Source organism: Tenrec ecaudatus, chromosome 1 (genome assembly GCF_050624435.1).
Source record: "Tenrec ecaudatus isolate mTenEca1 chromosome 1, mTenEca1.hap1, whole genome shotgun sequence".
Lineage (NCBI taxonomy): Eukaryota > Metazoa > Chordata > Mammalia > Afrosoricida > Tenrecidae > Tenrec > Tenrec ecaudatus.
In genome coordinates, this window is record NC_134530.1 from 106,386,401 (window position 1) to 106,630,193 (window position 243,793).

A 243,793-nucleotide genomic window follows, 5' to 3' on the forward strand; every position below is an offset into this window, starting at 1 on the left:
CAACTTCAGCATTCTACTAATTTAAATCACCATCTTTAGATAAGAGACAAATAAGCTGCTCACTGTGGTACATTTAAGAATGCTCTTTTAAAAAGACTGTTCTTTAAAGTTTGAGACTGAGAGCAAGGGGTTAGAATTCTGGGTCTAAATCTTCCCACTACACGGAGATTGCCGAAGCTCAACAAGCTCTCTACAGCATGAATCCAATGCTGCTTTGCAATTTCTGGAACAAGTTCAAAGGAGTACCGGGTTTGAAAAGTAGAATTAAAGTCACTTTGACGCAACCAAATTAATCCTTTTTTAATGATTAAAAACACGGTGCATCCAATATCAAAACAAATTGCAAAATGCAAAAGTCAAACTGCATAATTAAGCTAAGAGGATCTGAGGCACAGGAATATGTGAAATAATAAAAATAATTCCGACCTTCATGAGGTTCTGTCCCAGTGAGTTTGGTCATATGTGGCTATGTGCGGCACAAAGAGAAGGGGGTCAAGTGAGTTATAACTGATCATTGCTTACGACACTGACCCAGGAAGGCCTACCAGGAAGCAAGACCCTAAGGAATATGCACATCCCGCCACCGGCAGCAAATATACTTAACATTCTTACATAGTTAAACTCTTCTATCTTAAACCATTGTTTGAGATTTTGGAGTTTGTGACTCCAGTATAATGCAGCTGTATGATTTATTATAATATGAAGTGATGACATGAGATTGATCAAACACAGAATGCAAGTTACTTGCATAATAATCCATTTCTTTATTTTATTTGTATTGGTGGAAATTCGCACGAGCATACATCCATTCACAATCTACATGAACAGTTCCGTAACAATGATCACATACGTCACATTGGGTCTCACTATCTCAATGCTTATTGCTTTATAACTGTTAATTTAGGTTTTCTGCCCCTTCTTGTTCATCTGTGCTTCCCTGTGTTGTCAATTACACTCATAATTCTGATAAGAGTACTATGTTGGAGGCAAACATTCTTTATTAATTAGACTAAACTGATGTTTCACTTAAAGATGACTTCATGGGACAGGTTAGGTTCCATGTTAAAGATTATTTCTGGCCTTTTGATTTGGGGGTTCCTCCCATCTCAATGGATCCACTAAATGTGATTTCCATTAAATGCGAAGCTCTGTTCCATATTTTCCCTTCCTTTGGTCAGGGTGCATCTCTTTTGTCTTCAAAGTGCTCAACCATGACAGTCAAGTCTCAGCAGTTCTTCTGGTTGCATGATAATGGAGTTAGTATTTGATGGAGGCAACAAGACCGACCATCCATTTTCAACTCCTCTCAGTGGACATACTCCTTCCTCTACGGTTTCCAGCCAGTACAGAGCAGCTTTTGTATCTTGGAAGGTTCTGAAGGCCCAGGAACTACTCAGTGAACTAGGAGACAGAAAAGAAATTGTAAAACAATGTTAGACCAACTAATTGCATAGATCCATAATGCCATGAGTCAAAACCTTTAAGCTAAAAAAGAAAAATGAAACCTACTGCCATGAAGAGCTTTCTTATCCCTAAGTAGTAACAGTGATTACGAACTGGTTTTGACTGCAGACAGCACCCCTGTTTACTCCTCACTCACGTTACGCGCCACTGTGAGGTTGCTGTGATTCTTCTCTCTGTGCCTTCTATATTCTGGGACCCAGGCTGCCGCGGGGAAAGAAAACACAGCCTGTCTGGAGCATTACTATTCTCCTGGCACAGCTAAAGAGGGCTAATGGATGGCATCAACCTGCTGTTCAGAAGTAGCACACAACACTGTTATCTTCATTTTTTCCCTAAAGCAAGCCACATGACCCAAACTGCTGTCAGGAGACAGGACACTATAATCCTCTCACAAGGAGGAGTATGAAACAATTGGAACAATTATACTATCCTCCACATTGATACCAGAAGTGGGGAGCAGTAATAAAATAATGAACAAAAATTAAACAAATAGCTGAAATATGTGGTATTGATCTACCAGTGAGGTGCTTAGAAAATTGCAGGCTGAGGTTGTAAAGATTAGGGGCCACAATATACAGATTGTAAAACCATGTCCTACAGTGATCTGTGGGCCTGGGGAAGAATATTGAAAACACCATGGACTTGGACTCCTCACAGGCCAAATCAACGTGTCTTTGAAGAAGGATGCTTAGAGCGCTCCTAGAGGAAAGAAAGGCTGCGAAGGTTTCGTCTTACATACTTTGGCATGCCGTCAGAAAAGCCAGGCCCTGGAGAAGGACATCATGCTTGGTAAAGTGCAGGGGTAACAACAAAGAAGGCCCTCAGGGGGATGGCTGGCACAGAGGCTGCAACAATGGGCCCCCAGCATAGACACAAGTGTGAGGATGGAGCAGGACCAGGCAGTATTTTGTTCTGTTTGCATAGAGTCATTATGGGTCACCACCGACTTGATGGCACACAACAAAAACAACAATAACAACAACAACAGGAGAGGCAGATGAAGTGTCACGTGAACAGGTATCTTTAGAGGAAAAGCTTAGAGAACAAATATAGAGTCCAACATTGTGGGGTCTTGCAAATGTCGAAGAACTGACTGCTCACAGGCTCCAACCATAAAACCTTAAATTTTAAAAGAACCTAAGTAGCAAGTTAGAAAGGGATTCTGATCTTGGGGTATAACCACCTATTTAGAAGGGTCTTCTCACATGTCACCAAACTGTTAAGGAAAAGGTAAACTTTTATTATCTTTGTGCTAATATGTTTGGGGTTCTCTTGGCTACACTAGTTTGGCTTGTACCTGACTAGTACTCACCCTGAAGTCATTCTGTGTCCCCCCGATAACAAGATTGGGTTGCATTAAGAGACCTTTATTGGAGGTCAGAACAAGCTTGTAGACTTGTTTGGCTCTAACCTCACCTTGAGTAACTTCTTGTTCCTTTAGCCTTCCTAATTCCTGAAGGAGTAGACCTAATCGAGTTGGTTTGCCTTCTTCTATTATGAAATGTCACCAGTAAGGAGGTGCCCAGGCAGACTTACACAGTGGGAAAGATCAATATCATCCACATTGAATAGCAGTCATGGACGTGACCATAGACTAAAGTGGAGCTGGTTGCCATCTAGGTGGTAGTATGAGACAGTGGCATTGATCCTTCCTTCCTCACATGACCCCCGTTGGGGAAAGGCACTAGGGGAACAGAAAAGGTGGGGCTGGGGGTTTCCTTCCTTTCCTGAACACAGTGGATTTAGAAGAAAAACAAAGTCTAGTTAAGAGTGCCTATTCTCCCCCTTTCTCAGTAAATTATATCAGTAATTCATCAAATTATCCACGTTTTCTTGCTTGATGCAAGGGAAATGGCTAAAAAGGCACCAAACAGCATTTTATTCAATATTTGTAAGATTTTGAAAGTGAGTTACTAAATTGTTTGGGATCCCAAGAGTGATTCAAATCCAAGTTAACACTCAGACAAGAAAAAATAAACACCTCCATCCAACAAGTTCTTCATCAGGATTGATGTGTGTGAAGAGAAAACACATTCATGTAAATGAAAGCTGAGTCGGGAGCCTAGTGTCATCAGCCCTCTCTCATCAGCAGCTCCTAGCCTCAAAGGAAAAACATGCTAGCAGCCGAATCACCCCACGGGCACCACACATATGCGACTAGGAGCTAAACTTACCCCCTTCCACAGCAGACTTCCACGATGCCAGGTGGTTGACTGGTTTTGCTCTGTGTTGCTAATTCTAAAATGACACTCCCTCCTGTGCTGTCCTTGTAGCGTGCAAGTGTCCCCTTCCTCTGGATCCAGGACACTGTTGCCTGAGTACGTCTTCTAAAATGCAAGTGTCGCCTTGTCGCTGTCCTACTTAAGGTCGGAGTAGAGTGGCTGCTGAGTGCCAAGGATGACAACGAGTTTGGTACTTTTTGTTTGTTTGTTTGTTTCTTGATCCCCCGCTCTATCGTCTACCCTTACCCTGAATTATACGGTTCTTCCAACAGCAGGGCCTTTGCGTCCTCTTGGATCTTCACTTGATTTTCTCTCACGTTATTTCACCTTCTCAGGGAAGTCTTCTCTGGGAACATTCAGTCAATGCTGTGAATTGCACTTCTCATTTTACTGTTTGTGTTGCATTATTGTTTGTAAAAAAGAATACCTTTCCAATGGAAATGTTTCAACAAGTCGATAAAGCACTGGAAGCCCTCAGTTGTCTGTGCCAGGAAATTTGGAAGGCAGCTACTTGTCTAACAGACTGAAAGAGATCCATATTTGTACACACTCCAAAGAAAGGTGACTCAACAGAATGCTCGAATTATAGAACAGTATCATTGATATCACATGCCAGTAAAATTTTGTTAAAGATCATTCAACAGTGGTACATTTATAGGGCTCTGCCAGTGGTTCGGGGCAGATTCAAATTAGAAAGGAAACCAAGCAATCTCATTGCTGACATCAGATGGATTTTGGCTGAAAGCAGGAAACACCACGGAAATGTTCACATGTATTTTATTGAATATGCCAAGGCATTCAACTCTGTGAATCATAAAAAAAAACTACAGATAGCCTTGAGGAGAATGGGATTTCAGAATCCTTCATCAGGCTCCTTTGGAACCTGTACATGCATCAAGAGGAGGCTGTGAGGACAGAATAAGTGCAAACAAGGAAAGTGTGCACCAGGGCTGTAACCTCTCACCATACTTATTCACTCTGTATGCTGAGCAAATTGCAAGAGAAGTTGAATTATATGAAGAAGGGTGTTGCCTCAGGATGGGAGGAATGCTTGTTACCAACCTGATACTTGCTGATAACACAACCTTGATTGGTGAAAGTGAGGAGGGCTTGAAGTACTTCCTGATGAAATCAAGGATTTCAGCCTGTAGTAAGGATTACAACTCAATGTAATGAAGACCAAAATTCTCACAATTGGACCAAAAGATAACATGATAAATGGAGAAAAGATTGAACCTGTTAAGTATTTCATCTTGCTTGGATCCATAATCAATGCTCACGGAAGCAACAATCAAGAGATGAAATGATGGATTTATTGGGCAAATCTGCTGCATCAGAGCTCTTCGGCATTTTGAAGCGCATGGATGTCATTCTGAAGACTGAGGTTGGCTTCCCCACGTCATGGCATGTGCCTTTGCTTCATTTGCATGTGAAAGTTGACGCTGACTAAGGAACCCTGTTGAAGAAGCGGAGCATTTGTATTATGGTGCTGCCCCAAATATTAAAGATACAAGGGCTGCTTAAAGAGAAGGCAGATCTGTCTTGGAAAAAGTGTAGTTGGGATGCTTCTTGAAAGCAAGGATGGCAAGACTCCCACTCACATACTTTGAGGATGTTGTCAGGAGACAGAGTCCCTGGGAAAGAACATCATGCTTGGTAAAGAGCGGGGCGGAGAGAAAGAGGAGGATCCTCCAGGAAATGCGATGGCAAGGTGACTAAAACCATAGACTCAAATGTAACAACAGCTGTTGTTATAACACAAAAAAAAGGGTAGTTATAACTCAGAACTGACTTAATGGCACCAAACAACATAACTAAGCATGCCGCACACTAAAACTTTGACTTTTAAATAACACCCTGTATTAGAAGGAGCGGGCTTTCAGGAGAAGTAGCTAGCTCGTCGAGTGAGAGAGGGAAATCACAAAACAGTCCTGGAATACCTTAAAGTATTTTATTCGCAGACTCCTAAGACTCCCACTGTTTCCAGCCTTGTTCTGTCCTGTGCTTATTGCGTATTAATATCCCTACTCTGCCGCCATATTAGGGTCACTCAGCCTGGTTACAATATCACCTTTTGGCGTGGTTGCCTGGTGGTACGAGGAACCTGAAAGGGCAATTGATCATTGGCAGCATCCACTGTAAGGGAAGAATCACTGTGTCTCCTGGTAAAGAAAGAGCTCCGAGTGACAAAGACAAGAAGAACACATGTTGCTAGAAGTTCATCAAATGTAATAATGCAAAGGGCATACACTTCTATTTGCTGATTTCCGGTTGGCTTTATTTTGGTTCCACAAATTAGTAGCAGGAAACAGTCCCTACACTGATTTTGATTTATAACATATGCTGTAACCTGCAGGAGTGGCACAGCAATGTTTCAAGGTATTGGCCGCAGCAAAGAATCAGCCTTTTAAACAGTTCATCCTCCTATCTAACAGAGTAGCTTTTCATGGGTGTTGGAGTACTGATCTGTGTTATTCATAAATGTCATCCCCATTCTCTTGATTTCCCTGTGCTGTGCACTCTCTGGTCCAAACTCAATACTGTGTAGCACACTGATCTGTCATAGTTGGTGCTGGCAGGCGTGAGATTGGTGGGAAAGGCAAATGGAAAACGATATCAAACTTGTGAGTTCAGTATTCCTATTACTTCCATTTTACAGATGAGGAAATTGAGACTGTGAGATTAAGAAACTTTCCAGAGGTCCTACCATTAGAGGCAGAGCCAGGACTCGCACCCGCTCTCTGGCACCCAGAGGGAGCCCTGGTGCCTAGTGGGTTCTGAGCTGCACTGCTAAACACCCGCTGCTCGGAAGGAGACAGGTGGGTCTTACTACGAGGAAAGGGTTCCAGCTTCAGAAACCCACAGAGGCAGGTCTACCCTTCCCTAGAGGGTCACAAGGAGCCATAATTGACGCTGGGCAGTGAGTTTGGTTCGGTTTATCTGACTTCAGGGAATGATCTTAACCACTGGGTAACTCCACCAACAGACAGACAGTGGTCTCATTTGACTTGGTGCTCTGTAGTTTTTGCCGGATCGGAGCATGCTGGGAAGGGAACATGAAACACAGTCCCTAGGAGAGAAAGAGGAATCAGTCTTTGCATAACCATTGAAAGTAAACACATCCTGGAGAGGTAAGATAGAAAGCCTCATTAATTTTTAAGTAACATATATTTAGTGCATATAGTTTCACCACATAGAAATAAACTGAAATCACTGTCACCCTCGTGTGTAAAGACTCTTCAGTTACTCCCCCAATGTCTTTTAGAAAACATTGAGTCAATTCTGACTTCTGGCAAACATATGTGTTACAAAGCAGCACTGTTCCATAAGGTTTTCTTGACTGTAATCTTTAAGAAAGTCGATTCCAAGGTCTTCTTTTTACAATGCTGACAGGTAGGTTTGACTTGTCAACTATCTCTAAAATAAAATATATTTTCATTAACTAGGCAAACATCATGAACCAACTCATACCCCACCGACCTTTATTGTTAAAGTCACACCCTCATGCCAGGGTACAACCACACTGCATTTTAAGCATCTTGCATCCTTCCCATCTCTGGACATTTACATAAACTATACCCTCTTCCAGAAGGTTCTTCTTGGGAGACCTGCCCCCTGGTTTCTGTGGCCCCACAAGGCGAGTTGGTTTCTCCTACCTTTTCCTAGCGCTCACCAGGAGCAGGTGCTACCATTGCGCTTTGCACACACTGCAGTGCGGTCCCTTCTGTGACGGCCGTGTATAGTCTCTGAGCTTCCTGAGAAGATTGCTGTGTCTTTGTATTATTAGCACCTAACACGCTGCCTTTAATAGACCAGGCTCACAATAGAGGCTTGCTGAGTGAAGCAATGAATTAATCACTCCCAGAAGCCACTGTTTGTCAAATCACTTAAATTCAAGTGCATCACTTTTCCATTGGCCTTTCCACGTATGACGCATACAATTCCAGACACCTAATTGGAATATGAAAAATGTAAATCCAAATCACTGGTACATATAGATAATGTAGATCTAGAATGAGACTAATCATGATAGCAAGTGTCCAAATCAAAAATAAAGGCAGCAACTGCAAAATAATGTTATTAGCTGCAAAAATGTGTGTGGAAGAAGTTCAGAGCAAAAGTATGAAATGAGGCTTTATTGCTGCAATCTTATACTATTCATCCCAACCCCATGAATCTGAGGGTTCATAAATTTTATTTGATGGTAACTTACAAAAAGAAGAAATAACCTCCATTTACTTAAACCCTTCATGTATAACAATACATAAATTATAGACAGCCTCATTGTATTTCATTTCAGCTACCATTTACTTAGAGAAGAAATCACATATGATTGAAGGCTTACTATGTTCCAGGGCCTACGCCAGGTAGTAAATAAATTATCAAGATTAAGCCTTATGGTAATCTTACTAATTGGATGCGGTGGTAGCCTTGTCCCTTTAGGGCCCTCGCGTTGGGGACCTCCACCACCTGCCCAATCTGCAACAGGCAAAGGCTACCTGAGAAGTGACCCTAGCGAGGCTGGGTGGAAGGACAGCTGTGAAGAGGGAGGAGGAAATGATACGATACATGGTTCTGCGTCACCAAAGTGGTTCCCAAAGTGGGCAATACCACCCCCCAAAGGGTGCTGGGATGATCGGGGGGGGGGGGGGCTGCAAAAGGAGATGCCTTTTCTTTATCCTGGATTATAGGCTATAGTAAAGGGTTTTCATTGTCGGGGGGGGGGGGTTTGTGCTGATTAATATATTTTTTCTGGGTAAAAAAAAGGTGGTAAGCTAAATAAATTGTTAAGTATGTACTACAGGAAAAAAACAGCAGAACAAAGAGCATATAAAGAGAAAAGTTTCATTCATTCATATAGAGATAAAGGTTTCATATAAAGGAAACGGTTTCATTCTCTGGTTTGAAAAGGTACAAATAAAGAAACATCTTCCAGAAAGCGCGAAGAAAGGAATTAGCAAATAGCGCGGCTGCACATAGATGCCGAGGAAATGTTAAGGAGAAAGAGATGTAAGGGCTCAGGGCCGGGTGTCTGTTTCAGATCACTGCTCAAAACAAAGCTCCACAGCTATCACGATGAAAGAGTTGCCGAAAAATGTTAACTTCCAGTTGCAATGTTGAAGCGTTCTCTGCACAAAACACTGAATGATGCAAGAAACGTCAACAAAAGATGGAAGGAAAACAGAGTTCCTGTATCAAAACACCGAGTCCTACATTAAACGACCTTACGAGGGAGCATACAATTAAGAATGATAGTATCGTAAGAAGAAATGCAAGCTGCTTGGAAAGCGTTAGAGAAAAAGAAATCCTCCAGGGATTGATGAAATACCAATCGAAATGTTTAAAAAAAAAATGGATGCGGCGCTGGAAGCACTCGCTAGTCTATGCAGAGAGACTGGGAAGTAAGCTCCCTGGTCAACCAACTGGAAGCGGTACGTATCTGTGCCCATTTCGAAGGAAAGGGACCCGACCTGATGCAGATTATATTGTACCCTATAATTAATATCACTTGTGAGTACAATTTTGCTGAAGAAAAAATAAAAACCAATGACCTCTTCTGCATCCACTGAGAGTTGCCAGAAATTCCAGTCAGATTCAGAAGAGGACATGACACGAGGGACATCGTTGCTGATGTCAGATGGCCCTTAACTGAACACAGAGAACACCGAAGACATTTGCTTGTGTTTTATTGTCTATGCCCAGGCATTCAACTGCGTGGTTCTAACAAACTCTCGCTAGCATGCGAGTTGCACACTACTTCCTTGCGCTCATGTAGCAGCTGCATATAAGCCAAGGGGCAGGGATGGGACTAGACCACGGGTACGTGCGTGGTGCAACATCAGACCGGACATACGTCAGGGTTCATCCTTTCATCATGCGAACTACATCTGTATGCCGAGCAAATCATCTAAGGCGCTCGGCAATGTAAAGAAAGCCCAGCATCAGGAATGAAGGGAGGCTCATTGGCAGGTTGTGATATGCTTCTTCTTTTTTTAAAATCCTTTTATTGGGGGCTCGTACACCTCTTATCATGATCCATCCATCCATTGTGTCAAGCACATTTGTACATTTGTTGCCATTATCATGTTCAAAACATTTTCTTTCTACTTGAGCCCTTGTAATCAGCTCCTCATTTTTCCCCTTCCCCCCCACCCCACCCCACCTCCTTCATGAACCCTAGATAATTTATAAATTACTATGATCACATTTTTTCATATCGTACACTGACATATAACATCAACTTTTAGTATTGTTTGCAACTCAATGTAAAGAAAACAAAAATGCTTGCAACTGAACCATTAAACAATATCCATTGATAGACCAATAAATAAACAAAATTTTAAAAGATTGAAGTTGTCAGGATTTCATTTTACTTAGATACACAATGAATGCCCATGGAAGCAGCAGTCGAAGAATCAAGTGATACATTCATTACCTTGAGCAAATCAGCTGCACATGAACTCTTTATAATGTTACAGAGCGAAGATGCCCCTTCGAGGACTAAGGTGCGCCTGACCTCGATATTTTCCATCATCTCATACACATGTGAAAGCTGGGCTACAAATATATAAAATTTCAGAAGAATTAATGCATTTGAATTCTAGTTTGGTTAAGAATATTGAATCTATACCACGGACTGCCAGGAGCCCTGGTTGCATAGTGGTTATGAGTTGGGCTGCTAATAGCAGGGTCAGCAGTTCAAAACCACCAGCCCTAGATAAGAAAAGCTGGGCCTTCTACTCCCATAAGAGGTACAATTTTGGAAACTCACAGAGGCAGTTCTACCCTGACCTCTCGGGTCACGATGAGTTGGCATCAACTTGATGGCAGTGAGATGGCCTACCAGAACACACAAATCTGTCTGGGAAGAAGCACAGACAGAATGCTGGGAAGGCGGCAAGACTTGTGACACAGATGTTGGACTTGTTGTCAGGGGAGACCAGCTCCTGGAACAGGAGATGATGCTTGGTAAAACCGAGGGTCCATGAAAAAGAAGACGACCCTCAAAGAGATGGATTGACACCGTGAGTTACAGAGATGCAAACACCAGCCACAGAATTAGATAGACCTAATGGGGGTATATCTAGAGCTAACAGCTCCCAAGCAATACAAGCTGTCTGATTTTACAGCGGTAGTTTTGACTTGCCCTCATATATACTAGTATATAGTCTTAGGGGGAGCCACATAGAAAGTACTACTTAAAAGTTAGTTATTATTTTAAGTGGTCTCTCTGCTACTGTTCATATATCCCCACTGTTTCTTCTCATTTCGTTCATTGTAAAAGGGCATGCCCATGAACAAAAAGGCTTTGTATGAGCTCTCACTTGCTTCACCAGCATTCTTGCTCTTCTACTTGGGCTCACGCTCCAGCCACACTGGCCATCTTGCTCTCTCTTTCGCCAAACTCCTCAGGTCTGTGCAAGACCTGTTTTCTCTCTCAGTGGAAACCTGGTGGCGTAGTAATGGGAGCATCTGGTGACTAACTGGAAGGTTGGTGGTTGGAATCCATCAGTCACTCCAAGGGACAAAGATGTGAGCATCCACTTCCATGAAGATTTACAATCTTGGGCACACTGTGAGCCAGTGTGCCCTGTCCTAGGGGCACTGTGAGTTGATTTGGGGTGGGTTCCCTCCATCTGGAATGCTGTCTCCTGGACTTCCAGAAGAACCAGCAAATCTGTCTTGGAGAAAGCACAGCCAGCATTCTCCTCAGAAGTGCGGATGGGGAGAGTTAGTGCCACGCACATTGGACTGGCTGTCAGCAGAGAGCAGTCCCTGGATAGGACAGCCTGCTTGGAAGCCCTGGATAGGACAGCCTGCTTGGAAGCCCTGGAAAGGACATCCTGCTTGGAAGGGTAGAGGGTCTGTGAAATAGAAGGCCCTCACTAACATTCGCATGTTAATAGATATTTATCATTTTCTCACTTGTATTGTCTCAAAGTTTCTGACAGATGCCAATCTTGAGGATTTGGGAAAGAGAAATTGGGAATTCTTACAATTTCCCAAGTAGTAAAATACTGTACATACTCATGGATAAGCCAAGTTTTTCAGCACATTTTTAATGCAGTTTTTGTGGTAAAATTAGGTGCCTCGGCTGATATTCGGGTCGGCTTATACTCGAGTATATATGGTACTCTGTCCTTTTCCTCACACTTCGCGTGTATGCTTTCAAATAAAGATGAAAGACAATCACGTGTCCAACAGTCAGTGTGTTTGGTGGCTGCCAGTAATCAAATGGTTGGAGGCTCAAGTCTCCCCAAAGACGCCTCAGAAAAGAGTTGTGGCGATGTGCTCCTAAAACCCCTGCCACTGGAGCACAGCTCCGCTCTGACACACACGGGGAATGAAGTTCATTGTTTTTCTAGAACAGGGCTGAACCAAATGTTTTAGAGGTTTTCTGTTAAAAAGCATTTAATAATAAAATCACTTTAAGAAATGCACGCACAAAGAACCTTGCTGCCATCAAACAATGGTGGGTCACCCCAGGGGAGGAGGCTGCGTCCTGCGTCCGTGACAGGGGGATCTTCATAGCGTCAAGTGCCCTTCACCGTGCATCAAAGTCTGGAGCTGAGGAAGGTCCCTGCTCAGCTCTACCCTCCAGCATGGCTGGGCTCTGAATGCCTACAGAGAAGCCCCGCCTACCTACAGGCAACCTCCTCTGGGATGGGGTCACAGGGAGCTCCCAAGGCCCCTACTGTCAGAGGCACTGTGCTGTGGGTTAATTTGGACAGAACAGGCCAAGGAGAGGGGGATATGAGCTAGGCTGGACAGCCATTCATAAGCTGTGGGTTAAGGCTGACCAGGTGAGGGATGCTACTGGGGAGCAGGCACCCAGCTTCTGTGTCTCTCTCATCGGCTTAGTGTCATCCCTGACTCTCAACCGTCTGGGTCTCTGCCCTCCCCGTGGCCAGTGGAACCCCTTCACCCCACCTGCTTTTCCAAACTAGCGTTCATCCCTTCCTTCCCCAGAACCTCCCACTAGGATGTCCAGGGCAGGGGTGGGGCTGCGTTACTCACTGCTGTGTCTGAATCACCAGAACTCCTCCTGTCAATCACAGGTGCTCAATAAACATTTCTAGACCTAACAAAAAAAGTGAGTCAAATTACCAACCTTTCAACCAGCAGCAGAGTGCTTAACGTCTTTACCAACAGTGGTCTTGTTATGAACAAATGTATTGTGAGAAGATTATATAGTTCAATAACATGAAAAATTACTTCTACCTCCTATAGACATTTAATCCTAAAAAAATTCCAAAACACTAAAAGAAAAGAACAAAGAAAAAGAAACCGTTGACAAGTCAAGTCTAACTCATAATCCTTCCACAGAGTTTCCAAGTCAGCAAATCTTTATGAAAGCAGATTGTCCCATCTTTCACCACGGAGTAGCTGGTGGGTTTGACCCAACAACCACTGGGCCACCAGGACTCCCAGAGAAAAATATTGGGGGAGTAACTCTTGATTTTAGCATTATAAAATTATATTTGAAGTATAGTAAGTTTTAAATATCAAATGTTTGTGATACCATAGAATATTTATCTTACAATTTTAAATAATTAATATTTACTTGGGTTTTAGGTATTTTTCTTTTTTAAAGGAGAGAATGTTAACCCCAAATAAAAGCCAACTAATAATTATAGTTTAAAGTCAAAAGCATGTGTGTCAGGGTTGTATATTTCACTATACTTAGTCAATCTGTTTGTTGAGTATGTAATCTAAAGAACTGAACTATTATGAAGAATAACTGGACAATTGTTCGGGAGGAAGACCCATTCATAACTTGCAATATACAGATAGCCAAGCCTTGCTTATAGGAGCCCTGGTGGTACAGTGAGTTATGCACAGGGAGACTAGCAGCAAGGTCAGTAGTTTGAATCCACCAGCTCCTCCATAGGAGAAAGATGAGGCTTTCTGCTCCTATAAAGACTTATACTCTCAGAAACCCACAGAGGCAGATCTACTCTGTCTTATAGGGTCACTATGAGTAGAAATCAACATGATGGCTGTGAGAAGAAGCCTTGCTTGCTGAAACCAAAGAGGACTTAAAGGGCCTACTGATGAAACTTTTTGTATGGATTATACCTCAACAAAAATTAAACAAAAATCCAGATAAAGAGGTAAACTTGCAACATCATGCTAAATAGAGGAAAGATCTAAAATGTTGGCAGTTTCAATTTACTTGGATCTACAATCAGTGTCGATGGATGACGCAGTCAAGAAATCACAAGACGTATTGCATTGGACAAATCTGCTACAAAAGACCTCCTTGAAGTGTTAAGAAGCAAAGAAATCCCTTTGAGAACTAAGTAAGGTGCCTCTGACCCAAGCCATGGAGCTTTCCATCACCTCCTATGCATGTGCGAGCTGGACAACGAACAAGAAGACGGAAGAGGCACAATGTCTTTGTATCACGATGTTGACAGAGAATGTCTGCCAGAATGAAAAACATCTGTCTGGAAAGAAGTACAGTCCTAAACCACTAAATGCCCATCAATGGGAAAGAGAAGAAACTGTGCTCCCGACACACAATGGACAACTAAGCAATGCGAAAGAACAACAAGGAATCCACCAAACACTCCTGTTAACATGGATGAAACTGGAGGCCATCTCTGAGTGAAACCCAATATAAAAAAGACAACTATGTATGAGACCGCTGTTGTAGAAAGTCCATGTTGAAATACTTTTCACAACCAAAGAAATAGTCTTTGATGGTTATCAGTGATAGGGGAATAAAAGAAATGAGCACAGCAGAATGTTCCTTAGAAGTGAGGATGGGGAGCTTTTGTCTCCTGGGCTTGGCTGAGGACATCATGCTTGGTAGAGGGTCACAGAAAAAGAGGCGGGCCCGCAGTGAGCTAGCCTGGCCCAGTCACTGGAACAGCGGGCCCAGGCTCAGGCACAACTGAAGCAGGCTGCAGGACCTGCAAGTGGATCGCTCTGTCGTCCGGAGGGCTGCTATGAGTCGGAACCGGCTCAATGGCCCCTGAAAGCATTATTTCCAAACTATTTCATTTTTGGAATATCAGTTACAGGGTTTGTATGATATATACTCTGCATATGTACTTATCAATCTTTATCGTGTGTGTCAAACTGACATGCCTTCATCAGCAGTGTCATGAAAACAAACTTAGCGCCTGGCAACAGCTACACCTAAGACCAAAGAAATGACCGCTTGCTTCCTGCCTGTGGCTGCTCAGATACCAGAAACGCTTCCCTTTATCTTTATTTCTACTTGTTAATGCTTATTTATTTTGTTCTCGGCATGATGAGTGAATGGTGGCCTTCGAAGCAGTATATCTCTAAATAGATTAATACACTTTAATTCTTAAAGGAAGCTCATTATTTCCCAAGAACGGTATACTTAAGCCCCAACCTCTGTACCTGGTTTGTGACATTGTTTGGAAACCTGTCTTTGAAGAAGTTGCCAGTTGACCTGAGATCATAGAAAAGACTCTGAATCCAGTCTGCGCAGCATCGTTGTACATGAGAGGAGGAGTTACAGAGAGAGAGACACACGGAAAGGTGTATCACTGGCCATCACCAGAAGCTAAGAGAGACATGTAACAGATTCTCCGTCAGAGCCCTCAGGAGGCATCAATCCTGCCCAAGCCTAATGGCAGATCCCAGCCCCCAAAGAAAGCGGATGCAACGGAATGCAGAAAGTTTTGAACAATGTCATTAATAATAATAATATTAATGCCATTAATAACATGCAACTAAAGTTTTGCTGAAGATAATTTTTAAATAGTTGCATTGGCAGGAAGTTGTCCACAATTCAAGGTGGATTCAGAAGATGCTGTGGAATGGGGCAATCATTGCTGGCCTCAGACGGCTCTCGGTTGAAAGCAGCAAATACCAGGAAGGTGCTTATCTGTGTTTCAGGGGCTCTGCAAAAGCATTGGACTGTCTGGATCAGAACAGCCGATGGGTCACATTGTGGAAATAAGGATTCTAGGTCCCTTCACTGTGCTATGCAGGACTCGTACATAAACCACGAGGCAAAAAAAAAATGTATAGAATTCAAACACAGCCTTTTCTGCTCACCCTACACAAAGTAGTAATTAGTCCTCAAAGATCGCTCTTATGTCCTCACACCATAGTACCGTGCCGATCTGCTTTGGATTACATTGTCTCTCCAAACTCTGTTTTGAATTCAGAATCATCTTGGCAGCAAACAACAAACCTAACAGTTCGAGTCTACCATTTGCTCCGTGGGAGAAAGGACCTAGAAAACTTCTCCCACAAATACCTGAGTTCCGAAACCTTACAGGGAGACGCTACTCTGTTATAGAGGACTGTCATGACTTGGAATCAGCTGGACCTGACCCAGCAACAATACACCTAGTTGATATAATCCTGGAAGAAATGAGGTTATATTTATTTTATATTCATTAGACAGCATAGATGTAAGGTTACTCCAAAATCTAATCCCTTGTAAATTATAAGGCAAATAGAACAGATTAGGTGCCGAAATAGGTGCACATAGCATAAGGGTGGCAGACTCTATCCATATCACGTTGTCAAGTAGCCAAAGAACAGCCAGGCAGCACAGAAGGAAGCGTTCAAGACGACCAGGATCCTGATTCAGACATTCAGCCTCTGGGATTATGAGAAAATAAATTTCTTTGCTTTAAAGCCACTCCCGCCAAGATTCATCTTGGAAATCCTAGGGACCTGCTCTCCTCTGTCCTCCAAAGTCACTGTGAGTCAGTCATGGCTCAAAGGGGGTAGGTTACAGTGGGCTGTTTTGTTTGCAACCCCCAAGTACTAGATCAATGCACGGTACATACCAGGTGCTCTATCATATTTGTTGAATGAATGAAAGACTTCATGAATTCACATCTTTCAAACAGTTTAAATTTTTTACATCAAGAGTTTAAATTTTTTCATGCAAGTTCATCAGGCTGTGTGACTGTCATGCCCATATTTGGATCTCATAAGAACAGGTCCAGCTTCTGCCACGAATTTTTTTTTCAATTTTAGAATATTTTCTTCATTTTTGTATCCATTATGATTAGCTTTCCATTAACATCCAAAATCTTTACAACTGGAACAGTAGGTAACATCTTAATAAGCAGAGAAAAAAAGATTGAAGTTGTCAATTATTTCATCTTGCTTGGATCTACAATCATTCTCATAGAAGCAGTAGTTAAGTGATCAAATGACCCATTTCATTGGGGAAATCTGCTGCATAAGAACTTTTCAAAGTATTATAAAGCAAGGTTACATTGAGAACTACGGTGTGACTGAACCAACTCATAGTATTTTCAATGGCCTCGTCTGCATGTGACATTGGACATTGAATAAGGAAGACTGAATAAGAATCGAAACATTTGATTTATGTTGCTGGTGAAGAATATTCTCAGTACCATAGACTGTCAAAAGAACAAACAAATCTGCCTTGGTAGAAGTACAACCAGAAGACTCCTTACTAGCAATGATAGCAAAATTTTATCTATCCTTTTAAGAGATGATGCTCTTTATTTCAGGAATGTCAACAGGAATTGTTCTTCTGAAGTCTCCAGTATGACATCTCAGGCACCACACACAGACTAGCGATCCGTCGGGTGGTTTTCATTTTTTATGAACACTTGTTTTTCTCTACCGGCATCGGGAAGGCCAGGAGTTTTCCAGTTCTGCTTGTTTTCTAAGGAATTCTCCCAATGGATAGCTCTGGCAGAGCAGCTCCGATTGTAGTTCGTGGAAGTAGCTTCCACGCAAGATTTTATTTCAACAATAAGAATAACTGGTGGGATTGATCGGGGAACTTTATTACATGCCAAAGCTCAAATACTGACATTAGCACTTAATAAGTATATGACCTTGAGCAAGATACTTTACCAATTTGTGCCTCAGTTTCCTCAGTGCACCAAAGGGGCTAGGGGAGTGCTCTTATTACTCTCTCTATAAAAACAAGCGACTGCTATCGACTTGCCTCCTCTCACTCACGCTCACGCGACCCCACGTGTGCTAGAGCAGCACTGGGCTCCAGGATGTTGAGCAGCTGAATCTCTAGATGAACCTTGATTGCCCAGTGTTTCTTCTGAGGGACCGCTGGGTGAACTTGAATGGCCAGCCTTTCGGTTTAGTAGCTGAGTGTGGTGAGCATTATACTACCCAGGGACTCTTATGACAAGACCGAAAGTGCTGTAGAAGGGTTAGGTTCTTGTATCATTATTTAATTTAATTTCATTCTTAAAATGACCCCTCTGGAAAGGGCGGTATCACCCTCTCTCTTGGGTGGACAACTGAGGGTTAGAGCAATTTCATATCTTGCTCAAGGTCACAATCTGTATGGGACAGAGCTGAGATCCAAATAGCGATCTATTCGCCAGCAGAGCCTGTGCTCTTAACCCTTACACACCAGTGAAGTGTAGGTTCCACAGATAAGATGACATTTGAGAAATCACCAATTTAAGTCTTTGGATGAGGAGGCAAGGTTCAAGTTGACTTTGAAAAAATGTTGACATTTTAAAAGTTTAACATTTCAAAAATGCTTAAATAAAATCAGCTATGTTAAATGACACATTGGCATAAGCAACGTTTTCAAACAAAAGTTAAGAAGATGCAAGAAAGCTATAAATTAGCATGGAAAGAAAGAGAAATGCATATAGATCAATCATCCCTTTCACATTAGCAACAGTATTGCAAGGGCATTCAAGAATGCACTTTTAAATTCATTTTTGAAAACTCTTTAACTGGTTTTTCCTGTGGCAGCTGCTACCCCTTATGCTGTAGTTGGTACTGAAAGCATTACAAAAAAAGTCTTCCTGTCTCCAAGTAGGCTCAAAACTCCCCAAGTTTCTTAATTTCATCACGAGAACTGAATGGTTACCAATGGTTCCTTGGGGTCCTGCAGAGACGGCCCTAAATCCTCAATGGTTGTACAAATATTTTTCTTACGGGGATCCTCCTTTTTGACCCTATTTGTCATTGCCGTTTAACCTGGAGACATTGTTATGTATCAAGCACAATCAATTCCTAAAGCAGGGCGCTCCCTCCACTACAGTCCCCACTCTTCCTTCACAGTGGGGTCTGCGCTTAAATTCATCAAACTCAGTTCGTCCAGAGGTCCCTATAACGAGGAGCCGTGTACCTGTTCGCTGAGCTCGGAGTGGCGGGACGCGTTCTGGTTCTCTCAGTGAGTTGCGCCACCTCCAGTAAGTTACGTCGTCGTCGTTCTTAGCCGCACTATTTGGCCAACCAATGGTGAATTCCTTCTAATATCCCTGAACCGGCGCCATGTCCCCCACCACGCGTGTGCTCCGTCCATGGTGGGAACCACTGGGCACTTTGACCATCCTCCCTGATGACTTAGCAGTTTGTGCGATGGGCTGCTAACCAAAAGGGCAGCTGTTCGAACCCGCCAGTTGCTTCACTGGAGAAAGAAGTGACACCCTGCTCCCATAAAGCCGGGCAGCCTCTCAACGCCCCCTGGGGGCAGTTGTACTCGGCTCTACAAAGTCACTATGAGTATGAATCAACTCACTAGCAGTGAGGTTGGGTTTTTTGTTGTTTCTAACCAAGTGGGGAATTGGCTTCCAGCACTAGATTGGACAGAATTTTACTGGATCATTTTCAAAAGTGGGTCTCTGGGCTTTTCTTCAGAGTCTGTCTTAGCTTGGAAGCTCCACGGGAACTTTTCCATGATGGCGAGCATGACAGTATTTGCAACACTGGTGGGACAGCTTCCAGCGTCACAGCAACACGACAGCCATCGCAGTAGAACAGACTCACAAACGGGTAACCAAGTAAACATGATAAAAAACACAGGTGTCAACTTGGGGCTGAAGGTGTGCCTGATTCAAACCACGGTATTTTCAAATGCCTCCTTTTCACATGAAAACTAAACGATGCCTAGAAGGGGAATTGGTGCATTTGAATTACGGTATTGGCAAAGAAGAGTGAACATACCATGGACGATCAGAAGTACAAAGATGTCTCAGAAGGAATACACACAGTATGACGCTCAGAAGTTAGGACAGCAAGGCTTTGTGTCACATGTTTTGGACATGTGGTCAGGAGGGACCAGTCCCTGGAGAAGGACATCAGGCTTGATAAAATAGAAAGTCGGGGGGCAGAGGAGCCCTTCACTGAGCTGCAGTGACACCGGGGCTGCAACAAGGACGTCAAGCTCAGCAACAAGGGTAAGGATGGCGCGGGGCCAGGCAGGGTGGTGCTCTTTTGCCCTTATTATTCATTTGAGTTTGATGGGCTTGTCGGTACTTAACAATGATCATCATCATGCACTCACCCACTCCTTCACAGTTCTCAAGCACCTGCTACCTGTCAGGTACTGGTGGGTTATGCTCTACTAATAAACTATAGGTTGGTCATTCAAACCCGGTGCCACAAAAGAAAGGCCTGGCAGTCGCCTTCTATAAAGATTATGGTCAAGAAAACCTTACAGAACAGTTCTGCTTTGTTGGGGTCTCCTTGAAATTGGGATTCACTCCACTGCCCTAGTCTTGGTTTGGGGTTGGGAGGAAAGAACAGTGGACAATGCCAAACCCCTATGGCCAATTGCTCACAATCGGGATCACAAGACGGGCATCTGTACGAGTCAGTAGGGAGAACGAAGGAAAGAACCCTGACACAGATGTTCAGAGGAAAGAGCAGCTGTCGGGGCAGGAGGAGCTGACTGGGAATCAGCAAAGCTCAGTGTGGGCAGAAAACCACATAGCTTTCCACCTTACAAGGTTACTGGGAAGTTCAAATGGCAGAATGAAATTGAAGCATCTGAAAATGCTAAACAGAAACGTGTAGCAGGTGCTATTGGTGTTCCGCCCCCTCCCCTCCCCCATAACTCCAGCCTTTGCTACTTCAGTGCAAGCAGGGGCTTTAAACCTAGCCCAAGGGCCTTTTCCAGCTTCCAGGATCTACTCTATCTGCTTTACCACATTTGTCAAGGAATAAATGTCAATTCTCCCACATGTAAATCATGTCCTTCACATCAAATACATATCACAGCTCTTCTGTACCTCTGATGGGAGGAGGAAGGCCTGAGTTCTACACGGGCTGCCAGAATTGTCCCAGCAGGATCAAGCTCCAGTTGTCCACAGGGGTCACTTGCATGATAACTCTCCATTAGTCGGCTGCCTTCCCTTCGCTGGGTGACGCCCTGCTCCCCCAGTGATGTTGTTCTTCCCCTGCTTGTGAGGGGACACTTTGCTCAGAGTATACTTCCAGGAGAACCCAAACTAAGACAGCATGGAAGCCAGTTTTTAGAGTCATGCTATAGAATTTAGAGATGAGGCCAAAATGACACAGCATTTTGCATGCAGAAAACCCTGCTTTGTAAATACTCTTCTGCAAAATTAGGGGTAAGTTCACGTTAGCTGCTACAACACGGTGTTTGCCGAAGAACTGCTTGAATACTGACTTACACAGACTTACCAGCCCACTGCAGCCGAAGACCACACCTGGGGTCTGCGTTTCCACAGCAATCGCCTGGCTGCAGGGCTTAACACTCGTTCAAACTGATCCGTTCATGGCGGACATAACGAAAGCTGGAGAGATGCAAATCTATCAAATGTGCGTATACTGGATTGATAACTGGAACAAGGAAAGAAAATGCTGGTTTCCCAGAGTTATTGCCAGAGTTCTGGAAAATGACCCACATTCCAAGGTGCGTGATTGCCACCATCTTAGAACAGGGCGCTGTTGTCTTTGACTCGTCAATCACAAACCTGATTGCCATGCAGCACCTGTCCTGTCTTTGCTTTCTAAGGGGCAGACAACGTTTCCCGCAGGGCATCCTCCTGCAATCGTTCCCATTGTGGAAAGAAATTCAGATGTGCCCATATTTGCTGAATTCGGGTCTATACCACGTTTGCACTGTTGGTCATGACTGAACTGAGAAGAACGGGACTGCAGCGCTGCCTCCTCGCGCTAGCCCAGTGTTTCCCTCAGAAATCCATCCTTCTCCCCGCCTCTGGAGAGATCACCTAGAAAGCCATTGGGAGCAGGCTGCTCTAGCCTAAATGGCACTTTCGTGCAAATCACAAGAGGCTTCTATCTACTGGAAAATTGTAATATTCTGATATTGTTAGAACAAAATGCCCAAGGGACATTTTGAAGTAAATGGCCAGAATAAGAATGCACATCTGCAAGGGCTCTTATGAGAGATTGCCACGGAGAGATCACATTCTTGCTCTCCACACAACCTGCCCAACTGCACAAACCTGCCCTCATGCCGATCACTCCCATCCCACACACAAATCGGTTCTACCAGCAGCCACCAGGATAGCTCATGCTACCAGGCCTTGAGTCACACAGTCTCCGTGGCCTGGGCACGCTGGCCTTCCCCAACCTATTTCTGGTGAGCCACCGAACGGAACTCAGCATTTCTCCTGTGCCAGAAATAACACTTGAATTGCTCTAAGTGATTAGGTGTCCCTAATCTGTGCCTTCCCTTAAATTTCTATTTACAACTCAACTTTACCACTGAGCATATTGAATTGAAGTGATCTGTCTATGAGTTTGTTTTCTCCAGAGAGCAGTACATCTTCTACTTATAGCTCCTAACTGAGATCCCCGCCCGGAGTCAGAGCCTTTAGGATGTAGGGAGCGCAGAGATCGTGAAGTGGCTCTGCAGGCAGGCCTGTCAGACATTGGTTCTGCCTCTTTTCAGGCAACGGTATTCACGTTGGACAAATCACATCACATCCCTACACATCAGTTTCTTTATTGGTCAGCTGGAGATGACGTTATGAAGATGACCTTAGACACTTACCCTGAGGATCAAATAAGTCGTTGCTTGTAATTAGAAGAATGCCTGGCAGCGTGGGCTCATTGCTTACTTTTTAAAAAAATTATAAGCTCGATAAACACTGAAGGATGAATGTGTATTCATTTATAGCAAATAAGCAGTCCCCTATGGAAAGCATATTTTCTGATCAATTTACTTGTGCAAACAAAATGGTGATGAATACTTTGCATAATATGTTTAGCCTATATATAAAGTATATACATATATTTATTCTGTCATAAATGTTTTACTATCCATGTTTACAAATGAGGAAATTAGGAAGATCAATCAATGACTTACTCTCAGGCACCGTTCAATGCCAGAGGCTAGGCCAACCTGGTCTGCATGAGTCTGGATACCATATTTCTAGCCATGACCCCTGAACGATGGAAGCATTAAAGATGGACCCCCTGTTCCATTGGGGACTAAGCAAGTGAGGATGCTGATAGCATTGAGCAGATATATATGAAGAGGTAGGAGGCGGTGGAGGAGCTTGGCCACCTCAGCTTAGTGAATATAAATATTCAAATTATAACGACCTTTACCCTGGTTCTCAGGGTTCCTGTGTACAGGGTCAGAAGGTCAACTAAAAGGGAATGGTGAATGGAAAAAAAATTATCTGCTCTCTAAACTTTCATCCAGTTCACAATAAACAGTTAAAATAGGAAATGGACACACTGCCAGGAAGGACTCATGGAGCTAATAAGTAGGGATGTTGAACTTTATTTTAAACGTTGTAGAAATCTTGGAAAAATAAAGAGACACTAGTAAGACTGAGCACATCAAGCGCTGATCAAGATGTACAACAACTGGGACATTCACTTGTTGCTGGTAAGACTACAAACTGGTCCAGCCACTTTGGAAAATAGTTGATAGTTTTTATAGAATTAACTCTACAACTACACTACAGCCCAATAATTACATACCTACATATTTATCTTCCCAAATGAAAGCCTACAAGACAACTTATATAAGAAGATTTTTAGATACTTTATTCAGAAGAGCCCCAAATTGGAAACAACCATCAAATTGTTTATTAGCACAAAACTGAATGAGTAAATTGTTTTGTACTTATGCAGTAGAATAGTACTCAACTATAAAAAAACCGTTAATATTTTCAACAACATAAATAAGCTTCAAAGATGTGGCAAATTTCTAAATACTAAAAGATCCATCAGCTCTCTGAATTTTGAGAAACAAAATGATAAACTAAAGAAGTTAGACTTAAATACACATATTGTATCCATATGTAAGTTTCAGACAAGACAAAGCTAATCTGTAGTGCCAATCATTCTAACATCAGCAATGATATACTTTTTTCTATGACCTCTCCTAGATCTTGGCTAAAAGCAGACAATACCAGAAGGGTGTTTATCACCTGTGCTTTACTGACTAAGCCAAGGCATTCAATCGTGTGGATCACAACAAATTACAGTTAAACTTTCAAAGAATGGGAATTACAGAATATTTTATTGTGCGGGTATGGAAATCATACATAGACTATGAGGCATGAAACACTACTAACAGAAGACCTGATGGGCTCTGGGAGAACATCTATATCATCATTCATGAAGAAAGCAAAACATCATTAAAAATGATAAGCAAGAAAAACACATCAAAGGGGATGTCAGAAGAAAGTGAAACTTGCTCTTAATCACAGACTACTGGCAGATGGGTGGGATAAACAATCCAGAGGAGAAAACAAGAGAAAGATAATTCCGGGGTGACATTTGAGAAGGGGAGGCAGGGAAAAGGAAGGGGGTATTAACAAACCCAGGGACAAGGGAACAAATGATCTAAAATCGATGGCAAGGAGAGTAACGAATGACTGGTAGGTTTTGATGAAGGGCAATGTAACCAAGAGGAATTACTGAAACTCAAATGAAGGCCGACCATGAGAGTGGGACAAGAGGAAAGTAAAAAGAAATACAGGAGAGAACTAGGAGGCAAAGGACATTTATAGAGGTCTAAATACAGGCATGTACATATATTTATATATATAAAGATAGAAAAATAGATTTTTGTACATATATTTATGTTAAGTATTAAGGTAGCAGGTGGACATTGGGCCTATACTCAAGTACTCCCTCAAGGTAAAAACATTTTGCTCTAGTAACCTGGCATTCCGTGATGCTCAGCTTCCTGACAAGATCGCTGAAGACAAAGCGGGTGCATAAGCAAATGTGGTGAAGACAACTGATGGTTCCAAGCTATCCAGAGATAGAGCATCTGGGAACTTAAAGGCTTGAAGATAAACAAGCAGCCATCTAGTTGAGAAGTAACAAAGTCCACCTGGAAGAAGCACACCAGCCTGTGTGTCCATGAGGTATTGATGGGATCCGGTATCAGGCATCATCACAACTGGACCAATAAGTAAAAGAAAAGTTTGAAGTTGTTAATTATTTCATCTTGCTTGGATCCGCAATCAATGTTCATGGAAGCAGCAGTCAAGAGATCAAAAGACAAGTTGCATTAGGTAAGCCTGCTGCACAAGACCTCTAGAGTACTGAAAGGCAAGGATGTTGCTTTGAGGACTAAGGTGGGCCTGACCCAAGCCATGGTATTTTCCATTGGATCATATGCACGTGAGGGTTGGACATTGAATAAGGAAGACCAAAGAAGCATCAATGTAATTGAACTGTGGTGCTGGAGAAGAACACTGAACCTACCATGGACTGCTAAGAGGACAAACCCAACTCTGTTGGAAGAAGTATGGCCAGAGGGCCTCTTAGAGGCAAGGATGTGAAGACTTCATCTTCCATACGGGGGACATATTGTAAGGAGAGACTAGCTCCTCAGGAAGGACATAATGCTAGGTAAAATGGAGGGAAAGCAAAAGAAAGGAAAGCCCTCAATGAGATGGATTGACACTATGGCTGCAAAAACGGGCTCATGCATAGAAACAGTTGGAAGGCGGGTGCAGGACTGTGTAGCGTTCTGTTCTGTTATGCATAGGGTTGCTATTGGTTGTAACCTAAAATATCAACATGAGCAATAGTTTCACCAGAACGAGGCATAATATAAAGTTTAAAATCAGGACAGGATGTGAAAGGACTGTATCCTTTCACCTTACCAATCTGTAGGTTGAGCAAATAATCAGAGAAGCTGTACTGGATGGAAAAGAGCATGACCTCAGGATTGAAGGACGACTCATTGCCATCCTCACGTATGCAGATGACACAGATTTGCGTGATCGAGGGAAAAGCACACGGAGAACATACAGATGAAGGTCAAGGATGAAGATGACATCTCAACAGAGAGAAAAGAAAAATCCTCAAACTGGACCAATAATCAACCTCATGATAAATGGAGGAAAGACCAGTATTGCCAAAATTTCACTTCACTGGGAGACATAATCAGCGCCCCTGGTAGCAACAGTCAAGGGCTCCCTATTCCTCTTCCAGGTTTCCCACTCAAGAGCTCTCATCCATATTTTTCCCCGTGAAGGTCATCATTCCATGACACCCTCACATCTTCCATGATCTTGCTGTGCTGGCCAGGGTGGAAATGCTTCAATTCAGTTCAAGGCCCTGTTTAAAACTATTTGCCCCAAATTCATTTGGAGAGTTCCCAAGAGGTTAAGCCTTCTTTGAATTCCCTTGGCTCATTGACTGAGGCTGTAAATAGCCCTGCCCTCAGACAGCGTGTATCAATAAGGGAATCAATTCAGCTACAGTTTGGTTAAATTTTGATATTTTGTCAATTGTTTTACCTTTTTAACTTGTTCTAGATTGTATCATTTTCTGAATTCTATTGGATTGAGTTTTTTCTGTGTTGTATTTTGCTATCTTGTCGGAGACGTTTTTGCATGATTTTCTTTGTATGAAATCCAAGATAGGTAGATGCGGAGAGGCAGTAACAAGATGGATAGTTTCTTAGGGTAGGGGTGGGAAAGGGAGGATTGGGGCAAAGAGCAATACATTGAGTACAAACTGAAGAAAATGTTCTAAGATTGATGGTAGTGATGATTGAACAACTCTTTTCAATATAGTCAAATGATTGAATTGTATGTTACAGTCCAGGAGGAATAAGTATGTTTGGAAACTGATTGTGGAAGCAATTGTACCATTCTGCTTGATGTGATTGAACTATGGGATGATATGACATATATATATATATATATATATTAACTTCCAAGTAATGATAAAGTTAAAAAAATAGAGCCAGGAGTGGGTTTGAGGCTCACACTAAATCCTACCTCCAATTTAAGAACAATTGGTTCTTACATCATTGCCCTGCTCGATACTAACCCTTAGTATCTATGGGAATACAGAGGATACGAGTGCTATGTTGGCAATGAAATCAGATGGTACCCGGCTATCAGATAAAATAGCCCCTGGAGTCTTAAAGGCTTGTCTCCAAATAAGCAGGCATCTAAGCGAGATGTCAACTAAGTCCACATGGAAGAAACACACCAGCATCGGTCACCAAAAGCCTGTAAATCATATAAACGGAAATCAAAGGAGGGAGTAGTGCAAGTGCATAAATCGTGAGCATCCAGCTTGCAGAAGGCTATGGAGGACAGTGGGAGCCCAATATTCACTGGTGGGACAACATAAGAAAGAAGCCTCTGGTCAACTCCCTCCATCCACAGTTGGGGGAAAACATTGACGAGATGAGTGTAGCAGATCAAAGATATAAATCTGACCTGAACAGTTAAAACTTTGTCAGTTGATCCCCACTCTGATGCATGCTGGACCTGATCTGGGTCTTTTTCAACATTTTCTGTAGTTTTGTTTTGTTCGTATTAGGCTGTATCTCGGATGTGTTGTATCATTAGAAGTCACCCTCGTGAAGATGTTTTTCAGTATAAGGGACTCAGGATTGATGAACCTCTAAGGACAATGAGTAAAATAAGGGTTTGGCCGGGGGTACAACGGGGTCAGGGGGAGTAAAGGGGACATGATTTCAAGGAATACAGGAACAAAAAAGAATGTTTGGAAACTGATTGTGTCATCAATTGTATAATTTTGCTTGATGTGATTGAAATATGGAATGATATATGTATTAACTCCAAGTTAATAATAAATTGATTTTTAAAAACTGTTACAAAAATAATCGAAAAATAAAATAAAGCGAACTCCTTGCGCAGCATTTAGCAGAACTTCTCCTTTAAGATCATAAAGTGGAAAGCAGTCGTTATCTCACATGACTTTTTTTTTTTTGCTTGCATTCATCCTTAAACCAACATGTCTCTTTCTAAACTGAGAAGTCCCTCAAGAATCATGGGTAAGGCCGGTGGAGTCCCTGGAGTTTGTCCTTCCTCCTCTGCTCCTTTTCGCACTGCCTCTGCGCTGCAGATTTTACCTCCCTCCTCAGTCCACCACATGCCTTGTTTCATAAATTCTCAGATTCGTTTTATCGCATAGCCTACATTGGGGAACACTCAATATTTTTTCCTTTCCTTTTTTTTTTTTTCAAAAACAGAAATCCATTTGATTGGAAGTGATGGCACCAGAGGCAGAAATGTAGCAAAATTTCAAATGGTGAGAAATCCATCTCAGCTACCTGAGTTCTGAAAAGCAAATTATGATTCCTAGATTCATTTTGTATTGAACCGAGAAAGTTAGATGAACTAAACAAGCCTCAGTGACTTGCCTACTTTCCTCCAAGTCAGTCAACTGTTTCTGAATGTTGCCCATTCTCTGCTCTTTTTAGCCAAAAGGATGCTTAAAAACTACAGAAACATATGTGGATACTCTCAGAATACAAATCAGACCCCTCAGATTTAAATAAACAAGTCCTAGAAGTTGAAAGAAAACCAAATCTTTGATTGTTTCCTAGTTTATAACTTTGTTTTTTACATAACACACATCTGGGAATAAAATAGAAATTCCTTGAGGACAGACAAATGGACTACTCATCAAAATATCACTAATGCCTAGTACGTAGTAGGTACTCAGTATAACAGATGCTAAATAAATATGCATTAAGCCTATAGCACTCTGTCTTCTATTGATTATTCATGGAATTGCCTCAGCACATTACACAAACACACAGACACACTCACACACACACACACAGTGAGTCTTTAGAGGGCTGTGCCTATGTCTTATTCTTCTCTGCACTTCCTAATAAAACCCTGCCAGATAGCAGGTGATCATGAAATGATCACTGAATTGATAAGCATTGAGTATTTTATCTTAGTATTTGTGTTCTGTACCTACCCTTCCCCCACCATCACCTTGCCCATTTGGCTCTCAGGGCAGAATGTCTAAAATCATTGCATCTCTAGTGGAATGGTTTGAGAGCCAGAGACCTTGAAATCATTTCACTCAAGCTCAGAATTACGTTTCTAAATTTACTCTGGCCATTTCATAAGTACATTTAGCCACTAGCTAACTGCTATGGGCGGGGGGCGGGGAGCATACGCTTAATGAATTTGGTCAAACATACTGTGTAACAGATGTTCAACGTGGCACAATGAGCTTAAATCATAAATTTGATGCCTCTGTTTGGCATGGCAAAATATATTGGAAGTGTTTTATTGGTCACTGGGCAACTTGCAGGATGGAGAATTTTGAACAAGGCAGGCGCTGCCTCCTACACCTTCTTGAAGGAAGCTCTGGAGGGACACAGATAATCTGCTTGCAATGATTCATCAAGTTGGTCCTTTGTTTCACTAATTTGAGTGTCAAGTGCAACCATACACTAAAGGATTGCCAAGCCCTGATAAGATTCTTCTCTGGCCGCTGCTTTTCCTGCCCTAACAACTGGCACTGTTCATGCCTGAGCACAAACTGAATGAACAGCTCCAAGGCTGGCAATGTTGGGCAGTGTTTCCTCATTTTTTGCTTTCCTTTGAAAGGCTAAATCTTGTACATTTCTTACCTTCCCCCAAACATTCTGCCCTGGAATGTATTAGGCACTGATAAAAATATTAAAGTTGTACAGAATAATCTTTTAACTTTTTAATACTAAGTATGGAAGCATGCCTCATAAGTTAAATACAGTCCTGTTGTATCATCAGTCCAGCAATGGATTAATGAAGATTAAAAACGGGTTGTAATGCCTTTTTTGGCCTTGAGAAAGCTGTTATTGTACCCACGGTTCAGTTGGCCGGCTGATCATTTCCATCCTAATGTAATCTTTAACATTACACTGCTACAGGTGAGGTGTTAAGTAAAACATTAAGAGAACTATTTTCACGGAGCAATTTCAAAAGAAATATGTTTTTCGCTAAGTGAGACATTTAACAAAAGCCACTTGGAATTCAATCAAGGGGAGAGAGTATTCTTAAAACAGGTTGTTGATGATAATTACAGTAGTTCTGTTTTTCGTTTTTCCTTAGAAATTCTGGATCAGAGACTCTGCCATCAGTGTAGTAGCCCAGCATAAGGAGCATTTCCAAGGCTTTGAGCATCTTGGGAAAAAAGCAGAGAGTAGGTGTACCTCTTGCAGCCATACATTTTTCATTAAAATTAGGAAGAATCCACAGGTCCAGTAACTCATATGGGCAGACCGTGCAGAATGTTTTTTAAAACTTTAAAGCCAAGTATGAGCACCAGGAACCTCAAAGGGTATAAACAGCACGTTTCAGACACATGATGAATGGAACCATGCAGATAAAATATTGTCATAAGGTTTGCATAAGAATGGATTTCTTTAAAGTACAGTTAAAGGGGGAAGATCTTAGAAAGCTTACATTTAGAAAGCTGAAATATAGACCATTTTTCAGTGTTAGATTACGTCGGGACTGATTCGGTCACATCAGGAGCCTAAATGAAAAAGCTATAAGACTGTTGACATTCCGGCGGTTGCCCAACGCTTGCAAAATGACCAAAACAAACATTCAGTTTGCAAATTTGCCGAATGGCTTTCAAGTTCAGAATTCAATCGGAGTCGCCTTCATTTTTACTTGATGACCTCATAAAAGATAAATAAGCTCTCGGACCAAGAGGTGGGCATGTGGCACGTTTAACTCTCTCGCCCCAGAAATTCCAGGAGGCTGAAAATGTTATTTGGGGGCCAGGGGAGGGGTGGGTAGGAGGGCTAGGTCTTTAGGACCCAGCAGGCGGCGGCAGGCGGCAGCGGTGTAGCTCCCAGAGACACTACGAGGGTCCGGTTCAGTTTTAATTCTCTCTAATCTCTGCCACGGCCGTGTTTCCTGGGTCCCCAGGCTCCCGCGCCTGCTCAGCCGCGGCCGGCCGCTGGGTGACAGTCGGGGCCACCCCCGCTCCAGCACCCACCATGGAAACGCTCCAAGAAAAAGTGCTCCCCGACCCGCGAGCCTGAGGAATCCGCACAAAAGAGGCGCCCAAAATGAAGACCCTGGTGGTGAGTCAGTTGTTGCAACTCCTGGGCGCTGGGGCGGGGACCCTCGGGCGCCAGAGGGAACCCGGGGGCGCCCAACCCCGCGCCGCGAGGTCGCCGGTGGCGAAGGGACAACTTTCCACCTGCTCCGCATCCCCGCTCCGCTCCCCGGCGCCGCTGGCCCCGAAGCCCGAAGCCCGGGTGGGGAGCCCCGGGCGCCCGGCTCCTGGAGCTGGGTCCGGGGTCCGAGGGGATCGCGGGCAACTGCGGAAGCGGCGGCTGGCGGAGCGGCGGGCTCGGGTACCTGGGGACTCGAGGGGGACAGTCCGGCGGGGCTGAGCGGGGCGCGGAGCAGGAACCCAGGCAGACTTTCTGGGTTTTCCTGTGGGATTGCAAACTTGCAAGAATCGCCCCGGGAGCGCCCCGGGGATCTGGGAGAGAAAGGGGTTCCGCGGCTAAAGGTGACAGCTTCCGAGCCCTAGCGGAGGGCGGTCCGCGCCGAAGTGCCAGGCCAGCGCCCTGCCCTCGGCCGGCGGGCGCGCACTCCCCCCGCAGCCCGGAGCCGCGCGACCCCGGCCCCCGCCAAGCGAGCGGGCCGCGAGCCGGGCCGCGCCGGGAGCATCCCCCGCCGTGCGCGCGGGCTTGGTGCCTGGTCGCCCACCTCGCGCTCGCGGGTGGCGGGGGCCCGGGTCCCCCGCGCCCACAGGCCGCCCCCGCGCTGCGCGCCCTGCGCCCGGGTCCCCGCCGGGCGCGCCCCTCCCGGGTGGGCACTCAGCCGCGTCTCGTCTCTCTCCCGCCCGCCCGCAGCGCCACGGTCTGGCAGTGTGTTTAGCGCTCACCACCATGGGCACCAGCTTGTTGCTCGTGTACAGCAGCCTCGGCGGCCAGAAGGAGCGGCGCCCGCAGCAGCAGCAGCAGCCGCCGCAGCAGCAGCAGCAGGCGGCGACCGGCAGCGCGCAGCCGTCGGCGGAGAGCAGCCCCCAGCCGCGTCCCGGGGCGCCCGCGGGGCCGCGCCCCCTGGCCGGCTACCTCGGCGTGGTGGACCACCAGGTGACGGCACGCCCACCCGCTCGCCCGCCACCCAGCCCCGGGACTCCGCACGCCCGAGCCTGCCGCCTTTCCCGGGGCTGGGAGGGGCCGTGAGTAGGTGCCCTTCGTTGGCTGCAAGGGGGTGGGGGTGGAGGTGGACCCTGCGGGGGGCTGGCCTGGGTGATCCTGATCTGCTGTGAGTTGACATTTGGGGAAGAATGGGAAGTTTGGCGGGGAATGGGGTTGAGATGGATGGATTCTCACAGCTAGTTTTCGAACCGCCACCGGTTCAGGAACGAGAGCCCGCCTCCCAATCCCAGAATGAAGCTGTTCTGGGGGCCTTGGGTTTGGCGGCAAAGTCAGGCTCCGGTGGGAGGAGCAATGGTACCAGCCAGAGGGTTCCTAGGACCCGGAACCAGAGGGTGAAGTGGGCCAGCAGCCAGAGCACCCTGCTCAGGCTCCCAGGTTCCTCTCTGATCCCGCTGCTGATGGCTCCTGGCTGAGTCAGGCCAGCCCGGGGAGAAGTGCTCTGTAGAGCCCGGAAGGCTTTGAGGCACCAACCATTAGCCTGGAACTCAGCATGGGGATCCTGCTTTCCTCCTTGCTGGAAGGTGCCGCAAGCCTCGACTAATAATTAATAAGATGAATTTTTTAAATTGGGTCTCCTTTCCCCCAAATAATAATAAATCTCTGATTCCAGTGTGTGAAGCCTCTGGGAAAACCCTAATCAAGTTTTCTGGTTCTGGAAAGATGATTCTGATACAGTTGAAATGTATCCATCCTTATTTGAAGTTCCTGCTATGTTTTTATTAAGGCACATTCTGTTGGGTATCTGTACTATGGATATCTGCTCAAGAGGATTTCTGAGTCGTCCCCACTATTCTGCTTTGTATATTACTAATTTCCGTGGCTGTGAACTACAGTAATATTATTGGGTGCTACTTTTGTGTGAGAAGATTGGTTTTACCATACAGGAAAGAATTTTTTTAATTAAGTGGCAATTAAAATATTGACAATTACCATATACAGTGCATGTTGTTGTAGTTGGGGGCAGTCCAGTCACTGCTGACTCATAGTGACCCTGGGCATGCAATGCGAGGGCATAGTGTTATGAATTTCGGAGGGGCCAAAAGAATTTAAAGTATGATCCATCTTTCAGAGATCTGTGAATGCCTGTGGAAAAGAGCAACTTACATGGAAAGTGGGTAGGTAGGTAGAGATAGAGATAGACAAATGATGATTGATAGATGATAGATAGATAGATAGATAGATAGATAGATAGATAGATAGATAGATAGATAGATGAGAGAGACAGAACATATTGACATGGAGTCAATTCCAACATAGCGAGTCTATAAAACAGAATAGAATAGCCCCTTTGGGCTTTCCTGGCTGCAAATCTTCATGTGAGCCTGTGGAGCAGCTGGTTCCACCCACTAACCTTTGGTTGGCACCCCAATGTGTAATCCACTATATCACCAGGGTGAGATAGACAGATTGCAAATGTTTAATAAATGCCAGCTATAAACAGTAAAGCTCTGTAGTGATGCAGAAATGAGAGACAACACTGTGCTGAAAGAAGGGAAGTTTCTTCGGAAAGGTGGCGTTTTCAGTTGAAAGAAGCAAAAAGGTGGGGGAAATTTCTATCTCTTTCGGTAGTTGGTAGACTCTTAAAATCCCAAAGCAGAGAGCCATCAATTTTACAATCACAATTTTAGTAATCTCTGCAAGTTGTTCATTGCTGGCTCACTTTGTATCTGCTTGCTCAAGCAAACAACATGGGCTGAGTTGTAGGAAAGTTTAGACTTGGGTTTGTTTGTGGACGGATGTGGTGTTCATGTGTAACTGGTGTTTGATGAATCCATTGAACTGACTGGATTGTCAAGAATATTGTTTGGTGGAATTGGCTAATATTTTTGAAGCCGTGATTAAAATGAATTGCAAAAGGTTGATTTGCTGAGTTTCTTTCATTTGGTTTTGGAAAGTTCTCTTTGTACTTGCTGCACTCTATTGCTGGGCAGACACCAGCGAAGACTACTGATAGTTTAAGGTAAAATATAACCTGGTGTTCCTTTTCAAAACAATGTTCATTTGTCCAAACATATACAATCCCATATATTTAATGTTTCTAGGGCCTTGTTTCATTTAAATGGTGAACAAACAGCCATTTTCTGTTTGGGGAGAAATGTTAAGATTCTAGATGAGAAATTAAGGCAATCTGTAATAAAAGGGTTTTATAAATGACTACAGTGCTCTATGAATGATATATATTAAGAAAAGTACTTGAAATTTTTAGCCAAGAACTATAAACATGACCAGGAATGTCTTTTGAGACAATTACCAGTCAATTTCACAGAAAGTATGGCTTAAGAATCTCACAAAATTCTATTCCCAAAGAAGGTTTCAACAGAGTTTAACCAACCCAAAACAAAATTGTAAAACTTATGTCCTCTCGCAGAATCATCCCAATTGCTTCACTTAACTGGATGCAGTCACTGACCCTATTTACTGCTATTGCTTGTTGTTGTTAGCTGTCTTTAAGTTGACACCTGACTCATAAAAACCCTATGTAGAATGCGATGGGACCATGGTGTTTCATAAGCAGATGAGTGGTGGCTGTGCTTGTGCATTGGCCAGAAATCGAACCCAGATCTCTGGCATGAAAGACAGCAAGCGAATTCTACAAGTCAACCGCCACTACTGCCATTTATTGTCTGGGAAGTGGGCAGAATTGCATTTCTGGTGGCAACCTGGAGGTGCATGAATTTATGTCTTTATTCCTCCGGCGTGTGTGCGTGTGTTGTTTATAAATGCCTTCTCTGAAAGTTGCCATTTTATTGGATTTTGTTTGGGGTCTTCCTATGGGCTTGAGCAGACGGGGTTAGAAATCATTAGTTTATATACACCAGATTTGTTTTTCCTATTTGAAAGAGAGGAGGTTAAGAAATGAAAGCTTTTCTGTTCTTATCAGGTTGCCAGATGATACTCTTCATTTTTCACACGTGTTTTCCACTTTCACATCAGGCTTTAGAAGAATTACGGGATGAGCCGAATGTGGTGACCAGCAAGCCATATGCTGCTGCATATTGAATCAGAATTCCAACAGATTTTTTATTTGCTGCTGATTTAGATAGTCTGAAGAGTTACAGAAAATGCTCATATCTCCATGGTTGGAAGTCTCAAAGACTGATAAATATGTGGTATTTATGTTCAGTTACTCAATGGTATTAACACTATAGCACCAAGATTAAATCCAACAGGTGGGCCTAATCCCCAGCACCTGAATTCCCCAAATTACAGCCTGTCTGCAATGATAGGCTTGGCTCATACGGCTGCAGACAGAATTACTATTGAGATTAAATCACTATGTGCTTTTGTTGAAAGATATGCTGCTAGTCAAGGCAGTAATCATTGATGAGAAATATGTGTTGAAGCCTAAAATACTACTTTCCATGGGCATATTCCCCACATCCTCTTAAAATATCAAGTGAAATTGTAATTTCAATCCAACCAAATAAATGCTATTCCTAGTCCCTTGCAGTAAAATCAAATGCATTTCATTTTCTATTGGAGACTTTATCTCCATTCCCAACCTCTATCCCCAGATCTTCTACCCAAAATGTTTAACCATCTCCTTTATATCTTGTCATCTGAGGCTACAGCTACTCTATCTGTATCCTGTTTTTACTCTTTTGCTCAATACTTTGGGAATCAGTGATAGCTAACCAGATCAGTCAGAAGCAAAGTCAGATTACATGTCTCAGAAAACGTTTGTATTTGAAAACGCAATGTAATGTATAACCAATATTTAAAAAACAAAACAGCACAGACCCTACAGATAGATGGAATCAAGCTAATCCCCAGGGCAAGCCCCAGGTCTCAGAGGAGTGGAAAGAATCCACTAGCACTGTCTGTCTCCAGTCTAAATCTGGTCTGGGCAGATGAAGTCACTTGCCATCCTGTGGATCCTGTGAAATGAAGCTGTGGGTCCATTCCATCTCCAGTGGACAAACGCCCATATCACAGAAGAGTCATTGTCAACTGGGCTGCCTTTCTCTCAGATGGCTTATGGAAAGCAGTGGTGAGAGGCGTCTAACACTGAGCGGCTCTCTCTTCCTTTCAGGAGTGACCGTCCTCTGGGATGGATTTTCCTCACGCCACTGTCCTGCATGCCCTTGGCTCTTTCCTCTGGTTATTCCGCCAGAACCAACCTACTGAGGTGCAGTAGTACTTCTCTTATTGATTGGGAACTGTTTAGCTGGAATGATGAGACAAGTCATTGCCAAGAGTTGGACATGTCATATAACAGGTAGAGACTAGGATAAATATTCCTTCTTTAGAAAAGCATGTCAATTCCCAAATGAAAGTTTGCACCATTTATTTCCCCCTACTTCATGAGATTTGAATCAGCCAAAGATTTGAATAAGAAATCACTTGGTTCTCAAGGAAATTTAGAGTTCATGAATTTTAAAGGATAAGCTATTACAGAATTAAAACCTGTCAGTGAAGCCAGTGATCTTGTTAGCCACAATGCATCAGCTAATAAGAATAACAAAATAAATACTCTACCATGGGCAAGGAGTCTTGGAAAAATGTCAAGAAAAAGCAGGTTGTAACATTCGTTACGATATTTTGTCTTGCTCAGTGGTTTGGAGAACCAGGAGTAGGTCTTCATCCTCCCACCGGAATAATCTCAGGACAACAGTCTGTCACCATTGAGCCTGCCCTGGCTCCCCCTCATGTGCGAGGCACACCGATTCTTAAACATCCATCCTGTCTGTCTCTGGATGCATTTGTGTCATGGATTGAATTAAGTCATGCCAAACTGGTCTGGGCCATGATTCTCGGTGGTTTGGTGGGTATACCATGAGATAATTTGGAACTTATAGAGTGATCTAATCAGCTTCACATGATCCGGTCGGATGTGATTGGCTATTTGTGTATTGAGGGCATTAGGGTGGGATGCAATGCCATTGACTCAGGTTGCTGTCTTAATGTAAAGGGAATTTCATTAGGGTATGGCCTGGATTACCTTTTTTCTTGACAGAGATTAAAGGAGAGAATCCAGCAGAGAGGGAAGTCAGTACCACCAACAAAGAAGAGCTAGAAAGAAGATTGAACCTGGGGTCCCTGTACTGTGAGCCTCCTACCCAAATGGGAACGTTGCTACCAAGATTTCTGGAGCTCTGTAAGGAACACCGGGCTCCCGGGAGACTGAAAGGGTCTTTTCCAAGAGCTAACAGAAATCCCTCCGTGAGAGCTGGTGCCCTGAATTTGGACTTGTAGCCTTGTAAATGGTGAAAGAATACATTTCTGTTTGTTACAGCCATTCCCTTGTGCTATTTCGTTATAGGTAACCCAGACAACTGTTTGAAATGCTTTGGTAACCACCACAGTTAGAACTGTGGCTTATTCACTTATGTGTTCGTTAACTGAATCATTGAATACCAAACATTTGCATTTGATCTAAGATAATTTCATTGGGTGTCGGAATTTATAATCAAATGATTGATAAAATCAATTGAGGAGGTAGTTATGAAATATACTCAGACCTTCTTCGCGAGCTCTTTTAGTCTTAAATGCTTAGTCTGAGCCTACAGGTGGGGGAGCACACACACACCCACACACATGCACAGATTGCATGCTCGATTCAGTGTGATGTCTCAAGCATGCATATTTTCAACTTAGAGACACATTGCAAGGAAGCCTTCCCTGACTCGTAGCTTAAGTCAGATCTGAGCTGTGGGTTTTATGATCGTAGCCTGGAACCCGTTACCATATTCATTCGAGCGTCTTATATTTTTTGTCTTGTCTGTCTTCCCCACTCAATCTGCTTTGGGAGGTTAGTGATTTTTTTCATCATAATATTCTTAGTCTTTGACATGTTGGTCGCTGTCAAGTTGATTCCTTCTCATAGAGACACCACGGGATAGGGCAGACATACCCCAGCGGGTTTCCTGCCTGTAGTCTTTATGGAAGCAGATGGCGGGTCTTTGTTCCACGGGAGCACTGGTGAGCTTGAAACACCAACCTTCTGGTTAGCACCTGCGTGCTTAACTGTTGTGCCACCAGGGCTTGCTGTCTTTGGCATAATGCCTGGCATTTGGTGAAACTAATGAGTTTATCTATACAATGGCTTCAACTGTCTACTAAGGTGGGGCTTCCTACAATTGGCTCGATCACAGTGAGTTTGGTTTGGTTTTATAAAGGCTTCTGGCTATTCGGAGTTACTGGAAGGGAACCGCTTCACATCATAAATATCGATTTCTTCTGTCACAATTTGTAGTTTTGTAACTAATTCACTTCTGCCGCCTAGTACTAATCAGAACCCTTAAAATTATAGTCAAAGACTTTTAGAGCTAGGAGGAAAACTTGAAAACCATCCAAAGGAATTCTGGAGTGGCTCTGTGATTTGCCCAGGGTCGCGGTGAAGCGGGAGCGCAAGGGCTAAGAAGGTGCATCTGTCACGTGAGCATCATTACCACGGGGGGAATTCACTGCCAAGATCTTCTAAGCAGGGGCGAAATGTTTTTTGGACAGGATTTATGAAAATGGAGAACCCAGACCAGCCCAGTTACTGGAAAGAAATAAATATTTAAATATCGTATTATTCTGAAATGAATATGAAAATCTGCCTCCGGATAGTTAAAAGAGCCTTCACCATTGAGTTAGTAATGGATACTCTAAAGACTGCACAAAATGCATGTTACCAATGTAATTGGAGCAGTTTGAAAATCAAAGTAGATTTTGCCCTTAAAAAATAAACCGTGCCAAAAGGAGTGTTTAATTATTTGCAGAAAATACCATGGCCAGACCACTCATTTAGCTGAATTACCTTCTCCACAGTAGGGAAGAAATATCATCAGGAGGCTCAGTCAACCAAATGCTGAGAAACCTGCCATTCGGCAAATATCGTTGCCTCCTTACCAATCCGGAGATGTGGTTGCTACTCTCTGTGCAATAGAATCACCTCACACACATTAGAAGGCATTTTACCAGCGGTAGCTGCCATCACTCTTGAAAAGGAAACATTTAACAAATATTATTAGTAAATGCTAAAGAAGGTGTGTGGTGTTTCTGGGACACCACCAAGTGAGTATACCTGGTAGACAGACTTGTGGAGTTAGAGGTTCGTTTTAAATAAGAAAGCGTCATCTGGAAATTCATTGCACAGATGGGACATCTCTGCTGCCTGAACTGCAGGCAGGATTGCATTTTTAAATCACAGGTCTGTTTGCAATCTGTGTGCCTCCGTGACTGCCCTTTGCCTGGAGGACTGAGTTTAGAACGCTTCTGAAGAACGGCCATGCCCTACAGGTCTGCCTGTGCTACTTTTCCTCCGCATCTCCCAGAGGATCCACTCCTGCCCTTCCCTGACTCCACACGCCCAGTGAACACAGCTTGCTGGTTCACACTTACATGCCTTTCCTTCAGGAAAGAAGACTCTCTCCTTCTATCCATCGGGGGAGAACGAATTATTCATTTAAAACCCAGCTCCAGTCTACCCCTCAATGTAGACTCGATTGAACTATCTCGTATACCGCAAGGCTTAGCTCGGACTCTCTCTTACACCGCCATGCTCCAATTACATACCGACCTTTTGAGTAGCCCACAGGAAAATCAGGATGGAGGTAGTAAATATTATAATCACAGTCCTTAAACAAACAACACACTCATGCGTAGCGAGTCATTTCAGACTCCTATGACCCTGGAGGACAGGGCAGAGCTGCCCCTGTGAATTGCTGAAGCCCGTCTTTCGCCTGCGGAGCAGCTGACAGTTTGGTGCTGCTTGCCTGGCAGTTAGCCGCCCAAGGCGTAACCCACTCCATCACCAGGACTAATATATCCGTGTTTTCTGTATTTTCCACATGCTTCTAATCGCAATATTGTGGTTGTTTGCCCAGTTGCTTGTCTCCATGACTAGACCACACCTTCTTGATGCCAAGGGCATAATTTATCTATCGTAGTGTTTCTACAACCTTAAACTGTATCTCATACATGTTGAAGTACAGAAAATGATTGTGCAGTAAGCGACGGTTGGGTGGACAAGCCTTGTGCTAATTATATGCGATGGAAAGAGATTTGATTGAAAATGGATTACTTAGTCATAGGAATGAATGGAAAGAGTACATAGGAGCAGAGAGAGTTTACATGTGTGGCATGCATGTCTTTAATTTCTTTTTACCCTTTAATTACAGAGCTGCTTTTACGGACCTTTCCAGGTGATGAATGCATTGTTGCGATACAGAGATGCCCATGTTCAAGGACAGTCTGATACCAGGGAGGCAAGGGGCCAGGGCCCAAGCGCTTTACTTTCTTGGAGCGCTTCGGCAAGTCATTAACTTCTAGGCCGGAACTAGTCTCTAGAGGGTCCTATCAAACTGAATGGTGTGTTCCCAGTCCAAATGACAATGTTTTAGGTATTGTAAAGGCCAAGATAATTAAAATGTAACCCCTGACTTCGTGGAACTTCATCGATCGGGAGAGTCAGAGAGACAGATATAAAGTCACAGTGTTGGTGTTTCTGGAAATATTTACATGTTACGGAAATTGGCTTCTATCTGAAAAAACCTCGGGGAAGTCCCTGGAGGGTAGAGCCGAGTGTTGAGTCCAGGGAGGGTGCCTGCACCCAGCGGCTCAGCCCCGCTGCAGTGTGTCACAGAGTGGAGCAGCTGCAGGTTGCATGAAGGTGGGCGAGTTAGCAGAGCATTGCTGTGACCCTGATGAAAGATGACGGCGTCCTCAGGATGAAGAAATCTGTAAGGGTTCTCCCTGCCACAAGTGTATGATTCTCCACCCCACTGTGTCTGTGTAGAGTCTTTGAACGTAGTTTCTCAAAGAGCAGAAGGTTTGTGGTTTAAGATTGCATCTCAACAGTGGGTGCAGAGAGTTCACAAAGGATCCCAGATGGTGCTTCAACTTTGTCTAATTTTGAACCTCACCGCGCATCTTAATACCACACACTGACTTGGGCAACACAGTGGCGCTTATGCTTAAGCCTAAGGCAGGCTCCTTGTGGAGGGCTCCGTGATGCTCCTTGGCAGAAGGAATTAAACCCTCCGCCTGCATCAGAGCCAGTGCGGTGTGGAAAAAATGCGGTGTCGAGCAGGAGCCAGGGGGAACTTTAGTCTAGAATAACCTTGTCAAGGGAGACTTTGCTTCATCATAAATCGTACCAAACGCGGCTCTGTTGGGAGGATGGGCTGAAGAGTAGTTTCCTCTCCGTACATTCCCCATGTAGCTGTAGAGAAAGCAGTTACTGTTCTTTTAAGTTGCAGGAGTTTGTTAACAACTTCTAAGCAAAGGAAAGTTTATATTTCACTTGCATCAGAAGGAAATTGGCCATAAAACAATGTAAAATGTGCCAAGAGGGAGGCGGGATCCTTCCAAAGCATTTGATTGGACGCAAAACGATGTATCTGAGTTTATAGGGCCTCCATTTGAAGTTACTTGGAATGCCACACCTGTAAGACTCCAGGCTGTCTCACATTACCCAGGACGAGACTGTCTGCAAACTATCCAGCTGGCTCGCTTCATTTTCATTCCACTGACTTTAAGTTTTGAGCAATCAGGGTGCAGGAGGCAATAATTCTCTGCCTGTATTCTAGAACACAGAGAAGGGAACTGGGATTGTTGGATTTGTGTGGACTCCACGCAGCCCATTCTCCAACTTGCTGAATGAAAACTCTAGTCACCACCAAGCACTGGAAGAACCAGGCCCTTTACTCGGATAACTCTGAAACAGGGTGGGTTTGTTAACCCCCAAATCAGAGAAAGATGTAATCGAGAATAGAGGATGCCAGCTGACCGGGCCTGCACGATTGAAGAGTGAAGTAGGCAAGTAGACCGAGGGCAAAGCAGAGGATCAGAGTGAAAATGATGCCGGTTGCTTCTTCCCACGTGACCAAAGGATCGCTCTTGTCTGGCGGTTCAGACGTGAAATGCTAATTAGGTCCCCAAAATGCAAAGATGAGTGGCTTATCGCTGTCTCTGCAGTGCCAATGATATCACTGCATTTGAATATTATTTATTTACTTATGATTTATGAAACATCACTGGGCAAATTACTGACTCAGTCAAAAACGTATCAGCCTGTTAAGGACAATAGCTGGGGAAGAGTACAGACTGGAGCTTTCTGGAGGGACCACCACCGTGCCTCTCTACAGCCGGTGGCTGGGATTCCTCTAGTGCGTTGTGAACACCCAGAGTGTCAAGTTCTATCAAGTAAAGGGCCATTATTAAAAATCCTGACCAGTATCTTGATTTGGTCACCCTTCAGAAAGTTTGAAGGATGGAAAGGGAGCAAGAGCAAGCCTTCGTTTCTGTAGCTTCTAGGGTAGTCTGCGAGCACGTCAGCATCAAGATCCAGCAGCGTTTCATGCAGACGATGCCTGCAGACCAGAGACGATGCCTGTAGAGCAGCAGATGTCTTCCTTTGGGGAAAAGCTCTCTCCGCTTCTTCTCCACCACAGAATGTTAAAAAGTAAGGAAGAAGAGACTCCTCAGAGGACTCGTTTTGAGAAACTTTCCTTGTTTTCCATTTATAAAAGCACATCTACTCATTGTATCCTCAACATTAAAAATGGTAAACAGAGGCAAATAACCACCACTTGTACATCTCCCACCTTAACATAATGCCTTTGACCTGTTCGTGTATTTCCTTGCAGCTCTTCTCTGCTCTCTGCATAGATGATATTTTCATGTGCTTCTCTTCCAGAATTTTACTCAGACATTCGGGTAGATGAGGTGTCTGTGTATTTGTGATCAGTGGTTACAAAGGAGGGAGGACAGCATTATTGTTGAGTCGTAACTTTTAAAGACTTGTCTTAATACCTTAAAACCCAAATATATTCCAATTACTGTTGGACTAATTAGGAAATATTCCAATGCTTATGTGTTAAATTCTTAGTAATTCTAAACATGTGTGCATCCCCCCAATAGCTGTTTGCTCACTTACAGACAGTATTGCTGCTGTGTTTTAAGATGTTTCAATCATTCCTAGTAGCACCATCCTCCTCAACACGCCCGCATCTCACCTATGGGAAAAGATGAGGCTTCCTCCGCCCATAGGATTTACAGTCTCTTCTCCCTGTAAGGTCACTATGAGTTGGCATCGGTTGGGCATTCACTTGGGTCTTCCTATTTCTGGCTTTGGTTTGGAGCTTTGTATTTTTGTACTATTTGACAGGACAAAAATAGAAGGGTAAATACTTATCACCCTTCTAAAGGACTTAGCAATTTTTTTCTGTATTTCAATTTTATCTTCTACTTTCTGAAAATATTATAATTCTCTTTATCTTACATGATTTAGTGTTTATTTTATAATGTTTGGTACCTTTGAACTCTTCATTCAGTGAGGTCTCTGATCTACTCACGATTTCTTACATTCTCCAACTTGTGGTAGCAGCTATTTCTTAATGTTGGCACAATCTCAGAGCTCCTCATCATTCTTCTGGTCAACAAGTAGACTAATTCTGTCGGATGGCTAACTAGAAAGTTAAATATGTTTTGTATGCCTTTTGATTGGTGTCTTCTAGGTTACAGGATGAGTCTGAGAACACAAGATATCTTTGCCAAGCTGTTATTTTTTTCTTTTCTTATTAAATCAGTCCTCTGCGTGCAGCCTAAACTCTCTCCTCGATCTTCTATATTAAAGCAGCACTCCTCCCTCACAGTCCCTTCGATGCACACCCCACTCCTCCCTCACAGTCCCTTCGATGCACACCCCACTCCTCCCTCACAGTCCCTTCGATGCACACCCCACTCCTCCCTCACAGTCCCTTCGATGCACACCCCACTCCTCCATCACAGTCCCTTCGATGCACACCCCACTTCTCCCTCACAGTCCCTTCGATGCACACCGCACTCCTCCATCACAGTCCCTTCGATGCATACCCCACTTCTCCCTCACAGTCCCTTCGATGCATACCCCGCTCCTCCCTCACAGTCCCTTCGATGCACACCCCACTCCTCCATCACAGTCCCTTCGATGCACACCCCACTCCTCCCTCACAGTCCCTTCGATGCACACCCCACTCCTCCCGGGGCACCCTGTTTCTAGTCCTCCTTCTTTCCTAACCCTCTGAACTTTGGCCTTGGGTAAACACTATTCTTTTGCTCATAAATGGTTGACTATTCTAATGTTGAATGTATGAATTATTGAATGGACAGCTAGGATCTGCTCTGTAAACCTCCGCCTAATTCACAATAAAAAAGTTAAAAAGAAAAGAAAGTAAGCCTTAAAGGACAAAAACTAACAAAAGTTATATTCCTCTAGGCTTTAGTATCCAAAACAGCCAAAAAATAAATATCACGTGGAACTGATTAGGAAAACTAAATAAATAAACAAACAAAGCATCGCTGAATCCTCCTCAGATTTTTATTGAAGTGCTTCGCTTTTGTTTCCATCCTTCCTTACTGTCCTGGCAGCACCTGGGTCTCCTGCTTCCATCGCCTCACACCTGTCCAGGCTGACCCCCTCCGATGGTTCTCTCCCCATTCCTCATCCTTCAGAAAAGAAGAGAAAGGGACCACAGGCTGAGTCACAAAAGAAACCATTGGAACAAATTAGAGTCCTTCAACAGTTGAAAACACTGTGAAAAAGTTGTTGAATATAGAAAAATAGGAGACAAGAAATATTCTTATAATCCTGCCCTGTTGATAATAATAATGATAATATAATTTTGATCCATTATCAGCTATTTCTTTGCAGTTTTTTTCAAACCTAAATATTAGTGTGTTAGGGGTGAAGAAAAAAGCATGTGACTTTGTCTGTTTTGCTTTTCTTTTGTTGATATAAAAGAGCCATTTTTAAATAATTTCTCATTTGATAGTGTTTGGTCTGCCTGTGTATGTGTGCTTTGTGCATGTCCAGGCCTCTGGATGTTGTAGGCTCCGAGACAACCATACAGATGGAGACCTACAAATATTCTGATTGCTTTAATCGGTGATTGAGTCTTCATTTTGGATGGTTTTTCAAGTCTTCAGGTTTCATATGACCTCTTCCAATTATGGCTTTGATTAAACTAATTCTCTTGCTTGCTTGTATTATTTTAGCCAATAATACAACCCACATTAGCAAAAAAGACATTGCAATGTCTTGTTTGTGATATTTTTTGTAATACTTGGCAATCTGACAACTTTCATTATTTCAGATTTTTAAGAATGTAAGCAGACTGCCTCTTTGGATAATTTCTACTTCCTGTTTAAGCTTTGTTTTCTTTCTGAGGTTCTTTTTCACATTTTCTGTTTTATCACAATCTCAAATGTTGTTGCTCCTTCTGTGCCCTTCCTCGTCCCACACGTATGTGCTGAAGCAGAGATCAGCCCCATTTTCAGCATGAGAACAACCCTCAGAGTGTCATGGCATTCAAGCCTAGTGGACGTTTGTCTCAAGAAGATAGGGCAAGGACTGTGGAGAAGCTTGTCCATCATTATTGCTCTCCTTAGGACACAAGTGTGGGTGTGTAAGAGGATGGATTGTGCTGTAACAGCATGGTAGACATGCCAGGGAGGTGACCGTGCAGTCTTCGTTTATTTCTTACGTATGTCTTCGATAGACTTCACTCTCTTAAGCAATGCTTTTTAAATGAGTGTGCATATGAATTATCTGGGTACCTAATTAAAATGCAGGTTTTTGAATCTTTAGATCTAAGGTGGAGCTCAATACTGCATTTCTACAAGGTCTTCAAATGCTGCTGCTGTTGCTATTCCAGAGATAACACTGTGAGTAGTAACAGGGTCAAAGCAATAGACCTTAGGCCCCTTTAAATAGTACAAGGGAGGTGGGAAAATTGAATTAAAAGAGAGTGACATTTTCTGTGAACTTTTTGAAGTCCCCACCATTAAGGATAACATGAAGTAAGTCCTATGTGAATAGCGCACACTTGGTTTGTGGTGTAAAAAAGGAATTTTAAAGATGGCACTTTTAATCCAAAATTGCAATCGTTGGCTTTCAATAGGTATGTTTTCACTATTTATATTTATTGCAATTTATGGAATATATGAGGAGTACCCCCCAAAAAACAGGATTGTGCTCGGTGCAGCAGAGCTTTCACAAGACACAGTTTTCCCGCTAAGTTAGCATCAAGTGACTCGCTCGGAGTTAGTGCACCCAATGGCATTGCCTGGGAAAGTTCTCTCTGGTCACAGTGAATGTTTTCGTAAGAGCAGTTTTGTTTGAACGTCGTTTTTTTTTTTTTTTTTTTGTCATGGCCAATTTAAGAGAACAGCATGCAGCTGTGAGATTTTGCTTCCTGCTCAGGGAAAAAATGTAACAGAAATTGTTGTGATGTTGAACACAGATTAATAGGACAGCGCTATGGGAAAAACTCAAATGTATGAGGGGTTTTCTTGTTTCAAAAAGGTTAAATGTCGATTGATGACAAACCTTGTTCTGGATGTCCTTGGCAACGTCCCAAACGGATGAAAATGTCAACTCAGACAGAAGTGTGGATTCATAAAGCACTTGGAGTTCGTACCACCAGGTCCAACTGTTAATCAAGCTTTCTATTGAGAGGTTCTGAATACATTGCATAACAGTGTGTGGCAAAAAAAGGCCTGATTTGTGGCTGACAGGGACTGGTTTTGCAACGACTGCAACACACCTGCGCACACAGCCAACTCAGTGCTCCAGTTTTTGGCAAAAACCTGACTGCATTTTATTCACCTGACTTCGCTCTGTGTGACTTCTTTTTGTTTCTGCAAATAAGAAGGGGCTTGAAAAAACAGCAATTTGAAGATGTAGAACAGGTGAATAAAAAAACGAGGGAGGTGCTATCAGCCATCCAAACAGAGGAGTTTAAAAAATGTTTCCAAGAATGGAATTGCAGATTTGACAAATGTATTAAGTGTAATGGAGAGTACTTTGAAATTGATAAGGTTGTTTTGTTAAAAAAACAAAAGTTAAATACATGACTTTAATAAAAGAAATCACTTTTTTGGTGAGAGGTATCGTCTTGTATATTACTGATATATACGGATTTTTTTCTTTTCTTTTTTTTCAAATGTGCTGATTTTAATGGAAGTTGCGTACAAGATATTTTACTCTTGCATCTTCTCAAGTGATTCTTCCTTGTATTTTTCCTTTCCTACTTGGCGAGATTTGGCTTTCTGTTCCAGGATCTTTGTGCGGCCTTTGTCCTGTTTTAACCTCGTAATAACCACCTTGCTGGGGTGAATGCCCACATGGACAGTGGTGCCGTTAACTTGATCTTGTTGCACCGGCTCAATGTAGGTGACGTATTTCTTCCTGTAAACCTGGACCACTTTGCCAATCTGCTGACCTTTGTAGGGTCCTCGCACAAGCTGAACTTCATCATCCTTGCGGATAGGCATGAACCGAACATTGTATTTCTGTCTCAGTTCCTTGGAAAGAGGGGAAGATATCATCTTCTTGCGAGTGTGGGAAGGTGCATGGAAATGCCTTTTCTGGTTTTTGCTCCGGTCCGAAGTCACAAAGGGATTGAACTTCATTCAGCGATGGCGCCAAAGGAAAAAGGATTTTTTTTTTTTCTATCAAGGTTTGGCTTCGCAATTTTCTTTCTCTCTAGTTGACCTCCCCTTCCTCTTTCCTCTGGATTGACTGGTTGAGGATTGTTTTGTTTTTTCTCATGCATTTTTTAAAGCTTATAATAGCTTAGAAATTATACTCTTTCTAGTCTTTTAATGCCATTTGTAAAATTTCATTATGCATATTCACTGAAATTGTAAATTGATTCATATCATTATCTTCTGTCTAGGTAATTCATGGAGATTAGGATGCATTAACTCCTGTCAATGCAAATACAAATCTTGCTTGTTACCATATAGCAATATTTTAATTCTATAAAAATATTTTTAGTAATGTGTACTTTTGTATAATATGCTATTGTGTTTGTTGTAAAAGTGTACACAGCACATATTAGGGTCCCATTGAACAGCGTGTGCATGTATTGTTCAGTGACATGGGTAACATTTTTCAGCGTTGAGTCGGTCTTCCAGTTAGTTCCATCCGGCTTGTTCTGTCTAGTCCATTAATACGGCTTCCTTGCCCCCTAACCTGCTTTTCGTTGCCTCAGAGCAAGTGCTCACCATCAGGTTTCAGACAGCTGCGTATTCAAAGGGGCACAGTGCTCACGGGAGATACTGTTTAATAGTTCTTTCAGTTTGCTGACCCTCTCTCCAGCTATATCTAATATGCTGTTTAACTCAATAATTTATTTTAATTACTCTAGTTTCATTTTTACCTTTTTTCCAGCTCTTCCAAAATCTCATCTATTGGACTTTTAATATCTTAAAATTTGGGCAGTTGGAGTATTTTTTCTTTGTGTGTCTTTATTTTGTCCAGAGGACTTTGTCTCATTGTATGTTTTGCTTGTGCCTATGTGGGTGTGCGTGTGAATTGTAACTTCATGCTCATCTTGACTGTGTTTGTGGGATCCTTAATGCCGAGAACAGCTTCCTCTAGAGAAAGCTTGTATGTATTTGCTTCTAAGAAGCTCCTAGCATGAATTCTAGGAGCTACTAATAACAGTTATCTAAATTCAGCCTAGGCCATCTGTTTGCATAGTGAATGTAAACCACAAATATATGTGGTGGGAGGTTTTCTCCCCTTTCACCAAAGCCAAGGACAGAATAGACTGGGTTTTATGTTCTCTCCTGTGTTGGGTGGGTTTTCTTTTTCTAATCCAATTTTTCTTTATGAATATGGCCTTTCTACGGCCACCCTCACCTCCCTACCCCACTTAGGCTCGAAACCAAGCCTTTGGTCTCTCCATATGAGTGTTGAAGTTTGAAGTTCTAGTTCAAACCCAGCCCTTACCCGTAGGGCAGCAGCTATGTGCAGTGCTGCCTTACATGGTGACGCCTGCACTCCAGCTTCAGTGTTCACCACTGCAGATTTTCCTTTCTTTTGTTTTTCTGTCCTAAATTAATTTTAAAAATTCAAAGCATTTTATCTAGCATTTTAATATGGATGTATGTACATTTCATAATATTTTTATTGGAATGATATATGCTTCTCACCCAGATCACTGCCATTGAGTCAGTGCCGGCTCATAGTGGCCCCATAGGCCAGGGTAGACCTGCCCCCGTGGGTCTCTGAGACCATAACTCTTCAGGGGAGTAGAAAGCCCTGTCTTTCTCCCATGGAACACCTGGTGGTTTCGAACAGATGAGCTTTCGGTGAGCAGCCCAACTTGTAAGCAACCACGTGACCCGGGCTCCATGATTAACCTAGAAATACATAAATTTCCCTGAGAGATGTATGAACCAAGAGAGCATATAGTCACTTCAAAATTTCAGAATGGTTGCTTAAGGCCTCTTGTCTAAGTATAATATATCAATGAGACCATTCTCTATTATGTGGGAACATATTTCAAACAAAATTAAGGGATATTCACAAGTGGAAAGGTGAAGAATGATATGAAGAAAGCTTTGGTAGCAAATAATAAGTCTTTTCAAAATAAAGTTCTCAATCCCAAGGTCACCCAATCTAAATGTTTAAATGTAATAATCCACTAGTTGTGTTTTTAATATTGAAACTGTCCAGTATGCTAACCTCTATTTATAGATGGTGAATGTTCCTGATTACAAATTATTTTAATTTAGAGTCCCAACTCTATCTATTGATCTAAAATAGCCATTATTGGAAAGTGATACAACAGTATCAGAAACTGACATAAGTGGTCATCTAATTTGGCAAGAGATTTCCTCTAAAGTGGTATAACCTGAAGTGGGTGACACCCCCCCCCTAAGGAAGCTGTAACAATCCAGGTGGGCTGCAAAAAGCAGACACCTGTACTTTGTCCTGGATTATGGACTATGCAATATAACGTTTTTTAATTGTCAGTGTGGCACTGAGGATTTTTTTTTTTCTGTAAAGGGGGCTGTAGGCTAAATAAATTTAGAAGCCAATGAAAGCATAGTTAAGACATTTAAAAAGACTCTTCAGACTGGAGATGCAATGCAAGTATTTGGTGGAACAACCGAGAGATTTAAAGAATACCCTAACTCTAAATCAAAGCACCCATCAGAAAACATCATCCACATTTGTGATTTTGTTTCCAAATCAGATAAGGGAGGAGTCCCTTAACATTTTTGTGCTATGACTTTCTTACTGGCTAATTTTTCTTTACCTCTCACTGTGAAGCAATGGGTTACAGATCCTCTGGGTGACACTGTCGGGCGGGGGTGGGGGGCAACACCAAAAGGATTGTCTATGGAGATATTTTTAGCATATTTCAATTAAAATTTATATTTTTATAAAAATATCCCTGCAAGTCCTTGTAATCAGTTCCCCCTTTCCAACCCACTCACCCTCCACTCTCCCAGCATCGTCCCTCACACCCTTGGTCCTGAAGGTATCATCCACCCTGGATTCCCTGTACCTCCAACCCTCATATGCACCAGTGTACAGCCTCTGTCCTATCCAGCCCTGCAAGGTAGAATTCGGATCATGGTAGTTGGGGGGAGGAAGCATCCAGGATCTGGGGGAAAGCTGTGTTCTTCATCGATACTACCTCACACCCTAATTAACCCATCTCCTCTCCTAAACCCCTCTATGAGGGGATCTCCATTGGTCGACACTTGGGCCTTGGGTCTCCACTCTGCACTTCCCCCTTCATTTAATATGATATATATATACATATATACACATACATATATACATATACACATATATACACATACATACACACACTTATATCTTTTTTTTTTGCATGATGCCTTATACCTGGTCCCTTGGGCACCTCGTGATCACACTGGCCAGTGTGCTTCTTCCATGTGGGCTTATTTGCTTCTACATGTGACCTCTTCCCTAGGAGAGGGACAGCAGAGAAGGGGGGAAGGGAGACTCCGGATAGGGCAAGATATGACAAAATAACGATGTATAAATTACCAAGGGCATATGAGGGAGGGGGGAATGGGGAGGGAGGGGGGAAAAAAGGAGGACCTGATGCAAGGGGCTTAAGTGGAGAGCAAATGCCTTGAGAATGATTGGGGCAGGGAATGTATGGATGTGCTTTATACAATTGATGTATGTATATGTATGGATTGTGGTAAGAGTTGTATGAGTCCCTAATAAAATGTAAAAGAAGAAAAAAAATAAAAATAAAAACAAAATATATATATATATATATCCCTGCAAGTAATGATAGCAACAAAAATGTTTTAATGAGCTCAGTGTACGTGTATCAACACACCTATCAGATGAAAACACTATACTAATTTACTCTTTGGAACTTTCTAACGCATTCTAGTGCAGAGTGGTTTATATATTGGGCTGCTAACAGCAAAGTCCGCAGTTCAAAACCACCAGCTACTCCATGAGAGAAAGAAGAGGCTTTCTGCTCCCTTAAAGCGTTATAGCTTTGGAAATTCACTGCCCTACAGAGTCAACGTGAGCTGCAATTGACTCTACGGCAGGGAGTTGAGTAAAATGCACTGATACACAGCTGTCATGATTACAGTTACAAGTATATTTCAAATCATGTGTTCTTATCTGCACCTGTTGCTTTTGTTGCTGCCAGATTTTAATTTTTGCATTTTTGTTTAACCTTTTATTGTTATTTAGATGAAAGTTTACAAGACTTACTGGTTTTCCATTAAAATATTCATACACGTTTTGCTTCACGACATTTACAAGGACCGCGTTGTAAGGGCACTTTCCCCACTTTTTCCCTGTGTCTGTCCTTCTTTCCTCTCCCTTCCTGCCTGGGGGAATTCCACTTTCTCATCTGGGTGTGGTTGACCGATCTAGGCGGTGTGTTATTTTTTGTTCATCTCATAGGTCTGCCTGCTGTTCAGCTGTAAGTTAAGTCCTACAAGTTGAGCTCAATTCCAGGCTTGAAGTGTGGTTACGGGTCCCACCCGTTCCTAGGAGACCAGTAAGTTTGGTCTCTTTTATGACTTGGAGTCTTGTGCCACGTCTTTCTCCCACTCTAGCCCAGCCTCTTGTACAGTGTCCCTGCCAGAAGGGACGCTAGTGGTAGCTGGACACCATCTAGTTCTGATCTCAAGGTGAAAAAACCGGTGGTCTGCCTGGTTGGTCTGCAGTGATTACCATCAGTTTTCTGTTGTTGTTCTGTCTTTGCTCCAGAGGGATAGAGACCAAGAGTTGTACCTTAGTTGCCTGGTCACAAGTTTCTAAGAACCCAATTCAATGTAGAAATACTTTATGATTTGTTTTTAGTATTCGGTAGACTATTACTTTGAGCAGTTTACAAATGATTAAAATCGAGACTTCATATATCGTAGGATTCTGTATGTCCTTGGGCAGGGTGATACTATAGTTACCCCTCTGGGGGCACCAATCCTGGTGACGCAATTGAATTGCAGTCTATGTATAAATGATATTTTTCTCTCTCAGTTTTTGACTAGGAATAGATAAGTGGATGGAGTTCCAGATTTTTTCCTTTGCGGACATTTTCAGATGGTTTCAGTTAGACTGCTGAACAAAATTTATGTTAACAAAATTTTAATTTCGGAAATCTGTGCTGGTGTGGTGGTGGACACGGTAGAAGAACTCTGAGGTATGGAGTTTTCAATATACTTAGAAAATGCGTACATACAATAGAAGAAACTGTTGGTAAAAGTTTTCAATCTGATTAGATTTACATTAAGAGCTTCATTTGGATGTAATTCACATACCCTAAAATTCAGCCTTTTAAAGTGTGTATAATTTGGTGGATTTTATCATATTCATAGAATTGTGTATCCATCATCAAAACATTGGTTTTGGAACATTTTCTTTAATCCAGAAAGGGAATCTGTATTCACTGACATCACTGCCCACTCCTCCATCCTTATAGCTCCTGGAAACCACTCTGTCTCTATGTATTATCTACTCTGAGAATTTTGTAATCATTCCATATTGGGCCCTTTGTGACACTTTTCTTTCACTTTGCATATTGTCAAGTATAAACCATACTGTAGCATAAATCAGTACGTCTTTTCTTACCAAAGAATATTCACTTGTATGTATGTACCACTCTTATTTATCCGTTTATTAGTGACTCTGATTGCTTCCACTTTTTAGCTATCATGAATAATGCTACTAGGAACACTTAAGTCTTTGTTTTTCTTGGGCCTGTGTTTATGAGTGGAATTCCTAGATGCCATGGTCACAAGGTTTAACCTTTTAAGGAGCATCCTAACTAGTTTCCAAAGTTGTTGCACATTTTCACAGTCCCACCAGCAATGTTGGAGAGGCCCAAATAGTCCACCTCCTTGCTAACAACTGTTACATGCTTTTGATTGTCCTTATAGCCCTTCTACAGTGAGTGCTAAATGGTATCTCCTTGTGGTTTTGATTTGAATTTCCCTGGTGGATAATAATATTGAGCATCCTTTCATATGGCTACTGGAGGTATACATATCTTTTTCCTCAGATAATCTGTCCATGTAAAATTGTTTTTTGTCTTTTTATTATATTATAGGAGTTCTTTCTATATTCTTAATACAAGATATATATATATATATTGCAAATGATTTCTCCCATTTCATGTGTTGGCTTTTTACTTTCTTTATGTGGTTTTTATTGAAACACAAAAGCACTTTTTGATTTTACCAATTGAAAACTTTTTTTCTTTTGTGAATGTATTCTTTCCACTCCTTCCCTATGTCTTTTTTCCCCCTTTATCCTTCTTTCCTGCCTGGGAAAACCAAGCATTGTTTACCTGGTATGGTTGATTATTTTAGGGAGTGCGTTTATAATATAGATATAACAGCGAAAACATGAGCTATGTCTTATAACTAAGATCTAACTAAGAAATCATTACTCATAAAGCTGTACTTTTGTGTTTTCCTCTAAGAGTTTTATAGTTTTAGCTTGTACATTTAAGTCTATGATCCACTTTGAGATGATATTGCTTACGATGTGAGGGAAGAGTCCGACTTCATTGTTTTATATGTGGATATCCAGTTGTCACAACACCATTTTTTAGGACTTTTTCTATTGATTTTTTGTCACCTTTGTCAAAAATAAATAAACGACAGTATGTGGGCTTATTTTTGGATGCTCTGCTCCATGGATCTGCTTGTTTAGCAATATGATTTTCTGATTTGTGTGTGTAAAGTACCCTGGTGGCCTTGTTGGGAGACTGCTAACTGCAAGGTTGCTGGTTTAAGCCTACTCACTGCTCCAAGGAGTTCATTAAAAAAGACTTTCTACTCCCGTGAAGATCCCAGCCTTGCAAACTGTATACAGGATCCCTGTGCATCAGAATTGACATGCTGGCAGTGGACTTGTTTAGATTTTGAGGTGTCGTGTAGGCTAGCCATAGCAGGCACCATCTGCTCTCGTATGCCTGAAAACGGCATAGACCTGGATTCTCTTTGGACATGGCAGAGACTCTGGTCTCTTATTTCCGAATTCCCTGTGAATGTGTCTGTGCGGCTGAGAGTTTGTTTGTTTTATCTAAGCTTCAGGACGGGTCTGGTCTGTATAGTACTGAATAGGTTGTTAGAAGGCTGTAAAAAGTTCTCAGGTTTCTCCGAGCTCACACTTGCCAGGAACTTGATTTCACAGCTAGTACACGGCAGTCTTAAATAAAGTCACTCTTGAGAGAGTGTTATTGTGGGCATAGAAAAAACAAAAAAACTACCTCTGTTATTGCTGCTGTTGTTACTCTGGGTTTTGTTTTTGCTTTTGGATTGGTTGGCTTGTTTCTTACTGCTTTTATTTCAAAAAGGCCTTTTGGTAATAAGTAGCAAAACCTTTAAGATAGATCTTAAATAGAACAAGAGCCATGTTTAAAGTGTTTTCTGTTGTTTCTTTTCCTCTTGCTCTTTAGTCACAATGATTTTCCTTTCACCCTGGAAGACAGTCACCTTATTTATAATCAGAGAAGATGAATGTGCTATCAGGAAATCATCTTCATGAAGAGTCAATAGATTTATGAATTGAGGAACAGCAGTGTCTCAAACGCTCGCTTCAATTCTAGAAATACCTAAATAGGTTTTAAATATTCTACCCACATTAATCTTACTCCTTCGAAGGACCTGTGTTTCTGGGGTGTGAAAGCAGAAGACCCTCAGGCCGCATCACACCGCAACATCTCTTACTATAGCAGTGGCACTTCTGCATAAGAGAGAAATTTTAGGGGGAAATTTTAAAATTATTTCTCTCTATCTGGAGCCCTTAAAGAAAGCAGCTAACTAATCAATAACCACTACACGTGCAAACAACTCAAGTCAATTATATCTTTTTAAGTCCTTACAGGTTAGTGAGATCGTCTGCTTCTGTGAATGTGTAGTCTCAGAAGCGATACGGGTTGCTATGAGTTATAATCAATGGATGGCAGGTGATTTGGTCTGGGTTGCGCAAAGAAAAAGAGAAATAGTAAATCTGTAACTAAGTGGACGGTGCTTTGAGCCACGTCCCGGTACGTTAGCATCAGTGGATCACCAAGTGTCCTGCCCACCATAGCATGCTTGTTCTCAACAGGAATAGTACCATCCTCCAAGACGTCCGGAATCATTGCTGTAGCCCAACACATGGAAGTTCTTAGCAAGCAGGATTTGGCTGTAAACATCACTCATTTCTTTACTTTTTAAGTTGCAACTGTAGTTAAGGTAGGCCTTGGGGACAGCACAAAGAAAAAAAGATGTAGAACTTGTCTGCAGGTTTGTGTGAGCTTTGGAAAATCAACACTAACAAGATGGGTGGGCACAGAGTAAATGTTTCCTAAAGAAGGAAAGGTAAGAAGGAGGGAGGAGCTTGGCTCCTGTCCCTCCTAGTGGAGGAAAATGAGAGCAGGTGGTGCACGTTGGGACTTGAATGTGGCGTAAAAGGCAAGAAGAGGTGAGTTGAAGGAAAGCACAGGGACCCAAAGAGAGGATGCTACAGTGTTTAACGGCACAACCTTTGGAGACAGCGACCTGCATTTGATTCCTAAATCTTTCATTCATTGACTGCATGGTTTGGGGCAATTCATTTCATTATTTTAACCATGACCTATTAAAAGATAACTTCTGATGCTCCTAATAGCTACCTTACCGGATTATTGGGAAGTGTTAATACATTTCCCCCCTTTAGTACGGTGCCCAATTTGTTGGAACACCCAGGGGAAAGTGGCCACTGGTAGAAGATTCTAGATATGCCTGTTTTCTTTCATCCTGGCATGTGTCATGGAACACGAATCTAAACCTCTTCAAATTAGTCATGGGTGGTATTGCTTTTCAATTTTTCTTCACGGTTTGCACTAGGCACAAGACAGTGCTGTCTTGGAGAACTTTGGAAGAAAAAAGTATTAAAAGGTTTGTACCATTGACCTGTCTAAAAATCTGTCAAATCCCTGAAGTTCCCCCCTTTGACCTTCCTAGAGGAAGAAACTGAAATAGAAACTGAATCATCATAAAAGTTTTGAGGCTTGCTCTCAATCTGCTTTAGAGTTGCAAGAATGAGACCTCTTATCGACTGACCTTCTGTCAACCTAATTGTCAACCCATTTCAGGGCACAGTGTGTGTACCCCCTGACTGCCCACTGCCCCGTGGCAGCAGTGTGTGTAATCTGAAGGAGTTTAATGTCTGCAGTTATGGCAAAAATTAACCAAGTGTAGAGAAAAATACGAGGTGACATGGGAGTTAGTAGCACCCAAGAGGCAGATGGAGAATTTAAGGCAAGAAGCATGGTATCCAGCTGTGGCTAATGGGCCTCTCTTTGGGGCTTCATCGGCCCCCTGTTTTCCCTTGTCAGTAGGTGATCAAGGCTACTGTCAAAAAAATGAAAGAAAAAAAAACAACCCAAACTTATCTTGAACCATGTCTCTCTCTGCTGTCTTCCCCAGTGAGGATGGTGATAGTCAAACCTCTAGCCCAAACCTTAAGATACCAAGAACCTTGCAGATGGAGTCCATCGGTAGTGCAAATAGTGGTGCACTTGACTGCTAAGTTAAAGATGGAAGGTTTGGAAGAAAGGTTGGGCAGTCTCCTGGAAAAACCGTGATTGAAGCTCCGTGGAGCCCACGGGATTCTGTTCTGACAGACATGGAGTGCACAGGAGTCAGAGTGAACCCAAATTTGCGTTCCTGACCTTGCAGGTGATAGACGTGTGATAAAAGGGGGGCAAAACTGACACATGTTGAAATTAGTTTGAGGCGTCAAGTTACTGTGAGTGAGATTGGAATTGGCCACCACCGCCACTAGTAATAGCCATCATTTTACATTCGTAGCTATAGCGATCGAGTGTGGTGGAGGTAAAAATATACTGTGGAGACTAAGAATAAACTTTTAGAAAGAGAAAGTGGTTTTTTAAACCTCTTACAAGGAGTGTGCAATTACCCATGCTATTTTATAGGATTAATAAATTCCTTGATACTTATGTACGTGGTCCAAGAAACTGAACATGCTAACACTGAATACAACAAAAGCAAGAAATGGGCCTGTAAAAATAATTATAAGTTCATTAAAAAAGAATGAACAAATAAAAATCATTATACTTTCAGATCTTTCATATTTTACACTTAAAAATAGGAACGTTTCTTCTTTAATGTAGGATTCTTATTTCCTCAGTGGTTAAAAACAAACACATTTAGGTACATTTATTTCTAATGAATATTTGTCACAGTTTGATAATATTGGTCTGTTAACAATTATCTGAATATATAATTTAGACAATGAATTGTGAGCAGGTTAATGGATTCATATTTTCAAAGAATATTGGTGCTTTAGTAAATGACATGTTTATAGTCGGTGACTGATTAGCCTTTTTAGATGTCCATGTATGTTCACATGGATGCTTTTACAAAGTCCTCTGTAGTCCAGAATGAAGAATTGTTTACTTTAGAGCATGGACTTTGCGGAAATATAAAAACTGAAACATTGATTCCAATATTGTCTGATATATAATGTGAAAATTTATGCACACCCACAGCATATGCAAAGGACATAAAGAACCAGGAATTCATATGCGACATGTTACTTTCTCAGTCTTCTGTGACGTTCTGGTAGAATAATAACTCTTACTCGTCAGGCCTTTGGGTTGTTCCCAGTTAGAGTTGATAGTTGGAGCCTTATTCTACTGCTGCTTTGACCCACACCCTCTCTCGACGTGTGCACTAGAGAGCAGCACGGTGATAATTGACGGCCTAGAGTTCGATATACTAAGGAGAAGCATTGGACTGCTAACTTCATAGTCAGCAGTTCAAAAACCACTGGCTACCCAAGGCAGAAAGATGAGGCTTTCTACTCCCCGAATGGTCTCAGAAACCCATGGAAACTTCTACCCTGCCAAATAGGGTCACCATGACTAAGAATTGACTCTAGGGTAGAGAGTTTGTGGGGGGTTTGGTTTTAGACTGTGTTTCAAAGCCCTGGGAGAAAGATGGGGGCTCTTTACTCCATTTAACAGTTACAGTCTTAGAAACAACAGGGGCAGCCCTTCCCTCCCCTGCTGGGTCTGTATATTGGCATTAATTTGATGGCAATGTTTGGTTTGGGGTTTGGTTTGGAGCCCTGGTGGCATAGTGGTTATGCATTGGGCTGTTAACTTCTAGGTCAGCAGTTTGAGACCACCAGGTTGCTCCTTGGAAGAAAGATGAAACTTTCTACTCGGTAAGAAATTACAGTATCAGAAACCCACAGGGGCAGTTCTCCCCTGTTCTATAGGGTCACTCTGACATGGCTTTGACTGAATAGAGTTTGGTCTACTTTGTAGTCTGTCTATTGGCTTTACTTCGAAGGCAATGCTTGGTTTGGGGTTTGCTTAGGAGCCCTGCTGGTGCAGTAGTTGTGCAATGGATTGCTAACGATCATGTCAGTAGTTTGAAGCCACCAGCTTCTCCACAGGAGGACGACGAAGCTTTCTACTACCACACACACTTCCGTAGAATGGGTCAGAACCAGCTCGATGGCATGGAGTTTGGTTTTTGAGGACAATATTGTACATGATGTACATGTACAATGTTGTTCATGTACAATGTTGTATATTGTGAGTATGGACTAAAACATAGGTTTTTAGGTGAAAGAATCAGAGTAGACTCTGGTGATAGATTTTCTCATAGTCTACCGTAGTATCACTTTAGTGCTTTTATTACAAGTCATCAAACACTGTATCCGGGAAACATGGGGATAAATTACGGTGCATTCACAAAGTACCGAGAAATAAGGAGAAACAAGAGAATACAACACTTTGGGCATGTAAGACCTATTGAATGAGAGATGCTCTGAGCTGGCTGTGAAGCAAGTTGCTACTTGCAGAGGAATTTCATTGCATTAGTCTCTGAGGGGGTTAAGGTTTTCCTGCTCTTTTCCTGGTGCAGCAAATAAAATCCTGCTTACTCGTTTTTTGGATTTTCCAGAGTGCCTTTATCAAATTGAATTTTGCGTTTATAACCTATTATATAGCTGATTTTAAATTTCTCTTAGGTGTGTTCATTAATGGTTGATAAAAAAATGAAGAATCTATTTCTAATTGCAAATGTTACATGGGATGTTTTCTAAACACAAAATTATATCGTTAATTGGGAAAACGGAATACCTGAGACTACTACAGCCCACCATTTCTTCCCTGCATTTCTTCACATGGTTTCTCACCAGGACAGAGGCTGTAACCATCCCACATTCAGAAGATTGTTAGAAAATAATGCATTGAGATAATTAAGATCTCTTTGTACTGTTACATTTTTATTATGTTTCTTTAAATAAAACAAACAGGTAACATACTAAGATAGATTAAAAATTCTAAAGACTATACCAAAACAACTTTTGAAACCCATAAGTGAATTGTTCAATGTTGTAGGATACAAGATCAATAAACAAAAATCAATTGCATTCCTAGACATCTAAATTTAATAACTCAACTATTAAATTAAAAACATCCCCTTCCAATCGCATCAAAAAAGAATAAATTATTTAAGCATAAATTTATAAATGAAGTGCAAAATTTATACTCTGAAAACTGAAATACATTATTAAAAAATTAAAGGAACTCTCAATAAATGAAAAAAATCAGATGCTTATAAAAGAAAATACTTAATATCATTAAGATGTCAACACCCCCTAAAGTGATAGGCAGAATTAATGCCGCTCTGCCAGAATGGCTTCTTTGTAAAATGTGACAAGCTGACTTTAAACATGATATGGAATGGTAAGAGACAAAATAGCCACACACACACATACACACACTGAAAAATAAGAACAAATTTGGAAGACTCATACTTTCTAATCTCAAATTTTCTACAAAGCTATAGGAACTAAAACAGTATAAAATTAGTATAAGGCTAGATATAAATTGATCAGTGCAGTAGAATTGTGCCTATAGCCAGCGAATTATCAAGAAGTGTACCAAGACCACTCAATGGAGAAAGTAATCTTTTTAACAAATTATGTTGGAAAAACTGGAGAACAGCATGCAAAACACTGGCGTTTTTCTTACACCTATTCCTTACTTTTCTATAACCTCATTACCTGACTTTCACCTTTGCAGCCATACTAAAATAGGCTTATTTTCAAGCAAGCAGCCATCGACATGAGGTGTCAACTAAGTCCACACGGAAGAAGCATACCAGCCTGTGTGATCCAAGGACTGTAGATAATATAGTCCAAATCTAAAGGAGGGAATGGCCTCAGGGTTTAAATGATGAACACCTGGTGGTGTAGTGTTTCACCTGGACTGTGATCTGCATTGTCTGGAATTTGAAACTACCGGCAGCTTCTCAGAAGAAAGATTGGACTTTCCATTCCCCTAATCAGTTCCAGTTTGGGAAACTTCCACAGTGAATGCTGAGAGTCACCATTGACACAATGGCAGCGAGTTGCTTTGCTGACAGCAATTGATGTCAGCGGAACCCCAAAATCCATCTGCAGGGTGCACATATAGAGTAAGCCTCCAGTGAATAGCCTCTGATGAGTTGAAGGTTATCAGACAGTCAATAATGGCAGGAGTGGTTAGGTCAAAATGTAATACCTTATTATTTCATAGTCCTTTTGATCTATTTTCAAGTTGTTTCTGTTTTTGTTTTTTAATGTAAAGGGGAGATATATGGATTAAGCCCCTGATGAATCCCCTCTGACCATGAACCAGAGGTGGAAATAGCCTTGCAAATGTGCAGATGCATTAAAAATGGGATGGTTGTAGATGCGGTTAGGTTAAAATTTAACACCCTATCATTTCATCTTCCTTATGATCCATTTAAATTTGTTCTAGTTTTATTAAGTTCTGCTTTCTTTTCTATTGAGGTTTTGATCTGTTTTACTTTGTTGTTAGTTTTTGTTTGTTTTTTACTGTTGTGAATATGAAACCCGGGATGGGTGAATCTGTAGAGACAGTAACTGGACTCATGGTTCTTTGGAATAAGTGAAGAGCCAATAAAGATGAAGACAAGAATGAAAGAAAATATTCTGAAACTGGTTGTGGTGATAATTGTACAATTCTTCTTGATGTGACTGGACTATTGAATTTACAATATGTGAATTATATGCCAATAAAACTGTTTAAAAAATCTTTCTATGTTGTCCATAAAGGTGCATGTCTAGCAGTAATAAAAGATGACGTACAACGCAAAAATAATGCTGACTGTGATGGTTAAGATTACGTAGTCTCTCGACTGGTCCAGGACTCTTAGTTGTTTAGCAGTTATATCATAATGGTTTTTGAATGTTATGTAAGGTTCTTATTTGTCAGTTATGTACATGACCTGATATGGATATTTTCCATTTTTGCATAACACTGATTTTCATATAATGACTTGGTTTTGGAATCGGAAGATGTTGATAATTGAAAATGAGAGGTCATATAAAATTAGTTCAAATGGATCACAAACCTAAAATTGTAAGAGCTAACGCTATAAAACTCTTAGAAGGAAACATAAGAGTGAATCTGCCTGACCTCAGATTTGGTAATGAATTCTTAGGTACGATACCAAATCAATGAAGAACAACAGAAAATATAAGTTAGTTGGTGTGGTGAAGTGAAATTACTTTCTCTTTTTTTTTACGTGTGTGTTTTAATCATTTACTTACTTATGACTCTTGCAGCCTTTTCTCTGTAAGTCCCACCAAATGAATGAGTTTGGAACCATACACATAGAGTGTGTGAAGCACTCTTAGAGGACATTAATCAGTTTGGGTTGCTATTCCCCTGTGCATAAGAGAGTCATCTCAGAACTAAGAACAGAGAGAATTCCTGGGACCACCAGTGGAGTGCATTGGATATCCATGGCTGAATTCACAGAGGCGCCAGAGGCCATGCTGCACTGTGTCCAGAGGACCCATAGCAGAAGAGCTGCAGTGCTAAGAACCAGCGACCATGAGAGTGTGAGCTAGAGCAGCCATCGAGCTTCCTGGCCCAGAGAACATGGCAGAAGCCAAGGCACCATCTGACTGAGAGGCTGGGGACCAGAGAGGGACTTGGCTGGTGACTGACGAGAGGTACTATTGTAGACCAGTGACCATAACCTTAATGTTCTATGATCTTGGCTTCTTTTAAACTGTAGTGACATCTCTTATAAACCTCCATCATTGTGAGTTTGGTCTATGAGTTCTGGGTGGCCATTGAAATGGATTAGGGAACCCAGTAGAGAGATCGAGTGTAGTGTGTGGGAAGACCGACTGGTGTCAGACTAAAGAAAGATGAATGGTGGAGGCGTGTGTGACCTCTGCCTTGTGGCAGTCGGCCTTGGGCTGGGGGAGTGCCAGATTGCCTTCTCTCTTGTGTAGCCTGGGGTCAGCTATGGCCTCCACACCATTTTCACAATGGGTCTTCATCTTATGTCTATAATAGGTTATTTAGAATAGACAAAAGCAATACATGCATACAATGGAATAGTAGTTGGCCATGAAAAGGCACAGAGTGTTCAATGACATCTTGATCGAACTACATAACCATTATACTGAGATGCATGCGCAAAATGCCTTGGTGACAAACTGAAAGAAGTTAGTCATAAAAGGCCATATAGTATATATGTGATTCATTAATAAGAAATGTCCAGAGTACAGACTTAGCTCATTGTTTTTTATTTTATTTATTTTAAAAACTCATTTATTAGGGGCTCATACAACTCTTATTACAATCCATACATACATCAATTGTGTAAAGGACATTTTTATATTCATTACCCTCTTCATTCTCAAAACATCTGCTCTCCACTCAAGGCCCTGACATCAGCTCCTCATTTTTTGCTCTCCCTGCCCGTTCCCTCTTCCTCATGAACCCTTGATAATTTATAAATTATTTTGTCATAACTTGCACTATCCGACATCTCCCTTCACCTAGGGAGGAAGTTATACGTAGATCCTTGTAATCGGTTCTCCCTTTCCACACAACCCTCCTTCCACCTTCCTGGTATCGCCACTATCACCACTGGTCCTGGAGGGATCTTCTATTCTGGATTCCCCGTGTTTCCAGTTCCTATCTGTACCAGTGTACATGCTCTGGTCTAGCCAGATCTGTAAAGTAGAATTGGGATCATGAGAGTGTGGGGAGAGCATTTAGGAACGAGAGGAAATGTTTCATCGTTGCTACACTGCACCCTGACTGACTCGTCTGCTCACCGTGACCTTTCCTTAAGGGGATGTCCAATTGCCTACAGATGGTCTTTGGGTCTCCACTTCCCGCCGCCCCCAATTAACAGTGATAGGATTTTTTGGTTCTGATGATGCCTGATACCTGATCCCTTTGACACCTGGTAATCGCACAGGCTGGTGTGCTTCCTCCATATGGGCTTTGTTGCTTCTGAGCTAGATGGCTGCTTGTTTAACTTCAAACCTTTAAGATCTCGGACACTTTTATCTTTTGATAGCCAGGCACCATCAACTCTCTTCACCACAGTTGCTTATTCACCCTCTTTGTCTTCATCAATCTTATCAGGGAGGTAAGCACACAATGATATGATTTTTTGCTCTTTAAAGCCGGATAACTGATCCCTTCAGCACCTTGTGATCACGCATGCGGGTGTGCGTCTTCCATGTGGGATTTGTTGCGTCTGAGCTAGATGGCTGCTTGTTTACCTTCAAGCCTTTAAGATCCCAGACGCTATATCTTTTCATAACTGGGCACCATCAACTTTCTTCACCACATTTGCTTATTCACCCACTTTGTCTTCAGTGATTGTGTCGGGGAAGGTGAGCATCATAGAATGCCAGTTTAATAGAACAAAGTATTCTTGAATTGAGGGAGTACTTGAGTGGACGCCCAATGTCCATCTGCTACCGTTTTACTAAACCTATAAATATATGCACATAGATCTATTTCCTCATAATCAGATATAAATATATTTACATATGTAATTGCCTTTATTTAGACCTCTATAAATGCCCTTTGCCTCCTAGTTCTTTCCTCTATTTCCTTTGACGTTTTTCTTGTCCCACTATCATGCTCAGTGTTCATTTGGGTTTCAGTAATTCGTCTACATTACCCTTGATCACACTCTTCCAGACCTCCTACACCCTCCTCATCACCACTTTGGATCACTTGTTGTTCCCTTATCCCTGGGTTTGTTAACACCACTACCTTTCCCCTCACCTCCTGCTCTCCCATGTCCCCCTGGAACTGTCGGTCCTATTATTTTCTCCTCGAGATTGTTCATCTAGCCGATCTTATTTGGACAGACCTGTGGAGATACTAACATGCACAAAAACAAGACAGAGCAAAACCAAGCAACAAGATAAAACAAAAGAACACCAACAAGCCAAGGACTAAAAACAAACAAACAAAAAAAAACCCACATGAAAGAAAAGCTTGTAGTTAATTCAAGGACTGTTTGTTGGCTTTAGGGATGTTTTGCAGTCGAGTCTGTTGGGCTGCCAAGCCCTGACCCCAAAATCTATTTCTGTTATTCCCTGGGGACTTCGTTGTTCTGTTCGCCTTGCTGTTCTGTTGCACACCTTTAGTGTTTTGCCTCAGTGTGGTGGGATCAGATCACGTGGATTTCCCACACTGTGTCTCCAGTGTTGTCCCCTGTAGGGCTGTGGATCAGTGAGAGGTGTCGTGTCTCATGGTGGGGCCAACCTTGTGGTCTTCTCTGTGGATTGGTTACTCTGAGTGGGAATATTGGCGTCAAGATTTGGTGGGCCAGGATGCACTCCACTCTCTCTTCCTCCCCCGTCATTTGCTCCCGTGTGCTGTGATCAGATATGTCCCTCTCCTGGAGCTTCAGCTTCAGTGCTGTCTTCTGAAATAAAATCTTCTGGGGGGAGGGGTAGATGTCCACATAGTTGGGATTGGGGCCAGTCCCTCAAACCTCTCCAGTTTCCCTACTCCACGCTGTCATGCTGTATTCACATCTTGGAGCACTGAGTTGAAGTCTGGCCCCTCTTTCCCTGTGGAGATATAAACAATCCCCTTCCCTTGAGTGGGTTAGTGCCCTATGTCCCGCTACCCATTTATTTTTAATTTTTTTCCTTTCCCCACCTCATTTTTAATTGGCTATCATATATATCCCTGCATATGTTCCAGCCCCTGCCATACTACCTGGTCCTCACCCCAGGAATGTTAGTATACAGTGGCTTTTTCCCTATGCCCCTTTTTCATTTTTTTAAGCTAACCTCAGCGGACTCGTGTTGTACTTGTCCTTTTGTTCTTAGCTTACTTTGCTTAGCATGATTTCCTCCAGTTCTTCCCATGCAGCAATGTGCTTCATTCGTTCATAACTGCTTTTTAGAGATGTGTAGTATTCCACTGTATGTATTTACCACAGTTTTTTAATCCACTTGTCAGTTGATGAAAATTTGGCTTGTTTCCAACTCCTGCAATTGTGAACTGTGCCGCAATGAACATTGGATCACAGATGTCAGGCCTTGGTTTGTTTCTTGCCTCTTCTGGGTATATGCCCAGTAGGGGGATTGCTGGGTCGTATGGTAACTCAATTTCCATCTGTTTAAGATATCGCCAGATCAATTTCCATCCTAGCTATACATACTTACTGGTCTACCAGCAGTGGCTGAGAGTAGCTGTCTCCTCACAGCCCCTCCAACACTCATTGCTTTCAAATTCTTTTGAATTGGACTATTTTTGAGGGTGTTAGGTGGTACCTCATTGTTGCTTTAATTCTCTTATGGCTAAAGATCAAGAACATTTTCTCATATGTTTGTTGGCCATTCGATTGCTGGCCTGGTGAAACTTCTGTTCAGGTCCTTTGCCCACCTCCTCGGTATGAAATTAGTTTTTTTTTCTTTTTGGAAGCTAGCAGAGTAGTGTAGATTTTAGTAATAAGGCCTTTGATGTGTCATTGCTAAAGATGTTTTCCCAATCTGTGGACTCAATTATTATTCTCTTGGTGAGTTCTTTCTATGTACACAGCTGTTTTATCTTCAGTATGTCCCATTTGTCAATTTGTGCCTCCTCTGTGTTTGTGTCCTTCCCTATTTCTGACAGCCTGTGTATTCCATTTGCCAAAGTTCTCAAGTTGGTCCCAATTCCCTCATTGATGGCTTTAATAGTTTGGGGTTCAACTTCAAGATCTGTCATCCACCTTGAGTTTACTCTTGTGCGTGGAGTGAGATAAGGGTCTTGCTTAATTTTTCTGCAGGTAAATATCCAGTTTTTCCAGCACCACTTGTTAAAGAAGGCATCTGCTTCCCATTGGATATTTTTGGGGCCCTTATCAAAGATTAGTTGTCTGCATGCTGATGATTTTATTTCTGGGTTTTTGGTCCTTTTCCATTGGTCTGAGTTTCTGTCATTGAACCAGTACCATGCGGTTTTGACAACTGTGGCTATATAGTATGTGGTAAAGTCAGGTAAAGCTAGCCCTCCCACTGTGTCCTTCTTCTTGAGTACTCTGTAATTATGGGCGTTTCCTTCTCCATATGAATATAAGTAATCAGTTTTTCTATTTCTTTGAATAAAGATGAGGGTAATTGCATCAGGATTGCAATAACCTTATATAGTGCCTTAGGCAGAACTGACATCTTTACTATACTGAGTCTTCCAATCCATGAGCATGGGATATTCTTCCATTTGTTGAGGTCACTCTTGGTTTCTTGTAATAGGGTTCTGCAGTTTCATCATATAGATCTTTTTTTCTGTTAGTCAGGTATATCCCTAGATATTTCAATTTCGGCTATTGAGTAGGGTACCACCTTTTTTATCTCTCCTGTGGTCTTATCCAATATGTATAGCAGTCCGATGGACTTCTGTTTGTTGATCTTGTATCCTGCCACTCTGCCAAACTCCTCTATTTCTTCTAGTACTCCCCTTGTGGAGCTTTTGGGATTTTCCATAAATAAAATCATACCATCTGCAAATAACAATAATTTCACCTCTTCCTTCCCCAGACGAATACCTTTGATGTCACTTCTTTGCCTTATGCTGTTAGCTAAAACCTCCAGCACGATATTAAATGAGTGGGGACAAAGGGCATCCTTGTCTGGTCCCCTTTTTCAGTTGGATTGTTAGTCTTTTCTCCATTGACTACCACGTTGGCTGTTGTTTTTTTCAAATATAGCTTGTGTTGTCTTGAGGAACTTTCCTTCCATTCCTATCTTCTCAAGTGTCTTAAAGAGGAATTGGTATTGGATGTTGTCGGATGCTTTTTCTGCATCTGTCGCTATTATCATGTGGTTCTTATACTGTTTCATGCAATGTGGCGAACGATACTAATGGTCTTTCGTATGTTGAACCATCCCTGCATCCCTGGTATGAATCCCACTTGGTCATGGTGAATTATTTGTTTTATATATTTTTGTATTCTATTGGCCATTATTTTGTTAAGGACTTTTGCATTGATGTTCATTAAGGATATTGGTCTGTAGTTCACAATGCTTGTGTGGTCCTTGCCCGGTTTTGGTATCAGAGTTATACTAGCTTCATAGAAGGAATTCGGGAGTTTGCCGTCTTTTTCTATGTTCTGGAAAAGTTTGTGTAAGCTTGGTGCTAGTTCTTCCCTAAATGCTTGGTAGAAGTCTCCAGTGAAGCCATCTTGTCCAGGCAATTTTTCTGTTGGAAATCCCTTGATAACCTTCTCTATTTCTTCTATTGCTATGGGTCTATTGAGATTCTTGATGTCCTTTGGGGATAATCTAGGGAGGGATTGTTTTTCCAAGAATTTGTTCATATCTTCCAAGTTGTTGAATTCATTGGAGTACAATCCTTCATATTACAGTGTAATTATTTTGATTTCATTAGAGTCTGTTTTAATGTTCCCTCATTCATCCCTTATCCTTGCTATTGAAATTTGTTCCCTCCGGTCATTAGTTAGCTTGGTTTGCTAGCGGACTGTCAATTCTGTTTATCCTTTCAAAGAATTGACTTTTAGCAGCATTAATTTTTTCCCATAGTTTTCTTATTTTCCCTCTCCTGAATCTTAGCCTGATTTTTATTGTTTCTTTTCTTTTCCTATTAATAGGCTTGTCCTGCTGACTCTGCTCCAATTGTTGTAACTTTTGTGCCAGCATATCATTCATGAGTCTCTCTTCATTTTTCAGGTGTGCATATATTACTATGAAACTTCCTCTGATAACTGTCTTCGCTGTGTCCCTTGAGTTTTGGTACATCATGTTCTCATTCTCATTGGTTTCTAGAAATTTCCTAATTTCATCTCTGGTCTGTGCTAGTAGGCACTCCTTCTGCACTAGAGAGTTATACATCCTCCAATTGTTTGCTCTTGTTTTCTTCATCTTCCTTTTGTTGATTTCCGGCCTTATGGCACAGTAGTCAGAGAGAGGTCTGTGTGATATCAATGTGCTTAAATTTTGAAGATTCACCTTATGCCCCAGCATGTGTTCTGTCTTTGAATATGTGCCATGCAGGCTTAAAAAGAATGTGATTTTTTTTGGGGGGGAGGGGTATTTGGATGAAAAGCTCTATAAATATCTAACAGGTCAAAATGTCTAATTGTAGTGTTTAGATTTCTAGTCTCCTTGTTGAGTTTCTTTCCCTGTAGTCTATCATTCTCAGAGAGTGGTGTGTTGAAATCACCCACTATAATTGTTGAGATTGTGATTTCTTTTTTCATCTATTGGAGTGTTAGGTTGACGTATTCAACAGGTCTCTCATTTGGGGAATATATGTTTACAATGCTTAGTGGTTCTTCATCTACCATTCCCTTGAGCATTATATATTGTCGCTCCTTACCTCTTTTTATGGTTTGCACATTGAGGTAAATTTTATTCTAGATTAGGATTGCAACCCCTGCTTTTTTTTAATTGCTGTTTGCTTGGTATGCCTTTCTCCAGCCTTTCATTCTCAGCATATTTTTTCCGGTAGCCTTGAGATTTGTCTCCTTTAGGCAGCAGATTGATAGATTGTGTTTTCTAAGCAAGTTTTTTAATGCCTGAGATCAGGCCATTGATATTCAGGGTAATTATCTCCATCTTTGGACTCTGTGATGTCATCTTATACCTTTTGTGTTGGGTATTTTCCTACGTTCCTTTCTTATTAGTGTGTTGTACATGTGGGTGTGCGCGCGCGCGTGTATGTATCATTCTTGACTTCTTTCCATCTTTAAGCCAATGCCATCTTGGGGTCTGTTTTTTCTTTATTGCCCTGTGGGTGAGTTTGTTCTATGTGGAGGTCTCTTATTTATGCTTGGTGAGTGTTGGTCTTCTGCCCATACTGGGTCAGGATGGATCTTTTGTAGTGCTGAGTTTATTCTAACATATTCGTTGAGTTTTTCTTGTCTGGGAAGACTCTTACTTCTCCATCTATCTTGATCGATCATTTGGCTTGGTAGAGTATTTTTAGGTTTGTGTTCTTTTCCTTCAATTTTTGGAATATGTTACCCCACTCTCTCCTCTTCTTCATAATTTCTGCTGATAGGACTGAGCATAATCTTATTTGGGAACCTTTATATGTGATTCCTTGTTTTTCCCTAGCTGCTATCATGAGTTTCTCCTTTGCCTCAAACGTGGATAGTTTAACTATTATGTGCCTTGGTGAGTTCCTTTTGGAATTCAGTCTAGCTGGTTTTCTTTCAGCCTCCTGAATGGTTGCCTGGTTTTCATTCATTAAGCTGGGGAAGTTTTCCTCAAAAAATTCTCTTACTATTTTTGCAGATGACTTCTTTGTTGTGTCTTCCTCCGGTAATCCAATAATTCTCATGTTGTTCCTCTTCATAGCATCAGACATAGCTCTTAGGTTTTCTTCTGCTTCTCTGATGATTTTATTATATTTTTGTTCGCCTTTGTTAAAGTCTGCTTGGCTGTCCTCCAAATCACTGTTGCGGTTCTCTGCTGCCTCCAGTCAATTTTCGAGGTCCGTATGTCTGATAGTGGTTTTTGTTTCTCGTTCCTAAGCTCTTGGATTTCCCTCTGACGTTCAGACGTTATCTCCTCTATCATTTCATCCTTCTTCTGTATTGTTTCCCTCATATCCTCTATGGCTCCAAGCAGCATTCTGAAAATTTCTTTCTGTGGCAGCTCAATGTCTGCTTCTTTTATGGATGTCATTTTGTCCAGGATATCTTCTGCCATTGCCTTTTGTTTCTCCTGGTTTGTTTGTTTTTTTTTCCATTGAGGTCATTGCACATGATGGCTGTTTGCATTGCCTTGTTTTAGAGAAGCCAGGTACCATTTTCCAGGGAGTCAAAGAGCATTGGCTTTTTCTCTGGGAGACTTGTAGGAATGCTTCTTCGAACTGCCTACAGCTAATTTCACTATGGAATCAACCTACCACTTTACTCTCCTGTGGCTTCCCTCTCCGGGTGGTGTCCCAGAAGGCTGCTGGATTGACTGCTTTGGTGTGTAACACTGAGAATGCTGGGAGGAATTTCCCTGGACAGGTGGATCACTGTGGAGGTTGGGGAGAGGTTCCTGCAGCAGCTTGGAACTTTGACGGGTGTTGACTGAGCTGCCTTAGACCGTGTGAGGTACAAAGGTAGGCGGGAGGAAATTCCCTCAGTCACTTGGGACAACAGAGGAAAAATAGGAGCTCTCCCAGCCACACAGGCAGGAATTCCCCTATTAGAAGGGTCTCGGGGAGGAGACAAGCCAGTCAGGGTGCGATGTAGCAACGATGAAACATACAACTTTCCTTTAGTTCCTAAATGCTTGTTCCCCCCCACCCTACCCCACTATCATGATCTCAATTCTACCTTAAAAATATGCTAAACCGGAGGATGTACAATGGTGCAGATAGGAACCAGAAACACAGGGAATTCGGGACCAGTGTTGAGAGTGGCGATACTGGAAGGGTAGTGGGAGGGAGGGTTGGAAAGAGGGAACCGATTACAAGGATCTATATATAATCTCCCTAGGGGATGGACAACAGAAAAGTGGGTGAATGGAGATGTTGGTCTAGGCAAGATATGACAGAATAATAATTTATAAATTATCAAGGGTTCTTGAGGGAGGGGGAAGGGGCTATGGAGGGGAATAAATGAGGAGCTGATGCCAGGAGCTTGGGTGGAGAGCAAATGTTTTGAGAATGATGAGGGCAGTGAATGTACAAATGTGCTTTACACAATTGATGTATGTACAGATTGTGATAAGAGTTGTATGAGCCCCTACTAAAATGATAAAAAAAAATACAAAGTCAAGTGAAAAAAAAAAAGATGTAGGGCGGAGTCCCCACTGGTGGAGGCTGGGCTTTCCCCAGCTGGTGCTGCACAGGGTGGAGCTCACCTAACTGGGTTGGGGGCAGGAGTAAATGCCCTAGGCTAAGGGGAGTGGTCTAGAAGTCTGCAATGGAGTTTGAGAGAACAGCAAAGAGACAAAGTGAGTTGGGGGGTTAAAAAGGAAACCTGCTGAGACTGTGGGGGAATAGAGAGATGAGAGGGAAACAAAAGTAACCATTGGCCTGAGCCCCATCCCTGCCCGTGGGGCTGCAAGGGTAATTCTCCCTGCCCTCAGGTGGCGGCAAGCTGTGGCTGTGTTGAGATAAAGCCCTGTGTGGCTCCACATATTGGAACCCTAGCTGGCCTCCACTGTGGTAAACCAAAAGCTCCCCCCCCCCCAATCTTGTGGATCTGTGACTATTTATCTTTATAATGCTCCTCATGCAATCCAGAAGTGTTGAATTTCTCTCATAATAACTCTTATGGGCTGATTTCTGCAGAGTCCCTCTGGTATGGGTTAATCAATCGCCATCCACAGACTTACCTCATTTTATTGTACTTACTTCATTGCATTTTGTAAATACTGCATTTGGTAAATATTGAAATTTTATGGTAACTTTGCATTGAGCATATCTGTTGATGCTATTTTTTCCAATGGCATATGTCAACTTCATTTTGCTATGTCACATTTTTGTAATTCTCTCGGCATTTCATACTTTTTCATAATACTGCTGCTTACTTAATAGGCTTGGTATACATGTCTTTTATATGCCCTGAGAAAGCAAAACTACATATGTGTGGCTTGTTTTATTGTACCATTTACTTTATCATGGTGGTCTGTGACTGACCCACAGTTTGCTCAGGTATCCCTGTATGCAAATCCACAGAAGCATTAAGTGGGTTATAATTTCTTAAGACTAGTGGGTAGACAAGTAGAAGGGTGATAACTTAAGCGCTTGGAATTTCTTTGTTTTGATATGAATAAAATGCTCTAAAATTGACTGTGTTTATGGGTGCCTATATGTGAGAGTGTACTAAAAGTCAGTGAGTGATTCACATTAGAAGATTGAATTGTTTGGTATGTGAATTATATTTCAATAAAGTTGTTATCAAACAAAATCCCAAAACACAGTGGAACAACTGCATTCCAATGTTCATTGCAAGACGTTTCACAAGAACCAAAAGAAGGAAATGCCTGAAATATCTTTCAATAGGTGAATTGATAAACAAAAAAGGACTAGACCTTCTGACATAAACATTATATATATTGCAGCAGAGTGACAGAGATAGCCCTGGCGGTGCTGTCTAGTAAGTATTGGATTGCTAACTGCAAGATCATTGGTTTCAACCTACCAGTCACTCCATGGGAGAAGTATTAGGCTATGTGCTGCCCTTAAGATGTACAGCATCATGAACTTTATTCAGTGTTGCTATGAGCAGGAATTTACTTGATAGCACTGTGTGTGTGTGTGTGTGTTTGTGTGTGTTTCAAACTGGACAATTTATATGTGTCTTCCACTCTTGATGAGAGCAAGTGTTTGCTCATTCAATCGCTCATTCACATCAAGTTGATTTGAATTCTTAGTGACCCTATAGGATAACATAGAACTGTCTCCTTGGTTTCCCAAGCTGGAAATGTTTTCTGGAGCTGCAGCTTCATTTTTCTCTGGCCAAGTAGCTGATGGTTTCAAACTGCTGAATTTTTGGCTAGCAGCCCTATGGGTAACCTAATATACCACTAGGGCTACTGGCATAAACATTACTTATCCATAAAGAGAAATAAACTCCTAAAGCCTGCCACAACATGGGTAAACGTAGAAAATATGATGAGTGGAAGAAAGACAGCCGCAAAAAGGATAAATACTGTCTGATCTCATGTACATGAAATAAAAATATATATACGACCTACACATTAATAGCAGTATGATGGACAAGGAGAGGGGAATTTTTCTTGTGAGGCATGGATGTTGTTATTGTTGTTGTTGTTGTTAGGTGCCGTCATCAGTTCTGACCCATAGTGACCCCATGCACAACAGAACAAACCAATACCCTGTCTTGCACCATCCTCACACTTACTCCTAAGCCCGAGCCTATTGTTACAGCCACTGTATCAATCCCTCACATGGAGAGCCTTCCTGTTCCTCACTGCCTCTCCAGTTTACAAAGCATGATGTCTTTCTCTAGGGATTGGTCAAAGGATGTAAGAAAAAGTATTGCTATCCTTGTTTCTCAGGAGCATTCTGTCCATACTTCCGCTAAGGCAGATGGGGTTTCCCTTTTAGCAGTCCATGGTACTTCCAATATTCTTCTCTATGACGTACTCAGAATCAAAGTTCTTGAGTGCTGTTCCAGGAATCTAATACATTCATTAAAGGACAGGTACAACCATTAATATAATAACTTCAAATGTCCACAGTATTTGAAAGAAAATAATTGTGATACATTCAAAATGGAGTAGCATATGGACGCAGATGTGAATGAAGTACAAAAACACAACATGTGGGTGAATTTCATAAAGCTAGTGTTGAGTGAAAAGATCCATTCTTGTCACAAAAGATATAATGCATGTGATTCTATTTACATGAAGCTCAAAAGTAGGCCAGACAAGATATGACAAAATAACAATGTATAAATTACCAAGGGCACATGAGGGAGGGGGGAGCAGGAAGGGAGGGAGGGGGAAAAAAAGAGGACCTGTTGCAAAGGGCTTAAGTGGAGAGCAAATGCTTTCAGAATGATTGGGGCAGGGAATGTGCAGATGTGCTTTATACAAGTGATGTATGTATATGTATGGATTGTGATAAGAGTTGTATGAGCCCCTAATAAAATGTAAAAAAGAGGAGAAAAAAAAGAAAACAATTAGGGCCATGAATGTACAGATGTGCTTTATACAATTGATGTATGTATATGTATAGGTTGTGATAAGAGTTGTATGAGCCTCTAATAAAATATTTACAAAAAAACAAAAAAAGTAGGCCAGATATTCATTGGCCATCTCTGTTGTAAGAAGGCAGGTTAATGTTTATGCTTGTGACTAAAAGAGGATGAGGAGAATTGTTTATGGGGTGCTTGCAGTGTCTGTTTCTTGATCTGGATGTAGTTGACATGCGTGTATCCACTTGGTGGGAGCCGTAGTTGTGAGTGGATTATACTTTGGAGTGTTCACTGAAACATCAGTTCCAATCCATCAGGAGCAAGATGAGGTGTTCTGCCCCTGGCAAGACTGATAGCCTCAGAAACCCACGGGGGCATTTTGACGTCTGCCCTAAAGGTTCACTGTGAATCAGAATCAACTCGATGGCAGCGAGTTTGGTTTTATGGTTTTTATTCACTTGGTGAAAATTCACTGAGCTAGCTTTATTATTTATGTTCCTTTCTTTTTCTACACTTTGTTACTTTTTTAGTAAAGAGATTTACTTACTTTTTATAGAAATAAACAGCAAAACATCATTATTACAAACACAGGAATGGGGAATTTCTCTAAGGATGGAGTGGAAGGATAATGGCTTATAAGATATGGAGTTATGGATGTTTCTTGACCCTGGAAATAATAGATTCTCTGAAACTTGGCCATTTTATCATTTTTAAAATTTGTTTATTGACATATAATTCACATGTATGATTCAATAGTTCATATTAAGAAGAGCTGTGCACTCATCGCCACCATGAATTTTAGAGCATTTTATTTTTCCTTGTTCTCATTGTTAGCCCCCAGGTCCCCTTTGCCTTCCTAGCTATGCTCCTCGGAAATGATTCATTTAGTTACTGTCTCTATAGATTTACCCATTCATGAACAGAAAAAAAAAAACATACAAAATAAACTTTGAGCCAAACCGTCCATCAGTTTTTCCTAAGGACAAGCTAACAATGATGTGTTCATCACCAGCCACACTGGCCAGGCTGACCTGATATCACGCCTCCAGCTTGTGCACCACCAGAAGGCATAGCAAGGCGTGTCCCTGGGAGAGCGAAAGAGTAGATCTTGCTTTTGTGTGCTTCTATCTCAATCACAAGCTATACTCATTCTTTCTCATCATTAGTAAGTAAGATAATCATTCCTGACTAAGGCACTGGGAGGGGGTGCTTCTTGGAGTACTGGAAAATTTTTAAAACCTTGTGCATTGATAAAATTGTATGAGCTTTCTAGGTCATAGTAACAAATTACCACAGTGTAGGTACCTTTAAATGACACATATCTTTTGTCTCTTGGTTCTGGAGGTGATAAATGGAGACCACTGTGTGGATCGGGCTATCAGCTCTCTAAAGCTCTGGATTTTGTTGTTGTTTTTCCTCTCTCAGATGCTTGTAGACCCTAATTGCAGGCTCCATGTCTTCACCGGGTTGTCCTTCGTTGGTCTTTCCCTCTCTGTCTCTCTCTTCACCTTTGTCATGAGGATACCACTCAGATTAGATCAGGACCACGCTACTCCAGTATCATTTCACCTTCACTTTAACTGATGACCTCTTCAAGGACACATCCACAGGTACCAGGGCTCAGTACTGCAGCCTATCTTTGGGGGGGGGGGAGGGGGAGAAAGGGAACACAATTAAATCCATACCAATAATGTATGGATAAAAAGTAATTGGGTGTTTATTTTTTCCCAATTATAAAGACAAAGCTCACATTCTGTATTGAAAATATGTTTGGGAATAAAACTCCTTCCTTAAATGTCCACTTCAGATTCTTAAGTAACCCTTTGCAAATTGGGATCCAAGAAAATCTTCCCAATGGATGAACTAACTGTGGGACATGTGCTAATTTGTTTGCTTATAGATAGGAAGATTTTGGAGAATGGAATGATGCGTTCATCTTGTTTCATTTGCTGCAATCTTTTCTTAGACGAGGGTGTTTTCTTAACCTGTTGTTAAGATTGAGATAGGTGTCTTCTGTGGAGCTATTGATGAATTTACTTTAATCTCATAAGCATGCAGAGAGTTAGCATGACCTACCTGCTTGAAAGGAAGCAAAATTCTCTTGCCTTGAATGTATTCATCATTTAGGGGGAGGAAGAACCATAATGAGTCCTTCCCGTCTCTCATTTTTTTAACTGAACAGTAGCAAATGGTATTTAAGCTATTATCTACTGACAAAAAAATCCTGAGCTAATGTAAAAAAAATTGCCTGCCAAAATTCCTTTCCACTGGGCAGTAATATAACTCAGTTAAAAGCCCTTTCGAGAGGGAGAATATGACAAGGAAAGTGATACGCCCCTAACCAAAATGGCTTTCCCAAAGGATTCTAGAATAAAGTGACTCATATTAAAGTTTCTCACACTAGTTTTTGTTGGCAGCACTTCTCAGGAATCCTTTGCTCCCTGGGAGAATGGGGGTAAAGCAATCATTTAGGACTATTGCAGAAAGGGAAGTAAGAATCTGTTCTAAAAAAGCCAGTTAATATCTGAACCCTTGAACTTCCTCATCAGGTAATTGTTCTTAAAAGTCTGTACAAGATGGGAAAAGGGAATTAATGTCAGTTAAAATGTTGAATTTTAGAGGAACACTATCATTAAATATAATGTTTCTCACATAATTTTTTGATTGTGGGGTACAGGCATGACAAGAATTTTATGAAGACACTTCTGATTGATAAGTTCAAGTATAAACAAAAAAGTTCTTTTAAATAGAAAGGTGTGTGTATGTGTGTTTGGAACTTGAACTTGTCTCTTTTTTGCATAGAAATGGGTATGATTAATACCAGACATCTTGTGTAAATCTCTCCCCACCCACCCACACAGGTCTCTCTCAGGAGCTGCAAATCTGCATATCCAGCTACCTTACTAGATAAATCCCCTTGAATGCTCCTAATTTAATATGCTAAGAAAATTCAATTACTAACTCAGTATGTGCAAAATGAAGCTCATTATCTAACCTGTCCCCCGACCCCCTCTAATAATGTTTCCTGTTCTTGTTTTCTATGAATTCTTATATAAATCCAAAGTCATATATTTATGTCTATCATCCTTGGATTCCGGCAATTGCAATGTCATACAACCCAATCAATAAATCTCCAAATGCCTACCGAAGGCACCCACTTTCTGCATCTCTACTGCTACTTGTAGCTGAAGAAGGCCACGTTCATTTCTCCACTAGAGACCTTCAACTAGTCCTTCAACTAGTATTGCTACAGTCAACCCTTCTTTTACTGCCTTTAATCCATATCACTTGAGGACTCCTTCTAAAACTTAATTCCCATCGTGTAATTTCTCTGCCTAAAGCTATTCACCGAGTTTCTGCTTTGCTTAGGATGAAATATTAACCTCGCTTAAACAATTCTATGATCTCGCTCCTTTAACTGGTCTAGGCACGTAAGCCCTCCTTGTTACTATTGTCTTTGAGCATGTCCCACCTACTTTGGTGGCAGCAAGGGACAAGAAGAGCAATCGAGGCAGCAAGTCCTCACATTGCTAATAACCGAGGCCAACTGACCAAATACATGAAGTCAAAGATAAGCGATCTTTCCATGGGGCGAAGGTGAAATATAGGACAGATTTGGTTTATTTTCCCTGTCTACAACTGCAATACTGAGAGAGAAAAAATAGGGTACTTTTCTCCACAATTTCCAACCTTCCCCAGGCTCTGAGCTGTCTTTTCATTTACTACCCATGTGTTTCCCTACATGATCTTAGTCTTTGTCCAGAACACCCCCCCACCCCACCTCCACACTCCAGTATTCACCCTCCTCTGACTCCTCCTACCTCTGGTAACGTCACCTTGTGTGCTTCATTTACGGGAGAGTTTGCCGTCTTTTAAAAAAAAAAACATTTTATTGGCATCTAAGTCACATACCGTCTGATTCATTGGTTTACAATGATTGAAAATCATTGTGCAGTCATCAGCACAATCAATTTTAGAACAATTCCTTCCTTCTTTTACTCATTATTACTTGCTCCCATTCCCCTAACCTCTCCTGCCGTAACCCTAAGTAACTAGTAATCCACTTGCTGTTTCTATAGATTTACCTATTTTGGGTTTCACATAAAGAAAATCCTACCCAGCCACCCCCACCACTAATTTAGCAAAATAAAATACAGTAAAATCTCAATCCAAAAGAAAGCAGAAATGATTAAGATGAGAACAGATTTTAAGAGTCAAAAGGGAGAACAAATGATAACGTGTTACTTAATGTTTTTGTTTGCTTGTTCTAGCTCTATCAGTATTCACTCGATGCTGATTTTTTTAAAGCGGTACAACCTATGTGTTTAAATTTTAAAATAGTTTTATTCGCATGTAGCCCATAGATCATACGATTCAGTGGTTTCGTGATATTAAAAGGAGTCGTGCAGTCACCATCGCAAGTCACTTCAGAACATTAAACCCCTGGGTAAGTCTTCGCTCCTTCTTATTGGTGCACTGCAGCTATTCAACGCTCTTTAGCTTTAATCCCAAGAATCTGGGATCTTCCCCAACCCCTTCATCACACAAGGCGCCTTCAACATGTTTGTGGGAAAATGAACGAAAAGATCATGGTTTTCACACTAAAAGAACCGTTCTCTGGTGGTCACCAGGGGGACAGGGAAAGGGAAGGACAGTTGTGGGCTAAAGAGTATACAAATGTTAAGTTGGGTGAAGAGGAAGGGGATATACAATAAGAAAGAGGTTGACCAAAAACAAAACAAAACAAAAAATGGTGGAGGCCCTGGGAGAAGTTCCAGAGTTAGAGCAACAGAGGTCAGTACTGTTGTGTGCACCGTTCAGCAAAAACTCATCTACAAGTAGATGCATGCGTAGTCATGCAGGCTCACCAGCCGCTGGAGGAAGGCTGGGGGTAGAACCACAAATATGTATGTAAGTTTGATCGAGGAGATTGCTGTATATGTATTCATCTTTGCTGCAAATATATCCATGAATGTGATGAAATATACAAGTGACGAAATTAGAAATGCTCATATGCTCACTGCGTCTATGCCAACTGGTGGCTGTTCTGTCCGACAGGGCAGAGCGGCCCCTTTGGGTTTCCAGCCCTGTAACTCACAGCGGGAGCAAACAGCCCCATCTGCTTCCTGTGGAGCTGTTTTAAACTGTTGACCTTTCGGATCGCAGCCCAGCAGGTAACCGCAGTGCCACCAGGACTTTTAAAGTTATAAAAACGTCTTAAATATAACCAAGTACCTTGAGGGAAAGAATGAGTCTTTGGATCTGCGGGCTCTGGAACAGCCTCAGGGGAGACCATGGTCAATCAGCATACCACAGCTCACAAAGACCATGTTCAGCGCCCTACTTGGTCAGAACAGCTTGACAATAGCCATCTCAGGGACAGTGCTCGCTCTCTCTCCTCTGGAGGAAAGAAAAATGTTGAAAATCAAGAACTGCATGGAAACAGGTGTTGTTAGGTACCATCGACTTAGTTCTGGCCCATAGGACCGTATACACAGCAAAACGAAGCACTACCTGGGCCTGCTCCATCTTCACAGTAGTTCCTATGCTGGCACCCATTGGAAACAATTAGTGCATTGGAAACATCAGTTTACCCTAACCAAGACCAGAAGAACTCCCAGAAGGTGCTCCACTGCCACTAACAGCTGCTTAAAAAAAGAGTACATTAGATAGCCCTTTCTAAGTATTTGGTAGTGATAAAAACAAACAAATCCAGTGCCATCAAGTTTGTGCTGTCTCCTAGTAGCTCTATGGGACAGGGTAGAACTGCCTTTGCTGAATTTCTGAGACCATAACGCTTTACAGGAAGAGAAAGCCCTGTCTTTCTCCCACGGTGTGGCTGGTGGTTTCAACTGCTGACCTAGCTATTAGCGGGCCGATGCATAACCAAAATGCCAGAGTGGGAGAAAAACATGGATCAAAATTCAAAATCATTAATTAATGAAAAAGACAAACATACTGGTCAGGTAGAGTCTGGTGGACCTCCCAAGCATTTGGCCCTTGGGCATCCATCAATCTGGAAATGAGTCAGCCTTGTAGCTCAATTTTCAGCCACACAATAGACAGGTCTATACAGGAAACAATAGCACTTGTGAGGTAAATACATCTTAGATTAATCAACCATTTCAGATCCGAAGGGCAGCATTTACCCAAGACAAAGTTAAAAGGGTTAGACAAGAAGGAGGGGTGGAAAGAGGAAACACAGAGAAGAAGTGGGATAGGGTGGTACATCGAGATTGCAATGAATGAGATGAAGCCAAAGGTGTATGAATGGTTGAATATAAAACTAATGCTGTAAACTTTCATTCAATTCCCAAGAAAAAGCTTTTTTTAAAAGATCATGAATTTTTCCCATGAACTTTTGGAAGCTTCCTTCTCTGCCATTTGTCCGTGTTTTCATTTATATGATTAAGAAGACCTTTAAAACTATGTATTAATTGGGCTATGTTTTTATTAGGGTGACTCACGACGTATTTCCAGAATGCAAGGCCAGCCACAGGACCTCTAGAAGGGCACATTTTCCATATATGCTACTTGCCTAACACTATTTTGACTTGACATAGTTCCTGTTGTCGATGATGCCTACTACTCGCCTCTGCACTCTCCCACTGCAACTGAAGGCTTCAAGCTGGCCACATTCTCTCGGTCGCCTGCCCTGTTCTCTTTCTTCTCTAGGCATTTATAGGACACAGTGCCCTCAGACCACTTGGTGGTCTTGATTCAGGCCGCCTCTTCCGGCAGGAAATCCGGGTCGGAGCTTTCCCGTGTGCATCGTCCCTTCACCCTCATATAATACACTGAGTTGGTGACTTGGAAAGTCTGGGAGCTCCATAATGACAGAGCTCGTGCTTTTTGTCATCCTCGTCTCATCAAAGTGTGTGCATTTCTGTCCTACAGCCAATACTTGAAGATTATTTGTTGAATGAAGGAATAAGTAAATCACGCCAACAATCACTGAGTCTGGGAATCACTGGATGTACACAGCTATGTGACACTTTGATGTAATAAATTTAATTTTATTTAAAACTTTACATTTTATTTCTGAAATGTTTTAGTTTTGTTTATGAAATAATCTGTAAGGTCTCTCTTTTAAATAAGATGTTTTAAACAAACATCTTAGTGTTCATTAAAATCATGCTGTGGAAGACTTGAAGCATCTAAGTCCTAGAATTTAAGCTTGTCACTTTTTGCAAAATAGTTCCATAATAAAAATTCTGCAGGCCTTTCTCAGTACTTTCCATTGTGTAATGAAATTGCTACCTTTTGTGTCTCTAGAGCAGGTGAGAGTTGAGGCTATCTACCCCAGTAAAGAGTTAGAGTCTCAGAAACCCCCAGGGGCAATTCTACTCAGTCCTGTAAGGTTGCTGTAGCATCACTGTGAATCAAAATTGACGCCATGGCAGTGAGTTTGGTGTGGTTTGGTTAGTAACCTCTACGATACGAAGTGCCTCAAGGGCAGGGACCATACTATATTCATCTTTATGTCCTTACAATCTCATATTTAGTGTGATATTGGCAATTGGTATTTATGAAAATGCTTATGACTCATAAATTATAAGTTATTATTAGTTTCATATCTAACACCATTCACTGTCTTCCTTCACCCATGTTTCTGTTGTTCGTACCTCTTGGGGAGGGGAGCATTACAAATCAATTATTGCGATTAATTCCCCCTTTCTCTCCCTTCAACCCCTATCTTCCTCCTACCCTCATGATATCACTACTCCCATTATTGTTCCTGAGGGTTTATCTGTCCTGGATTCCATGTGTGGAGAGCTCTTATATGGACCAATGTACATGCTCCAGTCTAGCAGGATTTGTAAGATAGAACTGGGTGTATTTCATTGGTGCTATACTGTACCCTGGCTGACTCGTCCCTTCCTTGCGACCTTTCTGTGAGAGATGTCCAACTGTCTAAACATGGGCTTTGGGTTTCCAAGCCAACCCCCCTCATTTGCATTGATATGATTGTTTGTTTTGGGTCTTGTGATACCTGATATCTGATCTTGTTAACCCCTGATAATCACACAATCTGGTGTGTTTCTTCCATTTGGGTGTTGTTGCTTCCCTGCTATATTACCACTTGTTTACTTCAAGCCTTTAAGATCCCAGATGCTGTATCTTGTAATAGCCAGGGACCATCAGCTTTCTTCAGCACATTTGCTTATGCACCCATTTTGCCTTCGGCTGATCATGTTGCAAAGGTGAGCATCACAGAATGCCGGATTATTAGAATAAAGTGTTCTTGTATTGAGGGGGGTTCACGAGGCTGGGAGGGAGAGATAAAAGAGGAACCAATTCCAAGGGCTCAAGTAGAAAGAAAATGTTTTGGAAAAGATGCTGGCAACATATGTACAACTATGCTTGATACAGTTGATATATGGATTGTTATAATAGCTGCCAGAGTCCCTAATAAAAACTGATTTATTTTTAAAATGCTTATGACTGATTAGAATTCAAGTCTTGGCTCAATGAGTTTTTATCACTGATGTCTATCTCTTAAGCTTCCTAAACCTCAGTTTTCTCTTCTGTTACATGGGATTTCTACAGATTTTAAAGATAATCTCATGGGTTGTGAATAAGGAATTCAGCACAATTCCAGGCATATACAGAAATTAAGAATAAACTAGATTGAAGGTTAAACTCAAGCTCCTTTGTGAAGAATGCTGGTGGGTCAGAATATTAATTTTTCACTGCCACAGGCTAGCACGACACGGTCTCAGAACTAGTTAATTCTTTATAAAAGAAATAAAAGAAGCAACCTTCCAAAATTTTATATTATGGATATTTGTCAGAAGTATAAGAGCAAAGAAATTGCGATCCGGATAAAATTCACTATAGAACAGTTTATAGAGAGCTTAAATGTATCAGTTTCATAATTTGTCTTATGAATAATATTTTCAGAGGAAAATGAATCGAATGAGCAATATTCCCAGACTGCAAATCTTTGAAAATGAGATGTACACATGGAGACAGCTTATGAAAAGAGGACAAGAAAGTCATAGCAAGAACACTCTTTCCTAATTAAAATTCAGTTAGAGTTACATAGAGAATGTCCGTGTTTCATTACTTTTGTAATTGTTCCCCCTCTTTTTCTTTCGAATAACTGTAAGAAATCACCAAGGAAAGGGACTTTTTGGTTCTAATGTGTTCAGGAAAGACACAGTGTTCAACATTCATATTATACGAAAGAGAACCATATTTAAAGGAAAAACAGAACAAAGCATCGCCTTTAAACCTTAAGACTTCCATTTCCCAGCACAACGTGAGTCACTTGCTGAGACTGGGCCGTTTTGTTGGATCGATGGCTGTTGCATAACTGGGTTTGTCATGGAACTATTTCGTTTCTTATCCTGATTTCTCTGATGACTCTTATATAAGTTAGTGTTTTAATAGGAATCTGTAAAGGTTTTCAATTGTTGCCTATCCCTGGGTAATTACTGTAATTGCATCTTATTATATAATTTGTGTAAATATATGCAATCATGGAATTAGAATGGTATGCAGTGGTACAATTGCTGTGGTTAAAGATGGATAGTTTGGTGTGTTTTTTTACAATCTTGGGGGGGTGTAGCTCAGTAAATATAGTAATTTCATGGGAAAGCATTTCAACTGTCTAAATTGATTGCCCAAAGAATCGACCAAACATTTCTATTTAAATATTTAAAAGAGGTTTTTCCTTTCTCTGTACTTATAACTTGGAAAGGACTTGTCGATCTTTGTTTGGAATAACTGACTTGCTATCTTGCACTGGTAATTAAAACTTTAATATAAACTTTAAGATATAAAAGACCAGAAGGCATGCAATGCTAACACCCTTATTATAACTAGAGCAATGTGGCTCTGAAGAACCATCTATTCATATCCTATAAATTGATTATGTATTATTAATACTAGAAGACTTAGAAATGTCGATGTTAATGTCGAGGGGAAAAACACAGATTTTTAAAAAGTAGTTTTCAAGTCAATCTGGTTTTACTGAAATCCAAAAAAATTGAGTAGACTGTTGCCTGGGTGCCAAGGCTTTACTCATCACAGAAACAAACTGCCATAATTTTTTCCCTATGGAATAGCTGTTGGGTTTGAATCAGCCACTTTCTGGTTAGTCCGAGGGCTCCTTAAATAAACACAGATGATGGTTATTTTTTATATACCTTCCCAAATTCTCTTCCACTGATTACACAATAGATAAATGGCACATTCAATAAATGGTCAAGTCATTCCCCCCATTCTGCAAAAAAAAAATGTAATTCAGGTTCAGAAACCCCTGGAAATAATGAAGATTAAGACCAAGCTTTAATCGAGCTAACTTCCTTAATGCAGGATTCCATGTATGCTTAGAGTGCTGTCGATTGAACTACACGCATCTGTAATTACCGAACTGTTCTTACCTTCTCAACATGAGGGACGGCAGAAGCACCTAGACACTCCGCGGGAAAAGCTTGAGGTTGGCACAGGTGCTTGTTAAGATCTTCACACGTTTATAAAATGTCCTTAATGGTAGTCATACCATTTTATGCATGTGAGAATTTGGAGGTGAAGCAGTAACACTTTCTACCAAAATAAAGGCAAGATTGATTCAGTTATGTCTATCTCAAAACAAGACCTCCGTGGAAACGATCGGGTAGAACACACCTAGGACTGCTTTGCTGCACCGTTAGGGGAGTTTTTAAGCGGGGGAGGAAAGGTTTACTTTTAACTAAGAGGCAATTGGAATTCTTTGAAAAATGTTCCAGAAACAGTTCGAAATAAGTATCTCCTAAGCACAGTTTGCAGGTGGGAGGCTGGGACAGACAAGGCATCAAGAAGCGATGTAATGAAGCAGCGGCTGCCCAGCGGCAGAGTTATTTCACAGTGTCTCCCACTATCTATCTTTTGTTCAGCATCTTCAATACCATCGCCCATTGCCCAAAAAAACCTCTCAGTTTTCTTGTTTTCTCATTGTACTTCCTTAAAAGCTCACGCAAACATATGCTCCAAGAGGTTTTTATGGCTTACGCAAATGCCAGCCTCATAGTCTAGAATTAAAATTTCATGATAAAAAATAGTCTCTTTCAATTGTTATCTGAGTTTTAATTTTACTTCTCAGTGGGTAGAGAAAGGTAAGAAGTTTCTTTAAAGATCAATATTTTGAGAATGAATGAGTTATTTAAGTACGGCACTATAGAGCAATCGCAGTACTCAATTAGAGACCCAGAGGCTTGAGTAAGGTTCCATATTCCTCCCTTAATGCTCCTGTGAAATCTATGTGGTATGTCGATGACATTGTCTTTTTCATTGGGATTATGGTTTGTTAAAATCCACTTCGATGCTACGTTTGTCTACGATTTCATAGTCCAAACAATACATTTTGCCTTATGTGTGGAAAATACCAACACAGAGTGTCCAGTGTGCACAGTGGTTTCCAGGGCATCTGTTAAATTCAAAGGAGAAAGGCCTTCTCAGAAGGTTCTGCTTCGCCGTCAAGTCAGTTCCGACTCATAGGGACCCTGTGCACAACACAGAGAAACACTGCTTGGCCCCGTGACTTCCTCACAACCGTTGTTCTGTTTGAGCCATTGTTGCAGCCATTGTGTCAGTCCATCTTCTTGATAGTCTTTGTCTCTTTCATGAGCCTTCCACTTTACCAAGCATGGCATCTTTTCCCAGGTATTGGTCCTCTGATAACATGTCCATGGTATTCTGAGATGAGTCTAGAAATCCTCACTCCTAAAAGCATTCTGATGGGCTTCCTCCAAGTCATATTTTTCAGTTCTGGCAGTCCGCTGCATTTTCAATTTTCTCTGCCAAAACTGTCATTCAAATGTATACATTTTTCTTCCCTCTTGCTTATGCGTAGGTCAGCCTTAGCAAGCATATGGGGCGATTGAAAGTACTAGGGCTTCGGTCAGGCAAACTTTACTCTTCACAATAACGTCCTTGCTCTTCAGCACTTTAAGGGAACCTAGTGCAGTGGCTTGCCTAATGCAATATGTTGTTTGATATTCGACCGCTGCTTCTATAAGCATCGACTGTGGATCCAAGCAAAATTAATTCCTTGACAACTCCACTTATTTCTCCATTTGTTAGGATGCTGTCTGCCAGTCCAGGAGAGAGATGAAGCTTTCTACTCCTGTAAGGATGCGCAGACTCGGAAACCCACAGGGACAGTTCTGCTGTGTCCCACGGGGTCATGACGAGTCAGGATTGACACAGTGACAGCGAGTTTGGTTTGGGTGTTTGGATTGGCCCAGTTGTGAGCATTGTGGTTTTCTTTATATTGACTTGCGATTCATATTGAGGACGTCATCTTCAGCACCAAGTGTTTCAAGTCTTCTCACTTTCAGCAAGCAAAGTCATGATGGACACTGGTGGACATTCCAGAAGGATGAATGTCCTAGATTCTTCAAAGACATGGGATGCAATGGAAGGCTTCGTGTGAAGAAGCTGTCAGAAAAAGAAAACGATTTTTCCAAGCAAAAGGTGTAACTATTTTCTTGGTTTTCTGGGGTAGAAAGGACTACCTACAAGAATTCTGTTGTGAAATATTACCTACTACCCTACATCCTGGATTGCTCCCTTGCAGATTTTTTTCCCTCCCAAACTCAAAGAACATTTAACCTCAATTAAATGGACCACCATTTGAGTTTCTTGATGCCAACATTGCTATTTTGGCATCATATAAATCAAAGAATTCTTCTGAAAAGAGTTAGAGAAAAAGAAACATCACCTTTAAAAGTGTGGAGTCCTAATGGAGGATATGTCAAAATATATGGATAGCTTCACATTGTGATATTTTTTAATAGCGAGTTCTTTTATTTTTAGCAATACTTTTTGACTTCCCCTCACATACTCAACAAATTCCACTTGCCTCTCTGTAATCTGAGGTGTAAATTTTTGAACTTGTTTGGTTTCTGGCTTTCGCTGATCATATCCCTGAATTCATCTGGACTCGATAACATTTTGAGAAAGAAGACAAAAAGAAATCTCAATAAAATGTTGCTAAATGCGTGGGTCTGTTTTACTCCATCATCAGTCTTGTGAGATGAGGTCTCCGGATGAGGTGCTTGGATTCACAGACTCTCCTAACCTTGCTTTAGGGTTTGCCAGATGTTGCTGCTTTGATCCCTAATGAACACTCTCTTCACCTGGATATGCAGCCCGAGCCACTACAAACAGCACTGTTCTTACTCCATCTCTCTGTGTGTCTCTCTCTCCCCTCTGGGCTTTATAAGAAATGCAGAATCATTGGGATTCTATTTTACCTACTTCTTTGCCGTTTCTTTGCATCCTTAGGTTGAATCTGCTGAAATGTCAATATGGTACTGTGAAATAGCATTAAAACCCCTGCTTTTAACTTTCCGCTTTTTATGAATGCCTTGTTTCTCAGACCTTCATTAATGTTCTTTACCTCCAAGTGTGAATACAGACTTTCTTTGCTGGTTTCCCTCCTGTGACTTTACTCTTTCAAGTTCATCTTCCCCGCATCTGCCTGAATGAACCTTCTGCAGAATAAATGTGATCGCCAAACTCACTGCCACGGAGTTGGGTATGCCTCATAGAGAGCCTGTGGCCCAGCGGAGAGCTGGGCCTGTGAGTTTCTGCCGTTGTAACTCTTGACACCAAGGAGTGTTGGTGATTTCAAACTGCTGACCTGTGGTGAGCAGCCTCATGCATAACTACTCTACTACCTGGGCGCTGCTTAACGGGACCACCGTTCTCACCAATTACACTGCACTGGGCATGCCCGAGTAACCCAAACATAGCTTAAAAACTCCTTAGCATGATCTGCACAGCCTTCCCATCTCACTCCATCTCACTGTTTGCCTTTCACTCTCTCTCCTCCCAGCCAGGCATGTTATCGTCCGGCAAATACATGTACCATGTTCACACTGTTGATTCCAACACCCGGATTGACCCCCTCCTCCCCCAAATACACCCACAATGCAATTGTTCATCTTCTTCACATAATAGGTTTCTCTATCTTACAGTAATGCTCAATCAGATTCTCCCCAAACCTTTCTCTTACAGCCCTGTCTCTTCCCCACAATGTCTTTCTTCCATCGCTCAGAGGAAACGTCCAGGTGTTGTATAGAGCTCCAGTGAACAGTTTGCCCAACTCCCCCATCTACAAGACCATGAACTCTCTCATATGAGTATCTGTATTATTTGACTTTATGTCTCCAGTTGCTCACTAATGTAAGTTCTCATGAAGAGTGAGCTGAACTCAGTTAAATTTCCAAAGAACTAGCCAAGAACTCTTACTTTAATGTAAAATAAGCTTCTGATATTTTCGTTATGATTGGAAAACTCATAATCCCTTTACCCTAAAATAACTTCATAATCTAGGAGTTGGAGTTAGAATGAGAGGTGTAGTTATATGGAATGCATTGTTAAATATTGTTCACATAGGCTGCTAATAAAAAATCAGAGAACACACCATAAATATGGTGTTAAATAAGGTGGAAAACTGTGCTGAAGCCAGAAGATAGAAATGTTTGTGGAAAAATAAGGCAGTGAGAAACAATGTCTTGTATCATGTTTTGACATGCTGTATTCATCATTCTGGTGATGGCTATATTTCATATGAAAATTAGAAAAAAGATGGGGGTGGGGTGATCTATGGGAACCATGTCTAGGAAAGGAGCGACAGTATATTAGAGTAACCTCTCTGGTCAGCTCTACAGATCAGCCTTTAGAAAATGTTGGTGAGTTTTTTACTGTACAGTGACATAACAAAACTTAGAAATTAAAAAATGTAGGCTGCTTAAAATATAGTAGCTTTCCATGAAATTATTCTTGAATGTCTTAAAGGAAAACATTTCCTATTTCATTGTGCAGATTTTGCATTCCTATGAGGTGACTGAAAACGCCAGGTGCACCTAGCCCTCCAAGTGACATCTTGCTTTGAACTGTAAAGAAGTCTTCGGTCTTGGGTCTGCCCAATGTGTTGCTCTGTTTCTTGACTTCTGTTTTCATAACCATTGACTGCGGAGTCAAATAGCATGAAATTCTTGTATTGGAACCTTTTCTCAGTTTATTGTATTATTGTGTACTGGTCTTGTGACAATTTGTTTTCTATGCACTGATGTGCAATCCATATTGAAGGGTGTATTCTCTGATCATCATCAGTAAGTGCTTCACATCCTCTTCACTTTAAGCAATGTTAAAACAAAACCAACTTCATGGCTTTGAATTGATTATGACTCATAGTTGCACTATAGGACAGAGTAGAAATCTGCATTTTAATGAAAGTGGAACCTTTATTTTTCTCCCTCAGAGTGATTGGTGGTTTTGAACTGCTGACCTTGTGGTTAACAACCCAATGCATAACCCACTATGCTACCAGGATCCTTAGCAGAGAAGTTTAGAGAGCATCAGTTAGTGCATGTATAGTAATAGGAGAAGTAAAAGCTGGCAAGGTGAATCAGAAGTAAGCCGGATTATGGTTAGGATGAATTCCGGGGAATAGGGAAGCAGCAAGAACAAATATGAACAACTGTGACCACTTGCCTGTCAGTTTGTCCCATTGAGATGGCTTGTGTGTTGCTGAGATACATCGCTGGTATTGCAAACAGCAGGAGGGTCATACAAAGTGAACAGGTTTCATCTCTGCTTCTAGACTAACAACAGACTATGGAGAAGGAATAGGCTGTTGATTTCTGAAGAATTAGCCCCGGAAAACCTATGAACAGCAGCAGCACCGTCAGAGAGCATGCCAGAAGATGAGCCCCTCAGGTTGGAAGACACTCAAAATATGGCTGAGGAACAGCTGCCTCCTCAAACCAGGGTAGACCATATGATGAGGCTGCAGTACAGCCTACAGGACCTTCCGTTGCTAATGGGCAAATGAAAAGAAACAGCAAAATAAGTAGAAACAGCAACAAAAAATTAAAAACTGGAATGTGGAATGTATGAAGTATGCATCTAGGAAAATTGGAAATCATCAAAAATGACATGGAGCACATAAAGATTGATATCCTAGGCATTGGTGAGCAAAAAATGACCTGGTATTGGCCATTTTGAGTCAGAAGACCGCAGGGATTACTATGCCTAACGTTAAGAATTCAAGAGAAAAGGTATTGCATTCGTTGTCAAAAAGGACCTTTCAAGATCCACCTTGAAGTCTCTATGCATCCCAATACAAGGAATTCCAGCCAACAAAATGATTTATGCGCCAACCAACCACTGAAGCCAATGATGAAGAAATTGAAGAATTTTGACAGTCTTCAGTATGAAGTTGACTAAACATACAATCAGGATGTATTGATCCTTATTGGCAATTGGAATGCAAAAGTTGGAAACAAAGAGGAAGTAAGTTGTGGTTGTTGTGAGGTGTCATTGGGTTGGTTCCAACCCATAGTGACCTTATGCACAGTAGATTGGCACACCACCCGGTCCTGCACAATCCTCGCAGCTGTTCCTCTGCCTGAGCCCATTGGTGTAGCCAAGTGTCACTGCGTCTCCCTGCGGGCCTTCCTCTCCCTCACTGCGCCTCCACGTTTCCTAACACGAAGGCCTTCTCCAGGGACTGGTCTCTCCTGACAACATGCCCAAAAGATGGAGGACAAAGTCGTGCCATCCTCTCCTCTAAGGAGCACTCTGGCCATACTTCTTCCACGACAGGTCAGTTTGTCTTTTTAGCAGTCCATGGTTCTTTCAATAGTCTTCTCCAATTGAAGTGCATCAACTCTTCTTCTGTTTTCTTTATTCAATGTCCAACTTTCACATGCATGTGAGATTATTGCAAATACCGTGGCTTGGGTCAGGCATCCATGAGTCCTCAAAGTAGCATCCTTGCTTTTCAATACTCACAAGAGGTCTTATGCATCACATTGACCCAATGAACACATCTTTTGATCTCTGACTGCTGTTTACATGAGCATTGATTGGGGATTGAAGCAAGACAAAAATCCGTGACAACTTCAACCTTTTCTCCATTTATCATGATGTTACCTATTAATCAGTTTTGGTCTTCCATATATTGAGTTGTAATCCATACTGAAGGTTGCAATTCTTGATGTGCATTCATCAGCAATGGCTTTAAGTCCTCCATGCTTTGAGCAAGCAAGGTTGTGTTATCTGCATATTGCAAGTTTTTAATAACCTTCCTCAAATCTGATGCCACATTCTTCTTCATATAATACAGTTTCTCTAATTATTTGTTCAACATACAGACTGGATAAGTACTATGAGAGGCTACAACAGAATTCCCATTGTTCCTAAAGTTTTCAATAGTTTGTTATGATCCACACAGTTTAATGCCTTGGCATTAAAAACAAGTAAACATATTTCTGGTATGCTCTACTTTCAGCCCCAATCCATCTGACATCAGCAACGATATATCCCTTGTTGCACGTCCCTTTTGGAATCACGCTTGGACCTCTGGCAGCTCCTGACAGTGTCAGGATGCAACTGTTGTTGAATGTTCTTCGGCAAAATTGCACTTTTTGTGTAAAAGCAATGATACTGTTCTATAATCTGAGCATGCTGCCGGATCACCTTTCTTTGGAATGGGTGCAAATATGGATCTCTTCCAGTCAGTTGGCCAAGTAGCTGTCTTCTAGATTTCTTGGCATAGATCAGTAAATGCTTCTAGTACTTCATCAGCTTGTTGAAATGTTCCAGTGGATATTCCATCAATTCCTGGAGCTTTGTTTTTGGCTAATGCTTTCGATGCAGCTTGAACTTCCTTCTGTACCATTGCTTTGTATTCATATGGTACTTCTTGAAATGGTGGTATTTCTATTGGTTCGTTTTGTACAGGTATTCTGTGTTCATTCCATCTTCTTTTGAGGCTTCCTGCATCATTCAGTATTTTGCTCATAGAATCTTTCAGTATTGCAACTAGAGGCTGGTGCTTTTTCTTTAGTTCTTTCCATTTAAGATATGCTAAGCATGTTCTTCCTTTTTGGTTTTCTAACTCTAGGTTTTTACACATTTCGTTATAATATTTTGCTTTGTCTTTGCACGTTACCCTCTTAAATTTTCTGTCAGCCCTTTGAGTTCCCCATTGCTTCCATGTGCCTTAGCTACTCTACAGTTTCGAGCAGGTTTCAGTCTCTTCTGACATCCACTTTGACCTTTACTTTCTTTCCTGCCTTTTAATGACCATTTGCTTTCATCATATATGATGTTCTTGATGCCACACCCCACCCCCAGCTCATCCTGTCTTCTGTCATTAGTGTTCAATACATTGAATCTGTTCTTGTGATGTTTTTGAAATTCATGGGATGGGCTCACGTTCCTATTTTGGCTCTAGTAGACTTATTTAATTTTCTTCATCTTCAACCTGAAGTTACATAAGCAGTTAGTTGGTGGTCTGTTTTACAGTCAGCCCCTGGACTGGTTTCAGCTGCTGATATTGAGCTTCTCCATTGACTCTTCCCACAGATATAGTCTATTGGATTTCTATATATTCCATCTGGAGAAATCCATGTGGATAGTCAACTTTTGTAACTATCATGTTTTTGTGTTGTTAATAAAATGGTATTTACTGTGAACATGTTATTTGTCTTACAAAATTTTATCATGCAATCTCCAGCTAAGCTTCAGGCTGAAGATGTTAGTAGAATTCTTCAATTACTGCATCACTAGCTTTAGTGGTTGGTTTGTAAATTTTATAATAATTGTATTATTGGATTTTCTTGTCAACAGATAGATTTGATCCTAGCACATTCAGAATTGTACTTCAGAATGAATCTTGAAATATCATTCATTTTAAATCTTTTATTCCCAGCAGAGTAAACCATATGATTTTCTCATTCAAAGTGGCCAATATCGGTCCATTTCATCTCACTAACACCTAGAATATCGGTCTTTATGCGTTCATTTTAATTTTTGGCAACTTTCAACTTTCCTAGATTCATAATCCATACATTCTAATGTCCAATATTAAATGCTGTTTGCAGCTGTTCTCCTTTTGAGCCGTGTCCCTCATGCAGGCGCTCCTCCATCCATGTCATTGCGGGAGCCTCTTTGTTGAGAAGCTACTTCTTCCTCAATCACATGTAAGGTGCTTCCAGCCTCAGAGCCTCCTCTTCTGGCACTATTTGTTTGGTTTTGTTTCTTAGCAGTTTAATTGGCACATGATACACATATCATATTATATCCACCATATCAAGAAATGGTGAGCAAGCTTTACCATAAACAATTATAGAACATGTTTTGTACTAGTTAGCTCCCATTTCCCCTTAACCTCCTCTTCCATGCCCCAAGAAACTCTTAATCCAGTTAATCTCTCGATAGATTTACGTCTCCTGGATTTCATATACAGAAAAACATATCAACAACACCAAAACTAACAATTTCAAGTGACAAAGCCTCCCATGTGAATACATTCAGAAATTCTAAAACTTCCAACATGTAGTTTAAGCCCCCAAGTCAAATATTGGTGATCCAAAGATCATGTGCCTCCTACATGACACATTTCATCCTTTTTAATGTTTTTTTTTAAAAATAAGTAAGTAAAAATGCCAAACCTCTATTCTAACTCTTTCAGGGATTCCATTAATATATGCAAAAACATTCTCCCATTTCTTTAACCTATGGAAGATATAAATAGCCATTGGAAAAACTGCTTTCTTTGCTTTTGCCAGCTTTAGAAAGACAATGTTGAAGACATAATGACAAAACTCTCTAGAAGAAGACTGGGATCTCGGTGGGCACATTTTAACTCATAAGCGAGCAACACTGAAGTCAGAGCTTTTGACTTGCATGCAGCGATTTGGGGTACCATAGGCAAGTCTTATGGGCCCTTGGTAGAGAAACCAGCTGAGTCAGCAGCAGGGCATTAGCACCTCCTCACCTCCCACTCTACCTGACGCATTTATGGGAACAAATTGAGCAAATGAGCCTGCCTGATAAGATCAGGGAAAATAGACATCAGTAATATCTTGGTTTTTAAAATTCATTCTTTCTTTTGTATTCCATTTTCCCCTAGCTATAAAAAATGAAACACAGTAATACCATGAAACATAAAATAAGAAAAGTGCTAAAAAATAACTCCCAGTGTAAAGTGGTAATCACTCTCCTATTACATATAAGCATATCACTAAAATTAACATGCCCTGCTCATTTAGAAAATTCCAGCAGTATAGAAAGATGTCTCTCAGACCCTAGAGGTCCCCATGGTTAACATTTTGGTGACTATCTGGCCTTTAGTCATACTCACCTGTGGTTATCCATGTACAGTATGAATTGACCACTCTCTACAGGATGCCTTGCATCTGTGTTTTGTTTAGGGGGCTGGATTTCATGAAGGTCATTACATATCAGGATAAAACTGATAAACATTTGTTTAATGGTTGCAGAGAATCTCACTGAATGATGGATGTTCTAGAATTCATTCAACCAGCATTTATATTTGTAGAGAGTTGCTGTTCTCTGTAATTAAGGCAGGCTCGATTGATTGATGACAACCCCATATACCCCAGCAGGACACACTACACTACCTGGTCCTGAGTCATCTCCACGATCAGCTACTGATTACACTGTTTGAAAGAATACTTCAGTGAAGCTCCTCGGGGTGTATTCTTGTACTTAACCTAATATGTCCTTGAGAGAAATTTGTAGAAGAAAGACTGGGTCGATATTGATATCTATTTCAGGATTGCCAGAGGTAAGGTTGAAAATTTATGCTACCACAATCAATGACAAGAAAAGTGGATTTCAAGTAGCTTTATCAGAATTATCATTTCCCCAATTTATTGATGAAAGTGAACATTTTAATCTATATTTTAGATAATAAGGGTAGATCCTTTTTTGCAGTAGTTGCTAATCAGTAGTGAGATATAACATCTTTTCATATACTTATTGGCCGTTTTACTTTTTTTGTAAATGGTCCTTTTTCAAAATGAGTTTCTTGTTTAAAATTCTTTGTGTTAATTTCATATTGTGAATTCCTCATATCTGGACTTACTTTGTGTTGTGAATTCTTTGTATCTGTCATGTATTGCAAACCTTTTTTCCAAATGTTTGTCTTTTGGTTTGTTTGGGACATTTTTATTTTATGGAAATTTTAAGATTGGGTATTTTGACTTTCAAATCATGTTTGATAAATAATTTCATACCTGATTTTGTCTTAATGTTGTATTCTTATTTTCCTGGATTATTAAAAATCTCGGGTGAAATAGTTTAATAACTGTCTAAAGTATATTTGTGGAAGGTGCCAACATACATTTGTTTCCTCACTGTTGGCTTCTTAACATTGTTCCTCCTTTCTCTGGTTATAAATCATGCTGCTGGGGGGGACAGCTAAGTAAGGAGCAACGGGGAAAATAGAGTAGCTGCAATCTTCAAAAGACTAATAACAGGAGAGCCTGAATGTGAGGGGACACTTCTCCTTTTTCATTCTTGGGAAAAGAACAAAGATTTAGCAAAGGCATAATTATGATATCTTGAAAAAAGGGGTGAGATACCTGTTAGGACAAAGTAGCCCTGGGGGAAGCAGAGTAGTCTTGGGAATGACCCCGAGTGAGAGCCACGTGTAATTTGTGTGTTTGAGCAGATTCATGGTATTAGTGGAACTCCGGTTGGCTTGCATTTTCCTCATTTGTTTGAATGGACATGAAGTCTTTTCTTTCTGCCCCTTACCTGATCCCTCACTGCGTTTGGCTTCTTTTGGCAATAATAAAATGCACGCATTCTCTTTGGGCTTGTCTAATAGTTGGCATTATTTCATTACTCAAGCATTTAGATTTGATGGATGAGCTTAACCAGAAAGGTTGTTCATAAATCTGTTAAAGCCATTTATTTATGATTCTGGCATAATTGTGCATGCCAATACTGATACTGCTTTCCAGAAGATTTACCATATGTTACAGGGTCTAATCTGGGGCTCAAAGTAGAAAGTGGTGATCTTTTCAATGTGTGGTTTATTGGAGGAAAACAAAGCTGGGTGGGGGTGGGTATAGAGTTGGGGAGGATTCTGAGATAGCCCTCCTTGCCTTTCACTCAGCAGTGTATATTGTGGGACTTTCCAGTGCCAACCAAGGTGAAATGCAGTCTCACGGTTTACTACCAGCTCTGTGCTTTCTCTCTCCTCTCTAGTAAGACCAGGGACTGAGCCATAAAGGTCGACAGCTTTATCCTAATCTCAATTGTTTTGAATACTGTACTTGTCTTTTCATCCTCCATTGATTTTTAACATGATTTGATGTATTTCAGCTCATAGTTGTTACAGTGTGCCACACAAAATTATGCCTGTGGAACTGAGGCTTTTAGTAAAAGGCAATGCTTATGATTCTGTGTGCCATTTTGAATGTGTCACATCCTTAACATACTGTAGTTCAGGAGGCCCCCCACCCCACCTCCCGACTTCATCAAACCAACGCGGCACATTTGATTTCATCACCTTAACAGGGTTCAGAGTCACTTGGACACACGGGGCGCTTTAGTGTCCTTTCCGTGGACAGTTCCCAAAAGTCAAATGAACGAGTCTACTGTAACCCAGAAGGGCTGGGAACATAATTGGGCAGCTAAACAAAGGAGAAAGTGACTTTATTCTGGAAATATATGTGTCTGTCCTTACCAAACCTCAGGACTTGTCATCTTTTCACTTAACACTGTGGTCCCTTATTGCCTGAAGTCCCCACCCTACCCCATGCTCCCGGTGCGCATCACTGCCAGGCCTGTCTGGGTTCTTCCCAACACCTCCAGGCCCAGACAGAATTGCTCCAATGTTTCCCTTCTTGTGGCACAAGGGCGGGGTCTGATTCTGTCATCTGTCTATCCCCTGGGCTTGGTGCCCATGAAAGATGACATTTGATTAATGGAGTCTAGTCATCCCGGTGCGTATTTTGACGCTTCCATGAGGTTCTCAGTGGCTAAGTCCTTAGAAGTAGACAGCCTTTTCTTCTTCGTAGCTTTCAATGGTGGGTTCAAACGTAAAAACAATTGTGACGATGATGGATGTGGTACTTACATAATTTTATATCGACTGGGGGATCTAGAAAAGGGGAGGGGTGGTATTCAGCCTGTCAATCAGGTCAGCCTGATGGTGCCTCCTTCTGCGTGTGACCTTCTTACAAGGATGGCCCAGGGAACCTCCCCGCTCTCTGCCTGACCTTCCTGCTGGCTGACCAGAGAGCTTCCAGAGCCCTGCCAGGTCTCCACTAACCTCGGATCCACAGAAGGTTGCGCACAGCGGCCTGCGATCTCCCTGCACTCTGCATCTTTGAACGCGGCTGCACGAGTCTGAAGAGGAGGGGTTTATGGACTAGTATTGGACTGATGGGCCTGAGTTGGACTGGGCTGAAGTTTTTTCTTGATATATAATTACTTCTTTGATATAAAGCTCTTTATTACACATATATGATTATCACTGGATTTGTTTCTCTAGCCAGGCGGTCTAACACAGCACGGGATCAGGTAGTATTTCTTTCTATTGTGCATAAAGTCGCTAAGAGTCAGAACCCACTCAACAACAACTGACAGCAGCATCAACAATGTACATTAAGCAATGAATGCACACAACTAAGGGTTAAAAGCACAGAATCCTCTTCCCATCTAGTGTTACTTTTTCCCTTCCACAACGATTTGTTAAGAGCTTGCTGTAGTGTGGGTGTTCTCAGTCTGTGGAATAGAGCGATGAAAATGGCAAAATAAACTCCCTGTCTTTGGGGAATTGCAATCTAATGAAATAATTTAATAGTCTAGTCTGTCCAATTCTTATGCTTTCAAGTCTCAAGCTTATAAATGCCTTACGTTTCCCCCATGTATTAGAAAGAAATATACTAAACGGCATCTGGGGTTTTGCCACGAGCAATCTAGCCTAGAGGGGAAGCAGAGCACAGAGCTGTGCTTTTGAGTACAGTAGCCATTAGCTAGTCACAGGTGGCTCTTCACAGTCGAAAATTGGTCATGTGAACTGAGATATGCTAAGATAACTATGAAATGCCCCCCAGATATTTAGGGCTTAGTATGAATAAAAAACTATAAAATAACACATTAGTATTTTTATATTGATTACAGGTCAAAATAACATGATTTGGGATAGTCTGGGTCAAATAAAGTGTTACTAAAATTCATTTTTCCTGGTTCTCTTAATTACTTGTAACTGTGACCACTAGCTTATGAAAATTAATTTTCCTGCTTGTTTTAATTACTTGTAATTATGATCATTAGCTAATAAAGGTCATGGATGTGGTTTAAATGTGTAACTTAAGTTATATTGCTATTGGATGATGTAGGTATAGACAAAGTGATAGTTGGCAGGAGACCATGCTTGGCTTCAAATCCTGCCCCTACCCCTACTGGCTCTGTAGCCTTTGGCAAGTCCCTAAATCTGTGTATACTTCTGTTACCTTACTATTGTGTGGAATCTATATAGCAATCTAGCTCATAGTATTGTTATGAGGATAGTTATATGTATTGAGTCACTTAAAACAGAGTCTGACAAATATGAGTGGGCTTCAAAAGGCTCATGGAAATTTTCATTATCATTTCATTCCATTTTTCTTTGATATTTTGAACTCAAAAACCAAACCCACTGCCCTTAGGTCAATGCTGACTCAGAGCAACCGCCTGTGGGCTTATGAGACTGTAGCTGTTTACAGGAGTAGAAAGCTCCTCTTTTGCCTGCAGAGCTGCTGGTGGTTCCAAACTGCCTACCATGCAAATGAGGGCCCTCTAGTAGGAAGCATTCTTTAAGTCCCTGTTTGATGAACACGTGTAGATTCATTGCTCAATATTGCTTTAACTTCAGTAATCAGAATTACCAAAGGCATAATGGAGTTTTTGTTTAGGGCTTTGTGAATAGCCAGTGTTTTCCTAGGGGCAGCAGTGGTGATAGTAGATAGTCATGGTGAACATTTTTATGGTTTTATGGTTCAGTGTCCTTCTCCCCACCCACTTCTTCTCCTAGACAGATGGCAGAAAAAGAAATAAAACTCAAATGAATTAATTGCACAGCTCTCCAGCAGGCTATTTGGGGGAATGGTGCTGAAGTGAATTGCTAATGCATTATTTTTTTCTGTTCCACATTATTCCATCTGAGAACTTTGAGTGGGGGGGGTGCATCATGAAAATGCAAGCTTCTAAGTTAGGGGATAAATGCTTCACAATGCAGAATCACTAAAGAGCATCATTTACCTATTTGCTAACTAACTAGAAAAGACACACTTTAAAGCCTGAGAGCTAACATATTTGTGCAATCTGTATAGGAAAAAAGAGGAAACACATATTGATCATGGTGGACAAACTCTAAAAGTGGTCCCCATGAGCCCTCCTTCTGGGACCACATGTGTGGTCTCTCTCCTTGAATTTGGGTGGGGCTTGGGACTTGCCTCCAGCCAACAGAGTACAGTCAAGAAAACAGGGTTTCTATGACTACATGTATGTGAAAACAGGGCAAAAGATTGTAGGTATCGACATGACAACAATTGTGGCAGCCATGTCTCTGGAGTCTCACCTGCTTTGGGCTGTGAGGAAACAGGTTATCTTTTTAGTGTGCCCCACATAACTAGAACTCCTGGAGCTTTATCGAAATCTAAGATGCTCTCCGCTCAACAGCAAGCAAGAAACTGAAGCATCCTATCCTCTAAGGGAAAGTGTGCCACCTTGATTGAACTTAGAAGCCACCCTTCCTCTGTTGAGCCTCGGATGATGCCACCAACCCTGCTGACACCTTGATTGCAGTCTTGGCAACCACTATTTCTTTAAAAAACTTCATTATCCCAAATGAAACTCTGTGCCCATTCAACAGTAGTTCTTAAATGCTTCTTCCCCCTCACTATCACGATCCTAATTCTACTTTACAAATCTGGCTAGACCAGAGGACGCACATAGGCACAGATCGCAACTGGAAACACAGGGAATCCGGGACAGATGACTCCTTCAGGACCAGTGGTGAGAGTGGCGATGCCTGGAGGGTGGAGAGAATGTGGGGCAGAAAGGGGGAACTGATTACAGGAATCTACGTATAGCCTCCTCCCTGGGGGATGGACAGCAGGGAAGAGGGCAGGGGGAGACATGGGACAGTGTAATATATGACAAAATAATAATAATTTGTGAATGATGAAGGGTTCATGAGGTAGGAGGGAGTGGGGAGGGAGGGGGAAAATGGGCAGCAGATATTAAGGGCTCAGATAGGAGGCAGGTGTTTGAGAATGATGATGGCAACAAATGTACATATGTTCTTGACACAATGGATGTTATGTGCAGATTGTGATAAGAATTGTACAAGCCCCCAATAAAATGATTAAAAAGAAAGTCCCATCCCACCCCATGCCCTTGTGAAGATGAATGGCCTTTCTGTGCATCTGTGCCTGCCTATTCTAGAGATTTCACATAAATGGTACCATCCAAAATTTCATGACTTCATTTGTCTTTATGTTTAAAATATTACTTTGCATATATGTTAATTTATTTTTCTCATGAATTGATAGCCATTTGGAATTTCTCCATGTTTTGGCTATTATAAACAATGATCCAATGGATAGCAGTTTACAAGCATATATTTGTATTCCTACTTTCAGCTATTTGGTACATATACCTGTGAGTAGAGTCACTGGATCACATAGAAATACTTTATTTAGCTTTTTGAGGAACCACCAAGCTAATTGCACCATTTTATATGCCCGCCAGCAATGGATGAAGTGTCTCTGTCCAGATCTTTGACTCACATAAACTATGAGATCCTCAATGTGTGTTGCTTAAGCTGGTAACTTGGTGGTAATATTGTTAGGTAATGATAGATAACTAATACTAGTAGTGACTTATCAGAACTTAACTTTAGATTTTGTCACTAAAGCAAGAAGGACATTGAAATTAAAGGGACGCCTGTATTTTTTCTTCCTTTTCAGTAGTATCTACCATTTTAGCAAGCCTGTCTAAATGATTTACTTACCTATATGACAAAGCCCAAACAAAACTGTAGAGTTCTTTCTGACTCATAATGAGCCCACCTGTCTCAGACCAGGCCTGCACTCCGTAAGGCTTCCAATGGCTAGAATCTTATGGAAGCAGAACCCTAAGGCTTGTTTTTCTTGGTGACACTGGCAGGGTTTGAACTATTAACCTTGGCATTGCAGTGGATTTGGTGTTTTGAGTGGTTCTCATGGAAGCAGCCTGCTACCTCTTTTGCCCTCAGCGCTGCTCGTGGCTTCAACAGCAGCGTTTCACCACTGCACCACCAGAGACCTTTCATATGGACTTTGGTGAGAACTGAAAGGGAAGAACCATGGAAGGAGAGTGTTTTGTGAAGACCATGTTCGAAGTGATGGAACAGACTTTTGTATTTATTGGCCATAAAGAGTTACTAGAAGACGGCTGTCAGCATGGGAGAGACGGTGTTATCGTTAAAGTGAGGCCCAGAGCAGGACAGACAGTAGGAAGAAAGAGCCTTCGGTGATGGAGACCATCCTTCCTCCATGCCTAACCCGCCAGTTTGCTTTCAAGTTGAATCCGATTTTACAGAGTTGTGTTCCATAAGGTTTGCAATGACTGGTTTTCCAGCCAATCACTTGACCAGTTTTTCCGACATGGATCACCAGTTAGTAAAAGTTAAACATAATATGTCTATATGACCCTCTAGACCAGGGTGGGGAACCTTTTTTTCTGCCAAGGGCTAATTGGACATTTATAATGTAGTTCTCAGGCTATACTGATTAAACTTAAATGATCTCACCCCTAATGTCATGGCTGGAACTGCCTTTCTTTGGTGAGGCATGTGAAGTGCGATGGCATTGATGATTTTGTGGTAGAGGGTCATGTGTGATACAGTGTAGGGACAGCAAAGAGAGGAAGGCCCCGAATAAGACAGATTGACACTGTGGCTGCAACAGTGGGCTCAACATGGGAGTAATTGTGAGCATGGTGCAGGACCAAGCCACGCTGTGGTCGACTGTATATGTGGTCACTATGGGTTGGAACCAACGTAGCCCACAGGCTGGCCATTCCTCACCTATACTTTCGATGGCACTAGTCTCGAACCTTGTAGTGAACCATAGCTATTTGGATCATCCAGTGACCCCTCGCAGACTACAAGAAAGAAAATAAGACTTCAGTGCAGAAATGGGTAGATTCATAGGGGCACGGATGAGAAGTCAGGTAATTTACATACCCATCTGCTAAGGAGTAGTTGAGTACAGTGTTGGGTACAGGTTCTGGGGAAACGGTGAAGTTTGTCAAGGTGCTAATGGAAGGTCAAGTTTCTTGTTTGGACTTTCTTGTTACGGTGGGATCTAAGGGGTTATCTATGAACTCTGAGTCTCAGAGCCCTGTCTCAGACATCAGCCAGGGTTACTCTGGCTAGTCCACCCATTCCTCAGCCTAAAGGCAAACAACAACCAATGCCTGGAAAGTCAGAAAAGAAGTGGGCACGAAGCCTGACACATAGGGGGGTGGGGGAGAATCTCAAAGAAAGAAAACCAGTCTCTCAACAGTAAATAGGCCTTTTGTAATTTAGTGCAGTGCTAAGCATGAGGTAGGCAGTTCAAACTGGTCAACCCCTCCGGGAGAAAAAGATGAGGCTTTCTGTCCCCATAGGGATTTCGAGCTCGGGAAAGCCTGGGGAGCTCTCTTGGAGCCACTAGCATAGGGGCATGCTCCGTGACAGCGCAGCTTCTGTGTGTGCTTGCTCTCCTGACTCAGCCTCTGCCTGGCCTTTGTAATCACCTGGGTGTCTAACATGACTCGCGAGCATCAAGCCATCTGCCTTTTCGCAGTGTTCCCTGGATGGCCCTAAGCCTCCACCTTTCTTTCCTTTTGTTTAGACTTTAGGTTATGAACTTAACTTTAACTACATTCAGACTCTAGAAAATGGAGGTTTCCCAGGTTAGGTTTGAAAGATCTCTGAGTGACAGGTCTCTTTTGTCCGCACAGAATTTCAAGAGGGGAATAAAAATGTGGATTTAGTTCAAATTCCAGCAGCTTCTTTCCCCTCAGAAATGGAGTCTGGCTGTGGCTAGCCCCAGGGATTGTAAACAGAACCTTACCTGTAATTAACCCAGGACGTCTCTTGTTCTCAATGCAAAAGGAGTTCTAATTGTACTTCCTTTCCTAGTGTCGGAAGTCTGTTTTCTGAGGCAAGCTGGCAGCTGAAGAGAGGACCAGCTCTCCGTCTCTCTGTGACAGCGCCCTCCTATCTCTTTCTAAAAAACCTGAATGGTAATAAAACTGAGGTGCATTTGATGTAAGACATATGGTAATTACTATAATAATATTATCACCGGGGCTTTGCAATGGTTTTTGTCAGTGAGGTGCAATTTCACATATTGTCTGAGATAAAAATCTCCATTTTTTGGTTATTGATAGCAAAGCCTTTCTAAAATGGTATAGGTGTTTTGTGACAGCTGTGAAGTCCCTGCTTCCTATACAGGTAATTGGGTTGAGACTAAGGCTTGCATGCTAAAACTTGAAGATGGGAGAAGGGGTGCAGCCCGGGAATACTGTGACTATTTTGGTAGTTATTAACAGGCTAAACGGGAAGTCTGCTCGCCAGTTCGCAAAGAGTCTTGGGAAAAAAAGAAAGACAAAGAAGACAGACAGCCTCTTTTAGAAAGCCTCTGTGGGGTCTTCAGTTATCATTCTGAAATTTTCAGCTAATCAATTATATTATGAGTCTGTAGGCAGTATTTCAAAGCTCTATACAGCATCCATAAATTACATGATAATTACCTTCATTTCATTCTGCTATTGGTTGTTTCATAAGTCACATTTTACTTTGCTTAATTGCTGACTGAATGGGAATTGCTTCACCATAATAAGTTTGCGGGCACGTGCTTATTTATTTGTCAAGGAGGCATTGACTCGGCCGTGTGTGAGCCTGAGCTGGTGGCATAGATTCTATTTCACAGCTCTTTCCTGGGAACCAAATTGAAAAACAGAAACAGCATGTTAAAATGGACTACTTCACATCCTTCGGGGGCAGAGGGATTACATAGTAAATAATAGTAGTATGTCAAGGAGATTTTTTTATTGCTTAGATTAATAAAAGGAAGTGAATACAATGGGTTGGTAAAGGTGGGGAAACAGATTATGGAGTTACTCCGTTTTCATATCATCCCTTGTGCAGAATTCATTTTTGGAAATTCCCACCAAAGACTCATAATACAGTAAGCTCTATTCGGGAGTGATTATTTGAGCATACATCATCACTAGTGGCAATAGTCAGTGAGTGTGACAGAGTGTACTCCTGTTGAATGGAATAAATATGTCTAGGTAAAGCTATAAGGTAGCAAATTAATTCTGCTGTGAAGTACTAAATAACCAGACACAATGTTGCCAGCTCCAGACTGAAATAAGTATTGCTTATTTGGTTGGTTATCATGTTGTTTCCTTGGCTAATTTGGGAGGAGCTGAGGACAACTTGCTCAGATGTTGAATATTTGAAATCGTACATTAACATCAAACGAAGGCCTTTGGTTCTAGCACTGATAGCACAGCATTTGGGATTTGTATAAAGACCTATGGCAAGGTGCCATCAAGTTAATTCCATCTCATCATTGGTGGAACCTTCTAGGACAGGTTAGAGCTGCCTCTGTGGGTTTCTGAAACAATAGCTGTTTGGGGTGCAGAAAACCCTTCTTTCTTCCTCAGAGCAGCTGGTGGCTTTGACCTGCTGGCCCTGCGCTAGCAGCTCAAAGCATAACCACTGTGGCCCCAGGACTCCTTTCCTAGAGAGAGTAAGAGACGAAGCTTACACATGAAGTCGGTGGAGACCTTGGGTATGCCTGCCTGTAACGCTGAGATATCACAGCAGTGTCTCAGCAGAGAAGCAGTCTCTGAGACAACATGAGATAGTTAATCAGGAACAGAACCAGGAGGTCGCCCCAGTCAGACTCCAAAGCTGCACTTTAGTGTAGCTGACAGGTGGTCATCTTCAGAAAGTAAGTATATTTTCAGTTTTCAAAAAACCTCTTGCTAGTGCAACAGGCCCTTGCGATGCCTGTGGCTGGTTGGAAGTTGCGTGTGTTTGTTTGTTCATTGCATTTCGTTCGGTAGATTGACTATTGACAAGGTTCTGAGTGTTTTTGCATTGATTTATAGCTCATTGTGCCTTTGTCAGCTGTACTATAAATAATGCTCCCGTCTATCACTTTCTCCTTTTCTTTCTTTTTTTTTTTTTTTGCTTTTTTTTGTATACAGCTTTTAAAAGCAAATGCATTATGCATTGTATTCAATTTGAAGCCGCAGTTCTATCTTCAGATTGAAGTAAGCACCAAGCTTGCAGTTTGTTACCTTATACCCTACAATACAGGGTGGGGGAGGCACACACCCAAAACAATGACTTGTTTCTTCTTACATGAAGAAGACTTACTGCTTGTAGGAAAGCTGACGGACAGGTCTCACTGAAGGACATATTATGTGCGTGAGGATGAAATAATGATCATTTCCGTGGAGCACTTCCCTTTAGGATTCACCCCTTAATTAAGAGGTGATAACAAAATACTATTATGAAGTTCATTAGATGGAGTGAAATGTTAAGATTTATCTTCAGTTTTATAATCTTTATTTTTTAATTGTTTTATTGAATCATCAATAAGGAATTTTAGACACCCAAGACTTTATTAAGGCCCAATCAGAGGTTATGTGGTAAGGTATTAAAAAGAACATTGGACTTTATCAGAAGATAAAGACCACGGACCGGATGGTTTTTGAGGTCCTTCGGTTGTTATTGGAGGAGCCCTGATGGTGTGTGTAGTGGTTACCCATGGGGCTGGGACCCGCAAGGTTGGCAGTTTGAAATCACCAGCAGCTCCTCTGAAGAAAGACTGGGTTTTTTCTACTCCCATAAACAGTTAGTCTCAGAAATCCATAGGGGTCACTATGAGTCACCATTGACTCAGTGGCAGTGAATTTGGTTCCATTTTTATTATTGCTAGCCGTCACGGAGTTAGTGCCGTACTCCTAGCAGCTCCATGCATAATGGAATTAAGGCATTGGGATCCATCAGCTGATTTTATGGAAGCAGATCACCAGTCTGCCATAGTCCAGAAGTGCCTCTGAACCCTGCTTAGGACAGGCAAGACTCCACTAGATTCAGGTACCGACTGTGATTGAGGTGCATTGGCTGGGAATCAAACCCAGATCGCCCATGAGAATTTTACCCCGGAACTGCCCCCTTTAAAGTCCTGTTAAAGTAATTCTATGACCATTGAACAACTCTTCCTCTTGTTTAATGATGATCCTTTTTCTTCTCCTTCTTCCCGGAAGAGATACATAAACCCTAAAGAGTACCTATGCAAGAGGGCTTCCTCAAACTGGTGGACATGTTTCATTATCTTTCAAGTTCAGTTTTCCATGAACTTTTGAAGTGCCCTCCTCCATATGGCGTTCATTATCTGAGGGGCTGTTGCTGTCGGGGCCACTGAGTCAGGGCTGAGCCCCCAAATTCAGTATGACATTTATTCTCTTGAACAAATATGCATCTTCTGACCAAATGTCAAACACATCCTCCCCTCCCTGGGTTGATGGAACAGGTGGTGTTGGGGAATTTGGCAAGGAGGTGATAGAAAGTGCTCCATCCTTCACTCAACAGATAGCTACCAAGCACCATCTGTGTGTCAGCTACAGCAGCCACACCGCCTTCATTGGTGAAAGCCATCAGATGAAAATTAGATGGTTTTAAAAAAAATAGAAACCAACTCACTGCCATCGAGCCGATGCCAATTTTTAACAAATCTTTAGGACAGGGTAGAGCTACTCCTGTGAATTTCCGAGACTGTAACTGTTTACAGGTGTAGAGCACCTCATCTTTTTCCTGAGAAGCGGCTGGTGGTTTTGAACTGCAGACTTTGCAGATAGTAGCTCAAAGGGCAACCACTGAGCCAGAGGATAGGTGAGCTAAATGTAACCCCTCTGACCTTGCTGCTGAGGAACATTTATCCTCACAACTCTGTCTCCTCAGGAAGGCCCCTCGGAAGAGCTCAGGTGGATTCTGACTGGAATTCAAGAGGGAGAGCCATCCATGTCAGCTTCACCAATACCCCCTCTTGTTTCTCAGGGAGACCTGATGGTGTTGGACTGCCAGCCACAAGGTAGGCAGTTGAAACACTGCAGGAGGCCAATGAGACTGTCCATCAAGATAGAAGGTCTCAGAAAGCCTGCCTAGGAGTTGAATTGACCTGATGCCAACAGGTTTTGTTTGGCTCTGTCTTTCTTTCAGTCTGTCTAAAACTCCAGTGCATGAAATAATTTGGTGGAAAGAGGGACTGGAGATAGAGAAACCTTTCCAGATTTGGAGATTGCTTCAGGTAAACAGGAGAAAGGTAACGAGGGGAACGGCAGCAGCGTTCCATGAGCCAGGGTCAGGTATAAAGGCCATTGTAGCAAGACAATCGGATGAAGCGACTTTGTGCCTCACGAAGAAGCCCTGGTGGTGCAGTGGTCAAAGTACTGGACGACCAACCCAAAAGTGCACCATTGGAACATACACGCTGCTCTGAGGGAAAGAGACCGGGCAGCTGTGAAGCCCTCGTGGCGTGGTTCAGCTCTGTCATCCAGGGTGCTCTGAGCTGGGGTTGACTAGACAGCAGTGGGTCTGGTGACTCACTCAGGGAACATGGTCAAAGAGAAGAAAGACTGAAAAGTACCTCTATTCGCAATTCAGGTTAGGAGGGAGGAGGTGGGATAGACAGGGGAGCTCTAAGAAACGCATTTTTATTTCTGTTCTTTGGGGGTGCCACATGGCAGTGCTTTGCAGATGTTACCTACTGCTCATGAGTGGTCTGGGTTGGATACTATGGGTCTGAGGGTCAGCAGCGTTCGCAGCCATGATAGCCGCCATAAAGGACAGTCACTATGAGAGAGAGTGCAGAGAGGTACTACACTGGCCCTGTAGGTGCTTCCTATTTTTCACTTTGTCATTGTGTTAGTCTGGGTAGATGAGAGAAACAAGTCCATGGATACACATATGTGCATAAGAAAGAAATTTCTATACAAGAGCAGTTGAACATTGAGAAGACATCCCAGCCCAGTCCAGATCAAGTCCATAAGTCTGATATCAGCCTCTATGTCCGATACCAATCTATAAAATCCTCTTCTGACGAAATACATGCAATGATGCTGAATGTAGAAGATCATAGGCCAGTGGGTAGAAAGTCTTTGGATCCAATGGCATTGGAAACATCTCAGCGCTAGCAGGGGTCTCTGCATGTCTTTTCCAGCACCCAGGGCTGCATCAGGGTGGGTCCATGTGTCTTGTCAGCTGCTATGTCTCCCGGGGTGTGAGCAGAGAGTTTCCCACCTTCAAGGAGGAAAATCCCCAAATTCCCAGAATCCTAAGAGGAAGGCTATGCCCACACAGAAGCCTCATTGGCTATGACCTGATTGACAGGCTAGACTCCACCCCTACATGTTTAATCCTTAAATTGACAATTATATAACTACCAAGGTCATTTCATTTGGTTTGTTTTTTGCTGATGTTTGACTGTATGAGCTTTTCAGTCCTATGTTTTGCAAAAGCATACATAAAAAATAGCAGGATGGAATGGAAATAGGAATAAGACAGACCACCCAAAACCCATGGATTGGTAAGCCAAACATGAGGAAAATAGTAAGACAGAAGTCCAGGTAAAAAGACATGTCACATACCTGAAAGATAATTAAATATTGTTGAAAGTTCCATGGACGGCAAAAGGACAATCAAATCTGTCTTGGATGAAGTACGGCCAGATTGCGCCTTAGAGGCAAGGATGGGAGACTTCGTCGTACATGCCTTATACATGTGGTCAGGAGAGACCAGTCCCTGGAGAAGGACATGAGGCTTGTTGGAAAGATGCAGGGTTTCATTCTGTTGTGCAGAGGATTGCTATGGGTCAAAGTCAACTCGATGGCACCTAACAACAACAATATGGTCAATAGAAATTTTATTAAGAACATTAATTTTTAAAATAAAAGTATTGCTACATTGATGGAAAGGGTGTGGGGGAGGATGGAAGCTGTTATAGAACAAATGCAAAATGCACTGACCGGAAGAACGTTCACCAGGCCTTTTCTGGGCACAGCACACAGAAGAGGGGAAGAACTGGCCAGGAAGGTGTTCACCTGGCTAGTGCATTTTGCACAATGCCCATCACTTGCCTGGTTAAAGGATTCAGAAGGTGAGAAAATAAAAATAGCATGAAGCTGTGCCTGATCTTGATATCCGTCCCATAGCTACCAGAAGAATGTATCCATCCAACAGAAACATGCTTTTCCCCTTCCTCTGATGTATCTGACTGATAATATGTTCCTAACCTGTTGTCCTCAGTAAGGCCTCTGAGGAGGCCAGAAGGACTATAGTCCAAGGTGAATTCTTTCTGGGTCCTGGTGAGCAATCTCCACGTGCCCCAGGCTCCCTCCCTCCTTGACTGTTTAACACCCACAACTCCCACCCATTTCCCACGTGCTTCCTCTCTTTTCTCTGTTGGGTTTCAGTTTGCAGTCTGCTGCAGAGCGAAGACAGTAGTTTAAGATGAAAGGTGATGTTTAAGGACAGGCCAGCATCTAAGAAGTGGACATCAGAGGGGAAGAGGGAATAACAGGAAATATGTTGCAGCTGAAACCAGAGGAGAGAATTTTAACAGTAAAAGAATCAGATGCTGGTGAGAGGTCCAAAGGGATCATTGGGTCGCCTGGATGGGCGGCATTGGCAGTGTCTGCAGGGTGGTGAGGGCACGGGCAGGCTGCCAACCTGGAGAGAGGAGACTGCAGAGAGCGAGGGAGGTGATGTGCTCCTCTCCTTCCAGAATTTTGATGGGGAAAGAATGGAGCGAGGAGGGCTGATTTTACAGGAAGACGTGCAGAGAACTCTCTTTGTAAGACGAGGAACGCTCGGGCGTATTATTTTTAGACTAAAGAGAAGTAGCTACTGGGGAGGAAAGGAGAAATGATTGAAGATGAGAGAACAAGAGCGAGGGAAGAGAACAAATGGATCAAGTCTCCAGAGAGCTGATTTCCATTGCATAATTCACTAAACAAATGTGGATTCATCTCTGTTCCGTTTCTAGCTCCTTCTGATGGGAAGTGTGATTTTTAGAAATACATTTGCAGAACCCCCCACGCCCTACACACATGCATACCAGCAACAGCCCAGTGTAGTCATTTGTAAATATATCTGTACTTGAGTAGTTTCTACCGGGAGCTAGCTGCTGATATGCTTCTCACCATGCTTGAGAGAGGGGGATGAATCCCTGGAAAGAGACAGGAATTGTTGCAGGCCATTTCTGCGGTGACAAAGCCCTGAGGGTGGTGAGCAGATATTCAGGATGAGTGGACTCCTTTTATTATGGATATACTGCCTGCTTAATTATGCTTAGCATTTCAAACATTATTAATTTTTAATTATTTGCATTTAATTATCTGCATTACTTAAGCATCCAAATTCCGCAGCTAATGTTCTTGATGAAATATTTACCAAACAATAACCCTCTTGGAGTGCTAGGAGCTCAGGGCTTTTGATTTGCAGCAAGACCTCCCTCCAGGAGGCCCTTGGCACACTGGTGTTCAGGGGGTGGCAGCACTGTGAGCTCATGGCTTTGGCAGCAGCAGCCATTTGTTCCAGGGACACTGTCAACACTAATGGGATGGATTACTCTGCTCCGCATTAGCGTCATCAGGTTGAGTGCCTGTGGGACACTCACGCCACCTCCTTCTCCATTTCTCTTCTGTGAAGTCTGGAAAACGCATTAACAGAGAGCCAGTTCTGGTGATCGGAAAGAGAAACAACATTATTTGTGGTTAAAGGCAGAGGCATGAAGAAAACTTACCATTGCTCCGGCAAGAAGAGATGGGCACTCACGTCACGGACCAACTAGCAAACTTTTCCTCAGCAAAATCAAGACCAAACATCAATGGGCATCAAACCCACTGAACAGCTAACTCCTTCCTACAGCCCCGACACAAAGAGATTCGAGCCCTGCCATTCTTCCTTCACCGGGGGCCCCATGGTCAATGAATCCCATGAATGGGATTCATTTGAGCTGGGTTTCCAGAGGTGGCCATGGAAAGGATTGTGCTACTCCACCTATCCTCACTAGTCTCCAGTTATACCATCCCTGAGTGGGTAGATTAATTGACCCTGGTAATAGAGTGGTTAAGCACTCCGCTACTCATCGGAAGGCGGGTTCTAACCCACCTGTAGCTAGCTCCACGGGAAGGTGGCCGTTTAAACTCACTGCGCAGCTATGCTAGACAGAGACGACTACTCCCTGCCAGAAAGGTGTAACAGTCTGCTGCTCTGGAGATTGCAACCTTCGAAGTCCCAGCGGGCACTCCCGCTCAGTATTATACAGTCGCTATGAGGTGCAGTCAATTGTATGGGGCTGGGTTTGGGGTCAATTCTATGGTGTGGGGCTGGGTACTGGTGATTACACTTTGGGCTGCAATATGAATGGTTGGCAATTCGAAACCATCAGCTGCTCTGAGGGAAAAAGACGGCGCTTTCTACTCCTGTAAAGAGTTACAGTCTAGGAAACCCACAGGGATGTGGGGGTGGCTATGAGTAGGCATGGACTTGATAGCAGATAGCTTGGATTTGGGGATGGGTGTGGTTTGGGTTACAGAGCCAGGAGTGGAGAGTGAGGGATTTTGAATTAGACCTTCCCCCGTCCCACAAATGTATACTGATCAGCCACCATGTCCCAGACACTGTGTAAGGCATCAGAGTTACAAAGACAAATAAGGACACGGTTGCTACCCTCATGCCTGGCCTTACATTCTTGATGTAACTCTTTCCAAGTTTGAATCATGACTTTGCACTTTATTAACTTCATCAGGTCTCATTTTCTGATCTATTAAATAGTACCTACCTCATAGAGGGTTGTTTACATTAGGTACAATGGAGCCCTTTTGTCTCTCAGCAACCTGTGTCACGCTGCAGAAGTGCCTTAGAGCGTTCTCTTGGTCATAAGCTTTGTGGAAGCAGACTGCCACCCTCTCTCCTCCGAGTAGTCTTTCCCTAGCAGAGCTGCTCAGCGAGTTCAAACCACCAACGTTTCCATTTGTAGCCAAGCACTTAATTATATGTGCTAACGAAGCACCGGTTAATTGGGATCATTAACTAAGAAAATGCACATACAACTCAGAAATCACAAGACTGGTACCTATCGCTAAGTACACTGAGGTGTAGGAGCTTAGTTATAGATGTACAATTTCACTGAAAACTTGCGTTTGGAACCTCACAACGTTAACATTTTAATTATGCGTATTAAATGAAAACTGTCATGACTAAGCACGGTCCCAGCTTCACAGTTCAAGTGGTAAGGTATATAAGATGTGACGGGAGGGGTGGCCTAATGTTCTAGAGGACAATGTCCTGAATTTAGGTAATGGATCAGACACACTCATGCAATACCTGGCATGAAACAAGTACTCGAGCAATTCTAGTTGTTGAAATGATCATTTTTAGGTCCTGAAGGCTTCATGTGACCTACGAAACGCATAATGGATATATGCCTGAGAGGTAAAGCCAACGTATTGGAGTACTGCCATGGTGCCTGGTACAAAAGATTAATAATCAATATTAGCTGTTATGCACACCAGTATATCTATGCACCCACATGTAAACACACAAGTGTGTGTGTGCACTTTTCTGATGGGCTGTTAAGCATATACTAAGCACACACGAACTGAAAGGAGCCATGGAAATGAGGGCTTAGATTCCCTCAGAAGGATAAAACTTGAAATGCCCACAATGGATGGCAGCTTACCCAGGTTAAGGGGAAATGGATTTTGTGGGGCTCCCAGAACAAGAGACCATGACTGGACAGCTTAGAAGAGCAGAAATGTGCTGTCTCTCAGTTCTGCAGGCTACAAGTTTTGAATCCAGGACATCAGCAGGGAAGTACCCTTTGTTCTAGAGGAAGATCTTTCCTTGTCTCTTCCAGGTCTGGTAGCCCCCGGGTATTTCCTGGTGCTCCATCATTTGTCACTGCATCTTCATAGACAAGCTTCTTCCCCCCATGCTTCCTTATATCTTTCTCCTCTTCGGTAAAGAGGCCCACTCAGATGAGAACAGACCCCAACCTAATTTAGTATGGCCTCATTTTAAGGAAACTTGTTCAAAGACCTGATTTCCAAACAAGGGCAAGTTCAAAGGTTCTGAGGTTTGAACTCATCTTGGGGAGCTCTATTTGCCCCGCAGCCCAGAACTAGAATAGGGTTTTACCTGTTTCTCTTCTAAGTACTACTCACCTGCAGTGACAGTGGGGTACAATGGCATCCACACGACAGTGAGAGAAGGCAAACATCTCCCATGTCTCCTTCCATGTCCACCTAGTTACATTGACATCCATGGCTCTCCACCTTTCTTACACTTGTTTGATCTCCCAATAAAAATAAAGCCCAAACACAAAAAGTCTGTGGACTGTTTACATTGGGCCAACGTAGCTGAGTTATCCCTGTGTTCCTCCACTGACACTTCAGTTTGGAGCCTCACAAATTAACAGTTACTATCCCTATTGTACCCAGCTCTAGTTAAACATCAGTTGGAGAGAAGATCTAAGTATGGTTGCAGTGACCAGCTATCAGGATTGGCAACTTTTTGAGCTTGGATTATGAGTCAGACACTTTGTAAGGTATTGTTCAGATAGGCCTGTGATATAATACCTGTGCATCTTCTTACATATCCAGCATTGTACTTTGCTGTTCACATGCATATGTAGCAGGGAGCAATTAGGAACATTCATAGGCGGCCTCTTCCTAAACCCCAACCTCTGCCATCCAGGCAATTCTGACTCACAAGATCCTTTGTAGGGTTTCTAAGGCTGCAAGTCTTGATGGCAGCAGATAGCGCCAACTTTCTCTAGCCCTTTGGGTGGCTCCTTTGAACGCAGGCCGGGGGTCAGCAGTCGATGCCTAATCGACATAGTTCATCCTGGGAGCAACCACCATCGCTGTCATAAGCACTGTAATCATGTACTTCTGTGTGAGGTAGTAACGCACAGAGCTCTGCTTCAGGACCAAAGACTGAACTGTGAGAACCTTTGCTTCCTCTCTTGCTCTGATGAATTGAATGGTGGTCCCCCAAAAGACGTATATGTGACCTTCTGTGGAAACAAAGTTTTTGCACGTGTAATCAAGTTATACATTTTGAGATGAAATCATCTTAGATTATCTGGGTGGGTCCTCAATCCAAGGGAAAATATTATTAGAAGACACAAAGTGCCAGGAAAGAGGAGACAGGCAGAGACCAAAGTGATGCAGCCACGGGCCATAGAACTCCTGAGGCCCCCGGAGCTAGGAAACAGCCAACACCCCAATTTCAGACTTCTGACCTCTAAACTGTGAGACAATGAATATCTGTCATTTAAAACCACCAAGTGTGTTCTCGTAGCTTGTTACAGAAGCTCTGGGACACTCACAGAGTTGGCAGGTGCACGTTCAGAGCTCTGGAGAGGGGCGACGCGAGCGTTCCAGAGCCACTAGATGGGAAAGTGACGAGCTGAGCCAGGAGGGAGCAGGGCTGCTTCCTGCATGAGTGCCATGCAAGGATGGAGCGGCCTGGCGACAAGATTCTGGAGGAAGTATTTACATATTCTTTACTCTGTTCCCTCATTGCTAAAGGATGGCACTTCTCTTGTTTTCTCACACATACTTTCATTTGTTTCCTCATGTGTATGGGGTGGAAGCATTTCCCCCACCCCCAAATTTCCTTTCTCTTTTAAGTCATATAAGAGTGGTTTGGACATCAGCCCCTATATTAGCAAGCAGTAGGCATCTTTTAAAAATGGTTTCTCTTATTAACTTGAAGCCCTCTGGGTGATGATGCACAAGGTCCCTGGGAGGCCCAGAAGATTCACACCGAGCTACTGACCGAAGCAGTGATGCTTTTGTCACCAGCCACTCCTGAGAAAAAGATGTGGCAGTCTGCTTCCGTGAATGTTGACCACTTTGGATGTCCTCTGGGACAGTTCTACTCTATCTCTTAGGGTTGCTGACGATCATGCTAACTTGACCATGTGCTTGCTTGGCTGAGAGTCTTCATGGGAGCAGGCTGCCACGTCTTTTCTACTATAGACCCTACTAAAGGGAAATAGATGAGGTCAAACCACCAACATTTTGGTTCGCAGCTGAGTGCTTGAAAACGGTTACACCAAAAGGGCTAACATGTGCTCTCACTCACGTACATGTACATATATCAATCTCTACATATACAAGCAGATGATAGGTAGATAGATCTCTCTCTTGGGAGAACCCTGACTGATACTGGTTAGGATAGTCATTTACTATTCAAGGTACCAACTATTACTCTCCAAAATAATTGGAGCAGTTTATATTCTTGACACCAGAATTTGAGAGCCTCTCGAGGAATACTGATTAACATTTCTGCATTCATTCATTTTGTTATTATAATATATTTCTGTATTTATTCATTTTGTCATTTGGAGGCGTTTATTAAGCCTTTTATGAACCAGGCATTGTGCTGGGCATTAGAAGCCCAGTGGTGCATAGAACACGATGGTGCCCTCCTGGAATGCTCAGCATTGCCATTCATCTTCTGGGTTTTGGCAGGCTCTCACCTTGGTCCTGCCTACTGAGATCCCTTTGGACTCTTAATTTTTAATTGCTTTTCCTCTTGGACCCTACTCTCTCTCATCATCAATCAGAGCAACTTCGACTCTTGGCCTAGAAATGGATGAGATCTTCCATAAGGTCTCTGTGAAACGTGATATGATGCATCTGGAAGAATTAGTCGGGCCTCTCTTCCCCCACAGCCACCGAAATGTATGCCAAGGTCTGTGGAGAATTTAACTTGAAGCCCCTTTGCACTGGATTTGTTTCAGAAACATAGCAATCTGAAGAATGATCCCTGTCAAAACATATGTTCTCATTTAAACCATCCTAAACTCTGTTAACAGCAACGTCCTTACTTCTCCCTAACATGATCGTGGGACCTAACACACGAGTCACTCCCAGAGTGTCTGGGCTGTCCCGTTATCTTCATGAGACAACTCTGCACCCAATTAGTCACAGCTAACTTTTAAGAAAAATTAATTTGCCTGTCATTGCTCTAAGCATATCAACCAGGAAGGAAACACAAGAAACAGTTGAAACAGTTACCTTCTAGTCAATTCCAACGCAGAGTGGCCATGTGCATGTCAGTGGGATGTGCTACGTGGAGCTTCCAATGGCTGCTTTTTCAGAATTCCTTCTAGCGACAGTTGGGTGGTCTGGAACCCCCAACCTTTCAATTTAGCAGCCAATTGCTTAACCAGTTTTACCACCCAGGGACTCCCTAAGCATCTTGTTGTTGCTCGTGTTACATGCCATCGTGTGGTCCTGTCCCACAGTGACCTGTACCTGTGCACAGCAGAATGAAACGCTGCCTGGCCCTGTGCCATCCTCATAACTGTCCCTGTGCCTGATCCCATTGTTGTAGCCACTGTGTCCATCCATCTCACCAAGGGCCTTCCTCTTTGTCACTCACCCCTACTTTACCCAGCATGATGTCCCTCCCCAGGGATGCTCTCTCCTGACATATGTCCAACATAGATGAGATGACAGCTAGATAATCCTTGCTTCTAAGGAGCACTCTTCCAAGACAGATTTAAGCATAGGAGAAGTATTCATCTCTGTGTTTTCACAAGGGCCTCTGAGAGAGGCTGTTCTTATCTACAGATGAGTACACGGAGGTAAAGAAAGGCCAAAAAATATGACTCATTTTCAAGGTAGTTCAGTGGTGGTTGTGTGATTCAAACTCAGATACACTTTGGCCCCAGAGTCCATAGGATAAAGCATGACGGTGAACTGCTATGACGGCCAAAGCAGTATGCATTGTCGCCCCTCTGTGATCAAGGTTGGTCAGCTAGTCGGTGAGCAAATGGGAAATACTCTAGGTTCTTTGGCTGCCTGGGTTCTGCTTGAGGTCATATACAAATTAAGAAAAAAAAGGAAATTTAAAGTTAAAGTGCCAAGGCATGCCCCTGATGAGAAAGCCCACTTCTCTAAACAGTCTTCCACGCCCTGCTAGGTGATACCCAGTCGCACTGACTTCTGAAGTCAGAATTCCCAAAGTCTTTTGAATGGTATCCTGGGCTCACCCAATGTAATAGCCCTTTATTACAGCTGTGAGAAGGCTATCCAATTATCTATATCAACAAATAGAGCTACAATAATGTGAGAGTTCAGCTGAATTTTTTTCCTTTGTTCAGTGCCTCAGTTCATGCTTTTAACTTGGTATTATGACAAGATATGGCATCTAACTTAGGGAAATGACATAAAATCAGAGAGAGTATGCAACCAGCATTCAGTGAGTACACATTTCAAACGGTGCATGGTTCCTTTAGAGTACAGCAATGTGTGAACATTGAATTCTAGAACAGATATAAGGTGTGGGTTGGCTGGTGTGTAAGGTACATGAGAAGTGTGTGTTCGCAGCAGGTAATTTATTTAGTGGCTGTGTGCTGAGGAGCGCATGGCCAGAGGAGGAGGCAGATCCAAAGAGGGGAGAACTGTCTCTCCCTGGTGTGGCCTCTCTTACCTTCAGGCTGCCCGCGCGCGCGGGCTGCAGTTTTCATCCTGGTAGGCATGCAGAGGTACTGGCCCTGACAGACAATGCCAGAAATCTCGGGGTAGACGAGTCCCGTTCTGCCGGAGAACACTAGCAACAATTCCACTGCAACTGCATTCAGGTTTTAAAAGAGAGACATAGATAGCTATTGCATCACTTCCACAGCTAATAGTTTATGGACCCAGATGATCTAGAGCTAAGAAATGTTTTGATAGGGTGTGCAAGAGAGAAAGTTTGTTTAATCACAGGTCCGGGATGAATGAATAGGGAGGAAAAATTAAGGTACAGAGAACGCATTAGATTGTCCCTAATTTATTCCTGTTCCCTATTCTCCTGATTATTTCCTCATTTATTCCGTCTCTGCCTGTCATGCTTCTCTCTGTCTCTCTCTCAGACATACACACACAAACAACACACTCACACACACACATAAATGAAAACTCCGTGAAGACCCAGATCTGCTCCATTCTGTTCCCAGTACTTTAAACAGAACATGGTATATAGTAGGTATTTGATAAGCAAATGAGTGGATCTATCAATGGACTGTAATCTGAAAAAAGGTTCTTTCAAATGGATTGCACTTGTTAAGTAAGGCAGCACATCCTGTAGAAAGCTGCTGCACCTCTTAAAGTGCAGCCTTCCAGGCTGTCGTTCAGCTAATGAAGGGGTGGCTTTAGCTTCCAGCCTGATTCTGTTTCTCATCTGGAGGAACTTTGCTTGCTCTCACCACCTGTTCTTTCTCAGCATTTGTTTGCGGACCTAAGGGGCAGGGGGAACTATGTCCCTTACACGTGGAGCTTAGCAAGTAACACCAAGCAGACAAAGGTCTTATAAAACCATCTCTGTGAATGGAAAAGCCCCAGAAACAGAGACAGAAGGTGATACAGTGGGCAATGGGATATTTGACAGCCTGGGCCTTCTGGGAGGTGGTTCTTGGGCCTGATTCCCCGGGCCTGTCCAGACCCAGGGCAACGCCAGAGTCCTGGGTAGGGGCTCTCCGCCATCCAGGCAAGGTCTGCTAAGCAGGACTTTGCTTTTGCTTCTGTGAAACCCTCCTTGCTGGCTGACTGGGGGATCTCGTGCAGACACACTAAGATGCAAAGATTTGCCTAAGTTTGCATTAGGTTAAAGCTGAGCCCATTCCTTAGGCACACGGCTATGGTTTCCAGTAAAATAGATTTGTGATGCCTGATGTGATTTTTGTGGGAGAAAAATGGGAGATTAAAACATTGTTGTCAAAATGGTGTTCTGATTAGCCAAGGAGCAGAATTGTGGGAAATGAAAGTAGTGAGTGTTCTTTCTTCCTGCTCTCTAGCCGTAGCCCCGGGTCATGGAGTTTTCCTCCCTGCTTCCTGTTTTCCGTCGCTGGTGCTTTCTGCCCTCCATCGGCCGGAATTTTCTGTGTTGAGGGAAAGAGGGCCATGGATGCACAACTGGTATACTTGAGCCTACAGTGTGCTATTTGCCGTCCTCTAATTTAGGGAAGGTATTTCATTTACTTTTGGCAGGAGAACGTCATGAGCGCAGGCTTCACGCACTCCTGCGGGAGAGAGAAGAAAGCAGCAAGCACCTACCTAGCTTTAGAAGGAGACGCTTTGGGAAATTTCCCTCCTGTTCTCCGGGTCTGTGGCAAATAACTTCCTTCCTGACAGCTAAATTTTGCATCCCAAACTCCATTAGTCTTAATAGAAGCCATGCATTCTCTCCCCCTCGCTGTGATAGAAGAATCATTTTCCTCCTAGTGGAAGAATGGTGGGGAAGTCATTTCGGTATTCACGGGGGGGGAGGGAGGGGGAATAGCCGTGTACTGTTGTTCTTTATTGATTCCAAGAATGAGGCTAAGAAAAATCCTGCTTCGTTTGGCCATAAATACTGTTAATGCAAAGATCAGTTTTTAGTGTACAGAAATTTGAGTTTAAGCGAGTTAGCTTCAATGTAGACTCGGGTAAAACAACACGATTCTCCCTTGATTGTGGCTTCGTGGTGGTGTTAGTTTGGTGGCCTTCACAAAAGTTTGCATTTTCAGTGCACTGGACAAAGACCCATGGGAGGGCTACTTACTGAAAGGCAGTCCAGCAGTTCACACCAGGAGCTGCTCCAGAGGAGAAAGGTGAGGCGCTCAGTCCCCATCAAGAAACCATGTACAGGGTGCCTGTAAGTTAGGACTGGCTCAATGACAGTGGATGGCTTATGAGTTCGAATCAACTCCATGGCACTGGGTTTGAGTCTTTGGGTGGTTTAGGACATTAAAAAAAAAAAAAGAGTAAAGGCAACAATTCACAATTCTGATGCGTTACTGAAAGCATATACTTCCCCTCCACTTCCTTATTCTTTGCTAGCCTCTTTCCCAAGACAAAGCATCTGTTTTCTTCACCAAGTTTGGGACCAGTTATTTTATTTTAAGTGAGAAGTGTTTTGGTGGTTATTTTTTTCTCAGAAAAGTCAAGTTAGGTATTGAATTTGACAATGTAGGTGTAGAATAGGATTTTAAGAGAAGAATTGGGAAGGTTTGATTTTGGATCAACCTAATAATTCTACAGAATTTAAAGCTATCATTAGCACCTTGCATTAAGAGCAAGTAATTACCTCTGAGTAGAATGAGTGTCAACAATGTTTCCACGTAATCGAGTTGAACTGTTACTTTGTTGCTCACTTTATTGAACAAGCTAGTACAAAGCTGTGTTTGGAAAGTCAGGGAAGAAAAATGCATTTACCCAAATTGCCTTGTGAGAGTTTTTTGTAGAGTAATCCAAAGTGGTTTGTAGATGGTAACAAGTTTCAGTTGCTTATTGTTTTAGCATTTTAAATGACCTTACCTAACAGTGTTAAATGATTTTGTTTTTGTGCTTTTATACCTAAATTTAATGATACCATGCTGTTTACATAAGGATCGACAGGTACACATGGTTTGTTGAGATTCACAGTTTGGGGAAGCCCGTGAAGCTGTACTGCTTCATTGGATAGGATTCTGTGAGTCAGAATCTGCTGGACAGCAGTAGATTTGGTGACTATCCCTATTGGGTAGGTGAGCATTCTGTCAGATTACAAACTTAAATTAAAGATACATTGTCTTAGGCTTGGCTCTCTAGAGAAGTAAAACCAATGAAGCTTATATGTGTAGCACATTTGGCAGAAACATATGTATCTCAACGACATTGCTCATGAAGTTGTATAGACTAAAAGGTTTCAAGTCTGTGGGTCAGATGCCAGGCTGGAAATTTTCCTCATTCACATCATTGCAAGTGGTGAATAAACACCATAAGGAACAGGTCAGGCATCAGTCTACTGGCTGCACAGGTAAATGAATACCAGATCAGCTGGTATGATAGCAGGCCAGGCCTGCCTATGGGTCCCAGGACCAGCAGGCAATAATACACTGTGCCATTGGCTCAAATTCAAAGAATCAGAGGTCAGAGAACTAGCCAGACATAGCATCCAGTTCCAGCCAAAAAGCCAGGGAGCTTTGCCAGAGAGTCCATAGACATGGAAAGCAGGCCACACCTCTAAAGAAATGTTCTTTCAATTGACTGATTTCAGATAGCAGGTCTCATCTTGAAAGTGACTCCATTATGCATTATCTCATCATGGGATGACTACATCTAACCACAAAGAATATTGTCCCAGCCAAGTCGATACACAACCTTCATCATCAGAGATAAATTAGAAGCTTGACTATGTAAGATGAATCTAATTTTCTCTTGTGAAATATTAAGCTTATGAAAAATGCATTTTTAAAGTGCAACACATTTTTATTTACTCATCTGTGGTTCTAATTTTCATGGGTAGCCATTTAAATTCATAACTATAATTTATTTATTGGCAGCACATTAACTTTGAAAACAAAATGTTACTACATCCAAAATTCATGGATTTACTTTTTTTTAATACAGAGGCATTAACTGAAATTTTGGATGAAAGTATTTTATATACCTAGAATGATGATAATATAAATAATATTGGCCTAAAAGCTATATTGTGTAGCTTTCTAATTATTTATTTACATTCTCATATAGCAGGAAATAAGTAGAAATTTAGCTTTTGAAGTAACTTAAGATGGTGGATTGTTTAGGTTTAAACGATATCACGGTCATTAAAAAGCCATAGAAGCATGATAAAATATAGTTCAAAAACATCTGAAGCAGAGAATTCACTTGAAAGCTTTATCTTTAGAATGTTATGAAAGATAGTGTAATTTCAGAGTTCGGTTCTTCTGAAATCTAGATTTTTGGATGCATGACGTGTGAGGGATGCACTCAACTCACTGCTCTGGGACATGCTTTTGAGCCTGGAGCCTTTGCGACAACAGTTAATTACATAGATGATGTCACATTGGACATTGAGCTTATCTGTTTGCAGTCAGTTTAGAGAAAAACTGAAAGGTCAAGTGGGAATGTATCTTTTAGGGGTGAATGTTATATGTTAAGAATTAAGGTTGCATTGCTTCTCGGCCTTTTGGCTAACATCAAGTGTAGTATCTGTTCTTATCAGTTTAATATCTGATATGTCCTCTATCAGAGGACAACATATTAAATGGTTTTTTGGAGCAGGGAGATGGAATAGGAGCTTGCTCCATTCACTCCACGTATCGACCTGGTATTACAGTACTTCCAGGAATGGTACACCAAAAAAATGAAAAAACAAAATTAAGGTTGCAGATAGACATTTGGGCCTCAAGTCAAGTACTCCTTTAACACAAGAACACTTTGTTCTAACAATCTGGCATTCTGTAATGCTCACTTTCCAAACACGATTACTGAAGACAAAATGGGTGCATAAGCAAATGTGGTGAAGAAAGCTGATGGTACCCGGCTATCCAATAGATATAGTGTCTGGAGTCTTAAAGGCTTGAAGATAAACAAGTGGCCTTCTAGCTGAGAAGCAACAAAGTCCACATGGAAGAAGCAAATCAGCCGGTGTGATCATGCGGTGTCAATGGGATCAGGTATCAGGCATCAAAGACTCAGAACAAGATCATACCCAATATGCATGGGGGGGGCATGGAGTGGAGACCCAATGCCCATCTGTAGACAATTAGACATCCCCTCACAGAGGGGAAGAGATGAGCCAGTCGGTGCATTATAGCACCAATGAAACACACAACTCTCCTCTAGGTCTTTATTGCTTCTTTACCCCCACTATCATGACCTCAATTCTACCTTACAAATAGGATTAGACCAGAACATGCACACTGCTACAGATAAAAGCCCACAACACAGGGAATCCAGGATAGATAAACCCCTCAGGGCCAACAATAAGAGTAGAGATAAAAGAGGATTAGGGGAGGGTGTGGAGAGGAAGGGGGAATCAATCACAAGGACCAATTATAACCCTCTCCCAGGGGGACAAACAACAGAAAAGTGGGTCAGGGGTGACAGAGGACAATTTAAAATATGAAAATAATAACTTATAACTTATCAAGGGTTCCTGAGGGAGAGCAGGTGGGGGAGGGAGGGGAAGGAGTGGAGAGCTGATATCAGGGCCTCAAGTGGGAAGAGAATGCTTTGAAAATGATGGCAGCATATGTGCAAATGTGCTTGACACACCAGGTGAATGTATGGATTGTGATAAGAGATGTAAGAGCCCCAATAAAAGTATTAAGAAAAAAACAGAAAGAAAGAAGCCCCAAATGTTAATCATTTCATACAACAAGGCTTTGTTTTGTACTCTTTCAAGGTCAGGTGACCTTCTATCTTGTAGCCTGCCAGGGTGCTGTATCAAGGAAATGAAAACAAAAAACTCACTGCTGTTGAGTTGATTCCAACTCACGATGACTGCAGGTCATAATGACCCTACAGGGTCACCTATACGACTGAGTAGAACTGTCCCTGTGGGTTTTAGACTGTTACTCTTTATGGGAGTAAAAAGTCTCATCTATCTCCCAAGGAGTGGCTGGTGGTTTCACACTGCTGACTTTGCCATAGTTACCTAAGCCATAACCTATTATACCATCACAGCTCTGTGTTAAGGAAAAATAGAGCTGAAAGTTTTCACAAATGCTGTTAAGTGCCAGTTTTGAGAGTGCTTCAGGACATTCAGCCCCATTGTTCATTGACTAGAATTCAAACCCGTGGTCCCTATCCAGTGAAAGAGAGATTAGGCGTGGGCTGCAGAGGATGGGAACTTTCTGCAACAGGAGAGTTACTAAGTTCCTTACTGTAAGAAACTCCCAGTCAGCATCCTGCGCTCGCTCCTTAGAGCTGTGCTGTGGTCCTTTGATTAACCAGAACAAGATCTCGCCAAAGGCAGCATACCTTCCTTCCGGTGAGAAACGGTGGGAGCAGCTTCGTCATTCCGTGAGCGAAGGTACTAGCTCTGATACCAAAACACAAGAGTATAACATTTCCAAACGGTGCCAGTTTTCAGTATTAGAGAGCCGAAGTCATCTCATACACCACTTATTTAAAGAAAAGAAGTAGAATATTGAAATCATAATATGAGAAGAATGGTATAAATAAGAACATACTACTCACTCTACCTATCTTTCTCCCATATATCATTTACCTTTTCTCTCATATACTCAAACATGCACTTCCTTCTGTTTCTTTGCCACACCCACACCCAGGTATATTTGTAAATATACTGTGCTATGGGAATTTTTTACAGCAACTTGTAAAAAAATGGGCACAGCTGTGCTTACAAAAATACTTAAGTTGAGGTCATTGGGAGGGAATTGTTGGCAAACAAACACAGAGGAAGTGTTACTTGCATAAAAATACTCCCCCTGCGGTGAGTGTCATCCAGTATATGCCAGATTTCTCTGCTCCAGAAGCACCTCGGGAACCTCAGGTTCATTCCCAGGCCATTCAACCAGGTCCTTATTTCGCACAGGTTCCTGTCCAGTGGCTTAGCGCTCCAGAATGATTGTATCTAGGACGGAATAGCATATATCTTGAAGGAAAATAAGCTTTGCTCTCTACGAATTGGAATTAGTCTTCTTGGGACTGGTTTTGAGAACTGATGGCCCACATGATACTGAGAATGTATCCCATTTGTACTTGCTTTTTTAGCTCATCTTTGTTGCCAGAGATCGCCCACGCTGACAGTGAAGCTGGTGGGCTGGTGTTAGAAGCAGAGGATCCACGCCAGCTCTCCAGAAGGTGTCGTTTCTAGACCTAGCTCTCCCACTAACTCATTCTGTGACCTTCGACCGGTCCTTTGGCCTCTCTGAGCTCCAGTTTGCTCATGTGTAAAAACGAATGTTTGGACTAGACAAGGGCTCTTCCAGCTGTGACCCGCTGCTACCCTGGGCAGCCGTGCCCCTGCCTCTGTAATTGAGGCCACAGCCCTGTGTCAGGCAGGTCTGCAGGATGGGTGAACTGAGCAGCGTCCCAGGTTGATGAACTTGAGAGGTGTTTCTCCCACAGGGACCGCCAAGGAAAAGCATGAGATGCATCTCCTCGGGAGCTCGTTGACATGGTTTCTTTTTCCCCTTTACGATTCCCAAGCCTCATCATGGTCACAAAATGAATAAGGCTGCACGGTCATCAGAGTAAAATAGCTCTCCGGTACTTTTGCACCCTCTCAGATGTCACAGGAGGAGCCCGGGTCGTACTTGTGAGAAAGCATTGGCCTGACTGCTGACCACAAGGTCAGCCATTGGAAACCTTTAGCCGCCCTACAGGGCAAAGATGCTCCCATAAAGGTTACCTCCTGGGAAACCTCGATGGGATCTGACTTTATGCCTTGGGTTTAGTTTGGGAAGGAAGCAGTGACACAGCCTTGCTAACTGGTACTTAAGACTGAGGGACAGTCTAGGGATTTAGAGGAGGGGGTTGTAGGAAACAGAGTTCTGTCTGTCCTGGGAACCTAACTCACCTGAGGGGACTTGCTACCAAGCACTGTAGAATTGCAGCCTTTAAGAGGGGTAAGTGACAGGAAACTGCCAGAAGTTCTGGCAGGACCGGATTCAGTAGAGGCCTTGGAGCAAGGGATGCCATTGCTGATTTTAGACGGATCTTGGCCGAAAGAACAGAATATCAGAACGATGTTTACTTGTGTTTCATTGACTATGCAAAGACATTCAACTGTGTGAGCCATTATACTCTGTGGCTAACCTTGCGAAGAGCAGGAATTCCAGAACACTTCACTGTGCTCACGAGGAACTTGTACACGATGGATCAACAGGTCTGGCTAGAGCAAGGGAATGCTGCATGGTTTAAATTCAGGAAAGGTGTGCGACAGGGCCGTGTCCTCTCCCCACACATATTCAATCTCTTTGCTGAGCAAATCACCCCAGAGGCTGGATGGTATGAGCAAGATTGCAGTATCAGGACTGGAGGAAGACTTATTACCCTGTGGTATGCAGATGACACAACCTTGCTTGCTGAAAAGGAGAAGGAACTGAAGCAGTTGCTGCTGAAGATCAAGAATTTTAACCTGAAGTATGGATTACAACTCAATGTAAGACCCAAATCCTCACCACTGGGCCAGTAAGTAACATCATGGTACATGCAGAAAAGGTTGAAATTATCAGGGATTTTCTCCTGCTTGCATCCACAATCAATGGTCATGGAAGCAGCAGTCAAGAGATCAAAGATGCATTGCATTGTGTTGCTGCATAAGACCTCTTCAGGGTATTGAGCAGCAAGGATGTTTCTTTGAGGACTAAGGTGTGCCTGACCCAAGCCACGGTATTTTCCATTGTTTCCTATGGATGTGAATGTTGGATATTGAATAAGGAAAACCATAGAGAACAGATGCATTTGAATTGTGGTGCTGGAGAGTATTGGAAATCGCATGGACTACTAAAGAACAAATCTATCTGTATTGGAAGAAGTCAGGCCAGAGTGCTCCTTAGAGACAAGGATGGCAAGACTTCGTCTCCGATCCTTGGGACGTACTGTCAGAAGAGGACAGTCCCTGGAGAAGGACATCAGGTTTGGTAAAGGGGTAGGGCCTCCACGAGATGGATGGGGACAGGAGCTGCATCAGCGGGTCTGAGCGTAGGGACAATCCTGAGGAACACATGCAGGACCATGTATCGCTTCGTTCTGTGGTGTACAGAGTTGCTGTGGGTCAGAGATGACTTGATGCTATGTATCAACGAGAGGCAAAGAGGCTCACTTTGTTGCCTTGCTCCCAGAGATGAGGGACTGAACCCCTGAGAGATCAATTCGCCGCATGTAATAATGTGCAGTGGGCAGAACTGGGATGAGAATTTGATCTACTGACTCCCAACTTACACCACACTACACTAAACAACTAATAGACACACTCACAAGATTGCCTCAGGTACCAGGAATAGTAATCAAATGATAATGATAGTGCCAATCGTAGTAGTTGTGTCACACACATACATACACACATGCACACATACCACTTCCCTGGTGGCACTGTGGGCTAACCGCAAGGTCTACAGTCCAAACCCACTAGCAGTGTCTCAAGAGAGAGACAAGGCTGCCTACTTCTATAAGATTAATCGCTTAGGAAACCCTGAAGAGGGCTGCTATGAGTGAGAATCAGGTCGATGTCAGTGTTATAGATCATATATATGTATGTATGTATGTATACATATAAGTGTGCGTGTATGTATGTAGATATATGTATATTGTATATTAGATTCGATAGATGGGTTGGTAGATTTGATAGATAGATAGATAGATAGATAGATAGATAGATAGATAGATAGATAGAGTCAGTCAATGGTGCAAATCATTAACACACTTATGAACTAATCAAAAAGTTGGTGGTTCACATCCATCCGGAGAAATCTCAGAAGCACTGCCTGGCAATATACATTGGAAAGATCAACCACTGAAAACTCTGCTGAATCCCTCTATATACCATTGGCTATGTTTCACAAACACTCTATAACACTATCACCTCTCTGTTAGTATCCCCATATCCCACTTTGTGCATAAGTTGGCTGCCTTACAACAGTGTAATATTCTTGGCAGTTCTAATCCATCTAGTGGCACTGCAGAAGAAAGACCTGGCTAGCTGCCTCCATAAAGAGCAGGTAGCTATGAAAACACAATAGGGTGGTTTTACTCTACAACGTGGGCTGGCTGTGAGTTGGAATTGATTTCCCTGACTCCCAACACCAAAATGCTTTGAAAAACAGCATTTCACAAAAAGGGAAAGAGGCAGGTGGTAGGATTCAAGCAGGTAAATGAAAGATCTGAAACAGCTCCTGGGATAGATGTTGCTGAATGGATGTTATTTTTATTATTACCAACCTGAGAAAAGTCAAGGTGGCAAAGGTCAGGGATCCAAAGCCTCCTCTGCATGTTTGACCTGTTCTTTATGTCGACCTGTCATTGTAAAGCTCCCTTTGCATATAAAGCTGAACTGCATGCACTTTAAAACCTCATTACTTCATTCCTACTCTAAGCATGTCAAGTATGTTTGGCTATGTAGAGATACAAATAAATTCGGCAAACAATTAATACAGCAGTCATTGGGTCAGCGGTTATAGGGAAATTATGCAGAAGCTACAGAGAATTCACCTGTGTCCCTCCAGCTTACATGGTTTCTTCTATTATTAATATCTTGCATTAATGTGGTACACTTGTTACAACTGATGAATCAATATTGATACATTATTAGTAACCAAAGTCCGTAGTTTATGTTAGGGTTTCCTCTTTTTGTATTATCTAGTCCTATGAGTTTCGACAAAGGCATCATGGCCTATATTCATCATTATCTATTTACATTTTTAATATCTTATATTTTACTATACTCTTCACTCATTGTGCCCTTTTTATATTGGATAAAATGAAGAACAAAGAACTTAGGGTGCGAGAATTATGGAGCCTCACACCATCAAATCACGGGCGCCGCGCTTACCGTGTGCATTTTCAGCTGTTAGTGCGAGCCGGGTTTTGTTTAGAAGTTAGTTATTATTAATTGATTTCTTTTGCTAATGAAATCCATAAATCCACATTAAATAAACATCCATTCTTGTTGATTTCCTTTCATTTTCCTGCTTGAGCTTATGTATTTTTATCAGAATTTTTATTGCACTCAATCTGAGCTTTTGTATGTATTTTATTTTATTTCTGACTTGCTCTAATCATATCCTGACTTACTGAGCCACCAGCCTGGCTGAGGCAAGGCAAAGGCAGAGGCTGTGGCTGCTTCTGAACACAGCTGCTTCCTGACTGATGTTCTTTTCCTTCAAAGCAACAGAAATCATTTCTTCCCCTTACTTTTCCCATCACCCTCATTTCTCTGTGGGGAGATGCAGAATAAAAGACACTGCATGTCCCTTCTTTATGTTTCTGGTTATCAAATTAAGACGGATTTTGGAAAATGCAGAGAATAGCCAAACTACAATGGACAAAATAAAAAGTATCTGTGGTCCAGCTGTTATCAGAACTTTCCCCTGACTAGAATCAACGAAGGCAGTGATTCCAAAATTAGAGGGGTGAAATTCTTTAGCGAGATTACTTCTGCCTCCATAGCAGTTTGAGGTAAGCAAGTGTGAAATGATGCATCCGATCCCAGGAGGAGTGGAGCAATCAGCCCCAAACTGATCTCGATGAGGCGGAGGTCAGGTCCATCTCCACTCTAACCTTGTTCTAACACTAGCCTTCCCTCCCAGGTGCTGTCTCTGCTGAGTTCACTGATTGGTTGCAGTTGCCACACGGAGCTCACAAGCGGTACTCACAATTATGTGTGTGTTAGGGCAGTAACAGGTTACACTCAGAATAAGGATCAATTTAGAAGTAATAACTCAGGATGTAGTTCCTCAATCAGAACAGTTTCTGCTCAACCATGGTCCCTGCTAAGTCCGATGTTAAAACTCTTTGTCTCCTGGGTCTAGGAGGTTCTCAGCACAGGACAAAGGACCTTCTCTGCCCTTCTTTATGGTATTGAGGTCTTTCAGTCTCTGGATTAGCTATTAGTGATCCAGCAGGATGGCAACCCTGACCAATACACTTTATGGGCCACAAGCACCTTCTTCCCAGCTAGTCCCAGGGAAATTTTCACACACTGTGTCGGTGTAGTTTCTACAAAACAAGGGTTCCATGCGCCTTCTTTGCATTAGTTCCACTCAATCACTTAGTGTTTCTTCACAACCATGAGTACAAAGCCCAGATGAAATCATTCACTACATCACAATGGATCAAGGGGGGCGGGGAGACGCCGTTACTCTATGTATAATGCTGTGTTGCAGGAAATTTAAAGATTTATTCCTTCCTGCTCCCTACGGAATTCTCCTACATAATTACAGGACAGTGGTCATAATCTAAGAAACTCAACATGGACACCATAATTGTTGTTGTTATTGTACTACGAGAGTAAAATCGTTACCCCCATTCTGCCCAGGTTGCTGAGGCAATAGTAGGCAGAACTCAATCCAGAAAGCCAGCGCTGACAGGGCAAGCCACCGGTGATGCTCCAAAAGGCAGACTAGCCATGCCCACTCCTCCCCTGGCATGTCCCTTCTCTGTGAAGCCCAGGACATCTGTCTTTCTGTCTCGAGCTAGGTCAACTATGGACTTCATTCATATTTGTAATGCAATGTCCATCATGTCTGAGAATGCAGGATCTGTTTTATCTCTATCTTCTTTCTAGAACCTTGCCACACCCCTTTCTACGGAAGGCCAGCTATATTTCCACCACCTATCGATGTAACTCCCACTACCTCCCAGGTTCTAGGCATCTGGAAGTTTTATGCAATAATCAAAATCATGTACAATCTGGAGGAAGAGGCAAGATGATGCTTAAGTGAACCTTTTAATTTGGAACGAGGAAACTTTTCTGGGTTCACAAGGTGATCAGAAACTTCTTAAAATTATTGGGAAATTAGGGAAGTGATATCTTTTCTTGAATCCTTTTCCAAGGATGTGCTTTTGAAACATTTGCTATATCAGTTTTTCTTTTCCTACCTTGTGATGTTGAGAGACTTATAACCTAGAGGAAAATAAGAAATGCTTCATCTGGAAACGTTTTACTTTCTCTTATATTCAGCAATTACTCACATTTTGAACCTTTGCTTTATCTCTAACTCCATCCACTCATTCGTACATGCAGATTTTCCTGATCTGACTCAAAGACAGTGTTAGACACGGCACATTATTCCTAATTACTTCCAGCCAACTTGAACCACCAAAGGAAAAAAGATATTCAGTTATATAATGATGGTAGAGTGATCACCATCCAAGAAATTTAGTACTAAGACTGTAATTATTATTGTTGATGAGTATCCTCAGAGGGATTTCGATTCATAGTCACCCCATATAACCATGAGATTTCTGCATTGAATTCTTTAAAGAAGCAGATGGCCAAGTCTTTATTCCACCGAACTGCGGAGTGAAGTCAAACAACAAAGCTTTGGGTTAGCTGTCAGCGCTTACTTGTGTTTGCCACCAGGGCTCCCTATGATGCTGTAAGGTGCCTTTGATTCAATTCCAACTCACAGCCACCCGAGTACAACAGAACCAATCAGGTCCTAGTTCATTGTGACCACACTTGTGTCAACCTACCTCATTAGGGAGCCACCTCTTTTTCACTGGCCCTCTACTTCACCAAACATGATACCTTTCTGCAGTGACTGGCGGCTTCTGGTAACATAACTGGGAATACGTTTCTCCATCCTCACTTCTAAGGAGCATTCTGGCTTTACTTCTTCCAAGACAGGTTTGTTTGTTCTTCTGGCAACCAAGCCAAAGCCGCCACTCTGAGACAGCTCTGACTTAGAGCAACCCTCCAGAGCAGAGTGGAACTGCTCCCTTGGGGTTCTGTAACTCTCTATGAGGACAGAGGCCTCCCTTTAGTCCGAGAGCAGCGGGTGACTTCAAACTGGGGGCCTTTTGGTTGTAGTCCAACTCGTGTCCCATTCCACTCCTGGGCTCAGTTCATCAGGCAGTTGATAAGTGATACATTCAGTGTTCTTCACGAAGACTAAAATTCAAATGCATCATTTTGTTGGTCTTCCTTATTAACCGTCCACCTACCATATGCATACGAGGCTTAGGTCAAGTGCACCATAGTCCTCGACGTGGCATCCAATCTTTTAAGCACTTTAGAGAGGTCTTTTGTAGCAGATTTGCCAATACATTATTTGAAGTCTTGTCCACTGCTTACATTAGGGTTGATTGTGGGTCCGGGCAAAATAGCATCCTTGATAATCTTAGTATTTTCCCAACTCATCCTGATGGTCCCTATGAATCCACTTGTGGGAATTTTCTTCCTTTTCTTTTTCTTGCATTGAGATGCAATCCCTACTGCAAACTATAGTCTTTGCTCCTCATCACTAAATGCTTCCAGTTCTTTAACCAAACGAGGTAGTGTCATTTATATATCGAAGACTGTGAGTCTATGCATGGAAAAGTACAGGAGCTCTTTGGAGAAAGCCCTGAGGATCCCTCTGATTCCAATAAATAGAGTAAAGGCTTTCAGCTGGCCATCATCCCGGCCGGCACCCCCAGTTCGAGGGGAAGCTCCGGGACGCGGCCCACAAGCTGAGCGAGGAGAAGCGCAAGTCGGCCCGCAGGAAAGAGTTTTTCATGGCAGAGCTCATTCAGAGAGAAAAGGCCTACGTGAGGGATGTGCGGGTGTGAATGGATACCCACCTGTGGGAGATGACCAGCGGTGTGGAGGAGATCCCGGCCAGCAGGGTCAACAAGGAGCTCATCATCTTCACCAACGTGTTCCACAGCGAGTTCCACACCAACATATCTTAAAGGAGCTGTGAAAACACGAGCAGTTACCAGAGGACGTCAGCCATTGCTTTGTCACCTGGGCAGGCAAGTTTCAGGTGCATGTCACTTACTGCAAAAATAAGCCTGACCCCACGCAGCTGATCTTAGAGCACGCAGGATCCTATTGATGAGATTCAGCAGCGGCACGGATTGGCCAACTCAATCTCTTCCTACCTTATCAAGCCTGTGTAGCCAATCACCAAGCACCAGCTCTGTGAAGAGGGGAAGGGCAGATGAAGGATGGCCTGAGGTGATGTCCAGTGCCAAAGTGAGCCAAGGACGCCATGCACCTCAGCATGCTGGGAGGGTTCCATGAAGACATTGTGTCTCTGGGGGAGAACTCACCCTGCAGGAATCCTTCCAAAGGAGGGACCCCTAAACCTCAATCCGGAGGGACCCAAAGCGGCACCTCTTCCTCTTTGGAATGTTCCTCGTGTTCAGGAAGGAGGGGAGTGATTCCAACGCAGGAGCAAGTACCTGTACAAGAGCAAGTTGTTCACCTCACAGCTGGTGTCACGGAGCACGTTGCAGGAGAGCCTTGCAAGTTTGCGCTGTGGGTAGGGAGGACGCCAGCGTCAGATAATAAGATTGTCCCGAAGGCCTCCAGCATAGAGAACAAGCAGATGGCATCGAGCACATCCGGGAAGTCATCCAGGAGAGGAACATCCGCCTGAAGGGAGCCCTCAAGGAGCCCATCCACATCCCCAGAACAGCCCAGGCCACGGCAGAGGGGCCGGAGGGATGGAGAGGACTTGGACAGCCAAGGGGACGGCAGCAGCCAGCCAGACACCATCTCCATCCATCTTCCCGGGGAGGCCTGTCAACAGGTCCCAGATGCCTACCACGTGACCATGAGCACATCGCCTTTTGGAAAAGATAGGCCGTCCCTTTGTTCCAGAACAGAGTTGAGCCCCATTGGTGCCGATACTAGGGATACGTAAGCTGACAGCGTGATCTTTGGAAAATGTCGTTTGAGTTCCAAAGAAGTCACATGCTTGCCAGCGCCCTCTCTCCTCTGCCCCGAACAGCTCCCTGGCGGAGGGAGGGGGATGCTGAGCAAACCGAGGCAGGAGAGATGACTGTCCCCAGGCCACCCAGCAAGAGAGAACCCAGAGGCGGAGCGTGAAACAAATGACCGAATGCTGGACCTTCAAAGGGAAAGGGAAGAGACCGGGGCGTCCAGGGAGGAGCAGACAGTCTGGCAGGTTTTACCCCTGATGTCATGGTCTTCATGTAACCCAGCTCCTCAGAGTGTTTGTTCAGCATCTGCATAGAATAAATATGCTGAAGGGACACCACGTTGACGCACACCTTGCTGATTTTAAACCACTCGGTATCTTCTTGTTCTGTTGAACGGCTGTCTCTCGCTCTGTGCAACAGGCCCTGCGTGAGCAAAATTGAGTGCTCTTGTTTCTCCTTCACAACATTATCTATAGTTGGTCATAGTCCACACATTTGGTAGCTTGAGAAGACAAAAGAAAGCATTATAATGAGATGTACAAAAACCCGGAATTAAAAAACCACAAGGGGTGAACTCCTTTGGCATTTCTCGAGCTGAAAGAACTGAATAAAGGATTCAGACTTTGTAATGCAGTATTTAAAAGTTCGATTTTTGTGCCAAGGTAACACCTGTAAGAAGACATGGGTGGAGTTTAGCCTTTCCATCAGGTCCCAGTTTGATGACCTTCTTTGGAAGTGCCACTGAGATAAATGTCTCTCTCTGGAGACATTTCCTACCCCCAACCCCTTCCCTCACCCACCCCCTCCCCCGAAAAGTCCACAGAGAGTTACCGTCTCTGCCTTCACCTTCCTGTTGAGGAGCCACGCTGAGACCTGTCTGAGTCACCACCCTTGCATCCACACATCTCTGCACCCATCAGCCTCCGATCTTCTGCCTTTGGCCATCATTGCTTAAGACTGTGTGAGTCTGAAGAGGGACCGACAGACTAATATCAGACTTACGGACTTGAATTCAACTGGGCTGGATGTTTTCTGATACACAATTACTTCTTGATATAAAGCTCTTTCTCACACATATATGGGTGTCTCTGGATTTGTTTCTCTAGTCAACCAGGCCTAACACAATGGGCAAAGATTGAGTGATTCAGAAAGTTTCAAGAAAAGATAGGAATATCAGAGTCAGTGTACCAGAAAAAAATTGGTCTATGCTCACTCATTTCAGGAAGGAATATATGACCAATACCAAATGATTTTGAAGGAGTATGTCCAAACTCTATTGGTGGCATTGAAGGAAAACAAGGCTCCAGGGATTGAAGAAATTGCCACTAAGATGTCTTGTGTTTTCCCGGACCAGAAGAACTGGTGACCTTGAGTGGCTACGTTTTTACAGAAACTCAGTTTGTTAGTTCAAGAGTGTTCGATTGATACATTTGTGATGCTCTTGCTTTAAAATATGAGTAGAGGACACATTGTATAAGTTGAGGGTGTGGAGGTGTGCTTTTTCTTTTGTTGTAGACTCTTAACTTTGAGGACTTGGTTTATTTTTAGGCTTCACCAACTAGGCTTAAAAACACCCCTTCCTCCAAATCAACTGCCTGTCCCCAATAGGGGACACTTTCCTTCTGGAAATGACTTTATTTGTGTTCCGCCAGGGCTGGACCCCGCTGTTTTCTCCTCTTTCCCACACATTCTCCACCTGACTTCGCTCCAACAAGGGCTGCCGTGCTGGCTACGTGTTTCTAGTTATCTCCCCACTTCTGAGTAAGTTGAGAGTTGTAGAATTCCCTGTCTCCTGGCCGTGCTATAGACCGGGGTTATAAACACTTTTATTTGTTCTCCTTATTAATCTCCATAGGTTTGGGAGGGTAGATTGAAAAATGTATGCTTAGTTCATGTATAGGAACCGAAAATCTGCATATATTTATTATTACTTTTTGATGTCTTTATGTAAATATAATTATGGAGCCCTGGTGGTGTAGCGGTTATGCATTGGGTTGTCTTCCACATGGTCGGCAGTTCAAAACCACCAGCATTCCACAGGAGAAAGACCAGGGTCTCTGCACCGGTAAACAGTTATAGTCTCAGAAAAATCCAGGGCGGATGACCCCTTCGGGACTAGGGGTGTTAGTGGTGATACTGGGAGGGTAGAGAGAGTGTGGGTTGGAAAGGGGGAACAGATTACAAGGAACTACATATAACATCCTCCCTGGGGGATGGACGATAGGAAAGTGGGTGAAGAGATGCATCAGACAGTGCAAGATATGACAAAATAATAATTTATAGATTATCAAGGGTTCATGAGGGAGGGGGGAGTGGAGAGGGAGGGGAAAATGAGGAGTGGATGCCAGGGGCTTAAGTGGAGAGCAAAGGTTTTGAAAATGACGAGGGCAATGAATGTACAAGTGTGCTTTACACAGTTGATGTATGTATGGATTGTGATAAGAGTTGTATGAGCCCCTAATAAAATGATTTTTTTAAAAAGAAACCCATAAGTGGTTGCTATGAGTCAATATTGACATGATGGCAGTGAATTGTAAATGCACTTTTTTATAACATAGTAGCATAACCATATCTATCTTTCTCCCTCTCTTTTGTTATTTGATTTTTACATTTAGCTTTTATTTTTTTGGTCCTTGTCCTTTGGCTTGTTTCTCTAGACCTTCTGGTGTGGCCTGTGGGCACAACAGAACATGGGCAATCCTGGCCTGGCTTGCTTCGAAGTGGACATATGCTGAGAGAAATGAGTGAGCCAGGGCCATGTCCAAATGTTGTTGATGCTTTCCGAAGGAAGGGGGGGGTGGGTAGAGAGAAGGGAAGGCCTGATTGCAAATTTCCTACAAAAGTTCAGTTGAAGCTCTCATTTTTGCTCAGTTATTTGAGGACCGACTGCCCTTCAAAGCTGGCTACTCCCCAGAATCATCGGAGCAGCTTTATAAATTGTCACATTCTTATTCACTTGTCCCATATTCTCTATTAAGTTTTAATCTTCCCATGAACAATTACGACTTCCTCTTCTCCCAGGGCACCCAGCCCAGAGCGTTGTCCAAAATAGGCTTTCTGCGACTATTCAATCATCTTTAAAAGCCTGTTCCTTGGGATCACCAGAACTGTGGCATCAAAAGCAGTTTCCTTTTCCTTGGTTGCTGATCAAACAGAAGGTTATGAGCAGGAACAAGTCCGGGGGCACTTATGCACTGTGCAGCTTCTCTGAGGCCTAACATCCTAAGGCTCATTTCACTTTGCTCAAGGAATGGAGACAAAGAGAGACTCTCAATGCCCCCTTTTAAATATATCTCTCTCTATATTTAACAACATATAAAAAATATATAACAGCATGTATGTTGTGTGTGTGTGTGCGTATGAACAACAGCCACGCAAATACGTGCCTGTGAAGCACTTTGGTTGGTTGGCTAGAATTCCATCCCAATTAGTAATCATTTGCACGCACACCCAAATGGTCAGAGGTTATGGGAAGTTCTATGAGTTCCCCTGTGTGGAATTCTTATTTACATCATCACAACACATGTCCATGCATAGCAAATGAAAACAGAGAACTAGGCAGGGAGCATGAAAATTGAATGCTGTCACCCCTTAATTCTTAACAAGGTCTGTAAGGTCCACTTGTGGTGGGCCCCTGCCAGCTCCTCCAGAATCGCCCACCGTCAAGGTTCCTCTAAGCCCCACTGCTCACCAGCCACACTGGCCTCTTTTCAAGCCCTCCGTGCTGTGTTGTCCCAGAGGAGGTTTGCATACGCTGTTCCTGCTGCCTGCAACGTGCCTGTCCCATCTCTTCCTTTAGTTAATGCTTGTTTGCCTTGCAGTTTCCAGATCACACATCAGTTCTCCAGAGATGTTTTCCTTGAATGTCCCTGTTACGCGTTGTCATAATAACTCGTATCACTGATGCCTTCCTCTCTCACTAAACTGTCAAATAACATCCACTCATGTAAGAACTGCTTTTGTTTTCTGCCAACCTTTGAATCACATGTGCCCATAACAAGGGCTTCCCCGTCGGAAGTGCCGAATGGGATTGCCTTTGGATGCATGGATGAATGGATTAATGTAAAGCAGGTAGTGAGGGCTAACTGTCCAAAAATGAAACAAATCAGACTGATCATTTCATCAAGTGTAAACAATTGCCTGAGTTAAAGAAATAATCATTTGGCAATCTGCGATAAGGATGTTGAACCAACTGTATATATACAGAACCTGAGAGGCAGATGGAATAACTTTGAGAGAGAGTTGAGGAAAGAGGTTAAAGAAAACATGATTTAAAAATTGAGAGCTACTTATTGTTGCATCGAAAGCACAGTGCTCATTTCTACTCACATGCCTGCCACCAGGAGTTTAAAGACACGGGACAGTCCGGATGATCCCAGATCAAATGGCAAGCCACTCACCAGAAGTTTAGAGCCTCACAAGAGAAAGTCAACAGGACTTGAAGGAGATGTAATTATAGAGCCAAAGCTCAATTAGTAAGTGGGATAATGTCACCAACCAATTTTAACAAAGACCCGTTTTTGCAGCACAGATCTTGAAGTGGAGGTCCAGGACATGCAAAGCAACTTTGTGACATTTTAAATTTCAATAGCATCTTAAGGATCTAAAGGCATAGGGGTGTGAAGGATATTAAGTTTGATATCTAAGGATCAAACACTGTTGAGTCTGTGATGAATTTGCTTCTCTCTCTCTCCCCCTCCTCTCTCCTACACACATACACACATGCTCTCATTTATTTTAGGAAAAGTATAATAAAAAAGCATCACAAAAGAGATGGTGCTAATTTATATCTTTTAAACCAAAATACCACGTATTCACCTTGCATTTTAATTAGTCTCTTTTTTCATAGCCTGGGTGAAACGGAAAAATGGCTGTTGTTTCCACTCATTAGAGTATTCTATCAACTCCAAAGAAAGCAGAAGGAGATGTATAAATCCTCCTGTGTACTGAGAGTTCTAAAGAAATAGGTAAAATCAACCATATCATTGTTGTGTTTTCCATGAGGGTAAGTCAAAAAGCATTGCTCCTAGTTCCAGTACATGCGTGCACAGGTTTATTCTGAACAAAACATGTTTAAACATATCTTTCAATAAATGGATAGCTGCGGGTGAGTTCTCTCAGGAACACACCGGCTTCCTCTCCTCAAGGTGCCTTCCAAGAAATCCTATCAAAGCAGCAGCTTCTAGGGAATCTGTTCAAAGCCACTGCCATCGAGTTGATGCTGACTCCCAGCAAACCTGTAGGACAGGGAGGACTGCCCTCCCAAGTTTCCCAGACTGTCTCTGCCTTTCTCCCTGGAGCAGCTGGATGTTTTGAACTGCTGAACTTTCAGATCACGACTCAATGCGTAACCACCATGCCAGCCAGAGAGGACAGTTTAAAAGGCTTTTGGCAACTGTATTTTAAGGTGTTTGTTTTGTTTGTTTTGTTTTTGGGGGGGCAGATACTCCAAAAGGATAAGCTCTTTATTTCCTTGAAGGACGCTGAATGATCATGTGGACGAAACACTAGCCAGCAATGTTGCACCAAGGAGTCTTTCCCATCACGAGTGAACCTCCTCGTTCTTTGTGAGGGGCAAGGGCTGCCATCGGTTGTTGGTCCATCTCACCCATCTCCCCAACATTCCTGAGGTTGCCCTGTCCGGCTTCTTCTTGTTCCATAACTCAAATATATTGAAGAGGATCACAACTTGTGTCCCTGAAAAATGTGAAAATTGCCTTTCTGATGTGGTGTGAATTGAAGAGTGTGGGATTCTTGGGGAAGGGCTCGAGAGAGGAGACCCTGCCTTCAGAAGTGCAGGAAGCTAGATGGGAAGGTGTTGAGAAATAAGAGCTTCATGTTTTGATAATTGTTGAACCAAGTTTTCTATGATTGTATAGCACTAATTTTTTACTCCCCCTTGTAGTTCCTACTGATATAGAGATGAAATTGACTTCAAAAAGCATAGTTCATGATGTGCACCTCTTCTACCCTGTGGATAATCTCTACCTCTTTTTCGACCCTGTCCGTAGGATTACCGGGAACCTTTGTGAAAGATCTTGTGAGAGTAGAGAAGAAGGGGGTGCCTAGGATGGGAATAGTACCAAAGAGAGGCTATGGATGAAGGGAAATATGACAGTAGAGATATTGCTGTGAGCTAGAACTTGACTGGTTGCTTGTCACATAAAAGAATGTGTCGCATAAAAGAATTGTGACAAGTAGTCACACAATTGTTTTTCTAATTCAGAAAAATAGAATTTAATAAAATTTTGCTTTATTGACAATAGCTGAAGAGCCCATAATGCATTCCCTGGCTAACTGGATTGCTATGCATTTAAGACCACCGCTGTGGGAAAGATGCCGGTCATTGTACCAAACCTCCAAGAAACTGTCCATGATGCAAGACGTGACTTGGTCTGAATGTCTTGGACCTGAAGGGATCAGGGAAGAGGGAATAATTAGGACTGATATTGGTACTCTGCAAAATTCAGCCACAGTTTGCCTCTCCAACATCATGTCATACTAATTTTCCTTCCATGAACCTAGAAGTTACCTTCTGAGTTTGATGATAATTATAATTAATATTTATGTGAGAAAGATTCAAAAGGTTCATGAAAAATAGATTTTAAAGTAGTGGTGCTTTTTCTCAAAACTGTTTGAAGCCCCCTCGTGGCAGTGAGTTTGGTGTTTTGGTATCCTTCAAGAAAATATCTCAAGATAGCTGCGTGGCAATTTAACAGGTGGCCTTCTCTGCCTTGCATTGAACTGCCCAGCAGATTGACTTCATTATTATATGAATTTAGAAATTATATACTCTTTTCTTTTAGTTGTTATTCTAAAGCAGCGATTCTCAAACACATTAGAACTTCCTTACGGCTTTTGGAAATATCTATGTTGGAGCCCTACACCTGGAGTCTTTTCTTGCTGGATGTATGGAATAAAGTCTGACCATTTCAAGTTTCCAAAGAACACGATGCCGTTGGTCAGGGGCCACACTGAGAACTACTGTACAGAAGAAAAGCTTCCACTCTAGCACTCTAAGCTTTTCCTGGCCTGTTGAAACACCTTGGAAGACCTTAGCTCTGCCACTTCCCCCCAGAATTAATATATTGTTGTTATTATATATTAACTGTCTACCTATTTTAAAGAGCCCTGGTGGCATTGTGGGTTAGGAATTGAGCTACTAACCACAAGGTCAGTGACTCAAGCCCACCAGCTATTGCCCAGGAGGAAGACGAAGCTGTCTTTTCCTGTGAAGATGCTAACGTCTTGCGGGGGCAGTTCCACTCTGTCTTACAGGGTCTCTAGGAGTGGCAAGGAATTTTTGTTTCCTTGTTTATTGAGTTTTATATTCTCATGAAGTTTTCTGAAGGTGCACTGAGCTAACTGAAGTTCAGGAGATCAAGTCCACCTGTAGCATCTAAGGAAGACCGGGGATGCCTCCCCAAAGCAGCCCCTGAAGCCCTGTGGAGCGCAGAGCCTCTGGACAGACGTGAGGTCCCCATGAATTGGGATAACTTAACAACAGCCAATTTGTTTACACACTTTAAGGCCCCAAAAGTGCAATTGGTATTCTCGTATACTGTCAGCATTCGTTTTAATTGACCCAATTATCATTTTATTGATCTTTCTTTTTGCATTTCTAACTTCCATCTGGAATCATTTCCTTTTGCCTAAAGAATTCATTTCTATTTTTAGTGTTTCTCTGCTGGCAACACATTCTCCTCGTTTTTACTTGTCTGAAAATGCCTTTGTTTCACTTTAATTTTTAAAGAGTGTTCTCGCTGGCTGTAGAATTCCAGGTTTGCATATATTATCTGTGCCGCATTAAAGACACCATGCCGAGGTCTTTGTGGCTGTCAGTAAAGTACTTATCAGTCTCATTTTTTTCTCTTTTGAAGAAAATGTGTTCAATTTATATTTTTTCCTTCTTTTTTCTACCTTTAAACAAAAACAACGGTACTATTTACCCATATGTGCTTAGGGGTGTGAGTCTTAATTTTTTTTTTTTACTTGGGACATTTTGGAGACATTTTCAGTCATTATCTCTTCAGACCCATTGTCCACCCACTCCTGTCTTTCCTAGGCCCTCCATTGTATTTACACTACACCTTCCCTGTGTAATTGTGGGGCGTCTCTTACCCTTGCCTCCATGTTCTGGATATTTTCTTCTGGTTTATCTTGTAATTCACTAATGATCTGTTCTAGCTATCTCATCTACTATTTACTTTAATTATCGACTCCTAAATTTTACTTAGTATGTTATTTCGTTTTCCATTTTCCTGTGTGGTCTTTTAGTTTTGCTTCCAGTTATGTTCAAAGTTCCCCATCTTACCCCTCTTTTGGTTCACAAAGGATGCGTAGTTATGTTAAACTCGGAGTCTCTATTTCTATTGTGCTTCTTTCTATACTAGATATTATTGACAGTGGCCTTGTCTCACAGGTGACCTCCGCAGTTCACAATAACTTGTGAAAAGAAAGCAAGCGCAAGCCCCAGGCGCCCTCCTCCTCGGCTTTGCTCTCCTTTAGATGCTACCTCGGTGTCCCTTCACGATCTTATTAGCTCACCAACACCTTCAACAGAACATATTTTTTATTGTTCCTTGTCTAAGTGTCCTTCATCCTAATTACTAGTTCCCCCTTTTTAAGTAAATTTAATTTTTACATTGTCCTTCATTGTTTTTCTAGTGCTTCACGTAAGTAATGTTCCAATATAATGAAGGGTAAAACAATAAAGCTTCCCTTTCACTTCAGGTTTTTAAACAAAAATATTCTATGAATACACAAGCTAATATAGGGTCTATATGTTGCATGTCCATTTTACACAAGTGGCACATACATTACATGGTGTTTTGCACCTTGCCTTTTTTTCACTGTATAGTATTTTTCAAAAGGTTTTCATATTTCTACATCGAGTTTCATTTCCTAATAATGCATGAAGTCCTATTATTTATAAATTCCATAGTTCCATCAATCCTCTATTAATTCTTGGTAGGCTTATTTCCAATCCTTTGGTTTTATCCACTCGACTGCCAAGATATGTGAATTTGCACATGTAAATGCATGGCTATGGAATAAATCCCTGGATGGAGGTGGAATTGTGGGTCTGGAGGTATGTGCAGCTGTCTTCTGGCTACACAATGTCAATTGGCCCTAACTTAGGTTACACCATTTTACACTTGCCTCTCTGTGGCAGTTACGTAATCATTTGTCAATTTGAGAGATTATGAGTAAAGGGGGAGAGTCTTGTCTGTCAATCAGATCATAGCCAATGAGGCCTCTGTGTGGGCATGGCCTTCTCAGAAGAACTCTGGAATGTCCTCTTTGGAGGTGGGAGACACTTCTCCCTCTGCTCACTTCCTGCGAGACATCTCTGAGGAGAAGCCACATGGACCTACCCAGATGCAGCTTTGGGAGCTGGAGGCGCCACATGAAACCCCTGCGAGTGCTGAGAGGCTTACAGTGCCACAGGATCCAAAGCCTTTCTACCCACTGGCTTCTGATTGTCCTGCATTTGGCGTCCTTGCGTGTGTTTCGTGAATCAGAAGAGGACTTTACAGATTGATATCAAACATATGGGTTAATATTGGACTTAGGGACTTGATCTGGATTGTGCTGGGATGTTTTCTTAATGTACAATTATCCTTTACATAAAACTCTCTCTTCTACAAATATGAGTTTCTATGGATTTGTTTCTGTAGTCTACCCAAACTAACACAATCTCCAAATAAGACTGCCTATTCTTATATTTTTACCCATAAACTAAGCCAAACCAAACTCAACTCTGACTCACATCGACCCTAAAGGACAGGGTAGAACTGCCCCAAGTTTCCAAGACCGTGATTCTTCACAGAGTAGAAAACCTCATCTTTCTCCCGAGGAGCAGCTGGTGAGTTTGAACTGCTGACCAACAGCAGCCCAGCACATACCCACTACACCACCAGGGCTTCTGTTTTAGGTTTTTACCATTCCGAAAACTATGAATGATGATCCATTGTGGCTTTTATTATTATTATTTCTCTTTATAAGCGAATGCAAGCATTTCTTGGTCTGTTTAATTCATTTTTCCACTAATTTATTGATCTTTATTTGTTGATAGGAACGCTTTCTTCCTTGGGGACATTGTTCTGTACAAGTGTTCTCACCAATCTGTGAGGTGTATTTTGACATTGCTGATGAGTTTTATTTTGTTTTATGGCACACTAAGTATTTCCTTTTGTGAATTCTAGATGTCTGTGCTGGCTTTGGCAAAATCTCTCGACTCCAAGTTTATGAAAGAATCCTTCCATTTGTAACCTCTAATGCTTCGATAAATCCAATTTTATATATTTATATATTTGTTTCTCTTGAAATTATTCCTTACATGTGTGTGACCTGAAAGTGACCTGAACAGATCATAATGATCTTTTCCCTATTGATGTAAAGCACTAACCTGGAGTGCATGATAACGTTTCCTATGCAGCTATATCTATTTTGAAGTTTTATGTTCTGATTGAATGGGCTTGTTTGGCTCTGTATGCACCAAAGCCAGGATATTTTAATTACTTACACTTCATTTTTTTTAAGTGCCCACACCAGCCTGTGCAATCACGAGGTGTCGAAGGGATCAGGTATCAGGCATCATCAGAACAAAGAAATCATTTCATTGTGAAAGAGAGGGGGAGTGCAGAGTAGAGACCCAAGACACACCTGTGGGCAACTGGACATCCCCTTACAGAAGGGTCGTGGGGAGGGGACGAGCTAGTCAGGGTGCAGTGTAGCAACAAGGAAACATACAATTTTCCTCTAGTTCCTAAATGCTTCCTCCCCCACCCCCCACTATCATGATCCCAATTCTACCTTAAAAATCTGGCTAGACCAGAGGATGTACACTGGTACAGATAGGAACTGGAAACACAGGGAATCCAGGGTGGATGATCCCTTCAGGACTCGTGATGTGAGTAGCGATACCGGGAGGGTGGAGGGAAGGTGGGTGAGAAAGGGGGAACCGAGTAGAAGGATCTACATATAACCTCCTCCCTGGGGGAAGGGCAACATAAAAATGGGTGAAGGGAGATGTCGGACAGGGCAAGATATGACAAATAATAATTTGTAAATTATCAAGGGTTCATGAGGGAAGGGAGAGTGGGGAGGGAGAGGGAAAAATGAGGAGCTGATGCCAGGGGCTTGGGTGGTGTGCAAATGTTTTGAGAATGATGAGGGCAATGAATGTACAAATGTGTTTTACACAATTGATGTATGTATGGATTGTGATAAGAGTTGTATGAGCCCCTAATAAAGTGATTAAAAATAATAATAAAATAAATCAGTCCTTGTGTGTCAACTTGTAAAGCCAAAAAAACAAAAAAAAATGCCCAAGCCCACTGCCATTGAGTGGATTTCAACTCAAAGGGACTGTAAATATTTTTTGTTTTAAATTTATATCCAAGACTGTAAATGGTTTTTTGTTTTAAATTAAAAGTTCATTATATTGGGGGCTCTTACAACTCTTATAATAATCCATACATCACCTGTATCAAGCATATTTGTACATGTGCTGCCATCATTCTTTTCTAGACATTCACTTTCTGTTGAACTCTTGAATCAGCTCCTCTTTAACCCTCTCTCCCCCCACCATCCTCATGACCTCTTGATAAATTATATATATAATATTATTTTCACATCTTACACAGACTGCTGTCTCCCTTCCCTCATGGTTTCTGTTGTTCGTCCCCGCTGGGAGGGGTGTGTAGTTATGTGTCAATCATTGTGATTGGTTCCCCCTTCCTCCCCTCTTCTCTCCACCTTTCTCTACCCTTTTGGCATCACTATTCCCACTTCTGTTCTTGGTTTCTCTGTGTCGTGAGCTCTTATCTCTTATCTGTACCTGTGTACATACTCCAGTAGAGCTTTCAATGAAAGGCAGCACTGGGGTCATGATAGTGGGGGGTGAGGAAGCCTCAAGAAATCAGAGGAATATTGTACGTTTCATCCATGTTGTACTGCACCGTGGTTGACTCATCCCTTCCCTGTGACCCTTCTGTGAGAAGATGCCCTATTGTCTACAGATGGACTTTGGGTCTGTACTCAAACTCCCCTCATTCTCAACAATATGGTTGTTTGTTTGTTATGGGTCTTCTGATACCTGTTACCCAGTCCCATGGCACCTCATAATTGCACAGGCTGGTGTGTTTCTTCTGTGTGGACTTGTTGCTTCTCTGCTGGATGGCCGCGTGTTTAAGTTCAAACCTTTAAGACCCCAGATGCTATATCTTTTGATAGCCGGGGACCATCGCTTTCTTCACCACATTTGCTTATGCACCTGTTTTGTCTTTAGCAATTGTACCGGGAGGGTGAGCATCACAGAATGCCAGTTTGTTAGAACAAAGTGTTCTTGCATTGAGGGAGGGTATGAGCAGAGACCCAAAGTCCATCCACCACCTCAGTGTACTACCATATAAATATATGTTCACAGGCCAATACCTCTACTTTTATGAATTAATGTATTTACATTCACCTATGTATGTACATACCTATGCTTATACCTCTATCCATAGCTTTGCTTCCTAAATTGTTCCTCTGTTTCCTTTTACCTTCCTCCTGCCACACCATCATGTTAGTCCTACTTCCACCTCTTAGTAATTCCTCTCAGCTAGATTGTTGGTGCTTCAACACCCCAAGATCTCTATGTCCTCCTTGTTGATTGTTAATTCCCTAGTTGTTCCCCTGTCTATGGCATTGTTTGCTCATCACTCTCTTCCCCCACCTTCTTCTCCCCCGAAGTCCCTCCAGGACCTTCAGTCCCATTGCTTTCTCCTTGAGCTTGCTTCCCATGCCTATATTATATAAGTAGGCAAACCAACAATAACATAGACCAAAAAAAAAAAAAAGATAGAAAGAAAAAAAATAGAATTAAAAGAGAAAAAACAGTAAGGGGACAACATGCGAGACTTCAAAAGTCTCATCTTTTTCCAGGGGACTGGCTGGTAAATGTGAGACACTGACCTGTGGCCAGCAGCCCAGGACTTTAGTCACAGAGCCACCGGGGCTCGCTCTTTATCATTGTGGACAAAGCTGGTTCTCTCAGTCTTATTTGGTTTCGCAGTTGTTCTAGTCTATGTAATTTAAGATTCAAGTTAATTGTTTACAGGAAGAAAAACAGTGTTGGTACTTTAATGAATTAAATAAAATGATAAATTAGAGAAGACTTACATCTTTGTGATTTTGACTCTTCCTATCAAACAGTATTAATATACCTTTTCATTAGTTGAATTCTTCCTTGGAGTATTAATTTTTTCTATGTTTCCAATAGAGGCCTGTAAATTTCTTATTGAATTGTAAATTTACCAATAAACTGTAAACTTAGTCACAAATATCTGATTATTTTTGTTACAGTATGAAAAACATTGATTTCTGTATGTTAGTTTTATAACCTGATACATGATTTCATTTCTGTATTGCTTGTATAGGTTTTTATATATAAAACTTATCCTTCCTTCTCCTTTCCAAGGTTTACATCTCCCATTAGTTTTCTCATCCCTAATCTGTGAGATTCTAACTCACCTACATTGTAAATAACAATGTTAATTGCTACTATCCATTTGTTGCTATCCATTTCTTGTGTATTTTGAGTATTTTCCCATTTTTAAGAAAAAATGGAACAAAAGTATATACATTATTATATATTATGTTAAAGCACTATCCTTTGGTTAACTGCTTTATTGACTAGTAATCAAGAATTAATTCAGATTTTTAAATGTTTTTCTGTATATATAGATAACTATAGAGATCTTTTTTTTCTCCTTTGAACTATTAAAATGATAGATTTTTATTTGCATGTAATTTTCCTAATTATTTCCTAATTTATTCAAAGGATATAAAGTGTAACCATCTTTGTCTCATTTAATAAATTCCATTTGATCATAATGGTATTTTTAATTTTGCAGACCAAGAGTGTTTAGAGCAGCACTTCCCAAACTTAAAACAATCCATAAATTTATCAATAAAAAAGTTGATTAATTGGGCATAGTTCATGCAATACTTAAAATGAACCTATTACAACGAAATGAATGAAGATGGATAAATCTCACAAACAAAATAGAGTCATCCTTCACTGCCATAAGGGGAAAAAGTATGTACTGCCTAATTATATAGAGTCCAAAACTGGATAAAACTAAGCAATAATGTTTAGGGATGTGCACTTATGTGGCAAAAGTATACAGAAAACTGCAGGAGTAATTATCATCACAATAACGAGAAGGGTGAATGTGCAAAGTTACTCTATGACTTCTGAGGAGCCGGCGGTGTCTGCACTCTTCGCCTGGCTGGTGTGTACGGAGCAGGTGCATTACAGTGACTCGGGGTCCTTTAAACGTAGATGGCTGCCGTTTTGTAGATGTGCGGACACTGGATGAAGACCAGGTGGAAAATTATTTGTGTTTTTCAACACAATTCCGGTCTATAATTTCCTCTAGGTTTTTTGGTCATTGTTTGCATGCTGATTTCATTAAGGGATTGAAAGGCTTCCCTCCTTTCTCTGGGTTCTAAAAGTATTAAAATTATAGTAGAATCATCTGCTCTGTAAATATTTGGTAAAATTTTCCCATGAATCCATCGAACCTGTTGCTTGTTTGTTGAAGGAGACAGAGTTCCTTTACATCTTTCTATATTGGTCTATTTAGGTTCGCTGAATCTTCCGGTTCATATTTCATTAATTAATTTTTCCTAGAAAACTGTTCATTTATCAACCTTTGTGTATTTGCAATAAAATAAACACAACAGTTTCTTCTGCATATTATAATTATCTGTATTTCTAAAGTAGTTTTTCCTGATAATTTCTTAGTTTTTAATTTGCATGTTTTCTCTTAAGCAGTTAAACTAACAGAATTTTACATTTTAAGAACCAACACTAGGCTTTCTTCCTTCTGATTTTTTATTTTTGAAGCCTTGAGTTAAAATAGTTATTGATTGTAAGGGCAAAATATTAAATGAAGCAGGAAAATCAAAGAAAGTGAAGGAATTCCCAGGCACTGTGCCAAAAAAGAGCTTGTCGGTGGTCAACAATTTCAGTTGGTAGGATAGGATCCAGGACGTAAGGTACTTAAGGAAGCAGGCCAAACTGCGCTAAAGACATTCTCAAAAACCAAAAGCCAGGTTCCAGAAATCTGTGGAATACCAGTTGAGATACATCAAGAAGCTGATGCGACACTGAACATACTCACTCGTCTATACCAAGAAGTTGCAGGTCAACCAACTGGAAGAGATTCGTGTCGATTCCTGTTGCAAAGGAAAGTGATCTAGTACAATGAGGACATAGTCTCTGTTTGATTTTCTGTCAATTTGCATTTGTGGAGGGTATAGTCCATCCTGCCAATCAGGTCAGAGGTGATGCCTCCTGGGAGGAGTGGCCTTTTTATGAGAGAACTTCCTCTCCTTTTCTCCTTCCTGCTTGCTGGGACTCTGTACCTCCCCCAGGGCTCCCCCATGAGCACTGCCCCGGCCGGAGAGCTGTGCACTCTCCGACATGTCCTCCCTGACCTTGGAGTCATACAACTCCGTACCCACCAAGACTCGCCTTGGACCCAAGGACTTGAGCTGGACTGGACGGGGGCACCTTCTTGATGTGAAGTTTCGTCTTGATATAAAGCTCCTGCTTGTAGGTAGATGAGTGTCCTTGGTGTGTTTCCAGCTCACTAACATCAAATGCAAGTAAAATTGTGCTGCATTCTGCAGCACAGTAGTCTATTAATAGATTCAGAAAAACATGTGGAATGAGAGCTTGTTGATATCAGGTGAATCTTGGTTGAAATCAGAGACTATCAGAGAGGCACTTCGCCATTACTGCCTATCCAAAGTCGACAGATGGATCATAGCAAGATAATAGATAATGTGGACAACATAAATATCACTTTGAGGGTGAAGGTGTGTCTGACCCAAGCCGTTCTATTTTCAATGGCCTCATTTGAATTTTAAAAACTCAATGATTGAGGGAGACCAGCGATGCTTTTGGATCGTGGCACAGGTGAAGAACATTGAATAGACAATGGACTGCCCAAAGAACGAACAAATATGCCTTAAAAGAAACACAGCCGTCATGCTCTTTAGCAGGGAGGATGGGCGAAAACTTTTTCTCCCGTCCTTTGGGCATGTTGTTGGGACCTAACAACAAAGAGAGTAACATATGAGCTTGGAATTTTACAAATACAGATTTTAGTTCCAGACTACGGATGTGGGTCCTGAAATTCCACATTTGCAACTAGCTCCTAAGTGAAACTGCTGTTACCTGCTCCTTTGAAGAGCAAGATGCTAATTCATTTACTTCTTACTATGTTTTTAATCTATATGAAGGTATCATTTTCCAATTTGTGAGGTTTTTGTTCTTCCTCTAGGTGTTTTTTTTTTTTTTTGGAACACTCAATTTATTGTCCTTTGTTGTTGTTTTGCCATAATTATTTTGATCTATGGCTTTTCTCTGAGGGTTGCTTTTGTGATGTGCCTTAGAGTTTGATATGAGAATCATTGTAGCTCTATATAATCAGATATTTCCATACATATTTTTCTACTGTGGCCTAAAATAAGTCTATAAGAGAACATCTTAACTTGCTAAGTGATAGGATTTTTCTTCACTCAATTTTTATTAATTTCTTAAAATGAAATTATTGAGAGGGCTAGTGGAGTTGATGATTGCACTGGGCTGCTAACTGCAAGGTCAGCAGTTCAAAACCACCAGCTGCTCCTAGTGAGAAAGATGATGTTTTCTTTTCCTGTAAAGACTACTGTCTGGGAAACCCAAGAGGCAGTTAGGCCCTGTCCTAAGGGTCATGATGAGTCAGAATTGGCTTGGTGGCCGTGAGCTTCCCATACACTCTGTTTTCCTAGGCTCTACTCACTCTTACACTTACATCATCTGTTGTCATTTTGTGTCATGTCTTCGTGTGTACCTTCCCCAAGTTGTACCACCCCTTATCTTATTCCTTCCCGATATCCTGCTGTAGTATCCCTCTGTTCTACTTCTACAGATGCCTTCCTTCATCACGGTGATTGCATTGTTCTGTTTCCTCTCCCTACGCCAAACTCATGGGAAAATATTTGTTAGCAATCTTCATTTGATCTATGGTAATATTTTACAGAAGGAGCAAGGTCAGTGGTTCCGATCCACCAGCCAGTCCTCGGGAGAAGGATGAAGCTTGTTGCTCCTGCAAAGACTCAGAAACCCAAGGGGCAGGTCTACTCTGTCCTGTAGGGTCACTATGAGTTGGAATCAACTCAAAAATTAGGTTCTGATTTAGAATATTTTACAGAAGAATGGTCTTCATTAATGAATTTTGCTCTTTACCCCACTTTGGTCTTAGAGTGCCTTTTTATTGATAATGCCATATTTTCGTGTTTTTTTAAGGTTGTTCTGCATTGAATGATTTTCATTTTTCCACACCAGACATTTGTGAGAGGTTTCTGGGGGGCCAGGTTAGCAGTCCTGTGTAACACAGTGTTACAATTTGTAGAGCTTCCACAAGGCACATTTGCTTGTGGATACCTTTCTCTTTTGACTGACGTCACTGCATACTTCTGAGATGAAAACCTTCCTCTTCTGCCGACACGGATGCAAACAAGGAGCTCGTTTCTGAAAGTGCGCCTTTCCCTTCTAGGTGGTGATGCCTGAGTCACTTCCTGAGATCACTGCTGATTTTCTATCACCGAGATCTTTAAATCCTTCTCAGCTGCTCTCTACATTACCCTAGGAGAACTCAAGTGCTCTTAGAAAAATCATTCAAATGTTTGACTCTCTTTGAAAATTTTACTAAAAACTGAATTTGTATTACCAAAATACCCTTCTTCCTTTGCTTCAGGGTGGTTTCCAGGTAGAAATAGGCTAAGGCTGTACTCCAGAGCCTAAAGATTCTGGAAGTTTGTACACCATCCCCAGCATCCACCAGAAAGATAGTCCCTTGTGCTCCTGATGATCCTTCTGCCACCGTGGTTTCTCTCTGCAGGGGCCAGAAAGAGTACACGGACATCTTGTTTGCACCATAGATATTGTTCATTGTGTGGCAACCGAATTCATACAACTTTTCCACAATGCACTTGATGGTTCTGAACATGAACTTGAACAGCAGTTACTTGAAAACGCAGACCCGTGCGGTTTCGTTCCCCAGCTGTCAGTTCTGTCAGGGTGAACGGGGCACCTTCTCAGTCTTCTGTCTGCTGTCTCTGCTGCTCCGTTCGAAAAATGGTTGGGTCGGAACGCTGCAGGGGAGGCCTCGTTCGCCAGCAGCTCCAAGATCCCTGTGCGCCCAGGCAGACTGTACAAGAAGGCATACCAGTGCCTGCCCCGACCCATGCCCACTGCTGCTCAATCCAGTCCCCACAGAGTGTGAGGAGTCCATAGAAAAATGAATATTTTAATGAATAAGCCTCCTCCTGGTGGCAAACAGACGGCGCATTCAAATCCAGCAACGTGATAATTTAATAGGGACACTTTTAATTAACCCTGTGAGGCTATAATCCTGTGTCAGGGTTTATGGACTGTGCGTTAACTTGGGGCTTGTCAGTAGAAAAGAGGCTTGGCATCCTTGAGTCGGAGAGTCACGAGCAGGTCGTTGCAGGGACTGGTGGGGTGGGGTGGGGGGGCAGTTGGATAGAGCTGGTTTCCTGAAGAGAGCTCTGGCCTCCAGTAGAGAGATGCTGTCGATGTGAGGGACCCCAGCAGAAGGTGGGGGTGGGGTTGAGGGTTGGGGGCAAGGACACAGAATCCAACTTCACTGTCTTCCTCTCCCAGGTCTAATCAGTGCCTCCATTTGGCAAACCTAATGACAGAAAGACAGAGGCCAATGGAGTCAGCCACCTGCTGGGGCAGCCTGGAGGAGAATGGGGAGTGGTGGATCTGGAGGGGCAAAACAAAGAGACAGCAGTCTAGTGGATCCACTAGCTGGCCAAGCTCAACCTTAATGGGACACTATTCTGTAGGAAACAAGATGCAAAGATCGCTGGTTTACAGAAAGCAATTGTAATCTTGTTCTAGAGAACGCTTAAGTATGAGGTCATTTAACAATTGAAAAGTGACTTTTAGGACTCAATCTCTCATCAGACGCAAATTTTACACACCTAGATTTGAAAGCAAAACTCACAATTATTTAACGTCACACTCACTGAGAATTATCTGAAAACCAGACACTTCTTGCTAGCGCTCTATCTTGAATTCTCTTCCCCACTTCTTCAGTGTTCATAGACCATTTTCTCCGTCTCACCCTTTAAGCACCGGTTACCTCTCTCAGCCTTGGGCTTTGCTCGTTATATTGCTCTGTCTCCCTGACAGGTTTTCTCACTTCTTTTGCCTGTTCCCACCTCTCCTCTCGTGATTCCTCAAACTATGTCTATTAACTCATCTCTGTCTCATGAGTTTCAAGTCCATAGACCTAGCTGCCAGTTGGTAGTTTCATCTGGACACTTTCCAGGCATCTTACATTTCCATGTTCAAAATCGAACTCCTTACCTGAAGCCCACCCGACTCTTCCACAACACACACACTTATTCTTGATCCCAATTTCTCAGACTTGTTTATCATATTTGCCCCTAATTGTGTTTTTCTAATAGAAATAAATGAGCCTATGGAGGATATTTGTCCTTTAGCAGAAAAACAAGTAAATATTTCACATTGTTTATTAATAACGTTGTCAATAGTGCTTCTTACAGCCTATGCAAGGGCTGGTTTCGCGGAAGAGTGTCTTGGTAGGAAACTTCAGTGTTTCCCTCATTTCCCATATCCAGGTGGTTACAAGCTTGTGTTGTATCCCTTGTGGCTGACTCGGAAATGAATGTTTCTGAAGTGAATAGAAGGTACTGTGTCTTTCTTCATCTCTTCCGCTCCCACCTTGCTAGTGGTCCTCATCATCTTTTCCCAGCATTGAAGAACCTTCTAAAAGTCCTTCCTGCCTCCAAAACGTTCTTCTCGACTCCCTTCTCTTTACCTTTCCTGAGTGCACGTGTGCTTCGCACTCACTTACGTCAATATGAAAGACTCTCACTCTTTGCCCCATGATTGCTCATGCACCCACAGAGCCCCTTGTATAATTATATTTGCCCAGCAAAGCGCCTTACATTTAAATCCGAGTGCTTTTGAGTAAGACAGTTATCCGCAGGGCTCCTTGTTACCTGCTGGCCTCTGTGCTGCCAGGTGTTTTCTTCTCTGATCTATAAGATAAAGTCCCAATTCATCAGCATGTCAGTCCACTTGCTTTTCTAGGATCATCTCCCTCTTTACCCATCCACTCTCTTTCAACTTGGATTCCCTATGTTTTCACAGTCCCCGAAAATGTTTCCTAGTCACCTTGTACCCTTCTCTCTCCCTTGGACGTTCAAACTCAAAATCACACCTCAAAGATCACCGCCACGGTCGGTGCCTTTATGAGCTCCAGAGTGCTAATTGCTCCTTTTTTCGGTGCTTCGGTGGCGTTTGTCTACCACTGCGCTGCACTGCAACCACATCTTTCACTTCGCAAGACCCAAAGGCCAAAACTGAACTACAGTTTTCTTTGTCTCCTCATTCCGTCCTCGTGCTCATATGGAAAATAGGTTTAATGAATGTGGATTAAATTCATGAACACATTATTAACTTGATAGTCATTGAATATTCTTAGTGTCCATGAAATCAAAGTATCTCTTTCTTATGGCTCTAAAGCCACCAGTTTAAAGCCACCAGCTGCTCCCAGGGAGGAAGACAGGCCTTTCTGCTCCCAGAAAGAGTTCAGTCTCTGAAACTACAGGGGCGGTTCCGCCCTGTCCTGCATGGTCATTTGAATTAGCATTGACTCGCTGGCAGTGAGTTTGGTTTTTTGGTTTATCTCCTATAGGAAATAAGCCTGGTTGTGTAGTGGTTACACATTGGGCTGCTAACTGCAAGGTCAGCAGTTTAAAACCAACAGTCTCTCCAAAAGAAAGCAATGAGGCTTTCTATTCCTCTCAAGAGTTACGTCTTGGAAACTGACAGGCACAGTTCTTCTCTGTGCTCTCAGATCGATGAGAGTCAGAACTGAATCAAGGGCCGTGCAAACGAGTGGGTGATCTCTCTCACCTCTCAGCGTTTTGTTTCCATATAACTTTCTCTAATTGTGTGAGAAATGCGCACACAGTTTCATAGTCAAAAAAGACTCCCCTGGTGGTGCTGTGGTTAAAGTGAAATTCAAACCCACAAAGATGTGACAGTTGGAGCAGAACTGTAGGTGAACAGATACATTGGATCGTGAGATATAAGGCAAATAATAATAATAATAATATAACAAGGGTTCCTGCGGGCTAGTATGGGGGAGGGAGGAGATAAAGGGGAGCTGATATCTAAGAGCTCAAGAAGAAAGAAAGTGTTTTGAAAATAGTGGTGGCAGCAATCGTACAGTTATGCTGGATCTAATGGAACTATGGATTGTTATAATATCTGTAAAAATGGCCAGTAAAATGATTTTTAAAAAATTAAACTGTGACAATCTGCTTCTTCAGAGCCTCAGAAACCTTAGGGGCACATCTACGCTGGTCTATAGAATCACTATGAGTCAGCACCAACTCAATTCCAATAGGCTTGGTTTAGTTTGGTTCTCTGGTCACTTGGGGTCTTAATTCCCATTTATACTTTTCTTCCATTACTAGAAATAATGGCCGTAATTACTTATTTGGCAGGTCTCTGAGACACTGGTTTAAGGAAATGGTTACTGTCGGAGTAATTTGCAAACCTTGGCTCTGCCAGGGCCACACTCTTGGCATCCAGGCAATGAAGTCTCTCCTGTGTACGGCTGGCTTTCGGCTCCAGAAAATGCGGAGGCGGCACGCCTCCTTTGTGCAGCGCTGCCCAACTGCCTCCTCGTCTCTGCTTGGGCTCTCCCAGGACAGCCGCCGTCCTCCTGGTTCCGCCGTGCACTCCTCTTCTCCGGCGCTAGCTGGCTGAGCAGCTCTTGGGGGAAGCTTTGGTTTCAAAGCAGCGTGAGAGGAAAAGGAACGGTTTTGAAAGGCTCTCCCTTATTCTTTAGTATTGGAGAGGGGTTTCTTTCCGATTAAATAAGCCTGATATAAAATAACTTACACTGTGAAATATCCATCCAGCCACAGTGCTGTTATAAATACATTTTTCTTATCAGAGGAGGCAACAAGCAAATCTGCCCTTCTCTGCAAGGTCATATTTCACAGAGACAGCTGAATTCAGCCGCTGTTGAATGGAGGTTATGAAGCCAGTGATTTAGCATTGTCATCTATTTTGATTGACACCCAGAGCCTTCCAGCACCGTAAGTGTAAAGACATTAGGGGGAGGGAAAAAAATCACTTAGAAAATGACTTGATAGCGCCTGTTAATGAGTTCTAAAATGTGGGACAACAACTTAATCAAATCGGACAGCTCCATAAAAGAATTAATTTGGTCACTGGCTCTCTTTCCAGAATGACATTGTTTTACTCCATGACGTGTGACTTTTTTCTCGGGCGCAAACATTCCCGACTGATGACCGACCACTGGGGACCTGCGGCAGGCAGTGGGTTTCCCAAAGTTTCTCAGGGGCTATTTGTATTGGGAGCGTCCAGTTGAAGGAGCCAAATAGCCTCTCTTAAGATTCTTTTTCATGAGAGAGAAAAGGAATGTCAATGACAAGGAGGGGAAAAAGGCATGAGAACACACTCAGACCGTTGCCTTTCAGGTCACCTGGGGGCTTCATTTTAGGAGTTTGAGTGGCACTCCCATGCTAGGTGGGCCGCCAATGCAAGGAAACTGCAGGAACCCCCACCTGCACCCCACTGCCCCAGACCACAGCAGGCCCTACAACTGCAGGAGAAAAACACGCCAACACAAAGTGACCTTGTGCCCAGAGGAGAGGCCTAAAGAGACTCATGCCTTGCCTACTCACGCAGAAAATTATGTGGTCAGTTACCCACCAACACTCATAAATTAGCAAGCAGTTGTACAGGTCACTAAGCACCAGGTTAAGTCCTGAGTCTGCATTTGGCTCTGCTGCATCCAACTAAGGACCTTCAGAAATGAGGGGTCCCATTCAGCATGGCATTGTGAGGCAGGGGAGCTGACCCGAGTGAAGGAGGCCTCCGCTTCCAGACCTGACCTCACTCTGGCTCTGGGCCGCCTGGTGATGGGCAGTCAAGCTACCTGAAGTTTTCACATTTCTATTTCTCCTTCCTATCCCTTTTTTCCCCCCTGTTTTCTCCCTAGAGTTACATTCCAATATTTAGTGCTATTTGATACTCGTTTGTATGCCTATTATATTTATGTCTGTGTTCTCAAAGAGGCAAGAAGCGTGATGATGCTTCAGTGGGAGAACTTTTGCCTTGCCCGTCGGAGGCCCCATTCGACGCACCTCACGCACAGTGACAACTCGGTTGTCAGTGGAGTCTTTCAGCCATGATGCTGAACAGGTTTCAACAGAGCTTGCAGACTAAGATGGATTCAGAAGAAAGGCTTGGTACTAGAAATCCTGTGGATCACAGTGGTCTAAACAACTGCTCGACGCAGGGATGCTTTGGGGCTGGGCAGGGTTTCATTCAATTGTGCACCATGCTGTGATAAGTTAGGACTCTGTCATGGCAGCTAACAATGATAATGTCTGTGATTCTGCCATTTCTGCAAAATCAAGGACCATGTCTCTTTTGATTGGTCCACCATTCATTCTCCATAACTCACACAGAACACAGGAGGATAATGAGTGGAAAGGGGAGACAGGTTTATAACCATGTTTACTGAGACTACCACTGTCTTTGAAAGTTCTATTTAGTCAAAGTGGCTCAGTCATGTAATGTTACATATGGGTGCTTTTATGATTTACCCAGAACTTTTATAAGCATGACAGTATTATAAATCTGGAAACAGTATTATGAATGTGGATCGTTGGGGTCCTCATTTTACAGAAGAAGAGAGGGAACCCTAAGTTGCACGCTAACTCATGCCACAGCCAGTTCTTGAATCCCTATCTTCTAATCTTTATCAGAGACTCGTTTTTTTTGTCCACTCAAGCAGAAAATTAATGTCATCATAATTACCCAGCAACACTCATGAATGGTCAAGCATTGGTACGGATCACTGTGCTATCAGTTGGCTTTTCCTATACCACATGGCCTTTCTCACATTCATGGGAGCTCTCCTGTATCAGCGTATGGGGACTCTCAGCCCCTGGAATGAGACAGTAATCATGTCCCATCAGTCACTGTATTAAGTGCCTACTCGGTACTAGACCCTCAACAGTCAAGAAAGAAGAGGTGAAGCAGAGAAATTCCTTTGTCTCTGGGGTCCCTGCACTGAAACCTTAGAACAGGACTCCTGGATGGAAGGACGTTCCTGAGAAGCAACAGAGAAAGCCTGACCATTGAATTGCTGCCTTGAATTTGAACTTCTGGCTTTCTAAACTGTGAAAGCATAGATGCCTGATTGTTTCAGCCACCCTCTTGTGGAATTTCTGCTATAGAAGTACTGGGCAACTAAGACATTAATATCACACCAGAAAAATGTTGCTGAAAATAATGCAAAAGTGGTTGTAGCAGTCTACTGAAGAGAAACTGCCAGGAACAAAAGCCAGAATCAGAAAAATATGTGGAATGAGAAGTGTTATTGCTAATGTCAAATGGATCTTAGCTGAAAGCAAATTCTAGAAAAAAAAATGTTTCCATGTCTTATTGACTCAGCAAAATAATTTAACTCTGTAGATTATAGTAAATTATGGATAATGTTGCAAAAGATTGGACATTCTTGAACACATGAATTTTGCTCAGGTGGAAACCACATAAACCAACAGGCAGTTGTGTGGACAGAGAAACGGGGATACGGTAGGTGTGAAGATCAGGGCAGGTGCATCAGGGTTTGACTCAATCTGGGTGCTGAGCGAATAATCCAAGAAGCTGGACTGCTGAAGAAGAATGCAGCATCCAGCTGCCATACACTGAGGACACAGCCTTCCTTGCTGAAAGCGAAGAGAACGTGAAGCACTGGTGAAAATCAAAAACGACAGCTGTCCGTATGAATTACAACTCAATGTAAAGAACATCAACATCCCCACAAATGAGCCAATAAACGAAATCATGCTACATGGAGAATACACTGACACTGTTGTACATTTCATTTCACCTGGATCCCTCAGAAGCAGCAGCCAAGAAATCAAACTGTGTGTTACATTAGGAGAAGCTACTGCAAACGACCTTTTTAAAAGTTTCAAAAGCAAAGGTATCACTTTGAGGGCTAAAATTTGCCTGACCCAAACCATCGTATTTCTAGTCATCACACGTCTGTGTGTCATTTTGTGGTCATCACATATGTCTATGAAAGCTGGACAATAGATAAGACCGACCAAAGGGAAATGGATGCATCTGTATGATGGTGTTGGTTGTTACTGTTGGGTGCCGCTGAGGCAATTCTGACTCATAGCTCCTGCCTGGTCCTGCGCCATCCTCACAGGGCTGTGACGTCTGAGCCTGTCGTCTCAGTTTCCTGCCAGTCCGTCTCATTGAGCGTCTTTTCAACTGACCGTGTCCTTTTGTCAACATGCTGTCCCTTTCCAGAACCAACAAGACTACATCTGTACAGCAGCAACTGCATCAGATGACAAGGCTTTTAGATGGCAAATATGATTAAGATTAGGTCCTTATCCTCAGAAACACTCACAATCTAATGCCAGCCCATTGCTTTGTCCATAGACATTTTCTATTGTTGACTGTGTATGTGTGTTTGAAATCCTATTCTTTTTCAGATATAATAATATGCATATTAACGAGAGCAAATGCAATACTTGCTTGAGTGTACATACGTTAATAGCTATGAGTTTAGGTTGGAGACAAAATTTTAAGTACTCCGCACATGTGATTGGGAGCTTCACAAAAGTGCATATTCGCAGACCTGGCCCAGGAGGCATGAATCTGGGCAGTAGCTGTGGAAGTTGCTTCAGAACAGACTGTTGAAATGGCAATGAGACCATCAGAAAGTGTCTCAGGAAACCAGAGAAAACAGAAGCATTTGCGCTCTTCCTTTGTTCCAGTTTTAGAGCCTATGTAGAATTCTACACGCATAAAGAGTCCACAAAGGTGTGAGGTGGATGTGATATTACAACATTCAAGCAAGAGAGATCGTCAGAGATGATGGGGAAGGAAATGACACTTTAATGCAGAGAGTAATCTTCCAGGATTTGTACCAGGAGGTGTTATATTTTAACAAGAATTGTTCCCAGAAGGGTCAGTTTCAGGAATATCACATAAGCCCCTGGAGCAGACTAGGTAGCTTCTCAGCTGTCACGCTTGCAGGCTGAGTGTGCTGAGCAAAGCAGCCTGGGGAAGAGGTGAGGTCCGTAGCTTATGAATCAAAGCACTTTTTGTTAGTTTGTTTCAAAGCAGGTTACTTAGAATCAAAAAAGAAAAAAGCATCTTGCAAGTGAGCAGGCATACTCTGGAAGTAAAAACAAATGTTAGAAGGTTTGTTTTCATGGATAGGAGATACAAGGAGTTTGTCTGATTGTGTAGAGGCACTAAGTACCAGTTCTAAGAAAGGGTTGTATAAATAAAGTTCCGTGAAGAAAGGTTCTGAGCAATGGTGCAGGGCCATGATAAGGCCACAAAGGGTCAAGTGGAAGTCGGTTTGATTCAAACATGGAGCAGGGCTAGATGAAGCTGTCGTGCTTTCGAAACTACCTGAAACCCTGCCATGGAAGGTCAACAACCAAGCAGTTATGTCCTAGCCGACTCTGGATGGAAGATTTCCTGGGGATTGTCTTGTGGGTTTCAGTTGGTGTTGAGTTGATACCAACTCATGGGGGTCCCGTGCCTCACAGAATGAAATGCTGGACATTCTGCGCTGTCTTTCCAATGGTTGGTCTGCTTGAGTGCACTGTTGCAGCCTCTGTAATCCTGAGCATCTTCCAATTTAGGGGACTCAGTCTCCAGAATAATGTTCTGTTGTGCTTCACAAGGACTCCATCACTAATTTTCAGAACTAGATTTCCAGGCTTTGCTTTGTCCATCTGGAAGCACCAGTGAAACCTGGCCACATGGAGTGGCCTTACTGGTATTTGAAGTGCAGTGCACAAGTGAGCACAGAACAGCAAACTGGAAGGCACACAATGGGACTGTTTTATTAGTGGATTCCTTTAAATAAGATCCAAGCCACTCATGGAAGTTTGTACTGAGTCACATCCAATATTTTCTTCCTATTTTGTACGAAAGAAATAAAATTAAGTATCAGTCATGAAGGGTGTACATTGAAGACTTGAACAGTTTGGGATTATACTAATGTAGAAATACTTTAAATGACATTTTAAAGAAAAAAGGGTGGAGGACGATGACATTGTGTACTTGAACAAAATACATTCTGATTTCAGACTTGATGACAATCTTCAGTGACTCTGCACAGGGAGATGCACTAAGTTCTCTGCTGAATAGAATGAAGGACATCCTGCGCAGAAGGAGAGCACCCCGCCTCCTTTATACGCCACTTGTCAAGTCCCTCCTTCAGGATTAGAACTGAACGTTTTAAAGTTAGCGTTTGAAGATTCCCTGTAGACTTTGGCAAAACTTGAGCCATCATTGAGTAATCCAGCCAAAACCCAGAGGCGTTAAGAATTCCGTAACTAACATGTGTGAAACGTTTGAAGATGAGACTCCTCTTTTGTAATTATACACCTCAGAATATGGAATAGTTTCTGCAGTGTGAATTGCCTACCTGAGGATACTATTTGAAAGTGCCATCTTGCGTAAATAACAGTCAGGCTCTTATAGAAAGAGAAGCAGTGTTTTCATACTTGGAATGGAAATTATTTCAGAATCATTTCCGTGCAACATTTTTTTTTCATTATTACTTAGTTCGAGCGACTACAAAACGGAAGTACACTCACACAGCTGGCTTTGTTCGGAAAGAATGATTCAATTTAGTCTTGCTCCAGTTCTGCAGAAAATGAAAAGATTAGAACTGCCTTTGGATTCAGTGTAGTATTTCCCTTGGATGTCCCCCCATCCCCCCAAAAATGGATGAGAAGCATCTATCAGCTTTAGAGTCTAGGGTGGTTTGAGACTTCCCTCTAGTGTATTTTACCTGAGAATTGGCCCTTCTTCATAAGTAAGTAAATGAGGAAATTAGCTACTCACCTTAATCCTTCAGTTATAACCAATGTACTGAGCCCTTTTCAGATATTCCCCTAGCCTATAAAGAAGTAAGAGCCTTGGTTGAATTTTGATGTAATATGAAACACTTTTTTTTAATTTTGCACTAAAACACAGATTCATTTACGAGGTGAGGTTGTTTAGTGCTGTGTCCCACACTTGGGTTTACTCTTGACGTAGGGGTTTAGTAGTTTTGTGGTGCGGGCAAGATTGTTTGGGGGATTTTTTAGCAGCACTTTTGATCAAGGAAGTTTGAAAAGGTGTATTTATCAATTTTCTATTGCTATAAAACTAACCACCCAAAAACTTAGCAGTTAAAAATATCAGCCATTTATGTCATTTACAATTCTCAAAAAACAACAACAACAAAACAAAACACCAATTCACTGCCATCAAGTCAATTCCAACTGCCGGCAACCCGATAGGAGAGATCGAGCTGCCCCTGTGGGTTTCTGAGGCTGTAGGACTTCATGGAATTAGAAAGCCTCCTCTTTCTCCCAAGGCGCAGCTGCTGTTCTCAAACTGCTGACCTCGAGGCGGGCAACCCAGTGAATAACACTGGCGAGTGGCAGTGTGCACTAGTCTATCTACATTTCAAACCACAACACTTCCCCAACTTTCCTACCTACAGTAGTTTCAGCCCTGCAAGAGTAGGAGCTCTTCTGCCATAATAAATCAAGGAGTGGAATACAATATTGCCTGAAGATGCACACAGGTCTCAGAACTACATGCGCCAGCATCTCTAAAATGCCACCACCTGTGTGGTCATTCATTCCTTTGATAAAATGCTTATTTTGGGTCTGGAATTCTTGTAGGTCCGGAGAGGATAGTCATCCCCCAAACAATCCATCTCTACCCTGTTGGGACGTAAGTTTTACTGTAAGTAGAGACGTTTAGAGAGAACTGAGGTTTGGAATGTGCCCCCAGAAATGTAATTTGAATTCTGACCCATAGACCTGTGGTTCAATCATACCATTTGGGGTTGGGCTTTATTTTTTATATTAAAGAGAGCATATTTGTTCAGGTGTGCCTTACATGAATCTCTTTTGAGATTTAAAAAAAACATGAAATAAGTATGTGAACAAGAAGAAATGCCCCATAAAGGTTGCCAAGGAATAAGGAACAGTTCCCAAAGCAGACGGAAGCCTTGCCTTTGAGTCAAAACCTTGAACTCAGACACCCAGCCTCCTTAACGGTGCGAACATGAACTTGTGTTTGTAATACCTGCAGTATTTCTGTTATAGCAGCACACCATAACTGGGACAGGGAGCCAGGATACATGTGTCTGAATTCTTCTCACATGTCCAGGGTCGGTTTTCTAAAAAAGCAACCCAGAATATCCATTCCCAATTCTTCACCCCTTTGTGCTAATCTGAATATTTGAATATAGGAACAGTTTGATTAATTGAAGGTTCCACATGGTTGAAACGCTTAGAAGCACGTGTACAGCTATATGTGGACAAGAGAATTCATTTTTAACTCACAATCTTTAAATGAGCCCAGTGTATTGGTCTCTGACTCCCTTGCTGCTTTGGGCAAGCTGTCAGTTTGGCCCCGCAGCTCCTAAGGGAGACTGGCTGCTTTTACAGCGTGGAAGGCACTGTGAGGCACACTTGGCTGGATAGTGATGGATGTTGAGAATAGGCATTTTCTTTGGACACTTCTTTCTTTCATTATTTTGTTTGTTTGGTCCTGTGGAGTAAAAAAGTATTCTATATTTTAAAGCAGCACTACTTTGTTGGAAAGGTTGATTGTTAAAGACTAAAAGTGTCTTTTACCTCCTGGTCAGTGGGTTAATGTATCAGAGGTGCAGGGGCCCTCAGCACTTGGTGACTTTGCCAACTAAAACCGCCTTCATGTGCAAGAACTTCCATTGGGCACCAGTCAAGCTCCATATAATCAGGCATGTTAATGAGAGAATTAGGAGACAACATGCCTCCTCCTTGACCATCCAAGGGATGTGTTAGCTACTGCCATTGATCTTGCACAGGTGGCTTAATCGCTCTGGGTGTTAGTTTTTTCTTCTAAAAAATGAGATATTAGCACCGACCACCACATGAAATTTGGAAATATAAAGAGAATATGTGTAGATCTCTAAACACAGAATCTGGAAAATCATAACACTTGATCAAAATATTAGCCAAAGAGTATTCTCTTAATAAACACTCTTTTAGCCTACAGTTTAATCACCTCAGAGAGGTGCCTTTGGCCTGTCTTAAAGGGGCTATTCTGTAAATCATCCTAAAAATAAAACAAAAATCCAAACTCCCTGCTAATGGGTCAATTCCAATTCATAGAAACCCCTCAGTACTGAGTAGAACTGCCCCAGATGGGTTTCCTAGGCTGTAAATTGTGCATCTTTCCCCCAGGGAGTAGAGAGTGGCTTTGAATGACCTATCCTTTGGTTGGCCGTAGAGCACTGTATCCACCATGCCGTCAGGATTCCTCTGCGAATCACCTGAACACAACTCAAAGCTGAGATAAATGCATTTATGGAATTAAAATGAAATGTTTATCTGTAACTGGCCAGGACTTCCCATTTGGATATCACCCACTGCTTGAATATTTTGTTCTATGGCACAGAGCTGCCATAAACACACCCCAAAAGCAATCATCCTACCTCATCCATAGTTGTATATCTGAGCATAGACATAAGCGATGTGGGTATTCAGAGCATAGCTTGGAGTGCTGGAAAGGTCTGAGAAAGAGACCCTGGAATGTAACTTTCCACCAGAATTTCTGGAAGCGCCTGCAACCAAAATGTGAATTTATTTAATCTGTGTTTTCTCTTTGGCCTGAGTGGGGTGGGAGGGGCAGGGGAGTTTGTTTGGGAGCAGAGGTTGATGGACAGGAATGTGGCATTTCCAAGGAAATGAGTTTAAAAAAAGAAATACTCTCCGCGTTTTCTGAGGCTGTCCGATGTCACCCTAGCCCTGGAGAGAGGGTCGCCGAGCTACAGGAATTGCAAGCTCTTTGTACTGTGGAAAGCATGGCGTTCGAAGGGGAATTCTGGGGCAGATTTTTCAGAAGTAGATTTCCGTGTCTTTCTTCCAACGCATGGCTGGGTGAACCCAGCCTCGCTGATAGCATCCAAGTATCTTGTACCACATAGGGACTAGCAAAGAAAGTCCGAGAGGAAATGAATGAAAATAGAAGGCAAACTCATTTTCCCTCCATGAGCCACATTAACTCTACTACCTTTTAGAAAGATATCGTTTTCCTGTCCTCTCCCATGTGACAGGAAGCTGATCAGCCAACATGGATTTATTTCCCTCTGGGGCTGTATTTCTTTTCTCACTTTCTGTCTTGCCTCCTACCTTGTTACAGGTGCTCTTGTTCCCCCTGAGGAAATCATAATTCTATCACTGGAAAATTGAGGTGCCTTCAAGGGTTTTTTTTGCTACTTTTAGAGTATTTTTCTAGGATAAATCACCAATTTTCTTTTTATGGAAAATACTAGAGTACTTTTATTTTTTAATAGAGTGACCTTGATCTCTTCCCATTTGCCGTCCGTTCTAATTTCTAGATTAGCGATAGAAAAAATGAATTGAAGGGTTTGTCGGCCTGTTGGCAGGAACCAGGCTGAGAGCATTAACATGGTTTGTTCCACCAAAGCAGCTTCCTTGAGCATTTGACTCGTGACTGCCCACAAACTGACAGCTGTGGATACGGGCCTCTCTCGTGCCGGCGTGTGCCAGGCTTGGCGCATCATCAGTGCTCAGTATTTACTCAGTGACCAGGCAGATGATCTATGGTGCAAAATAGCCTCTTCGCCAAGTAGGGTTGAGAAACACTGGAGTTTCAATCCATCCACGAGGAGTGGGCCTTTGCAGCTCTGTTCTGGGAAGTGCTTCCCTCTGGCCCTGGAGCAGTCATTCCTATCCTGAGAATCAGTCTTCTGGAAATGTGTGGCTCAGGGTGTGGGTTTGCGCTGTGGGAAGCCAGGAGACCAGGGCAGACCAGCATCCAACCCTGTGGCTGCAGGGCTCCTGGACACAACGGGGCTAAAGCCCCAACAAGCCTTTCCTTCGAGATGTTGAAGATCATGCTCTTATTGGGTTGGAAAAGGAAATTCTGAGAAAATTTGTAAAAGCAACTGCAGCCTGGGGACAAAGTGGTTCAACTCACCTGTCCTCCTGAAAATTGTCTTTGAAATCCAAGTTGACTTGCCTTTCTCTTCTCCAAGAAATTCACATGTCACTCAGAAAGATGTGGGGGACCTTAAACTCAAACTCCATTCCAGTCAAACAGTTGTCCAGTCAATTCCAAATCATAGCAACCCATAGCATAGGATAGAGTAGACATGCCTCCACCGGGTCTCACCACTGTCAATCTTGCTGAGAGCAAAGCCCCATCTCTTTCTCCTTAGGGTCTCCCTTCGGAAACCAAAAGGTCTTCATTCCTTGATGGTCCTGTGTGGAATAGGACCTTTGGTCTCGTTGGTCTCAGAAACGTAGACTAGAAAGTCTCAGCACTTTCTGGAAGGTCGTTTACTCTGGGCTGGGAAGAAACTCTCGTCCGTCCGTGGAGCCACCATGGCAGAGAGAGCCGGGCAGTGCAAACAGCTCAGCTGCTGAGAAGTTGGTGGCTCATGGGCACCCAGAAGAAATCTCTGCCAATTTACTTTTTAAAACAGAAACAAACAACTCACTCACTTAAAACCCTCTGAGGCTCCATTCTACGCGGACACACGTGGCTCACCGCCAGTCAAGTCAACTGGACAGCAACCAAGGCAGGAGAAGTCACCGGAGGTGGCCGTCAGCGGGACACCGGGGATTAGGGCTGGTGAGAGCTGCTCCCCACAGGGAGCACTGGCTCCTGGGGCAGAAGGAGCAGGCATAGAAATCGGTTTGTTTTGTGCGCCTTGGCTGCTAGCCTGGACAAGGCCACCCAGCCGTCTGCAATGGGGTGAACACAGAGGCGTGTCCCCAAAGTGCGGTGCTGCAGGGTGCCTGTCCTCACAAGGCACAGAGAAGCCCTTAGAGAGACTCGTGGGGATGCAGCCCAGGTGGTTGCTTTTCGTTTGTTTCTCTTTTTACCAAATAGCCGAAATGTCTCGAATCCGCCAGATAAGGAGACGTCAAGATGTTTGTGGGAAAATCGAATGGAATGCTAATGGAATTCCCCCCAAAAAACGTGTTGAAGCCCTCGAGCGGTTTGGAATAACTGTCCTGGAGAGCAATCGTCCACTAAATTTGTTTGATCTTTATCTTACATAGGAATATAATGTGTTTGCTATGTAATATCATCTGTTACTTAGACATGTCGACTGTGCACTCCAATTGATGTGTTAAATATGTCATGTTTTTTGCTATATGGGTAGTATTTTTCTCAGTCTCTGGAGAGACGTGGTGAAGTAGAGGGTCAGAAAAGTTGGGAGAGAATATTGGCAAAATGGCTTGTCACGGTGACTGCAATACTGAGCTCAAGTAGAACAACCTTGTGAAGAAGACGCAGGACCAGGCCGTGCTTTGTTCTGTGGTGCACAGGGTCACTGTGAGTCTGTGCCTAGATTGTGTCATGTAGTGATGATATCTGATGTTAATTGAGCACACATGTGCTGGTGGTAGTTATAAATAAGGCTTTGCTCTAAGGCTTTCCGTCCTTCATCACAAACTTCACACTGGCTTTACGAAGGCGGTAGTATGAAAACACCTAGTTTATAGCTGAGAAAGCAGACACAGATAAGGTTAAGTGCTTGTCCAAGTTCTCATAGCCGACAGCGGGGGAGCCCACCCGGTGCCTGAGCCTTTAATCGCCACACTGCCCTCATCCGAGTGACCAGGACCGCTGGAAAAGCTAAGAGGGACGGTTCTTTCACTAGACAATAGAAATGTACAAATCTGTACAAAGATATTTAGGAGTCCTGGAGTCTTAGAAGAACGTCGACCGTCAGTTTCGTGATCAGGAGCATTCTCAGTAGAGGGGCCAAGGCCACGGAACAAGGTAACTCGCAGGATCAGCTAGCAAGTGGGTCCGGAACCCAGGACTTCATGTGAAAACATCAGCATGAAGCAGATCTTAGACTTCGCCCAGCCTGGGAGCGAAAAGGAGTGGCCTCTGAATGCCGGTGAAAACTCAGGACAGTGAAGAAAGAAACCATCGAAAGCTCACGTGGAAGGCCTTGCTGGATTTCCCTTCTCATAGAGACCTTCTGGGCTGGGTTTCATGGACCCCCTCATGGTTGGGGAACCACTTTAGTCACTGTGAGCCAGACGAAGGGATGTTTATAATGAGCTGGTTTAGCTGCTATTGGTTACGGTACATGAAGGTTGTGGGTGAATTAGAAAAGTTAGCAAGGGATCTTGTTGTTGTTGTTGTTGTTATGGGGTATTGACAAGTTGAAGCATTGTCAAGAGTAGAACTGCTCTTTGGGATTTCGGAGAAGAATGCCAGGTCTTTCTCCTGCAGAGAAACCCACTGTGCGGCTGAGAACTGACAGCCTGTTGTTAGCTATCAAATGTTTAACTGCCGGGGCCCATGATTGCTTCCTTTATACATTCAGTCCACTTACCTTGAACTACAAAGTCCTCTGGACACTACAGTGGAAGAGGATACAGAAGGCATAGAGCTGTGAAGTCAGACACGGGCACTGTCCCCAAGAGCCTCGCAAGTGAATGGAGACACTGGCGAGGAACCCAGCAGCAGCTTCCTCTGGTAGCTTCATAGACCTGTCTGAGAATTGGAAGGCATCCTGGTGGTGCAGGATGCTAAGCATTGGGCTGCTCATCACAGTTGGCAGTTCGAACCCTCCAGCTGCTCCCCTGGCAAAAGGTGAAGCTGCCTGCTCCTGTAAAGGCTCAGAAACCCTAAAGGCAGTTCTCCTCTGTCCTAAAGGGTTGGTATTGAATCAGAAGCAACTCGGTGGCAGTGGGTTTTCTGGCTTACTTTAGCTATGAGACAAGAGCACTTAATAATCTCTTAGGGGAAGGAACGTCGAGTCTCCTAAAGAAGAAAGCATGCATTGTGTCACTGAAGGGTTTGCTGGTTCCTAGATTATCCAAGGGCATCCCAGGTGCATGCAAGAGAACCTCAGGCAAAAGCAGCCCCACAACACTGCAGTTGCCTTTTGCACAGTCAGATCAGGTCACCTGGTCCCCATTCTTCTATACTCTTCTGTGGAAAGGGGGACCTCAAGCCAGGGCCATGCAGTCAGACTTAAGGGCTCGTGGAGCCTCTGTGAGGCCTCTGAGCACTCTCATGAATAGTCCCCGGACAGAGGACGAGATTAGTGGCATCTAGCTCCTTGGGTGACATTAGCTTTGCCAAAGGGAGTTAATATTTCTTGAGTGGTCACAATAAGACAGGTACAGGACAAGGGCTTGGAGTTTGGGTTTTTTTAATGATTGGTTGTTTTTCAGAAACTCCTAGCCTAGCTGCTTCCTCACCAACTTGTAGCCGCTGGTCTCATGCCTTCCCTGAGGTGCACCCTCGGTTAACCCAGAGACCTGCCTTGCTCTTGTTTACTCCCCATGGTGGTGTTTGCATTTGGCTGTGTCTCAGCCCGCATTCAGGAGGAGGCCTCCCTCCATTCCATGGCTACGTTGTGTTTTTTTCAGTATCTTTCCTAACAGTTCCACTCCCAGCTGCCTTCCTGCCCGTAGGCAGGATTTCCTTCATTTCCATGGGCGTGCTGGCTCATCACCTCAAGGGAGTGGAGAAGCCATGTCTCAGCTCCTGGCAGCAGGCTGGCCTTTCTGGGGCACCATGAGGATTAGTCTTGGGGTGGGTTCTGCAGAGCTAGCTCAGCCTGAATTTTAACTCTTCAGTCAGCAATTTAACAAGTCAGCCAATGTGGAAAACATTCCGCGTGATGAAATTGAGGGTACGTAAAAAACAAAACAAAAACCAGTGCCGGTGAGCGGATTCCAACGTATAACGACCAAAGTACAAGAACACACCTGGCATGGGGCTGAAGTCTTTAGGGAAACAGACTGCCACATCTTTGCCCCTGCAGTGGTTGGTGGGTCCAAACCACCAATCTTTTGGTTAGTAGTCATGGGCTTAACCGCTGTGCCCCAGATCACACTTCATGTCTCATCCATTGTCAAGCCAAACAGTGCATAAGGTATACGTCTCAAGATCATTGGCAGTCACTCTTGGGAAACACGTTTTGCTATTCCTGTCACTCCCTTAAAGGCCCTCTGGTGGGACAGGGGGTAATGTTGAGTTGCTAACTGGAGGGTACCTGGAGAAAGATGAGGCTGGCTGCTCCTGGAAACATTGATCGTCTCAAAAACCCAACAGATCAGTTCTTCTCTGTTCTTTTAGGGTTACCTTGGGTCAGAATCTCTAAGACAGTGGGTTCATTTACCACAGGCTGATCGATAACAGCAAGTGTTTTCCTTTCACAGAGGGAGTCAGTAGAAAATGTTCACCACCCTCTGGGATGGAAGGGGAGGGAGTATTTTCTATTTCATCATTGATGCTGCCGCCGCCACCGTATAATCCCCTAACCTTGTCCGGCAGCTCAGACACGGAGGGTGGATTTTAAATCCCATGATCCATTATGCATCACTGGATTCTACTTATTACCTTTCGAATGGCCAAACGACAGGATTCCCCATCGGGGCCTCTGACTATGTAGCCCTTCAACTTTATGCTTACGGATAGGCAGGTGGAGCTTTACACTTGGGTGGCCTACAAGCAATAAGTAAGAGGCAGTGACAGTGTTAGTGTAGCTCTTCTGAAAGTTATGAGAGAAGGCCGTGGGAGGAAGATTCACCACAACCACCAAAATAATCCAAGAAATTAATTTGGTGATATTAATCGCTACTCTTTCAGAAGATGTTATCAAATGAAACAATCTTGACTAAGTTGACTGGAAAATTCTGAAACCTACCCCCAGGCCCAGGTGGCAGGATGCTGGTGGATGAGACCAATAGGTCATGAAGAAAGGATACAGATTCAGGTTTATATGCATATTTCCTCATCTCTCTGTAGCTCACCCACAACCTGCTGTGCCCCAAGGCCTGATGGGTTCAAGTTCAAAAAGGCCTCTGGAAACAGGGCAATAACCAAACAGGAAATAACTGAGAATCAAATTTTCCGGGAAACATGGCACATTTAAATTGTGAAAGCCTGTGCACACCATGCCACATTGGTGCCTTACAGCGCCTTGGGACATAGAAAGAATGACTGGTTGGTTGGTTGGTTGGTTGGTTGGTTGGTTGGTTGGTTGGTTTCAAAATGTATATAGTTTCAATGCAGGAACTAAGGCTGAGTATGAGTGACCCTTCTGAAGGCAATTTAATGGCAAAGTTTAGGCCCTATTCCAGCTCTCCTAAATCAGATATTTCTTAAGCCACATTTCCCCTGTCAGTAAATTAGGATTCCCAATTTGTTCCATTGGTGTTTCTAGTTGCCATTGAGTCAATTCCTATACTTTTGGGCTCGGGGGCTGTAATCTTAATGGACATAGGTTGGCCGGCTTATCTTCCATGGTATTGCTGAGAGGGCTCCAACTCTCTTTAGGCTAACAGTCGAATGCAAAACATTTGCATCACCTGTGTGTTCGGCTGATAAACACAAGGTCAGCAGTTCGAAACCACCAGCTACTCTGTGTGGTGGGGGTTGGGGTTGGGGAATAGATGATGTTTGTATTCCATAAAGAATTGCAGTCTCAGAAACATACAGGGGAAGTTCTAATTTGTCCTGTTGGGTTGTATGAGTCTGACTCAACTCAATGGCAGGTTGTCTGACTGTCTCAACGACAGTCACCTTGCTCATGCATACATTGTTGTTACTCTAGTTGTCGTTTGGTGCCATCAAGTTGGCTCCTATTCATAGTGACCCTATGGGCAACAGAACTAAACACTGCCAGGTCCTTACACCAATGTCACAATTGTTGTTATGTTTGAGCCCATTTTTGCAGCCACTGTGTCAACTCATCTCCTATTCAATATCTAGCTACCATATGCATGTGAGGCAATTTAAAATACTATGGTGTGTTAGGCAGGGTTCTCTAGGGAAACAAAACCATGATACTTATGGTTTATATATATGGATATATATAAAAAGCCCAAAGGAATATAGCAGCGCATTAGTCCACACAGCAGTACAGAGGGCTCAATTCAACTCACTTTTGTGGAATAGTTAACGTACTGGAAGTCCTTCAGCTCACGAGGGCTGCTGGGTCCAATGCAAGGGAGCAGACAGCTGAGTCTTCCATAGAGCAATGCAAGCAGTCCAGTCACAAGCACCAAAGAGCAGGGCAGGTTCACCAACAGTCAACCAGATGACAGGATCCAACAGTCCCAAGCTCAAAGTTATATACAGCAGTATGTGATAATCAGGATCACTCACACAAAGGAACCTCAAGCTTTAGCAACAGGATCCATAGATGGGGTGTACCACAGGTTGGGTGTACACGGGTAGTGTAATTCACAAGTTAAAGCAGAGAACTAGCTAAGGCAACCACATCAAACTGCGACTTTATTAACCCCACATGTTCCTTTTGGCCAGGTTGGCACAATAAACCTACCTATTAAACATGACTTAGTCTTCAGAGTAACACTTTTGCTCTTCAACACTTTAAAGAGGTCTTGCGCAGCAGATTTGCCCGATACAATGTATCATTTGCAGTCAAATGCTCTACCACTGAACTATACGCCCCTCTACTGCAATTTGATCTCTTGCCTGCTGCTCCCATGAGTATTGATTGTGGATCCAAACATATTAAATCCTTAGCTTTAGTCTTTTTTCCATTTATCATGACAGATTGGTCTAGTTGTGAGGATTCTTGTTTTTTTTAATGCTGACTTGTAATCTACATTGAAGGTTACAATTCTTATCTTCATCAGCAAGGACTTCAAATCCTCACTTTCCACAAGCAAGGTTGTGGCATCGTCGGTGTAGAAGGTTGTTAACAAGCCTTCCTGCAATCCTGATGCAGTGTTCCTCTCCATAAAGGCCAACTTCTCAAATGATTTGCTCAGCATGCCAGTTACATAAATATATCTGGACACACCCTTTATATCATGTTCATTCCACAAATGCTGAACAGTTATTATATGCTACACACAAATTTTAATTACTTGAGTTCACCCTCAAGGAGCTTTCTGTCTGTTTAAAGCCCAGTAAGCAGGCAAAAAGAATGCACTCTGGAAAATATTTTTTGTTGCTGAAGCAAGCATTAGGGAGATAAAAAGTTAGGCCTCTACATTATTGGGAAAATTTAGCAAATGAGGAAATGTGTAAGACCCAAGGATCAGCCAGGAGTGAGCTGAAAGAACTTTTCAGATAGAGGAAATGGCAGATACAAGTCCAGAAGCAAGAGACAGCTTAACAAGGGATCCTCTGAGCTTAGAACACAAGGTCAAAAAGAACAGAAGCACGCTAGAGAGCCTCAGGGACCCATTCATAGAGGAGCTTATAAGTGGCTGTCTCCTCAGAGCAGGACTTCTGGTCCTTAGCTTTACCTCAGGCAAAGTTCAGTCTCCTCCTCTTCCTTCTTCTCCAACCCCTCCTCTTTTCCCCTCCCCTAGCTCCCCCACTTACACCCCACCCTCCATAGGAGTTACAAAGACTTATTTTGGGCACCATCAAATGCTTCTCAGAATAGCTTCAGCAGAGGTAATGCTTCTGCGGCAAAATACACAATGGTGATTGCTCACTCAAACATTTATTCCCCTAAAAGTGTCATGTATAGGCTAAGTGATCTGGCCAAGGTCCCTCACAGCTAGTCATGGAAGAGCTGGGAGCTGAGATGAGGTTTCCTGCCCCAGCTCCTTTTGTAGCGGCATTAAACACTGCCTTTGGCTCTTTGTATGTCAGTCTTCGTGTCTTTGCACTCAGAAAACCCGCTGGGATGTGCATTCTTTTAAATTACATCTTTTTCTTTTCCAAACTGCTTCATACTGGAGAAAACAACCCAATTGTCAAGCCTCTGAACTGCCCTGCGTCTCAGCGAAGAGCATGAGGACAGTGAAGTGAAATTAGGATCTTCAGTATCTCCTTAAATGTTTCCTCTTCATTGGGCGAAACTCATAATTATTTCTAAAACAATCGGAAGGCCTCATTATTAAGACCTTTTGTTTCTGAGGGACATCCTAACGGGAAGGAGAATTAGCAATGACGTGAACGGTACAGAACGTGCTACACGTCTGACTGCAATCATTGAGAAAGACTGAGCTTCCTCATAAGGTTTCAGCGTGGATAGGAACGAAGGGAGCAAGCCCCATCAAAGCTCTGTGTTTTAAAACGTTGAGCCCTGGGAAAGGGGAAAAGGAAAATGGAGACTAGTACCGACCCACCCATCTTGTCCTTTCTCTCCCAGGGAGTAGGAGCCAGTAAAGCTGAGTGTTTGGGGGCAAGAGTCTGGCTTGTGGAGTGGGGTGCCTCTGGGCACTTCATTGAGGGTGCAGGCCCATGGAAGTGGAGCTGAATGCCTTCAAGCCGAAGCTTACCTGAGTGGGTGCTTCTGGGCACTTAATTGGGGGATCTGGGTTGTTGACCCCTGGAGCTTGAGCTGAACGCCCTTTGAGCATTATTAGCAGCCCTGAAAGAACCTTGTAACACACCCTGGTGAACAGCTGTATCCTGAGGGTTTCTGATTTGCACTATAATCTGTAAATTTCCTTAATAAGCTTTATAGTCCTCAATATCATGTATGATTTCTGTGCAGCCATTGCACGGAATATTAGAACCTAAGTGGAAAAATCAGATAGTGTTGCTTGAGACAGCACACCCCATTATTTCTCCGGAGCGTCTGGTAGAGACAATGTCATCTCTCCCTTAACCATCCCATTGTGCACAAATCACATTCTACATCTGACAGGACCGGAGAAAAATACCCCTGGACTTGCACATATGAAATCGATCACAGTAGAAGTGTTCCCCATAGTGTTTGGAAACCATTCTTTCTCTGATCAGGCCTAGGAAGAGAGGAGCAGGCTGAGGGGAGCCAGGAGCTCCGTGTACTTCCTGGTCACCACAGAGATTTGATGGCCTGGAGCTGGCACGTGGGCCGGATAAAGCCCGCGGTGCTCTAAGAAACGGCCCAGTCACATTTTCACTACTATTCTCCTCCTGTCGGTGGTGTAAGATGCTCAACCCCCCATTACTTCTCACAGTGGGATCCTTCAGGAGCGTAAAGAACTGAAAGCAGATTATGCAGGCAATTCAGGCAGAAAGTTCCCCAAACTATCTGGAGCACCATCTCAATTCTCCACGTTAATTCTCAAGGCTGGCCTGGAGGAAATTCTGCACAGAATATATAATCAGCCGCGCCTTATGGGAAAGTCGCGTGTGTATCCTTTGTTCACAATGATCCGAGTAGCAGCGGGGTTCCTGAAAGGTTTTACCCAATTGCAGTGTTTAGGACGGTAAATTACTTCTTTTGGGGAGAAAATCCACCTTGGATGTGCCTGAGGTGCCGGCAGATGTTGGGTTGCTTTGGGGGTTTCTGTTAATATACGTGTCACTTTTTAAAAATTGCAGTTTTGTCCATAGTTAAGAGAATGCAGATGTGTCCTTTGCTCATTTCTCCCTTTAAATTCTTTCCTGTACAGTCTTGAAACTGGCCTGCAGGCTGAAAGGCCTGGGAGTCAGAGGCAAGTAGCTGGCCGTGCTGCCAATGAGCTACTTGAACCAAATGGTCCATGCTCTCCTGACACGGAAACTCATCCAGGAAACGCGCTGCAATGGAACGAGCTTGTTATAAGTACAAGCATTCAAAAGGTGGTGGGAAATGTAATTTAAAAGAATGGACATTTTCCACAAACTTTTGAAGTCCCCTCATATTTTACCACAATCAAATTTTTAAGAAATGGAAAAAAAGAGCCAAGTTTCTATTATTGTTGTAGCGATAAACTCTGAGTGCACTAGTAACATTGAATACAGGCTATAGCAGTATCTCTAAACCATACACGGGGCGGGGGGTGGGGTGATGTCAGCTTGTACGTGATAATAAGAATAGAAAGTTTGCTTTGTAGGGGACGCTTGTGTTTAACTTACATTTTTTAATTGTCTAGAATCTGGTTCCCACTGAAAATGGTGGGGCTTTCTACTTTGTAAAATGTTAGCACCTGACCTGAGAAAGGGACAGTTCTTCCCTGGCCTGTGGGGTCACGATGACCCGACTCGGTGGCAGTGAAGGAGTGAGGATATGGTTCCAAGAGGAATTTGAGGCTCTGGGCTTACAATTCCAAAGTATTTGCAGCCTCCATCCATGATAATTCAGTGACTTGGGGTGGAATTTTCATTTGATTTTGGCAATCTCTTACTGAATGTATCAATTACCTATTACACATCAAACTGATGTAAAACCAAAGGAATCCTATTTTTTGACTGTAACCTCTCCACGTACTGGGAGTTGACGCAATCCGACGGGGCATTTTGCATCCAGTTTCTCATGTGGTTGTACTCAGTGCCAGCGGTGGAACCATCGACAGGCTCCTCCACTTACAGTTCTGGAAACTGACTTCCGCTGTTGATTAGGCCCTCAACTGGTGGCAGGAACATCTACACGTGACCTCCCTGTATTGCTTAGGCTTCCTAAGCACAGCTGTGCTCACAGGTGGCTCAGCCTGAGCCACTGCTAACCTGCTCTTGGAAGTAGCACAACTGTTGGCAGTAGACCACTGAGCTCAGTCCCTCTTCAAGGAAAGGGGAATGAGGCCTCACCTCGTCATAGGATTTGAGCGCCTGAAGAACTTCAAATCAGTCTTCTTATAAAAAGCAATTACCATTAACAGCTGAATGGCTCAAGAAGTGAGGTCTGGATAGATATACAATAAAATACAATTCCACCATAAAAATGAATGATGCTTTAATACCCGAGAGCATGGACGAACCTTGAAAGCAGCCTGCTACATGGAATAGGGAAGACCTAAAGAGCAAATATCGCATGATCCCATTTCAATGGAATATCTAGAATCATAGGGACAGGAAATAGAATAATAGAGTATGGACTAGAGGGAGAAGGGAGTGGGGAGTGGGTTGCTATTGGGAATGACGGAAAGGCTTTGAGGATTAATAGTGGGCATGGCTGCCCACAACATGATTAACACACTTAATAATAATACCACTAAGTTCCATACTGCGGTGTTCTGCTGTGCATATTTCACCACAATAAAAACAAAGAAGCAAAACGTAGTCAAGTCTGCCTACCTCCTTGCATGCACCTGCTGATCAACTCAACTGCTGAGGAATTACAATTCAAATAAGCCTACTAAGAATCACACTAACTAAACGGGGCTTTTGTCATTTCCAGATGAAGCCATACAAGACACTAGAGTGTCAGCTCTTCTCTCAAAAGCCTCTGAAATTAGCAAATGCTACTGGAGCAGGCTAGGGAAGGCGCCTGATTGGTAATAGCCTCATTTCCTTTTGGTGCTGGCGTCTTTGGAGTTAGGCTGCTTGATGTGATGGGACTGTCTCCTCCTATTCTCCGCAAGATCAGCAACGGGCAATAACCAGGGCTTGAGAACCTGCATTGTTCACATGAGCCTTTGTCCTGGGTAACAGCCCCTGTTCATCAATATGATGCATTGCACTCTGATTTTCTACTTCTGTCTTTCTTTGTGGATTTTTCTTTCTCCTCTCTGATTGCTTTTTCTTCTTAGACCATTACTCTAGTTGATAGTGCCAGCTTATCATTGGACCCCATCTCCCTCTCCAATAAGCCTGTGATTGATACTAATCTTCCTCCTGGGACACATTTTATAGGATGCTCCGTGGAAACCACTCTCTAAATCTTAGCTTTGTATGTGCTGACAATTTACACGGTTGCACCTTCACACTCATCTCAGGAGGCTTAGGGGGAAATTTGAGGACCATATCGTCAGACAGACCTCCTAATCAGGACAGAAATGTTTCCCATACACACGTGCTGTCATGACACTCAGCAGTCGGCACGAGGTTCCTGTTCATCTGTTTTCATCTTTTTCTTCCAGCCAACACAATGTACATTTAGATCCGTGCATCTGGGATGTAACGCGTGTGTAGCAGCCCCAGAATGCATCATTTCACCCTCTGAGGAGAGTGGTATTTTAATTACTCTAATGAAAGCTTTCACTTGCCATCAATTCCATTAAAAAATGTCTTTTCTTTCCAAATTCAGAGTTAAACATATTGGGGAAGATCAACATGCAAAATAAGAAAGAATATTTCTTTTGAATAACCAGGTTCTACTCTGCATCTCGCCCTCCGGGCTGGAAGCGGGCTTTTCCGTCGGCTTGCCTGTATGCCTGGTATCTGCCATCCAGCAGTGGGTTCGGACTGACCGCAATCCAGTGTGCAGAGGAGTCAAACAGGGCACAGTACTTTGCCATGGCCATGATCATGGGGACATTCAAATTAAGTCGGTTTCGCTATTGCCTAAAGCCTTCCGAGCGAAGGGCTTCATTTTTCGGCACCAAATGCCAAACTCACTGCCAGAGAATCCGTGCTGATGCATAGCAAGGTCCTGAGAATTTCCACGACTAACTGTCTACAGGAGCAGAATGGCCGTCCTTCTCCTGAGGAAGGAGTGCTAGCGGTCTCAGACTTCCAGCCAGGGGGCTGCTCCGCCACCAGGACTGGACGAGAGCCAGGCGACTCTCAGCAGCTCATTTGCCAAGCAGACCGCCAGGCTTTTGGCCCTCGTTTGGCAGTTCTGCTGACACGTGCCCACGTGGGTGAAAGGTCCCGTTTAAAATAGTAGGGGTGCAGCTTCCAGCATCAAGCAATGCGCAGCCCGTCACCGTGTGACAAACTGGCAGGCGGGCGGTGGTGGCTGGTTTACAGAGATGATGTCACAGAACCCTTCTTCTGTCTTTCCTCCTCTAACATCCATGTTCTTTCTGAATAGATGTGACAGGGCAACTAGAACGCCTCTTCAAATTTTCAGCTACAACTCTGCTCAGGGAGAGTTGGCCCAGTTTGCTCTTGGGGAGGCAGCCTGGAGTACTCCTCCACAATTCCGCCAGGTCTCCAACACAGGCTCCCACTGAGGGGCCTCTGGGACAGCCAAGGACGGTGCTGACGTAGAAGCATCAAATAATACATCTAGGGTCCTTCTGAACTGCGGGGTGACACCGAACTGGGAGGGCACGCCCCAAAGTACCTTGGAAATCGGAGGCCCTCTCAGAAGTCATGCAGGAGGCTAAACCTTCCAAGTTTCAAAGTTGGGATGGGCAACGTGTGTGTGTGCGTGTGTGTGTGTGTGTGTACACGCCGGCAACCTTCTGTGGGTGCTACCCCTTATTGTACAGTATTTCATAGCTCAGAAAGAGAAGAGAGGGCCACTGTAGAAATGTCGAGACCCCCAGCAGCTCCGAGGGAGCAAGACTGGGCTTTGTCCTCCCGTAAAGAGGAGTCTCCATAACCTACAAGGTTTCGCGATGAGTCCCCATTGACTCGATGGCAGTGAGTTCAGAGTTGGAGAAATGCCTATTCTCATAGGGCTGTTTTACCTAATGCCTGAAAGTGTTTGCTTTAAAACAACAGAAACATATTCAATTGGGTCTATAGCTCAGAAAAATGAATTCGGGGAGTCTGAAGGGCCTCTCTGTGGAAGAGTGGGGTCTCTTCTAGCGAGCAGTAATCCCAGCCCTTCCCTGGTTGGGCCAGTATAACTGGCATCTCTGCTTCTTTGTTAAGTGGTCATACTCACGCTGTCTGCTTCATTTCTATAAGGACATGCATCATGTTAGAGTACCCTCCCCCCCGATTATATCTGCAAAAATGCTATTTCCAAATTATGTCACATTCACAGGTTCTAAGGATTTGGCTTCAGCATATCTTTCTGACCAATACAGTAGAACCAACTAAAAGAGCATAAACTGCAAACTAGGCGGAAGTATTTTTTTAAAGGGACCAGTCATTTTTAAAGGAGTCATTAGGCACTGTAGACAGGGCCATGTTCAGATGCTGCGTAAAGACGGCCACAGCCTGTGTAGAGAAAGAGGTTGTTGTCTGGGGGATAAAGAGGCTTTGTTGTCTGGCACAGCCTCGGCAACAAGCAGCTGTCTAAGACCAGGGAAGCAGAAGGCAGGACTGCTTTGTTCTTATGAGCCTAGAAGCTTGGGTTCTTGTCAGAAAGCAGAACCATATCATATTCCAACACCCACCACGAGACTGAATTAGCTCCTGGGAAGTGTCACAAAACACCCTGTGCTTTGCATTTACAGCATTTGTCACAGTTTATATTCATGCTTACATTGGTGCAGTTACAAGATTAACACCTGTACTCCCCAGTAACCTGTATGTTCAATGAAGGCAGAAGCTAGATTTCCAGGACCTGAACTAGTCTCAAGGAGTCCTGACAGCAAAGTAGGTTAGGTGTTGGACTGCTTACTTAAAGGTCAACAGTTTGAGCCCACCAGGCACTCCGTAGGAGGAGGAGGAGGTTGTCTGCTCCCATAAAGACTAACAGTCACAGAAACCCCAAGGAGCAGTTCTGTTATGACATGTAGGGTCACTATGAGGGCGATAGGTTTGGTAACCTGGTCCCAGACAAGAATTGACTGTCTAATACATACATACCAGATTGATCAATTAATTGTTGATGGCCCCAGCTAATCAGAGTCTCACACCTAGTGCAGTATCATGGGGTATGTGGACAGCCAAGGTGTATTAGGTTGAGTTCTTTTGAGAAGCAAAACCAGTGATACTTGTATGTGTTGTAGACAGGAAGAGATGTATAGCAAGAAATGGCTTCCGTCGTTGTAGAAATAGGTAAATCCATTCCAGTTCAGGTCAGGGTTCTTCTAACTCATGGAAGCTCATAAACAGGAAGCAGGATGACAAAGCAGTGACAGCAGAGGGCACAGGCTGGTGGAGGCAGCCAAATGAATCCACCATCGGTAGCCTACTGATAGCCCCTAGAATTGGAGGGAACTCAACAAGAAATCAAGGAACCAGATGCAAGGAACCAGCCCCAGCAGAAGGGGACACACCAAAAGATAAATAAATAATTCTACTCTGATCCATTTCACTGATACAGAAGACTTATGACACCAAGGGGGTGTCATCAGGCTGCAATCCAGTTGATAAGTTGGACTCCACCCCTCCCTTTATCCAGGAGTGTCTAGTTGACATAACCCCTAACCATCGCACAAGGATAGGAAAGGGAGTCCTCTAGAGGGCCTTAGAGCTTCACCTGGCAGGTGCCTCCGTGCAAACTGGAGTGCGTACACCCTGTAGCTAGTACCTTCTGACCTGAAAGGTCAAGGAATGTCTCAAGGGCTGAGTCTGCTTGTGGAGACTTCAGAGTAGATTTTAATGTGTCAGACAAAAGAACTCCTGGTACAGGAAAAAAAAATGGCCACCGGCATGCCTGTGGAGACTGGGTCGGGATATGATCTTGGTCTAGAAAGTCCACAGCCCTTGCCTGGGGGAAGAGGCACCCTGGCAATGCCTGTTCAGTTTTTCATTCTTGAGTTGAAAGCCAATTCACCAGCAGTGAACAAAACAATCTGTCTTAGAGAAATTACTTGCAGTCTACTAGAAACTTTCAATTCCTTAAGTTAAAAGAGACCCTGTAGTGGAATGTCAGGCATTTTAACATGCTTGATGTCTGGCAGATGGTGAGAGACTCAGAATTGCTGGGAATTTCCCATCATCTCTCAAATTACCCCAGGCTGAGGATTGCCTACTGCATTTCTGCCTAGGGCAAATGGGATCACCTGCAGACCAGGAAGGAGACAGGAGTTATTAGGAACAGGGGATCTGAGAGAGGACCTGCCCCCATGTTGAGGTCAGACGGCAAGGTGGAGCGCAGCTGCTGGAAGTCAGGATGCTTCTCTGAAAATTCCTGAACCCGCAAATGAGGGTTCCAGTCTCTGTGTTCTCCTTGGGCGCAGGCTCAGAGTGCAACACTTTGCAGGGCTCCGCTGACAGAGAGGTGGTGGCTGTGCACGCAGTGTGTCAGCCCAGGATCCCATCCTGAGTCCTCTGCCGAGATGAGAAATCTGAGAGGCCAACCGGAAACCATCTCTTTTGGGAGGATCACCTCCCAATACCTGGAGCTGTCATGGGGAAAGCAACCTGATACAGAGTGGATTGATTTGATGAAGAGATCTGGTTAAGAAATGTCTGGAAGATGGGGCGCTCCCATGACCACAGTGGCTGCTTGAGCGGCCAGGAGGCAGCTCTATATGTCGCAGGGTGAGGAGTAAGGATGATGGGCAAGAGGGGAAAGGGGGCTGGCTGAAAGGGGAACCGGTTCACAGCTCTGCCGACTGTGTCAGGATCACCCAAGTGCCACCCAGGATTCGCCCCTTCACCACCACCCTGTCTGCTCCCTGTGCCCACCTAGACCCTCTGGGCTAGAGGCCTGCCCACCCTCCACAGTAGTAAATGTAAATCCAGGCAGGTCACAAAGACTTCCCTTCCAGAGTGCATTTCCATAGGGAGTCTCAGACTTGTTCAGAGCTGATTTCCGGAAGGGATGCGGTCCCTCACTTTTCTTTTAGGAAGGTAGCAGGACTTCTAGCCTCACCTCTGAAGCTAACTCGCTGCATGAGCTTGGATGAGCTGGCCATGCCCGGAGCGGCTCTTGATGCCATAATTCCTAAGGAGGTCATTTGAAAGGTCAGGTCACCTTTGACCAATCTGCTGCCCTTTGCATCGGAAAAGGTGCACCCTGGAGGATTGATTAAGGAGTGACGCCTGGCCTGGTAGCCAGGGGAGCGGGCCTTTCTCCTCAGAGCTGCGACCACTTTGGATCAGTCTCAGCTCCCCCCCGGTAGATTTTCTCCTCTTTCCGTCCAGCCCTGCTGTCTTTGTGTAAGGGCACTGCATGGCTGATTACATTTAAAATTGCTTTTCTAAATGGCTCACCAGTGCACCTGGCCGGGCTGACGCTGTGTGCAGCTGGGGCTGATTCATCTCCGAGGCCTCAGGCCAGCCTCACCTAGCTGAGCGAGGTGCCATTGATTGCAAGGGCTGGTCTCCATCTTTTGTCCAAACCACCACCAACAAAAACACTGGCCAATTGTACTAGTCACATAATCTATTGTCAACTGGAGACTTTCAAGTGAAGGAGTCGGATTTAGCCTGTCAATCAGGTCGCAGCTTGATGACCTCATTCAGAGGCGCTAAGGAGACAACTAGCGTGTTGGAGGTGGGACACACGCTCACTCCCTGGGAGAGTCTCTGCTGACAAGACCCCTGGAGCTATCCTGATGGCAGCGAGAGCCCTAGACCTGGAGGAGCCACGTGGAGACCCCGGCCAGTGCTGAGATGCTTCCACCGTCACTGGATCCACAAGACTTCCCACCCACTGGCCTGTGATCGTCCTGCGTTCAGCGCCATTGCATGTGTTTCATGAGTCTGAAGAGGAATCTACCGATTGGTATCAGACATGGGCTAATATTGGACGTATGGACTTGGTCTGGACTGGGCGGGGATGTTTTTGCAACATTCAATTCCTCTTATATATAAAGCTCTTTCTTATACACATATGAGTGTCTAGGAATTTGTTTCTCTAGTCTACCCAGACTAACCAATGATTCAGTTCTGTTTCATAGCAGCCCCTTGTGAGCAGAGTAGAACTACTCCATTGGGTTTTCAACAGCTGTGACCGTTCAGAAACAGATCACCAGGCCTTTCCTCTGCAGTACCCCAGGCTGCCAGCCATTTGGAAAAACATGGGAATCACCACCATCTGCAGGAAAGGGTCCTGCTGATGGTCCCTATGGTCACTCAGCCCTGGGCAGGGCTAGGAAAAACTCTCCTGACCCAGGCAGGAAGTAGCTCTCAGCTACCCAACATCTTTCACATATTTTTTGATTTACTGTCCACCTCCCCAACTGGTGGCAACCTTCACGATGTCAGACATTTTGGTTTTACTCCCTCTTGTATTCTTAGCATGGAGAATGGTGCCTGGAACAGAGTGGACTGTTAAGAAGGGTTTCCCGAATCAGTGGATGGAGATGTAGTAGGTATGGGTGCTGGGCTGTGCAGTGCTATGGAACACGCACTTGGAGTCTGGCCCCCACTTCCAGGCCTGCCCTAAAGTGATCAAGAGCAAGGCCAGCACGACTCCTCGTAGTGAGGACCGTGATTTGGGACATCAGCTGTCCGGAAGTCACGGCTTCTGCCTGAGTGTGCCCCAGGTTACTGAGCTGGATTGGCAGGAGTCATGCTGAGTGAAGGAAAAGCCAAGTAAGGAATGTGGAAGTCATAAGGAGAGTGCGAGAGAGCAGCCCCACTGCACAGCCTGAATGGATCTGGACCGGACTCAATGAAGTAACTGCACGCAGCCCTAGTGGTGCAGAGGGTAAGTGTGTGGGTACTGGCTGAAAGTTGTTGGTTTAAACCAACCACTGCAGGAGAAGATGGGCCTTCTGCTTGCATAAATGTTTGCAGACTTGGAAATCCAATGGGGTAGTTCTAGTCTGTCCCCCAGCATTGCTGTGAGTCATGACGAACTTGACAGCAAAGCATTTTAATCATTTACAACAAAAAGTAGTATTGTCCTTTATATTGAAGCTGGATGGAAAGGGATTCATGTTCCATTTAGACTTCAATTTAGGGTGTATTGTGCGTTGGGCAGCTAACCACAATGTCAGAAGTTAAACTACACTAGCCGCTTAGTGGGACAAAGACCAGGCTTTCTACTCCCATAAAGAGTTACAGTCTTGGAAACTCACGGGGGCTGCTCTTCCGAGTTCTGTAGGGTCACTATGAGTCAGATTCGACTCCATAGCGGTGGGTTTGAGTTTCTATCAGAGAGCCTACACTTGTGTAAAGAAGAATGAAGGTGTCTATAGGTTCTTCTTGGCCTCTTTGGCGTGGCTGCAAGTTTGGGCTCAAGATGGCTGATGATTTCTGAACATCTGCTCTGAGTTGAGGGAACTCCAATTGCGTACTGGTTACAGCAGTCAGCTGTTGACTGATGGGCCAGAGGTTGGAGCCCAGCAGCCACACTAATGGAGTAAGTAAGGTGTTGACCGTCTTCCTCTAAAGATTACGTCCTTGGAAGCCCTCTGGGAGCAGTTCCACTCTGCTTCATAGGGGTTTTGTGGAATCTGAATCTACTTGTTGACCATGGGTTTTGTTTCATTTTGTTTTGTTTACTATGCATTAGACACTGACCTAAACTCTGTGAATAAGACTGCTTACCCAAGGAGTATGTAGTCTAGGGAGGGACCAAGCAGGGGAAGGGCATCTATTGAAGAGTAATGCAGTGGCTTAGGTGAGAGATGGTAGAAGAACTTAAATGTTTACAGCAGGATTGGAGAGGGCTGAAGAGCGTTCAGAGGAATTGAGGATAATGGAGAAGATTGCGTAGTTGAGATAGAAAAGGGAAGGGTGATGTTAAAGGTAACTCCCATTGTGCCATATGGACATTCTGTGGTCCAATTCTTGGTTCCCATCTGGAAGACCTGGGTTCAATTCCCAGCCTATGCACTGCATATACAACTACCATGCATCTGTCAGAGGTGGCCTGCAGTCTCTGTGATGCTGAGCCATTTCCCCACTAAAACAACGAAGAAGAAAGGCCCAGTGATCTAGTTCTAAATTCAGCCAGTAGTATTCTATGGGTCACAGTCATCTGGTCTGCAACTTGCCAATCATGGGGACACCGTAGTACCAAGCAGCACTTCATTCAGGGGGTTGCCACAAGTTGGGGCTAACTTTGGAAGCCGCTGACTACAAGGGGAAATTCAGGGTGTCTAGCTTGGACACGCAGGTAAGAGTAGTGTCTACTGCTCTGGAGGACTAGGGGAGCAGATTTGTCCAAATGAAAGATTAGTTCAATTTTAGGTGTATGGACAGGAGACTCCAATGTGCCATCCGAGAGGAAAGGGATACTGGGAAGTGGGGGGTTCTTCCTCCTTACTTTAGTGACATTCATTCTGTTCACTCTGTTGTGCGACCACCATCCCTGTCTGTGTCCAAGTAGTGAAACCCCAAACAGACACTCAGTCCCCCCACAGGACCCGCCCTCTTACCCCCGTGCCCAGGAATCCAGCCTCTATTCATTTGCTTATTCCAAAGATTTCATGTAAGTGAGATCATGCAACATTCATCATTTTTTGCCTGGCTTATTTTACTCACCATAAAACTTTCAAGGTTCATCCAAGTCGTAAAGTATTTCAGAACTTGATTTCTCTTCGCGGCCCCAGAGCAGCATTCCATTGGATACGCATACCATATTTTTTTTTATATATTCGTCTGTTGATGGACACTTTCAGCTGGTTTCCACCTTTTGATTACTGGGAATACTGCTATACAAATATCTGCTTTAAATGGCTAAGTCATATGGTAAATCTGTGTTTAATTTTATGAGGAACTGCCAAGCTGTTTTCCACAGCAGTTGAGGAAGTAGGATAATTTAATATCCGCTTTTATTTAAAGACTAGGGGTGTTTTACTGTTTTAATATTTTTAAGCACCAACAATACTTCCCTATGTTTGCTTGAAGACTAATTTATAGTCCTAGTGCCTCCTACGAAATTCTGATTTTTAAACAACCCCACAGCATCCCTGAATGTTACCAGTGGGGGAAATAGTCAGTCAAGGTTCTGTGTTTAGCAGTGCCTTCCTTCTGTGACCCCTCTCCTCTGCCTTTTGGTCTCATGAACTGTCAAATTTGAGGGATATTTAGTTCTTCTAGCCTAGAATTATTTAACTCTGGGTGAAGCTTTCTACTACCATGAAAACTTAGTCTAGAACACGCAGCTCTAGTCTATTCTCTGGCAGCTTTATGAATCAGAATCAACTCAATGGCAATGAAAAATGACCTTTCTAAGGAACTCAGATGGTGTAGTTGGCTGCTAGCCACAAGTTGGGCAGGTCAAACCCACAGCAACGCTTCAGGTGAAAGATGGGGATTTCTGCACCCCAAAAAATGTACAGCCTCAAACCCATTAAGGGCAGTTCTATCCTATCCTGTATGGTAGCTAAGTCAGAATTAGCGTGATGGCATTCATTTTGGGGTTGTTCTTTTTGGTTGGTTGGTTGGTTGGTTGGTTGGTTGGTTTGGATCAGGGGTCCTCAAACTTTTAAAACAGGGGGCCAGTTCACTGTCCCTCAGACCCGTTGGAGGGCCAGACTATAGTTTTTAAAAAAAACTATGAACTAATTCCTATGCACACTGCACATATCTTATTTTGAAGTAAAAAACAAACGGAGCAAAAACACCCGGTGGGCCGGATAAATTTCTTCGGTGGGCCGCATGTGGCCCGCGGGCCATAGTTTGAGAACCCCTGGTTTGGATGGTTCGTTTGGTTTGGCCTCTGATGCTGTCTGAAAAGTATTGGACTGCTAACTGCGAGATCGGCAGCTCAAATCTACCAGTCACTTTCTGGGAGAAACTCGAGGCTATCTGCTGCTCCAGTTGATTTGCAGCCTCCGACGTGCTAGAAAGGGTCACTATGAGTCCAAATCGACTTAATGACCTTGGGTTTGGTTTGGTTTATGTCCTCTCTACAAAATACCCCACATTATCTCTAAAACCTCAAGCATTTCCAAGAAGGAAGCAAGTGACCACCACTGTTCACCCTGACACTTGTGAAGTCCCCTGCTCTAAAAAGCATAACAAAACTTTTTGGTAAAAAAGGTCCCCATTATTAAGGGGTAAGCAGTTTCATTGCAGATAAGAAAATAACCAGAACTTGAATGACCAGACACAGGTCATTAAAGGAGGCCTTCCATGCATCATTTTCTGATTGGAATTTAAGCTGGGGAAAAAACCTCATAGGCCCTTGAGTGGAGCATGAATATGAATGAATGGATGAATTAAACTGGCTCATGCAGCATTACAAATTTCTAGAGTCATTCATTCCACAAACTTTATTTGCCACCTTCTATACTGGAGCTACTTGTGAGACACAAAGATAAAAAAGCTATTTTGCCTCCTAAGGAGGCGACGCTCAATCTGTCCAGATGGGGAAGATATCAAGTGAGATAAGGTGGTGGCAGAGGAGTTGTCTGTGGTGAACCAGAGAGATCAGGCATGCATTCAGATAGATGCTACACTGTGAGCCAAGAATAAGTGATTGGCGGTCCAATTTAGTTAGTTCGAACAGTGCCTCGGTGAAATAGGTGACGTGAAAGGATCGTTACGTGTGCTCGCCTGGGTTCTCTAGAAAAGCCAGATCTGCGACAGTGAGTCCAATGCAGGATCCAGACCCACCAAAAAGCAAGCAAGCTTCCCTCGGCATCTGTTTTGGCAGGAGGTGGGTCACACCCCTAAGGAAACCTCTTTTCTCTCACCTTAGGACTGTGACTTGCATAAGGAAGTGGCCCTTCCACCTTAATTTCACAACTGGTTGGCTGCTCATGGACGATCCCATTCTCGAAGAGGTCACATCGTGGGAGATTACCAGGCCTCCCCTGCCAACCCACTGAGAATCCTGGCCCAGCCAAGTTGACACCAAACTAGCTCTCACCGGGAAACCTGTAGATGTCTTTGGGTAGACGGCAGGGGTACGAAAGCTAGTGCAGCTGGGGTAGTATGGCAGAACCGGACTTTACAGAGAAACCCGATTCCCTCCCTAGAGCCAGGGTAAAATGAGCAGGAACATTGTCTGGCTGATACAATTATGGTCACAGACACCTAAGAGATGACTACAAAAATGACAGGTTTGTGGGGGTTTTGTCTGTTTTCTCTCACATAGCCAAAACAGCGAGACTTCCTGAGCTTCCTAATAGTTCTTATTCAAGCAGTCATCCAGAGACTTGTCCTTCCATCCTGTGGTTCCGTCGCTGTCCACCCTGGGCCTGCCCTAGGACATCGAAGTGTCAGAAGAGAAGAGGGTGGGGAAGGCACCTGCTCCGTAATTGTTTATATGGCTCCGGCCCATGTCTTTGCTCCCTAGATCAGCCTAGATCACCTGTGGGCCGCGACCCCTTTGGGGTTGAACGACCCTTTTACAGGAGTCGCTGATTCACAGCAGTAGCAAAATTACAGTTATGAAGTAGCAACAAAAGTAATTTTATGGTTGGGGGTCAGCAGAACATGAGGCCTGTATGAAAGGGTGGCAGCATGAGGAAGGTGGAGAACCGCTGCTAGATGCCTGTGAGCTGGAGACATAGTACGTGGCTGGAGCCACTTCCCTCCAGGATCTACGCTCGAGAGGGAGCAGAAATTCTGTTGGACAGTCAGCCATCGCGATCACACTTGAGTGAGGAAACAAGCGCTTATTTACGCTGAGCGATAACTTATTTATGCTGAGCAATAACTTCAACGTGTCTAGCACCTCATTTCTAAACAGAGTTGCAGAATTAATTTTACAAGCGAAGCTTAAAATAACATACCACAACCCTTTTAACACTAAATCTTATTGTGTGTAAATTATTTTTGAAGGTTCCAAATTGATTTTATGCTTTCTTACCTAAGTGAACAAAGCTTAATTTATGCTTTTCGTTATGAATTAGGATCCCCATTCAGAAGGTCACTTTTTGTAATGCACTATGCTGTAAACGCACAGCTTTGAGCAGTCTTCCTGCACTGAATGTGCCTGTATTCTAGGCCGCTGGGGCGGTTTTCTTTCTCAGCTCTTTGGCCCCAGAATATTTGTACAGATACCGTGTTTCTCTGGTCCTCTCCTTTGTACGTTTCTCAATGCGTCCTCCTTTCTCCTACCATTTCTGTTATCTCTTTCCTCTCTGATTGCCTTTCTCCTCTCCTTTGTGTGGAATGGAAGGGCGATAAAAGCCAACACGTGCTTGGGAGCGGATTGGCCATCGGAGTGCATGGCGCCCAAACTGACGCCTAAGAAGCTGGGACCCTGAGCAACTTCACCTCTGAATCTCCGTTTCTCAAATGTCAGCCAAGGTGGGAAGATGTAGCGTGCAGGCTTACCTTCTGGGTTGGTTAAGAGGACAATAACAGAAAGTGTCTCTAGAAAAGTCCATAGCCTCTATTAAGGTTATTTTCGCATTGATGGGATCTGGGAATCATTGGGATCATAAATAGAAGAACAATGACCTACAGGACTTAAAGTTTCCGAATTAATTTTATACTGCCTTACTCAAAGCACAAAGCTTCATGGATCTTGGACTCAGATAGGGATTGAGGATGAACTACATGTGGGAGACCCGTCCTAAAAGAGGCTCCTGACGGGCTCCAAGGATACATGAATCTATGGAGATGTTTGGCAGGCTCACCCAACTCCGGGGTTTGGACTGCCTCCCAAAACAGGCACAAGGGTAAAAACAATAGTTTTATTGAATATTGCATTGAAGGAGACAAGGAACCTACCTAATAAAACTGCTTTATTAGGAAGCTACCTAATAAAAACTGCTTCTCAAATGAAGAAAAGAGGGAATTTATTTTTAAATCCTTTTATTGGGGGCTCATACAGCTCTTACCACAATCCATCCATCCATGGTGTCAAACACATTTGTACATTTGTAGCCACCATCATTTTAAAAACATTTATTTCACTCCCTCAATGCAAGAATATTTTCTTCTATTAAATTGGCATTCTATGATGCTCACCCTCCCAACACAACTGCTAAACACAAAGCGGGTGAATAAGCAAATGTTGTGAAGAAAGCTGATGGTGCCCGGCTATCAAAAGATATAGCATCTGGGGTCTTAAAGGCTTGAAGATAAACAAGCAGCCATCTAGCTAAAAATCAAAAAAAGTCCACAGGGAAGAAGCACACAAGCCTGTGCGATCACGAGGTGTCGAAAGGATCAGATGTAAGGCATCATCAGAACAACAAAAAAAAATCTTACCATAGTGAATGAAGGGGGAAGTGCAGACTGAAGACCCAAAGCCCATTTGTCAGCCACTGGAGATCCCCTTGCAGAGGGGTCTAGGGGAGGAGATGAGTCAGTCAGGGTGCGATGTGGCACCGATGAAAAATACAGCTTTCCTCTAGTTCCTAAATGCTTCCTCCCTCCCCCCCACCCACACTATCATGATCTGAATTCTACCTTACAAGTCTGGCTAGACCAGAGGATGTACACTGGTGCAGATAGGAACTGGAGGCACAGGGAATCCAGGGTGGATGATACTTTCAGGACCAGGGGTGTGAGCGGTGATACTGGGAGGGTAGAGGGAGAGGGGTTGGAAAGAGGGAGCCGATTAAAAGGATCTACATGTGACCTCCTCCCTGGGGGACGGACAACAGAAAAGGGGGTGAAAGGAGAAATCAGACAGGGCAAGATATAACAAAATAATAATTTTTAAATTATCAAGGGCTCATGAGGGAGAGGGAAGCAGGGAGGAAGGGGGAAAAAAGAGGATCTGATGCCAAGTGGAGAGCAAATGCTTTGAAAATGATGAGGGCAATGAATGTACAGATGTGCTTTACACAATTGATGTATGTATGGATTGTGATAAGAGTTGTATGAGCCCCTAATAAAACATTAAAAAAAACTTGTACAAGCCTCAAATAAAATTATTTTTTAATTAGTACACAAATAGAAATGGTCTAAAAAAAACACATTTCTTTCTACTTGAGCCCTCATTTTTCCCTCCTTCCCTCATAATTTGATAATTTATAAATTATTACCCCTTGATAATTTATAAATTATTATTTTTTTAATGTCTTACACTGATCAATGTCTCACTTCACCGACTTTTCTGTTGTCTTTCTCCCCCCACCTTCCCCTTATTCTCCTGATATTGCTACTCTCATTATTGGTCCTGAGGGGTTTATTTGTCCTGGATTCCTTGTGTTTCCAGCTCTTATCTGTACCAGTGTACATGCTCTGGTCTAGCCAGATTTGTAAGGTAGAATTGGGGTCATGATAGTGGAGGGGAAGGAAGCATTAAAGAACTAGAGGAAAGTTGTATGCTACATCAGTGCTAGACTGCACCCTGACTGACTCGTCTCTTCCTTGTGACCCTTTTATAAGGCAATGTCCAATTGTCTAATGGTGGACTTTGGGTCTCCACTCCACAGTTTCCCTCATTCACATTGTGTTCTGGGTCTTTTATACCTGATACCTGATCCTATTGACACTTCATGATCACACAGGCTGTGCTTCTTCCAAGTGGGCTTTGTTGCTTCTCAGCTAGATGGCCACTTGTTTACCTTCAAGCCTTAAAGATCCCAGAAGCTATATCTTTTGATAGCCAGGCACCACCAGCTTTCTTCACCACATTTGCTTATGCACCCGCTTTGTCTTCAGCGATTATGTCAGGGAAGGTGAGCCTCACAGAGTGCCTGGTTCTTGAATTGAGGAGGTACCTTAATACATAACATATAAGTATATGTACATAGATATATTCCCCTATCATTATATATAAATTTATTTACATATGTACATGCCTATATTTAGACCTCTATAAATTACCTTTGCCTCCTAGTGAAGAGGGGATTTTAATACATTAAAAAAGGAGGAGGTTTGAAAAAGCAATGTTAATCATCTTGTGACTAAGCCACAAAATATTGGTTAGTAAATATCATGTCCTCTTCCTTTTCTTTTTCTTTTTAAATGTCCTCTTTCTTACGCTGCTTTTCATCCTGACGCTCAGTAGTCTGTCTTCATGCTGCGGGCAGTGACTGCACTGTGGAAAATTTATCTTGTGCTGTTTCTGGGACTCAAAAGTGACTCTTTAACAAACATTCCAGTTTTCTGACCTAAAAATACAAACCAGTTATTTGTTTCAATTCTTAAGACTGAAGAAATAGTTAAACTATCACAAATCATACTAGAATTCAAAAATTCTTAATAATTCTTAGCCTACTCTCCTGATTTTGTTATGAATCGATTGAATTCCCCTTTGCTTGGCTTATTTGAAGAAGTTACCTTCCTTTCTGACTTCTGGACGTAAACAACAAAGGTGACTTACTGCATTATAGAGTCTGATTAAAATTAGAAAGCTGGCCAGCGAAGGCCACAGAGATGCATGGAGCCCCAGCGGTTCGGAGACTGATTCACCATGGAGCGTATTCCAAGGAAAGGTCTATAGAAGTGGATGACACCAGCATAGGAGTATCGAGCAAGAATGAAGAGAGAGAGAGAGAGAGAGAGAGAGAGAGAGAGAGAGAGAGAGAGAGAGACTAGGTAAAGCTTTTTATTTAAAAAAAAATAAAATTTATGTCCTACTTCTATTTTTTTAAAAAAAACTAAAGGATGGTGGGAAGACTTTCCTAAATTTGTAAATCTCTTAAGTTATCAATCTTACCTATTTTCATTGAATTCTGGACATCTTAGAGAAGCTGGAATATCTCATCTGCTTGTCAGAAGTATGCTTCTATGTATTTTACAGTTTCTTTCCAAGTCTGGGCTTAGCCAGAGGAGAAAAGTAGGTTGTTCTGGGCAACCTGCCTAAGAGCATCCATTTCACAAACAGTAGGTGCTTAATAACTATGTGTTGAACAAATGAGAGGGAAAAAAAGAAGAAGAAGACAAGTTGATTTCCCCCCACTCCTAATATACTGGCAGTCATTTTGTGGCCCAGAGGATGCATTATGTTTTGCAAGATTAAAACAGGTGGTAAAGTACCTTCCCCATGTGTACATCACAGCTAATGTCCACCAGTGGTCAGCAAATGAATAGACTGTGTCTACGTCGATAATCCTTTTGCAGCCTCATGCTTTATTTATTTAACTAATGGCTGCTTTGCTGATAACTCATCAAGATGGTGTTTACTGAGCTTGGCAAAGTGAGGAATTATGATTTTATTTACTCACGTGTTTCCGGCTGGGGTGCTAGCGCTGTGATCCAGCCTGCAGATGACCATTCTTTCGCTCTCAGAGCCTCCAAAGCAGGCAGTTCAATAAACAACCCATCAGCTTGAGAACCCGAGTGTCAACACGGATGCAATCTGCTTATTTGCTACTTGGCGATAGTCAGTGTCCAGAACCTCAAATAGTGATGCATTTTGGAAACTTCTTTATGCTTAAGTAATAAAGTAGCTCTCAGTCAAGTTACAATAATTGGCTAAGCTTGTGTTTCTTGGCCTTGTATGGGAAAATGAGTATTTGTCCCAAATTAAAGATGCTATTTGGGATAGATTTATCTCTTAGGCAAGAACTTCAATGAAAATGGAAATGTGAAAGGATAGCCTGGGAGAGACAATGGCTCTTGAAGGGCCCCCTCTCCTGAATTAACTCAGTTAAGCATTTGTGCAGAAAACGTTTAACAAGCAACGTCAATATCTTAGGGCTTGAGGACCTCAGCCCAGCTCTGATAACTATGGTGATACGGTGGTTAGGCTAACCAGAGAGGAAAAGACGCAGTGATCTGCCTCAAGGACACCCCACAGACTGGGGTCAGAGAAGCAGAATCATTCAATAGCCCACAACAACACAAGTAAAACCCACTTGGGTATTAATGCAGTTGTTAAGGCTCTTACAACTGTGTGCTAAGAAGGACATTGAATCAGTGATTGTAACTACAGTCAGGATGAGAAAGGTAGAAGAAGGTTGCTAAGCTACCCTTGTGTCTAGTAAAGTCCCCAGAACAAAGTGATGCTTTGCGTGAAAGAATGAGTTTAAATGTGATCTGAGTACATATCAGAGTATGAGATAGTGAGGGAATTGATTATTATTATTATTATTATTATTATTATTATTGTTATTGTCTCAGTTAACCTCAAAATAACTCTGTGAATTAGCCATTACTACTAAAGAAAAAAATCAAAATAAAACATTTTAATACCAAAAGAAATAGAATTTGATGGGGGGAGGTAGAGCCCCTCAAAAAATTAGTGAGAAAAAGTCACTGATGGGTGAAAAACTAGCATTTATTGTGATATTTACTCTGCCACTGTAGAAAAAGAGCTGAATGACCTATACAGAATGAATCTCTACAGCAATGATTGAGAACAGATGTATTACTGTTGCGTTACAGAGTAAAAATGTATTGCTAGTGGTGGATGATCTGCAAATTTGACTAAAAAGTAATGTGGTATGTCAGTTTTTCAAAGTATTTTCAGCATCTCAGGGATTATTTGATTCATTGTGAAGCTAATGAAAATGCTTGAGTACATGAGATCGAGAAGACCTGGTGGCACGGTGATCAGGCGCTCTCCTGTCCCTTGTTCCCCTGCCCTGTGCTTCCATAGAAAACGCTCAAGTAAAGGGTGCTGCATTGGAACCCCTACAGGGAGCGTTCACCTCTACGGCCTGTCTCAAGGTAATATCAAATATGCCCAGGGCAAAATTTTAAGCAGACTACAAACCACAAAGTAGTGCTCTATTGTTGACTAATAGCAGTTGAGATTTGTTTGCTTGAGGTATTTTCTTTTGTTTCCACAAAGGGATTAAACATTTTTGAACATCTTTAAAGGGTAATGGGAAAGACAGTTTAGCTGATGAAAGTGACAGTTCATTTAGAAGTAGGAAATTGGTCCATCCAAGTGTATTTGTGGATTGTCTTTGACAATGGGATTGGCTTAGACTGAGTGTGCCCGAATCTTGAGTGTGCAAGTTGTATGGCTCAAAGAGATGTATGGAATAATGTGATGTAGCCACCCCTCAATACTACAGCCCTGTGGGTGTGTCTGGGCAGGGAACCATGGTGGACCATGGTGGCCATTGTACTTAGAGTGGGGCAGCCACCACAGATGAGTCCAGATGAGAACAGCTGGCAGTCAGGGATGTTTAGATGCTCCAGCTATTAGTGTTCTTGTTTACCACAGAGGATCCCAAGGTTCCCGGAGAAGCGAATGCCAAGACTTAAGGTAATACCTTGTAAAAGGTACCACTTGGCAGGAGCCATAGGTCACACATGGTCATTGTGACTGGAATGTAAAGAGCTCCTGAGGACAGGGAACGGGATTCAGGAGATTTTGGGCTAAATAAGCCAAGGGGAAGACTCCATCCCCCAAACAGTCGGAGGCATTTCAGAATTAGATCTGGATTTCAGAAAGGCTTTCAGGCTGGTGTGCAGACTGCCACAGTGGATGTGGGAGGACGAGCTATGCGGCATGACAGGGATCTGGTGAAGATAATAGTGGGGTGAGCCAGATGTTGGGCTTCAGAGAAGCAGTGCTTGAGTGGAGAGAAAGGATCAGATTGAACAGAAACGGGGAGGCTGAGGTAGCAAGGTTAGCAAGTGACCAGATGTGAGGGGAGAAGCTGTGGCAGGAGACTCAGGAGACTGCAGTCTTTGATGGCCAAACCAGAAAAATACCAATGGCTACTTCTTCTTGTGCAGACGGTGCAAGACCAGGTTCTGCATGAGGTCTCTAGGTGTTAGAACCCACTAGCAAAGCAACACTGAGAGGCTCTGTGGCCATTTTACAGATGAGAAAACGGATGCCAAGGATAGGAGAGCCTACTAACAAATAACAAAATCCAGAATCAGACTGAATTCTGACTCCGTAGTCTGCTCTTTCCACTTAGACACCATAAATGCATTGTTCTGTTCAATTAGGTGTTTTTCTCAGTGGATAAACTGAAGCCTTTGCTCTCTGCTCTCCTCTCTCTCTCTCTCTCTCTCTCTCTCACGCACACACACACACCCATGCAATTCTATAACCATAATTCTCATATGAGAATTGGTAGTTCTCTTAACTCTATTGCCTTTGACCATGAGTTCCTGGTTAACTGCACAGAGTTGGGCTATGCTACATTTATTTTAAGGCTCTTTCAAATGTCACAAAATGCCTCCTTACTCAAATGAAAGGGCACTTTTTGTTTGTTTCCATGAATGCAGGGTAATTGCATCATGAGAGACTGTTGAGGAAATTCACATCAGGGGGTTATTCATAAAGTCTCAAGGTTAGCCAGTGCCTAGGCTCCTCCACTGTTTGAGAGAAGAAATGGGCTCTAGTCCTGCTTGTCTCACCAACTCATCCATGTGCCAAAAGGATGGCAGAGCCGCAGGATAAGATGGCGTTCACCATTTCTGTAGCATTTATTGTAGGCCATACAGTATGGGGTCCCTGCCCATGTGGTCCTCATATTTTAGTGGCAGGGACAGTTAGATGATAGATAGATGGATGGATGGATAGATAGATAGATAGATAGATAGATAGATAGATAGATAGATAGATAGATAGATAGATAGATTCCAACTCATAGTCACTCTATAGAACAAAGTAGAACTTTTACCTAAATTTTCTGAGACTGTAAATCTTTACTAAAGCAGCCATATAGGTCTGCCATGGTGAGTGCTAGGTTCCAATTATTGACTTTTCTGTTGCCAGCACAACATGAAACTCACTACACTCCCAGGGTTTCATAGGCAGGTATATAGGTGGTAAGTAGGTGGGTACATAGGTATGCAGGTAGGTAGGTGGGTAGGTGGTAAGTAGGTGGGTACATAGGTAGGCAGGTAGGTAGGTGGGTAGGTGGTAAGTAAGTGGGTACATAGGTAGGTAGGTAGACAGGTAGGTGGTAAGTAGGTGGGTACATAGGTAGGCAGGTAGGTAGACAGGTAGGTGGTAAGTAGGTGGGTACATAGGTAGGCAGGTAGGTAGACAGGTAGGTGGTAAGTAGGTGGGTACATAGGTAGGCAGGTAGGTGGATGGGTGGGTGGGTATACAGGTAGGTGCAGATGGAAGGTTGTGGTAAGTGCCATAAAGGCAACACTCAGGGTAATGAGGAACAATTCATTGTGCCACGATTCCTTTCTCTGATAAAATTGAGGCAAGACTTGCCTGATTAAATAAGAAAATGTATGTAAGGTGCTTGCTTACAACACTGCCTTACAATCAGCTGGACATTCCGTCACTGAGATCAGTGGTGATTGTTAGTCCCTGTCAAGTCGTCTCCTAGCTCATGGGGACCCAACTCACAACAGCATCAGACCATTTGTGGGCTGATTTTAAAAATAGATCACCAGACCTTTCTTCCTCATCCATCTTTCTTCCTCGACCATCTGAAAGCTCTGTTGAAACATGTTCACCATGAAAGCAACACAGAATCCTCTACTGACAGACAAGTGGTGGCTGTGCGTGAAAAAACCTTGGTCAGGAACTGAACCTAGATTTCCAGCATGGATACAGGAATCCTATCACTAAACAACCCATCACACTAAATACCCACTGGATAGCCCAACCCCAAAGATTTTTTTTCCTTGATGTCTTGATTTTAAGCATGTTCCTGGGGTTATTTTTGGGGGGTAACGATTCAGAAAATTGCATTAGATAAATCACATTAGCTCTGGTTTTTTAGCTATAATAACTTTCCACTATATTTTCAGCCATTGAGTTATACTTATTTGTTTGTTTTAAATATGAAAAGAATTCAGATTCACAAATAAAAGGTAAGCCAAAAAGGTAACTATTTGAGAAAGAATTCTGCATTAAGGTCCTTCCCAGGGAGGCCGCAGACAGAACCATGGTGGCTTTTGTTTGCATGTGGAGCTGCCAGTCACAGGCCAGTGCTTCCAATCGCCGGTCACTCAAAGGTTTGGGAACCCAAAGGGGCCACTTTTCTCTGTCCCATAGGGCCATGATAAGTTAGAATCAATTCAATGGCAGCTGGATTTTTTCCTTTTCGGTAGGGGAGGTTGGGCAATCTATGCAGAGACTGGGAGCTGGGGACTGCCGAGCCACCACAGCAGGAGAAGAGTGAAAATAAAAGTGAAATGGAAAAGGTGCATGCACAGAGGGCGTGAGGGCAATTTCAGGTGCTGGAAATGTAAGACATTAAAGCAATTTTCATAATGTTTTGAAGATCTAAACATTTCTTCTTCAAATTGGGCAATACATTTCAGAGTACACTGTGATGTGTAGAAGTCAATGGCTAATTCATGTTAAATGTTTCAGAGGTGAGGTTAACTCCAACCTTCTTTATTAAAAAATTTCTAAGTTTTCTTTCAAGAACTTCTGTCCACGGGTAGAGAGGGTATGTCATCCTACAACAAGATAGGAACATTTTAATTTTAATAAAGGAGTTTGAACTCCAATAGACACATTTTGGGTTTCAGAACATTTGAACCTTATTTATTGTGCTGAACTCACTGCCAGTTAGTTGGTTCTGACTCACAGTGACCCTGTAGGACAGAGGGGGAACTTCTGTGGGTTTCTGAGGCTATAAATCTTTACAGGAGCAGAAAGCCCCATCATTCTCCTGGAGAGCAGCTGGTGGCCTCCAATAGTTGACGTTTTTAAGTAAAGAAGTCAAACACATAACCCACTCTGCCATCAGAGCACCTTATTTGTCATTGAGTGGTGCTTATTTCTGGCTCTTTTTAAGATAACAGATTGGAACTGCTTGCCATTCAGTACCTAATAAATGTGAAATGATACTTGGGGAGAATTCTTTATTTCTGGCTCTTTTTTTAAGATAACAGATTGGAACTGCTTGCCATTCAGTACCTAATAAATGTGAAATGATACTTGGAAAGAATTCCAAGTTCATGTAATTTTCACTGTTCAAATATATCTTTGGACCAAGGGACACCATGTGAAGTATAACTTGACCTAAATATTCAGTACGGCACAAACTACTTTAAATAAATCCAATATGCACTTCCTCTATCTCAGATTAGCTAACACTATATTAAAATATTCTGATTTTTATTTATGGGCAAGCAGAAGAAAGAGTGGTCTACGACACATGTTCTGCTTCTCAAACACTACAGCTGACAATGGGAAACGTGTTATTTTGGAAATCAGCAGATAAAATATATCCAAAAACAAGTCTAACATTGAGGTGCCAAAAATGTATAGTGGCCAGCATTATTAAGGAATGGTTTCTTTGGTTTAATGTAGGTGAATGGGGCCTTTTCTTAATGAGGCCGTCAGCAACTGCTTCCTGGGGAAGGTGGCTCGAAGCTGAGACCAGAAAATAAGACAGGGCTGAGCGAGGCAAGAGCTACAGAGCCAAAGGCTGGAAACCAGAAAAGGGGGTGTTTGGTGTCTTCCTAAAAACTTGGCGATCTGCTTCCAAAAACCAGTCAATGAAAACCCTTTTGTTGTTCTTTTGGGATTCTGGTGTGAGAACACCCGTATATGGGAGAATATAGCGCAATCCTGGGACTATGGAAGCCTCCTGCCATAGCATCGCCTAGACTCTGCCTGGTGTGTCCCTTTATTTGTTTCCTTTATGATTTAAATAAAGGGTAACTCAAACTGCCATTTTGTAAGCAGCCTCATAAAGAGTCACACAGAGTAAAAGTATTGGACCTGCTGGCTGACAGTCCTTGAACAAATGAAGTCTACCAACAGTATACAGGAGCTGAAAGTGGATCCTCCTGCCCCAGTAAAGTCCAGACATCACTGCAGATTGACTGACACTGTAACTGCAACCTGTGTGGGGACCCTGAGCCAGAGCCACCCAGCTAAGCCACTCCTGAATCCCTGCCCCTCTGAAACTATACAAAATAATAAAGTTATATTTTAAACTGAAAAAACAAAACCAGGATCACAACCATCCAGTCCCCAAACAACCTTGCAGATGGCAGAGGACCCAGCAGCGTTTTGTTTGCAGGTGCATGGGGTCACCATGAGTCAGAGCCAACTCAACAGCAGCCAGCACAGTGTAGCTCTTAGTCTTTGATGGTAATGCTGGTCTGGGAACCACACTGTGATATCACTGGGCTAGGTACTGGAATTTGTGCTGTAGCTATTGTTCTATAATTCTGTGGAATTATTTCAGCGTCACGTGACTGGTGGTGTTAGGTCCCAACTCACAGTGAGTCTATGTACAGCAATGATGACACACTGCCCAGTCCGCCACCATCCTCAGTCCGTGTTATGGTAGAGTCCATTGTTGCAGCCACTGTACCAACCTATAGGGACAAGCAATAAGACAACGCGTTCACTCACTCACCCACCCTTCGTGAGCCCGTAGGAGAGAGCAGAATTGCCCGTGGGGGATTCTGAAACTGTAGCTCTTTACGGGAGTAAGAAACCTCTCCTTTGCCCAAGATCAGAGTTTCAAACTGCTGCCCTTGCAGTTACTAAACTAATGCATAACCATTACTCTAGCAGGGCTCCTGTTATATGAATAGGTGAAGTAAATTTTGTGACTTTAATTAGAAAAATTTAACTTAAATATAAAAAGGTGACCTAACCAATGCTAACTTTTTCCTTTTGGACTTAACTGCCCCACGCCTACGACATTCCTAGAATGGAAAACATCTGTCCACAAAAACAGATGTACACAAATGCATAGAGTGAGGACTGAATGGACTTTCTCTTTCTCTGCACATGTGGACCGCCCACTTTCTTCCAGCCAGGGGTCTTCAACACCCAGGACTCAGGAAGAAGTCAACTGAGGATGTTGACTTAATGTTCAACAGAATCCTCTACCTTTGGGAAGGGATGTGGGACACAGCAGCTGGACTTAAAAACCTAAAAACTATTGGCATCAAGAAGTCCTTGAAAAGATGAGCAACATCATTACTCAATAGAAAAATGCATATCAAAAGTGCAATGAGATACAGTGTCCCACCCAATAGAATGGCTATAATCAAACTTACAGACAAGAACAAGTGTAAATGAGGATCTGTAAAAATTGGAACCCTTAGTAATCACCAGTTAGAATGTAAACTGGAGTAGCCATTTTAAGAAGCAGTTTGGCAGCTTTTCAAAGTGTTTAGCCTAAAATTGTAAGCCATCAATTCTACCTCTAGGTAGAATTATACCCAAGAGAATGGAAAACATATGTCCACAGAAGCACATGTACATAAATGCTTATAATAATTCCATTTATAGTAACTAAAAAGTGAGAAATATCCAAATATTTATTTATTGATCAAAGGATACATAACAGTGGTCTATTCGTACATTGGACTATTACTCAGCAATAAACAGGGATTACTGTTATATGTTACCAGTTGAATGAACTTCAAAGTCATTATGATAAGGAAACAAAAACCAGGCACAGAAGACTACAGATTGCATGATCCCACTTGTACATAATATCTAAAACAGGTATCAATCTGTAGAGAAAGAAAGTAGAGTAGGGGATGCCTAGAGATAGGGGTTGAAATGTAGTCAACATTTCTTTAATATCCTAAAATTAAATTGTGCTTGCTTGCACAGCTCTCTAAATGTACTAAACATTATTGAACTGCACACATGTTAAGCGGATAAATTTTATCATATATAATGCATCCCCAATAAAGCTTTTAAAATAGGATACAATAAGTTAAAAGAAAAATAATGAGGAGCAATGAAAGGGGAGGAAGAGAGAGTGGAGCATATCCTGGCCCACCAAGCCTTGAGAATAATATTCCCGCTCAGAGCAGCCAATCCACAGAGAAGACCATATGGCCAGCCCCACTTTGAGACACAACATCCCTCACTGACCCATAACCTTACAGGGGACAACACTGGAGACACAGTGTGGAAATTGGGCCCAATTTGATCCCACCACACTGAAACAAAATACTAAGATCATGCAACAGAACAGCAAAGGGAACAGAGCAACAAAGCCCCAGGGAATACCAAAAATAGACTTCGGGGCCAGGTCTTGGAACCCCATCAAACTCAACCGGAAAACACTCCTAAGGCAAACAAACAGCCCTGGAACTAACTACAAGCTTTTCTTTTTTGTTGCTGTGTTGTGGGTTTTTTTGTTTTGTTTTGTTTTGTCATTGGCTTGTTGTTGTTTTCTTTTGTTGCTTGGTTTTGCTGTCTTGTTTTTGTGAATGTTATTATCTATGCAGGTCTGTTTAAATAAGATAGGTTGGATGAACAATCTGGAGGAGAAAACAACAGGACTAACCATTCGGGGGGACTTAGGAGAGGGGGAGGTGGGGGGAAAGGAAGAGGTGTTAAGAAACCCAGGGACAAGGGAACAAGTGATTCAAGTCAGTGGTGAGGAGGATGTAGGAGGCCTGGTAGGGTGTGATCAAGGGTAATATAATTGAAAGGAATTACTGTAACCCAAATTAAGGCTGAGCTTGATACTGGGAAAAGAGGAAAGTCAACGGAAATAGAGGAAAGAGCTGGGAGGCAAAGAGCATTGATACAGGTCTAAATAAAGGCATGTACATATGTAAATATATTTATATATGAGGATGGGGAAATAGATTTATGTGCATATATTTATAGGTTTAGTATTAAGGTAGCAGATGGACATTGGGCCTCCACTCAAGTACTCCCTCAATGCAAGAACACTTTGTTCTATTAAACTGGCCTTCCATGATGCTCACCTTCCTGATATGATCACTGAAGACAAATTGGTACATGAGCAAGTGTGGTGAAGAAAGCTGATGGCACCTGGCTATGGAAAGATATAGCATCTAGAGTCTTAAAGGCTTGAAGGTAAACAAGAGGCCCATCTGTAGGCAACTGGACATCCCCTTATGGAACCAGTCAGGGGGCAGTATAACAATGATGAAACATACAATTTTCCTCTTGTTCCTAAATGCTTCCTCCCCACCCACTCTCATGATCCCAATTCTACCTTACAAATCTGACTAGATCAGAGTGTGTACACTGGTACAGATAGGAACTGGAAGCACAGGGAATCCAGGACATATGATCCTGTCAGGACCAGTGGTGAGAGTGGCGATACTGAGAGGGTGGAGGGAGGGTGGGGTAGAAAAGGGGAACCAATTATAAGGATCTACATATAACCTCCTCCCTGGGGGACAGACAACAGAAAAGTGGGTGAAGGGAGACATCAGACAGTGTAAGGTATGACAAAATAATAATTTATAAATTATCAAGGTTTCATGAGGGATGGAGGAGCAAGGAGGGAGGGGGGGAAATGAGGAGCTGATGCCAGGGGCTTAAGTGGAGAGCAAATGTTTTGAGAATGATGAGGGCAATGAATGTACAAATATGCTTTACACAATTGATGTATGTATGGATTGTGATAAGAGTTGTATGAGCCCCCAATAAAATGAAATAATGAGATTTCCTAATCCTCTATTTGAATGTTATTGAGTGTTGAAGTCATTATGATATATGCCTGAAATTCAAAATACTGTGTTCTAAGAAAATAATGATACAGAAAACCCCAAGGACTCATTAGTAGTAGAAGCATCTTTGAAGTCGCGTGCCATCTGGCCAGCTCCGCTCCTGGAGATGCTATGCACAGCAAAAGGAAACCCTTTCAAGCCATGCCCTGTCTTCACAAGGGTTGTTCCGTGTGAGCCCGTCGCTGTAGCCATTGGGTCAGTCCATCTCACCAGAGTCTTCCTCGATTTCTGATCCTCCCTCAAGCCTGACGTCCTTTCTGGGCTTGCCTGATAACATGCCCAAAGTACGTGAAGTGAAGTCTGGCCATGAAACATTCTGGCTGTACTTCTTCTAAGATTTGCCATTTCTTCAGGCAGATCCTCGGATGTTCCATCGTTTTGCCAACCATAATTGAAACCCATCGGCTCTGAAGTCCCGCTTGCACAGCATGTCAGTCAGTGAGAACTCCCTAGCTGGGGCCGTGTACACGGTCATCCTCAGCATGCCGTCCGTGCTCTTTCCCACTTCGACGAGGCCGTGTGCAGCAGATTTTCCCAGCACTCTGTCATTTGGTTACTTGGTGGCTGCTTCCGTGGACTTTGATTGTGGATCCAAGTCAAATGAAACCCTTGACAGCTGCAAATTGTTCTCTGTTGATCCTCACTCATGTTGCCTGCTGGTATAGTAGAACAGCGATACCCTCTAAAAATATACTCCCTCATTTAGTTCTTTCATGTGCTGGGGACAGCTGTCAATAGCTTACATGTGCTCCCTTCACTCAGTCCTTCAAACATATCTGCAACGCTGGTCTTGGTGCTGAAGAGACGATGCGTATAAAACAAAGCCCTCCTTTTGTGATGCGTGCATCCTAGTACAGGAAGAAAAACAAGCCTGTAACTGCACCAACCAGGACCTGGGCCATTGTAGGCAGCGGTGGTGTGGCGGGGTGCCATCAGGTCGGTTCTGACGCACAGACAACACTCGACAGAGTCAAGCTGACCCCAAGGGGGCTCGCGGCGTGTGATTTTTATAGAAGTAGATTTGGAGGCCTTCTTCCTGGTGAACTGCTGGATGCGTTGAACTGTCAACCTTTCGGTTGACTGCTGAGCACCTCACTGCCGTGCCTGTGTGTCCTGAGGGCCGGATCCTCAACCCAGCTCCTTGCCGTCGGGTCAGCTCCCATCCTAGTGATCTGATAGACTCATGTGGAGCTGCCTCCTAGGGCTATCAAGGCTCAGCATCCTTATGGAAGCAGGAAACCTCCTCTTTCTCCTTCGGAGAAGCGGGTGGGTTCACACTGTCAACCTTCCCATTACAGCCTGATGCTTAACCCATTGCACCACCAGTGCTCCTGATAACGAGATTTCTGGCCTTTCCTTCACCTTTCAGTAGGAAGTCATTGGATGACGTAAGCTGGGTATCGTGTGTCTTGCATATTACAGGTCATCGCAGAAGCTTCTAGGAGACAGGAATGGCGGGAGGAGGAGAACAGGGGCCATACGATTGAGCTGAGTGTGCAGCAAGAGTTCCGAAGAAAGAACAATGGCTTGGACCAGGCAGTGGAAGGAGGACTAGTGAGAGCAGTGTGATTTGGGGTACATGTAGGAAAATAGCCCTATCGGAGTAAGGTAGCCGGAGGCGGCAGATAGATTCAGGTGGCTCGCAGGCTCAGCTACTCACCAAAAGGATGGAGGTTGGAGTTGGCCCAAACACCTCAGAAGGAAGCCTGCCAATCTACTGCACAAAAGTCCACCACTGAGAACTTCTCCGGAGCACAGCTCCCCTTGGAGGAGCACAAAGCCTCCTCGAGCCAGGATCCGAGCGAGGGGCACTGGCACCAGCGGTAGAGAATGAGAGAGATTGAGGATGATTGGTGATTTGGGAGTTGCTCGACGGAGTGGGAGGCGCATCATGAGCAAGGAGGGCCGACTTTGCCTATGTGATTGACCTTCCTGTGTCCATCTTACCGGTGAGGAGGCTGAGGCTCTGAAACGCTAAGCTACCTGCTCAAAGTCATCTAAGGAGCAGAAGAAGCCAGTGACTTCAAAGGCCATGTTGACAACACTGCCCAGAACTTCGCCCTGATCATGGGGGACTCTTGTCTGCCATCAGCTAATAGATGGTGATCGTGGAAGGTGGCCTCAGCCAGAGGGAGGAGGACTGCTTGGTAGTGATAGCTGGTGGAGACGCTTGTCATCGAATTAAAGAAAAATGAGCAACTTAGAAGAGTAACATTTTTCTGGTAAATCATATTAAATAATCACAAAGGTTTAAATTCAGTGTCAGGCTGAAATGAGATTGACAGCTAATAAAAGACCAGTAATTACAGGAAAACATCAGATTGGAAAGTGCAGAGATTCTCAAAACACCTGCAGCTATTTAATATATCTTATGTTTGCTTCAGATCAGCAAGCAGCTCCCAGAGCAAGACTGGTCTCATTACTGAGCTAATGGACATTATGCTCTGAGGTACCTTTTCCTCTTCCCAATAAATCAGAATTCTTAAAAGCCAAGCCTGGAGTTGCCAGGCTGCAAATGTTTGCAAGGACATCACTGAGTGCTTTCGGTGTCAAGTTCAATTTGACTTGGCCTGGTCTATTCTCTTAAGGAAGGCTCAGGGGCATCACTGTGTCACAGGACGAATCCCTCTCTGCTCCTGTTCCTTGGGCTGTGACAGAAATCAGACCTTGATTCTCTGAGCAGCGGTCCCCAAACGGGGTACGCTTGTCTCTACAGTGCACCGTTGTGATGAAAGTTGTCATGCTTGCCTCGTCTCTGAATTTCTTTCGGTGAGAAGGGAAGGGGTCTGGAGAAATAGACTCATTCACACATTCTAAAACATTCACGAGCCTCCGCCAAGTGACAGATACAGTGCTGGGGTTCAGGAGATGATGACAAACGCGTCCACATGAAGTGACAGCACCATAGAATGGAAAGCTCTGTGTGTGTGCACTCGTGACTGTGTGTGTAAGTCTGCTCCCTGGAGAGAGCCAGCTCACCTGTGCCCCATAGGTACCTCGTGGGGGACAGATACAGCTCTGAACATCAGCCGCCTGGAGAAAGGGCAACTCCGCCAAGCTCTGTAGATTTTCCGGGACATTTTTCACCTCACAACGGCTCTAATGTCCTTGGCATCAAGCTCTTTCTAGGGATTAATAACTGGCTGGGCTTAATGGCCCTTTCTGTGTCCTGGGCCATTTTCCCAGCCAGCCATTAATTCCAGACAGTGCCCTGGGCTCTGGCCATTATGGTGGCCTGGGCCTAGAGGCTGCTCGGAGGCAAGTGGTCACAGCCTCCTTCTCTACAGACAGAAAGCTTCCATGGCCCACTCTCTTCTTGTCTCCACAGTGTCCGTACCCAAGGTTGGCATTTATGGCCAAACTGGGTAAGGGCACCACATTACATCTTGTTTCTGTGTCTTAGGAGGTAAGTCGTTTCTTCATCTATCCATCCGTATATTCCGTGTTAAGTGCTTCCTATGGGTCAGGAATCCCTGGGTGGTATACATGGTTAGTACATTCCTGCTAACCAGAACATTGGCGGTTTGAATCCTCCTAAGATGCCCTTGAAAGAAAAGGCTGGTGATCTACTTCCAAAAGGCCAGCCCCTGAAACCCCAATAGAGCACAGGCGGTGACACTCAGACACGCATGGGTTGTCGTGTGTTTGAGTGCACTAGACAGCCTCCACAGTGGGATGTGCTTTGGTGAGTGGGGTTTGCAAGGATTACAACAGGAAAATACGTTCCAAGATTGCGGTGGCCCTAATCGGAGTGTCTGTGCCTTCTGGTAATGGATGGATCATGCACTGAATGCAGTGGAAGGAAAATGTCCCTGAGGATCACGGATGCTCAGTTCCTATGAGAAGGAAGCCAGAGGACAGGCCCGGCAGAGCAGTGGAGACAGGAGTGACGGTGGTAAAGCAGAGTTAGTGCTGTGCTGCTAACCAAAAGGTCAGTGGTTGGACTCCCCAGTCACCAGGAGAAAGAGGTTACTCTGCCCTGGAGGGTCACTGTGAGTCAGAACTGACTGGACAGTAATGAGTTTTGTTTGGGTTTAAGCAGTAAGGGCTCTGGGAGCTGCCTGCCCTCCCAACTCATTAGTGATACTTCATCTCCCAGATCCTCAAGTTCACCTTCCTGAAGTTCACTTAGTGATTCATCAACCCAGCATATGAGAGCTTAAGGAAGTACATGTAAATATTGCATCAGAAATCTTAACTCACTCAGGCATGAATGTGTGCACCCATATCATTAAGGAGCTGAGGATAGTGATTCTCAGAGGACTGTAAGACATTCTGAGAAAACAGGGCCAAATAGGCAACCTGTTCTGCCTCCCAAGACATCATCAGTAACTCTGAATGCAGAGAACAGACTTCATTTCCCCTCCTTTGGAAGTGAGTCAGCCTGTGGAGCATGCCCTCCCCGACTCCAAGAAATGTAACACTGTGTTTAGAGCAATGATTGTCATCTTATTGGCTCCACTTACCAAAAGGCACTTAGGCATCGTTCAGACCTCAATCTTTTTTACGCGTGTGGTGAGTCTGCACAACTCAGTGATGGGGATTGGTGCCTGTAGAAGTCCAGGCCTCTGAGCTAAAGTGGGTGGGTGGATCCAAACCCACTGATTCTGACTCTGTGGCCTAGATAGTGTTTGCGAGACTGTAAATCTTTAGTGGCGCCGACAGCATCATTTTTCTCACACAGAGACGACGGGTGGATTTGAACCAATGCCAAACCTACCACACACTAGGAGTCCAGCTGTGTTTAGTTTTATTTTTAGTTTGGGCTGCTAAGCACAAGGTCAGCAGTTCAAAGCCACCAGCTGCGCCTCCACAGGAGAAAGAGGAGGGTTTCTACTCCTGTTAAGAGTGAAAATCTCAGGAAACTACAGGGCAGTTCTGTCCTTTCCGATGGGGTCCTTATGAGTTGGAATCAACTTGATGACAGTGAATTGGATTGTTTTTTTGGGGGGGGGGATGTTTGGTGTCATCACATGTCTGTTAGTAAGTAGTGAAAATGGCCAGTTAATTCTCTGCTGAAATTAAATTGAGTTTGGTAATTAAAACGATGGAAGTTCAAGTCCAACCCAGAGGTATTGCAGAAGGAAGCCCTAACGATCTATTTTTAAACAGTCAGCCATTGAAAGCCCCCTGGAACAGATTTCTACTCAAACACACCTAGGGTCACCTAACTGGATGGAACTCGGTGACCACAGGGAGTCAGTGTGGCAGGGTCACTACCTTTGGCTTCCCCTGCAGAAGGGCTTCCCCTGTCTCAGGTGGGCAAAGGACAGAGGTCTTCGGGTGTTTCAGCTGTCTACCAGCCTCCAGCTGTGAAAATTGCAGGCAGAATAATTAATTATGAGCAAAGCAGGTGCTACCGGGGCCTTTCTTCAAACTGGTTCTTGAGTAATAATAGGCACAATGTGTTGAAAACAACTTACCAACCTGGAAAATTCACAGCGGTACTTCCCAGATAGGCTGAGGAGAAAAAGCATGTTCCATGACCGCAGGGTCTATTGGGATGAAATCTGCCAAAGATGCCTTAGGAAGCAAATGCACTGCGTTACCACGGGGCTCAGAGGTGCAGTCAGTGCTCCATGGGTGTCCTTTGAATGAAAGAACAAATGAATGTCATTTGACCATAAGTATCTAGTTCCCCCACTTTTCTTTAACTGATGAAAACCTTAATACCTTTTCTTTACAGACTGTTTTAGACTCTGGGTCTCTTGACCCTGATCACTATGGAGAATGTGCCATTTGCAGATCTCACTTATCCTCTTTGTATCATTTTTATGTGCTTCCCTATGAGTAGCAAGAAGCTAGCTAGCGGTTCCAGTTTGCCTAGGGCTAAAAGGTTTCCCAGGATGTAGAAATTTGCCTGGTTAAAACCAGGATCCCTAAGGGGCAGCTGGATTGGCTGGACCCCTGGAATGTCAGTCAGCCCTGTGGATCTGTGCTGCACCATCGTCAACACCCATCAGCCCTTCTATGTCAAATCCCCACCTTTACAACCTCACCTCCCACCAGTCAGACTTCTGTCACCTCCACTGAAGGGATGATTTTGTCAGAGGTTACCAAATACAAAAATTATTCTCCAGGGCTTGCCTTATAATTATACTATGGTTTGTGGCATCCTTGACTATCCCCTCTGTTGGGTGTCTTAGACTGGAATCTTGAAAGAAACAAAACCAGTGATGCTTATATGTGTACATATAGAGAAATGTATATCAAGAAAGGGTTCACACGATTGTACAAGTGGGTAAGTCCACAGTTCAGATGTTCGGCTGGAGGCTCCTCTTGACTGAGAAGCTACAGGGGCTGACAGTCAGCAGGAGAACCACGGGCTGGTTGCTGCAAAGGAGGATGACTCTAAGCTCAGGTCTGTGGCTACAGAGTTGATGGAGCCAAGATTTGAAGGTCAGATGAGAGGGTGCTGATGGCTCTCAGGATCACCAGGCAAAGGGGCAGTTCCAAAGAACCAAAGGTGGATGAGCCAGATGCAAGGTCCAAACCCAGCAAACAGCAAACAAGCTTCCTACAGTGTCCATTTATACTGGAAGCAGGCCACACTCCATGGGCAATGAATTGCGCCAGGTCTGGGACCTGACTAAGTAAGGGTGTTGTATTCCACCCAAATGTTATCCCATTGTGGAGGCTTACAACTGGTTGTCTGTGATTACATTGTGTTAGGTCAGTTCAGGGGGGATTACTGCCAAACTATCGAAAATCCTGACCCAGCCAAGTTGACATGAAACTATCACAAATAGTGTCCTTCCCTCACCCCCCCCCAAAAATTGCTATTGCAGAATAGTAAATAGTCAAATATTGATCATTTTAACTGGTCCAGCCTACTACTGTGTGTATGGGTATTTTCTCATTCTACCATGGTAAAATAAGGTATAATCATCAGTTTAGCATAAAGAAAATAGGTGTGCTGAGATTAATGCCTTGCCTAGATCTCATAACTAGTTGACAGTAGAGACAAGACTAGGATTGTAGCTGCCCTCAAGGTGCTGTATTTCTGGCTCTAAAACTAAAGTTAGGGCTCAGGAAATTCCCATCAAAATACAGCCCTGGCGGTTTAATGGCTGCATGTTGGGCTGTGACCTGCAAGACCAGGCACTCCGCAGGAGAAAGATGGGGTTTTCAACTCTTGTAATGAGTTAGAGTTTGTGAAACCCACAGGGGCAGTTCTGTCCTGTCCTAGAGGACCACTGGACATCAGCATTGACTCGTTGGCAGTGAGCCGGGTTTAGATCCTAGTTTGGGAGTACCAAACTTGGTTCCCTTTCTTGAAGCTCTGCCGTGTCCCATGTCTCCTGCTCTAAGGTTACAGAGAAGAAAGGCAGGGGCTCTAGGAAAGATCTAACAATGCAACATTCTTTCAGAATATTCTAGACCAGCAGTTGTCAACCTGTGGGTCACGACCTCTTTGGGGGTTGAATTACCCTTTCACATGGTTCCTCTGATTCATAAATGTAGTAAAATAATAGTGATGAAGTAGCAAGGAAAATAAATTTATGGTTGGGGGGTGGGTCTCCACAACATGAGACACTGCATTAAGGGTCGCGGTATTAGGCAGGTTGAGAACCGCTGTTCTAGCCTGCCATTTTATTGCGCACTAACTGGCGCTGCCCTTAGGCGACACATACATTGTCGTAATGCAGCAAGTAGGAGCTATTTCCCATTAATCAGAAACAGGAAAATGCTAACTCTGTTGGAACGGAGGTGTCCCGAAATCAAGCCCCTGGTGTGCGAGCCTGTTGGAATGAGCACTGCCCTTGGGGATGCTCCCGGGAAGCACCACGTGGCCAGGCTTCCGTAAGAGGTCTCTAGTGTGGAGGTCGGGAAGGTTCTTTTACTTGTGACCCACTCTCCTGACCTCTCTGACCCCTTAGCGTGTGAGAAACAAGCTTAATGATCACTTCCAAATGATGGCGTCCAAAGCATGACACTTTGCGGGTCATTTCCTAGGGGTTATGTTGATTTTGTGAGGTGTCATGGAGTGGTTCCTACCCCTGACAACTCTATGCACACACACAAAAAAACCCAAACGCCGCACGGTCCTGTGCCATGCGCATCATTGCTCCTGTGCCTGAGCCCACCGTTGCAGCCACTGGGTCAACCCACCTCCTTGAGGGCCTTCCTCGTTTGACTTGCAATAAGTTTAATTATGAGCATGAAAACTGGTGGACTATGGACTTGCCTTTGACTTGGTCTTAGGAGATGGGCCACTTCAGATTCAGAACGACCTGCCGGACTGTCGGAAGCCTGGCTTTATCATTGACCTAGTGACGTGTCCTTGGGAAAATTGATTCACGCCTGCAGCCTGAATAGCCTCATCTGTTCGATGATGAGAATAGCAACCTCGTTTGCGTGGTGTGATGTTTGGGTTGTAGAACGTTGGTACCGGTCCCAGCACAACGGCTGCAGGTTAATACTGGCCTGCTTTCTCTCGATCCCAGCGCGCCCAGTCTTCCGCTTGCAGCAGACCGAGAAGGTCAATGAAGGTCGCAGAAGGGAACTGCTCCAAGGGGAGGGATGGGTACCCTTCTCCTGAGGCAGAGAGGTGGCCTGCAGGGGCCAGCTGAACTGAATCCCCTGGCCACTGAAGCGCTCTCTTCTGCTTGCCTTCTAGCCCCTGAAAATGCACTGCCAAGATTGTGCCCTGGTGACAAGCTCGGGCCATCTGCTGCGCAGCCGGCTCGGCGCCCGGATTGACCAGACAGAGTGTGTCATCCGCATGAACGACGCCCCCACACGCGGCTTCGGGCGCGACGTGGGCAATCGCACCAGCCTGAGGGTCATCGCGCATTCCAGCATCCAGAGGATCCTGCGAAACCGCCACGACTTGCTTAACGTGAGCCAGGGCACCGTGTTTATCTTCTGGGGTCCCAGCAGCTACATGCGGCGGGATGGCAAGGGCCAGGTGTACAACAACCTGCAGCTCCTGAGCCAGGTGCTGCCCCGGCTCAAGGCCTTCATGATCGCGCGCCACCAGATGCTGCAGTTTGATGAGCTCTTCAAGCAGGAGACTGGCAAAGACAGGTACAGACGCATGGCGGGAGGCAGAGGCCGCAGGCCAGGGACCTTGCTGGCTTGCAACGCTGTGGCCATGTCTGTGTTGTAGACTCGTGTCTGTAGGCTCAGGGCAGCCTGCGGTGACCCAGGGCTCAGAATGAATGCGTGTAAAGCCCAGGGAAACGAAGCCCCGAGACCACTAGATGGACAATGCAGGCCCGCCGCCTGGTTTCGGAGGAAGCCGCGGCACAGATATTGACCTACATTGGTAATACGTGCAAAGTGACAGCTTTGGGGAGTTTCGTTTTATTCAGGTGGCCACGAGGCAAACAAGAAGTGTGGGCACGCACGTTCCCTTTCTAAGGCAGACATTTATTTGGGCAACAAGAATTATTGAGCACCTACTACTTACAAGGCACTGTTGCTGGAACTGGGAAAAGGTCAGGCACATGAGGGAGCCGGTCACTGCCCTCGGGGAACATCAGCTTTACAGGAAGGGTGGGCATCATTCTGGGTGAAGTTGACAGTGTGCTGAAGGTCAGGAAACGGCCCTGTGACACCTGGCACAGCCTAGGCCAGTGTCTCCCAGACAGTTGGCGACAGTGCAATCATGCGATCTGTAGTCGAGGTTGGTGTGTACTCAGAAGGGAAGGATGGGCTAAAGGGGAGTGTGAAATAGAATAGACAACATCAGCATACGCCCCACATAGCAAAGCCCTGTTTCAGGAACCCCTCGTTTGGGTTTTATACATATAAGCATATAAATATAAAGAAACTATATATACATATATTGGACTTTCTAGGTTAGGGTGCTGAAAATGTTCTAGAATTAGATAGTTGCATTCTGTGAATATATTTTAAACCACGAATTTATAGTCTTCAAAATATAAAATGAGAAAAAACTTAAAAGACTAAGATAAATACATATATATATATGTCTGTGTGTGTGTGTGTGTGTGTCAATCTCGACTGAGGTTGAGCCTGTATGACAGCGTAGAACTACTACGTAGGGTTTTTTGGTTTTTTTTGTGGGGCTATAATCCTTAAGGAAGGATATCTCCAGGTCTTTCTTCTGCGGCAGTGCTAGGTGGAATCAGACTGCCAGTTTTTATGCCAGGAGTTGGGAGCGAAGCTATTGTCCTGCCCAGTTACCTATAGAAAAAGGTGAGTCCAAGAGTATTGCTATCGGGGCCCCAAGTCTTACATGCAAGGGGTTTGCCAGCAAAATAAGGTAAAACATGTCCCTCAATAGTTAGTGCACGTGTCTTAGTCTCGTTAGGGTGTCCTCAAAACAAAACAAAAAAATTCCAGTCAACGCAGGCTTCTTAGCGCTCTGTGGGGAAAGTTATATTCAAGTTCAGAAGCCCGCTCAGGAAGGCAGCTGAGAAGACTGGCAGCTGTTTCCTTGGAATCCCAAAGGGCAATCTTAGTAAATGTCTTTCAAAGGACACAGAACCACTACAAGAGTTTATGACCCACACGTTTTAAGAAAATTGAACATAGCATTGGTAAAGAAAATACAGGAAATTTGCTCCAAACAGTTTTTTCCCACCACCACGATTCATCTGCTCATTCTTTGAGGGTAGCAAGCACTGTCCTGGGAGTATTTGCTGGGAAAGTTTGCCACACCACGGCCGGGTCTTGTCCCTCAGACTGCCTGGTGCTACCCAGACTCACAGAACATCCCTTGATGAAAAAGCTGCCATTTTGATGGTTTAAATTAAGGAAAACAAAATTCTTCTGGGAGGAATTACAGAGATGAAAGCACCCTTTTGAAGAGAGTATAAACCTAGATGGAGGGCATATTGAGAGACAATAGCTTGACATTTTGATATTTTTGTTGAATAAAGTTTTCTATGATTTCATACTTTTTTTACTTACCCTTCTATAACATAGTACTATATGTGTATATTATATTTTCCCGTTATAATGCAAACCACATTTCCCTGTGTAAGTCAGAATGTGTTATAAACCCCTGGCCTAGGGAAGGAGGGAATAAGGGAAAGGCGTATACAAAATGATGTGTGTAACCTGGAGAAGAAAGAACCTTAAGTAGGCAGAGGGAGGTGCTATCTGGCCCAGGCAGAGGAAGGTGCTATCTGGCCCAGGCAGAGGGGCCCAGAGAGAAGGACTGAGTGACCCCGGAGAGAGCAGCGGGGTGAAACTGCATGAGCAGTGTCGTCCAGCACAGTGTCGTCCAACAGCATAGCTTTGAGCTGGAGATCTGGCTCAATCGTTCACTGGTTACGTGTTTATAGCTTCTCTGACCTAATATTTGAAGAAAAAAAAGGGGTTAGTAACAACATCATGAGTTTTTCTTAGGATTAAATTTCCTGTGAGGTGAAGTGAAATTACTTGGTATGGGGTCTTCTATCCACCGTCTTTGTAACTCCCAGCAAACGACTAGGGGGAGCATCCAAATAAAGTGAGAAGACTCTAGAGAGGGGTTGGTCCGTTTCAACTTTCCTCTGGGGATCCCCAATGAATCAGAACGCAGAGCCACTGGCAGAGTGCATGAGAGGTCCTTGCCCAAGATCCGTGCATCAAGCGGCAGTGGCAGCGAAAGCAGAGGTGTCAGAGGCTGCAGCACCAAGGCCATGGAAAGAGAGGTGGACGTCCTGCTCCAAGAAAGAATAACGCAGAGTGCCTTCAGCAGGAGGCTGGCTGGCAGAGTGGGCTACCCCATGGCCATTTATCTGAGCTAAAGGAGCTTCGAGTGACACTTGCCCCAATCGGGCAGAAGTGAAGGGACGTGTGTGGCTGAGAGACAGGATCAGAGAGAGATGTGTCGGTCAGCCTGGCCGAGAAGCTGTGTACAAAAGGACTGTTTGATTTTTTATTCTGACCTGTAACCTGGTAACTTCCTAATGATCATATACTTATATAATTGTATTATCTGTGAGTTCTGTGTGGCCATTGCACTGGATTACTGAGCCCAGCAGGGAAGTAGAGTGTCACAGGATGGAGGGTTGGGGTCAGAAGAGGGTAAAGAAGGAGTGGGGAGTAGGCATGTCTGCTTCTGTCTTGCAGGAATCACCCTTGAGCAGATGTGGAGTTGGATTCTCTACCCTCTTGGGTGGTCACAGGAAGTCAGATAGGCCCGCATACCATTTACTCAACTATTGCCCACATTCTGAAGAAGCTACTGTGATAATTAACGTGCCTTCAGTTATGGAATTGACTACATATGCACATTTATCAAGAAATGTACTGAGATCATTGTTTATCTTAAAACTACAGCATATGGTAAATGAAACCGAGGGGGGCGGGTAGACTATGCATTCACAGTAATCTGCCCTGCCAGTAGATCACACAGGATGCTGACTAGCATCCCAGGCTGCCGGAAACCTCGTCAGTTATTTCCCTCCAAAAGTTACAGATAAAAGACCCGGTCACTCATTTGAATGAGAGTTACTTAGCCAAGAATGCATTTTCTAAGAGAGAAAAAGTGAGGGAAGTTGCCTAGCATCATTTTTCACTGGTTAGAAGATTCAAAATAGATATAACATATATATTCGAGTATAAGCTGACTTTTTTCAACACATTTTTATGCTGAAAAAGCCCCCCAGTTTTTTTGTGGTAAAATTAGGTGCCTATGCTTTTACTCAAACACATATGGTACATAGTCTATTCAATAGAAAGGGGGTTTTGAAGTATAATGAATGATAAATTTAAGTATTTTTAGAAAAGTCCTATAGGATTACTATTTAGGATTGTAACATTGTGTCTGAATCTTAACTGATGATTTTAAACTGGTAATATGGGGATGGAAATCTTCTAGGCTTTGTTCATTTAAATACTTAGGGTGCACTGTCACTTTAAGGGATATCCCATTCACTATAATCTGAGCCATGTTTTCCCCATATTTATCACCCTGGTCAAGTGCTGTTAAGAAACGAACGGAATCTTTCTGCTCTCTTTCCACAGACAAATGTCTGCAGGGCGCTTCATAGTCCCTGTTCTGGATTTCGCAGCTTAAAATGTATAGGGGGCCAAAGTACATGGTTACTTATTAGAAACTGGATCTGTGACTTTAGGCAACCATCTCATAAAAATGAATGTTATTGTTAGGTGCCATCTAGTCAGTTCATTCCTGACAACACTTCCAAAGTACATCAGACGATGCCTCACCATCCTTGCCTCTAAGGAGCATTCTGGCTGTACTTAGTGCAAGATTTGCTTATTCTTTTGGCAGTCCATTACACTTTCAATATTCTTCACCATTACCACAATTCAAAGCATTGTTTCTTCTTTGGTTTTCCATATTCAATGTCCAACTCTCACATGCATATGAGGCCATTGAAAATGCCACGTCCTGAGTCAGGTGCACCTTAGTCCTCAATGGAACAACCTTGTTCTTCAACACTCTAAAGAGGGGGTGTACAACAGATTTACCTGATATGTCTTTGGGTCTCTTGAATGCTGCTTCCATGAGCATTTGTGAATCCAAGCAAGACAAAATCCTTGACAACTTCAACCATTTCTCCATTTATCATGATATTATCTATTGGTCCAGTTGTGAGGATTTGGGTTTTCCTTACCTTGAGTTGTAATCCATATGCAAGCCTTGATCATGCAATGAATGTTCTTCAAACCCTCCTTTTTTTTCAGCAAAGCAAAGTTGTGTCATCTCTATATCTCAGATTGTTAATAAAGCTTCATCCAATGCTGATGCCACATTCCGTGTCAGTCATATAGTCTAGCTTCTCTGCTTATTTGCACAGCATACAGATTGGGTGAGTATGGTGAGAAGATGCAACCCTGATGTACTTCTTTTCTGATCGTAAACCATGTAGTATTCCCTTGTGTTCGCACAACTGCCTCTCAGTCCATGTAGATTTCTCATGAGCACAACCAGGTGTTTTAGAATCTCCATTCTTCTCAAGACTAATGACAGTTTGTTATAGCCACACATCTTACTGGTTTCTTTGCTTTCAGCCAAGATCCATCTGGCATCAGCAATGATACCCTTTGTTTCAAGACCTTTTCTGAATCCAGCCTGAACCTCTGACAGCTCCCAGTCAAAGTACTGCTACAATGTTTTTGGACAATCTTCAACAAAGTTTTACTTATATGTGATATAAATGATATTATTTTATAATTTAAGCATTTGGGGGAGGGGTCACCTTTCTTTAGAATGGGTATAAATGTGGACCTTTTCAAGTCAGTTGACCTAGTAGCTGTTTTCCAAATTTCCTGGCATAGACTAGTAAATGCTCCCAGTGTTTTATCAGCAGGGCGAAACATTTCAATTGGTATTCTATCAAGTCCTGTAGTTTTGTTGTTGGCTAATGTTTTTAAGTTCAGCTTGAACTTCTCCTTCAGTACCATTAGTTATTAATCATATGCTACCTCCTGAGATGGTGGATGTCAAGTAGTTCTTTTTGGTGCCGTGACTCTGTGTATTCCTTCCACCTTCTCTTGATGCTTCCTGAAGTATTCAATATTTTGCCCACACAATCTTTCAAAATTGCGATTCAGGGATGAATTTTTCTTGAGTTCTTTCAGTTTAAGGTATGCTGGGTGTGCTCTTCTTTGTTGGTGTTCTATCGCTAGGTCTTTGCACAATATTTTACTTTCTCTTTTCAAGCTGTTCTTTGAAAGCTTTTGGTTAGCTTTTGTCTTCATCATTTCTTCAGTTTACCTTAGCTACTCTACAATTGCAAGCAAGTTTCAGAGTCTCTTCTGACATCCACTTTGTTTTCTTTCTTTCCTGTCTTTTTAAAGACCTTTTGCTTTCTTCGTAAATGCAGTTCCTGATGTCCTTCCACAGCTCATCCAATCTCCTGTCATTAGTGTTCAACGTGTGAAATCTGTTCATAAGTTGTTCTCAGAATTCAGATGGGATAGACTCAAAGGTGTATTTTGGCTCTCATGGACATATTTTAATATTTTCAGCTTCAAACTGAATTTACCTTTGAGCAATTGCTGGTCTGTTCTACAGTCAGCCCCTGGCAGAGTTATAGCAGCTAATCGTGAGCTTCTTTGTGATATCTTCCAATACATGCTATCCATTTGATTTCTGTGTATTCCATCTGGAGAAAAAGGGTGTTTCCTGCGAACAAGTCATTGATCTTGCAAAATTCTATCACGCAATCTCCAGCTTCATTTCTATCACCTAGACTATATTTTCCAACTATTGTTCCTTCCTCTTTGTTTACAACTTTTGCATTCCATCGCCAATAATAATCAATGCATCTTGATTGCATGTTTGATCAATTTTTGACTGAAGGAGTTGGTAGAATTTTTCAATTTCTTCATCACTAGCTCTAGTGTTTGGTGTTTAAATTTGAATAATAGCTGTATTGATTGATCTGGGAATAGATATAATCTTATCAAGGCCAGCACTGTATTTCAAGATAGACCTTGAAATGTACTTTCTGACAGTGAATGCAATGCCTTTCCTATTGATTGTGTCATTCTTAGTGTAGTAAACCATATGATTTTCTGATCCAAAGTGGCCAATACCATCAGCTCACTAATGCCTTTGTACATTCCATTTCAATTTTGAAGATTTCCAATTTTGCTAGATTTCATACTTTGTGCAAAATTTTAGTAGATTTTTGGAACTGTTTCTTCCCCTTTTGAGTGGGGCCCTTGAGCAAATGAAGGTCACAGAGGCTTACTCCCACAGGCTGGACTCCACTCATGTTATTATTGCTGACTTGACTTTAAGAAGGTAGCTCTTCCTCACTCATGTTTTGAGAACCATCTGTGGTAGTTACAGAATCTGGTGTCAATTTGAGGATTCAGAGGGTAGGGCTTGAGTCTGGCCTGTCAATCAGGATATAGCCAATGAAGCCTTTGTGTAGGCATAGCCTTCTCCTGTGGATTTTTGGCAACTCCTGTATTTCCTCCTTGGAGACGGGAAACACACACTCTCTCTACTTACTCCCTGTGAGGCACCCCTGTGGAGAATACACACGGAGAGAGGCTGATGGAGCCAGACCTCTGGAGCCTGAGACGCCATGTGGAAACGCCTGCTAGCGATGAGATGCTTACAACGCCATTGGATCCACAAGTCTTCCCACCCAATGGCCTATGATCCTGCATTCAGTGTCATTGCATGCGTTTTGTGAGTCTGAAGAGGATTTTATAGATTGGTATCCGACATGTGGGCTAATATCAGGTTTATGGACTTGATCTGGACTGGGCTAGAATCTTTTCTCAATATTCAATTGCTCTTGTATATAAAGCTCATTCTTATACACATGTGAGTCTCCCTGGATTTGTTTCTCTAGTCTACCCAGACTAACACACCATCTGACCTGAAGAGCTCATCTTCTGGCACCATCTCTGAAAATATACTACTAATATTCATTAGACCATCAGAACATGACAATGTTTCCATGTTAAGCCTAGATTTTTCAGTGGCTTCCTTCAAAATGGACAGCCAGTTTCTTCTTTGTAGTCTGTTCTTAGTATGAAGCACGACTGAAACCTGTGCACTTTGGATGACCTGCTGGTATTTGAAATACTGGTGAAATAGCTTTCAGCATCACAGTAACACACAAGCCATCGCAATACAACAAACTGTCAGACAAATGGGGGATAAAAACAAGATTGACTCACTAGTCTCTAAACTGATTGCTTGAGCCTACCTACCCATTGCAGGGGAAAAAGACTTACCCATAAACTTCAATAAAGATTATAGCCAAAAGATATGTTTCCTTGTTTGGATATTTAAGGGGATGAGTTTGTAGACCATCCTAGTTCATTGGCCTACTAATGTGTTTGGTGTTTCCATTCTACCTCCCAGTTCATTGTGTGGTACCTGGGTCTTCAAAACTTGTAAATCGCTTTCAAGGCATGAGACTGTGTCGCTATTGGCCTCTTGCCACAGAGGAAGAAGGAGACTCCATGATACGAGAAGGATGTGTAATGTTTAGTGAAGTTCTAGGTTACCTTCATGAATAACTGCCTCCTTGACCATGATACCAGAAACACTGGATGGTCCCTGCTACCAGTCTTTCTCACTTGGATCAAAGATCCGACAGAAAAAGGCTAATCAAAAGGGGGAAATTCAGAAGATAATTAAAATTTTTCATGGAATACAGACTTTCTGAAGCCACGGGTACTGGGTGTAACTCGAAACTATTGCCTAATAAATTAATTGAACTAGTAATAAGCATCTGCTTTGAGCATTATGCTCATTGAAGAGTTAGCTACATGGGATCAAAATATGGTAGTAAGTCAAAAGATTAGAGAGGGGCTGTGAATTTATGTTGATGGTGGAGGAAGAACTCAGAAGGAACATGAGAATCATCGCACAACTTGAAGAGTCTAATCAGTATCACCGGATTGTACATGTAGAAAATGGTTCAATTCATGTTCAAGGAGGCTTCAAATTTGGGGGGAAAGATTCCACTATCTTTGAATTCCATTTTGTTTTATGATGTTCTCAAAGTCCATTGGTATATTTTGCTGTGTTTATTCTTAACAACAACAATGAAACAAAATTATATTTTAAAAAGATAACAGTCAAGAAAGCCCTATGAGGCTGTCACATGGGGGTCACCGAGTTGAAAACTTCAGGACGGCACCTAACAGCAACAAGCATTCTTAACCTGCAGCCTCCTCCAATCTGAAAGAACCTAATCAGAAACAGGCAGCCAAAATGAAACTATTTCTGTACATTAAAGTGTGAACCAGCTAGGTCCAACAATACTTCTTGTGTAGGATTTCCTGAAACACATGAAAATAGTAATATGTGTTGAAGATAACGCCAAGTGTCCTACTGCCAGTGAGTTGGTTCTAATTCAGAGTGACCTTGGAGGAGAGCGTAGACCTGCCTCACAGGGTCTCCAGTGCTATAAATCTGTATGGAGGCAGACTGCCACATCTTTCTCCCACCGAGTGGCTGGTGGGACCAAACTGTGCCTCCCTTGTGGTTGTCAGTGGACTACTTTAACCTCTGCACCACCAGGGCTCCTGTATGGCAAGAGTAGAATCTCTAATTTTACCGATCTCTTGATCAACCCATGAATTCCAGGCTATTGTTTTGAAGAAACTGTGTAATTCAATGGGTTTTGATTTATAGAAGTGTCACCCAAGTTAAAAGTGACAGAGGAGGGGGAAAAATGACTCAGGAACTATCTGCATTTAAGAGGCATGACAAATGACATCGATGGCCAAATGGTATTCTTTGATATTAGAAAGTAACTGTACTTGAAAATAACTTTATAATTGAATAAGGGTACATTAGGAAAATATGATTCAGAACCAATATTATAGTAATTAGATAAAGGAAGCATAAATGAAATAACTGCAGGAAGAATATTTCCATAGAGATTATAAATGAGATTCTGGTGGAGCAGAAAGGCCTTTAATTGTAATTTAGTGTGCACTATAGAATTATCAGCTCAGTGTGTTACTTCATCACATAAAAGAATATCTGATAATTTTCCCTAATAAGCACATGACAGCTCTTCATATTCTTTCATTATAGCTGATTAAGTGTAAAAACAGTAGATATTCCTTTGTTGGAAAAAGAGTTGAAATCTTTTAAGAAAGAGCACAAAGCAGCTGCATTTCCATAGCATATGATCCCCAAAGGCTATTATTTAGGAAGTATTAAGAATTTTAAGTGGCAGTTTAAAGATTTTGCTTCAGTTTCTTCAGTCTTACACACAAACCTCGGTCTGTAGAAGCTCATTCTAGGGTAGTTGAGGCGGGGACTTGTGATGTCTAATCCATCACACAAACGAGGCCAAAATACAGTGGGGGGGGGAGGGGCACCATGCAAGGAAAGCATTTCCAGAAACTAACAGCACAAGAGTGCAGCCTTGCTTCACTCACAGTTAGTCTCGACCTCCTCATGGCCTCCACAGCCTCTCTCTCTTTCCTCCTTTCTCGGTGCTGCTCCACCAGAGGAAGCGCAGTGGGTGGTTCGAAGGAACAGAACCTGGTTTTCTCACAGCTCTGGAGGCTGAACGTGTACACTGAGGACACTGGCTCTAGGGGAAAGCTCTCAGAAGAAATATTCGTCTCAACCTCTGTAACACTAGTGCGCCTTAGAACCTAGGAAGTTTCCACATGGCATCTATCGCTTCCCGATTTGTGCTTCCTTCTCTCTGTGTCTAATCGACTTCTTTTCTATTTCAACACTCATTAGGGTGAAGACAGACCCTCGACTGGTTATGACCTCATTAGCATAACGAAGAAAGCCATATTCCCCAAATAGGATTATATGCACAGGTGTAAAACCGAGAACTGAAACCCTTCCCTGCCAGTTCAATTCCAACTCATAGCGATTCGATGAGGGTGGAGTAGAACTGGCCCGGGTTTCCAAGTCTGTAGTCTTTGGGGAAGTGGCCTCGCATCCTGGTCCTGCAGACCAGCTGTGAGCTCTGTGAGCAGCAAAGTGTTTAGCCACTGCACCACAGCGGTGTAAGGGTTAGGACGCCAGCACATGTTTTAAGAGGATGCAAGCAATCCTTAGCACTGCTATGAATGGTATTTTCCATACGGCCTGCATTCGTTGTTATTAAGTCTAGAATAACTAGCCAATGCATCGTCAGAGCTGTGTGGGGAAGATAGACCTTTGGTGGGGAAGGTGCTTCCTCCCTGTGGACCTCCCCATTCAGTCCGCGCTGCACTCTCCTGCATCTTCCCTCCCCCAGGACACCGTGCTAGTGAGTAAGAAGAGGAATTGTCCCTGAGGTTATCAGGTGCTCCTCTAATGGCTTGACGCGCGGCCTCAGAAACCCTATCTCGCTCTCGAACTCACTGCTGACATGCAGAGCGTAGCATTGCCGCCCCCCCCCCCTTGAGTCTCTGAGACTATAACTGATGACAGGCTAGAAACCCATCTTTCTCCCATGGGGCGCCGCTGGCAACCCAGCAAGGAGCCACCAGACCACCAGAGCGCCTCAGAAACCTTGAGTCCCAATGAACTTGATGGTAGCGGGTTTGATCTTATGCAAACTGGAGGCTCTTGGATTTTGCAATTCCTTGGCTATAAGTTCAGTGCCTACACAAGGCCCCTGTAGCCAGAGGCATATCAAAGGGCAGGTGCAGGCTTGCCCTGGACTGCACTTGAAGGTCAGTAGCACTGAGCAGCTTCTATTACCCAACAAAGCTTGCACAGCCAGCTATGAGTGGTCATTTAGCATCTTAAAACTGGTACTTTTAAATACATCCAAATATAAAATATATTAAAAAGGCAAGGCAGACTGTGAGATCTTGCTTGGCAGAATTTAGAAAGGGAAGAAACTGGGTTCTGGGAGAGGACTGAGGGGGGGGGATGACTTTGAGTATGTCATGGACCAGTTTTCATCAGTGAAAGGAAGAAAGGTGAAGTTGTAATTTTCATGTAGTGCCATACGTATTAAATGAAATATTAGCAAGCTTGACTTGCATTTTTGAGCTGATATTATGGTAAAGTTATTTAAAAGATGGGTGTCAGCTGTTTGGACAGGGTGTGATTTCACTGCCTGACACAGGTGCTATTTTCTGTGGATTTGCCTCAGCCTGTAGCAGAGTGTTGGCATGATATAAATTCCTTTAGGAGTTGAAACAGTACTGAAAAAAATGACTGAATTATTTACGTCATTAGCTCTAAAAATGAAAGAAGAGACCTCGCCGTATCTACCAGCAACGCCCTAGGTTAGATGCTTTTCATTGGTGTTCTCTCATTTATTTCTTAAGATAGCCTAGGACTGCCCATGCCTGCTTTATAGATAGGAAATTGACAATAATCTGCATTAAAAAAACCAGTAATGCTCAACTTTTTAAAAACCCATTGCTTGGGCGTAAGGAGAAAGGAAACATTCCAAAGTTGCCTGTGCTGAGGCTCGCACGACCCTTCTCACTATGACGGAACTCCTGCGCCTGCGAGATGCTAGCGTAGCTCAATAAAGCGAGTTCCAAAGTCTTAAAACATTGCTGTGGAATCAGGCCGACTCACCAGCTGATGCTGGAGGACTGAGCCGGTCTGCTCCCCGGCGCTTCCCGGGCTGAGCTCTATGAAAGCAGACACCCCTTTCTCCACAGGCCTGCTGGCGCATTCAAGAGGCTGGGGAGGGTCAAACCTCAGGCCTTTGGGGTCAGATGTCAAGGGTCTAACCACTTCACTACCAAGGCGTCCAATCCAGCTTTCTACTTCCGACTGAATAGCAGCTACCTTTGCTATTCTGCTCCCCCACCACCACCGCCGCCCCATTCCACGTATCCTGATCCATTAACCAGTGAGCAAAGGGAGTCAGCACAAGAAAGTTGAAGGCCGGAACTCAAAAATGACCAAATAATGTATATGCCTGTCACACATCTGACAAGACAAGACTCCTTAAAACGTCCATTCTTGGTTGGTTAGTTGGTTTGTGTGGGGGAGGGGAGATGGGGGGAGGTCCTTTACGCAAACGGAAAAGAATGGGACAGTTCACCCCCTGTGCATGCCCCGAAGGAAGGGTGCTTCCGTGCAGGTGGAAAAGCCTCCCTGTCACTCTGGTATTCACAGCACGGATGGCGCTCTGGCCGGGCAAAGGCAGGCTGTCTGACCTTGGAGACACGGTGTCTGAAGCAGGCTAACGAGGCATGCCATAGCACTGAAAAGAAAGTAAAAGAGGCAACCCCAAAGAACTGAAATGACTATGCACAGCCACAGAGCACGGGCAGCCACAGGAGGCATTCTTGGAGTGTCACGTGAAATCTTGACATGTTTTCACGCTTAGCACATGGGTGGAGACCCATACAGTTGTGCGCATAGACAGATATATGAACTGAATATCACAGTGCCCATCCTCGTTCTTTAAAATGTTGTCAATTTTGATCTCCTAAGGACAACTCTTCTGAGGGCTCTGAAAGGGCTGAGGTAAAATAAAACAAATGCTCCGTTAAACATAGCATTCACCTCACCCTTTTTCTCTGACCATCAGCTTCTTCCCAAATGAATAGACTGCAAAAGCTTGCCTTTAATTAGGCAAATTAACAACAACATCTTGACATAGACAGATAGATAAATGATAGATACATAGATAAATAGAAGATAGATAGATAATGGGCAGATAGACATCTATGTGTTGATTAATATTTAATACATTCCATATTATCTAGCCTACTTGGAGAACAATTATTATTTCTACTTGCTCAACTATTCTGGCGTTGCAATTTTATAAGGAATTGAGTACTAAAAGCATGTGTTTGAATGTTGACCATCATCTTGGTGGAGTAGAAGGCCCTTGAGCGTTCCTTAGTGACACAAATTAGCCGTGGTGGAGGACCAACATCACGTATGGGACAGGGATAGCAGTGTTGGTGAGATACTTTGGGGGTGAAAGTTCTAGAGATTTACCAGAGAAAGGGAAGTATTACACTGAAACTAGCTCCAGAAGGGATTGAAAATGGAAGTAGGTATGACGATTGCTTTACCAGCCTTCAGCCTTAATTGTTGTTCCTTCCAGGAAGATCTCCAACACTTGGCTCAGCACCGGCTGGTTCACGATGACAATTGCACTGGAGCTCTGTGACAGGATCAATGTTTATGGAATGGTGCCCCCAGACTTCTGCAGGTAGGATTTATTCTACAAGTGGAATTCATCAGTGGTGTTGCACAGGGTTTATAAATATTTGATTCTCAATATCAACCACAAAACATGTCTAAATGTCTTCTTCAAGCAATTAATTAACATGTCTCAAGTTCTAGCTTCAGAAACAACAAACAGCATTTAATTATGTGATATAAAATATTGAAAGTTTTTGTTTGTACTGCTGGAGAATTCATCCATCTTGTGAGCTTCATTTATCCTCTGAATATTTATCAGCTAAAAGTAATGGAATAATTGGCATAATATTAATGATATTACTAAAAGCATAAAAAATATCAGTCTTCTCATTTGAAAAGAATGTGGTGATTTTTAATGCATTAAAGAGGGAAATACCCTTGATGATGGGCCCGTTTTCTGAAATTAAAGTATTCCTCTGATCCTCCTACCCTTGCCACAAGAGCCGCCTCAGTTTGAGCTTCTGAGAGTACAGACATCATTACTTTGATAGGTCACTTAACAGGGGCGAGGCACACATGCTAGTTTCCACCTTAAATTACCTGCTGGCCTGCGCTCGCTTGGGATTTGGTGGCTACAGGCAGATGTACTGAGAAAGATTTGGGGTCTGATTTGTGGAATCCGCTTTTTAAAAGCCCGTCATTTAAAGTCATGATGCCAATACTTTCAGAAGGTACACTCGTTTTCTCCAAGGCCTGGTAACCTGCACTCTGCCTCAACCCTGATCTCTAAACGGTGACATCCATGAGTAGAGTCGAAGGTATTTTCAACTTTGTTCAAATTTGCGCTTGCTCACACCTTTGCATCGTATGGATGAACAACTTCTTGAGGACCATGGCTCTTCATAAAAGCTCCATTTTGAGGGGTGACGCACAAAGAAGAAGGAGTACTTGCGCATGACCTCCCCATTGCGCCACTCACCTCCTGTCCTTTAAATTCAAACCCAACAGAAGAGATTCCGTCCTGATTCACAGAGATAGAAGCCACTCCAAGGAGTAAAGGAAAAGTGCGGGTGGAGAAGGCCGACTCCTTCCCAGGGCTGACATAATGCAGCGCAGTCTAAAGTCATGCGGCTGCAGAAGACACTGCACTCTATTGTGCATTATAGGATTTCAATTGCTATATAAGTTTTTAATTGCCGGGGGAGCACTGAGTAATTTTTTATTTTATTTATTTTCAGGAAAGGGGGTGGTAGGCCAAATGAGTTTGGGAATCCATGTTTTAAAGCATCATATATGTTGTCCACACTTACCACAACATCCATAGCAATACTGCTGTGCCATGTGCATTCTTGAAAATGATTAAGATTTTCTATAGATAGCCCATCCCACTTCCTCTGAGCCGTCGCTGGAATTGCCTTTGACGCCCATAATTCTACCAACAATCTCTTCAAGACAATTTAGGTTTTCCTATTGGGCACCTTAAAATTATCCAGGGCTAGACCAACCTCACATTGTAAGTATTTGTTACAGCAGCGTCCTGCCTTCTGCTATCAGACTCTCTTAGGTATCTAGTGCTTCTGTCACAGAAATGCCACAAGGGGATCATTTGAGCAAACAGAAACTTATTTTCTAGCAGTTGAGGAGGCTAGAAGAGAGGGGAGCAAACTGCTCTGAGTGGCTACAGCTGTCTGCGGTTCTTTGCTATCTGTGGTACGTACATGGGTTTTGAAGTACAATTGAAAAATTTAAAGGCTGTCATTCAGATAATGGTGATTTCATTTGTAAAATACAGTTATGGCTCTCAAATAATTTTTCAATTGTTGTGAGAGACAAGATTGTCCTTTGTCTCGAAGGTTTGCGAACCCCTGCCCTACGAGTGCATTCAAGGTTATGGTTCTGAGGGCTGGCTTTCTTGCTGTTGGCTTTTGTCTCTGCTAGACTTCTGATCCTGGGAGATCTTCATGTGGTTTGTCATCTCTTTCCCCATCTCTGCTTCTAGTTTGAGTTTAATCTTTTATATACCAAAAAAGATGGACTTAAAATAGATCCTACACCAATCTGGTCTCATTAACATAATGAAGATAACCCATGGCCAAATGAGATTATAATCAGAAGCCTCCAAACCCAAACCAAACTCTTTGCCATTGAGTCGATTCTGACTCACAGAGACACTACAGACGAAGCAGAACTGCCCAGGGAGGTTTCCATGGCTGTGAAACTTTATAGGAACTGAAAGCCCCATCTTTATCCCTAAGAGTGGTGGTGGCCTACTGCTGACCTACTTAGCTGCCCACCTGGTGAACCACTGGGGATAGCTGTTAGGATTTACAAAAAAAAAAAATTATATTTTCTGAGGATATATTCCACATACGATACAATTTAATAGCTTGATTATATTAAGAGGATTTGGGCACTCATTATCACAATCAATTTTAGAACATTTCCTTCTTATGCTCATTGTCATTAGCTCCCATCTGGCCCGCACAATCCCCCAGTTAATTATTTATCCAGTAACTGTCTACATAGATCTACCTGTCCTGAGCTTCATATCTAGAAAATCATATGTAATTCAAGCAGGAAGCAAGCAAACAATCAAATCAACAATGACAGAAATAACTCAGCGATAAACATAGAAAAGCCTCATTCCAAAAGGAAGTTTGCAATATTAAAAAGTGAAAACACTTTAAAATGGATCAAAAAGGAAATCAAATGAGAAGGTATGACATTTTAACCGAATGACGCCTGCCATAATCAACTTGACAATATGTCTCTCTGTTTGATAGCATGCCTAGTCACACCCCTCAACTCTGGTCAGAGGGAATTCACCGGGGCCTTAATCCACGTGGGGACCCTGCAAATGAACCTTGGGCTTCCACTGTCATCCAGACCCCTCTGTAAAGCAGGTGTTCACAATTTAAGCTTTGATACCATTCCCTCTTGCAGATTTTGTTAACTACAATCCTTGGGCCACATGGGCTAATGTGCTAAGCCTTTGTAATGTGCTGGACACCATCTGGTTTCTTCATCCCTTTGCCATAGCAACTATATCTTCAGTGTTCTCTTCATGAGGGCATGTACCGAGCAGGGCTGTATCTTTTTTCAGATTGAGACTAGAATTAAGTGCAAACCCAAAGTCCATTCATACATCTCTGGTTTATGCATGTCTGTGGTTCACTTTAGAGACATTATCACCGTTTTATGAAGGAGAACATTATAAGTCATCCCCCAAGAGCATAAGGCAATTCAAATGATAGTATCATTAATTTGGCCAATGGCATGGAATTTAAAACACTGCACAATGAATATTTTTGAGGGGCAAGAATACATCGATAGCAAAGGATCTACCGAATGCAACGTGTCTTTGCAAACCAACAGGCTAACAAAGGCAGTGGGAGCAGCGCTTGCAGGTATGCAAAGGACTGTCAAAGTTGATGACTTTATGGCTGATACAATTATGTAATATTTCCATTAGGATGCCAGAGAGAAAAAGCATGAATAAATTGAAATGTTAATGACTTAGAGTGTTCAAGGAAATATTCCATTTATTATTGAAAACAAATGGAAGGCAAGTTAATCTGTCATTTCTCTTACTCTAAATTAGTTCATCATGGCTTCATGTACAGTAGGAGGGAAACACTTTAGGGAAAGATACTCACATGGAAATCAAGATTATTTCCACGCACTAAATGTTGCAGCCAGCTCAGGCTTTCTATCCCAATACACCATCCCCACAAATTGATGGATTTCCCCAAAGGTACTTTCGGCGAGAACTCTTCAAACGAACTCTGAATTGCTCAGGAAGGTGAATGTTCCCGAGTGCCAGCTCAGCGCAACTCCTAAAGGGAGAAAGGGAAGACCAGGAACAATGACGACCGATTACCAAATGTCGGCCATCTTCATTTCTAGCACACATTGCTTGAGCCACCCACATGCCCCCTCGCATGGTGCTTAAGACCCTGGGTTAGGACAGGCAGAGGCAGGTCTAGAATGTAGCTCTGCCAGCTCCGAGTGACATAGCTTCTTGTTGTCTTCATTTATGAAGTGGGCATGAGAAGATTAAGTAAGAGAATGGATTCAAAAATGCGTAATGGGCTGCCCAGCACATAGTCAGTGCTCAGGAGAGATGATCAAGGTTGTCCACAGCCTGAGAATGGCCCCAAATGGGGTTGAACATGATTAGAGATCCAAAGAATAGGACACAACGTTTAGCATGTGTGGACTCGGGATAGCCTGAAGCACAGTAAGTGGCGTGAGCACAGCAGAATCACGCACCAAGTGGCTTTTGCATCCCTCATCTCAGCGTTAAGCACTCGCACGAACAGCTCTTCCACCGGAGAATAAGAAAACCATTCATCAGCCAGTCCTGCTGCTAGATTAACCATTCTTTAGCTCCGCTTTATTTGAAAGAAGCTGAATCCTTTTGCCAACTCCCCCTAAGGATCCAAATCTATTAAATGCCAAAAGCGTGGTCCATGTGTTTCAACTTCTAGGACTTAAGGACCTCAGCGATCACCAGAGCTAAAGGATACGGGAAGGTTTTGTGAACTGGCTTAGTCCATTGGAATGTAAGCACACTGAGAGTGGGGGCTGGGTTGTTCGAGTCATCGTTGGGTCTTAGTGCATATAGAACAGTCTATAGTTCCTGCCGTGGCATCGAGTGGGTACTCACTTAAACATACGTGAGTCCATGATCCTGTGCCCTCCTCCCTGCTAGGACCTTGGAATTTAAGCCCAAACCCCCATTTCTACTGCTGAGAAGCTGTGACTTTGAAAAAGTGGTTGGATCCACTGAAGCTGTGCAGGAGTCTGTATGATGATCCCATGAGCTAATAGAAAAGGAATGCTGGGTGTGGTCACAGTACATGTAAAGCACATACAAGTTTTCAGTTAAAAGGACTTGCTGATCTGTTAGCATCTTTTAAAGTGGTGCCTAAAACATATCAATTAATCATACTAAGTTGGAGGTAGGTGGGAGCGTCATTGTTTAAATGGGAAAGGCATATTCCTGTGACAACTGAAAGTTGGATTCCACTTCTCTTGATCATTGAGAATTGGTTTCACAGGTTCTCGTGTGTGGCAGATAGGACTGTCACAGTGTACCTAGCTAGTCTATGGTTTCTCTAAAGTGCCTAGTCTCACACTAGAATAAAAAGCTACCCAACTAGGGCCAATTCAACAAACAATGAGCATGAACTGTTCATTATTTTAAAAAGTAACTTTGATTTTAGGGCATAATTGTTGTTAGCTGCCACCAAGTCAGTCCCTAACTCGCAGTGACCCCCCCCCCCCCCACCACCACCACCGAAGAGTCAAATGACGACTGGTGGTTGTGAGCCATAGGGTTTCGTGACTGGTTGTTGGAAGCAGCTCTCCAAGCCTTTCTGCCGAGTCTGTCCTGGCCTGGGAGCTGCATTGAAAGCTGTTCATAACAACCCACAAGTCTCCACTGACAGTCCGGTGGTGACTATGCCTGAGGTGTTGAATGGGGTCTCTTGATCGATGAGAGACATCGCATTACTGCAAAATCTAATACTGACCAAAAAGTCACTTGACCAGCGTGTAAACTTTCCATCTTTTATCTGATACTTTGGGGGTCTCCTGATTTCTCTCTTCTTCAAATACCACTGTGCTACCAGATAAAACCACAAGTCTAATCTTGTCCCTTAGCACCTTCAGTGGATCTCTAGAGCTTTGAGAACCAAGTCCACACTTCGGAACTCTTCCTTCAGGATCTGCCTTCTACACACCATTCTAGCCTCTTCTCTGCTTATATGGATTCTTAAAGTGATTTCATGAGGTTGTTTATTGAGGAATAATGAAACAAAATGGAAAGAAATCAGTTGCAAAATACAGGAGAAATTGCGTGAAAAACAGGAGATAATTCTCTTCCAGTAGGACTTTATATAAACATGACTTCAGCTCCTTTGATTGATTTTCTTCTTGTCCAGAATGGACTACATCAGTTGGATCAGTTCCAGCAGAAGTGATGAGACTTACCTCTTTATTACCTCACTGCAGGATGAAAATGTATGAAATTGCCCAGTTGCTTGCTGCTATTTCTTAACTATCCCTGCTGTTAGTTCTAGAGGCTAAAGGTCAATGATAATCAAATTTTCAATAAAGAAGACAGTCTTGTTATAAATACAAGGGAACCTCAAAAAATTGAATGAAATGGTAATGTGTTTTCCACAAATTTTTGAAGCCCCCTCATAAGCAGATTTTTCCATGAGACTTAATGTAGCTACTTCAATTTTTAATGCTAAATTTAATTGCCTGGATTTTAAAACTCTCTATTGTGGTATAGTATATAACAAATATTTACCACCTTAACTATTTTTAAGTGTACATTTCAATGACATTTACTTATGCCCACAAGGATCTGCAATTATCACCACTATTCTATTTCTTTATAAAGCCTTTACATGTCCCAAATATCAGCCCCGTACTTATTCATTAATAATTCTCTACTCCCCACAAACCCCAGGCCTTAATATCTACTTCAATATCTCATGAGACAAACAAGTTTTCCCATAATCAATTTACATACAACCTGCCTTGGTCACAGACCAGATAAGCAGCAGAGTTAGGACTTGAAGCCAGGACTCTAGGGCTCTAGAGCTAGAGGTCTTAACTCCGCACTCAACTGCTTCTGATGAAGCAACCTCTCCTCCTTGAAGCTGGTCCTGACCTCCTGTCCATGTCAGAATCTGTCTGTGCCCCTACTGCATTTGTACCTTTAGTATCTGCATGTTAACGCTTGTCATTGTCAGTGGCACATGGTATGTTTTCAGTACAGTATTGGCTTCCTCTGGCTCTCATAACAAGATATTACACATCTGGTGTTTCATAAAAGTAGAAAACTAGACCTCCATAAATGCCCCTTGACTCCCATCTCCTTCCTCCATCTCCCTTGACTTTCCTCCTGCCCCACTACCATGCTCCGTCCCCACCTGGGCTACAGCTATCCCTCTTCTCTACGCAACCTTACCCTTGATCATTCCCCATCAGGACTGCCACTCCCCCATTCACTACCATTTTGGGTCCCATGTTGTTCCCTTGTCCCTGTGTTTATTAACACCACTTCCTTACCCTCCTCCCCACCCCCACCCCCCACCCGGAACTGTCTGTCCCATTGTTTTTCCTCCAGATAGTTCATCCAGCCTGTCCTAATCAGACAGACCTGTGGAGACACTAACATGCACGAAAACAAGACAGAGGAAAACAAAGCAACAGTATACAACCAGACAACAAAAAAACAAGAACAAAACACTGACAAAGAACAAAACAAAACACTTCACAAAAGAAAGGCTTGTAGTTCGTTCAAGGATCGTTTGCTGGCCCTTAGGAGCGTTTTCCAGTCCAGTCTGTTGGGGCACCACGCCCTGGCCCCAAAGTCCACTTTCAGCATTCCCTGGGGACCTTGCCACTCCATTCCCTTGCTGTTCCGCTGCTCTCCCCCAGTGATTTGCCTCGGTGTGGTGGGATCAGGTCAGGTGCAATTCCCACACTTTGTCTCCGGTGCTGTCCCCTGTATCGCCCTTAGTCACTGAGGGGCATCATGTCTCATAGTAGGGCCAGCCATGTTGTTCTCTCTGTGGACTGGCTGCTCTACTCAGGAACATCATCCTCACGGCCTGGTGGGCCAGGCTGTGTTCCACTGTCTCCTCCTGCCCCTTCATCTGCTCTGTGTGCTCTGATCAGATATGTCCATCTCCTGGAGCTGCAGAATCAATGTCATCCATGTACATGCAAACATATATATGAGGATGGGGAAATAGATCTAAGTGTCTACATTTATAGGTTTAATATTAAGGTGGCTGAAGGACCTTGGGCCTCTACTCAAGCACTCCCTCAATGCATGAATACTTTCATTTATTAAATTGGCACTCTATGATGCTCACTCTCCCGACACAACTGCTGAAGCCAAAGTGGGTGAACAAGTAAATGTGGTGAAGAAAGCTAATGGTGCCCGGCTATCAAAAGAGATAGTGACTGGGGACTTAAAGGCTTGAAGATAAATAAGCGGCCATCTAGCTCAGAAGCAACAAAGCCCACATGGAAGAACACACCAGCCTGGGTGATCGAGTGTCCCAAAGGGATCAGTTATCAGGCATCAAAGAACAAAAAATCATCATATCATTGGCTGCACACCTCCATGATAGGATCGCTGAAGACAAATGGGTGCATAAGCAAATGTGGCGAAGAAAGCTGATGGTGCCCGGCTATCAAAAGAGATAGTGTCTGGGGTCCTAAAGGCTTGAACATGAACAAGCAGCCATCTAGCTCAGAAGCAAAAAAGCCCACCTGGAAGAAGCACACCAGCCAGTGCGATCACGAGGTGCCCAAGGGACCAGGTATAAGGAATCATGCACACACAAAAAAGAATATATGTATGTGTATATATATATATACCATATTGAATGAAGGGGGAAGTGCAGAGTGGAGACCCAAGGCCCAAGTGTCGGCCACTGGAGATCCCCTCATAGAGGGGTTTAGGAGAGGAGATGGGTCAGTCAGGGTGCGAGGTAGTACTGATGAAGAACACAGCTTTCCCCCAGATCCTGGATGCTTCCTCCTCCCAACTACCATGATCCGAATTCTACCTTGCAGGGCTGGATAGGGCAGAGGCTGTACACTGGTACATATGAGGGCTAGAGGCACAGGGAATCTAGGGTGGATGATACCTTCAGGACCAAGGGTGTGAGGGGCGATGCTGGGAGAGTGTAGGGTGAGTGGGTTGGAAAGGGGGAACTGATTCCAAGGATCCATATGTGACCTCCTCACTGGGAGAGGGACGGCAGAGAAGGGGGGGAAGGGAGACTCCGGATAGGGCAAGATATGACAAAATAACTATGTATAAATTACCAAGGGCATATGAGGGAGGGGGGGATGGGGAGGGAGGGGGAAAAAAAGGACCTGATGCAAAGGGCTTAAGTGGAGAGCAAATGCTTTGAGAATGATTGGGGCAGGGAATGTATGGATGTACTTTATACAATTGATGTATGTATATGTATGGATTGTGATAAGACTTGTATGAGTCCCTAATAAAATGTAAAAAAAGAAAAGGAAAGAAAAAAGAAAATGATTAGGGAAAAGAATGTACAGATGTGCTTTATACAATTGATGTATGTATATATATGAACTGTGAAAAGAATTGTATGAGCCCCAATAAATTGTTAAAATTAAAAAAAAAAAAAGAATGTACAGATGTGCTTTATACAATTGATGTATGTATATGTATGGATTGTGATAAGAGTTGTATGAGCCCCTAATAAAACATTTTTTTAAAAAGTAGAAAACTAATATCTTACAGTTCTAGAGCGTAGGAGTCTGGATTTAGTGTGTTACAAGATCATGCTCTCGCTCTCCTCTCAGGGACTTTCCTTCTTTGTCTCTTCCAGCTTCTCATAACCCCGGGTAGTCCCTGGCATTCCTTGATTGACAGATGCCACTTCACAGGGCTGTCTTCCCTGTCTGTTTCTTCTCCTCTTTTGTAAGGACATCACTCAGATGGGTGTAGGACCTGTGTTATCATATGACCTCATGTCACCTAATTACATCTTCAAAGGTCCAGACAAGGTCATAGTCACAGATTCTAAGGTTAGGGCATTCCCTTTGAAGGACACAATTTAAACCATAACAAATATATATGAGGTGGCTTCAAAAGTTCATGGACAAAGTCCATTATCTTTTCATTCCATTTTCCCATAGACATTTTGAAATTCTCTAAGTTCGAGTCAATGAATAACTGAAAAGCCTTCCTTTCTTTGGGGGTGTTTTAAGAGACTGACTCTGAACTTATCTTGAAACCAAAAATGCCAAGTCATGAAGCATATAATTAAAGGAGAAAAAAATCAGGATTTGAAAAGTGCCAAGCGTCAACAGTGCGCACCCTGGAAGAGGATACACATTTCACAGTCAGCCAGCATTGTATCCTGGAAGGAAGACTTGGGCATCAGCCACCTCCTCTGCTTCTATAATCAGACTCCAAGCCTCATCAGTGTTCAGAAAGCTGGAGAAAATTAATGCCATGTCACACCAAAGACAGCATCAAAATATATTAATCTAGACAGTTGGCCCTTAAATCATGCCATATCCATATAAGAACCAAAACCTATTCTCTCTGATGGACTATAAATTGCAGTGCAAAGGTCTGTTATCGTTGCTTACCAAACTAAGTTATGGTAAGTATTTTTAATCTCATTTTCCATTGTAAATTATTTGCAATAATAATGGGCCAAGCATTTAAATTCTACCTAATAATCTTATTTCCGGTCATACTTAGCACATTAGCAAGTTTACAACTCTCTGTTACCCATCATTTCTTGGGTATTAATTAGCAGCGTAATGACTTAGAGTGATCATTGTCATGGAACTAAATTAATATCTCATCCCTAATGTGAAGGACATCTCAAAGGTATCATGAATATCCGAGAGTTGATTCTGCTAGAATTATTAGCAAGTGAGCATTAATCAAGCTGCCAGCATATCGGGGAAATCTCCTATTTGGCAATAGTCCACAGCGGCTTACAGAGGACTGATAGGGAACGCTAATGCTACCCATGTGCTTTCTGTTTTATGAAGGGCACTTGAACTACCTTGTATGTTTGCCCTAGAAGTTTCTTATTTCTTCCAGCTTTGCTCTAACCTGGCGAGAAGTCACACTCCAGCAGTCCCTGATGACTTGTGGAGTGTATGCCCTGCTGTTTGTCCCTGTGGGTACTATTGATCCATTCCGGGACATGAGGACACCCCCTAAAGTGTCCAGAGTCAGTGACAAGAGGGGAGGAGGAGTTTAGACAGTTCCTTTGGACTCTTTGCCCATGAGTAATGGGCACGTCTAGATAGCATGAGTGCTATTCCATTTTGTTTAGTCACTTTCCTTCTAAACCAGCAGTTCTCAACCTGTGGGTCACGATCCCCTTAAGGGTCGAGCAACCCTTTCACAGGGGTTGCCCAATTCATAGCAAAATTACAGTTATGAAGTAGCAACAAAATGAATTTTATGGTTGGAGGGTTACCACAACACGAGGAACTGTATTAAAGGGTCGCGGCATTAAGAAGGTTGAGAACCACTGATCTAAACAAACTCCAGGGGCAAGATGTTGAAGCTACAGAGTAAGGGTCTTCGAGAGCCTCAGAGCGTGGGACTGAGGAGACACAGTCATAAGGAGGTAAAATCACCACCTTCCAGTGGGGGAACTGGATGTGGTTCCTGGCCAGTGCACAACCTGCCCAGCCACCACCTGTCCTCGCGTGAATGCTTGGTTGTTGCTATGATGCCACACAGGTTTCAGTGAATTCTTCAGACAGTGATGAACTAGGTAGAGGGGCCTGTCGATTTACTTCCAAAACTCATTCAAGCTCATGATCATCTAATCTATAATTGATTGTGGGCATGGCACAGGCCTGGGCAGCATTTCCTTCCACGGTTCATGAGGTTGCCACAACTTGAGGGCTCTAGAAGTTTCTGAAATGAAATATTACAAACCTCTGTTGCCATGAACATTACTAGACATGAGGCATTGGCTGACACCCTAACCAGTCACATAGAGCAAGCATGCACTGGACACCCCAATGGTGAAGTCTTTGGCAAAAGGTAGCAGGACAAACCTGCTCTGACACACCTGCTACTATTCCAAGTCCCATTAGTAGACAGATCAACCTGGTGAGGCCTCATTCTTAAAGAATAGAGGCAGTCTCTGAAGTTAATCAGCTTTTGTCCAAATCTTGGTCCCTACATACCTTTAATTTCTCTATATGCGGACTTTTATCTGGAAAGTGTGGGTCATGTAGAGTCTCTCTTGCAGGAGTATTACAAAGATTAAACAAGTTTGTATGGGTGGAGTCCTCGTGCTGCGTTCTGGGCTGGGAGGGTGGGGTCTAGCAGTGTGCTGAGTGAGGCGGGGGTCTAAAGCGAGGCACTGCTGCTCTTGCTACTGAGATGCTAGTGGCTCACCTCCAGCAGAGACGAGCAGTTCTTACCCTAGAGGGCGATGGGCATTAGAGTTAGCACAACGAAGTATGTATTTTACAGGTACTTAGCGGCTTCAAACCTGCACCTACCTGCATACTAGAATCCCCAAAGGAACCTTTTAAAGAATTTTGATGGCACAGTGGTTTACAAGCTGGGCAGCTAACTACACGTTGTTCCACGTAGAGAGACGGGGCTTTCTGCTCCCATAGAGATTTAGACAGCTCCCGAAACCCCCCGATACAGTTCTTTGCTGTCACAGAAGATGGCATCAATCCAATGGCAGTGGTTTTGCTTTGCATTTAAAGCACTTCTTAAAATGATTTTTTAATTGGTTTTGTTCTTTTAAAATACTTGTATGTCAGGGGAAGCCAACCCCTAACACATCATTACGGGTCCAGTAGGCGCAATTGTACAGCGATAATAAGTAAAGATCATAGTAAAGTTATAGAGAGCATGAGAGATAGGAGTATTGAAATAAATGGAGTCAGACACAATTCATGGTAGAAGGCTCACCTCAGCCCTGCTTGGTGGTCCACGTGGAGGGAGAGAGAGATTTTAATGCTAGCCCACACCCAGGCTTTTTATCTTCTCTGGGGACATGAAAGCCCCTTAATTACAGGTGAGGACATATGTCACAGGAAGGAGTTGTGCTATAAGTAATACAGTAATGAGGGGGTGGTCTAGGGAAATATACGTAATAAGACGAGGAGGGATTGGGGTATACATTTGACAAGATGGGCGGATCCTAGGTACAGGAGGGCAGCCTAACCTTGGATGCCACAGATCAATTTGGCCTGTTCCCTGGCTCAACTGATAGAGACCATTGTAATCCATTGTAATGGAGACCATTAATAATCCATTGTCTGCAGCAGCAGGAAGCAGGCCCACCCCTGTGGTGTGGGAAGACAGCAGTCTGGCAGGGACTGCCTCCAGGGAAGATGCCTGTGAGCATCTCACCTCCCCCAACACTTGTAGGCTTCCAGAGAAGTCGAGTTTTCCAGTCGAGTTTTCCCAAATACTTTTGACCCAGCTGCCCTAAATGCCAACATGTTGCTTAAGGAGAGTCCCATGATCAGCACTAAGAAATTGGCATCCTGACTAAGCTGGCCCTGAGTGAACACCTGGGCCTACCCAGGCTTTATCCTTCAGCGGATCTTCAAACCTTCAGGCAAGCTGAGGGATAAGCCAGACTTGTCCGAAGTGGAGAATTTTGACAAGCCAATACTGAAGAAAAAAAAAAACTCTCCCAAGAAAGGAAGCTATCCAACAGCAGAAAGAATGTGTGCAAACATCACAAAACGGGGACGTTCTCCCAGGAGCAAATTGCAACATGCTTGTGTGTTGTCTTAGTTTCATAGGCTTCACCTTGTAAACCTATGTAGAGATTGTAGGAATTTTCTGATATCTTTTCCATATTCTCTGGCTGAGGGCAGAACTAGTCAAAGGTCCATCTTTGTTTGAAAACTTCTCATTGGTGTGTCAATCCCACATGGCCCATGCTATCAATGATTTGCCATGTACCAGCTGGTGGGGGTGGTTCTTGCCTTCTGTACAGAACATGCCATTTTCAGCTGCCAATGGGTACCTCCTTAACTCAAAAATCCCCATGACATTGCATGCTCTGCCTGCTTCCCAAAATTTATTTCCATTGCTAATGTATCAATAAAATAAAAAGAAGAAGAAATTAGCATCTTTACAAGGTAAGTAGGCGGTAGGCCTACTTCCACTTTGCTCTGGGTTCTCCACTGATGTCCTTTGCCTGCTCCAGGACCCATGCCAGCCTTCCACATTGTACTCAGTGTTGCCATGCCCCTCTTTCTGGTTACCGATTTTATAGGCGCGCTCCCTGTGTATTTGTCTGATGTCTCCACAGGAGGCGTGGGAAGGTGATGTATTGTGTAGACAGATGTATGGAAAGGCGGTTCCCCTCTCACTGCTTCTAGCACAGACCACATGACATCAAGGTGTCCTGTTACTGGCCGGCCTTCAATCTGGTCTCCTTATTGTGAAGTTACCGTTTTCCCTTTGACCTGAGAAAATATCTTCGAGGAGATAAAGTGAGAAATTTAAATAACCCGTTTCACCTCATCTTCCCCCCAGCCCCCCACCAATTTCCATTGAATTCAGGCTAGATAGGTAAACCCCACCTACAAAAACAAACTGCATGATTTCAATGGTGGTTGTTTTTTGGGGGCTCATTCATCCCACATTTATTAATTGTAATTTTCTGTGGGGAAATACTGTCTTTTCTTTCCCATTAATTTATTCATTTAGTCATTTATTTAAAACACTATAGAGTCGTGGGTATTTAGTTTATAGATTCTATAATTCAGTATTGTCCTCATCTACTCTGATTCACAAACCCACCCACTGCCAAGCAATCGATTCAGACTCAGACCAAGCCTCCATGTGATCTCCAAGCGTTTGAACTACTTACAGGAGTGCACATCCTTATCTTTCTCCTGGGGAGCAGCTGCTGGGCTTGAACCTCAGACCTCGAGGTCAGCAGTCTAATCTTACAAGACAGTGCTATTATACCAGAATCTCTAGGGGTGGACATTTTGCAGTGGAATACATTTAAAGATCTAAATGCTAAGCTTTTTCACCCTCCCTACCTGCTTTCTTTGAAAAATAAAAATATTTCTTCTTATCACTCTCTAGATTTTGTGCCTTGGTTAGGTTTCCCTGGGGGAGAAAGAATCCATGCCAAAGCCTGGCTTGTGCTCCAAGTGAGTTCGGTCAAGGTTAGAAGCAGTTCCATGGGGGAGACCGCACACGGCCACGCTGGACTGTGTGGCAGCTGCTGGGAGAGAGCCCGTGAGAGAGGAAAGCTCTGGTTTTTCAGCGCCCCGTTGGAAAGCCTGGGCTTCAGATGCTTGTCGACCCTATGGGCTGAATCAAATTCACCTGGTCCAGCAGGGCCAATCCATGTGTACCGCTCCCCTAGGTGGACCACCCCTACCTGGCCGGGAGCTTCAATGGAAGCATGCCCTCCAGCCGTACGCATGTAGAGGGACAACCCGTAGTCTGCCTCTAGCTACATAACGCCTTTACTGACCTTTGATGACAGTCTGCTGCAGCGACCCCACCTCCATTCCCTCAGCTTCAGCTGACCGCAAACAGGACCCAGACTACTGGAAGTTACAACAGCCTCCTGTGGCCATTCTGCCGATGTATGTTGGCACCTGTTTGGGTGTCAGATGATGGAAGAAAATGCTACGGCCTCCTTTAGGAGAGCCGAGACTGGCAACATTTAAATGGGATGAGAACTTTAAACTAGAAAGGGTTTCGAATTGCTACGGTGGATTCTGCTGAAGGCTGGCTCCCCCAGGTGAGATGACCCGCAGGCTCACCAGGACCGACACAGCACTCTTCTGCTGGCCGGACCGATGTTTGAAGTGTGGAAAGAACCCTCATTTACAAAAATGACTTATTTTGACACCTTTGAAGTCATAATGATGAAATATGTCAATTTAACTCTCCGTTTAGGTGATCGATGTTGAGCCAGATGGGGTTTCACTCAAAGACATGGTCTTCCGGAATAAGGAATTTGATCCTATAGCATCTTTTAACTGGCTTCCAATGACTTCTATTCCTGGGTGCCAAATCAATTTCAGGATATTTTTAGAAGCCTAATTGTTTCTCTTGTCAGATTGATGCCAATAACGTACCCCAAACTTGGATGAATCAGAATCATAACCTGATTCGTGATGGAGTGAAAGCTTAACCCATGACATCATGAGTTTGGCATCATGTTCAAGATTATGTCGCATGAATCTGGAGAGGTTTGTCTTATACCTTTGAATTGCTTTCTCTCTTCAGAGTGGCTGATTCCCACCTGCATTTTTCCTAGCATGTATTTCCTATATTAATAACTCCTGCTACCACAATTTAAAGGGGATTCTAATTTCTAGAATAAGCAAGTAGGTGAAATTTATAATACATAAACGGGATAAAATAGGATCCACTGCTTTCCTGTAGAAATGGGATAATTTCCAGACAGGCATAGTAGTAATGCAAAGTGTTAATTCAGCACCACAGCGAAGCCAGGGTTTTGAATGTTTAAATGATGCCTGCCAAAAATAAACGTCTCTTCCTGGAAGAACGCGAATCCAAAGGAAAGCACCTGGAAGGGGTCTTGTTGTCAGAGCCACAACCCCAACGCCCTTGATAAAAGACTTCAATCCCTGCCCTCCCGGAAAGTTGCCACTCTGAAAGTCATTTGTTTATCGATCACCTCATAAGAAAACAAATAGATCTCCTGCAAGATGAGCATCCTTCAGAAACCAGGTTTCTGTACTTGAGTGGAGACAAGTGATTAGCAAGAAGGTAGCAGCCTGGGCCATTTCTCTTGTCTTAGCGACAAGGTCAAATGCTGAGCGTAGCTCAAGGCAAAGAAGCTTGACTATGGAAATCTTGATCAGTCATATCACCCAGATTTCAAAACACAGATAGGTGGATAGACCAGCTTGGAAGAGAGACCAGTCCCTGAAACCAAAGCCCTCCCAGCTTAAATCTTTTAGTAAGTCAACAGTGAGAGCCTGTACCCACTCTTACATCTTAATCTTCTGTGCACTACCTTAAAGAAATGAGCAAGTGTTTTTTCAGTTGTAGATGATATAGGAATAAAGAGCTGGAAATTCTTTCGGCTGCCAGGCAACACCGTAAGGACTGAGGATTCCAATTTATTTACAAATTAGAGAAAACCCATGACATATGTTTCATGGCTTCCTTTTTCTCCCACGAGGTCAAAGTATGATCATCAGCTTTCCATATTTGAGGGGACTTCAGGCCTGCGATTAACTTGCTAATGCCAGAAAATTTCAACAATAGAACATTTTTTTAATTTTCTTGAGCAACTCCCAAGCATTATTCTAAGACCAAGACACAGTGATAGTGCGGGGGACAGTCAACAAACAGCAGCAGCGATTTCAGTGATCGGTGCCACGATGAGCAGTCAGAGTACGATGGAGCCAGACAGGTCGTCATCAGACAAAGCCAGTTAGGAGAGAGGACGACTTAGTTGATGTCCAACAGGTGAGCCATGAGCATTTACCGCTTGGCAGAATGCCCCAGGCAGGTGCCTACTCTAAAGTGCAAATGCCTCACAACAAGACTTAGGCTGGCAGAGTTAATGACCAGAAAGGGCCATGGCACAGTAGACAAGGTCAGGTGGGATAGAAGATCCCGGAGAGGACACTGATCGAGGATCAACTTGCAGAACATGCTTTCAGTATATGAGAAAGTCTTCAGATGTCTTGTAGGGGGTTGTGGGATGGGCATAAATGAGATCTATGTATTGTTTCATAAACAACTCTGTAGCTGCTTCTGGTAAATGGAGTTTCTTTTGGAAACGAGAACTGAGTTGGGTCTAAATGAAATATAGTGTCAAATCTGAAACCTATAGCACACTGCTAATCTCCTTATCTGATAACGATGGTCACTCCATTTATTTAGCCAACGCAAAATCTCCCCACTTGTCTATTGTTTAAATATTGGAAAAACTATTTGCTGACATTCATTTAACTAGAAAAGATGATCTGTGCTTATCAGCTTATTAAAGATAACACCTTGTTTTAATCAGTCCAAGGGATTTAGGGTGGTTCGGTTTTGTTGGATCACTTATCTCTTTTTTTTCACCCACAGGGATCCTAATCACCCGTCAGTACCTTATCATTATTATGAACCTCTGGGACCAGATGAGTGTACCATGTACCTTTCACATGAACGTGGACGGAAGGGCAGTCATCACCGCTTTATCACAGAGAAGCGAGTCTTTAAGAACTGGGCACGGACATTCAATATTCACTTTTTCCAGCCTGATTGGAAACCAGAATCACTAGCTCTAAATCATCCTGAGCCTAAACCTGTGTTCTGAGGAATGAACAAGCCAGTCTCAAGCGCCCAGTGTCTCAACCACCAGGGGCATTGGTGCTGCCAACGCTATAAACATTGGAGATCTCTTTAAATATTGCCTTCGACAGAAACATGAGCAACTCAACCATCTTAGTTGCATTCCTTTATAGAAATACCACTTCAAATGACTTTTTTTTTTCTAATAAGGTGTGTCCTAAACTGATCTATAGTCTTTGTCATCTGTTGGAGTCTGTATGTGTTATTTCTCAAAAGCTGCCTAAAAAGTCTGGACATGGTTTCTGAAGAGCACATCTCCACTGACTTTCATAAAGCAAATGTTCAATATTTTATTTATTGAAAGTTTTGTAGTGCACTGTAGGCCAGTATTTTTATAGATTATGATTACGTGGTAATATATGCTTTCTAATCCTTTAATCCCGAATGATGGTGGGGAAGGCCTGGCATTGGGGTGATGACTCGCTGTGTGCATAATGTTTGCTGAAGCATGTCATCGGCATTTTGTTTGCAAGTGTTGTGCCGCATTTTTGAACCCCATTGATTTCAGGATTTTCTCTTTCACAGCAAGAACAGATAGGATGCTTTCCAATGTGAAGAAGTGCTTTCAAAATGACAAAATTGAAAAGAAAAAAGTTATTATTTTTTAATGCCAACAAGAGAAACTGAAATATAGCTGGGTTGTTTTTTTTTAACTTCGTGACAATTGATGTCAGTCACTTCACTTTCT

General features: G+C 43.1%; 1 protein-coding gene, 1 non-coding gene and 1 pseudogene across 3 annotated transcripts; all 3 read left to right on the top strand.

The window, feature by feature from the left end:
* The first annotated feature begins 30,696 nt into the window (after positions 1–30,696).
* On the top strand, positions 30,697–243,448 carry ST6GALNAC5 (ST6 N-acetylgalactosaminide alpha-2,6-sialyltransferase 5). 2 transcript variants are annotated; one of them, XM_075540119.1, is made up of 5 exons: positions 30,697–30,711; positions 31,495–31,737; positions 211,392–211,801; positions 225,175–225,282; positions 242,839–243,448. In XM_075540119.1, exons 1-5 carry the CDS (start codon positions 30,697–30,699, stop codon positions 243,068–243,070), a joined length of 1,008 nt encoding a protein of 335 aa, XP_075396234.1. In that variant the 3' UTR covers positions 243,071–243,448. The 2 variants fall into 2 exon arrangements, with proteins under 2 accessions (XP_075396234.1, XP_075396235.1); XM_075540120.1 differs by lacking the exons at positions 211,392–211,801; positions 242,839–243,448 and having other exon boundaries at positions 225,175–225,240.
* Positions 116,642–133,007, top strand: LOC142429056 (triple functional domain protein pseudogene; annotated as a pseudogene).
* Positions 121,852–122,042, top strand: LOC142438051 (U2 spliceosomal RNA). Its single transcript, XR_012782517.1, has one exon. It is a non-coding gene; the product is annotated as a U2 spliceosomal RNA (small nuclear RNA).
* Positions 243,449–243,793: the final 345 nt, after the last annotated feature.

Excerpts from the sequence above, each read along its gene's own strand:
- ST6GALNAC5 (XM_075540119.1), top strand. Across the intron at positions 31,738-211,391 it reads TCGGCGTGGTGGACCACCAG|CCCCTGAAAATGCACTGCCA; the intron begins GTGACGGCACGC and ends CTTGCCTTCTAG. Across the intron at positions 225,283-242,838 it reads GTGCCCCCAGACTTCTGCAG|GGATCCTAATCACCCGTCAG; the intron begins GTAGGATTTATT and ends TTTCACCCACAG.